Raw genomic sequence first — 284,308 nt, 5'->3', positions numbered from 1 at the left:
TATTATCATGCAAAATTTCTACTAAAAACCTGTGCTCATATGCTTGCAATGAGATATGCAAATATGACTCCTGGAAGCATGCAGCTGATGGAAACACTGCAGTGTGAAAAATTGTATACATCCTACTCCAAGTGCTTTTGTTAATCCTGTGCCTATTCAATTAATTTCTCAACTATCTCAGAGTCTAGTTCTATTAATAGTTCTAACATTTACTAATCATATAAATAAGGATCAAACAAATGGCCAAAGAAAGTAGGATAATCCATTAGTGCACTTCATTTGACCTCAAAATGCCATCCATCAAAAAATTCCTTGTATTTAATTTTCTTAATATCATCACCCACACAGTCTCTAAAATGTACAAGAATTAAAACTAAAATTAGAAAGAAATCACTAAATAGTTCTTCGTAGATGTGTCTAAATTTATCTCTTCAAAGGTATGAACAAGCAGGAAAGATTCGTTTTTAGCAGCTCTTTGAAATCCATGTTCCAGAGACTGGTTTGTGAGTCTGAGAGGATGCCATGTAAATGACCCTTTCTTTGATCCAATCAATTAAGATAGAAAAGACCCTTAAACTGATTCAGCGTTGGCAGTGATTGTCTCTCAAGTACCTGGACTTAATCATCAAGATCTCTCTCACATTCTCTTTTGTTGCACTCTCATTTCATTGTTTATTATTCCTATTACAGAAATTCTGCAATTCCAATAAAATTCAGAACTTAATCTTCTAAATGTCTGTCTTCCATCTCCAGGTCCTTAAAAACATCCAAAGCTCACATTAATCTCAAGACTAGAAAAACTGATTATATCTAAAGGTTGGAGAGAGTATAAAAGAAAAAAAATAGAAGAAAAACATCCTAAGGGAAAACAATCTAAGATTTGCTGCCAAGCAAGTTCAGAATGTTTTCATTTCATCACGCATCTTTTCATTTTTGGTTGTGTCTAACCTTTCATATCTTTGAAAAATAAGAAAAATAGAAACATTATCTAGCAATAGCTGCTTTGAAGAGTAATATATATTTCACACAGACCAGTAATAAATTATATACTTTGTAAAAATGTTATTGTGTATATAGGATTAAGGGTTTCTCACTTGAAAGAATTATCAAAAACTACAAGGAATACTGCATTAAAAATGCTGCCTGAATGCAAGCATATCTAGGCTGCTTTGTATCACTCTTATGGTTAAACTGAGGCCTTATTATCCTACTTACCAAAACACAATCATGAGTTTCTCACCCTCAAAAAAAGAAAGAAGTGATTTTAGCCCTGAGTAAGCTCATGTTATAAGAATAAATATATAAATCAAACAAATTAGAGATTCAGCAAAGAATCTGAAAGTCTCAGATTTGCGAACAACAATAAATTGCTGGTTGAAAAAGCGTTCGTCACATATTTGTACCACAGAAATGTCTTGACTGAACAGACAGTAAATACTTCCCTTTATGTGGGGTTTCCTCCTTTTCTACCTGTTCTTAACTTGGAATTCAGTTTTCCCTACATTCAGTCATGTAGGGATGAAGACTTCCAGAAAATATTAATTTATGCACATTGGAAAAAAAAAAAAAAAAAAAAAAAACAAAACTAACAAAATTTAGCTCTAAAAAAACCCCAAATATTAACCCAGCAACTTCTTATTTGAATATACACTGAGAACAGAAACAGGCATTGATTTTAATGACTGGAATAAACCTTTCAGCTTCTTTTGCTTCTCCTTGGAAATCAGCAGTGAGCAAAGAGTAAGGAATGCCTGGCATTACACCTGCCACAGGGAAGCATTTGCAGGTATAAACTATCACAGACCTGCAGGAACACAGTAATAATCCATTGCTACAGAAAGCAGCAGTTCTTCACTACAGAACAGCTCCAGTCCATTACATATCTGGCCACAAGTTAGTCAGATCACACTTCTCCATAAAGAGATGTTCAGGAGGTTGGAGGGTACCAGTTTGAGTGCTACAACTGGCTAAGGAACAAGTCTGTTTGAAAAAATAAGGAGGCTCCAGCTCTATTGGATCTTGCTTGGATCTGTCTTTGTCACTTCTAAAAGCTACTGCTATGTCACCACAAAATTAAAATCCCACTAAGAAAATCAGAGTTAGGATAAACTACTTCTGAACAAAGGAACAGCAGCAACAACAATCTTTACTGGCAGATGAACTGCAAGGCCTGACTTAAATGTGCATCTTGGGCTGTGGAAGATAATTTGTAAGCCTAGAACACTGGAATTAAATTGTTTCTTTTAAGAGCTGGACACTTCTAGAATAAAAGCTTTCTGAGGATAGCAAGAAGCAATAATCAACAAGCAAAAAAGTGTCTAATACAAGAAATCTGTGTATTAGCAACTAATGATTGAACTACTGAAATAAATGAAAAATAGTATCTGCAATACCATTAATAGCAGAGCTTATCTCTCCTGGAGGCCAGCTTGCTTTCTTTCTCTCATTAAAGCCCCTCAGCATCACTCTGTTGGTGGCTAACTGTTGCTGCAGGAAAAAGGTCAAATGCCTGTGCATACAAGACCCCTCTTTCCCTCACACAGCAACAACAGATCTCTACCTTCAGGAAAAGAAGAAGTTTTCAACTGCTTTGCTTCACTGTGCATCAGCCATCGAGCCCTGGTATAATGGATCTCACAGGGAAAGCAGAGCAGTGACACTGGAGAAGGTGAGAGACACTTCCAACCCACTGAGGGATTCTAGACATAAGTGATAACAGTCATGTAAGTGCAACCACTTTAATTCCTTAATGCCAGAAAACAAAGCATGTGCTTCAATGGCCCACACAGCTACCTAAAGGAGCAAGCTCCTTCCCCTAACTAGTGTCATACTGCTGCTTCCCATGTCTTAGTGCCAGCATTTGTGCAGCTCCATGGTGAGCTTATCAGAAAACTTGTTTGGATAGAACTAAGAAATAAAAAGAAAACCATAAAATCTGGTTCACTTTCAATCAGCACGGCTCCTTGCTCCAGTATAATGTGTGCTCCCTTGGCAACAGCTCCAAGGACAGAGCAAAACGCATGGCAGAGGATGAAAGGGAAGGCAGGATCTCTTTTCAGTAAAAGCCTGGGTTAAAAACACTGAATTGAGAGACATGGTGTAAGTTAAACACTCTGAAGAGAAACTGTAGCCATGGACTATACGCCTTCTATCCTCAATTAAGATGTGCTGTAAAATAGAACACCGTTTCCCTAGTAATTAAAATCAGAAATACTTAGTTCAGTAAAACATCTTCGATTATGGAGGAGTGCTTGTGATCTTCTTTAAGCACATCAGTCTACTGAAGTGAAAAGTAACACTGTTCTTGTCTTTCTAGAGGTGAAACTTGGTATAAATGGTGCACACTTCACAAAACAGAAAGCCTGCTCTGGAGACCAAAATAGAAGCTCTGCAGTCAGTGTTCCAAAACATGAAAGCAGTGGCTGGGTATGCTATTAAATGAATCATAGATGGGGAGTGAATTAATCAGCGTAAAAACCTTGATGCATAAAGTAGAGAAAAAGTAACAATTCAAGCTGCAGATCCTTTCGATTCATTGTGTTTTCAATGTATGTCCATGGTACAGCCAATCTTTCACATCATCTCTCTGAGGCATCGCCATTGCTCAGGGTTCCTCAGGGAAACTAACCACATTTGAACCACATTAGTTTCACATCATTTGGATATATCTGCAACCAAAGCTTTTCAATTTCATTATTGACCAAAGAGCACAATCCAATTTCTTGAATTCAATTTCTTATGTAGTCATATTTTTATGTGTATTCAACACCAACATGATAACTTAGTATGCAGGAGTGGTTATGCAAAACTGAATCTATTTCTACCATAAGAGGGTGCGGATAAGAGAACTTGTGCCGTTCAACAAGAAACTTTAATGAAGAAAAACACAGCTTATGTTAAAATGTCATTCCTATGACATTTTTTGCCTTTTTTGGAGATGCGTGGCTTGTTTAAAAGATACAAGCACTTCGGAGCCCACAGTTCCCCAAGGAAATGGAAATGTGAGTCTGATTCCTTGCAGTTACAGAAAAGCACAAAAACCTCAAACATCAAATCTTAACTTTTTGTTTCATTATTGCTGAATGACAACTTTAGGATCTTTACTCCTTGAACAATTTCTTTTCCTAAACAATTTCCTTTCCTAAAACATCCTATCAACTAGACTTCTCATGAAATAAAACCCATCTTGTTCTACTGAACTTGGACAGCTGCAATGAAGAAGTATTCTCAAATTTTGTAACTGATTTAGACTGCTAAAAAAATCCTTTATAAAATGTCACAAAACCTGTGATTACACCAACTCCATTTGCAGATGCCTGATTGCAACTGAAATGAAATTCAGGAGGTATTCAACTATGCATAAGGATTTAATTAAATCCTTCCAATACTTGACATTACAGGTATTCATAACACTGAATTTTGATCCCAGTTTCTTATATTTAAGCTCTCCATCTCTTGAATGGAATTCAGTTACATATTCAGTATTAGACATGAAAGAAAACAGAAGAATTACTAGTGTGTCTGGCTATAGAACAACCTCCCTTTGAAAAGGATGCAGAAGGCATATACAGACAGTACTGAGCTCTGAGCTCTACAACATTGACTCGAGCAAGACTGCTGCAATGCCCCTACTTGTACAACAAAAGGGAACATCTTCAAGGAAATGCGTGTGTTCAAAAATATTGGATAGCTATATCCCTATTTCCTCCCATTCTCTAACTGGGAATGGCGCTTACTTGGAACTGGAAGTTTCTCTTTTTATAAAGTGACATCTCCAACATGGTAGCATCCACCCAGCACTCAGAGGGCAAAAGAATTAGCAGCTAAAAGCACTAAACCTACATATCCTTTTCACATTATAAAACTATTGGTATTTTGTTCTTCGGTGCAAAAAGGACACGGTCTTCTCCCACCACCCTACACACAGGTTTTTTCCACATCTTTGCTCTACTCATTCTCATTCAAGGGTTAATAACAAAAGTGGCCCTCGTTTCTTCCAGAATTTTAATCTCACCAGCCCAGTACAAAGGTGTTTTGAACTGTAGACAGTTCCCATTTTAAAAAAGGCAGGTTTCTACTAATCTCACCATACAACACACAAGACACAACATTACAGTCACTCAACTCAGACCCCGGGGCAAAAAGGCACACCTAAAAGTGCTTTGCAAAATTTTATAGAACCTGTGTATTAACCAAAAAGGGCAATTTTTGTGACATGGTCTTGTGATACCCATTGCCATTTTCTTTTCTTAGTTACAGAACTACTGGTATACAGAATTGAGCTACTATAAGAAAGTGAAACAGACTGATCCTGTCCTATTAAGAAAGAAATGGTAAAACTTCAATGCCCATAACTCCATGATAGAAATACAGCTGCATTTCACAGGTAAAAAATTCTTTTTAAAATTCTAAAATGATAAAATAGCTTTTATCATTGCAGCGCTTAATTAAAAGAAGCAAATTACACACATGTATTGATTCCTGTCACCTGGAACATTTAATGCAGCACCCCTGTCTCCTAATTTAAGCATTCTTCTTCTATTCTCTGCTGCACCACTCTGTTAACATTAACTTGCCTGTGATTCCTGTATCTACAGAAACACACACTCATGTTACTGTGGTTACTCTTGTTAAACAAACCTGCACACTATCACGTCACAGTTCTGTGCAGGGCATTGCACAGCCTATTATCATCAAGTAATACTTAGGAACAACTATCTATTCAAAATTATATGACAAGGGACACTATAGTTAAAAAATTGGATCTTCTTTGGAAAAAAGTATCAATGATTCCACAAAAAGCAGAGGACACTAAACATGCAGTTGTCTATCATACGTACAGTTATAGATGGGTATATACACATGTGGAGATAGATATGTATATATGTATCACTAATTATTCTTTTTTATATCCAGTTCAGTTCTCTAACATTACACCGATGAATAAAAGGATAAAGATTGCTTGCATTCAGCATTTTTAATAGCTTAATTCTATTTTTAGAATGACAACACAAAGAGATCAAGTCAAGACTAAGTTATCCACAGTTTGAGGCTGAACTTATGTACATCCCATTTATTTATACTTGCAAGACAATGCTGTGGTCTCTAAAGAAAGTACTTTCTCCATTTCTGTATGTGTATTAATCTCATTTGCAACATATTCAAAAGATCAGGCTTTACCACCCATGACTGCATTTTGAAAAGCAGAACAATGATCTGACTAGCAGTTTGCTCATGCTGCAAGTGACACAATCTATCTGTCCTTTCTAAACAAGCACAGAACACATTTAATCAAGTAACCTTAGACCATGCTGTTATAATCAGCACTAGAACATAACTCATCAGTACCCATTTCCAGTTTAATTTGCAAAAATTATTAATTAGCTTATGGAATTACAATTATATAAAGGAGAAACTATGTCATCTGACAAGAAATGCAAGACAGCTCTTAATCCTCTTTGGATATGCAAGATTCTGAAAGCATTTTGAAAAATCAGACTTACATGTAACATGAGCTTTTCTAAAGTGAACAATTAATGTTCAAACTAGGGGAAGAGATCTACTTTTTCTAAGACTTTAAGACAATCTGTCAGAATTGTTGCAGTGCTCCCCAAGTATTTATTAGAAAATAGGTGACTACATAAAATGCTCATGGCTAACAAATATTTGGAAAAAAAATATAAGTTTTGATTGCATAAGTAGCAATAGGATATTTCCTACACGTGACTGGAGAATTCACCTGCCAGCACTGGTATTGGAGACAAGGTGAAGGGTATAAAATATAACACATTATATAATGTTAAGGTTTAGAATATATTGAAAGGTTTTGGTCAAATCCTGTAAATAGGAGACTTGTTTTAGGAGAATCAAGATTCCACATGAGGGAATAAAAATCAACTATCTTTTTGAACCCATTAGTCATACTGGTGTTCCCAGAGATTCAGAATGCTAACAACATTACCTAAGCTTACTGTCATGTTATGCAGTAGAGAGTAGCTCCTGCTTACAGAAAACTGAGATTACCTTTAAATAGAGTTCACTCAAGTATTCCTCACAACATGAGGCATGAAAAATCATTTGAACAATGAAAGCTGTTCATTTAGCAGGAGTGGGCCTTGTTCCTTAAATAGGAACACAAATATTTTAAATAATCAAAACACAATTTAATTTTCAAGACAGCCATAGAAACCTAAGTTGAATATAAGGTAGAAGAGCAGAGAATTCAAAACATAAAACTGCCAGATGACTTTTGGACTGAATAATGTACGTTACACAAAATAGACAAAAAAATTTATCAAAATGTGTTTTAACAATCAAAAAAATTCCTGTCCAGGTTCAAAATAATGAAAGTCTGAAATTGAAGACATGTAGTACTATAAGAACAAAACAACCACTTTGTATTTTCCTATTTTCTGATAAGGTACATCATCTCTTCTTCCACATTAAACCCTCATTGTTTCAGAGAAAGGGGAGAAATACAGAAGCCAATTCCATATACTGTGGTCAAAGAAAGGGGAGAAGAGAAAGCAAACTCTGGTTCATCAAATAATATGGTGCAAACCAACAAGACCAGCAGTGGTCAAGACAAGACTCCTGTCAGTCTCCCTTGCACTCCAATTTTCTTAGTATCACAGAGGACACCTTCCAAAACTTATTCTTGGCAAGTTCCCAACTTCATGTTCACCCCGACTTTATTATCTCTCTCTTTTACAGATTCATCACCCTCTAGCTTAAAGCAGCTTTAGTTTCAATGATGATACTCCTTTTCATTCAGCTTAGACCACAGAATTTTGGTTTTATACAGCAAGAAACAAATTGCTGTCCAGTAAAACATAACTGTCTCCAAAAAGCGTCTGCCTAAAGATAATGAAGGCCACAACTGGTTAAGAAATCTAGAGAAGAGGAAAGCACAGTTACCTTATAAACTTCTTAGGATGGACCAAATGTGTTACTCAGATCTAAATCACAAGTATTTGCTTGCTAATTTCTCACAAGATATGAAACAATTCTCAAATGAACCATATTTCATTGAAATTTACTTTGCATATCTCTCAAGTATAATATTTACTTTTTCGTATATCTTCACAATTATACTGACATCAGTTACAAAACCAATTGAGTCTCACAAAAATATTGCCCCAAAAGGGATAATAAACAATCAGTGTAGATAATTAGTTAAAATAAGTATATTATTATGGAATTAATCTTTTACTATAGACTTACAGTGAAAACATCAAGCTATAGTCACACAGCCTCTGAAATGCAGTCCTGGACATTTTGTTGCAGAAACTTGTGTCACCAACACTTGGATTACACAAAATCCTTCACTAAATCTTGTATCTAGTTTGTGAATCATCCAGAGTAAGACAGAGACTGGACAAAAGCTCATCATCTGTTTATCCAATATCTGAGGTATTCTGGCTAGTACACTGCCCTTCTTTAAACACAGCCCATTCTTGAGAAGTTGTGTTTACTCATAGCAGTATTTAAAAAAAAAAAAACCACACAAAATCCTTCATCAGAGTCCAGCCAAACAAACTCAAGCCCACATAAACTTTCCAATAACTACATGGGGCAGTAAGGGCACAGGTCATCTATTTCCACCAAATATGTTTCTGTAGCAATGCTTAAATACAGATTTCCACTAGTGTATTATTTCTCTTTCCACACCTGCAGGTCAAGACAACTAGTTTTAATAACATAAGGTTCTACCAAGAGATCTCTTATTGCTGCAGCAGCTCCACCCTTTCACATATTTCACATAGCAAAAAGAGAGAATGCAAACAAAATATTCCTCAGAGTAATCACAAATTCAAAAGAAATGCCATAGTGAGTTTTCTTCTTTACATGATAGACTGGAAAGTACATGGAACAAGTAGGCAAATGTTTGGGACTTGACACACAGCACCACCACCCCTTTGTGGCAAACAGAAAAACCCCACCATGGCTTCCTTCTGCAGGTTAGCAATCACCTTAAATACAAAAAGGTAAGAAATTTCTGTTTGAAGGGCACATCAAAATTTTTATCTTAAAATAGAATTGCATACATGACTGGAAGCAGAGTCATCAAATAAATTTTCAGTTGTTTTCTTTTAATCTTGTTATTCATGTAAACAATTACAGAAAGCTCGAAATATTTTCTAAATGCATCACTATGATGCAGGACTAGCATATTCCTGGTTCAGTCTAATGGAAACGTGAATTGCTAGTGATTGAATTGTCAATCAAGTAAATAGCTTTTTTCCTTCAAATCATGCTTTCAGAAGATTTTCACGGCTATTTAACCTCAGTCTCTCACTATTTGTGAGTTGTTAGTTCTGTTAATAGTCCTTTCTCTCACTCCAGAAATCTTTGTCTCCAGATACTGGGAAAGTGCTGAGATTCACATATCTCTATTTTCCCGGACTCTCAGTTTGAATTTCTGAGATTTGGCAAGTACAGCCTTTCACCAACACCTGAACACTATTTAATACATCAATCCCAGCCAGGTAAACTGTTGTCTGAAAAATTCTTAGGACATTGCTTCCACGGCCAGTCCTTCAGTGAGAGACTTTCTCTAATTTGAGCTTGTCGTGCTCCACATCCAACAGAAATAGCTATTTGAACAGTACTACCAGGTGTCTTTTACAGCCAAACTCCCCAAGACAGTGGGGCAAACACACATTGATTTGTTAATGGAAGAGTAGTGGGTAGTCATAAAAGATTTCCTAACATGAGAGTTTGTTAAGATGCAAGTAGCCCACAAATCTGGAAGTATTTTCTCTTCTTGGTGTCACCATGTCAGCTGAAGAGTTTATTGTGTCTCTAGCTGCTTACCATTGTACTTCTGAAATAGGCTGTCACACCTTCCAAATCTGCTGCCTATTTGCTGTATGATAATACACCCTGGCCTGTTTTAATAAGAAAGAAACATTGCATCAGAAGAATTATATTCCTACTGTTTAAACTATCTCAGCTTCTTTTTATTCGAATGGGTAAGAAACTGCCCATGTCACAGACCTTCAGGAAAACAGGAGTGCTGGTAAGACATACATCTAAACTTCAGTTTCAGAAGGCTAGGAGGTTTTTCTTCTTCTTTTCCTTAAAGATGTACATAAAGTTGCCTGTTACTCCAGTATTGATGTGAATATCATGGAATAGAAATATCCTTTTGCTTCAGAGGCGTGTTGTGAAAATCAGCTGGTAGATATTTACAAACCTTTCTGTACATCCATACTAAGCACTACAAAGACCTATAAAATTACCAGTTCTGTGTTCACTCTGTGCTGTGGACAGAGAGCTTTAGAAAAAGCACTGACTACTCTTCAAACCATGAAAACAATATTAATAGTAGCTTTACACTACATGTATACAATCTTTCAATTAATATATTTTGATATATTAAAACACATACACAAAGATCCATAACAGCTGCTAATTTTAAAAAATTGCACAAGCAACTGAGATTTTTAACTATTAGGAGTTCTTTTCTACTAATCTTAGCAAAGCTCTAAAAAACGTTCTTTGTGATCAGGACAAAACCCCAATAGTCTGGGAACACCAGTATGGAGTAAATCGCAAGTGTAGTGCACAGAGACAAATGGTACCTATGCTGAGAAAAGATATTTGGGTTAGTATTTTCTGTTACAGAGCATTCTAAGAGCACAGTTAACAGATGGATGGAGAGAGTGTGTCCTAGTAAATTACATACATCTCTGCTCCTATTTGAATTGTAAATACAATGTTGATACTACCTACCCTGTGAATAAGTTGCAGTACACACAATCATCTGCTAATGTGAAGCGTTGGAAAAAAATGCTTGCTGTTAGCTAGAAGCATGACAAAGGGATCTGAATGCAAGTAAAAAAGCAGTTAATACTGAATACTGTCTTTGTAAACATATTTTGGTGGATTTAGCTCCAGCATTTATAAAACAAGAGACTAAGCAAAGTGCAATTAGGATATTGAATGTCTTCAGTACTGAATCCCGTGTGAAACGCTACAAGAAATATGGAAGCTGCCCCTCAGAATTAATAAATACTGCATTTTAGTATTTTACCAAAAAAACACATTTTTCTCCACTATCCTCTACTAATATAAATTTTGAAAAGATTACATCTTCCAGTTCCTTGAATTGAAGTATTCAGCACAGTGAATATAAGGCTAGGCAGTCAAAATTAAAGACTGTTTTTAATTCTCATCCAGACTTGCACTCTCACTTTAGGTGAGTCCAACTGCATCCAGACAAAGTGAGAATACTTCCCATCTTGTGGATTTGAGTGTGCATTTTGGCTACATAACAGGAGGAGACTGGGTGGGCACTACCACCTGAAAGTATCACCGGCAGGAAGCACAGGCACAGGATGGAAACAACATCATGCAGTGCAGGTGCAGTCTTAGGCAATGTGTCTTGGACAAAAACCTTGCTAAATTCTGAAGCCTCTTTATTTATGAGGGGAAAAAACGCAATCAAAAGGTTAAGGACTGTGGTTAAATAATTACCATAGCCACGACCCCTAGGCTGCTGCAACATTACACAAGGCCCTGTGCCCGATGTCTGACACATATTGCTGGTTATTACTGCAGGAACCATATTTTATGTGCCCACTGACACGTGGCAGGAAGTTATATGCAACATACAGGCATTCACAAACAAAGGTAAAATTTTGTATTCTAGCAGATCTCAAAAATCTCATGTCTCCATGCTGCCTAAACATGTAGAATGCCTCAACATACATGTACTCAAGCCTTTCCTCTGTGTTACTGCACTCAGAGGCTCTTGAGAGTTCTTTAAAAGAGAACTGCCATAAATTGTTTTGTGTTATATAAGCACCAGCACAAAGATTCCTCTATTGTACTCTCCTCATAGTACTCAAAAAATACAGAGAGTGGTAAGGGAGAACTGACTTTATGAATTGAAATATTCCAAAAAATGCTTTCAACTAAGTGTCTTATAGTACTTTGATATTTTATTTTGTATCGCAAAGCCATAAGAAATTCCGCTTTAAATGACTCATTAGTAGAAATAGTTTTACCTTTGTAAAGCCGTTCGTCTCAATGCAGAAAACTGTGATACGGGCTCCCTCTAGTGTCTGATCTCTGACACAAACTTGGAGTTACAAAAGCTTGCAAAGGTCATTTAGATGCACCAACAACCTGTTTAAATTACCTTCAAAAAAAATTCACTGTTCGTCAAAAACAAGAATCACGTTCCCAGTTAAATAGGTTTATCTATTTGTACATAGCAATTAAATTCTTAGCGCAGTGTTTTTGCTGTTCCATATAACTATCACAATATCCAAATATTATGGAATTACACGTGTAACTTTGCTTTACAGTGTAAAGAAAGGAAAATATGACAAAATCCATCTCGAGATATTTCAAAAATCCAAAACTAAGCTTAGAAGCAGAATCCTCTATCTGTATATATATAAAAAAAAAATCTTTAAATAAACACCTTGAGTTTATTTTAAAATATCCCCTTCCCCATGAACCCCTCAAAGTTGTTTCAGTAATTCAAGTAGAACTCACAGCCACCTGGAGTTTGATCTGGCTTGATTCAGGTCAGTGGATGCTTTCCCCACCACTAAAAGCATGAGAACATGCAAGCAGATTATTAAATGCTCCACAGTAACTAGAGCAGGGCATAAAAAGTGTGAGTAGATGGACAACTTTTGCATGAAGAACTTTTAGTGAAAATTGTATTAAAAGCCATAATAATGGAAGACACTTTCTTGTCTTCCATTCAGAAGCCTGAGCAGCCTTCTTTTCCCCACCAAATACACAGAGAAGCTGAGCTGAAGCAGCATGGATAGGGGAGTAGGCTGAACCAGGAAAAAGACTAGCATGGTTTTCCTTCCCTAAGAAAAGGGAGGCCATATGGTGAATCTCAGGATATCGTCCCTGACACAATGCCATGAGCAGCTCCATGCAAATATTTAGTACTTCCTCTTCCACATAATGCAAGCAGCAGTGTTGGCAAGGCATATAAGTATTTTACAATAAACTATTTCATTTAATTTTCTATAAACTGCTAAAACAAAGGAAAAAAAATTGAAAAAAAAAAATCTCCACAACTTTTAAATGCCTAAAATCCCTACACAAATCTAGCATTTTCCCAGCCTTGCGTTTTTATCTTCTTTTGTTTCCCACTCATTGGAAAACACAAGGCTTTGCCCCTCAGAAAAATATATTATAGATATGACAGCCTCTTCTATAGCAAATAAAACATTGCCTATAAACCAGACCATTACATATATGCAGTTAGCAGAGCTGCATATATCTGTTACAAATAATATTGACATGTAGATTAGAATCTGTCATTGACAGAAACACACAAAAAATCACACATGCTTCCCTCACTGACTAATGCTAGAATTCACGTTCCTGTTTTGCTCCACAGGTCTTGATTTAAATCTCATATAATACTTAAAAAAACAAAACAAACCATCTAGCACTTTAGGAGGGCTATTATGTCTTCTTCAGAAGAGTTTTTCCCCCACTAACATTTTTTCCTTGCAATGTCTAGGGGCATTGCCAGGGCTGGTTTCATAGTCATCCTCTGCAAAGTCACAGAATCACACAGAATCCCAGAGTACTCTAAATTGGAAGGGACCCACAAGGATTATTGAGTCCAACTCTTAAGTGAATGGCCCACGAAGGGAAAATGGACTACGAGGAGAGTTTGATGCCTTCACCATCTCACTCTTCCCCAAATTCTTTGGCTGAGTACAGAACACTGTCTGTACAATCTCTCAAACAGTGGCACTGCTTAAAAGAATATGTTGAATGTTGCATCATGCAGTCTCTTGGGCTTTCAGTACAGGTATGCCAGAGTTCAATCAGCTAACAGAACTACAGGCTTAGTGAGCAACTGGATTCTAATAGAGTTTCTCATTTTTTTTAATTACCTTATATTAGTAAAAACCAAGAGAAATATAAATAAATGCATTATGTCATATTTTCCTTTCTTTATTCTTCAGTGCCAAATTATGTGTATAATTATACCACAGATTTTCATTACTAATGCAGTTCGGACTTCCTTTTAGATTTAGCTATTAGTAAAACAAGCTAGCACCCATTATTATGAGTTGGAAAGGGCTGTCAAATATTACATACAACATCTCCTAAATTTTCAAACACAAAAATAATTTACAACCTTCTACAAAGCTCAGTTAGCCTACAATTCATATTAACTTCCTTATATCTTTTACAGGTACTACAGCTCCCTACAAGATGAGGGAAAGATGGCTTTTTGGGGGTTTTTAGCATGCTTAGAAGGTAAGTTTTTGACAAATAATTGAAGGAATGAACCACTATCAATTTAAGTTTGTTCAGGGAGAAGCTCTTTTGGTAGTTGTATATTTTATGTAAAAGGGTTTCAGCCAATGTTCACCCCAAACCTGAAAATACTGCATCCCACAGTACACCATCAGAAAGCACACTAATATTTAGTCTGTGATTAAAATAATTTTATGGAAACATCCTATACAAAATAAGTTCAAACAAATAAAGTAAGTAGCTCATCTAATCTGTGTGTCTGGAGAAGAGCAATGAAGCTGGTGAAAGGTCTGGAGCAGAAGTCTTCTGAAGAGTGACTGAGGGAACTGGAGTTGTTCAGCCTGGCAAAAAGAAGGCTCGGGGGGAACTCACCACTCTACAACTACCTGAAAGAAGGGTGTAGAGAGGTAGGGGTCTGTCTCTTCTCCCAAGTAACAAATGAGAGGTCCAAGGAAATGGCCTCAAGTTGTGCCATGGAAGATTTAGACTGGATATTGGGAAAAATTTGCAGTTGGACTCAATGATCTTGGAGGTTTTTTCCAACTTAAATAGTATTATGATCCTAAACCACTTGTCTATTGAGCTCCTTAGGAAATCAGCAGCCACAGCATCCAACCCGCCACCCTACTTCCAGAAGAGTAACTTTGCAGCTCCAAGCCCTTACTGCAGCTAGTCCAGCAAACTGTTTTGCCTAGGGCTGAGCCAAAGCTAATATTCTTAAACCAAACCAAGGCAGCTCTTCTGGGAGCTCTGATTTGTAAGGTGGATGGCATGGAGTGAAAGCAGAGGGACATGAGCATTGAATTGCTGCATCCTAGCTGAGTTCCATGTTTTCTCCCTTCTTAGGGGAGAACAGTGGGAAAACATCCTTTTCAATTTAGCCTGGTACCTTCTGATGCAGTGCTCTTCAGAACACTACTGGCAGTACCCCACCCTGATGCTGAGGGCAGTGCAATTGCTTGAGCCCAGCCCCTCTGTGCTGCCGTCCAGTTCAGACAAGTGGCCGCACACACACATCCTTGACTTTACCAGCAGCAGCCCCACCTGCAATACAGAAGCAAATCCAGGTGGGACCTGATCCTGTGTGGGATCCAGGTCCCACTGCAAGACCACACACACTGGTACTGCTCTCCTACAACAAACCCGGACCTGCCCACATCGTGGCTCTACCATTGTTCCAGGGCAGGAAAGAGCAGCTTGAGGAAGCCCACATCTGCCATCCCCCAGCACAGTCAGCTTAAACAACAGCACTGTTTGAATGCTGAGAGTAAAATTGTTTACTCTAAAGACAACTACAAAGCCCTTAGTAAATACAGCATTTTTGAACAAATGCCAAGCAGTTTAAAACTGCTTACATATCTACAATAAATATCAAAGACAGTCAGGATTGAAGCATGTTGATTTGTAACATATGAATGATAGTTTACATAACAAAAATTAATCACAGTAACTGGCTTCAACCATATTCTGATAAATTCTTGCATCAAGTCAATACATTATGGCATTTTTGTAGCATTTAAGCCTATGACCCTGATTGCACAGACTTAACTTCTGCCAACATTCACACACACACACACACATCCATTTTTGTGTTTTTTTAAGTATAAGCTCTTCAGTGTAATCATGGTTTGGGTTGTTTTTTTCAAATGCACATGACTGCAAAGTGCTCACAGAACTGAGAGCATGTGTGCTGAACAGTTTCCTCTTACTTTGAATAGTATTTCATTTGTAATAGTCCCACTAATATCCTTTTAATTTGCTTATAAGAAATCACATTTTATTACAACTTTTCACATTAAATCAAGGACAGAGTCAAAAATCAAACAAACTTTTTTTTTTAGATTCAAACACTACTCAGTAAAGAAGTTGAAATAACATGAGATGTCCAGAGCTGTGACAAGGACACTGTGACAGTTCCCAGTGAGTTCAATAGAACTACACCAGTTCATGCTACAAGGAAAGCGGTTTAGGATCCAGCCCAGCAACCAGACTGGGCATTTAAAACAGTGGGGTTTTAAGTTTAGTACATACGGATTTATGCCAAGTGTCTCAAGTGCTGACTAAACTGACAGACATTTTAAAAAGCTACTGTTTATTAGAAATCTTCGCTTTATCACAATTTCAGCACAGAAGTTATAACTATCTGATGATTCAAAGCATAAATTGAGAATCTATTTATGGATCATGAATTTAACAAGAGCACAGGGAACAATTTTAAAGGAATACAGATAAAAATAATGCTATTAACATTAGTTTTAAGTTAATGAGCCAAGTTTAGTTGGCAATCATTCCTCAGGCTCGTTAAAGATATCTGAATGTGAACCACAAGAAATTTAAAATAATCTATTTGGTTTATCCATTGGGAGTTTAAACATTTTCTTTTCATCAGAAGTAATAAATGCAATGTAAATAAAGTAACAATGCAAATAAATCAGTTTGAAATTATTTGTACTGTCTCAAAGGCTTACACTGCAGCACCCTGTACAGTCAGATGTATAAGCAACACATATGACATACCAGTGGAAATGAATGCTTTTCCTCACAATGCCACCTTCAGAACCAAATTAAGCATGATACCTAAGGCAAAACCCCCACTGTATGTTAATACAGCTATGATGTAGATAGAAGAGGTCATGTTAACACAGAACCCCAAGTGTATGCAATTTGGTGTTTCATTTATTCTAGAACATGTCCATAAGAATAAACCTCTACCTGCTCCCAACATGGAAGGGGCAGCATCATCTCCATAGACAACAACAGTCAAACACCTAATTCATTCTTCAATAGTAAAATATTAAATAAACCAAAAGAATGACTTATGTGCCCAAAGGGAGGATGATTTTAATTCTCAGTGACAAGAGAACAGTTGCGTTTATAGTCTGCAAGCAAGCTGCCATAGTGTGTATGAGAATATGTAGAGAGTCACTGAAGATGTATGGTTTCCACCACATGCTGCATGTTATGGTTCAGGCTAGAAGAAATGCAACAGCCATGAGGAAATACTGAAGCACAAAGACAAGCAGAATGCAATTCTGACGGACTTGTACACCAACTAGGGGAGGTACCCTGTGCAAATAATACCACACAGCTTGCTCTGAAGATTCACCCACTTCACAACCATAATGTTCATTATGTCCAAGGCTATTTTTGTGAATAAGCGGTCATCAGTGAGACTAAAAGATCACAGCCTTAGGCATTACTATGGAAAAGTACTAATCTTTAAATAACTAAGCCAGTATAACCAAGCAATCCCTTTCACTGCCTACAACAAGCAATTTGTTATCTCCCAGCCTCAAAATATCCAGCTTTGCCTCCTCCAACCAAATTTGCCTAGTCACTGACTTCTTTCACCTTTTTAACTTTTGCCTCTACTTCCTGTGAACATGCCTTTTCCTAGTCCAGGTAGCTACATTTGAACGAAAGGGTCTACAGGGAATAACTGCACTCCATAAAGAGCACAGCAAGCAGGTGTAAATCCATGAACTGGGAGCAGAAAATCTGGGCTTCAGCCTGGAGCAAGTCATCCAGCCACACCTGCACACACACCACACACACTGGCAGGCCTAACATTAAGGAACAACAAAGCTTGCAGGGAAGGCAGGAAGCAGGAGAAATAGACTTGTCTCATTTTGTCCTAACTCATATCATCAGCTTAAAGTCAGTAATTTGACTTGCTCTTCATGGGCCATAGAACATAGTTTGTGAAGATGGGAAATCTCAGTAGTGCCATAGGAATGCTTTGTTTTTTTTTCCAAACACTGCCAGACAGCTCAGAATTGCTGAAAAGGGACCAGTGCAGCACACAAAGTAGCAGTAAGTCAGCAGAATTAGAGTAGGCTGCTAAAACTCTGAAACCCCCAAAGGGAAGTTTAAATGATAAATGAGAAGCAGCAAGCCCATCTTGTATCATATTGACTAAAGGCTGTGAATATTAAGAACAACTTCCATTTGTTTGCTTTTTTTTGTACATTGACAGATGACTGCCACTCCTCTCCAAAGTGACACATCTATCATAATTTTTCAAAGTTTCTGCTTTGATTTAGACTTTTTGAAGAGCTGCAATCTTGGGGTTTTTTCTGTTTCCTTTTTTAAAACTCCTTCAAGGATACTCAGATAGCTCCACCAGCTGCTACACTGCTGTGGTTTGCATGCCTCACTATGTGAGGTCTCACTGCAGATGTGGAGATTTTTAAGACCCAGTCAAGTTTATGGAGGCTTTGCATACAAATTAGTCACCCCTGTCCTTAAATTATTACTAAATTTGGAAAAACTCTTAAGCCACTACAGAGTAAGGGAAGACAGGGGTTTTGGAATCAAATCTGTCAACAGTTTTACCCTTTTAGCGGACTACAGTGAAGCCATCTCTGAATGTCGCTTCACCTAAGATGTCTGAAAATTCTATAAAATATTGGATCTCACAGCTTATTTGTCCTATTTGGATTTACAAAAGCACAGGTGTTAACACTTGATGTTCTTATAACAATTTCTGTATATATAAAACTGTGCATCAAAACAGTTATAAAGATTTCTGCGAGGCTATTAGGAAACAGTGAGGTGTAAGTCCATGGAACGTACAAGGGAAAAAACACTTTATAACATCGTAGTCAGGAATTCAAAAATCAACAACTAGCAGACCAAGTCAGACAGAAAGTGCATTTTTGTGTTCAAGGTCTGTAAAGAAACCCTTAGACTGTGAAGAATACATTACAGGAAACTTCTGCCCCCACAGCCATACCTCATTTTATCTCCTCATCTTTACAAAACTGGCAGAAACCGCCCTTCTGACAAGCACCTTGCAAAAGCTTTCCAATTGCATCAGAGAATCTCCAAACAAACCTGGAAGTTACAGAAAAATACAGCTCTGCCTGTTCAATTCACCACACTCCATTTACAGATTTTGAAAATCTGCTAAAAAGGATATGGGATTCCTGGTAAGCTCCTTTGAATGTTTCGGTTTTAGCTTGGATTTGTCAGGTGGCTTTCGTTTGTGCAAGGATTCCCCAGGAATTTTGCCACTGGGAATGACTGAAGAGAGATATCCCTCTGCTCACAGCCCTTCTCCTGCCAGGAAGCACGAGTGACGGGATTCTATGAGTTCCTGCCGATTCTTCAGCAGCCTACTAGACAAGTTAGTTTGCAGCACCATGGCCTGAAAGAGCTGTGTCCCATGACACTTTCAGCTACTCAGCATCAATGAAATAGTTTGCAGGAAAAAGCCCAGCTGATGAATGGAATAAAACAAAACCCAGTTCCTCCTAAACTACCCACCATGCATTGTACAGAAAGTGTCAAACTGCAGCAGTCTACTTTAGCTTTTGATCTCCTTTAAACTGCCAGCAAGAACAAAAAACTTAGATGACAAAAATTGATATGTTAAAGTTCAAAATGTGCTAAATGAACAGAATTTCTGTTCGAAGTCCTCTTCATTAACAGTTATTGCATATTTCACTGCAGGAAAAAAAATAAGCAAGTCCTTATGAAAGTTGAATGCTAATTTTAAAGCAATCAAAAATGCATAGATGTTTTAAATTACAAGAAATGGCTCTCTAACATCTTGACTATTTCAACAGAAGCAGATGGTTTATATAGCTTTACTGCTTAATTAAACATTTTATATATTCTGTAAAATGGTATTTGATGGCATTCATTCCAACTGGCTTTCTAAATTTAAATTACAAAGTAATTTTATGCATGTACCATATTAACCAGATAATTAATTAAAATATTCATATCTAATACCAGCTTACTGACCTGGCTTCTATTTTCTAATACATGTGAAAAATCTAATTGTCCACTTCTTTCCTATTTCTTCTTGAGGATAATGTTAACTTTTTCCATAATTCTACTGGTTTCCTTTATTTTAAATTGTCCTAATTTAAAAGCCAATATTTTAGATTTTCCTTTTTTATCCCCTTTACAAAAACAGGAAAAATAAGATGAAAATATTTTATGAAATGAAATATTAAAACCAATGCCAAACAAGATACAGGTTTGGATGCTGCTATAAAAGCTAGACATGACTTCTGATGAGTGTGAGAGGTTTGAGATAATGAAGAAGGTCTAATGAAATCACTTAGACACCACTTCATAAAAGATGAAAACGTACACTGTCCCCAACTTCCCCAGGGGAAAATAAAATTCAGGTACACAGTTCCACAAAGCCACAATCAGATAGTTGGAAGAAAAAAGAGGGATGAAAAGAAAAAACTGAGCATAGAGGGGAAAGGTCTTAAAATTTTTATCAAGTACAAATTTGATGCAGTATTTCCAGCAAAAGGAAGGATTTCGCAATTATTATGTATAGCTCCTAGCACGACTTTCTAAAGCTGATTCAAAACAAACAGTAGAAGGCAGAAATAGACAAAACAACAATATAATCACTGAGCCAGGGGCTTATTTAACTGTGTGACTACCAAAGACAACCTTAGATTGGAATGAACATCAGTCCTTCTCTGGGTTTATAGATCAAATTGGTGAGCAAAGGTAACACTGTGTGCTCAAATGGGACTGCTTAGTTACAATTCAGCAGGGTCCTTATGAAAGCAGGTGACAAATGCCTGTCACAAAGTGAAACGTGAATTAAGTGACTTGTGAGTCCCGTGAAGTCATTAGGGACACGAGTCATTACACCTTTCATGAAAACCAAGGCTCTAGCAATAGGACATGCTACACATTTTAAGCTATAGCAGCTTTTCCTGGTTCTTTCTGACCACTTGTTCAGCACGCTGCAGCTCAGAATTCCACAAAACCTTCATCTCTCCTGCTCCTCTTGACCCAAGCCCACACCACTGAGCAGGGGAGAAAAGCCAAAATATTCATAGATGTTCCTTAATTGATGAAATGCAGCTATGTCACATCACAGTTCTTTACATATGACCAGCACAGTGTACATAGAGAAGCAATCCATCTAGACATGCAGACACACACCTTGATAAAAAACATCAGTTTCCAAAAAAAAACAAACAAAAAAAACCACAACAAAGAATCAACAAAAAACTGAAGCATTTATTAAATCAGAATATCAACTTGGAAAAAGAATTACAGCAATATGATAAAACTAAGATAGTTAACCGTTCAAATGAGCAGAATCCTCAAGACTCTATAAAGGCATTTGCTCACCATCTCTTTTAATGGTCAAATTAGGCATTCAGAGACACTGACAAAAAGAACAGCAGAGTTACTCATGGAACTCACTACCATTAGGAATTCAAGTAAATATTTGAGTGAATATTTTCAGACGTGCACTGCTTGCAAAAATATAACATTAATTTAAATTAAGGTTGTTATCATTAAAGTTTTCATCCCAAGTGAAGATCCAGAAATGCCTATTCTTGTACTCCTCTAGCAGAACAGGAGAGCTTTTACCCATTCCACAATATACAGTTCATTGCTGCATGTGAGTTCTGAGAGAGAAATTATTTTCCTTACCTAGAAACACTTGACAGTTACACAAAACTTACTTCAGACCAACGTATTTCATATATTTTATATTGGTGTATATACTATATACTGTACCCTCTCAATATGCCTGATTTTATGTATCATCACATGCTAAACGAACTTATAACGACTGCAATACATTATCCCCAGCCCCTCTGAAAGACCCCAAGTCACTGAATACACACAAAGAAACAAATGTTGCAACGAAGAGTCAGTGCTTCTGTGCGCAGTCTCATTTAAATTCTGAAAATTGAAATTAGAAGCAAAGGAACCACCCACTAAGCTACTTTGTCACATAACCACTGGGAAGGAAATATAATGTTTCAGCAGATATGTTTTTCACCATTAGTTTGACAACGTTTTGGTTTTTGTAATAACATGCAATAACATGAACATTACAAGCTAACTTCTCAGGTACGTTCTATCGGAGTATATCTTTGTATTTGTTAATTTAATAGGTTTTTTTCCCAAAAATATTTCACAACAGAAATATTTATTCAGGTAGCTGAGACTAAACAACAAGCACAAAAAGAATTCCCTTCCAACAGTGAGCCTTAGGTACTTCTACGTCACTTTGACTTTGTCAGAAGCAGAAGTAGTCAGAACTTATGACTGGTTCCATCTACATAAATGAGATCAAGAGGGTGAACCGAAAGATTTTTTTTGACAAAATTTCAAACAAAGCAAATGTACAGAGAGGCAAACTGTAAGAAATCCTGGGTTATAGGCATTACAACAATCCCGAATTGTCTCTGAAACAGAAGATACTTACAAAGACTTCTTGCAATGTATATGTGTTTGCTAACCTGCTTTACAGGTCCTGCTCATAAAACAATGTATAGTTTTTCTCCACTAACAGTAACAACTGGTTATTAAGAGCTTAATAGTTCTTAACCCGATGGGAACTTTTGAAATAAGTCCTCCACAACCCCAAAACACCCTATCACTGCCCAATCCATTCAGAACCCTCGTCTGGGCTGGGCTCTCAGCCTGACCTCAGAGAGCAGGAGCACCCAGCGCCCCAGATGCTCGGCGTGTCCTCGGCCCTGGCGCCCGGGCCCGGCGGCGAGCGCCGCCCTCACCGGGAAGACTCTGGCGGTGCCCCGGGCCCGCGTGTTTGGGCACATTTCATCAGGGGAGGAAAGGGGCTGCTTGCGGGGACTCCTGAACCTCATCCCCTCCCCACCGCCGGCCGCGGCGGAGGCAGCTGCCCGAGGGGAACGGGCCTTTAGAAATGGGCCCCTTCGCTGGCTTCAGATCCCCAGAAACTCGTGCGGCACCTTCGGGCGGGGCCTGCGCTTAGGGCGCGGACTGGACGAGAGCCTCTGGCGAGCTCTCCGCCTCCTGCTCAACTCTACCACCGGCATCTCTCCATTCGTGACCCCCTCGACCCGCCAGGGCTCCCTAGGGACGCGGTGCCAGCAGCGGGCGGCGGCAGCCGAAGGCGGGCTCGGCAGAGAAAGGGGCGGGCCGGGGGCGGATCCGTGGTGCCCCGGCAGGAAGCGGTCGGGAGGCGCCGAGCCCCCCGCCCGAGGCGGGCGCGGCGGCCACGTCAGCCCCGGAGCGGCCCCGCCCGCCTCCGGCCCAGAGCCGGATCCCGGATCCCGCCGCCCTTCCGCCGGCGCCGGGGGAAAGGCGCTGCCGTCCCAGCCTGCTCCGCGCCCGGCCCGCTCGCACCGCCGGCTCCGCAGCCCCGCCAGCGCCGCTCCCCGGGGCCCGGCCCCGCTCCGCGCTGCGGGGAGGGCAGAGCGCGGCGACCGCCCCGCCCCCGGCGGCTGTGCCTCCCCGCGGCCCCGCGCCCTCCCGCCGCAGCCCGGCCCCCAGCCCTCGGGGCTCCTACCTGCGCCCTCCCGGCGGCAGCGGCTCCCGGCGCGCTGCTCGTCTGCCCGGCTTTGTCTGCGAGGGGCGTCCGCCGCCTCCTTGGCGGGCAGCCCCCGCCCCGGGGAAGCAGCCGGCTCAAAGCCCCCCGGCGCTTTCGGAGGAATGACCCCCTACTGAAGGTAAGTTAGAAGGAGCCCTCCTAAACCCGCCTTTTTTAATGCGATACCGGTGCGGGGCTTTTAGTGTCATTCCGTGAGGCTGTGTATGATTAGTGCAGTCACAATTAAGAGATGGTCTACCACTTGTGTGGTCGTTAGAAAGAAGGTAATTAGCCATCCAGAAACTTAAATGTACACGTGCGGTCCGCACAAGCTGGCGGTGGGGTTTGTTACTAACCTATGTGTATTGAATAAGTAGTATTTAATTGTTTTTTCCTCTGTCATCTTACAGGGTGTCTTTAGCAAGACTCGTGACATGAAGTAGAACAACAGGCATTTTGAAGGGCTCTGTCATAAATACAGCTGTATCTCTGAATGTTGGCGCATTTACTGGAGACTCTTCTCACAGCCTGTTTGCATCAGAACCTGTGAAACTTTCAAAAGCTTCATAATGGAGTTTTTAGCATCCAAAGGAGATTGTATTAGGTATTTCAAAAGGCATTTATTGCTAGTTTTAGTATGTGTAATAGTTCTTGTGTGCACTGATCAGGACTACTATAGTTTACTCGGAGTATCCAAAGAAGCAAGTAGTAGAGAAATACGACAAGCATTCAAAAAGCTGGCATTAAAGTTGCACCCTGATAAAAATCAGGTAAGTTACCTTTTTAACAAGTCAAAGTTGTTGACTTAGTGGATCTTAGTGTTTAAACAAAAAGCAGTTTCAATTTATCACAAATGTTTCTCTGTTATTGTGAAGTAACCACCTGATAATATAGTTCAACTCAGATTTTCTGCAGAGAAAATTTACAAAAAGTGATAAGAGTGATCATACATGGTTGTGTTGAATTTGGGCTGCATTAAATTGCTGCTGTAAAAAGAGTAAAGATTTTTTAAGTCTCACTTATCTTTTTGTAACTAGAGGAAAACTTAGGCGTGTACCATACCGTGTTGATAAGCTGATGAGTTTTCCTCTTTCCATTTAGCGTCCATTTAACTTGCTGTTTCCCTACCATGAAGTCTCCTCTAAACATCAAATAAGAGCAGCCTGTTCTGAGATATCAGTCTCCAAGTATCAAACTTGCCAAGGTATAAGGTGAAGCTTATAAAGAGCTCTGGACTAACTGGAGAGAAAAGATTGGGAATGGCTGTGTCTGTGCTGCCATATTTCTGAAATACAAAAAAATAACTTTTAAACATGATCAATTTTTCCCTGAAATGAATTGAAATAAGCAGAAATTCACAGGAAATAAAAGTGCTTAGATCTTTGTATGTACAACTGCATGGAGTCCCAGAAGACAGCAGTATTCCATATGAGCTCAGGGCCTGCATTCACTGAGTATGTTGGAGCCTCTGACAGCTCAGAGAGAAAGCCAAATGTCAGTAAAGTTAGGAATGCCAACTCGTAGCTACTAAAGGAAAGTTTTGTTTTCCTTGCGTTGATACTTTCAAAACAATGGCAATTTGGCTCGGATTCTGTAGTTTCCAAGCATGCAGATATTTTTCAACAGGTTATTTTCAACCTTAGAGATTTTATATAGAAGATGACCCCATTAGACAAATTTCATAATGGTAATTAATTCCTGTGCATCTAGGTAAAAAAAAAAAATAAAAAATCTTTAAGAAAAAGTGGGTTTTGAATGAAATGTGTAAGCAGAAGTTAAAAGAGCAGGACTGTGTGGCACGTTTTGCACACCACTGTTACACTGCACCAATGCAGATCCCAAACTGGGGTTCAAAATATGTCTGCAGGTTTTTCACCATTCTAATTCCCAAGCTACCTAAAACAAGAATGCTTTTTAAATAAAAGGAAGGGGCATCTGTCTACACTGTAAGACCAGAAGGCATGAATCTGTCTTTATAACAGATTTTGAACTGGTTGAGTAGGGATTCTAGGGTAGTGGAAAAGATTATAGAGGAAATGGTGCGTCTTCATTCTTGAGTATTTTTTATAATTCCACTGAAAAGAGAGAGTTGAAAGAAGAGGGATCACTGGAGAATGTTACAGCCTCCTACCAGTTCACTTTGTATTTCTGTTGGGACTTTAGTGAGGATGAAGAAATAAGAGGGCACATCTGACTTCAGGGAAGGAAAACTTTACTGCAGTTTGTTTTGAGATCAGTGTGCAATGTCTGCTTCCATCACAACTACCATCCATAGCAGGGATATAAAAATATTTCCAAAGATCATTTTCTCAGCATTATATGCACAATATGATTTATTAATTAATTACTAATTATCGTTTTCCTTACATAGAATGATCCAAATGCACATGACAATTTTTTGAAAATAAATAGAGCATACGAAGTACTTAAAGATGAAGATCTCCGGAAGAAGTATGATAAATATGGAGAGAAGGGTCTCGAAGATCAGCAGCAAGGAGGTCGTTATGAAAGCTGGCACTTTTATCGCTATGATTTTGGTAAGTTATGACGTACGTTTGTGATTCGCTTAAAACAGTCACAAGGAAATGCAGTATTCAGATCTGTATCAGAGCTTTTCGCGTGTTTCTGATGTACCCTCTCCAGATTCTGGCTGCTCTGTAGCTGTCACTTTCTCTCTGCTGGCCCAGTGTTTTATTTACCCTGTATGGCTACCCAAAGGTGCAATCTATTTACCTAGCCTTTTGTTCCGGCTGCTTGCTTTTTTATAGGTCATCTAACTTCTTGTTTATTTTTTTTAAAGTGCAAAGCTTTTTTTTCACTTAAATGTCAGTGTTAATATTTCATCAGGATTCTTTTTAACTTATTAATGGAGGAAGACCTTTTTTGTTTTGTATTCTTCAGGGGGATTTTGAGAGGAAATTTTTGCACTGTCAAGCCTATTTGATATGCAGTTATGCAATTAGAGATCAGTAAAGAGGTAGTAGAAACTGAAAAAAGTAACAGAATCATACCTAAAATGATCTTGAGACAAGTTATTTAAGGTTTGTCTCAACAGATCTTAGGTAGTTCTAGGGAAAGGCTGCAATAAATGGTTCTCAGAGCTGGTGTAACAGGAGTAAACTAAAACAGAGAACTGAGAAACGTGGTTTGATTGGGATGAAAGAAAGAGCTGAAAGGAACCTCCACTTTGGCAACAATTTTTTGCTGGTGTTGTTTGATTTAATATGCCCCAATTTCTAAGAAATTCGTGTCTGTGCAGATTGAAATTGTATAAACCAGTGGTGCAACTATCAGGAAAATACAGAAATTGCCCTAAAACTTCTTCAGATAAATTATTTGCCTGAAGCTTCACTGTTTGCTTGAGAAACAGTATCCTTAAATGTCTATTAATCAGTCATTTGGAGAGCATCTATTTTTATGTTTTATGTGTGTGTGTATATAAAAATACAGATTTATATATATTCATATGTATAGGTGAGTGTATGTATTATATTACATGAGATTTAAGTGGATAGTAATATAAAAAGTACCTTGTCACCTGTAGAAATTAATTCCTCTCATTATTTATTTGCATTTAATCCTTGTATACTTCAGGTGCAATGACATCTCACCATGTTAGGTACTGTAAAAGATCTGCAACTGTAGTAGCATAATATAATGCTCTTTAATAGTATTTTTGGTAACTCTCCACTGCCTTTCTTGTGTAGTTGAAGTAGTAAACTGTTTTGTAGTGATATCCTAGGTAGGGCTGGTTAGCTTTGTCTTCCTTACCTTTATTCTGTCTGCTTCATTCCACTACATTCATACATCTGATAGTGCAAAAGTTTGTGGCTGGAAACACCTTTGTGACCTAAATGTTTAGATAACCAGAGGCTGAGAGAAAGTGTGGAAGCTTCTGGACATTACATAAATCTCTCACTGAGAGCTGAGGCTTCTTGAATTTTAATCTGGCAACTGGATGATGTTATTTCTAATGCTCTTGCCATAACAGCCATAGTTCTAATTCTCTGCTCTCTCCTTGGTTGGCTACTAAATAAACAAAAGAACTGTTCAGATAGCAGCTTTTGTAGCATGAGAGTGAACTAGCAAGAGGTTAAACTCAGGTTCCACATTATTAAACAAGGACAGCGTTTTTGTACAACCTCTTTGCCAGCTTAGTATTTCAACTTAAATCTACTGTCTTTCCTTGTGCATAAGATGATAATTTGTTTTTTCGTTTTAAAGATGGAAAAATAAAAAGCAATTGTTGTATCTTTAATAGGTATTTATGACGATGATCCCGAAATTATAACATTGGATAGAGGAGAATTTGGTAAGTTTTTAAAATAAATGACTGACAACATGGCAACCCAAAGTGCAATTTTTACATGCTGAGCTGTGTCTCTGTAGGCTTTTCTTACCCATCTCTACAAACACGTGTTGGAAAATCATCTTCAGATGAGAAAACGACAACAAAACAAAATACCCCTTAATGCTTCGTGTTAAACACTAGTTAGCAAATAAATAAATATCAGTAAACAGTTTACATTAAGTTTAAAAGTTATTTCGTGAAATCTGTAAAAGGAAATTATTTTAATTTAAACTTTTTTTCTCCTAATTTATCACTGCTGTTTCTCTTGTATAAAAACGCACTTGATAGAACATTTCTAATATATTTTTTTCTGTGAAATCCAGTCAATTGTGTGAGGTTCAAAACCAGAAGGTGATACCAGAGACAAAAAACACAGCTAAGGTCTGGAAAGATAAGTTTTAATGACAATATCATCCAGATTTTTTCTTTTAAAATTATAGCTAAGTTGTGTATTCCTAAGAGAGACTAGAGAGAAAAAATACTGGATTTTTTTTATCTGCATTTTGAATTCAATTTCCTGTGTACAAGATTGGACCTACATACTGAATTAATTTTGTAAACTGTTCTAATAGCAGACCCTCACAGCGCTCGCCCTGAGAACACAGTCTTGCTTTGGTTAATCTATTTGCAGGGTCTACATGTTCCTTAGTTGTCTTTTTTGTGAAGAAGTTTTCGTATGGGCAAATATTAGTTACAGAATCCACTATAAGAATTATGTCCAAAAGTGGACAGGCTAAAAGCCAAGCAATTCAAGCTGATAACTGCTCTTCATGTATGTTTTGTTGCTGTTGTTTTCTTTCAAAAGCAAGATTATTTTTTAATGTTTCCCTTGACTTCTCTAGTAATGATATTAACTTGGATTTTTAAATTGTATTAGACATGAATTCTTCATAAAAAGATTGCCCTGTGGCATCCACTAAGTACACAAAGTAATATAAGGAAATGGAAAATTCTAGTGGGTAAAAATCTTTTAGAAATTGTATTTTGTAACCAGACTTACACTATCACACATTTCAGCTAGAATAATCTGCAGACAGTACATTTTTTCTTAATTAATAGAACAGATGCTGAAAGTCAGGGTGCTGATAGCTTCTGAAATATGTTTTTTGTGCACCTGCCTGCAACAGTGAATATGTGCAAGTGAGATACAATCTTTATCTCATCCGCGCTACTGTTACTGTGCCTGACATTAAATACTTAATACAGCTTTTGGGGAATACAATATAGCAAAAATGTACATTCTATAATTACATTGCAGATGTGCATTATTTAATTATAATTTTCTTCTCTCCATCTAGATGCTGCTGTAAACTCAGGAGAACTGTGGTTTGTGAATTTTTATTCTCCTCGATGCTCCCACTGCCATGATTTAGCACCTACGGTACGTACAACAAGTAAATTAACTCTGAAAATTCATTGGTTTTAATAGCATAAAACTTAATGAAGTGGATTTTTACACTGAAGCTGAAATCAAAGACAACAATTCAAAATGCCAGAAATAAAACATGTGCTCATTTTTCATTATATCTTTATAGGAAAATAGCCTCTTTTTTGATATTTTTTTTTTTTAGTGGAGAGAATTTGCTAAGGAGCTGGATGGAGTAATACGCATTGGAGCTGTGAACTGTGGAGATAACAGAATGCTTTGTCGAATTAAAGGGATTAACAGTTACCCCAGTCTGTATGTTTTCAAAACTGGAATGGTGAGTGATAAGACTTCAGGTGTTTTTAGAATGAATTCTGGAGAAGTACTTCTTTAATGCTTGTTCAATCATAGAGATTTATATAAAGATCTTCTGGTTTAGTATGTTACATCCTTTAATAAATATAACTTCTTCTTTACCTTGGTCAAATTAATTTACAAAGTTAACTTAAAAAATAAATATTTCTGGATAGATACAATTAATGTTATATATATACAATTCAAAGTAAATGCTAATATATTTTTACAGTGGTTTTTCTGAATCATTTTTCTGTGCAACATATCACTGCTGATTCAGGAAGATACTGTCAGCAGAGGTGCTGTAGCAAAGCAACTAGTCTCCTTGAACAGTTTCTCTTATAGCGTTGTAATGGACTTTTCAAGTACAAAGCATAGTCTGTGGTTTTGAGTCTAAAGAATATGATCATATGCCTAAAGAAACCTGGAAATTCCTTCTACAAGATTTCCTCCATGCTACCTCCATGATGTACATCACTCTTTATAGCTGCTTGTTAAGTCGTGGTGCTGGGGTGGTGTACAAAGTGCACTTGAATAGATGGGTACATTTTGACAATGATAAGTTTTGAGGGGTTGGATGCTAAATGGAGTGATGTAAGCAATTTTTATTTAAATAGAAAAATACAATCACTGGGAGTTGGTGTTTCTAAGACTAAATTATCCTTGTGTTGCAGTATTTGGAAAGAAATCACATTATGGAATTTAAATTAAGTTTCAAACATTCCAATAGGGGAGGGAGAGAACAGTTAGGGTGGTAGTGGGGGTTGGTCCTGCAGTTATGTAAGCACTGTTAGAAGAACACAGTAGGTTTTGGGATGAGGTTTTTTGCCTTTTTTTTTTCTTAATTTTATAAACTTTATTTGTTGTCTTCTATAGCAACCAGTGAAATATTATGGAGACAGGTCAAAAGAGAGCTTAAAGAACTTTGCCATGCAGTATGTTACAAGCACAGTCACTGAGCTATGGGCAGGTAATGTTCATGTTTTGCCTGGTGGGCTGTTGTTGAAATTGTTTTTACTATATAAAATATGGCAGAAACTATGCATGTGACTGAATCTGTCAACTGTTGCTAAGTCTTCTTTTTGAGAATAAAAATAGTTTATGTAATTTGCTAGTACAAATATAAAACTAGTTTCATGGTCACACTTAACTAGTCACAAACTGATGCAAATTGTTTCACTCTTAGGAAATTTTGTAAATGCTATTGAAACTTCATTTGCTTCTGGTGTTGGTTGGCTGATCACCTTCTGTGCTGAACGTGGGGGTAGGTATATTAAATACTTTCCAAATAAGGTGAGAAAAAAAAGACTTCTGTTGATAGTAGCACAATCCCTTCTGCTACTAAAAAATGTTAAAACATCTTAGGTGACCACAGTATTTGGCCTGTAGGTCATTTAAGCTCTGTGTTAAAGGCAGTTTGACAAAAGGGACATTAATGGAAAAGTTATGTTATTGTGCTTCTGTAATGTCCTGTGAGTCATTAAAGCAGCACTCAAGTGTAACCCATCAGGAGGGGAAGTGGCAGAAAAGGCTTCTACCTTCAGTTTCCAGCTCAGGTGACAGATACTGCTTAGGTACATGCCAGCTTCTCATGATAGCTGAGTAGAAGAAAGGCTGTATCTCCCCCTTAAACCACCAATATTAAAATTTAGCTGAGTAGTTTCTCTTAAGTTAGGTTTGCACACAGTAATTGGGTCTTAACCACTGGTTTCATGTCAGAATAGGTTTTTGTAGCTGTTTGTCCCTGGCTTTCATGGGATCAGTACTGGATACAGTGTATGAGAAAGTTACCTTGGTTAGCTGGTAGAGCTAAGTAAATGCATTACACCTTTAACAAATAAAGATTTCTCAGCCTTATAAAGAGACCTTTGTTCTGAGAACGGAATAATCAGAGCTGCAGTCTTGGATTTATATTTGTAAACAGCTTGATTTCAAGTTGCAGCCCTTTTGTTAATAAGTTTTCAACTTGTTTCAGTTGAAGAGAGGTTGATGCATTTAATTTAAAAAAAAAAATCTGCATCCAAAGGCAACTGTTCAAAGTCTGGATGGATAATTAAAGCATATGATGTATTTATTGTAGTGAATTATTATTTTTATCACAGGAAATGGATATTTCCATTGAAATATCATTCCAAGACTCTATGTAGATACTTGGATTAATTTTTTTAAACATTGATTAACAAATTTTAAAGATCAGTCTTAGTACAGTAAAAATAGTTAAATTTTTAAAATGAGGATTCTGTCTTGATGAAGCAAGAGAATGTTATTTGTGAGGGTTTTTTAACTTAGAGTAGACGGTCATTAAGTGCTGTGACAACTCCAGGTCACTGGAATACTGGATGAACAGCCAGGAAGCATGCCATTAGAAATTGTCACGGTTTTTGGGAGGAAAGGGGCAATTCTAAGCAAGAGTAGATTTAGTCCATTAATAAGGTGAAGTTTTTTGTTTGTAAATAAATAACTTGTGTTTTGCAGATTGCTTGAGTTACCAAACCCGCCTTAAGCTAGCTGGCATGTTGGTAAGCAGCGTTTCACTTTGAAAGCATTACTTGTTATAGTTAAAACAAAATAACAGAAGTGAAAGCATCAAATTGTAACTAAAACTCTCACTGAGTTTAGTAGAACCAGGATTTCACCCATTAACTTTTAGAAGACTTAAATACATTGACTGAGTAGCTTTTGAAATAACATTATTTTTTTTAAAGAATTTTATAAAATAAGAATGAATATAAACTAATAAATTACAGTGTTGTTTCCTTTCATTTTCTAAGTGTTATATATAATTGCCTGTGTTGGGATTTTTAAAAGCATTTCTGAAGCTGAAATTAAAAAATACTTTTCTTTGGATTTGTTTTTTGTTATTTTTTTCCTGATTACAGGAAGGTCTTGTTAATGTGGGCTGGATGGACTGTGGCACCCAGGGTGAGCTTTGTGATAATTTAGATGTCTCATCTAGTACTACTGCATACTTTCCACCTGGAGCCACCATAAATAACAAAGAGAAAGGAGGTGTTTTGGTATGACTTGTTTTTCGTTATCTATTTAGATAAAACAAAGTGATAACCATGCTAAAGGAATGTATAAATCATTCCCAGACTGATGATACACAACTGAAGATGCTTTTTCTTTTTTCTTCTAAGCTTGTATGCTCTGCTGTGAGTTTCTATCCCTCTGTCTGCTCAGGCAGTGATCCTGGAGGTGGTTCCAGTTTGCTGGGAGAGAGAACAGCAGCAGCCTGTAACTCTGCCTGGCCACCTCCCTGGGAGCCTCCCTGAGCAGCTCTGGGAGTCCGGGGCTAGGAAGTGCTCTGTGACTGGCCCAAGAGCTGATTCTAATGCTGCTGCTCAGCTGTCCTGGGCCAGCTTGGGAGTCTCTTCTCCCAGGTAAAAACTGATAAGACAAGAGGAAATGCTGTCAAGCAAGGGAGGTTTAGATTGAATATTAGCAGTTCTTCAGCAAAACAGTTGTGAGGCATTGGAACTGCCCAGGGATGTGGTTGAGTCAGTATCCCATGGGGTATTTAAAAGATGTGTGTAGACGTTGCACTTAGGGACATGGTTTAAAGTAGTGAACTTGGCAGTTGGTTAAGGCTTGGGCTCAATTATCTTAAAGGTCTTTTCCAGCCTAAATGATTCTATGATCTTTGATGTGTCCCTACGTTTTTGTTCCAGAAATAGTATGCCCCAGGTATCACAAGTTTGAGAAATGCTACCCTGACATGTGGGATAAAAGTACTCCTGATGGTGTCTGTCAGTACAAATTTTACTGTTCAATTCTATTCTAATATTGCAACCCACATTTGTATGGTAGTTTTAACTTCCCTAATTGATGGGAGACATTTCAGTTTGAAGCACGACTTGTTCCTTTATTGTCACTACTGTTACCTATATTTTTAAAAGGAGGAAATTAAATTGCAACCTACGTACTTTGAACCTTTTAACTTACCAACTCAGCTGCTGATTCATATTACTTCCAAAATTTTACAAGTTAAGGAAACCTAAATATCTCTACAGTGCCATTAAGGAAGGCTGTAGAACTAGATTGGAAATCTTGTAAATTTGATTGTTGGCTTTGGTCCTTGTCTTGACAAAATAGGATTTCTTGAGTTTAATATTGTAGGCAAGTGAGGTAAAAAACAGTATTCTGAAAGTGATGTGTGTGAAATTACATGTATGAAAAGGTTGATCAAATAAAATATTATTAACTGTATTCTCCATTTGATTGAAGGGAACAGATCAGAATAATTTCCCTGACACTTTCAGTACTAATCAGGTTGATGTTTGTAATTCCTTGTAATAAAGACAGTTAACTTTCCATCCTAGTTTCTTAACTCTTTGGATGCCAGAGAAATATATCAGGAAGTAATGCAGCATCTACCAGACTTTGAAATCATCTCTGCAGCATCATTAGAGGTAATTTTTAAAAAATATCCTAAGATTTTTTCAAATAATAAATTTTTGTTGTTATTTTCTACGTTTTTCAAATCCTGTTGACACAACAGCCTAGTATTTAACTGAATATTACTTCTTTTTATGTGTACCCAAAATTATGTGACATTGTTTGTCTACATTTACTTCTGTAAATGAAGTTGTTTAGTAAAATAACAAAAGTAAGGGGAGGAGATATCATAGGAATATAGAAAGTCACAGAAATTGCCATTGCAACTCACTCTGCAACTGTAGCTTTCTAGTTATTTTTGGAATCAAGTACGTTGTAGAGAATTTTAGTTTAAATGTATTTTGTTCAGTAATGTAAGAAAGAAAAAGAAAATATTTGTTAATCCATGATAAGTTATGTATGAACTGCAATTGAGAGTCTTAAAAGTAACTTATGTCGTGGACGAAAAAAAAGGAAGCCTCTTTCCCCACTTGTAGTTGCATGTAGCAACATAATTTACAACAGGAAATGCACATAGAAACATCAAATATTAGAATGCAGCTTGTAGCCAGCTTGCTCTCTGATTTTTTTCCACTTCCTTGATTATGATGCAGTAAAAGGAAGTTTAGTAGAAGGACTAAATGAAAGAATTTGTTGAATGGAGGTCTCTTGGAGATGAATAACTGGATATTTGCGTTTATAGAACACAAAAGAATTTTACATGTTAGTATAGTTGGGATTAACTTTTTGTGGGTTTGTTGTTTGTTGTTTCTTCCTGTGGTTAAAGGACCGTCTGGCTCACCACCGGTGGCTGCTTTTCTTCCAGTTTGGGGAGGGCGATAAATCAAATGTGCAGGAATTTAAGAAACTGAAGTTTTTACTTAAAGATGAGCATATTCAGGTAAGAGTGCTCACTCATCTTGTGTTTAAATGCCATTTACATTCCAAACAAGTCATGGTTTTCATTGTTATTAGCTGTTACCACCACGTGCCACCTCTGGTACTGAAAGAGATACAGTGTCATATAGTATCTCTCTGAAGTAAAGTTTTTTATTTAAAGCAATCACTTCAGTTTCCTGTACGTTTTGAATTATTTAAAAGTAGAGAGGGATTATCTTTTAAATCTGCTCTCTCATTGGAAATGTTCCTGCAGATCCCATTCAGTTAACAATTACAAGTTAACATTCCAACATCAAACATATATATGTGGAACTATATTTTAATTATTAAAAAAACCCTGTGATCATGTTGAATATTTTCTTATTAAAAAGAAATCTAGTTCAAACTTTGTAGTAAAGGCCTATGGATTCTATTATTCTATAAAGTATTTATTTTTTAAAAATTGTTGCTTTGACTCAAAGAATTTTAAGGTCACATTTATTTTAGGTGATTGATTGATTCCTTCCACATTGATTCCTTGCTTTTATATTTGATGGGGGGCAGAAGAAGAGAGGAAAAGAATTCTTTTTTTATTCCCCATTTTGGCCTTTAAATTAAAAATTAGCAAGCAACCTCATATAGTTGTGCTAGTAGTTTTCTTGAATGTCAGTTTGTCTTAAGATCTCTGTTTTTTATAAAAAAGGCTATTAGTTTTCCATATTTTTACCTTTATTTTCTAATTCTTACTGCCTTTCAAAATATGTCAATTGATATAAATTAGGCTGCTTTAATTAAAATGGCATTGTCTGTTGAATATAGGTTGGGAAGTTCGACTGTCTTTCCTCACCAACCATCTGCAATAAACTATATGTTTATCAGCCTTGTTTAGCAGTCTTCAAAGGCAAAGGAACTGGAGATTACGAGATCCATCATGGTAAGGGAAGCTTTGGCAAGTTTAAATCATGACCTAATCCCTTTGAGATGACAATATCTTTGGCAAACTGCATTTGTTTTCCCAAAGAACAGTTTTGTAGCTTTAATATTTGGTATCTTTCTTCTGGCTGTAATGTAGCCTTGCACAAACCATTTATAATTTCCTTTGGTTTTCTTTTTTCTATTTTTCCTGGGTAAGCAGTCATCAGATACTGAGGGATGTATTTTGTCTTTGCAATCTGTTTCAACATCATTTACATAATTACATACAAATGAAATCTCTGAATCTGATCAGGACAGCTTCTGCTTTGGATAGGATGACCAAAGAATGCTGTAAGACACGCCCTTCAGTGAGGCTTAACATGCTGGTTACACAGTGCAGCCAGTCTGACAAACCTGGATTTGGTTTCATGTATCACTGCTAAAACTAATTCCAAGCTTTGATAACTTCTGTCCAAGAAAAAAAACATATATCGAGACTTTTACCACTTACTTTCATTTCCAATATTGCAGTTTCCTTTCAGGAAAGGCTGGAACTATGTTACTGTTTACTGCTGAAAGGATTCAAAAATGCTGGTTGAAGAAGAAGGGAGCCTGAAGCCAAACTGTAGCTTGCAGGAACAGGTGTAGCTTCATCCAGAATATAGCACAAGGCAGTTATGCAAGATGAAGTTCTCATTTTTCAGCCTCTGAGGTATTAGAAACAGCCTGCTAGGATTAAGTCAGAACCTCCATACTGTAATAAACAGGAAAAGAGAAGTTTTTCACTGTTTAGAAAAGATTAGGCTTATCTAAGGGGTAGAGATGATCCCATACATCTAATGGTTGGTGCCAGGAAAAGCCTTATATACTTTCTGCAATTTATATTGCTGCAGAGAAGGCAAGAAGAGGTCATATCCATACAGCATTTTTATAATGGTGTGGATTACAGTGGAAGAGAAGTACATTGGACTACAGTGCGTACAGGGGTTTTTTCTGAATGGTTGGTTTAGTTTACTATTTAGAAAATAGATGGTATGCAGAACATTTACCAACAGCCATCTCACTCCAGTCTTTATGAGAAAATAATCCTCAAAGAATCAGGCTTTTTTATATGTTATGTTGAAGGGCTTCAGCAGTTTAAGATCTAAGAAGAGTAATAAATCTTGGTAAGTCATTGTGCAGTGACTTCAGATTTGATTAACAGAAGTTCTTATTCTCAGATAAACTCTCGTTCCTGCTGACAAATATGTATACAAAGGGTATGAAGAGACAGGATCTTTGCCCATTGGAGCTGTGTGAGCAGGAATTTCAGTTACACCTAAATAGCTGTCATTTATCAATATGATTTATTTTGCTTGAAGTTTTAACCTTGTCAATCCCTTTGCCAAGTCAGGTGTATCTAGAATTGTACTTCTTAGTTCCAACACAAGTAAGATGGTAAAATGACCAACAATCCTGTCACAAAAAATTCCATCATTTTGTTTGACAAAAATATGTTTTGTCTTGGATAAAGCATTTGTTTGGCTAATATTGGGTAACTGTCCAGTTTAATATTTAGCCACATATCAACTATCAACTACAGTATGTCCTGCCTATGTAGGTTTGGACAGTTTAACATTGTCCTCCTGAGAAAAAGCAAGTCAGTCCCTGCTAAATTTATTTAAGCAGGCTGTGTTTAAAGATTAGACAAGGGATCTGAAAGACTCTTGTTTCTTTCACAGTTTTTTAATGACACCTCTCATAGATAAAAATAAAATTTCCTTTCTACGTTGTTCTTTGAAGGAAAGAAGATCTTATATGACATTGTTGCATTTGCCAAAGAAAGTGTGAACTCCCATGTCATCACACTGGGACCTCAGAATTTTCCTGACAAAGATAAGGAACCATGGCTTGTGGATTTCTTTGCGCCGGTAAATATTTAATATCTACATTTCCCTTCTTCTAAAATCTGTTCTGTAGCTATGTAACAAGGCATATCTTGAAAGGCATCATGAGAGGCTGTTCTAATTCCTTATTCCCTGGCAGCTCTAGTTCCTCGACTGGGTTTTGTATTTAGTGGACTCTGTTGTCAAAGCATCAGATTATTAATGAGATTATTAATTCTCCCGACAGCTACCTGTGGGAAAAGCAATGGCACTTACTTGCATTTTGTTTTCTAGTGGTGTCCTCCTTGTCGAGCTTTGTTACCAGAGCTGAGAAAAGCATCTAAACATCTTTATGGTCAGCTTAAATTTGGAACACTAGACTGTACTGTCCATGAAGGCCTTTGCAACATGGTAAGCTGCAGGAACTAAAAATAAAGAAATACAAATATAATCCTTTCAAATAATATTATTTTCTTTGAGTTGAGGGTAGGAGGATATGGGCAGACAATGCTTGTCCTTCAATGTTACTTTCTTAAAGGGCAGTAAATTGAACAGGCACTTGTATCATAATTTTTTTCAAAGGAGCAAACTGTATAACCACTACAGATAAGGTATTAATGCAAAATCAGGTCAGATTTTATTCTAATTCCATAGTGTTACTGGAAGACTTTAGAAGTTTCTGAATTTAATAATTCTGGGGGGTGGGGTTAATGTCTGAAAATGCATGGAAAATGAGCAAAAAAGGACAAGCTTTTTCCAGTTTTATTTAGATGTGTTTACCCACTGAGGAATTCAAATGACTGAAACGGTCTGTGTTCAGTCGTAAACAATAGTTATTCATACAGTACAAACATTCCATCTGAGGACTGGGAATAGTTTTAAAGCTAAGGCTTAGGAGGCCCATGGATTAATTCCTGTATTTGTAGAGCATGGCAAAAGATGTACTGGCTGGTTTTTAAATTGAGAATACACTATGCCATCTCTGAATACAATTGGCATCTTCTCTGGACTGATTTGTAATGGTGTCAGATTCTCACCTGCATGTAATTCTGAGCACTTGTACTGTACAAACTGAACAGATGAGCAGCTGTGAGCCACCAATACCAATGACAGTTAAGAGGCAAGTCCAAGAGCCTTAATCATTCCGTGCAATTTGTTATTGTCTGTTTTGTCAGCATAACATTCGAGCTTACCCAACAACAGTTGTGTTCAATCAGTCTGATGTTCACGAGTATGAAGGACATCACTCTGCTGAGCAGATCTTGGAGTTTATAGAGGTATGTAAAAGATAATGCTTGTTGCAGTCTTGTTCTATGCAGTTCATACACAAATATGTTCTTTAGTTGGAAGATTCTAAGATTTTTAATTTTTTTTTAATTAGACAAGGAAAATAAAAGGTAAAAAAAACTTGGGCAAGAAATGTGGTCCAGCAACTGTCAGTCAGAGACTTGACAACTAATGGATTAATTTCCCCACTCTCTCATGTAATTACTTTGAGATCATTAACAAATAAAGATCCCTTCCAATCGCAAAATAATAGTAATGATTTCTCTCTTATAGAGAGGATAAAGGAATTAATGTTACATCACTTTCTTCTTTAAAGGTGAAAATGCTTCCCATACACACCTTGATACAGGAGGGGGTTCACATTTTTGTCAATTAGATTGCTGCTGTCCACATTTCTCAGCTGTCCTTGAACTTTCTTCACTCTCAGAACTGCAAACTACTGGTATGGGTCATTGCTGATGCTAGAGTTCTGGCACCCAACATGGCTCCAGCATTCAGGTTCACTGCTATAGCCACAGGCTATTTTTCACTCTCTGAAGAGACTGTTCTCTCCAGGTAGCTCAGAAAAAGCAGCTCCAAGAACACACATGCAGAAACAGGTGGAGATTAGTCTTTTAGTTGACATTCAGAGGCCCATAGAGCACTAATGCGTATTCTTCTGCATTCTACTTCAAATAGCATGGCTGAGTTTCATAATGCCTGTTTCTGCCAGGTAAGATGAATTTCTTGCCTTTTACCTCCTTTTATTGAGAAAAGGCAGAAAACCTCCCTTTTGGAGCCTGGCTGTACTTTTTGGATAGTTTTTCTCAACAAATTAGGCATATGACTTTTGGGTTGAAGGAATGTCTTTTGATGCTTCCCTGCCTTTCAGTGGTGTGGAGTCTTCCCTACCAGAGCAGCAAGCAAATTTCACAGAACATTCTCAGAATTTGGTGGTCTGTTTGTACATGATGGCCTAGATAGGGGATACAATGTGCAATAAGAAGTTGTGTCCATAAGCTGTCTTTATTTAGGATCTTAGGAATCCATCGGTGGTCTCCCTAACACCAGAGACATTTGCTGAATTAGTTCAGAGAAGAAAACAAGAGGAAATCTGGATGGTGGACTTCTATGCTCCATGGTGTGGACCTTGTCAGGCTTTAATGCCAGAATGGAAGAAAATGGCCAGGGTAAATGACATTCAAACACTTTTCTGCTTTTGTTCGTCTTCTGTGAAATTGCTGAGATGGCACAACTGCTTAAGAGAATTGTCAGCTGAGAAAATTTAGAGTCTAATACTGCCAACAAAACAGGCAGTTCTTACCTGACAGTTTGTGTTGTTTCAAATACCAAGCTTTTATTTGACTTTTTAAAATATTCAGTACATTGATACTGTAGTCCAGTTTTTCCTGTTGGTTACAAGTAGGTAAGGTTATCACAGCATTCTCTCATTTGCAAAAGTGATATTACTGACAACCATTCCTGGAGATGTTTCCAGGAATTTGAACCAGAAAATTGTGGGGGGCATAAAATCAGGCTTTGGAAACAAGCCCATGACTTTGAGACACATAGAACTCGACTAGGACGTGTAGCCAGGATTTGCTATTCTGTTGGAATGCCTGTGAAATGTTAGTAGCTCTACAGGACACTTTCAGTGAGCCTCCCTGCCCATGCCTGGGAGTTTGGGCCTTAATACAGTGTTCAGGACAGAGGCCCACTGTGACTGATAGCACATCTGCCCTGCACCAGCATTTGCCATAGTTACTGAGCTGTGATGGAGAACACAGTAACAGGGCATTCCTTATACTAAATAATCCCACTCGTGGGTACCTTTGAGGTAAGGTAGGTGCCTTGTGAGCCATGTGCAGGCAGCTTATACTAAATATGTGCATGATGGGAATGCACCTGGGTGGCTGGCTCTGATACCAGTGATCCACTTACAGGGAAGAGGAAAGCCTCGTGATAATCTTGGTCTGTTTTGTTGAGATTTTTTTCACCCATTTAAGTTATTAAGACTTAAATTCTGAAGTATTACTGAAATGTCATAGTATTGGTTAACATATTTGATGGTAGGTTTTCTTCTTTCTTTTTCAGATGTTAAATGGATTAATCAGTGTAGGCAGTGTGGATTGTCAAAAATATTATTCTTTCTGTCACCAAGAAAGTGTTCGAGGCTATCCTGAAATCAGACTCTTTCCTCAAAAATCAAACACAGCTTACCAATATTAGTAAGTACATTGCTTCAGATGGGAAACATTCCATGATGTGAAACAAGACAAGTACACCTCTTCTGTTGCATAGAAGAGGTTCATCACAGCTATTAAAATAGGCTGTTAGGATATTACTGTACTGGATGCCATTAGCTTTTTTACTTCAAACTAGTGATTTTATTTTGCCATTTCATTTCAGGAAGTTGAACTGACACAGGAATCTTAGTATTTGCTTCTTCTCTTTCTTCTCTTGATCTTCTAGTCCTTAATTCTGTAGGTTTGAATTATATTTACAAAACTTTCATTTATTCAGATTTGAAAGCAGGGTAGAAATACATCCTCAAATGTATGGATTTACATTCTTAATATTTGATTATCACCACGCTTCAGAGTGGATTGTCTATAGAGGTTTTTTTCCAAAATAACTCCAACTACTGCACAACTGCCTTTTTGTTTTCTCTTTAATGTTTTTATAGTAGCTACAATGGATGGCACAGAGATGCCTATTCACTGAGAGGCTGGGCATTGGGGTAAGTTACTGCATTAAACTTTGTTTGTGAGCTGCTTCTGTAGTTGCTTGCTAGGATAAATAAATATTTAAATACTATGTAAATCAAGACCTAGAAACACTTGGGTATATGTATTGCTTAATTTAAGATGTTCAAGTTTCTACATCTTTTAACTTACTGCTTTTAAAATTTGGAGAAATAGTATATTCCTTGCTGTCCACCCAGCTCCTGAAGACCGTATTATTTTGTTTACCACTTTTTTAAAGTTATTGTCCTATAGTACAAAGTGTAAAATAGGGATTTCCAGACTACTTATATTCTTACTTTCAGAACCTTTTCTTAAATGGAATTTGGATATTGTTTAAAGCTTTGAATGTGTTATGACTGTTACTCTTCTTTTACACAGGTATTTACCACAGTTGTCTGTAGACCTCACCCCTCAGAGTTTCACAGAAAAAGTTCTGAATGGGAAAGATCATTGGGTCATTGATTTTTATGCTCCTTGGTGTGGACCTTGCCAAAATTTTGCTCCTGAATTTGAGATCCTTGCAAGGGTATGTTGTTAAGCATATTGGCAGCTTGTTAGACTTGTAGTGGTTAAAATCTTACTCATCAACGCTTCATTTCTTAGCAGTTATCCAAAAACCACAATACTTACATGAGCCTCCTACTCATGGAATGATGCACACTTCTAGGTCCCACTTGACAGTGGGTGTTGTCTCTTCCACTTACAGACACACACACCCACCCTGTTTTGAGACAGATTTCAACTTTTGGTGGAGTGGCCTTTGGCACTGTGGTGTGCTTTTGTGCTTTGCCCTGAATTCAAGTACCAGTGCTCTCTGAACATGTAGAGACACCTGACACAAGGTTGACAGTGTGGGAAGCAAGCAACTACTCTGAGATATTTCAAAGATTTGAGCAACACTTTTTTTATTTTTAGCTGCAGTGCTGGCTTATCCCACTACTTTGCTTCTACTCACCCATGGAAACGTGTAGTTTGTTTCTGATAAACATTTCTTTTCAGGCCGTTAAAGGAAAAGTAAAAGCTGGAAAAGTAGACTGTCAGGCATATGGTCACACCTGTCAGACTGCTGATATCAGAGCCTATCCTACTGTTAAGTTTTACCCCTACCAAGGAACAAAGGTAAAGTGTTACTGGTGAGCAGATACTGTTAGTAAATGTATTTCATTTCACATTAAAACTAAAGAGAATACTTCTGTGACATATTAAAGTGAATTATTTATATATTACTGTATCTCCAAATAATCAGTTTCAGTAATACTTAAAATAGTAGGACAGTGATACAATAATAATAAATTGCAAATTAATAGAACTAAATAGTAAATAAATTTAAATAGAATTCTAATAGTAATTAAAATGTGGGCTTAACCAAAACTAGGGTTTAATTTGCAGGGTCTCAGGTGACAAAATGTTTTTCAACCTTTACCAATTCCATCACTAGCTACCCAAAAGTAGACAGTCTCTCTCTAAATGAAATGTGGACAACTTCATTTTGGCTAACAAGAAATATAACTGTTATATATTGAAAGACCAATTTTGACTTATATAATGTATTTTAAGATAGATAATAAAAAATATATGGTTGTGTTGTCTCATGAACAAACCTTATCAAACCATTTCAATTATCAGTGGGACTCTTTAGATCAACATGTCCTACTCATAGAGTAATAACATAAATTAAAAATGCAAAGAGTATCCAAATAGTTCTAGGAAATTGCCTTTATTCTTGTAACACTATTAAATTTCAGGAATATTATAGTCATCTTTCTAAATGTATTAAGGCTGAAGAGAAAGTATTCAATGATTTCTGATAGTTAAGCCAATTCCCTTACTTTCCTTTTTTTTAACTGAGTTTTTAATGGGAAGTTCTAGAAATCTTTCCTCACACAATCCCACCAAATTCAATGAGACTTTCTGTGATAAAGAGTGAAGGCTTTTTAGGTCTCCACAGGGACGGATTTCACAAACATAAATTACAAAGTGGCAGACTTTTTAATAGCTGTCTAGCTTAAATACCTACCTCAATAAATGTGACCAAATTCTAACTATTTCAGGTTTCTTTAATGATCAGGACAAAATTAGTGTAGTTCTGAAAACTAGCAGCTAAGGTTCTTAGGACAATGCAAATTAGCATTGTTTAAACAGAGACAAAAATGTATTCATGAATCATAAATGAAGCTACCAGGCCCATTGTATTCTGCCCTGCATTCCTCTTGAATTTTGTCTGAAAATTGTGTAATATATTACCCATGCTCTGTTTTTTTTATTTTCTTTTAAGAAAAGTGTTCTTGGGGAATATATAGACAGCAGAGATGCAAAAGGTATTGCTGACCTTTTGAATGAAAAATTAGAAGCAATGGAAAACAAAGGAAAAGGAAAAAAATCTAGGAATAAGGTAAGAACACTTACTGTGGGGCCTTTTGCAAAAGACTTGCTGTAAAGAATAGCTCTTTAAAACAATGTTAGTATTTGTTCTTTATCTGTAGTATTAAATGCAAATTACAGAGGCTCATCAGTGCAAGATCGGGTAAACTTAAGAAGGTATTAACATACAGCTGCTAAATACCCTGAATTCTAGTTAAGAAACATTTGTCCAATTGAAAAATTAGTGCTACAGAAAACTTCAAAATCATGTGAAAAAAATATTTTTGTTTGTACTTTCAGAGAAACTCCATTGTTTATTTTCTTGTCACTAGGATGAACTCTAACTGGTACTGAAGGTAGATACAATTCAAAGTATTCTGAAGCTGTGAAGATAGAAGACACCACAAGGAAAATATAAGGATAGTTACATTGATGACAGGACAAGACACATGAAATCAAGTTTGAGTTCACAGGCATACATGACTGTATGAGTTCTGTTTAACTGTGGGGAGATGAAAACATTTTGGTTTTGGTGGAGGCAGTGTTTCTGCATGTCCCTCTTCTGATATACCAGCTACCGTCTTCCTGGCCAAACACTGGAGTTGACCAGAAATGTGGACACTCATCACTTTTGCCTACCCATTTACTAGTTCCTTATATTTTTTTCTGTCTCTTCTCAAATGCTTTTTGAATGTGGCACTCAGCCTGTGGCTGAATATGCACTCAAACCACTCTGCAATGCAGAACATAATGACGGATTGTCTATTTGAAAGACAAACAGTTGTACCTGATGATTATTCTGCTTTGGGGTTGCATTATTGTCTAGTCAAGGGTCAAGAAATAAAATCAAGAACTGGTAGCAGGATATGTTTTTTGAATTAAATTGCTCTTGCCCTTGAGTGATTACTCTATTGTGGCAGTGGAGGTGCTGCCTGGATGAACAGAACTTTGGAGAGCTGCTTTAGTTGCTTGGTTTGGTTTTGGGATTGTGTTTATTCTTTTTTTTAAGTAAGAAAAAAATAATAAAGTAATTAAAACGTGGTGTTGACTTTCAAAGTTTAAATTATGCAATAGAAGCATCTGGGTAAGTCATTAGATCGTCACTTTTATCATTGTCTTTTTAAATATGAATGTATTCTGTGGACATATTTAACCTCTTTTGGCATTACCACGTTCCCCTTCCCTGCAGACATGTTTTTAGGTATTTTATTTTTTTGTTTTTATATAATCATCAGGCAAGAAGGAGAGCAAGTGCCTTCTTTAATTTAATCATGAACACTGTGCATTGCAATGTCTCCTCATACTTCTTACTAGAGTTGCTACTCTAAAGAGTAATATTTTTCATACCTTCTCCATAGACAAGAAAAATTACAGAAGATGACAACTGTTTCATAATTTCAGTAAAATGCTGCCGAGAACTTGACAGATGGAATTTCCTCCCTGCTCTCTGTGTATTTAGACCTGGCACAACTGGTCAGTGTAGTACAAGTATTACAAATTTGTAAATACATTGTTATTGACAAGTAATTTATTTCAAAGAAGGCAGCAAGAAGTGAAGAGATACTAGTAACTGAGACATTTAACTGTTCTTTCCCCTATTTTCAGGGTTGCCGCTATTCATTTGTCGTTTTTGCAGCATATTATTCTAAGAAGAGACTGTATTGCATCTATTTTTTAATAAAGTAGACCTTCCTACATCCAAATTTATCTTCAATCACAGTCAAAAATTAAAATTTTGCAACAAACTTGGTCAGTTTTTGCATGTCATTGTAACTGCAGATCCCACTTTCTACCCTCTTCTTGGAGAATGAGGTCTAGGAAAAGTTTTGAAACATATTTAGGGTGAGGGGAAGAGGATTTAGTTTAAGTATCAATAATGTTCATTTTGAAGATATAATTCTGTATCAAGATATTATCTTTGCAACCAGATTTTTAAATTTCTAATATGGAGATAAAATGGATGTGTATGGGTGGGGGAAAATAATCTTCCAAACAGAAGGAAAACTAGATGATGGAGGTTTCTAAGACTTTCCAAGTTTTCATGGTTTTTTTGCATGCTACCCTTTCTGAGAGTTTTCAATAAGCAGCCTGGCAGGAAAATGGAGTAGGTAATAAAACCTTGCGTTTATTTGTATAGCTATGAATAAATAAATACAACCTTTTATAAATAGCTCTATCTCCAGCCTTCCCTAAGGACAAATTCACAGTTACATGATCTAATTTTTACTAATGAAGGGTTTAAACTGGTTATTCAAGACCAGTGGAGCAACACTATTCTAGAATAAAAATATCTTGAAATAACCAAGTCCCTCAGTTTTCTCCTGTAGGATCATGGAGGTGTCAGCATTAGAATTCCATATCTACTGCTCCACATACTGTGCAGCATACATGTATTTTCTGTTCTATTATGTGTTGCCCTTTCTTTATGCGTGTGTAGTCACATAAGAAGGAAAAGGTAAAGACCAGCCTCATGCTCTGCTCTTTGTCATTGGAATTCTAAAGGCTTTTAAATTTATCTCTGGCATCCTATCTTGTTTTAATTAAAAGAAGGACTTCTGTGGCTGTTTAGTGTCACTGAACTGAAAAGCTATCATGCCTTATCCTAAAACAACCAATTTCTTAAAAGACATTTTGCTCATTTAGCTTCTACTGCTGCTAAAAAGCATAAAAATAGAATAGAGAGAATATAGCTAAAGTTTCAAGCAAGATCCTGGGTTTATATGGTCTGCAGTCGGAAAAATCATGCTTTGACCAAACCTGGCAAGTTTGATTTTTTGCCAGTCATGGGCATACTTCACATTTAATTAGTTGTGGATGTTCAATGTATTTTTATCAGTTTATAAAAAGACTTAAAATTCTATTATTTAAAGTGTTCAACAGGACAAGAACTTACTCCATTTATGGAAACTTGGCATCTGCAAACAGTGACGTCCCAATCCCAAATACTTTCAACCTTGGTCTTCTCTCAATGCTAGAATTCAATACTAATTTTATATCCACATATATGTAAAGCCACCACAATTTTGACAACAAACAGCTAAAGGTAAATCATCAACATGATATTAAGTACTTATCCCCAACATTGAACAGACCTCCTCGTACTGCCAACTTTCTAGGATCTAGCAGACTTCTCTAGCTGCCAACAGATATTAAATTACAGTTAGTTGAGCATAAAAAGAAGAATGTTTCTCCAATTAATGTATATGACTGCTGTATTCTGCAGACTATTTCTTGACTAAGACCACAAGAGCCATATTGGTTAAAATTTGGTGTGTATTATGCATGAGCCAACACTTCCTGTAAGAAAATGGCTACTTTACTTAAATGACAGAGTTTGAAAAAAGCATCCAAGAGCTAAATGAAGTAGGGGTTGGGTTGTTGTAAAAACATATTAATTCTGGTGAATTCTTACTGTACAACTGAGCTGGCATGGAAAATACAGACTGAAGATGTTCTGCTTTTTAGGGCTTAAGAGACAGAAAGCAGAATATTGTTTTTCCATAAGGCAGCTCAAACTAACATGAAGAACATACAATTTGTGCATGTTATAGGCTGCTATGGAGTCACATAAAGTTACATTATTCATTTTTTTTCTACTGTGCTAACAGACACATGAACAAGAATACACTTCAGTCAGAACTGATTACAGATCAACCACTAGAAATTCATATGGCTGACCTGACCTGTTTCCAGAAAATAGTTTTCTCCCTATAGTATGTATTTTAAATAATATTTATAATCCTATTAGAAAATGAAAACATTTTCTTTCTCTTGTTATGTGCACGTGTACATCAAGCAATCCCAGTTGTGCTGTCCTACATATGTAACTTTTTCACCAGGTAGGTAGTTTAGTTATGATCTCAGCCAGTCCAGTAACAGAAGCCCATACCCAGGATACTTCATTTCTTCATACCCAGGGTGTTTCATGTTTGCAGAAGCTATATTAGAAAAATATCCTATGTAAACAATGGAGAAAAGTTACTATATTCCCATCCTCTCTTCAACTGTAATTCAATGCTCTTTTTGGTAATTATGTTCACTTACTTTATTATCCTACCTTTGGTCACTGGATCATTATTTCTTGAATGACTTTTATTTCAGTTACATGCTACAGTGAATGAACTTTGGTTGCGGTGCACCGTTGCTGTGTTCGGGCTCGAGGCTGGAACAGCTTGCAGGAAGTACCTGTGTACCTGGCCAGCCATAGGGCCAAGAAGAGCCAGTTGATGTTCTGGCAATACCACCTACTGTGCTTTGTTCTTCAGCATGAGCACACTCCCTTGCAGCTGTGGGGTACCCCTGTTCCAGTCACTCCTGTCAGAAAAAGGCTCGTGGGGAATGACAGCTGTAGTAACATAAGGTTTTGTGTTATCCTGTTGCAGAATCATTAGTAGAGCACAGGGATCTAACAAGCTAAAAATAAATAAGCATTGCAATGTACATGTAAGTATTTAACAAAATGCCTTTAAGATTTTAGGCAAGTAAAAGATACAGATTTGATTCTGAAATCAGGAGTCCAAATTTTTTAGGAGAACGCACATATTCAGCTATTATGGGACTTCAGTCCTCCACCTCTCTAGAGGCAGATTCACAGCACATTAGAGACTGAGAAAACAATACAGAACTGTCACTAAGATTGTATTTTCTCTTACAATTTTTATATCCTGTGAGGCAATTTCAGCAGACATATAGCCAGCGCTCGCACCAGATGAGCTGAAGCAGGGGCAGCAGTCCTTTACCAGGTGTTGGCAGTTCCACTTGGGATACAGGAACACTCTTCTGATAACCCTGCATTTGTGCTTTGCAGCTTCATGCCAGAAGCCCCTCAAGTCCCACCACTCATCTTTACACCAGCAGAAGGTAGCACTGCCCCTGAATTGAGTATCCCATCTTTTCCTTGCTCATACCCCCATGAGAGGACAGGTTCTGATGTAGTTTCATACTGCAGCAGATAAAAGAACTCAAACTCATCTGGCAAAAAATGGTGATGGCACATAATACAGGTAAAATCCTCAAGTTTTAGATAGAGTTTTATATTCTAGGAACAAGGAAGTCCCCAGAACTAATCACAAATGATTTTGAGCCTTGGCAAGGAGGTTACTATATACCAATTAATGTGAAATAATCAAGATAAGACATTTATTTTCAGACCTCCTTGGATTTTTTCTTTGTCTAGTCCACTCAAAAGAAGATTATGGAAATACCTGGAATGTGTTCCACCTCTTGGCAGAACTGGGCAAAGGCACACCACCATCTGCTGGACAAAACTGGATCCCTGTCTCACACAGCACTGCGGGTGAAAAGCAGCTGCAGAGAAGACAGAACTGTGTGAAAGGTTATTTGCACATTCTACTGCCACTGCCCTGGGGAGCTGCCCAGAGGTGCTGCTCCATCAGAGGAGACAAGCTGCAAGCTACAGAGACAGGACAGGCAGCTTACCCTGCAAACAAAGCTGGGACTCTCCAGCACAGCAATCGCTGCACTGTGAGCCTTGCCTCTCATCAAGAAAATGGGGTGCTGTGAGAGCTAGCTATTCCACACATGGAACAGACTCAAGTATATTTTAGTCACTTTATTTGTATATATATACATTACATTTTGATATTCCAAGTAGTCAAGGCAGTTATTCTCAAATAGTTTAGTACATCAATTTTATAAAATACAGCTGAACCAAGGTAGAATAGAAATGCATACATTATAGTACATTAAGTGCTTTAAATAATGACTAGTCTGGTCACCAGCTAGTGAGCAATTCATTTGGTTTTGGTCATTCTCACAGAGGAGACTCCACAGGTAACTCCCCTGAGCCCAGCAGAACTCCTCTACCAGCAAGAGTCCTGCATGTGCTTTTTGGGGACAGAATGCGTCCCTGGGCCACTACAAGGCAGTCTGCTGTCCACATTGATGACTCAAAGTCATTGCTTCTGACTTGGACAAGATTTAGACATTTGTCTCAAGGCCTCAGATCAAAACAACAGAAGAGCCAGTGTAACTCTGAAGAAATTCACTCTTCATGTTTGCAGATTTACTTACATATACATATGCTAAACCTGTGTTATAAAGAAAGAAATAAGCTCTGACCAAAGGGTTCATTCTTAGGAATTCTACAGGGACACAGACCTAACACAGCTTCCCAAGTAGCTCTCAAAGATCTGTTCCACATGAAGTACCACTTTCCTTCTGAGAAAATTAAGCTTTGTAGCAATTGAAATGTCAGGACAACTCTTATTCTGAAAAAGGAACATTTGAGGAGACCCATTCAACTGCTGGAATTTGAACTAGAAATGCTTACAGCTTTTTATCACAGGACACCAAAGATGACCCAACTCCAGTTGATACAACAGCTACTGTGATAGTCATGACCAGTAGTTTACTCCAGTCTAGTCAGGACTAGTCTATCAGCCACATCCTGGCCAAGCATTAGCTGTTGATGCCAGCTCCAGATCACTCCTGCAAATCTCTCCAACTGCTCTAACTTCAGCCCAAGAAGGTCACAATTCACATCTCTGACTCTGTGTTCATAGGCTGCTAAACAGTGGAAGGTTCTCTCACTTCTACAGTGCTGAGGGCCTCGTGCTGTCGTTCAGAGGAGTATTAGCAATTGTCAGATGATCAAGCTGCTTTCAGCCATCTGCTCAGGATTCTGGCAGACAAGCAGTACAGAGCAGCCACACATCCCAGGATAAGGGTTACTGGTGACAGACTGGGCTAGCATATCACATTAGCTTAGTTCAGCTGCCATGACACACAAGCCCACACTTGTGCTCCATCCACCAATCCACAATACTGACACAGGTGGAAAACAACATAATTAGCTGCTGTTGGGTCACCTTAGCTGGCCAGGAAAATCAAGTTTTTTCCCTGTAAACTTCAAGAAAGGAAGGAGAACACCATGTGTAAACTTCAGCTGAGACTGCACAGCAGGTTCTTTCACATTGATAAACCAAAACAGTAGGTAGAGGCCACAGAAGTGAGAGTAGCACTGAGCTGATGGACTGGTTGACCTCATTAGGCAAGGCCACCCACAGAGCTAGGCATCTTGGGAGAACATTTCAACAGAAGAGGCAAGATGGATCCCAGAGGTGATCAGCTGTATCTGATGTGCTGTGTTGGTCTGAAGGGATTCTGGGTAGAGGAAGCAAGGATCATCTTTCCACAGCACACATCACTGCAGCCTTCAACACTGCACCCCCAGAAACAATTATTACATTGTACTAAGGAAATGAGTACACTTTCTTTTCTGCTGGTTCAAGTCCAGCATCTTTGCTCATCCTCTAGTACAGTTTTGCAATAGGGTGGAGAAGACTCCTTCCAACACAAATGACCTTCGCCTCCTGGCAGCTCAGACAAGAGCTGCACTGGTTGGTTTTGGAGAAAACAGCTCAATTCTCGCTGCTGGTCTTTTCCTTTCTCAGTGTTGCCCACTGTTGGTCAGTCCTAAAGAGCCACCACCATCTGCTGCAGAAGAAAATACTGAACACAGGAGGAGTGAATAAAATGCACATTTCAATCCATAGTAACAGTGATGAGGGCAGTATCAGGCAACTGGTTAGAATAAGCAAGTGATCACTAAGAGCTACCTGTCCCAGATTCCATGTTCATTTGATGTACTTCCATCAGAGACTGGAAGTCAACGGACAGTATTCTTGCCTTTCAAACTCATTAAAATTCCTCTTATTTACTGGCCTATAATATAATGAAAGTAAAAAGTAAACTCATCACCTACAAAAATGAGTAAAAATTAAAAAAAAAAAATGGAAAGAAGTGCTTATTGTCACAACAAAGAGACTCTCAGATCTCTGCACATCTTATCCATCATACAAGTTATCCGTTAGTTCAGGTTTTCCTTTTTACAGGAAACAACTACATTCATCTCAGTGACAAAAAAGATCATGTTATTAATGCAAGAAAAAACATTCTCCCAGCAAAATTTCACCATGAGGTAAATGCATTGCTTGAAAGTAAAGGGGAACTGAACTGGATTTGAAGCGATCTGCCAGGAATGATGGTTGCATTAAGGAGAAAGTTGTCACTAAAGCAGTATGCTTCACTTTGTCCAGCAACTTACTGCCTTTAATAAGGAAAGGGTTAATCTGCTTCGTAACTATAATTAATCAAGCCTGGTTAAATTAAAGGGTATATTGGTTCCCTGTTTCCAGGAATTTGAGTAACACTCAGATCAAAGTACTGGTTAGGACTAAAGGGATATGTTTTGAGTGTCGCAGTATACTAATGACCGACAACCCATTTTTATGGGATTCAGCTAAAATGATATTACAACAGAAAACCAGAGCTGTACTGCAGTAACATAAAAGATGGAGTCATAGGGCATTATGGATGTGGAGCTGCCTTAAAAAAAAATACAGTTTACAGAACCCAGTAAAAATTAAAACTACAGAGCATAAGCAGGACAAGTTATTAATGGATTGTAAACAGGTCAATTACAGACCACTGCAACAATAGTAGAACTCATGAATTAACTTCATTCTTCTCTCCCCCATCCACACTTGGGGGGTTTATTTCACATTTTCATAAGTATCCACTACAAAAACATGAGCTGCACATATTCAACACCATTTCGGCAGTGCACCACTTCCAGAGATCATGTACTTCTACACCATCAGGACCTGGACAAAATCTCAGTTCAGTACTTACAAGGAGATAGTATCACTTTCCCTACTGATATGAGGGATGTCTCTTATCAGTGCTGTTCAGTGGTACCTTTCAGCTTAGATCCTTACTGAGGCAGGTTTGCTTATTGTCCTCCAAGAGAGGATTAAAGTGCAACAAGCAGATTTCACACTTCACGACATGATGCACACGGTCAGTGTAGATATGGAACTGCAATCTTCTTGCTTGCTGCTGGACAGACCGCTGGAACAGAGTGGCCTATAATGTCATTGTCCTCTTGTGCTTTCCCAATATAGGCTTTAGCTCAGCAATTCAGGCCCAGTCCTGTCCAATGGTCTGGCACCATCAGGAAATACTTGTCCATAGCTTCACAAAACCTGGTCCGGTACAGTTCTGGCGAGACCACGGTGGGCATCTTACCTAATGTGTAAGAGTCAAGAGCAGTCAGAAATGGGCTAAAGATACTGCAGTAGAGACAGATGTCACATGAGATTATACCAGCAGACAACATAGACTTGAAGGCAACAAGATAGAACCTTATGAAGTTCAACAACAAGCATAAGGTTTTACACTTGGGAAAATGTGATACAGGAGCACAATGCAGGCTGGGATCTCCCTGAGGAGCAGCTCTGTGAAAGGGACCTGAGGATCCTGGTGGACAAGCAGCTCAGTGTGAGTGAACAGTGCTGCTGCTGCTGCTGCCACGGCAAAGAAAGCCAGCAGGAAGGACACTGAGCTGCATCAACAAGGGCATCACCAGAAGAGAGAAAGAAGTCATTATCCCACTCAGTATCCCAGCATTATGCTTCTCCTGGAGGTGCTACTTCCTGGTCACACTTGGAATACTGGACTCAGTTTTGGTCCCTGATACACAAAAAAAAATGCAAACAGGCTGAAGAGGGTCCAGAGAAGGGCCACAAAGATGATCCAAGGACTGGGAAGCCTGCCATATGAGGAAATGCTGCAAGACCTGGCTTTGTTCAGGCTTAGGGGAGACCTTATCACTATGTTCCTGTATTTAAAGGATGGGTATAAAGAAGATGGAAATCCCCCTTTTACAAGGACTCACATGGAAAAGACAAGTGGTAATGGTTACAAGTTTATCCTGGAGAGATTCCAGTTGGACACAAGGAAAATTTCTCACAATGAGAACAATCAGCCATTGGAATAGTCTCGCCAGGGAAGTGATGGATTCCCCAACACTGCACAATTTTAAGATTCAGCTGCGCAGGGTGCCCAGCCATCTTGTCTAGACTGTGCTTTTGCCAAGAAAGGTTGGACCAGATGATCCTTGAAGTCCCTTCCAACCTGGAATTCTGTGATTCCTTCCTCTGTTCTGGACAACTTAATTTGTCACAAATTTGAATGGTGGGGAAGCTGTGAGTTTATTAGCAGTGTTACAGAAAGCTTCCTTGTAACAAGGAAACATGATCAAAATTTTTGCTTTCATTCTGGACTTACCTTGTCCTCCCAAGATGCCAGTTGACTTTACCACCATTTCAAGCTTTTTGTCCCAGGTAAAAGTACGAATATAGTCTGTTACAAAAAAAAAAAAAAAATCCACACACAAATACGTTGCATTTGTTTTAATCCAAGTAACACTGTTTTAAAATGTATCTATTTCGCCAAAAACGAGCAGGAAAGCAGAAGGCTTTCAGAGTCAGAGCTTCAGTGTTTTCCCTACCACTTGCCTCACTTTCTGTAGTATTGATTATGTTTGAGTAGGGTGAATACAGTACCTCAAAAGCCCAGCAAGATCACAATCAATTCTTCCTGTCTCTGCAAGAACAGGCTGCCCAAGCATGTCTGTCTTTATCCATGTTAGAGTGTCAAGGGCTCATTTACAAAGGTCACTTCGCTCACCCTTATCCCAGAAGCCCCACTACACGCACTGAGGCTTGGACACCTCTCCAGTATTTCTCATCATTGCAGCCACCTGCAGGTTTGATAACAGAAAGCAAGTGACTTCCTCTTCATGATAGGGAGGACTGGAAACATCACCAGTGACCTGTATTGGAAGAGGGGGGCAGCAAGAAGACAACTTCTGAATTGTTTCCAAGCCCCTTCCAGAGAAAGCATGCTCAGTCAAAACAAGCACATGAACACTTTGGTCTGCAAAGCTAAAGCTGCAGTAAGATCAGTTTTTCATTACTGGATGTCATTATCTCCTAACACTTGACTACAAACGTAACTATACAATTTTGAATTTACTGTTTCTAAATTTACAAAAGGCCACCATAAATATTCACATTTCATCTCACCTGTGCCTGACAATCTTAAGACTTATCCATTTATCTGAATACTCTTTGAAAATATTCCTTAGAGTGTTTTGGGACAGATATCAGTGAACAGTTTGTTCACTAACAACTTCATGCCCCAAGGCCCAGAGTCCCACACAACAGAGCCTATGAATAAAGTTTCCAAAGCTTTTCACAGACCTAACTTACTTGTTTCCTCTACCACATAAGGACCTAAAATAGGTAGAGATGGTGACCTCCGATTCAAACAATCCAAACTAAGAGTTTTTAGTTCCAGTCTGACAAAAATTTAGCTTGACTACTTTGTAAGTTCTCAGGGTATCATCTAGAGAACATTCTGATAGCCTGATACAGCAGGCATGTTCTCTCTTAAAGATATTTGTGTTCACCAAGTTCCTTCAGATATTTGTGTTAAACACTGAAGGAACTGGTAGCTTTAAATATCATATAAAATATACTCTTCAATCAGGTAAGACTTGACATAGGACAACAAAAAGCCACACACACAAGAGAAGCACATGGTCAGTGTAGACCCATCCTGTTTACTCCAATATTCAAGAGTCTACAAATCTAGAAAGTAATAAAAACTTGCAACAAACAACAGCTTTCTTTGTAGCTGGGACTTTAATTCTCAACTAGAAATGTTATTGAAATGGCTTGCAAGCTTTATCACAGTAAGAGTAATCCAGACCTCCTGTCCTGAGATCTCATCTGGAAGCATTTCTCAGCTGAGTTTCAAGACCGTTTCCATGAGTCAATTCCACATCCTGCAATATTGCCTCATCTCTAAGTTTTCTATACTACAGAAGTTTGCCTGTCTAAAGATGAGGCTCTACTTACCAGTCACAAGTCAGAGGATGCAGCAAGGTAATTACTGCATTGCCACCCATATTACCCAGGTCAGACTACATGATCATGAGAGATCCCATGATGTTTAACTTCTCTCTTCCAATACTACCACTACTGTTTCTCCTTAGACCTCCTCCACACAAGATTTAAAAGACTATGTAAACATGACTAAACTAAAGTTTACAGATTAAACACATAAAAGCATACAAATAACCTTTCCTGCTTCAACTGCAGTCAAAGTGTAGGTTAAACTACCTGTGAGGCCTCCTACATATACTCATAGCAATACAAATACTAATCTAAGCCTATACAAGACCTGGAGAGATGACTTCCTGCCTCCACTTTGAATACTTGTAAGAGGTGAGGGTGGTATTCCACCAGGGAGAAGATAAGATTTCCTGACACACATCTCTCTGGTGGTGGCACAGTTCTAAGAGAACGATGAACACCGAAACCAGAAGAAAACTGTTTCATCATCTGAGAGCAAGAAAATACAAAAGACAACCTACCAATGATCCCAACAACCAACTCATTGTTGGTATCATCACGACCCACCAGCAGGGAATAGTCGATGATGAGATGGCTGGAGAGGAACTGGGAATCACTGTGTATGGAAGCTTTCAGCACAGCTTTGCAATGGGAACGGATGTACAAGGGATTGTCCCGAACCATCTTCAGAAGGTTTTCATCCAGCAGGACTACATCACAAGTTTCCTTGCCTGTGTCTGTTTTAACATTTCTATTCCGGAGGGAGCCCTTCAGGTCAAACACCTGCAAATGGAGAACAGCACTACTTTGTTGCATTTTTCTGGGTTAAAGACTTCAGTACCTAACATTTGAGAAGGCAGCACAGCAGGGCAACTCTTTCCTTCTCTTTAGAAGGAAGACAGTTAACAATAAGCATTTTGTGGAGAATAGCATGTAAGCCTGGGTGAAAGTTCCGCCACTTCAATTCACAAGTTTTAGGCAAGTTATTTCATTAATATTTCGTATAAATTACAAGAAAAAAAGCTGTCCCTGCTTTTTATATTGTTTAGGTAAACTCAGTTTTCCAGCCAGTTTCTACAGAGTTAATTGCTGACAAAAGCAAAGCCACTGAAGAGGGAGGTGGGTGCTGCATGAAGTACCAGTTAGGCTGGAAACTATCTCTGGAGTTCTCCAGGCCAAAATCCTGCTTCAAGCAGGCCCTGTTGGAGAAGGTTGTTCAACTTCTGTCCAGTCAAGATTTCACTAACTTCTGTGGAATAGAGTCCACAGTCTGTCTGGGTTTCTGTTTTGTAGTGCCTGAGCTCTCCTCATGACTTAAACAACAGACAAACAAAAAGAAAACCCACAACATCCTTTACATCTATCTAGAATTCCCTCCATCCACTTCCTCCCACAAACATTCCCTGTTTGAGGTCTGGCACTGAGAGGTAAGGTGGAAAGAGCTGATACTATCTAGTTTTGTAAGTGATGTTTGTTTGAACTTCCTTTTCAGTTTCAAATCTCTATTTAAAGAGAATTTGCCCCTAGTCATTTTAAGATCTTCATTCTACTACCTCATAAAGATTGCTTTTCCTTGACTAAGAGCAAGACTGAACTCAGAATCTTGTCCCACACCTGAAGTGGTTCCAAGAAAGAACAGTGGGTTGAAAAACTTACAAACTCCCCCCACACTACAGAGTAACTCACCATCTGAGTGAGGCTCTCACTCTAAATAAATTAGTCTGTAATTCCAGTCAGTTCCTCTGAAAGCTTTTTACAAAGATTTTACACTTTCCTTATCAGGTTAGTGATTCTTTCTCTCAGACACCAGAGATACAGGGACAAACAAGACTTCTAAAGACTGAATCCTACGCAACAGCTACCTGAACTAGCCAATACAGGCATCAAGTTCCTGGGGATCCCGAACCAAGGAAAGAGGCCTGAACTGTCAGCTTTGAGGAGCGCTAGTTGCAGACAGCGCACACAAAGTTAAAAGTTACCTAGATGGCCACAAATGACCCTGCTCTTTCTCCCAGTCACAACCGCACTGCAAGGACACAGAACACTTTGTTCTTACCTGAGCCATTTTCCTGCCATAGAAAAGGTTTTCCATGACAAGCAGATCCAGCTTCTTTTCAGTGTTGTTTTGAGAGTTCTTGTAACCAATTCGATATACCCCAAGGATTTTAGCCAGTGCTGTGGGCTTCTAATGAAGACAAGACATGGGTTAAGATCTCTGTGTAGAGACAATCAGCAGTCCCATACTAGAAGCACTACTGCTCTGACTCTGTATTACAGCTTAGAAGCCCAAGCATAATTTCCACTTTACACCTTAAAAACACATTATTAGTGTAACTCATAACCGCCAACATTTTCTTTTATTTAAATGAAAAAGATTAATAGAAACTTCTACTAGTCTGTAAAATACAGAACACTGCCTAAAATAAAAGTCATTTTTTAATACCTTCTGCTGAACTGCATTAGTGATGTAAGTGAAGTAGTGTGGAGCAAAGTCAAGGAATGACTGGACTTCCAGACGAGGCATTTGCTTCAAGATGAATCTATCATCTGTTATAACATCAGACAGATGCAACAGGGTTACATACAATAAGTGATGTACTATTTGAAATTTTTTTAGGACTGTCACATAGCTGAAATGGTTTGAAAAATTAAAGCACTACAATTCTCTTAAATCCTTACCTACAAAACCTCATTTCTAGATTCTTTTTACTTCACATATTTTGAATTTCAGCCTCCCTGGATTTCTATCTTCTAGTAAATCATGGACAAGAGACTGCCTACACTAGATCTACTTCAGCTCTATGGGCTTCCTATACAGACAACAGAAACAGCCTACAGACCACTCTGTTCAATACTTGTTTTATGCAGAAGTCTAGAAACAGCCACAGTTTAAAAAAAAAATTAGATTAACTATAGCACGTGAGTTTGTAAGAAACACTGTGTCTTTAGTAACAAGTTTTCCTTGAATTATACTCAAGTTTTTGTTTTCTGAAGCCTGCCTAAGAGTACAACCCTTCAGTTCAACTGGCCTTCCTAGCTGCTACTGCTGAAAACAGAACTACATTTCGTTCTCCTGCATGTACAAAGAGACAAATAATTTGATATTCAAGACCCCAGAAAAATCCACTTAATTTTCCCTTCTGAGTGGCCACTTCAGCATCAGCAACCCTCCGGACAGAGGTTATCAGGGATTAAACGACATGCTAACCACCGGCATCCACAAGTAATACCCTCTAATCCGAAGGGGGAAGAAGCTGCATTTACCCTCAGTCACATAGAACGCAGCTCCAGATTTGCCACCTCGTGCCTGCCAGGGCATCGAGTGAGAGAGGGATCGGATGAAATCCTCTTCACTGCTCCCCAGGATCACTTCACGCATCTTGTGAAACTCCCCAGCATAATAAATCCGGCAGTAGAACTTGGCATTCGCATCCGAGAACTCTGCAAGAAAGGGTTTTTCTCAACAACAGCATGCAATATGCACCGACTACCCAAGACAACACTGAGATTTTACTGATGTCTAGAGCAGCATTATTGTGCTAAATATCCCACTCATGCTTATTGTAATTCAGAAGTTTCAACCAACAGGATTTAAATGGAAAATTTACAGGAAAGTCAACTTCCTCTAGATTAGCTTCTAGTATATGTCATGGGAAAGTGTTTGGACAAAAGATTGATCAAAGAAAAGCTTATGGAGTATTTTTGCAAAAGAGATTGATTGCAGTAAGTAAAAAGTGCATTGCTTTTTTCTTGATTTGCTTTTCCTTCATGCCAAATACAAAGAAAAAACCATTATTAACTTCAAGATTTCCACTACATGTGCATGAAGAAATGAGTTTGTCAGCTAAGACTAAGTTTTTATTTACAACTACTCACGGAGTTCCACATGGGGATTCACCACCTGTTTCTTCTGTCCATCTCCTCCATCTCCATCATCTGAAGGCATAAAAGGACCATTCTGTCAGGGCTGTTCACTATTATTACTGAGCAAGCCACATTAGGTACTACTTGTAAACTCATGTTACAAGAAAAATATTTTATTTTTTTTTTCCAAGAATACAGAGGGAACTATACACAGGGAATTAGAAATACAGCTATAATTGTATAATATAATACATATGCTACAAGGGCACTGCTGTTTATGGACACAAGTCCAGTCTTTCTCTTCATTCATTTTCCATATGCTGAAACAAAGAGAACTAAACAGCAAGTGAGAAAGAAAAGAGAGACTGGGCTGCTTAACTAGAGTCAACTCAATCCAAAGGCATTCAAGACCAGACTACTCCATGTACCTATAGTTTGGGTTTGAAAGATCCTGTTTCTCTTATCACAAAGAAAAGCAATGTACTTAGGAAAAAACCATATTCGATGTCCAAATGATTCATTTTCAATGCATGCTGAGTAACCTTGGATTGTTGAAAAAGTATGAGCAGGAGTGCATTCGGGGCCTTGCACGTATGAATAAGGTTTGGGAGAAGTACCAATGCAAGAGAGAAGATGGGCTCTGCAGTTTTGTACCTTGAGTCTCTGCTCCTTGGTTTTCTGCTCCCTCTTTGCCCATCTGTCCAACCTGGTAGTAAGCACTGTCAGCACCACGCAAGGTCTCTTTCTTCTGGGAAGACAGGTCTGGGCTCTTCCCTCCCGTGCCACGGAAGAAAGACAAAACACCAGATGGTTTCTTTGCTACAGTGAAAAGGAATACAAAAAGACGGTGTTGGCATTTCCACAATGGATGGTGTCGGCAGTTTAATAAAAGCATGACTCCTATGAACTTTCCCCATTCATTGCTCTAACTGGAGGAATGATGCCATTCAACTCATTTGCAACCAAGGTCCATGCAGGTAGAGAGACGATCTAGTGTTCTGAGTAGCATCCTAGAATGCAGAGACATTTGAAAACACAGACCAAGCCTGAGTGTCTTTAACACAGTACGAACTTCATGCCTCCATTTCAAAATATTTAACTGCATCTCTCTAAAGAAGGCAATGCCAAAAGAAGGCATCATATCCCACTGAACAGGCTAGATTCAAGAACAACCCTAGGTCCACTACATAATAACATTAAATCAGGGGATGACAGTTTGATCTCATGAGAATGAGAGAAAGCCACAGACTTCAAAAAACAAAAAAAACCACACACTCCCATCCTTCTCATGTGTTACATTAAGTCAACACTAAGACTAGTCACAATTTCAACTCAGAATGCTGCTCTTTTCTCCCCACAAGAACTAGAATCCAAGTGGACTCACATCTGAGCTGAGATTAGCATCATGGATATGATTTTGGCAAAATGGTCTTACGTTGTTCTGGCTCTGCACTGCGAAGTGGACACATGTTAGCCTCAGGCAGGCGGACAGGGCTGCTGCTCTTGGGTTTGCTGTCTGACATGCTGAAAGGAGAAAGAACAAAGAAGTCATGAGCCAACACATACTGCCACCCTACTACTACTACCACTATCTACTACCACCCTACCACTACTGCTTTATGCCTGGACATTTCTTTCTCCCCCCTGCCTAAACATTAAGGGAAGAAGACACCATTTAAAATGGTGTGGGACTCTCCAAAGTTGTCCTCCTCCGCCTTCCTAAAAAATACTTCTCAGGGTCCATAGCAATGGTTCCATCCATGACCACAGCAAAGGTAAGCAGGCCCAGTGTTCCTATCATGCACACAATCAAGGGATTAGGTGATGGAGCCAGCGTGGTCCCTAACACGAAACGGAAACCCACATACTGAAGTATGTGTTGGTTACATGGAATGAGTCAGATTCCATCAGAAAGCAGAGATCCTAACAACAGGGGCATATTTTGAAGGCTCTTCCCCATTCTAGTTTTGGCTTATTCACTACCATCACTGTGTCTTCACTCTATGTACTGTAGTTCCTGCATGTAACCTGTTTGATTGTAGTCCTTCTTCAGAACTGTTCTTCAGAGATGCTTTAGACAACTCATCCAGGGCATTTCTGTACTCCTTGCAACTGATAGGGAAAGGAAAATTTTAAAAAAATATTAAAAAAAAAAAAAAGAAGAAGAAAAGAAAAGAAAGAACAGAACCAAAAATAATTAAGTGTTCTCTGGGAAACCGCCATACCAGCCCAAAGATTCAGTTCAGAGACAACCACAGGAAACAAAATACCACTGTAGAAAAACCTCTGCTTTATTTTTTCTTGTAATTAGAACTTAGTTTTCTTAGAACAGAAGCTGCTCTAGACAATACTGCAGGAAAAATACCCCCTTATTTTTTCCCCCTCCCACAATTTAAGAATGCCCTTCTTCAAAAATCTGCTGCCTCATGACATGGAAACCCAAAGGTTTACTGAAGCAGCTGGTGTGGAGAGCTGAGCAGTAGCAAGAGCTGCTATGACCAAAGGTAGGCAAGGGATAGACTACAATATCAATACCAACAGATGTTCCCCAACTCAGTTGCACTTCCTCCAGCTGGAGAGGCTGAGCAAACCTTAGTTGCACTTCTTTCTCTAGTAATATCTCATTAAAAGAAACACCACACAACTAAGTCATTTTTGCATACCAGAGTTCCACTAAAAGTCCAAAATCCAGTTGCATTTTCATATCTCAGCAGAAAAAGGAAAGAACCCCAGCTCTGGCAGAAACTCTAACACAGCTTAATGTAGAAATTCTGTCATGCTTCTTCCCTATCATTAAAATTTAAATATTCCTCAAACACAAAAGCTGCAAAAGTACAAAGTAGTCAGATGAACAGCAAAATCATACCAGTACCTGAGAGCAAAAGCTATGATGGAGCTTGGTTCTTTCTCACAGACTGCAATAGGTACACGTTCATGCTCATACATTAGGTAGTGCTTATCTGGGTCACTAAATGAAAACAACAGACTGTTAGTAGATCATAAAAATTTGTGGAAAGAAAAGAAGTTTTGGTCAAACCCAGACCTCATCACTGCACTCCCAAGCTGCAAGTCTCAGCATAGAACCAAGGCTCACCAGATCAGCTTCTCCCAACAGACACATTCATAACTATGTGGTTAATTCTAAATGGTAGAGTGTTAGGGCAATCAGCATTTCAAGCAAGCTGCTTAGACCAGAAGACCAGCTCCACGTTAGAGTCTATTTCTGTTTAGCATCCACTGTTTCTAATGGCACCAAAACCTGCCTGAGTTTGGTTTGATTGTCCAGCAGCATAGCCTGCAGAGTGAAATTAGGGGACAAACCTGGACTCTTTTCTGAACAAGCACAGAAAATTCCCCAAAGCCTCCTGGATTCCTGTACGATTTTCTTTTACTTATCTGCAGGGTCCAGTCATTTAGCTTTTACCTCATGAGCCCAAGGCCTCTGCTTCTACCCTGGGGGTGGGATTCACAAGTTAAACTCAGGTGCCAAACGTTAGGCGCATGTCAAACAAGAAACACTACACAAAGCACGCAGACCAAGTAGCTGAAAGACTTTCCAGCCTGCTCATCTTCACATGGGAGGGAGACTTGAGGGCACATGCAGTAGCCATTGAACCTGACCTACACCCAGACAATGCCAATTTGAGTCCAACCCTTGGAAGAGGTCTGGAAGCAAAAACAAGATGCAGGCATGTAGCTTTAGTTAAGTCTTTGCTAAGGAAGGGCATTTTCACTCCCTCCCTGCAGCAATGAAGTTAGAAGGCACCTTTCTCCCCTCTTCCCCCACCCCTTCATCTCCCACAAGAGCTCTGAGGAGGCATGCCTGCTAGGAGAAGGAGAAACTGATACTGGATTTACACAAGGGCAGATAATTCATAAGAAAGGTGAGTAAACTACAATCACCTAGAAAGGACACAGAAAACTTCCTACTTTGACAAAGTTCTCTTTTATTCAGAGGCAAACTTAAGTAATGACTTAAATTATACACTGAGCAAAGGAAGCATGCATGGCTCTGCCTGCAATCTTCCAAGGTTGCTAATTTTATTCATTATATATACTATGCAGTACTTACAAAGGAAAGGGAATGGGGTTATAGTTGTTTCCAGGCAAAAAGTTAGCCAAAATAGCTTTCATAGTAGACTTCTCCTTCACTTGGCTGTCTGTAGATCCCAGTGAGTGTCCATCAAACACATCTGGAACAGACACATGTTACATCAGCATCACAATATCAAAGTTCAAGCTGTAAATTCAGAAAGATGACTACAGACCACAGAGTTACCACATTTATCATCTCCTAAATGGATCTTGCACACTTGGCACAGAAAAGCAAGAGAAAGAAAACAAGATCACAACTGAACTATACCTTCTGAGCTGCTTGTTGTGTCCTGTTCGGAGAGTGTGTTGGCACTCATATGCTCTGATGCAACCTCTGGAGAAGTGGGCAGCTGCAGATGGGTCGAGCCTGTGGAGCTCTGACTTGATAAAGTCGTCAGGAAACGATCCTCTGAGAGTACAAGGACAGTTAAGGACAGAAGAAAGCATTTTACGTGGCTGTAAGAAGTCATACTGTTTGCTCCCTGCCCAAGCTAAAACCAGGATCTACTTTCAGGAAGTTTTTACTTAGAAAGCAGGTAATGCCACGCAGATCAAAGGACCAGGCAGGCTTATCAATGTAGCATGTAACCTCCAGAAAATGCATATTCTTATAACTACTACCTTCAGCTCCCACAAACTCTCAGTATGCCTCACAGGTAAGAGGCCTCAGCACCCGTAACCAGATCACAGAAGACGCAAAAAGCATTTCCCAAATTCCATGTAGTTATTCAGTTATTTAGAAAGCCTCTGAAAGTTTTTAAACTCACGTTCAAAGGAAAACCATTGTTGGCCACTTTACTAACCACTAGTAATTCAGCTTCAGATTAGAAGCAGATGGCCAACTTCTATCTTACCATTAGAAAAAACAAATGTGACATTATGGGGATTTGTTGTTTCTGTGATTTATCAAATTTGACAAAAGCTCCCCTGTTACATCAGGAAAAGGGCTACAACACACTTCTATTGGTGGCTTATCAAAAATAAGTAACAGACCTTTCTCTCCATTTTGCAGGGCTGGAGAAGCATTGCGTGGGGAAGCATCCATGCTACTGATCTAGGCAGAATAACAAAACACCAACGTTGATGCCAAGCTCTTTACAGCTCTATTCCCGCCCGTGTGGAATGTTTTCAAAAGCAGATTTACTACAACAGAGCACTCCCACCCACTTCTCAGCCTCTGTGCTGTCACTGAATCTGTTACCACAGGAAAAAGACAAGGCAAGAGCAACCCAAGTTCACAAGATGCTTATGATGGCTGTTATCTCTGCATGCTGCTTCAAACACTACACTCTCCCTCTCAATGAACCTACTTCCTGCAACAACAAGATTAAGTTTCTTTTAGCACCTCACAAATAATTTGTTAAGTGGAAAGGGCACATGTGCATGCAGCAGAGCAATTCCAGGGTCTCTAGGGGTTTTTAGTGCACCTTGCTATAGTAGAACTACTGGGAGTTCCGCCTCTTGGTATGATGCTGATACTGTACTGCCTTGCAGCCCAGCCATATCCTCAGAGTTCCAGCTCCCCAAAGGGTGGAAGTTCAGCATGCTGACATGTGTATCCTTGGACAGAGCTCTTGAGACAGCAGTCCAAAATCATTTATACATCCCTTCAGTCAGTTCCCACAGGATACATCACAAAACAGGGATGATCCTGAAAATCCATTATCAGTCCTTCCCGTGTCATCTGCTCTACCTCTCAACATTATTTGTCTTTTCTTTTTCACAAGGGATGCACCTGATGGGCAACAACCTAGGGTTGAAGGAGATGGCCCGGTTCCTATCTAGGCACACACCTGACAATGACAGCAGCTCTCTGCTGGCAGTGTTCACATCAACACTGCACGGGCATCACAGAAAATCAACTCCATACTTAGTCTTTCTCTCTACATTATGGCTCTTAGTTCACATCTTTTAGGAAAACAAACATATACTAACATGCAATTAAAGCTTTTACAGTTGAAAACTACAAGATGCAGTAAAACCAGTTTACTAATTATTAAAGAGAACTGAAGCCAGTCTTAAGACTATTGTATTGCCCCAGAAAAAAGAAGAAGTTTAAGAGGTTTATAGCCTGTTACCCATACCTTGCTTTCTTCACCTTGCCTCAGCCTCCCAGGGCTGGGTGGTACTGATGGACGTTTTCTCCCTTTCTCTTGTTGGAAGAGATCCTGCAATCTTAAACAAAAAATAAAAATAAACAAACAAAACCAACACACATAAAACCACCACCACCAAAGAAAAATTCATCAAAAGATAGGTTACTGGTCTTATCTCTGAATGACACAAGTTATGAAGCTGCTCCATACCGGAATACAGCCAAGCATGACTTCACGAGTCTTTACTGTAAACTCAGATTGCCGCTAACATGTGCCAAAGATGTATCAAATGGCCAAAGACAGCACATTTTCTTCACCTCTGAGATAATTTCCCCCAAACAACTGGTCCCACGCTTCCCTCTTTCCATGTCTTCTACCTTTAATCAAATGAAAATTTCTCCTGCAGATGCAAGTTGTGCTCTACAACACAATACTTTTATCATATGGTCTCAAATGAGTTTCTGTTCCAACCAATCAGCTGTGTGGTCTTAACCAGTAGAGGGCATTCAGCACAAGCTCTATAGAACAGCTGTACAGTTGAACTTCTTCCCCCCTGGAACCAACACAGTATCAGTGTTGCTCTTGATTCCACCATATGTCCTCTTACCTATTATTCCAGGCTTGTAGCATCTCACAAAGTCCTTGCTTTTTAGCTATCAGAGACTCAAAAACAGATTGCAGCTGTTGAGGTGTGTCCAGTGATGATGAAAGCAGCCTTGCTTGGATTTTCTCAGTCCAGTTTTGAAACTCCCCTTCTTCCATCTGCCAAAAGAAAAGCTGTCAGTGTTCTGTCACCCAAGATAACACAGGATCTGAGTAGCTCCTCCATACACTTAGCCTGTGGTCCACTGATGCAAAAATAGTCTATTACCTCCTTTTGGGCAAAGAGGTCTTCCATCTTCTCTTCCCTTGTTTTGCTGAAAGTATCCGTTTTCAGAGAAGCAAGGCGATCATCCACAGCGAGATAGACTTGTGACACCCTGTCAGTACCGATGCAAAGAGTTAAGCTGTGACTACTTGGAGCTTCTTCAACATTCTTTAATAAAACTCTGAATGTGTTTAAGGCTAGCATTTAAGAGTACAAAAGACAATATATGACAGCCTTCCTGCACAGTGAGCTATCCGACTGTATTTACAGAGAAAGTTGGGAAAACTTCATTTGTAATAGGAGAAAACGAGAAGTTACACACACTGCATTTGTCTCCACAATTTATTCTTAGCAGTGGAAGCTGTCAGAGAGCAATATAAATGTCTCAAACACATTACTAACAAAGGGGAACTGTTGTGTCATCTGTGATTAGGAAGAATCTGGGTCTGCAAGCTACACCTCCACCAGCAGGGCTCAGAAATAATGAGTACCTCTATTTCAGCTCTAAACAAAGCTCCACAGGTTTTGAAGTCAGATAGTCACAGAGACATCAGCCGTACAGGAATGCTGTGACCAGGCAGAACAGCAATCTGGCTGGATTTAAGAGAGTTTTCATCAGGCCTGTCTTCCACCTTTTTGTTCCTACACTTAGAAAGTGTCCAGGTTCATAGTAGTTTACCTTGGACTAGAAGGAGGTACAGTCTGCCTGCTGTCACCATATTCAATAGCTAACAAAGGCAATGACTTTTATATACCAGAGAGTTCTGTTGCCACATGACCAATATAATGACAACAGTTCTGTTCAGACAAGAGACTTGAGCAAGGTCTTGGCAGGTTTTTGGGGCTGAAGACAGAATTGAAACTCAGTCAGATGTTCTATAAAGGAATGTTAGGGTAAGAGTACAAAGTATAACCTGCAATTTTCAGAGTAGGCCTTCTAGGACCGTCTCTTCCATTTCATTTTTAGCATTAGAGGGAGGAATTAAAAATACTTTAAAACTGTGCTTGAGAAGGCATTTCATAAGGTAACATTTCAGACACCTGCTGATGGCCAACCTTTCAGGAGCTTGGCAGCATCATTCTAAAATCACAGAATGCTATAAAAATGCTATATCACTCAGACATCAGTGCAATATTCAGGGACAGAGAAGAAAAGAATCTTGGTTTCTACTGGCTATGTTTAACCTGAATTGCCACCAGACAGAGTTGAGAGATTAGTACAGACAGAGCAGGCAAAGGTAATAAAGATTTCAAGACCACTCTCCCTTGGAAGTATATATGCATATACGTTTTAAACTATCACTTTTCTATCGAATAATGACTATTTAGCCAAATCTCATCATACTAGCAAAAATAGTTATGTGTTCTGCTAGTAAAAGTACAAAATAAAAAACATTAAAAACAAAGCTTACTTTTGTGAGAAATCCTTAAGATCCTGCAAAATAGTAACTTTTAATGGAGCCTGTCGTTTGATGTAGATCTTGGGGAGTGGGACACACACTTCCAGCAGCCGGATTGGAGAGTAGCTGAGAAGGCAATACAACAGCTTGTAACAAGACTCACATCACACAGTACTAGTTCTACACCATACTGAGGTTTGAGGCCCTTATATGAAAAGGGGCACTATCAATATGTCCAGGGCTTAAGTTACTTTTAGCAGCAATAACACACTGTTCATGTATCTCCCAGGCAAGAAGTGAAACCATAAATCATGTTGCAAAACCAAAATTTTGAAAGCTTTTGGAATTAGATAGGGAAAAGCATTTCCCTTCTGTATCATGAATGGGAACCATCCACTCTTAGAACACTGCCCACCACAGCTAGGACAGCAATGCCACCCACAATGGCCTCGGCAAGCCAGCACACAATCCTGCACTTGTGGTTATGGTACTGTTATGCTATCCCACACTGTACTCATAGTGAAGGACAGAACTGATGAATCCTTACAAGAGCCATATGCTTCATATAGTACTAGAGAGAGAAGGAAGGTTTTAGCAGTGGAACTCACCTGAAAGATGCCACCATCTGATTATAGGAAAAATACTGGTGATAGTCATGGTGAATGGAATGCCCACAAGGCTCTGCGTTGGCCCTTCGAGTGTACTGGTACCCATAGAACCTCAGCTCAAGGTATTTTGCAAATGACATAGACCAAGAGTCATTGGAAAGGGGAACAACTGGTGTCACCTGAAAAATTGAAAGGTGTCTCAATTTCATCCTTCAAACAAGATTAAGGACAGGATAATCCACACAGCAATCTAGTATTTCTAGTTTCAGAAGCACCCATGACCCTGAAACACACTAAACAACAAAGATCACATTTATGCAAAGCTAAGGCCAACACATAGTTAAAATAAATCTGATGAACAACAACTGGTAGCTGATGATGACAGGTGCTAAGCTGGGGGAGTCCAAACATACCCTGGATGGAAGCTTATTTCTGGGATGCTATTTCTCTATATGGGGTCAATTTCCAGCAACCCAGCCAGCAGCAGTAGCCATATATACTTTTTTCCTGGTGATTTTTCAGCTACAGATGCATTGGTACTGCTTTGCAGTGCAATTCATCTTCAAAACTGCTTGCAAGCTTAGAGCAGACACTGCTTTACAAACACTAGACAGCCTCAGACACGTAAGTGTTTACATGAGCACACAGAAATGAAAGGTTATAGAGCAGCTGTACACACAGCAGCACAGGGCTTGCTGTCAGCAACTGCGTTAACCTCCAGGTATCTTTAAATCCATCACCCATGTTTAAGGCAGTGTAAGTAGGTGAACTGAGTCAGCCATATGGGTAATTGAGATGTTTTGCATTTCAGGTACTGCATGAATCTTTTTCATTAAGTTTTATTCTTGTCTCTTTGAAGGCTCTTAATGTTTAGCTAGAGATGAATATCCAGCTAGCAATGTTTTCTTAGCTAAATTACAGAACACGTTTCAGATAATACACAATCTTACTACCTAGTGGGCTTTTTAAAGCAATTTAGTGTTTCTCTAATGAAGATGTTACTTTCTAATGACTACTAAAGGAACTCTAGACATCACATTGACGCAATGCAGGCTGTTCAGTCCGCAGCAGATCAAAGAATACCAAATGGCTTTTGCCAGTTACTAACCCAGTAGGTCTTGGTGTCTGCCCTTCCCCATGCATACATTCTTTTGATGCTCGTAATAATTCATTGTAAGCAAGGGACCATACTCTTCACCTCTAAGTGGGCAACTCCATTTTTTTCTGCTTAGATCTATCCTCTCAGAGTCAATTTTGACAGAGTCAATTTTTCTAACAAGACTACCTCACACAAGATTTTTCACCCTCAACAGCCCCAGTGCAACAAGAGGAATTTGTAGGTAACATGAGAACATCTGTATCAGTAACAGGTTTTCTGCCAGTTTAGCCATAGCTCCAGAGATGAGCACTTTCTCAAACATGCTGCCTTTCCATACAAAGCCAGTCACAACAAGAATACTAAATTGGAATAGCAATGATTCTGAAACCCACATCCTTACCTGTTTGCACAGTCTGCACCAGGAGTAAGTAAGGATGGTGTGCTGGTACCCAGGGACAGGGGAGTCCAGCTCCTTTAACACAATCTGCACACAGCCTTGCCCATGAACAAAGCGACGAATGTGGTGCACCATTGGTGTTTCACAGAACATGCTGGGGCATTGGTAGGAAGGCCTTACAGAGAGAAACAGAAACACTTATGAATGATCACATACTTGGCACTGCTGAAGAACTGATTCACCAGACCTAATACGCCTTTTAATATCATGGTACTATTTATCTTCACTGTAAAAAAGTTTTCTAAGCCTGTAGTAAAGGCTGTTTCTGCAGAGTGATTTAGAAGTAGCATATAGCGAAGTTCCATTGCCAGCAATGGCTGTATGGGTCCCAAAAGCACTGACTGGATACTGGTTGCTATCACTTTTTTACAACGAATCACTTTCTACAAACACATTCTGTATAATCCACAAAATAAGGATCAAAGCACCTGTGGAAGTGCTTGGCACCAAATTAGAAGACCACTGTGGCAGCGTACCCAAGCAAATGCTACTGAGGACAAAGATGTGACAAAGAGCCTTCAAAACGGCAATGTTTCAGCTCCTGAAGGAACAGGTAAGGAAAACAGTGCCATAGAACATCTTTGAACAGTAAAACCCATGACCTTTCTTTGGATGGGTTTTTTCAGGTCAGGGAAGAAAAACCAATACCAGAAAAATAAAAGCTGCATTGTTTAGATACCAAAGTCAGATGAGATATTCTTCAAAACCAGAAAGAGCCGGAAAAAGCTCAGATTCTTCTTGCTCATGTGAAAAAATTAAGAATTTTAATTACGGAAACTATGGAGATTGAGAAGCACTCACTTTAGCACACACTACCTAATGAACAGAGAGAAACAAGAATTGAAAAGTTGGCAGCTAAGCTCCTCCTCACTGATCACCAAAAGGAGAAATACTTGTTCCTCCAGAAGGCTGAACAGCAAGAGCATTCTGCTACTGCAAGTGGCCAATGAAGAAAACAGAGTGAGCTTGTCTTTTGAGCAGGTTACCTCTCCAGCTTCACAGCCTGCTGAGACTCTGCATGGGGTTGTGGCAGCAGCAGTTATTACAGAAACATAACAACTTACACCTCTGGGAGATGAAATTAATGACACAGTACTTTGCCAGGGCTTAAAGTGCTCTGGACCATTTACATTGGCCACCTTGCACATATGACAAAGCCTTACTCTGAGACACTAAATGGGTAGTGTTACCCAACACTAGTACGAATGTTCAAAGAGGAACCTCAGAAAACTGTGACCAGTACAGTTGCTTGTCTTGAAAAACAGACAATTGGAATACATGTTCAGACGTTTAACTTGGCCCCAAAGCCCTAACTGCTACAAAAAAGTGAACACATTTGTCTTTAAGAACTTATAAACCTTGTTTCATAATCTGTTTCACTTCCTCATGGAAGAAAGCAGGAAGGACAGGTCCAAAATAGGAAAGCAACGGATGTATTTGCTTGTAACAAGTGAGCATGAATGAATTAGAATAAGTTCCTCCTTACCTGAAACAGTAGCGCTCCAGAAAAATCCCTAGAGTTAGGTCATTTTTCCCATAGAACTCCATGGTCACAATCCTAAAGCAGAGATAGAAAAGCTTTAGAGACTGGATGCCATCACTGTTAGCTGTGCAATGGCCTTTAGGTGCACAGATCTACACCCACTGCTGACTTGTTTACAGCCCTGTAAACCTTCAAAGACTTTTTTTTCCTATTGACTACCCTTCCTAGATCCCTGCTGTCAGGTTTGCTAGTAATCAGTTCAAAGTCCTACTAGAACAACTTTAGACTTGACATCTAAAAGTCCAATACAGTTCAAACGCACGTCTGAAGATCATGATCAAAAATATCTAGGCATGAAGTCTAAGCAGCTTCAAGCACTAATGTTTAAACACCTACAAAAAGGGTATATCCAGAACATTAAAAAAGCCTCAAAAAATCCTTATTCTTCTAGAGTATTTAATAGCAACTTTTGTTTCCTCAGAACCTGAGGTGACCAAGCCATTTAAAATGTGTATCAGTTTAAGTGTCCCTAACATCACTAATTTACATCCTCTCATTGTTGCTGGTTAGTGAGCATACCACCATCTTCTTTGGTTCATTTCTAAGCTTCTACAGGAACTTTAGACCTTTCCCTGTAAGAGGGTCATCACTTTATTTTCACCAAGGCTAATAATTAAAATCACCTAAGATAATGATTAAACACCAACACCTGTCCTGTTTAGTAGAGATAAAAGTGTGTCATAAGTTGCACACAATTAGCAAATTACAGCCCCCTAAGCTGGAAATAAAGCTCTTAATACTAATGACTACAGTATGAGAAAGACAGCAACATATTCCAATGCCACTCTTGGATAATACAATCTACAAGTATTCCAAAATTCTCATGAGGCTCATTTTTGGGCTTGGACATTGTTCTGTGCTCATTTACACAAACTCTTCCCCACAAGATTGCATGCAGTGCTCCCCACACAGAGACATTACTCTGCAGTGACAGACCAACTAAAGCATTTGGTTTCAGGTTGGGCTTTCTCATTCATGCCTTGGGTATTACAGAGGCTGTGCAATACTGCTGTGGATTCACCTGACCACACAACACAGAAGTCTTTCGGCAAAAGTTCCTGTTACAGGATGGGCACAACCTACAATTCTTTAAGGAGTCCTTCAAGAAATACTGCTATGAGGCAGGCACTGATTCTGACTTTGGGAAGGAAAGCATAGCGATTATACAAGCTGTAGAGTAATAGTTTTCATACCAGGGGCTAACACAGGCACTTGGAGCATTGCTGGACTGAGAAGAAGAGCTGCTGAAGAGAACACAGAGCCTCTGATGGTTTACTGGACTCAGGCAATCCACCTAGTAGAGAGAAAACAACTCATTCGCTAGTTACAGACACCTCCATTCACACACAACTTCTGTTGACAAAATTCTATTCTAGTAATTTTATTCAAAGAGAAATCCCTGCTTTCTCCTTTTGTACAGACAAACTTCACATTATCTCCCAGCTTCAGGCAAACTTGTACTATGTATAATTGCTAACTGCCATTTTTAGAACAACATGGCTCATATGCATAACGAAACCAATGAACACACGTGTCTTTCTGTGGAAACGAAGCCAAGAGGAACAGAAAACAACAAAAGCCCCACAACAAACATCCAAAGTCTCTAAACCACTGTATGGTTTAGGACACCTTGGATTCAAAACTCTGCCAGTATCTTATACCTCAGTTACTCATTCAGGCTATAGAAAGATTTCTATCTTTCTGTTCTCTGGGAAGAGAAGTACCATGCCACTGCTGGAATGGAGCTGTTTTCCCTCCCCCACCCTACCAAACTATGATGTTACCAAATACTTTTATTTGATCACTGAATAAATTTAAAACAGCATCAACTGGTCCGATCCAGAGCAAGGGCTACTCTTACAGTTTGCAAGATTATGGCCTGTGAAGCTACGGAGATCTACATTTAAGCACCAATTAAAAAGTTACTTCTGCCTATAAACATAGGGGCTGATTGGCTCAGGGACCAAAATGTTTGGCTATTTCAACAGCTCAGTTCTGCTACTCTTGTTCATAGACTTTTTTCCCTAAACAGCTCACAATTCAAGAAAGCCCCAAGATCCTTTTCCTCAGACACAAGTTAGTTACTTTCATGGCAGTTTACCAGAACTTTAAATATTTTTATTACAAGCACATACTCCCTTGCTTTGAAATTTCAAAGAAGATTCCTTCCCCTCCGTTATGTGATTCCCACTTTTCTTCAGATCACCCAAACTTTTACAATTAATCAAGTACTTAATGTAATTACAGCCTACTGCTGTTTCCATGACATTAAGCCCTCTGAAAATGAAAGTATTACATTTCTACAAATCACCAAATACAAGGAGCAGGAAAGCTCAGTTTAAGAAACTTCTTAAGGTTTGCTCTCTCTTCATGGACTCATTTTCAGAAAACAGTTAGGTTCAGCCCAGTCAAACAGGCAAAACTGATTCTGGGCTGATTTTGTGCATTTCTCAGAGAAATTTTCCAGTCTCTCTTTCTTAATGACGGCAGAGCACTGCAATCTAAAATGCAGTTATGACCCAGTCAAAAAAACAAAACAAAACAAACTTAATCAAACAGAAAGAAACAGACAAAAAGCCACCCCTTCTGGTTTAATATGAGACCCTACACCTTCTGTATACCATGAGAGACTGATGTAACTTGAGTTTTGAGCAGCACAACTCAATCTTACCTTATGAGACCATGATGATTCACTCTGAGCCAGTCCCTTCTCCTCCTCTTCAGTTCTGCTCCCAGTTTTTCCAGTAGGGACACTAGACACATCCTTATTTTGGGCAAAAGGATCTGTGCTCTTCTGTAGTATCCTCCCTCCTCTGGCCCGATAGTCAGCCAGCATTCTGGCTAAGCTCTGGCTGTCACGTAGATGTTCTGCTATTCTAGTATTAACCAGCTCATGAGAAGGCAAGATTTGGATAGCCTTGGCTTGGATACTCCCATTCTTCCCTTGTAGTCCAGAAAGATCCCGCAACAGTTGCCTCTTCCTTCTGCTCTCCAACTCCTTGTATTCCTTATTGAGCAGAGGAGACCAATAAACTTGCTCAGGAAAGTATTCCCGGGCAGGGCATCTCATGCCTTTTTCAGTCAAAAGAAATGGTTCACGGAACATCAGTACTGGAGAAATACAGAGAATGACATCTTTCAACTCCTGCTTAAATGCTGCAGAGTAAGTTTTGAGACGATCCTCAGACGAAGTTACCTCTTCTGTGACATATAAACCAGTATCATCCTGGAGAGGGTCTCTGAAGACTCTCATCTGACTCTTGGATTCCTGTAAATCATCTGCCTGTTGAAGAGGCTCTAGTGCCTGGTTATCCAGAGAAGCCAAGTGCTGGTCCATGCCATGGAGGGGCAGTGGGGATGTTTCAGGTATTGCATGAGGTACAGAGCTGAACACTGCAAATGGTGATTCCCCTTTGTGGTGCTCTTGCTGCTTGGAGGACACCATTTCCACCTGACTGTTCTCTTGGTCACCTCTGTCAAATACACCTCTTGGTTCAGGCAAACTGACCTCATCAGAGGACACTGACTCAGAGATTACGGGCAGTTTTTCAGAGGATAGTTCAATGTCTTTGACTGCTGTGCTGAAGTCCTCACCATTGAAGAGGTTCTGTTGTTCATTTTCATCTCCTGGCTCCTCAATAAGGGAGTGAAAGGAAGCGTTTTTGGTGAGAGTAGGGGGCATGGCAAACTCATCCATAAGAAATGAGATTTCCAGCTGGGAATGATAAGCCACACAGACCATGAAGATCAGGATCTCCTTCACACGAGCCAGCTCGTACTCTGCAGCACCACACAACTTGATAGTGCAACCCAGGTGCTGGGGACACCCTTCAAAGAACATCAGGGGTTTTGTCTGATCTAGAAGAAAAGTAATACATGGGAGTTAGGATGACAACTACAGTTAACCTGCTTTTAGGTATCTCACACACTCAGGAGACTGTAACAGAGCAAGTAACATTGGTAGCTGCAGAAATGCACATTACTGTACTAACTTATTTTTCCAAGAAAAAAAAGCATTGGCTATAAATCTCCTGTTTTGTAAAACAAGCCATCACAAAGTCAAAGTGAAGGCCACACGGAACACCCTGACCTAAACAGCGTATTCTAAGATGACGACAGATTCTGCAGCAGTGAGCAAAAGAATCACTTCCCTCCCAGGCACATTTACTCATCCTTACAAGTCAAAAGCCTATGACATTTTGAGGGCAATTTAAAGGCTGGAAGGGGCAATAAGGAAGTGGAAAGGGAAGTGCTCAAGGACAGATTTGGTGGAACTTGGAGCAACTTGGTCTAGTGGAAGGTCTAGTTCCTGCCTATGGCAGAGAAGTTAGAGCTAAATGATTTTTAAGGTTCCTCTAACCCAAATCTTTCTATGATTCTATGAAGAGAATGCAAAGACTGCATCCCCACAAAGATCTGCATCCACAGCATTTATGTGTGCCAGCACCACTGGTAACCTGTCAAGCAGCATTTCTTCCTTCCTTTGTAAACTCCTACTGCCTAGGGGAGTTACAGAGAAAAAGGAACCTCATTTCTTAAAGGTGCACAAGGACACGAGGAACTGTGCACAAATTGCAACAAGGCAAATTTTGATTGGATTTGTTAAGGTTGGACCAGATAATCTTTTGAAGTCCCTTCCAACACAGGCTGTTCTACGATTCTCTATTTCAATGCAAAATTCTTTACAGTGAGGATGGTGCCCAGACAGGCTATGAAATCTCTGCTCTGCGGTGTTTTCAAGAGTTGGCTGACAAAACCCTAAGAAATCTGATGCTGCATTGAAATTAATCCTTCCTGCTTTGAACAGGAAGTTGGACTAGAGAAACTATAGTATGTGGGAAGAGAAAAAACAGTTTGGAAGAAAGAAATCAGTCTAATTAAAATCTATAGCATGTCTCATATTAGTAAGATCATGCTTTTCTCTACACAGACAGTTCACTGTAGTTCCAAGAACAGAAATAAAATGAGTAGGATGATACATGATCACACAAGGAAACCAACAGTTAAGACCTATATAAAAAGAAGCAAAGCATTTGTCCTTTCGCACACATGAGCTAAGGCACATCAAGCTTTACTCACCATTGGGCAACTGAAAAACTTGCATATAAAATTTATGACATGTCCCCAGTTGTGGTTTGGTCAACAGTTGATCCATTGACATCACTAAGTCCCCCTGGGTCATTCGACTTACCCGGTCTAACACTTGCTGTAAAAATAGAAAGAACAGTAAGAATCTACAAGGCAAAGCAGACACTGGCATCTTTACCTTGCTCTTAACAAATCAAAAAACACCAGTGTGATCTAGGAAACTTCTCACTGAGATGCAAGCTCTCAGTTAAACCCAGTCCCACAAATCCACATCCACAATATACAAGGATCTTAGAAACATGGGTAAATATTTCTGGTGGGATTGTACCCTGCCCAGAACTTCTCACTTGACTAGATCCAGATACCTCCAGGAGGTGCAGGGCAGTCAGCTCTGCCAGGAGCTCAGCCAACTCCCACACCTACTCTCTGTATGGCTGTCTGTATCCTGCCCCACAGGGATGGAGGCTCTCTGGCAATCACTCAGGACTCAGGCATGATTTGCTACAAACGGGTGTCAAATTCAACTAGAACTAAACCAGGGTACAAGGACCCATCAAACAAGGACACAGCACAGTAAGTGTGAAGAGCTGAGGAAAAAGTTACTCTCCAGATTTGCCTGTCTTACCTTCTTGGAAAAGAAGTATGGTTAAAAAAGAGCCCACGTTTCGTTAGAAAATAAGACAACTCTTGGCTTTCTCCAGGGCGCTTGCTACAAGGAGATATTAAGAGATCTACCCACAAGGCAGAGTCTAACTCTGATTAGAAATGCTCACCGGCTTGACATTGATGACCAGAGTGATACCATGCTCTAAGAGCATGTCCTGGGCAATTCTGGACACAGTCTTCTCAACAAGGACCAAATTAGGCTGGACATCAACTATCCGCTGTACATAGTTCTTCAAGAACTCCCTTTCCTGCAGACAGGAACAAAGTATGGCAGTGAACTACTGCAAACCCACCTGGAAAATAAACCCACTTTCATGTTTAACATTACTTTTCACTTTATTTACATACTGTCCTTTCCTATAAAACAGGGCAAACAGCTATCCAGAAAACACCAGCAGTAGTCCACTGTGAACATCTTCCCACCTCCACAGCGCAAGGCTCAGTTTATCAGTACTTTTTTATAAGCATTAATTTCACATGAGAATACAGTCCAATGACAACATGAAGTAATGGACTTGCAGCAGAATCCAAACATACATACAGGAGGGTGCACCTTACACCCGCACACATAGAAAAGCTTTATGTTCAAAAGGTGCTAGAATTAGAGCATCATAAACCAAAGCTGTTTGCAGCATTACATTCTCCACCTTCAGATACATGCTAATGAGTGCTGGCAGTCAGAGACACATTCAGGAAGAGTATGAGAGTGCTCTGTGCCTCTATAAGTCTGTACACACATTGCCAGTCCCTAAATCTGTACTTGAGGACAGTGCTCCCAAAATCCCATCCCAAATGCTATGCATTACAGAACTGCTCTTCTAACCAGGGCCATCTTCATCTCATTACCCCCACACACTTGTATTACCATGCACAGAAAGAGAAATCAGGCTGCAACTCATCAGAACTAAAGGTCTACACTGCTAGAGGGAGGATACGTCTTCTTAAGTCAGATATTCTCAATTGTGTTATTGCAGCTCACATCAGTCAGGTTTTAAAAGTTCTGTGCACTACAAAGGTATCACAAAAATAGTTTGACAGCTCCTCAGAACACAGACACTCGTGTAAGTGTAACAAAGATATAGCTCTTGCTGGAAGCTAACCTTTTCAATCAAACTAGGACTATTGTAGTATTTTCTGTCCCGCAGGATTTTAATGCAGATACACAATTAGTTATGATTATGTTCTGAAGCAGACACAAACAATCACAGAGACCAATATTTACAAAGTACTGCAGATACTTCTACCCCATTCAGAAAAATAGACAGGTCTGAGTTTAAGCATTAACCATTTCACTAGGCAGTAAGTTTTACTGCTGAAGCTTTCATACTTGTAATCCTGTCTGTTAACCACTAAACAGAAGTGGTCTTAAATGAATGCTATGAAAAACAGTCAAATACAGAAACAAACATTGCTGCCCAAGCTCAGTAGGGCACCAAATATCTTTTCTATGGGTATCCTAGCAAACACCTGAAGACTGATTCTCAGACAAGACTGCAGTGTGTTAAAGAAAAGGTCTATGTACTTCAGTTTTCATATTTAAGGCACATTCCTGCTCACAGGGGCAGGGCACCTGTTCCAAAGTGATATTTTCTAGTTCATCACTCCATTGGGCTGGTGGTTGTTCCATTTTTTCAAGCCTGACAAAAAATAACATGGGTGTGACCTAACCCTCACCCACACTAACTTTTCAAACATTTCTTCACACACCTAAACCTTATCTAGCTCTAATACTGTATAAGGAACATACAGTTAAGAAAGTCTCAATAAAAAAAAAATAAAAAAACCCCCAAGTTTTCTAAAAAGCTGCATTGTGAGGATCAAAAGCTCACATAGGTGTTCTCAGGACATGGAACCTGAGGACAAAAATCCTCAGTGCAAGGCTACGAGTCTGTACATACTGCAGATCTCTTAGCTAACTTACTAGAAGAGGAAAGTTCTCTCTTTTCTATGCAATCTCACTCATTCAACTCCACCTTACAGACTGAAAAAAATGCACTGATCATGATGTTGTTAGGGTTATTTTAACCAAGAACAAAAGCATACTCTCACCTGAAGTACTATAGGCTCTATGCAGGTAAACTTTGTTTCTTCTCGATAGAGGTACTCAATTGAGCATTTTAGCAGAAGAATTCTGGGATTTTTTAAGCAAGAGTTCATCTAAGAAAGATACAAAAATAGTTAAAACAAAAATACATACCTGGAGAGGAAGAAGTACGCAAGAGACAGACTTCTCATGATTGGTCCCTGCTGCCCCCACCTCCCTTTACAGTGTGTCTCAGCTATCGTCCCCTGCAGACCCAACTACACATTCTTCTTTCTTCTGAAGTTGTTACATCCAGTTGTTGAAATTTCACAGGTACTGTCCACAAGCAGGCAATGCTAGAGAGGATTTCCAGTCACTGCTAAGAGCCCCAAAGTCTTGATACACTTGATTCATGCAGTTCATGCCTATCCTGCCCTCCTGCCTTAAAGACTCATTTCACTATACTGTTTTAAGTCAGAACCACAAATGCCTTTTTCTGGCTAAAAGTTGGGGTAATGATTAGATGCCTCATGTGGTGGTAGCGGTGGATAGGATGTTTTTCTATACATGCATGAGGAGAGTTTCTCCCCTAAAATCTCTGGGCTAGAAAACAAAACAGCTTGGAAAAGAAATGCTTTGAAAGCTATTCTTGTCTGGGGGATCAAAGCAGAGAAAGCTCACAAACCTCCTAAGTGGAAAGAGAAGCTTCCTGACACAAAAAGCAAGTCAGAGCACCCTTGTTTCCACAGCATGCACTACAGTTAAGATTAATCAAGCTGCATTACCTTCTTGTGTGCAACATTCTTAGTGCAAACAAATCCATTCACCACCATGGAGTCAAATTTCTTTCCACCAGGGATCTAACAAAGCAAAGAACATTTTTAGAACTGTCATACACTCCCACATACTCTAGTGCAGTAAAGCTAATACACAGAATACCTATTGTAGGGGATGTGCAAGCTTCAGCTACATCCTCAATTATCAGATGAAAGATCAGATACAGTCACACTGGACACATAAGGATTTCCCTTTAAAGCCTGACAAACTTAGGACAACATGAAAACAAGTACTGAGCTCTAGGATTTCTATACCCCTCCCAAGAGACGCTTATTTGTTAAACCAGTATACTCCAGAGCACAAGAGAACCTAATTTTGACAGGCCATGAGGAGCATATACCTTTGCACATGCCATTTCTATTAACAACAAGCTAATTGTAAAGAAAGGGAAGAAAAAAAATAAAGAAAGAAAGAAAACCAAAAAACCTTCTAACTACCAACTGAACACATCAAACAGTTGACTGGTGTGCCTGCAGTCACAGGCGATCCCATGAATAATAAACAACATGAAACAGGTTTCTGAGTAACATGTTTCAGAGGATATTTGTATTACCAGCATGTGAAAACAGCAGACAGCTATGAAGAGCTTTCACCTCTCAACAACTGCTCTTTGAACTGGAGTTTCAGGAGAAGCAGGAACAAGTGATGCTGCCTGAAGAGATGCCACAGAACTACCACCAGAATCACAAGGTTCTCATCAAATCTTACAGGGCTTTCAAACAAGAGTACTGCTGAGGTGAATTTGGCCAAAGCAAACTAAGCCCAAATCTTCAGTCCTCAGTCACACTAGCTCCTTGGACGTCATTTTCACATCAGACTCTCAGAAGAAAGTTTGCATGCCAGAACTTCAGACTTACAGTTCAACGATGTCAACACTGGGCCATCTGGCAGAACTGGATACACCATTCCATTACAATTAAGTTTCCCTCTGGAAGAAAGTCATTGTACTTGGCATGGGAGGAGTTGAATCCTCCATAATGGGTGGGTACAGGGCAACAGATTGCTGCACCATGTCCTGCAAGCTACTTATCCAGCATTTGGTACATGTCCAATTCAAGCACAAAACAAGCAGAAACCAAAAAATGAAGCAAGTCATTACAGAGGTGTTACTCTTTGCTACCTTCTGCAGCCTACAGCCTGAAAGAAGACATCAGCCCCAGGGCATTAAAGCACCTTTCAGAGAATGCCAAGTTCCCTCTGTGCAACTTTTTCCTAGAACCCCACCTTACCCAAAGGCCAAGTCAGCCAGCTACACTGCTGAATATGCTGGGGGCAGTGGGCAAGGGACTATTCTCTTCAAACAAGGGGTGCTGCCAAAAGCTACACCCTTTTGTTTCCCTACATCCACTGCTTGAAACTTACTTTTTTGATGTGGACAAACTGGCGGATATCCATGTCATCATCTCTCTTCTTGACATCAGGCCGTACTGTTTGAACGACCTGGCAGACCACGGGTACAATAATATCCCTCCAGGACAGTGACAGGGACTCATTGTATAGAAGCTGCTGAAGCAGTGCCATCATGTGATTGTGATTAGCAGACCTGTAAAGAAGGCAAAATAAATACACCTCTCATTAAAAAAAAAATTATATAGTGCAGTGATTGGCTGAAGTCATTCAGAAGCAAATTTCTTAACATTTACAATACAGAAGTCCTCTGAAGGAACAGCTGCCTAGAATGTTCTGCAGCCAGCTCTGGTCCCATACTCAATACATAAACATCACAAGATAAAAAAAACTAACCAATATATACTGTAAAAATTCTGCATTCTTAATGCAAATGAGTTCCTTGTATTGCCTACTGTAGCTCAAGCCCCACTGAAAGTTGGTGGAATAGAGGGGCTTCAGAAATTGTTACTCAAGATAGACAAATTCCTTTTTCTACATTTCTTACAGCAGCCTTTCCATGGCTTGTTTCTCCCCATTCTCTTCTCTCAGCAGATCCAGATTGCTGTGGTGCCAGCCTAGGGGTGTGAATAAGAGTTCTTTGGACTTCTCCTCCACCCTCCTGTTGAACAATGACTCTGCAAGAAACAAACAAACCTTGCTAATATAAGGTCACATTTGACTGCTTGTGTCTTTCTGAAAGGCTACTTTGAAAAGGAAAGAATTTACTAAGACATGAGCCTAAGCTTCCTGAAATACTGAGTTTAAGGTAGATTCCATGGTTCTCAGTTTGAGGAGGTGTGCCCATATAATTACACTTTCCATCACTATACTGTGTAGTAACTCCTTAGAACTGTTCTCTGTTTTGCAGTACCAAAATTAGAGGTTATTTCAGCACAGTCTTCCATGCTTTGAAAGAGTTACTAGGTTATTTCCTGCACTGTTATTATGATATTATAGAGGCAAGCTATAAACTTCCACATTGACATAATGGGTGACTATATTGTAAGTCATTTATCCTAGTAGTGAATAAGTTTCTATCAAGCAAGTATGTAAGCCTTCAGAGCTGAAGCTTAAAACTTCTTAGTGTTAAGCAAAATCTTTAGACAATAGTAATCCAAGGAGAACTACTGAAAAAAAAAACCAATAGTTAACTTCTTCCAGATGCTCCACACACAAAATTAGCTGTGTAGATGATTAATAGAAGCTACATTGATTTCCCCCTTTCTTCTGCAAAAGCTCAGTTAAAAACTAAACATCAGTTTAACCCAAGACTTGATTTTTCAGGCCATACAGACATTGAGGTTTCCCCCTTACTTCCTCCACTTACAAGCTCGCCAAAATCAACAGCGTTAATTGGGAAGAAAAAAAGCCCACAAGTGCATCTTGCCATGGTATGGAAAGCACGAGGGTTTAAAAACTTGTAAGTGCATGTAATGGCCTTTCATTTCAGAAGTAGTAGTGATGATGGTGGTGATGACAAGAAACCCAGAAAGATTTAAGAGAAGAAGCTTTAAGCTACTCTGTAGAAGCAGTGCAGTTAATTGTATCACATCTTCATTTGCTTGCACAGGAAGTTAAAAATCAGTTACATAATTTGTTGGTGGAGAAACTGTGAACAGACTTGCCACTTACACTTGTTTTTTAAAAAAAGTAAAATCTTTTCTTTGAGCATTTTTGAATGCAGAAATCTGAGAAGTGAAAGAAATTTAAGCTTGAAAGGGCATTCAAAAAAGTCAAAGTATAGTTTATACACCAGTTTTGCCACAAATGATTTCAGATTTACAGTCGAGTAAATTTTTTAAAGTGTCAATGCTCTATTAAAGGAGTATTAAGGAGTTTCCATCATTGTATTAAAAACAGACACAACGGCAGCATTTGAAGTTTTTCCTTACCTTTAATAAAAGCGTCACTTATAGAGTACATCTGCTGCCCTCCGTTTTCAGGATTCAAGTACTCTGAAAGGAAAGAGAAGAGGGATATAGGTGGAGACAAAAAAAAAAAAAAAAGACAGGTTACACTGGTGTACCCATATAATTACAATGTACACGCCCACACCAGAAGAAGCAGCATTACTCATCTAAGTGTTTAGTCACCAATTTAGCAACAGCTTGATGAGTGGTTAAGACAAGAATATTCTCTCATTCTTGCTCTATCAAAAAATTCTACGATGACAAGAAAATACTGCTTATTAATGTGAAGAAACACAACAAAGTAGACATAAGCAAAGACTGAACTAAGATTGTATCTTTCCAATTCACAGAGACCACCCCCTTCTACACCTGAATACAAAGGTGTTAACATGTGATCAGATATCATGGGAATGGCCTCCTCACTCATGTCTAAAAATGCAGCTTCAGAAACCACTTTGGTCTCCCACTCCATTGGACCATCTCAGACTGAGGGAGAGACCAGCCATAAGGTTTATCTTACACAGTGCAAGAAAAACAAGACAGCCTGCCTTTCAAGAGCTGAAAGTCTCAAGTCTGGAACAGTCCAAAGTGTTTTGAGGAATGCTGACAGAGACGGATACCCAGAAATAAAGCAGAGCAAGAGATAGATCACTTTACATGTGGGAAATATAGTTAGAGCCTGGTGCTAATAATGCCAAGGTTGTGGATTCAATCCCTGTATGGGCCATTCACTTAAAGAGTTGGATTTGATGGGTCCCTTCCAACTCAGAGCATTCTGTGATATCTGTGAAACAGAAGGAAGTTCCACCTACTACCCTCATCTAGCTTGCTAGATCTTGATTTTTCATCCTGACTGGGTACAAAAAGCTTGTTTTCTCCAGAAGCCATTAGCTTGTTGTGCCTTTAGTTGGCTCCTTACTTACAGATACATAAGATATATATACAGATAGATATATAAAGGGATTCTACAGTGAGAAGAGCAGCAGCCCAACTACTTATACAGCACAACTACCTGAAGTTCAAAGCCAACCCTTTATCATCTTTCCTGACAATGCTCCAGACTCATCACAAACAGAATGCAAAGCCAGGCTGCTTTCAGACACCAACAGAAAGCAACAGAAAGCTGACAGGACATAAACAATCACAAGACTCTGAACAGCAGCACTCGTGATTTTAAATACCACCATTTTAAATATCTGAGCTTGTTTGCAAATAGATACTCAATAGAGGAGAAGTGTACCAAAGAGAAGTTACAAGCCTCCTTTGTAGATTCCTGGTTATTTGAGATTAATTCCATCTCTTGCTTAGTTTAAGAGTTTAGCATTACAATAAACTACTGCTGGCTCACTCTCAGCATTCATTCACCCACTGACTACGTAGAGAAAGTCATGTCATGCTCTACCTACACAAGAGCATGTATACTGGCACCTCCATCCCTCTCCATCTTGTAACAGCCTCAGGGCAGCACCTCTTACTGTAAACACACTCTAATTAGGTCTGGCACAGCCAAAGCACAAGTTATCCCCACCTGAAACCTAATCTTATGCTCTGGACAAAGACACAGGTAGCACCTGCAAGCCAATTCTAGATTTGTAATGATCTATGTTCTAGATTACTAGATGATCTGTAAGGTCCCTTCCAACCCAAACTACTCTATTATTCTTTTCAATACAACATCAGCTCCCATAACTTCACTTCTGATTGGTTCCCAGGGGAAGTTCCTGACAATCTAAGATACCACACCTCTTCTTAGCCCAGACAGATAACACACTCGTAGGTGTGAGTCTGAGATGGCTTAGAGTGGCTAACATGCACATTTCTTACCTCACGTCATCCCTACATGCATCATGCTCCACAAAACGAGGAAGGGCAATGGGGAAATGTTCCTGTAGCTTATTTTATAACCTGACAAGTCAGGCACCTTCTCAAAAGAAGAACCAAAAGGCTCCTGGCAACAGCACACTAAACCTTGGCAAGCAATACTGAAAAGGAACTGTATATGGTCACTGAAATAATCTTCTCTTTCCCCCTCCTAACTACATGCAGGCATCAAAAACTACCCAAAATACCCGCTACCATGATCAAGGATACCTGGCTAGAAAGACGTTTATAAAATAGAATTTCCCATATTGTTAACTGTATCTCTTTAAAAACAGCAACCAAACCCCATATATAAAATTTGTCATGTAATCTCTTGCCCCAATTTAAATGCAGAAAGCAATCTTACTTTGTTTCCCCTTCTGATACATAGTATGTCTTTAGGCAGATGATACTATAAATGAGTCACTATTCTCAGCTAACTTGGAGTCACCCAAATTTCATGGAAACACACCAGACATTAGTCAGCCTGTAACACCACAAGAAGTTCTGCCATTACACTATACACAAACCATTCTGCTCTAGAACACAGTGGGTGGATACATCACCCACCCTTGCTTCAAAGCAGCTGACCTCTGTTGCTCTGGGAAATTGCATATCCCTTAATCATTCGAGAAACCCACGACCTGCACTTCCAACACTTGATGTTTTCTATCATCAGTCCTCCCCACAATGAAATGACTGGAATTTACACAGTCCTAAGGAAACTGAATTACAAGTTTCAAAAGGAAGGTGGCATTTTCAGTTTCACTTCATTATTTCAAAGAAAGTCAAGTCACTGTTACTGAGTCTAAGGACAAGAGAACTCCAACACAATCAAGCCAAGTAAGTGTGTCCACAACAGTCATAGGGAAGTTACTGACACTGACAGCAGCAAACACCTCATGTCACTGATTAACTACAGAACCCTGTTCTTAAAACAACCACCCATTTTACACAAATGCCTAACTATCCAGTTTTGGCCATCTAATCGTTGTGATACTCCAACATCTTAGACAGCATCTTTTGTTGAATATAGCCAGAAAAACAAAGTGAAAATCTTAATATTAACTTTATATAATAAAGTCTCTGATTATAACATTTCCAGAACAAAGTTTTAGAAGTAACATATTTCACTACCCTAGGCACTGCAGCATTCTCTGTAGTGTTTTTTCCCCTCCTCACTGCCCACAAAGTCTCAGTCTGCCTACATGAAGAAGTGTTTCTTGCTATTCAGGATATTGTCATTCATTTTAACTTGTTGCTCCGTGGTTAGGTCTTTGCTCCAGAGATTCTCATGGCAGGAATTATTAAAAAAAAAAAAAAAAAAAAAAAAAAGGGAAAATAAAAAAAGGTACACTAACTCTTCTGTATTTGCAGATACAAATTTTTCAAAAAACTGCAGGATACCTACCTATCCACGATGTACTTTTATGACACAATTCCACCCTATCCCAGTTCTGGGCCTACTACTGATACCATCCCCTCAAGGGAAATCCATTCTCTTGGAAGAAATTGTTACCAGTTTTCTACTAACAATTACACTCCTACAGAATAACCTGGTTAAGAGGCCACGTATTTCAGGAATATATAACAAACACCAGTAGAGATCCACCAAAGACAGCCAAGTGCTGCCAATACACATAACTCAAAGGCAGAAGTCCTTCTCCTTTCAGTCCCCTCACCACTTGCCTTTTCTGCTGATCTTCTCTGAGCTCTCCATTATTAAAAACTTTCTCACAAGAGCTTTGTCACAAGGAGTCACAAGAGTTCTGGCTCTGAGCAGCTTTGATTTGGTCAACAGTTTCCAAGAGAGAGAGGCTCTCTTACATTTCCCCTTCATGATCTACTGCTCCTTGTATAAAGGAATAAAGACTGAGATACGTCTGAAACCAGGACAAACACTCTGCAAGTCCTTTTAACACTTGCCACAGCCAACCCAACTACTACCTGCTTTACTGCCATCACACACTGATAAAGATAAACCTGCTACAGCTGTAAATTCACAGGATACTGCAGCACACCTGGGCCTGTTTCAAGCTCACTTAATCCAGCACCCTTCCTTCCTAAAAGGAATTCATTGGTCTATCTTCCTCTCCACAGCTTTCCCTCCCTGTAGATGCATTAGCTTTTCATTTGATTAGAGCATCAGCTGGAAACGAAAGGAACCAACAAGGAGCTGGTGTCAGTAGTGCTGACAACCCATTCCTAGTTTTGGATCATCTGACATCAACTCAAACTTTTGAAACTGTTCTGCTTGTCTCTTTGGGGGAAAAAAAGCAGTTAGATTTCCTTCCTTCTAGGCATATTTTTAGCAAATAAAAAAGGTGACTACAGTAGGCATCAATAATCTGTCTCACTCTGTCCGCATGTCTAACACACAAGGAAAGTCAGCTGTGACCCCTTCTTCTACCTCACTGTCTTCAGTGACCATTTCAGTTTCAGAATATGTAATCTGTATGCAAGCTTATGGCTACTGTTCCATTCTGATTCAGAGCAACACGTGAGATCGGCTAGACTTTATAGAAGAATGAATTAATCAGGGGTACAAACTATTTAACACTGGATCATCTTTTACAGTCAGGAACACTCAAAGGGTGGGGTGAAACAATAATTAAGAAACTACTTAGAAGCAGCCAAAGATACAAGTCTACAAAGCTGATGTAACCTTATGTAAGGAAGCAGAGCAAAGACATCAACTGCTACCCAATGCGTAAAGCAACTAAAACATAGTAGACCCAAGCCAGTGGAATCATTTAGAGACTGCAGTTGTCAACATGCAGGCACATTATTTCTTCCATAAGGATGTTGCTTATAGACTCTTTCAATTTAGTACTTCTTTAGGGGACAATCCTTTCAAAAGCAGTCTTCAACACCAAGTATTTGATTTCTTCCTACTTCACTTAGATGGATGATCTCTTTTGAACAAATGATATGCATATGGATGAAGTTAGGCCTTACACAATCTGTATGCAAGCTTATAGTTTATCAGAAAAATTCTTCTGTAAAATGTATGCTTATTAAGGTACAATTTTAAGTCAGCACAGCACTCTTTCAAGTTAATCTTGTTCTTTTGTTCTCTGGGGTTTTATTTCTTACTTGCTTTTTTAAATTCCATCTCAAACTGTAGAGTCACCTATCAAACTGGTTTATGTGTGGATTATTTTTCCACCCCAGTTAGCCAGAACATATATGTGGATCTGCCTATTATGCATGGGCAAGAGACTTTGCTTCAATGGCAAAGAGAAAGTCACAGGGGAAGTTACACACTCTGCAGAGAAGGCATTTCGGCAGGTCTATTGAGCCTCCTCAGAGGTGAGCACATCAAAACTGCAAGCAAGTGCCAGTTAAATATCATATTTTCCCCTCTGAAGGACAGCTACCTAAGTAGTGTCCAAATAGGTCAGTAATATTAGGGCCAGCTCTCCATCATGTGCAACTCCAGCTGGTGACTACCTCATACCTTTTTGGTCGGCAGGGTGAGGGGGCACATGTGGGTACTTGGAGTGCTTCTTGATATGGAAGTTCACGTTGTCCAGCTCCACGTTCAGGCTGATGGAGGCGGCTGAATCACTGTCCATTGTGGACTGGAAGCTGCTGACTGAAGTGCGCTTGCTAGGGCTGGCGGAGTCTTTTAGTGTGGGGTGAGGGTGAAGATACAGGGAGGAGAAGGGTTCAAATGGGTATTATGAGGGTACCAGAGAGGAGAAAAATTGTCTTTAATACATAAAGACCAGTGTGCAATAATACAGGAATACAGTATTTTCATAATTCTAATCTTGTCTTCATGTACGCATGCTGACTTACTGGACATTCTTTAGTGCACTACTATAGGGCCCAAATCAAGCAGAAGTCTGCTTGAGAAACAGAAGGCAGCAATTTACATGCTTTTCCTTCATTAGAAGTATGAAGCTTTACCAGTTCCACTAAATTCAAAATACTGTATCCATTGTGAGAAACTGGAAGACTAGACAGGCTATAGCTTTCTTAGATCCCTACAGCCCCAAGCACGCACACAGAAACGCACAAATAAAGCAAGACACAGTTAAACTACTAAGTCCTGAAAGACCGGAGACAACAGGGAAGAAGGCAGAGTGAGAACAAGACTCAGGTGAAACTTACTAGCTAAGTTGTCTTCCCCTTCATCAGCAATCTGCTCTGTGTCACTGTCATCAAACTTGATGTCTTTGAACCAGGATGGCTCGGAGTGGCCCTCTACAGAGTTCACAGAGTCACTGTCTGGAGACGGGGTTTCTGAGAACTCTGTGCTCTAGAAGACAAGGAAGGGAAAAAAGTTATTAAAATGCAGCTCTGCTGAAATATTAAGCAGCCTACTACAAATGCAGGTCAGGCATTTTAAAAATCAGAGGATACTCTCAGTGCGCTGAGCCAAGTTAGTCACAGAGTCACCCCTTTAGCATGAAGTAGGAACTCTTTGGGACAAGAAACAAATGTTTACAATCCCCAGATGCTTAGTCTTTGTCTACACTCTGCTTCTAAACAAGTTGTGACTAAGTGGTAGTAAAGACAAGTTTATTATACAGCACAATTTTCACATTGTCATCACATCCAATTAAGCAGCTTTGAAAGCTTGCTTTCTCCAGCCAGGGTAGGTGACAGCTGTATCCTTTGCCCAGAAACCAACACACGCAGCTTTTGGTGGAGCCTGTTTCTAAGTTACTGGAGCAATTCTTTGACTGACCAACGTAGGCCCAAGAGTTTCAATCCAAGATGGGCTCTAGCTGGGCCTACTGTGTCAAAGCAAAGACTGGCCAGATTGCCAGTCTTGAGATACCTGGAGAGTATCTAAGTAATTTCTATCAGCCATCCTGATGCCTCCAGGTACCTCAAAATGAAGTTATCATTATCTTGCCTTTGGCTACAGTGAGTGCAGCAAGCAACTGAGTCAACACCACCACTTCTCCTGACTCTTGTCCAGAAGAATGGAGATCAGACAGTGCTTTCAGTTGATTAGAACAAGAATTGGCTTTAAACATATAATAATATAGGCACCTTACAAATAGTTACAAATAGGGATGCATAAGCACTTGCTAGTTAAGGGCAAGCTTTTACCAGGGAACTGAGAGAGCTGACTAGCTGAGGTACCAGATGAACCCCAGAGCAATCTCAATGGAAGCCATATGACTGTGTCCAAGAGCTGAAATGCATGAGGAAGACAAATGCTAATGGCTCTAAGCTTTCTAACTGAAGCCTATGGGACAGCTGAGCCATTCCTCATTCTAAGAAGCTGCAGAACATGAAAGACTCTCAACTGAATGCTTTCAGTTAAGAAAGGCTACAGAGATATGTTGTTCAAGCTAAAAAAACCAATACAACCCCTCAGGCCAGTGACAGCTCTTACCCCTCAGCACATTTGATTCCAGTGAAGTATGGTAGGACAGAATCTCTGGTCACTAGCTCCTGCTTCCCCTCAGGTAACTAGTCCTGTCTGAGAGGTATGACAAAGACCCCATCCCAAACTTGGATCATGTGGCTAAGGTATTACTGCCATCCCTGGAGATCAAAAGAAGGTTACCAATACAATATACCTAAAATATCCATTTAGAATTTTTTTTAAAGGAATCTTGAAACAGAAGATCACCATTGTATCTCCACCACCAGTAAGTGCACACAGGTTCTAAATTCTGCACATGACAACATAGCTGCCACAAGCACAGACTGTGCCATCTTGAGGCCTCTGGTGGAAGATGTCCACCATGAGAGGCCTGGCCTCTGAAGACTCTTTCCTTCACTTCAGGCAGCACCATAGGTAACAACTCATTCTCCACAGAGGACAGCCCAAAGCCTTCTGGGCAAATGAAACTACCTCAGCCTTCAACCCCCTAAGGAAAAAGGCCTGGCCACTCTATTTTCTGTACAGGAGACCTGATTTAGAAAACATACTACAGCTGTTGAGAACAGGATTAGAAAGATTCCAGTCAGCAGTCAAATACAGGAAGAACATCTTTCAGCTTTCCTACTTCTTTTACCTGCAACGGTCTGTAGAGAGCATATTCATCTCTGAAGAGCTGATCATGATGACTGACACATTCCAGCCAACGTCCATCAACCAGCGCCTGTCCTATTGCAATGGCCTGGACCCTGGAAGTATAAGAACAGAGATGGTCTTCTAAGTCTTGTTCTAAACACATATGGTTTATGATACAAGCGTACTACAAAAGAGAAGAGTCATTTGCTATGCACTATTTGACCTGTCAGTATTCCATTCCCATGTTTACACGACACTATTTAAAATACTGCAGTGAGGCAGCACAGTGTACTAGTTCAAGCATGGAGCTAAATAAAGAGACTGCCAGTATTCTGAACTCAGCTGAGGTGTCCAACATATGATTAGGACATATTGTTTGTGCTCCTCCAATATTGTTAACTTATGTATACTGATAATCTCTGAGGGAGGACTGTTGCTCTACACTTAAGAACCGTCTCGGTTTTATCCCATTTTCACATAGTTAAATACACAAGATTGTTTATATTCACCTATACAATTAAGAGTCTGCCATCAAACACTAGCTAGTGTAGCTATCAAACACTATTAGTGATCTCTGATGCCAGAGGCAGACTTGCTCTTTGGAGTACCAGTGAACATTTTTGGACAATCTTTGTAATACTCTCACTGTTCTCCAAGTGAGTAATATTTGTCCCTTAAGCTACCTCCCATACTGGTTTCCAAACCGGACAGTCTCCTGTGCCCTGTTGTTTTGGGCCACGTGGAGTCAAAATGCGACCTGCTCTGGTAGGCAGTAAAGAAGAGATTTGAATTTTCTCTCATCTCTCTGAAAAGAAGCCTCTCTCTGCAGTCCCAGGTACCCTATATCAGCTCAAACTCACAACCTCCTCTCACACAGACAGAGGACACCTGTTGTCCTAAAGCACCAGGATTACCTTGTGGTTATGTGCCCATTTCTCATGAGCCAGTTGACCAGCTCTTTTCCCACAACACAGTTGGGATGCGTCCGCAGCCAGTAGCGATGGTCTTGAAATTCCATGCCACTGTTATGATGGCAGATTTTCTTCCACAGATCTTTCAGCTGGACTGAGTCCTGGACAGGGAGATGTACAAGTTAATTACCAGTCTAATCTTAGCACTGGTTCCAAGGGCATCAACACAGGCCTTCAGATCACCTTCTAGATCAAAATTCCTCCACAAACAAGCACAGAATCTAAGCCATTCTGCACAACCTACGCAAAGGTGCAATCAGAAATAGCAAACATACGAAATCAGCTCCTTATTTCCTTCCATTTATATCCAGTTCAGAACAACAAAAAACCAAAGTGGGTACCCTTATCTCTATAAGGGGGCTCTGATGTGGCAGTATTTTGTACCACCAGCAAGATGCTTATGCCCTCACTACTGCCCTCTTGCACCCTATTCCTAAACTCAGGAGACATGAGCAAACAGAGGACAATGAAAACTCATCCTTGGCAAGAACATTTTTCTGTATTATCTGTGCTCAACCCAGGCATTGTGAAACACACTAGTCCAATATCAAGACCAGATATAAAGCAAGTAGTTAACACAGCAATGCCCAGTGCCAGGATAGCATCTCTTATTGAGGATCTGTTTTCATATTGTCCATTATCAAGGCTTTTTTAGATGCTGGTAGCTTTGGCCACTAAGAAAAAAAATGTGTATTCCTCCTAACTCAATTAACCATTTTTGAATCTGTGATTCTCTTCCCCTCACCACTTGGAACACTTCAGCCTATACCTAGAACTTATTTTGGAGCCTGTTAAACATGTATGCCAACTTTTCTGTAGGCTGTAGTCCACCCAAACTGAGCTGTCTCTCTGCACCTGGCCCTTTCTGCCTTCCCATATGTGCCCTGACTTAGCACAGCACAAGCCATTATTGCAGGTGGAAACTGGGATCTGGGATTATTTTGAGCAAGCAGCACACCACCTCAGGGTATGGAGAAGAGATGCTGCAGCTCCCTCTCTCAAATGCCTCATTTGTTCTATTTCTGTGTAACAGAACTTTAACTAAATTTTAACTGGTTTCAGCTTTCCAGTTAACTGTCAGACTCACATTATTGCACTTTCCAGAGGGTGCCCTGAGGCCCAGAAGTTTTGCTCCACTTTTATCACTGGACTGGCTTTCTACTTTCAGTTCTAGCCGGCCTTTGTACCACCCTAAAACGAACATCAGCAGCTCTCCTTCCATACCAGGTACAGAGTCAAATCGATCAGTAACAGAACATGGTAAGATCACGCAATTTGATGCAACTGGAGTCTCCGCAGTTCAGCTGTCTTGAACTAGTGAATACAGTACACTGAACAAATTGGCAGAACAAAGCAAATCCTTTCAACTCAAGGATTTTGACCTCTAGTTCACTGAAGTATGTGCTTATCCCAGCATATGTACAACCTCCCCTACCTTTATTTCATGAACAAAGTTCATTAGTCTTCTGAATGGACTAGGTTAAGCTTTAAATTAACTTGTGATATAGGGTTAACTCCACACGGTAAGGGCATTAAACGAACAGTGGGAATGCATAGAAAATCCTGCATTAATTGACACTGTCTCCTGCTCTTACATGAACAAAATACTACCAGTCCTCTTCTTCCTCAAGAAAGAAAATGGGCAAAAAATTAAACAATGCGAAGCTGAAATGCACTGGGACTTGAACATATTGCTTCAAGTTGCATTCACAGAGGTTTGAATTTCCTTTTTCCTGCATTAACATACTTGCATGAAGCAGGGTGGTATAAAGACGTGCCTTAAACATGTTTCTCCCTCATGTGGTTATCCATTTACAGAGCAACTTGGAAAGGCATTTTGCAACTAAACAGGATTTAGTGTTTCTACACCCTCAGGCACACTTGTATGCATACTGCTGACAGCAGGCAGAACCTGGTAAAACAGAATGAGCCTGATTTTAACTTGGCAATGGGGTGCAATCTCAAATCTTTTAATGTGTGAAAAACACTGCTTTTCCTTTGCTGCAACTTCTTTGCCTCCTTTGTTGGAAACACTTCCCTTTCCTTCTCTCCAAGAAAAGAAACAGTTTTTTACTGAAATTTGTACAGTAATTGCAGCCTACAACATTGCCCCTGTGGGGAAGGGATAACAGGATTACACAGAACACCATTGCACATTGACTTTTCTTTCAAACAGTATGTCATTACAAATTCTACAAAATCTTTTACTTATTCTGCAAACAAAGGAAGGGGCCAAGTTATGTTTTGGCCCAGTAAGCTGTAACAGCTTTAATTTATTCCTTGTGGTGTAACTATTTCAAAGCAACCATTTAAAGCTCCCAATTATGTGGCCTATGAAAGAGAAAGTCTCAACCTGAAGAAATACAAAAACAGGTCACTGCATTACAGCTGCAACCATGACAGGTTTAACTCACAAAGAGCCATCATACACCAACTCCACACTGCATAACACACCTAGCAAGACTAAAACTGTAAACATTTGTATGCAAACACCCCATGAAACTATGACTTATTTCCAGGGAGATAGTAATGTCCAAAGCAGCATCAATATTCCCCATCTCTGCTCCACCTGGAGGAGAGGTCCAGGTAAGAGTGCTTAGAGAAGAGCCTTAAAAGACAGCAAAATACTCTTGCTGCATGACATAAGGAAGGCAAACTTCACCGTCTTCACAGAGCAAGGCAAAGAGAAGCCTGAAAGGTACCAGAAGGATTTTGCGCTCATCCTCGCTGGTCTCTGCCTTCATATGAGTGCGAGTGGCCTGGGGGCTGACCGACGTCTCGTAGGCAGGCACCATGGGTGACCCCGACCGATCTAGCGACAGGTTAGTGATGCTGGCTGACCTGCAGGGGAACACAGAACAACTGAAGTGTAAGTGTTCATTGCATGGTGCTTGACCAGAGCAGGCATTCATCCTATAACATACTAAAAACCAGCTTAAGCCTGTGCCACTGTTTACTCTTGTCAGTACAGACTGCTTAATGCTTCCTCCCTTTTCAAAGAAGAAGAAAGGCTCCCTTGGAAGCAAGTGTATTGCTTTGGAACTGCCAAGGTAAGCACGAACTTCTGTAAAGCTCTTTGTATGAAGCAGTTGGAACTAAGTTCAGGCACACCAATTCATATACGTCTGTATTTAAATAGACTGGGGAAGAGATGGGATGCTGGGTAATCAGAAGCTCCAGCAGTTTGGAGGCAAAACATACGTCAGCAAGGGTGGCAAACACCCAGATACCTGTAATAGAGCACTGAGATTTCCGCCTCTCCTTGTCCCGTTTAAAATTCCTTGTCCTCAGCTCTCAAATACATGGCTGAAAGCTTGCAGAGTCTGAAGTTTGAGCATTTGTTCCCCAGAGTGGCTAAACCATTTTCTGAAGCTGGAGGTCACGCCAGCCAGCAACCTTCCTTGTACTGCAATATGGAGCATCCCCCTTATCTCAGTCCAGCTGTTAGGAAATCCTGGCTATGCACTCCAGCACAAACACACCATTTTGCAACTATCATTGCGAAGTTACAAATGCAAATACACGTTCCAGATAACTTCTGCTCCATTAATCTACAACTAGACTTGAGACTCCGAATAACCAGAGCGCAACTTCTCATCACACAGCAGCAACATGCACTGAAGTTATCAGTGCTAACAGCACTCTAAGGAGTGAGGATGGAAAACACTTCTGCATATAGCAACAGGAAAACTCAAAATGCCAGTTTTGGACTGACTGAAGAGGCTTGCACCAATGTCATGAGAACAGCTGCCAGCCTCTAGCCTTTGGAATGAAAACACTCATAACTTCAGAGAGCTTGCTAACTGGATAGCAGACATACTACAATGATTCCCAAAAATTCTTAATGGATGATGTGGCTCAGCCCAGGCACAAAAAAGCAATGCCACCCTATTTCAGCTTTTATACTGCAAGGAAGTAGCACTGAAGGTACAACAGTCTCAAAATCACTGCTTTTTTCTCCTCTGTCTCTTGAGGAAGAAATACTGGGTTGATAAAGGGGTTTAGTTAAGTCCTTTCAAGTCATACGCACTGTGTTGGCACTACTTCCATACATCTCTAGGAGTGATAAGCAAAAGCTTTGTGTCGTTGTCAGGCATTCAAAGCAGGCTAAAACTCTACCAGTCTTGTACTGTTCAGATGCTCTCCAAGTTAAAACTGGCAGAGGTATGCAGCTTAACAGAAAGCATCCTAACATACAAGAAGAGGCTGACATGGAAGTCCACAACTAAGCACTCCTCCCAGTTGTTTTACAACAGTTTCTTAAACTATGTCACACACCCGTAAGCAGCAGAGATTTTTTATTTGGGTGTAAGCAAGTTAGAACAGTGAGTTTTCATATCTGTCTTTATCATCAACACTTTTATCTGGGCTTTTATCGTATATATCTTTTTTAAAAACAGAGGGGGAGATTTTGCAATGAAAACATTTATCCTTTAGAAGGACCTGCAACGGAGCAGTTTGAACCCTACTTGCAACATTTAACTGTTCTGCTGGGGTTTTCCCCCCCTCATGAAAAACAAGACTGAGAACAAGTAACATTTCCCACCCACAGGGAAAACAAATAGCAATATGTAAGTTCTGCTACCTGCATCTAAATGCACTCAACCTGTATCTTTTCTGCTTCATCTCATCTAGAAAGAGGAATACACCAGCTTCTCTCAAAGAAATGGCTACAGCTGCTTTGAGAAGATCTAAATGCTAACATCACTTAACCCAAAGCCAACAGCATGTTTTCCAAAGGTTCAGAATTTTTAATAGAGATACATTATACCTTATCATTACATGCATCCAAACAACCAAGTACATTTGGTGAGGCCATGAACAGCAAAAGAGCTAAAATTTAACTTGAATAAGCAATCTGGGCCTGCCAGATCAAGATCAGAACCATCCTACTACTGCATGTTCGAGCAAACAGCAAAAGCCTTTTAAAACAGACATATATTCAAACAGGAGACCATCCTCAAGGTTTCAGACATCTCTTGACGTCACTGCAGTCATTTAGCATTGAACTTTTAATTCTGGACTCCTTGCCATGTTTGCCCAGAATTGATTTTTGGTACTTGTTTATTCACCAGTACTTTACTCCCCCAGGTGAGATCTTTGGGTCTCAGCTGTACAGTCAGTGTGCATCTCCTCCTAACCATCCCCATAACCCCGAAGATAAAGGTTCCAAGCAGTCCACTCTCCAAAAGCCACACCCAGCATCCTTCTCAACTGAATTCCCTAGTCTTCACTGGTCCTGCCAGATCCCTCCAACCTGCTAAACATTCTGCATTCCTGTAACACCAATGCAAAGAAATCTCTGAATGTCCCCTGACTCCAACTTTGAAATCTGGATTATCTTTGCTCTGTTCCTCACACCCCTGCCTCACCTTCATTTCCTTAATTTAACCATAAGGGAAGCATGTACCCAGCACCACAGTAGAAGCACTCTTGAAGTGGGAGCTACTTGTTCTTCCAATACCAGCCTATTTAGCGGGATTAAGCTCAAGTACTCACAAATCACACTAAAGCTCTCATGAACACTTTCAAGTTCATCCCAACACTCTTGCAAAAAGATCTATGGAGGGATTTGAGCCTGAAGAAGCCTGGTAATTTAAACAAGATTATCCTTAATGGAAGAGCAAAGGAAGCAGATGGGAACACACACAAACAAATAAACAAAAACTGTACCTCTGCTTCTACGTGACCTGAGTCTTTTTGTCTCCCATCACCAAATATGTGTTAGTCCCTTTTCTTCAGCTTCCTCAGAACTGTGCTTCCCTTACCACTTCTTTCCCCTCCTGTCCTCTTCACTACCACTTCTGCTTGACCAACTCAGCAGCAAACTACGGGTCCCTCAAAAGTAGCACATTTAACATTAATATGTACACAAATGGTCCCTCCTTACCGCTCCAGATGGGCAGTGAGCTGTCCCATTTTAGACATGAAACAGAACATTCAGTAAAATAAGCCTAGAAACACAGGCTTTACAGTGGAGAGTGTGTTAGGAGTGCATCCAGAACAGAAAATACTCAGAAATTATTTGTTTACCTGTTTCTAGCTGGTGACTTTCCTGCATCCTCCTGGACAGACCCAAGGCGTGCAGACAATGTGGAAGTTGAAGAGTCTGGGTGAATTAAACTGCATGGAAAGGAGCAAGATAGAGATGTCTGATGTATTTGTGACATCCAGTGCATCAGAACAGCTGTAATTAAAGTACGGTTAATTGTCATATTACCTCAGACTCACAGCCGTGATTGTTAAATCAGCGAGGGAATAGGGAGATCTTTCCCCATCTGTAGGCCAATGGCATCTGGAAGACAGTGCTCCTGTCTTCTTCCAAACTCAAGTCTTGAGCAATACAGACTGTTCCTACTTCTTGTATTATCCTGCTTTCCCACCTGCTTCCCCTTCTTACACATCTTTCTTGCTTACAGGCTGCTATGAGATGCTTTGGCAATAGACACATTGCCCCCATCTCCCCAGCATATCATCTTTGCAATCCAAGCAACGCTCTCCATAGCAACTGCTGGACAGCTTTTGGCAAGATAGCCTGAGAACCTTCTGTAATTGTTTAACTCAATCACAATCACCTTTGCCCTCCTTCTGTTTCCACCCCAGGAGGAAGGACAGCAGATGTTCAAACACCATCAAAAGAAATTCCCATTAGAAAACTGTATCAGATGTAAGCCACTACAGGCCAACTGATACAGCACACTGGCAGTGCTCTGGCACAGTAAATGCTCCTAGCATGATAAGTGATCTTCATGAGAAGCAATGCAGCTTTGCCTGAGTAGCTGTATTTATCCAGAGTACACCACTCCTTCACTTTTAAAGGACATGGCTCTTCGAGTTAGTTAAAGCAGGAACTCTGTGTTCCAACTGTTCAAAGAGCAGAGCAACATCTGACAAGTACATGCAGCACCAGTCTCCCTAAATGCTTTTCTTGCTGCTTTGCAGCATCTTATCTCAGATACATTATTTTGGAAAGAGATAACTCCCAAGTTTTCTTCTGAAACAAACTATTTCTCATGCAGATGCCACTATTAGAATAAAACTTCTGCTCCATTATGAAGTTGTGAGTTGACAGTTCCCATTGTGGCACCATTTAAATTCAGTGTCTTGAGTTTAAATCTCTTAAGGTCAGTTAGTAACTTACCAAACACAGTATTTAAGAAAAGCACTGTAACCCACTGCAAAGGGCAACAAGCACTGAAGAAAATGTTAATCTTGCTAAACCACCTAATCCCAAATCTCTCTTCCTCTCACACACAAAAGAAGCCCCCATTTACTCAGTGTCTCCCAAAAACACTAAGTGTTCCATTACAGAGTTATCAGCCTTTCAACAATAGGAATTATTTTTCGAGAGCTACAAGCTGCCCAAAATAAAGATTTAAACACTTTCTTTACATGTTCATGTCTACAAGCTGCTGAATTGTCATTATAAAGATACTAATAACACGTCCAAAGACAAAATTAACAGTACCTTCAGTATTTTGTACATTTGAAGAGAAGATTCTTAGAATACCTACTTATTCCCCAATTCAAAATTTGGTAGTATTTATCCATGCATTGTTACGTAATCACTTTAAATGACCATAACATTAAACCAGAAGTACTTTCCTTTATTTAGGCCTACAGCTGATCATTTACATGTTTCCAGATAGGAGCACCATATTCCAAAAAGCAACATGCAAAGCAAGAGTCAGGGCATTTTCTGAAGACAGAAAATGGTTTGACAGGCTTTTTTATATACTATCAGAAGAGATTTGCTGAGGGGCATATGCCACTAACACTACTGCTCAGATAAACAAAGGTTCTGACTCAAGACCTCCTCAGTAGTTTTGTATCTGCCTGTTCTTCTGTTTTAGGGAAAGGAGCCCAAATGCCACACCGAATTATTTCTTTTTCCCCACAACATTAAATTAAATCAAGGTATTCCAAAAATAACTTGCACAGCACTTGAGAAGTACAGCGTTCTTTTACTCATGGTCCAAAAATAAGGATCTCCTCATTTGAGAGCAACAGGCATAAATATACTTTGAAAGGAGGTTAGAGAACCTTTATAGCTGTCCTTTCAATCCCAATTCTTCTGAAACAGGCAGTTAGTTCCATCACTTCTCTTTTACCTACACAGAGAGTATTTCTTACGTTCTCTTGCCCAATTCAAAACCTGACAGGTGAAGCACTAATGTTACATTGACTTGCCTCTCAATACATTGGGGGTTACAAGGTGTGATTTTGGTTGTCTTTTTAAACCGTAAAGACAACAGCCTGCTCTGTCACTGATACAGAATCACTAATTCAGTAGGTTAAAGGAAGAACTGCAAATAATTTAAAACTCCACTAGAAATGTTTCCACATTTCAACCTGAAGAGAAGAATATTACATGCAAGCACAGGATTAGATTCTTTTTACAGCAGCTGGAATCTAAGCTTCCTAGGTGGAAACCACCAGCCTTTTTCTAGCTGTCAGCCTGAAAACAGTTGAGATTCTGGAGCTCAGCATGAAGCCATTGACTTTACCTTTGCCAGGTTAGATCCTCCTCCAGGAAGATGTTGCGGCTGGCTTTGCGGCTCCCAACTGGTGTACGCGGCTCGCCAGGATCCAGCACAGACACAGAACACGCAGAATCTGACAGGGCATTTAAGTCTTCTCCAATGGAGTTACTGTCCGTGGAGTGTGCGTAGCTTAAGGCTATTTTACGGCAGTAAGTGCAGGCTCGGAGATCCCCTATGGAAAAGGGAACCAGAGAGTGTAAGTGAACAGGAACAAACAGTACTCTGTTCCTAAAGGATCAGAGGTGTATAGTGGTGGAAACAAAAGTATTTTCTGTTTCAAAACCTCTTTGCAAGTCTAATTCTCATACCCTCTTAAAGGGCAAAACCCTGGGTAATTACACACTCAGGGAATTTTTCCAAGGCAGATGATGCATAACACAAGATCAGTGAAAGAGGAGAGAGAAGAGAGAAAAGGAGAGGAAAAGGGAGGGAGGGAGAGCGGGAGGGAGAACACATATGCCCACTGAAATGATGGCAGAACAATAGCCAGTCAAATATGATACACCAGCTGATGTCTAGAATTTGGGAATCGGTATTTGAAAGACTTTCCCCTCACCCTCAATTAAAACATGCAGCTCATCTTTTAAAACTACTGTTACTAAGAGCACTTTTTCCTTGAGCACACTTTCTGTAGTGCACACCCTTGTTAAATAGTGGCCGTGTTTGTTTTGTAGTGTGGTAAAAATTAGCAGGCATGGCATAATCCCCCATTGTTGCTAAAGAAACTGGTAGAAGTAGGTCCTGTGATTCTTTTTCCTTATTTTTAAGCCCACTACAAACCTGTACAGCATTTTCTAGCAGATGCCAGGATCTCAGATGCAAATCTGAGCACACAGAGACTGTTCTGTTTCTCAGTAAATAAACCCTACCTGTGTAGCCCATGAATTTTCCAGGGATTTCTTGATTGCAGCATCGACTACAGAAGATCTGCCCACAAAGTCGACAGTGGTGCCTCCTCCGGAAGGTGGTGAACTTCTCGCTACAGTCATAACATTCCTTGCACTGGCTGTCAGGCATCCAGTACTGCTTCAAGTCACTGTCCTACGAGAGAAGACAGCAGATAAAAGCTTTTTCTTTTGTAAATAAGAAAGCATGTTTAGTTTCACAACTCTATGTAGACTGTGCTCATGGAAAGGAAAATTTCATATACTCACATATCTGTGCACACATATACATACTCTTGCACAAAAGCCCACAAAGGATTTTTCATGTGGTTTTACAGGGAATCAGAAGGCTAAGAGCTCTGAACTAAGAGAATAAATCCAGTAGGACTTTGCCTCCTGGATCCAAGATGGAAGCAAAGCAGAATAAAACTATCATACGATGTAGACAAAAGTCAAAAAGAAACAATTACATGAAGTAGTAATTGGTCTCCCCTCTCATTTGCCCACAGCACATGAGAGGTCCTCAACTAGCACATTTTAAAAATGAAAAGAAAAAAATCCCACCACATATTAGTTGAAGCTGTTATCTAGGAGTAAATCAAGTTATGACAAATTATTAATGCAGGAAGATAATTTCAACAGCTAATATTGAGATACGTTTTGAAAGGATTATAGATGCATGTAAAAAGTTTTATTACATAATCGAATTCTTCAATACTTCAGTAAATAGTTGTAAAAGCCTGTCCCAGACTGATCTTGTTTCAAAACTCCAGGTTAACTGCTATGTGAAGAAAACTGAAATTCACATTCAGCAGGCAACAATGTATATTAATTTACAGCACTGGTATAGCCACAAGAAAAACATCATCTTAAAAACAGAGAGCTAAAACTTCCATTTGGTGTTGAAGCTATAGAGCAAGACAAACTCTCAATTGTGATTCTGAGCACACCAGCTGCAACTTCCATGGATGGAGACAACAGCTAATGGTCACATGACAGCCCTGGCTGTGAAACGCTCTTTGCTAGAGTTCAGTTCTGGCAATAAGCCTTTTCAGAGGGACTGAATGCTCCAGGTTTTTCTTAGGAAGAGAAACTGCTGCAAGTATTTTCTCAAAACAATCGCTAAAGAAAGGCGATCCATGCTCTCATTTTCACATAATCAAAAAAACCCATTGGGTTTTATCTTACATTGTGATTTATTTGTGGATATTCACAAAGTAAAGTTTGACACAGCTACTAGACCAATTTTGAGACCAAAGCAGTTATGATCAACAACACAACGCTTTCATGCTGTCCTCACCCAAGAAAACCCACACAGAAAGAAGCTGAAGACTGCTCAAGACAATCTAGTTTTAGAGAATCTAGAAATTTTTAAAATTAACACTAAGCTTCAAGCAGGGAAAGCCCTGGTCATATTCATTCATGAAAGGCTTCTGCTTCACTCTCAAAAATCTTGCCCTTTCTATCAAAGCAAGATTGTTCTTACAAGCAGAATAGCACTGGAAGCTAAGTAAGTTCACTGAAAGTCTACCTATAAAAGCTATCAAGCCAAAAGCCTTTTCCTTCCTCTACAAGTTTAATTAAATGTACTTTTGCCTGTTCATGTCTTGCTCACAGACACAGCTATTTATACCCTCACTTATAAATAGTTGTGGATTCTTTTCTCAACTAGATCCTCTTCTTAAAGGTATGGTCCAACTCAGCAGATGGAGGTGAAACCAGCAATTCAGTAGCAACCACCAGACCTTTGTCTATCTAAATCAAAACTGATTAACAGGGCAAGCCTTTCAAGTAAATATTGCTGACTAATCAATACCACAGTAAGTAGCAGATTTAAGCCATTCTGGGAATTCTCATTACTATTTGTGATATCTCATTACTATTTGTGACTATTCTCATTACTATTTGTGTTAATGTGTTTCACCTGCCCATGGTCAGCCTTCTAGGGAGAAAACTATCAGGGTTTTTTTTTTCACTAGATTGGGTAACAGAGAAGTGGGAAGGAGTCTAAAAAGAGAGCATCTGGTCCCAGCACAAGAAGCCAAGTAAATGCAATGATTCACTCTCACAATATGACAGATGTTTGGCAACTCAAAGGTCAGCATCAAATGAAATTGTTTTCCCTGCATCCACACAACGCTTTTTGAGTTTATTCACTCATCTTTCAAATATACGGAAAAAAAATTCCCATGGTGTATCTAAAAACAAAGCTCAGAGAAGCCCAGTAAAGAGTTCATTTTCTAGATGGTTTGGCCTACAAATCCTTCAAAAGAAGTACCTGGCTCTTCCCCTCCATTATTTCCTTGAGGCGTTTTAAAACAGTGCTGAGGCTTCTTAACTGAACTGCAGTTCGAGGATCATGACCTCCAAGAGGTGGTTCTACTTTCCTTCGATTGTCTGGAAGGGAAGGGAGAGCAATATTCATTTCTTCCATGATACATCAGCATTCACACCACAACACAAAGCCCCATTAGAGGGAAGAACATTCACATACATATACATTTTACAAAGTTACAATGTGTATCACTTCTTGCCCTTGCATTCTTTTCCCCCCAGTGGACCTTCTGATGCCAGATAGCTTGCTTTGACTGACATTTTAAATACCACCCTCTGTGTTTACAAGAAGCCATTAAAGTTCTCTGAGAATGAAAACATCTTTTAAAGAAGTGATTTTCAACCTACTGTATGAAGCTTGTAGTAGTCTTTTACAAAGCCCTGAAGTCTCATTTTTAAAATGCCCTCTAGGATACTAATACTTACTAAATAATTGCTACAATATACACATTCATTCTAGAACTAGTACAAGTCAATGCTTTAACCTGAACTTATTTATAAATGACTACAGCAAACATCAGGGCACCATTGCTCAGTTTCTATTAAAAACAGTAACTCAAAATAAAATACATTCAGAAGTTCACATTTTTGAGGGGTTTGGGTTTGCTTTTTTTTGTTGTTGGTTTGGTTTTTTTCTAAGAAAAACATCAGGTTGTTGAGAACTTGTACAGTCATTCTTGATTAACTATAGCAAAGAGACTCCTGAATAAAAATGTAATGCAGCCAATTTCTTTCCTATAAAATGCTTCATTACTTTGGAGCATTGCTGAACAAGTTACAAATAGGCTCCTTCTCTCCAGAAAGATTTGAAAACACAGTTCTCTATTTACCTAAACATTTAAACATTTCCAGAATCTCTTTCCTAGATCAACAACTTTCTGAATAGTTTAAAGTTTCTTACCATCCTCGTTGCTCTCCATCTGACTAGTGTTTTATTTAGCTTGCCCCTAGTACAGGAAGAACTGACATGGCTGCTTTCTGTTTACTGCCTGAGCTATCCCTGATGTCAGCAGGAATAAAGCTGACAGCTCTGCCTGAAGCCTGTTAACCGTTGCTGTGCAGTAACAGCTATGCTACTGCTTCGCGTGCAGCAGACCAAAAACCCTCCCTGTAATGTGACTAAAACCGTGGGTTCCGTGCCTCCTCTTCAGCTTCCTAGTATGTATTTTTAGTCAATCAGCCCACACATAGCTGCTGTGTACAACAAAGAATGCACAACATTTTCCTTGTCAAGAAAAGAAACCCATTTCTGTAACTAGCCACTTGGAATTGATTTCTTTTTAAAAATCAAACAGACTTTTCAGCAGTACAAAGTTGAATATGATTAAAGGGACTTTCATATTTCAAGAAGACATTGATAATACCAGAGAAACCTCTGGCTCCTCCTTACTTCTATCACAAGATCTATGCTGCGTTTACTTCCTGGTACTCCCTCTGAATTCAAGAGTATCTCCTTCCCAGGAATGCTGCTTCCAATTCAAAGAATTACCAGATAATTCCAACAAATCTTGTCAGGCAAGCGATTCCCAAAATACAAACATACACAGCATTAAAGAAACGCCACACGTAACTCCACACTGGTTCTTGTTAGTTAAATGCCCTTTTCTCTGTTACATAAAACAATGTCAGAAGGATGTCATCTACGTAAGAAAAAACATGCCACCAGCAGTAGCAGCACATGGCCAACCTGTTTATACCAGAGAAGCTGACTGATACTCAGATTAAAATTCAGTTAGTTCTTTCCCTTCTCAATCATGAGATTTCTCCCTTTCAGAGGAAAAACACACTGTACAGCAAGAACGTAAGAAGTTATCATTCCTGCAGTAAAGAAAACACTGTCTAAAATGCCATCCTTCAAAAAGAATTCCCATGTATCAATCTTAGGTTAACTCTTACCCCTGGTCCAAACTGCATTATTGCAAGTACCACAGCCATTTTGTCAGCTAATGCACACGTGATTTATAGATATATACATTCCCAGTGTTGCAACTGTATTTTCTCACTTCACCAATAAATCTACAAAACTCATGTTCTGTTCCACAAACACAGAAACCCTCAGAGTGTTGTTCTTGCTTTGCCCAGGTAATCATGCCAGCTGCCATCAGTAGTACTTCTGAAGAGTTTTCATATCTCCTTTTGATTTGATCTCAAGAGGGTTGACCACACTTACACATCAAAGTAGTGGTAAGCCTTTTTGGCGCTTCTGAAGCGGCAAACTCAGTATATCACCAAATCATAGAACATTAAGGGGTTGGAAAGACCTTAAAAATCATCTAGTCCCAACCCCCACTGCCATGGGAGGGACACAGAATGCTCCAGCCTTGTCCAGCCTGGTTTTGAACAGTGCCAGGGCTGGGCCATCAACAAACTCCCAGGGCAACCTGTTCCAGTGCCTCACAGCTAAGAATTTCTTCTGCCTGTCTAGCCTAAACTTCCCCTCTTTCAATTTGTATCGATGACTCCTTGTCCTGTCACTACAGTTCCTGACAGAGTTCCTCTCTGGCTTTTCTTTAGGCCCCCTTCAGATACTGGAAGATTCCTATGAGGTCTCCAGGCAACCTTCTCTTCCCTAGGCTGAACAGCCCCAAATTTCTTATGCTATTACATATATGCTTTCATATATATATATATATATATACATATATATATATATATATATACACACATATATATATATATACACACATATATATATATATATGTGCTACTGAAAGAAATTTTTGCTTGTCATTGCTACATCTCAGCCTTAAAGATAACCACACAAAAATTAGTGTGGAACACATCTTTTCAGCAATACCAGTTTATGCAGCAATTGTGGTTTTTTCTATCCATTCCCTTCCCATCTCCATGTTCCCTTAACAAAACCTCAAGAAAATGCCAAAGAGATTCCATACAGACTTCAAAATTCGTTTATTTCTAACTTATTTATTGTTCTTAAGTTAAAAATTAACTCCTACAGCTAAAAAAAAAGTTAACTTACTTCATCAGTAAACCTCATCCTTCCTCTATGTATTTATGGTTGCTGACCCTTGGTAAAACCTAGGGAAAAAACCTCTGAATTATAGAAATATGTTTTTACAGAGTTTCTTCCATGACTATATAGTATTTTGGCATTCATTTTACAGTGAAAGACAAGGTAAAAAACACCACAAAAACTACTTTGGTGCAATCTAGAGTTTCAGAACTGACCATATACTAATGCAAGAGGTAGATATTCACACAGTTTCAACAACAAAAAAGTACCCCTGCCAGAGATGCCACAGTTTTGCTAATACAAAACAATACAAATTGCTTTCTAATTACTCACTGCCACAGCATAAAATTTCATATTCAAGTTCATTACCACAGTTCAAACATCATGTCTTCCCCAAGTCACTGCTATAAAAAGTATTACCACAAAAAGTAGGAAAAATGTCCTTTGTTTCATTTTACAACATGCATTTTCATGCTCCAAAATCTTTTTGATTAGGAAAGATGCTCTGGTAATAACTCATGCTCCACAATGACTTCCAGTAGCTCCCACATGTTTTCCTCAGGCCTTCTTCCCCCTATACAATCATTGGCCATTCCTTTCTCCTGCTAAGCTCCTTTGCCACTCCCTATTACTGCCAGTCTGTTAAAATTGTCTAGCATTAACAGCATTATCCTGTTGGACAGGGTAACAAGCTGGAAGTGTTTTTACTACCTATGCTCCCTCTGCAGCAGCTCAGCATTTCCAGTTCTCCCCAACAGGATTTGCAAGCTGTGACATTATCTCAGTGACAACAGTCTCATAATGGGACTATTTTGGTTCAATCCAGCACCTTGAAAGCCCTCATCTGACAGCACAGACACACACGGTCCAATACAACCAGCTGGGCCCACAGTCACTTGGCAGTGACACCAGCTCCACACAACAACGGAACAGACTACGCAAGAGCGAGGCCACACGACCCTCAGATTGCAGAGTCTCAGCACTGGTTCTTGAGCCACACAAACCCCAGAGCATCTCTGACAAAAGCCAGGCATCCAACAGCTCCTCCTATTTTCACAAAAGCCAGTAAGGAGCTATTATGTTTTGTGTAAGCAGTCCTGAAGGGAAGCACACAACTGAAACCCTACATGTCTCATGCCAGACAGTGTCCTACAAGAGTCACCATTGCTCCACATTGTTCTGCACTTGCAGCTGTCAGCCAGCACAGTCCCTGAGCAATGAAAAGATCTGCTGCACAGACACTACAAGCTAATGGACGGATGAAGGGTGAGGGTCAGCATCTTCAGGAACAATTTCATTTCATCACTATTTAGAGGCACCGGCAGCAGCCTTTTATTTATTTATTCCTTTCAGTTTGCTTAACTTGACACATTATTTAAGATCAAGTAGGCTAGAGAGACCTTTGTGAAGGCCTTATATATATTTTTCTGCCTACACTCGCCCACATTATTAAGTATCTAAGTAATGGCAAAGCCTAGAGAGACATTTACAGGTCTGCGGATACAGGGCTACAAGAAAACTCAACTCGATTAGACACCTCGCTGTTACTGAAGTCAGTGGGTGACCCAACCTACCAATCTAGATGTTTATGTAAATCCCATCATTTATTTTCCCACTTTTCATTATTTAGACATTATAATAATTTCTAAGATTATTTGTGCAGCCCAGCATCAGCTGCAATAGCAGAAGTAAAATTCTCTGCTACTCAGTGTTCAGAAATCCTCAAAGACCTGATTATTCAGCACCTTTTAAGGTAAAAAAAGGAAAGAAAAATAATTTTCTGAAGTTTGCTTCAAAAAAACCCAATGCCTGATTTTTAGAGAAGGACAATGCAAGTATTTTTCCCCCTCTTCAAATAAAGAGAGATGGCCTAAAAAACTCCCCCAAAACCTTCTCACCAATCCAGTACACTTCTACATGCGTTACACAGAGCTCATGTTTGTTACAGCACCAAGGTTATTTGGGGGAAAATACTCAGCAGCAAGTCAGGCCACTCACCACACACTATCACAGAAACCTCTTCCAAAAGTGACCAGCAATTCCTGTTTGGTCTAACTTTACTTCTTTACAGGCTGATTCATCATCACTTTTTTCTAAGCATACTTGCATCCAAACCCAGAGATATGAATGGAGGTCCTGAAAAGAAATTCCTATATGGAATAATACAGCAGCAGTTCCTCACACACACGTTAAACTAAGTCTTATTCCCTGGTTGATTAATCCCAGTGGAAATCAAACAGCAAGATTATTTCTGCCTTCTGAACATCGAACAACATACCTCACCGGAAGGTTTCTAACATCTAATCCCCAGGCAATTTCCAAGTGATTTATAAGAGGTACCAAGAAAAAGTAGATGGGCTTATCAGCCAAGAGCACATAGCCATTCTTGGAACATTTGAGAAAGTTCTTTAAAAAGAGCCCAAGCAAACAAATCAAAACAAAAACCCCAAACCTTAACTGGTTTGTTGGAAGAAGTACAACTAAATAGATTAAACAGTACTAGAGGGCAAGGAGGAAGATGATGAACATGTTTAATTAAACATGCAAATGACTTAGATAAAAATGCTAGTTATCTGTACTAGACTTTTGCCTGGCTACCAAAACTACACCTCTTTCTAAAAATCCTATACACATGAACAATATTTAGGATCTGATTGTTTGCACTAGGTACCACACTCTTGGAAATACTGTCTTTCACAAGACTTACCCAGTTTAGCAGTTTCCTCAAGGCTATCACTAACAGACAACAGTAACCAGACATCTCAAGAGGGAACCCTGCAATCTACTTCCTAGCTCTTCCAGATCTTCATAGCCATTACACAGTTGCACCTTAGAAATCACAATCAATTCACATTCCAGCTAAAAGATTCAGTACAGCATCTAGCAATAGCTTCAAGGTTAGACAGGACTAAATTTAAAAAAAAAAAAAATCTTAAGCACAACTTCCTATTCAATTCTCGTCAAAACAACTACAACCAAAACCTTCATTTACAACTCCCTCGACGACACAAACATCAAATTCATCCAGACTAAGCACTAGAGTTAGCATGTAGATGTTAAGAAACTGTAGTATCTCAAGATAAAGCAGAAATATTCAGGATCAAAGTTCAAGTGACTTTAAAACGTTTGGATGTGTTTTAGCAGCCTCTTCAGTTCCAGATTGTTTTCCAATTGAACGAGCAGAGCCCCAACAAGAAGTTGTCTTGCTGGAACACCAAGAAGGGTGGAGGAATATGTTTATGAGGTTAAAGTGCAACCTCACTAACAGAAGCAGTGTAGCCTGACACTAAATTCTGCTATGAATCTAGACACTCAATGAACCTTTGGTCACATCCTTCCATCTCACCCTGAAGTATCCTGGCTAGTACAACATTGCCTTATAGAACAAAGAGCTGAAATTACCCAGAGTTGCAGAGGATCTTCTTTGAAGCTCACCAGTCAGTTGTTTTTTGTAAGGAATTGGTGATCTCAGAGACTGAGCCCTTGTGGGATGCTGAGGACTGGACCAGCCACCACTCAAAGCTTGTGGAACACTCTGTCCTGCCTCTGCTTTCTCTGCCGGGGATGAAAGCCTGCCATCATCTGGAGGTGACAAAGAGTGAGAAACCAACTGTTCAGACATGATAAAGAAATCCAGCAGTGCATGCAAAGCTAAGGGGAAAAAATCTCTCACAAACAGCTGTTTTGGATAATGATTAAACAAAACAAATTAATTTTTAGTTTTAAAAGTACATACACATCATGGAAACAGGACAGTAGGCTGTCTTCAAGGCTCAGACTATTTCAGAAATTCCCTACTGTGAAAAGTGTCAAAAAAAAAAACCCTGGCAAATTATTCTTGAATATGAACATGAATTATTCTTGCTAAATAGAATAGCTGTACTTGACTATCAGCTTCCACCTTGAAAAGAGTTTTTCAGTTATTTTACAAGCCAGTACTGAGGTCGCATTAAAGTTACCACAGCCTTTAATTTCCATCAGCAGATCAAGTATAGACAGGTTCTCATTGATTCCAGTAAGATGCACATTTCATGTGTTATTTCAAGGTTGTTTTCCCATTCACTCAACATAAGACTTTGCTGACTCCAGCTACATTTGTCAGAAACAAACAAGTGAAGCCAATATTGATCACATTTTATGCTACTTTCAATAAATTAGCAATGACAGGTGCTCCTCTACTATGCAAACTAATACAAGCCATACCAAGTAATTAATTTTTCATTTTTCATAAGAAGAGTCTGAACAGATCCATTTGCTTAAGCAAAAAGCTGTCTTGGCCCTTTTCCCCCAGCCCAAACATTGCTGAAGTATGCTTAGCAGAGCTGGATAATGAACAGACTAAACAAAAGCAGCTGACCAGCGTGCCATCTCCAGTGAAAGGATACACAGATTTTGCACAAAACCCAGGTGCTTTCGTTCACCACTCTCTGCAGGATATTTCTTTGAAACAAAAAGGAACTCACACAGTTCTTTTAGAGTTTGCCTACTGAGAACATATTTCAAGACACAGGCCAAAATCAAGCAATATTTTTTAATAGACAAAACTTTCACAACACTTCAGAGTTCTTGATGCAAAGCCATGCAAATTAAGTGTGCCCTTCCTGCTTTATTGCAGCTCAGCTGTCACCCGGCTGCAGGTACAAGAGGCACAGGAAGGTGAGGGATGGATGAAGTCTGAAGTAAGAACTTGCACTGGAAGGACAAGCACACATTTTGCTCATAGAGGTTGGCAGAGGATTACTCCTACTTTCAGCCAAAAAAATTCATACAGACAAAGGAAATTCTGATGTCAAGCTAAGAATCTATACAATATTATCTGCTAACTGGCTTGTCTTTGACTTTCATGCGCAGCCACAGATTTCCAGCTGTAAGAAGCTGGCTATCTTCTCTCATAATAAAGCTCTACTCTGTCACCCAAAACGAAGATGCAACATCTCTCACAAAAGAACTAACCTCAGCCCTTTGACACTATGCTCTTATGTTCAGAGGTGTTTTTACAAGCAGCAAAAGGCATGCACAACCAATGCACACAGTTCCCCCCAGCACTTACCTTTGCTGAAACGGAAGAGATTTACAAAAGAACTGTAAGCTGATTTAAAAGGAGGCTCATCCTGGTCAGGAGTCAGGGGTTTGAAGTGAGTGAGATGAGACGGACTGCTGGGAGAACGAGGTAGATCACTGGTAGAGTCCAATGTGGGAGACCGTTTGTCATCTGCAGCCATTTCACGTGCTCTGGAAAGAGGTCAGCAACACACATTACACATGGGGTGCTGAAACAGAACCTCTTCAGTCTTCTGAACAGGAGGTGTCTCGTTAGATCTGAGAGGAGAGACATTCACCCAACTGACCATAGGCATCTGCTACTAGCACAGATCAAGAGTGCCAGAGGAGCCCATGCCCCTGCCTAGCCACTGACAAGAGAGTGGCATCCCTGCAGAGGACAATTCACAGTGCCTAATTAAACATCCAGAGCAACAAAGTAAACAACCACTACACTGATGACACACTCCAGTTGAGGTTTATGGGAACTTGAAGTTTTCAAATGGAGACTCTGCGTGCATATCACGAAGAAGTTAGACAGCTTTTCTCCTAATGTTGTGACTTCTGCAGCCCTTGTAACAAAACTGAAAACAGGCATGCCTGAGCAAGCACAAAGCAGACTTGTTGTTTGGGCAGGTTAACTTCAGAATGAGAAGTAAAATGAACTACAAACAAAAGCAGGACTGAAAGATTAAGTTCGGTGGGAAACTATTTCCCTCCCCTCTGCATTACAATACAGACCCTTGTGCAAGTTACCAGGGAAGCAACCCAAACTGCGATTTACTTGTTGTCAAATCTAACACCTCCAAACTTCCTTGTTTTCAACAGCAGCTACATTAAGGAAAAACAAACAAAAACCCCAAACCACTTTCTGTATTAGGAGAAGCCATACTTGTAAACCCTATTTTCTGTGTACCAAAGCTTCCATAGAGCCAAGAGTCATACTTTTCCCCAGCCCATGCTTTTTAAGCTGAACAGACACCCAATTTCTTTCACAACACCTCACTCAGCCTGCACTTCTAGCCTGCTAGGCTAAGGTGCTTACCACCTTTGTCTAAGCAAGACTTAGTGAAATGTTTGACAGTACAGGAACCCAGGGAGCTGATGGAACCTATGAGTGATGGATGATTTTTACCTGTGCTAAGGATCAAAACCCCGTGTGAGCCTACTTCCTGCTTAGCAGCTGATACACACTTCTCCATGAAATAACAATTTCCAGTCCCAAAAACTGTTCCCTAGAACTTACAGGCATATATTGCTGACTAGAATATTTTCTTCCAAGTTCTAAAAAGCCACACCAAAAGAAATCTGTGCAGTCCAGAGAAAATCAACGTGATCAGCAAGTGACACTGAAAGTGCTAACAAGCTGCATGCAGCTCATGTGGCAAGCTTTGACTACTCCTACAAAGAATGCTGAAGAGATGATATCTGCAAGTCATTCACATGACTTCTCAGTGGACTTCTGCTTGTTGCTCTGTATAGTAAGCACCTTCAGCTCAGAGCTTCTTTTGCTATTCACATATCCTCAGGAAAGAAAGCAGAGAGGCATCATTTACTAAGTTTCAGGAGAAACTTTGGTCAGGTTCTTTATGTAAGTCTGAGTCTTAGTCTTCCACATCCCTCTCCACTGGAAGTCAGGTATGTTTTGTGGTTGTTCATTTCAGCAGTATTATTCAAACAGGTGATTTAAACATACTTAAACACCAGAGTTCATGGAAGGCTTTCCTTGAAAAACACATCTTCAGGTAAATTTGGAAGTGTTTCTTCAATCTTAAGGCAACCAATAGTTTACTTTTTAAATGTTGAACATACAAGAACGGTATACCTTCACACATGCTACCACATTAAAAATGCCTCTTTGAAGTCAACCAGTTTTATAGGAAACTACGTTCATTATTCAGCAACTGACTATAGCCTGGCAAGAGAAGACCTACAAGCAAGTCTCTGAACTTGCATTAAATAGATATATGTGATCATAGAAAAATAAAAACTTTAGTTTCAAGGGGGAAAAAAACCCATAATAATTAGTTCTGTCACAGCAGTACTGGCCTAACTAAAACGATTGAAAAGAATAGCATTATACCTGGCATTAGCTCCAAAAATACCTGGATTTTCTGTGCTGTACAATACAGTAGCAGTGGAGTCTATCAGCCTTTCTACGCTTTAGTTGACCCCTATAGGGAAAATAATCCCCTCCACCCCACCGTAAGAAACCAAGAAATAGTCACTTATTTGTGTAATATGGGAAATGAGAAAGCAAGGTACACATATCGGTCAACAACCAGAAAACCAGAGTACATTCCTCTCAGGATCCTCCCCAACAGTCACGGGGAATGCATCTGAACCCACCTGAAGCTGCAGCTTCAGCAATCACCAACTCATCACCGATCAAATACGGAGTACGAGGGTGGCTGTGAGCCTCCTCACACGTACTGCTGTTGCATCCAGAGCGTCCCACAAAACTGACCACAACTGCTCAGTGCCAGAAGGATACGACCACTCCTTCTTACATAGACGCTACTCCCGGGCACCTGGATAACACACCCCGGGTGCAAAAACACCCGCAATTTAAACACAACTGCGTGACACACACGCTTCACTTCCAACCTCCGCGCAGGAGCCAGCTGCTTTGCCCTCCCCTCTGTGAAGGGAACACCGCTGCCTTCCCCTGCCTGGGATGGCAGACCCGGAGATCACCTGCGACGGGACGAGAAGGAAGCGGGGGAAAGCGACCCCCGGAGAGCCGCCGCCAGCCGCTACCAGGGGCGGGCCCGGGCAGCCCGGAGAAGGCTCGCGCAGCAAGGGGGCCACAGAGCGGTCCCGGCAGTGCGGCACGGCGCGGCCCCGGGGGCTGTGCTCACCTGCTGCCCTGTCCTCGGCGGCGGTGCCGGTGCTGGGGCGACACCGCCGCTCTTCCTTCACCGCCCGGCCCGGCAACGCCGCCAGCCCCGACCAACCGCCCGCCGACCGCGCCGTTCCCCGCCCAGGCATCGCCAATCGAAGCTCCTCGCACTCCACCCGCCGGCAGCGCCCGGCCCCGCCCCGCGGCCCTTCTCGGCTGCTCCGCCCGTGCGCGGCACACCCTGGCTGCTGCTTCGGGGGTCGTTGGGTGTGCGGAGAGCCGGTGTGTCCCCGGGGAAGTCATAGTACACTATATTTCATTAATATTCCCTTCTCTTCTATTCCCGCCCCGAGGTTCCGCGCCGGTCACGCTCCCCGCCTCGCCCCGGCCCCAGAGAGGTGCCCGCTCCTGCCCCTCAGGGCGGACAGTGCGGCTGCTCCGGGGCCGTGGTGTCGACACCGCCGCCTCAGCGCCAGCAGACGAGCCCTTGCGCGCTGTGGGTACCGCATCCCTGGGCTGGGCTGCGGAGCTCTCCCTGGGGCACGCCCGGCCCCCCTCGCGCCAGCGGGTTCCCTGTGCCGGCGGACACTCACTGCGCGGGGGTGCCACAGCGCGGAACGGGCCCGCCCCGGAACGGCGGCGGCGCGGTCCGAGCTGCCGCGGGCCCCTCGCACGGGGACACCGGCGCGCGAGACCCGGGCGGGCCCGGTTGCTGGCCCCGCGCCAGCCTCGCGCCCCCTGGCGGCCTCGCGCCGCCGCCGGGGGGAGGGGCCGGGCGCGGCCAGCGGGGGGCGCGGCCAGCAGGGGGCGCCGCGGCGGCGGGGCCGGGCGGGGCGGGGGCGCGGCCACATAAAGGACCCCGCGCGCGGCCCGGCCCCGCATCGAGCCCGCAGCGCTGCACGGAACGGAACGGAACGGGACCGGGGCCGCCGCCGCCGCAGGTAAAGGGGATCGGCACCGCCCCTGCGCGCCGCGGGTTCGACGGCCGCACAGCACCCTTTGTCCTTCCTCCCTCGGGCGCGGTGCCCCCGACCCGCAGCGGGGCCCCCAGGGGCGGGATTGTGTTGAAGGGCTCTTCTCCGTCAGTGCGGGCGGGACCCCGCGGCCGCCTCCCGCCCGCCGCTAGTGTCGGTGAGGCGCCTCGGGAGCTGAGGGTGCTGCACCCCGGGATCGCCCTCCCTGTCCTGGGCTGGGCTGTCTCCTCACGCAGTCCTGGGGTCTCCCGGTATTCGGTGGTGTCCCCAGCGCGGGCCGGGCTCGGGGCCCCCGCGTGTCCCCACCCGCGAGGGGAAGCGGCCCCAGTCACGGCCGTGGCAGTGCCGGGATTTCAGCCTCGGCCGTGGCGGCGGCTGCTGCCCGCGGCCCGGTGGGCGAATCCCCCCTGTGCCACGAGATCGCCTTGTCAGGGGAGAGAACGGCCGAAAAACAAGTGCGGGCGAGAGCTCCGTTAGTGCCAGGGACCCGCTCCGCGCCCCCTGCGAGCTGTCTCCTCCAGGGAGATCTGCTGTACGCCGGAGTTACGGACTTGTTGCAATAGTTAATTATTGCCTGTAGGCCCCGAGCCCTTCCTCGGGACCAAGGGGTGTTTGGAAATACACAGTTTCTTCTAAGTTGCCTTGGCTGTGTGCCTGGGTTAAGTGTATTTAATGAAGAGCTGCCGTAGGAGAAAGACCTTGCTGGATTTTGGCAGTTCAGTATAAAATCAGAGTGGCAGAGTTGAACTCTGGGGAATGTGTGCTCTCTAGAGGAGCCTCTTGGCATGTTGACTGGTGTGCAGAAGAGCGATGCTACTGCAGTACTGCCCCAGATCATAGAGAAACTGGGGACAGTGCTGCCTGAGGAGGAGAAAAGTACCGGGGCCATGATCAGATAAACATGTTGGATGCCATCAGAGTCGTTGAAGAAGCTGCTGTTTCCAACCAGTGGAGATGAATCCCAGTGGAGGTGTGTCTCACCTACCTCTGTGTCCTCTGCATGACAGCAGCATCGATTAGTTCTGAAGCCAAACCTATTGCCATGGCTGACATAGTTTGATTTGTCTTAGTTAAGTAGAACCAAACCACAAAACAAGCAGTGTTTTGTGGGTTTGTGCATATCTACATTTTTACTTAAATGAATCAGACTGTAGTTCTGTGTCTAGGCCATGGGCTGTGATACAGACTTTTTTATTTAGATAGTCACAATTGAAAATTGGGTTCAAAGTACTTGTATAAATTAACTGAGTTCAGATAGAGTGTGGTCATGTGAAGTTCAAGTTCTCCATGAGGATTAGAGAGGCCCACTTTAAGCCAAAGTACTATCTGTGTTAGGAATAGAAGTGCCTGAAGTAGTTATCTTTTAAACTGAGTACCAGTAGCACAATCTTATTTTATTTTTTAAATTTTAATTCTTTGGGGGAGAAGGTTGTGTTGTTTTTTGGGTGGGTTTTGTTTTGGGGTGGTCTTGTTTTGGGCGTTTTTTGGTTGTTGGGGTTTTTTTGTTTGTTTCCTTTTTTTGTTTGTTTTTTTTGGTTGGTTGGTTTTTTTTTTTTTAGCTTTTGCTCTTTAAAAGGTTTGCAAAAGCTTGATCCCATGAACATAGCTTAGAAAGTTTATTCTTTTCCCAGACTAAAATTGTTTAATAGATTGGATTTTGGAAATACGGCACAAGGTACTTTATAAAAAAAAAAAAAGAAAATTGGAACCCTGGGACAGTCTCCCAACATGCTTGTAATGTGAGGCCCTTGCTTTGCAAGCCTTGTACCTCTGAAGGACTTGGTCTAGATGAACAGATTGTGTGTGTACAGTAGAACCCTTCAATCTGGATCAAGTCATTCATGACCCTTGGTCTCTGTGCGACTGCAGCCTCGGGTACAAGGTTGCTATCTCACTGTAGTATCCCAGCAGCTGAACACAAGAACAAGACTGTCTGGGAGGAGGAACTTGCCAAGTCATAGCTCTTGCATAATTGGAGCCAAGACCCGAGAAGCTGTGGCTGTTGGAAAGCAGGGCACTGTTAGAGCAGTTCAGTGGCTTGTGAAGTTTTCTTGACAAAAAAACTAAGTGCAAATAGAAGGGCAGAGTTCAAGTTTATTTTTTGGAGGCTTTGTTCACAAATATCTTGGGAAACTTCTGTTCCCTACAGCAAACAAATTTGTCCAGTATTTATTTTACTGTGGAAATAAAGCTTTCCACGAGAAAATACTCTTGATGTGTAGCCCTTGGATTTTCCTACCTGTTTCCTTCCTTCCTGGGGGACAAAGCTAATAAAGAAGCTGGCAATATATTAATCTTAATGGTTTCAGCAGTATGAGCGGTCATTGTAATCATGTCCATTAACCCCTGATTTTCAGGAAAAGGTGGAGAAACAGGCAACTGGACTAGAACTCATGACATCTAAAAGTAAACAGTGCTCATCTATTTCTGTGGAATTTGGGGGAAGAATTTGGTTGTGTTTTCAAATTCTTTCATACAACCATAATTAAAGCCCATGCCCTTAATTCTCAGATATTAAGCTTTCTTTTTATCCTCACATACATCTCCCTAGGAGCTGGAGCTTTAAGGAAAATACCATTTAACATGAAACTAAGGGTAAACTGGGGTTATTTTCAAGACTTTTTGGAGACATCCTGTGTACTATATTAGTGCCTTACCTAGTTATGTTGTAAAAATCAGGATACATGTATTGGTAGCTTTTAACTTAGGTTGGGGTTTTTTTATGTCTATTGCAGTTCAAGATGTCTAAAAAAATCCATGGAGGCTCCGTTGTGGAGATGCAAGGAGATGAAATGACACGGGTCATCTGGGAGCTGATTAAAGAAAAGCTGATTTTTCCTTACGTAGATCTGGATTTACACAGGTAATGGCTCTTTGACAGTCAGCTACTTTATACTGCAATTTGCTTGTGTCATTAGGCATTGATGGAGTTTCACTTAGCGCCGGAAGCATCCCCTCCAGGATTCCTCACAGCAGTGAGCAGTGAATGCTGAATTGAGAGTTAGCTTTTTTCCTGTACTGTGCTTTTAAGAAAGTCTCTCAGAGACACAGCCTGTATTTTGATCTCCTGTGTCTTGGGTTTCCAGCACCTGGGCAGTCTGCGTGACTCCCTGCAGCCTAAACAATTAGAAACATGGGGTGTTTCAGCCACTCCCTGACTTGAAGCCTAGCATCTGTGAACCCCTGAGTAGGCTTATGGCTTCTTGCCATGCCTGTTTGAACATCTGCCCAGAGGACAAAAGGGTGGTTGTAGGGCACGGACTCTGCCCTGATGGCTGTAAGCCTGAGCTCTGTTGCTGATGATGTGAGCTAACTGTTGCAATTACTCCCTGAACCTAGGCTGGGCTCCTATACTCCCTTCTGGAAAAAAAAAAACCAAATACTAGCAGCTGGGTACAGCAAAAGGGACATGCTGTCTACAGCATCTGGCCAAGCAGAACAAATAATCTCTTCCCTTTCTGGCCACCGAGCTACAACTGTTAGAGAAGCATCCAGCTACATTGCTCCTAGCCATGTGGACAGAGGCCTTCAGTGGTATCTGCCACAGTTAAACCCACAAGTCTGACCTCTTCCCCTGCTGCTGGAGACATTTGTATGCCACCTACATCAGGCTTTCTGCTTGCTGGTGTTGGGAACCAAGCAGACAGGAACTCAGCAGCATAATACATGCACACAGTCTGGAGAGCATCCCTTTTCAAAGAGGGGTGGGAGGAGGGCAAGCAAACCCCTGGCTGAGCCAGCACAATGGCTAGATTCATGTACAGCTGGCTGTGCTTCAGGGCTGTTCCATGCTGGGCACCCATTGTTCTCCAAAAGCTATTAAAACAGTGAGTATGGAAATGACCTTCCTCTGATGTTTGAAGGGAATATTGGCAGTTTTGCTGCCAGAGCGGGATTGTGGGTCCATTGTCAAAGTGGTTTTTAAGCCTAATGTAGCTTCATGTGCTCAGTACATGAAGGAAGCCAGAACCCTCAGCACAAGAGGTTTGAAATAAAGGCTCATATTCATCTGGGTATTTTGCTGCTCCATACAATTTGAATCCTCAACTGAAAGCTGCCATTGCAGGAAGCTCAAAAGGCAAGGCAGAGGAGATACTGTCCCATGCTGGCAGAAAACCTGAAGCATAAACTGAAGCTCTCCTTTCTCCAATCTCCTACCAACCTCCCCTAACAGGAGAAGTGTCACTGTAAGTCTGTTTTCTTCCAGCATTTGCTCTGGAAGAGGGATAACTTCAGTTGTGGCAGAATGCTGCAGCTACACTCTCAAGCACATATGGGGTCTTGTTTCTTTCCTTTTGAACACAAAGAAATGTGCTGGGCAGTCCTGACCGTGTCTGTGGGTTTGTTACAGCTATGACTTGGGCATTGAGCATCGTGATGCTACAAATGATAAAGTAACCGTGGAAGCTGCTGAAGCCATAAAGAAATACAATGTGGGCATAAAGTGTGCAACCATCACTCCTGATGAGAAGAGAGTGGAGGAGTTCAAGTTGAAGCAGATGTGGAAGTCTCCTAATGGCACAATTAGAAACATCCTAGGTGGCACTGTCTTCAGAGAGGCTATTATCTGCAAGAACATTCCCCGGCTGGTGTCTGGATGGGTGAAACCCATTGTCATCGGCCGTCACGCTTATGGGGATCAAGTGAGTCATTTCAGTGTTTACACCTCTTTTTGTCTCAACAGGCTTATTCCTGACTGGTACAGAGCTCCAAAGACATAGACATCTCTGTGCTTCTGCTCTGTCCCTTGCATTCCACCTGGGAGCACATACTTGCTAGCACTTTGTTTGTACTGCAACTGGCAAGTGTGGGAGAGCCTGGTTCATGCCTCTCTTCCTTGAACAGTGTCACTGTATAAACAGCATTCAGAGGCCTGTGCTTGGATTAGATAGGCCTGTACTTAGGCACTTAACTCTGCTAAGATATTGTGCATCACCTCTCCTAGAACCCTCTTCCCTACATAAGAACATTTTTAGAAAATATCCTTTACACAGCCCACCTTCTTACTTTGTAGGACTTTCTGGTGTAAAATGTTGCTCACAGCAAAAGTGGATACAAGTGAGTGATTTCTAGAAGTGGGCAAAATTGCCTTCTGTCGCTGTTGTCCCCAGGGATGGTGAAAATCATGACACGAATTCAGGTCCAGGATGAATGGGATTATTTAATTAATTATCACCTCGTTTATATAACTTGGTTCGCAGTAGCGAAATTACGTTATTGGGTGCTTGACCCTACACCTCCCAGAGTGATTGGCTGAATGCTACAATGCCTATTTCAAAATATTTTCTTCAGTGAACCAAAACAAGACCTTGCAGGTACAAGATAGAGAGTTAGTTTGCAGAAGTCTTTCACTGTTTCTCAGCTAAAGCATGAGAAAGGAAAAACTTCACAAATGCTTCAGCAGCTGGAAAATTCCTCTGCTCCTGCTTTTTAGCATCCACAGCCTTCTGTATGGGGGTGTGGTTTTGTTCTATTTTTTTTAATTTTTTTTTTTTTTTTACTGTGGTCTGCTGCTTAAACTTGCACAGCATACCTGCAGATTTGGTATCTGAACTGGGCACATCAGGCTGTGGTACAGAAGTAGGGAAACATCATTTATCAGAGCTCTCCTGACAGTGGTAGTACAGGGCTCTCGAGAACCCTGGAATGGTTCTCAGTGTTGTGCCCTTTGGGTAGCCTGGAAGACAAGAATCAGTCATACTGTTCTCCGTGGGCAATCATATGCTGTAAAGCAACCAAACATGGCAAAAGAAAAGTCTTCTAGAAAAGCCAAGTGCTTAAATAGATGGGTAAACCTGCAAACTGAGAGCAAGTCATTAGATTACCTGGGATAGGAAGGTAAAATAATAAATTTTCAAGAGGAAAATAATTGCAGAACCCTGACACTAGAAAAGAATGAGATTCAACATCCTTAAAGGTTGTGAATAATTAAGAAGGTCAAAATAATAATAGAAAACAATGGATTAAAGGGGAAGGATTGAAACCCTGCCAAAGTATGAGATTAAAGTGAAAGGAACAATATAAGAACATACAAAGGACATAGGAGCGAGACACTTCAGAACAGCTCAGGGAACAGATTCTCTTGGTAGGAGGAAAACTACATGAAAAATAATAACAAATTTCAAGGAAATGTGACTTCATACAATACTGTTCAGAGCAACTGGGAAGATGAAACATCATTTAAATACTTGAAGTTTTTAATTTCAAAGACTCATTCTACAGGTTGGCCTTTCAAATGTCATCTTGTATGATGTGTGATTCCCTGTTACTTAAGAGATCAGCAGTTGTAATGAGTGGCTTTTTTGAGGCAGAGAGGGGAGCCTTTCTACCCAGCAACCACACAACGGTCTAAATAATCTGCACTTTAAAACTTTAGTGTATCTGCAAAAGTACATACTCTGCCAGTTGATGGGGCCCAAGGATCTGTGAGTTTTTTCCCCTAAAGGGAAGGATGGCTTCTGAAACAGGCAGACTCTTGACTACTTAAGAACACAGTTTAGTGGTGCACTTGGCAGTGCTGGCTGGGTTAACTGTTGGACTTGATGATCTTAGGAGTCTTTTCCAACCTGAGTGATTCTGTGACTCCTGTCTTTCTAATCTCTAGTAAAATAATCCAATGACCATCTGGCTGAATAAAAAGTCTACTTAATGGGGTTTTTAGTACGACTGCTTTTCTGTACCCTGCCCTCCCAAATGAGGGCTGTCTTTTATGGTTCTCTCTTCCTGATAGATAAAATCATCGTGGCAATTTTTTTTTTTTTTTAACAGTACAGAGCAACTGATTTTGTGATACCTGGGCCTGGAAAAGTGGAGATGACCTACACTCCCACAGATGGAGGCAAACCAGTCACATATCTGGTCCATAACTTTGAAAGTAGGTATTTCTCTAAGTAGTGATTAAAACTACTATTTTGGATTTAATTCAACCTTGAATTATCAGTCAGATCTATTTGATGGTAAAATATGGTTTTGAGGTAGAGTGGGGGAGAAAGCTTGGGTTTTCTTCATTTATTTGTCAAGTGCTGAAAGCTCCTTGAAACCCTCTGGGATCAAAGAGGCAGATCAAGAATACAATCATATTAGACTGGCCACCTGTCATGCTCTTTATATCATGACTCTGGTAGCAGCATGTATGTTTTTCTCTCTAATCAGAGGCAAACTTGCTATGTAAAATGAGGCCTGACCTAAGGGGAGCTACGTTTGAGAACAATTCATGTGTAATTTTTTTCTGGGTTTAGTTTGTCTTACTGATCTCTGTATACCTTTGCAGTTTTTGCCCTTCTTTATGAAGCAGTCTTTTTATTTGCTCAGTAGAAATGAGAATTAACACTTACTCTTGTAAGGTGGAAAGAAGATTTTACAAGGATGCCCCTGACTGCGTAGGCTGTAACTTTTAACAGATGCAGTCCCAGAGGTTTTGGTGTCCCTCCTATCCCTATTGCTGGTGCTGGTTGCAGACATTGCTAGGCTCAGGAGGACTTTGTTGCATGGAAGCAGTTACACATATGTTGCCAGCACTCAGGCTCTTTTCTCTAGGGGGAGGATTCAGGAAAACATAATATAGGTTATCTCTCTTGTCTATCATTGCTCAAAGGGTTCAGGATTTTAAGTCTTATGGTGATCTATTTGTGAGTGTGCAGTGTTTTAGTTTTAGCTACCAAAAAAAATGAAGTCCATGTAAACCACAGCATCCTTGTTTGTGTGCAGTTAGTTTGGCAAACAGATACCAGGATTGACGTATGACCCTCATTTGTAATACTTGATTTCTCTGGCATTCTTGCTCGTAAGAGCCTATATCTCTACCATCTCTTCTGGCATATCCTTTCATCTGGAGTTCACCTGCTTCACTGCCAGTCCTAATCTGTTTTCATTTGATAGGTGGCTGGTGAGCCTGTGTTGAAGATGGGCGGCCATCCAGCTGCCAGTCTGATTTGCTGCTCTGCGTTGCATCAGCGAGCAGAAAGCAAGGAAGTGCAAAGATGACAGATTACTGCTGTTGCTCTGGGGAACTGTCCTCCCCATGGGTAACTGTTGTGCCCAGCATGTCTCCCAAATGATTAAGGGAAGGTTGTCTTTTTGCTGTACTAATATGTTCAACCTTGACACTGAATCAAGAGATTTTTAGTAGGCAGTAGAATTGTATGATTGCAATAAAGATTTTTTTTTTTTACATGTATGAAAATAGCTCTTTGAATAAAACTTAGAGCTGTCATCCAGCAACCATGAAATCATGGCTCCTGAGGGGACAGTCTCTGTAGCTGATCACACCCTGTACTGTCCTTGACTCCATAGGGAAGGTACAGGGACAACATGTATTTTCACTGGTAACAACAGGAATTTCATTCTCTGTCAGTATCAACTTTAAATTACATTGCTATCTTGGCAAGCAGATAAACCTCCTCTGGCTTCCCCTGTTCATTCTGCATGTATGTCCATGTAGTAACAACCACCAGGAGGTAAGGACAAATGGATATTAGGAAAGGTATTTTTAAAAAGTCTGGGTTGTTTCCAGAGCAAAGATCCCTGATAGAGTATTGTACAAAAACTAGATAGATGGTGGTAGTGAGGTGCTTAAAATTAAGTACTTGGTATCTGCTTTTCACTAGAAACACAGAGCTGTGCTCTGAAAATGACAAAGCTTTCTCATGAAGCTCTAGACCCTGCTTTCACCCACAATCATCCTCTTCCATGATCTGAGTGCTTCTTGCAGCTGGGCTGCAAGTTCAGCACGCTTCCATTTGTGCTTCTAACACATCTGCCTAACACAGTCTAAGTCGTGTGAATGTTTTTAGTTCCTCAGAGCCTTCTCAGGACTTGCCTGAGCACCCACACAACTGGCACGTTTTTCCCACAACTTGCTAGACGTGAGCCTGAGTGGGTGGATCAAAGCTGCAGGGTAGGCCCCACATGTGCTGAAAAAAATGCAGGAATTCATGCAGAGTCTTGTTTACCTGAGCTAGGCAAAGTAGTCTTTGACTGCTGGAGTTAGTTCTGAAGGTGCAAAGCATTTAAGGTGTGAGCACATCCATTTCTGGCTTTGACTGAGACCTCCTGCTCCAAACTGCTACCTTCTGCTTTGATAGAAGAAGACTGTATTACTTAAATGGCTAGTAGGAGTTCAAGCACACTCGCTTCTGTCACAGTTTTGCTGCTTAGGCTGGATTAGAACAAAACTTCTTAGAGGGATTAGATCACATTATTAAGATGTACTTACTGTAAAACAAAACCACCTTCCTATCCATGTGTCACAGAACTGCTGGAGCTTTGAGCTGATAGTGCAAAGCAAATCTTCTCCTGAAAGAACCAGCCTTAAATTGAGAACTAGATTAAAACACATGGGGAGAGCACCAGCCTACCTGCCAGCCAAAGTCTGCTACGGGGAGAATAAAATTCTTAACTAAAACTAAATCTAGTTGATTCCTATCTGTTCTTCCTCCACTAACAGGCTGTGGTGGCGTAGCCATGGGAATGTACAATCTTGACCAGTCTATAAAGGATTTTGCCCACAGTTCCTTCCAAATGGCACTGTCTAAAGGCTGGCCCCTCTACATGAGCACCAAGAACACCATTCTGAAGAGATATGATGGCCGCTTCAAAGACATCTTCCAAGAGATCTATGACAGGTAATTAGTTGTGTACTTCCTACTGCAATGCATAAGTCTGCAGCAGGAACATCCCCTCCAGCCTTGTGAGTTGCTTTTTCAGACCTTCAGCAACACTTTGAGGGCACCAGGGATGCCGTCTCTATCACAGTGTCCCTTGTCCTGCAAGGCATAGTACTCAATGTTGAAAGCTCTGCTAAATGTGGCTGTGGTGTCCATCTCTTCTAATAGAGTTACAGATTCTCTGTGGGTGCCTCTGTGACTCTGAAGCAGCCATGCTGTAGCCTAGCAAAGCAGACAAGGGAAAAAAGAGTAAAGAGAATGTGATTTTTTTGTTGGTTTTGGTCTTATCTCTTTGCACCTCTGTATGCACAAACTCTGCAATCCCTGTTTATATGACAAAGGTGTTTTGTTTTTTGTTTCCCAGAGAATACAAGTCCCAGTTTGAAGCCAAAAAGATTTGGTATGAGCACAGGCTCATTGATGACATGGTTGCTCAGGCTCTGAAGTCTGAAGGAGGCTTTGTCTGGGCCTGCAAGAACTATGATGGGGATGTACAGTCTGACTCTGTTGCACAAGGTATGAGGTGCTTCCTGTGCCACACTGAAGTAGGCTTAGTGGTAGTCTCTTGTGTCCTTCTGTCACATCTTATGGAATGGCCCAGGAGGTGGTGTTGGGTGTCAGAATTTGTATTTCAAATCTGTGGCCAGTGATGGAGGTATCAGGCACTCAAAAAAATTCTGATTTTGCTTTTACAAGAAAATCTATTGAATGTAGACTCTGTAGTTGTATTTATTTGCAGGAGTGAAGTTCCTACCAGCATGATAGCTGGTAGGCTTTCTATTCTAATGGACAGTATCTATACAGCTGGTTCTGTCTCACTGACGGCTTGAGTTAAGCTGACTGCTGATGAGTGTGAGGGAAGGTGCTCTATAGATCAGTAAGAAAACCTTCAGGACCTAAAGCTACCTGTCAGGTGTAAAGAGAGAGATTGATATGTTTAACTTTACATTTTTGTAGTGCTTGATCAAAATCCCATATAACCAAGGTGCCTGTTGCCAAAACAAATACAGATACAGAATTCCACAGGATGAGATGTGTGGCTTTATGTAATATGCTCTTTCTGAAGTAATGCCACTAAACTGCCTCCCACAGAACAAGGATGTGTGTTGGACTACTAAACAAAGCAGCTTTCAAAGATGCAGGTCTCTGAAACCTATAGGGTTAGAAGTGGTGTGAATGTCCAATATCAGAAGCTGCTGGTTCCTCTCACAAGAGCAGATGCTCTTGATAATAAGTTGGTTTGTTATCACCCTGTGTGGAAGACAAGCAACACTTACTGTTCTCTTACTGTACATTTTCAGTAGAAATCTGTCCAGCAAATTAGGTGACAGTACTAATTCTCTTTAAATGGTGCAGAATGTCTGTGTATGTATATCTCATGGTTCAGTAGCACTTCTTGTTCAGATGAACTGTTATTTCAGTCTGTAGGGACTTGCCAGTTGGTTGCAGAAGCACTACTGCAACTGTGCTGTTCAGGGACTTTCACGTCAGTGGGAGGATGTAGGGGGACTGTAGGATGGGGAGATTAAGGGGAATTTGACGGAGCTGTCCAAAGGAGACACTGAACTTTTGAAACTTGTATTCTGTAGGCTATGGCTCTCTGGGGATGATGACCAGCGTGCTGATCTGCCCTGATGGCAAGACTGTTGAAGCAGAAGCTGCTCATGGGACAGTTACTCGTCACTACCGCATGCACCAGAAAGGCCAAGAAACCTCCACTAACCCCATTGGTGAGCTGCTTTTCACTGCCCTTCATCATCTCTACACATGAAAGAACAAGTTTAGAGTAAGAACATCTGCACCCTTTCTGCAGACAGTTGCACCAATGAGTGGTGAAACTTGCAGTTCATAATGCATTTTTCTTCTCGAGACTGTGACAACCCTTAAGGGGAAGGAAGCACCTAAGGTTCTTAAATGCTCATTGGTCAAAAGAAACTACAAAAGTCAGAGGGTCTGCAAACAATCAGAAAGTAAATTAGTAAGCTACACACTTGCATGGAAATTGCTGTGTTAGTCCCTGATCTACAATATAAGCACACTGCAGTGGGTTTTGGATAAAGGGGCAGGGTGAAAGGGAAGAGAGGAATTAAAGAGGGAAAGATGAATTAAAGTAAGAAAGGAAAAGAGAAAAAGAGAAAAAAAGAGAGAATTAAAGAAAAAGAGGATAAATGAGAGAGAAAAAGAGATCACCAATCCTGGTTACAGCATTGATCTATCTGAGGGGATGCCAGTCCTGTTTTCAGTGCTGATAAGTGGCGATCCAGCTGCATTGGTCTGGCTGATGAGATGTCCAGGGCCCTGGGGGCACCACCTGGGCTTGGGGTGGGGGGAGGGTACCTTTTTATGGACAGGTTTCTTGCTTTCTGTGTAGATTAGTCATCAAGTGCAGTCCATTCTTTCAGGCCTGTCTGGAAATGGGTCAGAGGGCTTTTGGGGTCTTTGGTCTCAATCCCCCCCTATACGCCATGCCCACTTCCTGCCACTCATTCTTGTGCTTGCACTGTACTGTGTTGTGGTTCTTCCTCACAGAAAAATGCTCTCCTGTCTCCACCTGGCCCCCCTTCTCCAGTCAAATCTTGTTCTTTCTCATGGCATGTCAGTACCAACAATCTGTGCTTGGCTCCACAGCCATCCATTTATCAGTGTTTGAGGCACACACATTAGTCCCTTCTCTTGAGATGAGTTCAGTTGGTCAGAGCATGGTGCTAATGACACCAAGGTTGTGGGTTCAATCCCTATGTGGACCATTCACCTAAGAGTTAGACTCGATGATCCTTCTGTGTCCCTTGCAACTCGGACTATTCTGTGATTCCATGTGGATCTTCTGGAAATGAAGAGCTCCAAAAGATCTCACTGTGGGCTGCTGTTTAAAGGGTTGTTAGAGAGTAGGGTGTAGTATGCATTAGCTCCTTACAGTCAAGAGCTCAAGGGGTCTCACTTTGAATCACTGTTTATGGGGTTGCAAGAGAGTGGGCTTTAGTCATAGTAGTTTTCCATCCTGGCAGCAACTCAAGTCAACGACTTTCTTTGAAAGTTCAGTAACAAAAATATTATTCAACTTGGGTTGTTTTTCAAGCAAGAAAAATACATTTCAAAGGCTGTTCATTAAAAAAATGTGCTCACTAGACACCGCTAGTTCTTGGGTTTCTGACAAGCTTGAGAAGGGCATAGTCCAGGGGTGGTTTGTCAAGGCCAAGGCCTAACGAGTATTTCTCAGATAACAGTGTGGCCTGAGGGAGGCAAGGGAATACACCCCCACAGTCCCTCCTGTGACTTAAGCCAGCTTCTCTGGGCCTCTACAGACACAGCCTAAAGCAAAAAACAGGCTGGAATGGAGTGGGTGCAAGGGATAAGCTAGACCTAACCTAGCTTTGAGGTATGCACTCACTCTTCAGGAAACAATTGGCTTATTGGTTTATTGGTGTATTGATTTATACAAGGCCTTAAGGTTTAGGTTGGTTGTTTTTTATTTTACTCCTCTTTCTGATGGCTCAGAAGACCCAACCACACCCCAAGCCATGTACACACTCAAAGTGTAAGTGCACTTGGAATGGGACATGAGGGAAGGAATCCTCTAAATTTGCATAGAGACCAGAGCATAATGTAGTATAAGGAAATGGACTGCACCCTTCTATTCCAATGTTCTGTGTAACTACAGAGTCCTACCATGTGTCATTCCTTCTGACTTGGGCAGGAGGAAAATACAATGATGTGCATAGATTACTGGAGGCGGTGAGTAGTTTCTGAGGTCTGCTTTTTTTTTAGAGTTGGATGAAAGGCAGAGGATACCTAGAAGAAGATAAGTGTTCTCTTTCCCATACTAGATTTTCTATCTTTTTTTTTTCCATCTGCTTTCAGTTTTATTGATATTAAAAAATCCAATTATTGTTCCACATGATGATTTAGAGCAACTTTCAGGAAGTTCTAGAAGGATAGAATAACCTAGTGTTCTCTCTCAGCCTCCATCTTTGCATGGACAAGAGGCCTCGCTCACCGAGCTAAGTTAGACAACAACACTAGCCTCAGGAACTTTGCAGTTGCCCTGGAAGAAGTCTGCATTGAGACCATTGAATCTGGCTTCATGACAAAGGACCTTGCTGCCTGCATCAAAGGCCTGCCTAAGTAAGTGTATGAAGTAACCAGCTACGCTTAGAGGAGGCTGTTTTACTTGGTGGTTCTGAAGAGCATCTGCTGGAACATTATTTTAATATGGTAAAGAACAGGAGTCTGTCTCACAGAGCTTACCTGTTCCCAGTGCTGTACAAACAGAACATGAGACACTTCCTGACCCAAGCAGCTTAGTCCAGATTGCTCTCTCTCTGCTATTGTACTGAATGAATGGGGAAAAAAGTAAAGTAGGAACTGCAAAGATTCTTTTTTTATGACAATCTAGCTATGTTGGCCAGATCCTAATAAATGAAGAAGACCTACATAAAGGAAAAATATCACCTGGCTACCTCTTCCCTGGAGCCTTTTGGCAAATAAACCCCAGCCTGATGAGTAGGAGAGAACTATTTTGGTTTTAGAGGGAAGACATAAAGTTCTTTGAACAGTCTTCCCCTGCTTTGATTATTTGAGAGTCTGTACAACTAATGTCTATCTTGTTTTGTTTCCCCTGCCAGTGTCACACGCTCTGATTACCTGAACACCTTTGAGTTCATGGACAAGCTTGCTGAAAACTTGAAGCGGAAGCTGGCCTCTCTGCCCAAGGCTTAAGGCATGGGTCCTACTCAAGCTCCTCTAGCAAAGTGTCTCCCACTTACACCAGGGTATAAGTGGCACTGTATCGTACTTTGTTGTGCTTCTTTTAGGCTGTTCTTCAGCTTTGACCCTCCGATATTATCACACTGGTAGATACTTCCTATCAGAATCATCTCTTTGCCCAATTACTCATTTTTCTCTTGATTTTCTGTCTGATGCTCTTTCTGCTCACACTTGAGTCATCTTGCAAATCACAGGCACTTGAAGTCTCTTTCTTCAAGAAAAGTGAATTTTGTAGACTGGAATCACCTGAGGGACCTTCATGACTTGAGAAGGTATGAGCTGGGGGTTTGAGCAAGCTCTCCATACTTTGCATCTCAAAGATAGGTCCCTTCTTAACCTGTTGCATTAAGTCAACACTTTCAAGACTCTGCAGCTGTGCTGGATTCACCACATATGTACTTCCAAAGTTTTGGACTCCATCAGGACAGTGGGAATGGTGCTCCACACTACAGTCTCTATTCTTCCTGCCAAAAGTCCCCACACACGCCTTCTGCCCCATCTCACAGACTTCAGTCTCACTTGCAACTTTTGGTTGAAGAAGCTTTGCATTTTGAGCACATTCTTCACCTTGAGATCTATCAGGACTACTTTCTGCATTGTTTTTAATTGCAGTTGTTTTCTTTTTTCCTGTTCTTGGTTTTTTTAGCAGTTGTTTTCTCATCAGTTTTAGTTTAATAGGCTCCCTCCAGGGTACAAACATTCACCCATGATTGCTCAATCTTGCTGAATTTTTAGTCAGTCTCACTCCCCCCAGATGTGAAACTGTACCAATATATAGATGATACTCTAATTGAAGGAGGTTCCCATGAAAAGGTGGGAGAAGCAGCAGCAATATGGGAAGCATTACATTAAGAAGAAATTGAAATTTTGCCTGAAAAATGTCAAGGATGAAGTAAAGAAACAAAATTTTTCAGTACTTGGTAGATGCAGGCAGTGGCAGTAATTCCTCCAGACACTTTAAAGGAATTAGAAGAAATACAAGTGCCCCCATCAAAGAATGAATTAGGAGCATTAATGGGAACTGTAGGATATCGGAGACAACACGTACCTGGATTTTCTATCATTGCTCGTATAAGTGGCTCTGTATCATGCTTTGTTGTGTAACATTTCAAACACTAGATAAAAATAAACATAGACACTTTTTCAATTTTTAGAAAATTATGTTTTCTGAAACCCTTTGAGCTGCTGGGCTAAGCCCTACTTTTGCTAAGCAGATGAATTTTATAAAAGCTTGGCATGGGGCTGGATTCCTAATTTTGTTCACAGCAGACCTGAGGTTTCTGTCCATGACTTTGATGTTTATCTCTTCCTCAGTCTAAAAGCCAGTTTGTGTCACAACTCTGGTCAAACCAGTGGTGACCTACTGCCCAACAGACCTTAGAAATGAGAACCGTCCTCCTCTCTCCAGTACTTCCCAGTGAGTGTGAGCTGAGGGCTATGCCAGCTCTACTGCAGCCCTCCTGAATTTATCTTAGTGCCAACCAGAGCACAGTATCCTGATACCAAGGGATTTAGTTCCATTGCTACAGTCAGGACTGTAGCATTTGAGTAGCACTTAGTAAATGCTGGAAACAAGCCTCATAGGCTAAGAGCCTACCAAAGCCATGCTGCAGTGTCTAAATGCCGGCCGTGCATTTAGTTATGCTCCTTCTGACTGGATGTGAAGCATAGGAACTGTTAACCTCTTCCCTCACCCCACACTTCATAAAGGTGCAAACTTTTCTCCAGTTGTTTGGGCTATTACTTACCCTTGTTGTCTTACAGCAAGTCAGATCATGACTGTGAAAACTTATTCCATCCATGGTTGTGTGTTGGGTTTTTTTTTTAAGGAATATTTTTAATTCAGACTAAAATAAAAGCCAATTAACATTCTTTGTGTCATTCCTTTGTGTGATTAGCAGGTATGGGGAAATCCTGCCTCAGAGAGAGATGCCAGTAGCTTTCAGCACGGTCCAGTACACACTGGGACAAACTGCTGGAATGTGATATAAACACAAAATATGTCCCTTCTTAAGAGTTTTAATTTGTTCTGGCCCAGGGAAAGCTGTGATGTGTAGTGTCATGGTAAGAATCAGGTAATGTACAAAAATTCAAAGATACCACTTGTATTGAAGTTTTATTTGAGGAGTAATATAAACTGATACATCATCGCTCAGCAAAACAAACTGGTTACACATGAACAAACTCTCCCCCTCCAACTGACTACTATACAGGTGGTGATTAGGATAGAGGTACCAATGTTAGACTAGGGCAGCTAGTATTAACATGTGTTTGAAGCACAGCTCTGTAACTGCTAGCAGCTGTCTCTGTACCTTCAATATGAACAACTACAGTCTATTATTCTGTTATTAGCACAAGCACATAAGTGCAGCTGGAAAAAGTCCCATTTCTGACCCACAGAGGCAATCAAAACAATTACTGGGAACAGTTGGAGATCTGTGTTCCTGCCTGGCTTCTGTCATCAGTGGGTCAACACAAGCAGGTTCTAATACAACAGCACCTTTAACAAATTCCCGGTTATTTACTAGCTCCTACCTGGCTTCCAGAGTTACAGAGTACCAGAGAAAGCATGGTAACTTCCAGAAAACTGAACAAATAAATAAGAGGGCATTTTTAAATCTTGGGCTTTTTGTTTCCTAGTTTTAATAACCTAACAGTACAGCTTAAATGTAAGCTAGGTAGTAGCATTTACCTGACTGCAGATGACACTATTTTCCCTCTACTACTGAAGTTTCCATCTTCTGGAGTGCTCTGAGTACAGCAAGTACAGCAAGACTCAGCCTATCCTCATGAACTGCTGGATGTTGTTGAAGTGCTGAGGAGAAGCAGTAAGTATGGTCAGAAGAAAAGAGCAGCCCTCTCCCTGCTCCACCACAAAGAGGAAACACTTTTCCTGCTTCCAAAGGGGCACATTTCCTTCCCTTTTACTACCAGTCTGATTTCTTCTTTTCCCCACTATTCTCTCAAACATTTAGAATCAATAACCTTCAAAGTTACACCAGTAGACCCTAAAAAAAGCAAGTGCTGGAAGCCAGTGGATGCTCAGTCTGCAATGGAAGAGTACAGGATTTCCTGAAACACAACTGACCCCATCTGGAGTACTGTGTCCAGCTCTGTGATTCCCAGCTTAAGAGGGACATGGACCTGTTGGAGCAAAGCCAGAGGAGGGACACAATGCTGTTCAGAGGGCTGAAGTACCTCTCTCCTATGAAGACAGGCTGAGAGAGTTGGGGTTGTTCAGCCTTGAAAACAGAAGGTGCCAAGGAGACCTTATCACATCTTCCACTACCTCAAGGGGCTACAAGAAGGCTGAAGGGGCAAGAAGTGATAGGAAAAGGGGGAGATGTTTTTAAACAGCTCTGTCCCACGGGACCCTCTCCTCCAATCACCTTTCCTGTAGCAATACTCAGAACGTTTGAGACAAAACATGCTTAGGTCTGGTCCTAAGCTCCCTGTGTTTCAAATATTCCTTAATGTTGGTTGGTATAGGGCTCGTCTTCTGCTGCAGAGAGCTTTACTCCTCCCTGGCAGACAGGGGGAGAGAACAGGAAGGAAACAGAAGATAGCAAGTGGCTAATCATACAGCACATAAGGGCCATGTTCATCATTAAAACACACATCCATCAGTTTGTGTCAACCACTTTCCCCACCCCATGAGTCCCAAAGATTTCAAAACAGAAGAAATCCACGTTACAAGGCTAAATTTGTTGAATTGGTCCTTGGGTTGCCTTAATTGGAATAGTTCAACTGCCTGGTCAGTCACCTCCATCTTTGCTCGGGCCTCTGCATTCAAAGTTGTAGCCTTGTGGCTAAACACACAAGCTTCTAGGACCTTGGGAGCTGCCTTTCAACCACTATTCTAATCCTGATTCATTTCTGTTGACTGCGTTGGCAGTGGGATATCCTTCAGGAAGCTGTTCTTTGTCCTCTTTCATCTTCTTGGCCATTCCCTTGGCTTTGACAGGCTTCTTTTTTCTTTTGTAGAGAGGAGAGTGGAGGAACTCCGTGTCTGTAAATGGGTCACCCTGCCTCAGTTTCCTGCAGAACCAAAAGGATTACACTGAAACAACAAGTGTGCCTTGAATACATGTATTTTAGTCCCTAAAGTTTCTGATTTTACTGTAATGCTTCCTCATAAGATGATTAAGTAGTACAGTTTGTTTCTTGTCCAGTACAGAGTACCTTCTGACACAATATAACCAGCTATTCACAGAAAGTTCAAACTGACACTTTTCAGGGAAAAACACACCCAGTAACATAACAACAAAGTCGTCATTTTAGGAGCACGTGGTTCTGTGCAATAGCCATTGGATGTGCTGAATCTACAGTTTCTTAAGGAAAAGATGCAGCTATTTGTTTAGGTACCATATCTGCTAGTGAACTTAGATACAGCCTGCTCTCAGGAGGAAAGTATTACTCAGGTGTGTAAAATTTTAGTCGTCACAGAATGTAAATGAAATCAGGGCTTTTGCTGAGCTGTCTTTATTTAGCCTGTATTTTATCCTTGTGCTACTGCCTCATTAGCACTGGAGTACCACAGATGCAGTCTGCCAAGAGGTGGGCTCATTTCAACAAGTAAAATAACATCTTTGGTAGCTTGTTACCAGAAGCCTAAACATCTGTGCATGCTGATGCAGAATTCTGGAATAACACAGTGTTAGAAGAGGAGGGTCACAGAACACAAAGGGTAAGAAGAACTTTAAACAAAGCAACAGAGGGTCCAGCCCTGGAGAGTGAGTATATGAGAGCAGAGCAGGGGTTGCAGCATGGGAACAGACTTTGGAAGGAATCATTTAAAGCCCAACCTATTGATTGGTGGCTCTTTGTAGCAGGTTGGCTTCCGTTTCCGCCTGGATGAGCACCCTGATGCTTCCTCCGAGCTGGAGTAAGACACAACCCTGGCACTGTTCAAGTCCCGTAGTGGCCTGATATCTGCAAAGGGAGACATTCACATGGTTTGATCAAAGTGATTCCAAATAATTTCCAGATATCCTAAGAAGTAACAGCTGTCAAATAGAAAGGTTTCTCTGAATGTGCACAGTCCAGAATCCAATCATATTCCCACTAAACTCAGGAGACCATTTTAATCCAAAAATACCAGACGTGGTCCTCAGAAGTCAGCTCATAAATCAAATTAGGTCCCTCAGTGAAAAAATACAGATCACTAATATTGATAGTATCATGGTCCCTGGTGTAGTAGAAAAATGATATAAAAACTCTATTTGATAGCTGTAATGCCCAGGAGCTTACAGCCTGGACGAGACAGCAAGCTTATGGCACACAACCAACCTACCAGCAACCTACCAACTTCCAGCAAGACCCAGGATCATGCCAGTGGTCACTGCACCTTTCCAAGTAGAGTCAGCCAAAAGGAGAAGGGCAGGAGAACCCTCCCTCACTACAAAGTACAGCCCACTCCAGTTTGTCAACAGCTACAGAAAGAAAAACCTCACAAAACTACTCTCTTTACAGAGCATCCATTAACAGCAAACTCTTACCAGCCCAGGGATACACCCTCCAAATCCTTTTTAAAAACAAACAAAAAAAAAAAAAAAACCACAACCAAAATAACTTAGGTTGGCTCCTGGTTCATTTCCAGTGAAGATATCACCTAGAGGTATGAAGTCTGACACCTTGCAGCATTCTAGACCAAAAATTTGTCATCGTCTCGATATTTTGTGTCCCAATAATACTGACTGACTCTAGTAGGCAGGGTCAGCATCAAATGAGACTTTTCAACTGCTTGAGTACTTAATTTTCTAAATTAATAGGTATGCCCTGTAGATAACAAGAGTGCTAAAACAAGATGCAGCACATGCTGCTAGTCTTGTGCCAATATCTACACATGGACAAGTGGACAGAAATTCTCATAGGAATGCTGATAAACTAGAAGCAAATGCAGCTACAGAAATGACTGGCCAGCACAAGTAGAAGAATAAATGGTGTACTGGAGACTGATCTTTAACTCTGAAAAAAGAGAGGAGAGGAAGGAAAATGTAAGTGCTTGCTCCATGGATTTTTTGCCCTCCTCTCGAAACACAAGTACTTTCCCCAGCTTACCACCTACCAGGTTCCTGTGAAGGTGACCTCCAAGAACTTGACTGGACTTGGTTCCTTTCCCCGGGTGTTTTCTCTGCAGTCTTTTCTTCAAATATCAGGGAGTTTTTTGACCAAACAGGGGATTTTGCTGGCATTCTGTTGCCCTCAGTACTTAAGCTCTTGGAAACTGGTACTTCTGTAAGTCTGGAGCTGACAGGCAGAACTGCAGAACTGGTCACATAGGAGGATTCAAGACTGTGTGAAAGGTCAGTAAGACTATCTGCAAGTGATGTCTCAGGTAGCTGCTCCTCCAGGAAAGCATCTGGCTCAGACAGCAGATGTGTAATGCAGGAAAACTTCCCCAGCAGGACTGTTTGCTTGGATGCAAGTTCTGTGGAACTTCCAATGAGAACCTTGGCACCATGACTTTTTCTGGCCAGGGAATCGATCTCTGGTGGTGGAGAGTTACTCCTCTTCCTCGGAGACTTGGGTTTGCAAGAGGCTTCTTTTTTCAAAGCATTCATGTTGTTGTCAACTTCACCTTGCCCTTTTTCTTTAAGGCCGCCTGTCTGTTTTTTATTGCTCTTTTGATTGCTCTTAGCAGCTCTGGGGATTTTGCTGCCTTTGCTCCCAGGAACAGACCTGGGAGGCACATTTTCATCCCCTTCAAATTCTGTCTGGAAACAACCCAAGTTTCCTGCGAGATCCAAAGGATGGACAATATAAGTTTTCCTGCGTGGTTTAAGATTACCTGGCAAATCCTTTGTGCTCTCATTAGCTACTCCTTGAACATCTATACAGGGACTAAAAATATCAACTTCATTTCTCTGATCACAATTGCTTTCCCTGACAGTCTTCCTGCTTGTTTGGCTTCTTTTAGGCCGTTCTTCAACTTTGGCCTCTGGTATTATCACACAGTTTGGCAGATACTCCTCATCAGAATCATCTCTTTGCCCAATTACCCTAGTTTTTCTGTTGGCTTTCTGTCTGATGCTCTTTCTGCTCACACTTGAGAATTGTGTAGAATTTTGTAGACTGGAATCACCTGAGGGACCTTCATGACTTGAGAAGGTATGAGCTGGGGGTTTGAGCAAGCTCTCCATACTTTGCATCTCAAAGATAGGTCCCTTCTTAACCTGTTGCATTAAGTCAACACTTTCAAGACTCTGCAGCTGTGCTGGATTCACCACATATGTACTTCCAAAGTTTTGGACTCCATCAGGACAGTGGGAATGGTGCTCCACACTACAGTCTCTATTCTTCCTGCCAAAAGTCCCCACACACGCCTTCTGCCCCATCTCACAGACTTCAGTCTCACTTGCAACTTTTGGTTGAAGAAGCTTTGCATTTTGAGCACATTCTTCACCTTGAGATCTATCAGGACTACTTTCTGCATTGTTTTTAATTGCAGTTGTTTTCTTTTTTCCTGTTCTTGCTTTTTTAACAGTCTTTCTCTCTCCAGTTTTACAACTACCTTTGCTTTTAACCTTTACAGGAACAAACTCAGGGACTTGGCTATAGCTGGGGTCTGTTTCAACACCACACCCCATTTCTTTTGTCTGTAGCTGCTCACAGAAAGTCTCTTTACCCACAGAGTTTCTATGAGAAATAACAGCAGTTTGAGTAGGTGAAGCCGGGGGACTGGGAGATCTCAGCTGCTGCTGTGTGTTGTTCTTGCTGGAGCTGCTGTTGTCCTGTGCAGTACTACCCCCTGCTGCCTGAGTGGAACTGCCATGTGGGAAGATATCCAGACCAGAAGATGGAGTGCTTGTAGCAAACAGGGTGGAACGCTTTCTCCTCTGAGTAACATGCCCTTTTGACAGATGATCAAACAAATCTTTTGCCATCTCATCAGCCTCATATGAAAGAGTATGACCTTCCCAGGCAAGTGCTGGCAAATTGTCGAGATTTTGTTCAGTAGTGCACAAGACCTCTGTTGGAAAGAAAAATTTCTTTTCTAAGGCTGAGAAATGAAGCAGGTAAACGCCATCTTTCCCCATACCACTAAAAGCCTTGTTCCATACACTGTCACAAATCCAGAGCATAGAAAAAGCATGATTTTGTCTCTACAGGGACTCCCCAAACTTACTGTGTACCAGAGTTGTTCAGCTGGCTTCCCTCTGAACAAAAGGGCAGCTCAAAGCAAGATCCCTTAACCAGCTGTAATACTTAGGAACACTCATGATCTGTATAAGAGTTACAATTTATATGGCAAATCCACAAGAAACAGTTGTGCACCTAGTCAGATTCTGCAACTTTGCACATCTCTGAAAATCTTATGTAAGCTCAGTACCTATTACTCAAGAAGCCTGATTTACAAGCTTGAAGTACTGCAAATGTGCCACATATCCCTCTGAAGACACTGATTCTGGAGTATACATAACTCCAGCAATAACAGCCCCAGTGGAGCATGTAGTTCCTACCAGTCATTGGGAGCTGCTGGAGTTGTGGTTGAGAGCTAACTAGAGCCATGGCACTCATGCATTTCTGAGTACAGACAAAAAGTCCTACCAGAAGAACAGCAAAAGATGCAAATTTACCTCCAAAGATGCAAGAGTCAGGAAAAGCCTCCTCTGTTGCCATTGCTTCAGTCACCTTCTTGTCATTCTCTTCCTGATGGAACTGAGGCTTCTCGTTGTGCTGCAGTGGCAAAGTATCTTTGGAGGCACTGGGTACAATTTTCAGGGGCTCATTAGAAGCAGATCTCTGAAGTTCTCCTGCATTAGAAGCAGGTCTCTGAAATTGTCCTGAGGATGTGAGTACTGCTGTGGAGCTGCCACCTTGCTGTTCTGCATCACGTAGCTTGGAAATGGGCACTCTCATCGGTATCTGTGTAACCCTGGTGAGAAGGAATAATAGCAATGGATTATGTTTCACAGGCCCCAGAATCCAGCAGACTAACTACAGGCCATGTGTGGGCAGCTCCAAGGACTGGCCTGTCTTCAAAGGGGAGACTGGACAAAGGAGAAACAGGACTTCAAATATACTTTAAGAGATGCTGCTCTGACCATCTTTCCAGAATGCAAGCTTACATCATACAAGCAAGTGACTACTAAGCATTTTTATGTCACAAACATCAAAGTAGCCAGCTATGGCACTCACTCACTCAAGCAAATCTTGCCGTGCTCCCCAGCTACAAAGAGAAAATTGCCTAAAAGTAACACAGTCTCAAAGAAAGGAAGTTAAAAAGACCACTTTTTGCACAGATTCAGCATTAGGACAAGGAGTGGCAATAAGAAGGCAGAATAAAGGAAAGGATCACGCAGTGGTGGTTCAGAGTAGAGAGCTCATGTAAAACTGGCAGCTGGGCACACACATAAAACACAAGAAGTTTAGCATATAGAAATTCAGGACAAGCTTGGTGGTATCATTTTAAAGCCCACCTCAGAAGCTGACCATCTGCAATATCATCGGCCCAGCTATCTTCAGTCATGCTGCTCTTCTGGCCACTGGACATGGATGCAGGATTTGTATGGAACTGGAAAGAAGAGAAATAGAGGAATGATTTAAAGTTCTTGAAATCCCTCATGCAGCCTCCTGCACAGAAACAGCAGAAGCTCAGTTTCTCTGGAAAGTATGTAAAGTACTGCCAGCAACCCTCTCACATTAAGGAATAAATTATGGAATAAATTGCAGCAGAATTAGATTGTGTCTCCACGGCCTAAGAATGAAGTTAAACTAGTTCAGATAATCTGAGACTAGGAAGCAGGAATATTTTCCCATCCACCCACAAGACAAGACACAGGGAAAGTGTCCTGTTCCCTATCCCAAGTTGCCATGGCAATACTTTAAAAAACAAATTGAAAAGAAGTCACAACCTGTCAGAACAGAAGAGCCTACTGGAAAATATAGCCAATAATCCAGAGGAAAACAGTTTAAAACTGTAGCTCTTCCTACAGAAAAAGTTACCCTGGAAATCCTTAACACCAAACTAAAAATAAGGACATAGCCAGCACAACTCAAGCAACCAAAGAATAACAGGTGAAGCGTTCAACACTGAAGTGAGCAGGCAACACAAAGCAAAAGACACAGAAAAACACAGCCCCCTTCCCAGAACAGTGTGCTCCTTTTTCCCATGGTTTACCTCAAGCAGCTCAGCCGTCTTAACTGCAGCCATAAGATTGTCCATTTTTTTCAACATATTATTCTGTATTGAGGTAATAAAGAGAGAGAAGCCATAAAGACATTCAATCAAAACATCTATTCCAACAAGGATACTAGTAGCCAGAGCAAGGCTTGTTCTGGGGAGAACACAGCTTGGAAACAAAAATAAGCAAATGAATGGTGACCTTTTCTATATGTCAAGAATTCAGACATTCAACAACAGCTCAATCCTCCCACAGTTGAGATGCTAGTGCTGCACACCTTGCCTAGCACCCCTCCCCATGCCAGCCACACTGTTAGTGCCATACCAGGAAGGAAAGCCTGTGCCGCAGCACAGCGTTCTGGAAGTGGCACTGCTTCACCTCCTTCTGTAAGATGATCTTCTCCTGGGTGAGCCGCTGTGCGTTGGCTTTCTCCGCATTGAGGGCCAGAGCCAATGCTTTATTGTTCTGCTTTAGGGAGACTTTCATAGTGGAGGAGTTGTCTGTGAGAGACAGAGCAGTATCACACACCATCAGCATCCAAGGTCTCATCCATACTTCTCCCCTCGTCATAATTCTTTCTCTTCCCAGACCAGCCTTCCTCAGATTCAGTTCTCCAACTCAAAAGCCCTCTCACAAAATCAGCAGTATTCTTCCTTCCAGCAATAGAAGTCTCCAGAGAAAACTGCAGGAAAAAATTTTCCGTAATAACATGCAACACTTCAGACACCCTCTCCACTCTCAGTGGGTCATGCTTGGGCACCAAGCTTCAATTCCTAATGAATGATGGCATGGTTCAAGTGCTGAGTTTAAAAAGAAATGATTCTTGCTTTGAACAAGTTACCTACAGGTAAGTCCTCATCACCATCCAAAAAATCGGAGAAAAACCTATTTTCCTCTACCCTGTTTCCTAATTTCAAAACAATTAAATAAAAGTAATGGAAATATCTGTGCTTTTCAAGGTAGTACAAATTATCTCCTGTTCTATCTTTGCATTATTTCCCCCATTAAAACAAGTCAGTTGGGCCAGCTTCTGCACAGGATTGCATATACTCTAAAATTCTTCAGACACCTTTGGGCACCTTGAGTGGCACTTGGCACTCATCTGCAGGGCACTGAATGCACTAGGAACTCCCGCGCAGAGAAGCGGCTGAGAAGCAGCACATGAGCTCTGGTAAGGGACTGCTGCCCACTCCTGATGCCACGGCCAAAGGCCCAGTTATAAGCTGACATGGCAGCCAGCCCCTGTACACACCGCAACGCAAAATACACTCACTGATGATTTTCGTTTTGATTTTTGATGCAAGCGAGGCATTCAACTTCGCAGTCCTCAAGGCACCCTTTTTCTTCTCCCGCATCCGCTCTCTCACGCCGCTCAGACTGAAGAAGGACATTTCGGCGGCCTCCCGCGCTGCCATCGCTGAAGAGAGCGACACCGAGCAGGGTCAGTCCCCGTATTTCCCTTCCGCAAGCCCTTACCGGCCAAGGCTTGCACTTGCCCCGAGAAGCGGCGCCGCGGCCCGGCACAGCCCCGCGCGGACCCCCGCAGCGGCGGAGGAGGCCGAGGAGGAGGAGGAAGACGAAGAAAAGGAAGAAGAAGAAGAAGAGGAAGCGGAAGCCGTGCCAGCAAAGCGACTTTCGAATGCCGCGGCTCGGCAGACGGCCCGCCCCTCGCTCCGCCCCGCGGGACGGCGGCGGGGAGCGGCCACTTCTGTACGCCGGCGCCGGGGTTGGGGAGGACGGGTCAGCTCCCCCGCCTCGCGGGGAACGCGGCCCCGAAAAGCGCCTTCACGGCCGCCGCGGCCCCGAAAAGCGCCTTCACGGCCGCCGCGGCCCCGAAAAGCGCCTTCACGGCCGCCGCGGCCCCGAAAAGCGCCTTCACGGCCGCCGCGGCCCCGAAAAGCGCCTTCACGGCCGCCGCGGCCCCGCTGCCCTTCTGGCTGGTAGAGCCCAACTTGGAGGCGCTGCTGCCGCCACCTGCCCCGGCCGCACAGAGCTAAACCGCTCCTGGAATGCCCCAGAGAAGGCCGAGGGTTCTTCTGAAGGACGTATCTCACCCAAAAATTAGGGTTTGCCGTTTTCACCCGTGAGAAAGAAAGTTAAATGTGACCATTCCAATGAATTACTTTTCTTCTTATGTACTTTACACTTCAGTCCAAGTTAATGCATTGTTTTCCAGATATCCTTGAATTTGCCCTCAAGAAGCTGACATTATGTGTGCTGGTATGGTGATGTTAAATATTTTAAGGAAACGACACATACAGGAGAAGCAGCCAAATATTTTGAAAATCAATTTACAGTGGAGGTCCCAAGGCTGCCAAAGCTGCTGAAAACATGTCTGTTGTCCGAAAATGGGTTCTTTTACCTGCTGTGCAAGAGTCCGATCCCCACAGAGAGGTGAGGTATTTGATTTTTGTATAGCTCTGCATAGAAAGGAGTGCTGAGTGTCAAATCCACTAAGCCAGCACAATGACTATCAAAAACGATTGCTATTCATACAGTTTAGTAAACAAAGGCATTAATATTCATTGGCTACAAGTTACATAGTTCTCTGATTAATTAGTATTCTATCTACTGTTACAGTCTATGTGTTTAGTCTCTCTTCTTTTGAGTTGGTGAGTTTCATAAGTTGCGGGTCACAATCTCTCCTTGCCAGAATTACCTTCTAGCTACTTGGGACTGACTTAGCACAGTTGCCGAGTTGGCTTTGTTAGTTTCTCCCTTATCTTAGGAGTTCTGCCAAATGTCCTTGTGGCTTGTAAATTCTGCATTCTTTGCTTCCATTATCACTAGTACAGGCTTCTCCCCAAACTTCATTAACGTCTCTTTGGAGCTGAGATTATTGAAACATCTCAAGCTTTAAACTTCAGCAAGGCAATTCTACTGACAAGTAATTTATCTTTCTAACACCTGAACATCATACCTGCTGCCATAGGCAAAGGTAGTCCTTTGCAGGAGTCCTAAATCATACTCCTATTTTATGAGGTATTTGTTAATACATTAGCTGATGAGCATTAAATAATGGCAATTATTAAATATATTTATTCATTCCAACCTAATTAAATAGCAGATTGAAAAAACACCCTCCATACCTGCCCTGAAAATCAGACTTGCAGTAGGTAACAATTCTGCAGGCACACAGACCTGCCTGTTGCTTTAGTTCTTGCTCTAGGGAAACAGACTGTCATTAAATGTGCTATGGGTGGGGGAAAAAGATGTAAGTATCCTCTAAGACATATTCTATGTTCCATGTGTGACAAATTCCACACTTTGGGGGCCTAAATTTTCTCTACTAAGTTTATTGAGCATACTGGTCAGCAAATTAAATTTAAAAATTGGCTTCTTAGAACCAGAGACCCTTTTCCACACAGCTCTATTTAAACAGTGGAAATCTTTGCCAGGAGATATTGGAGATGTCATTACTCAAAATTTCAACATCACTTATTCAGAAAGTGATTGAACAAATTTGTAGAAGTTAAAAACAAGCAAGAGCTATTAACTGCCAAGGCAACTCTTTTTACTCAAGAAGGTCCTGAATTGGAGAACTGAGAAATACACTAAGAAAGTTTGATGGTTGCTGGCACAGTTCTCCCATCTCTTCCCCAGGCATCCACTAGTGAATGTTATTTATCTCTACCAGGGAAGAGCACAAACACAGCGGCCTCCCCTGCCTTGTAGTGATACAGAAGCATTTCTTGCTTTGGGGAAAATGGCAGGGGTCAGCTCACCCAAGGACTAGGGACCAGACTGATTTCAGTAAAGTCCCTTTCTTCATCAGGGTATCATTTTTTCCACACAACAGGAGAGGGGTTGGCAGGACTTTGGGTCAGTCCTGGCATGGCTATGTTCACTTTGTGAAGGTCACTTTTCCCTCTTGCCTGGCCATATCAACAGATAAGCCCTGGGTGGGTGTAACTGGTGGAGTTCCACCTGGCAGGCAGTAGATCTGTGTTTCTCAGAGCAAACAAGCAGCAGCTCTACTGCAGACATGTTTGCCATGATGCCTGCAAGGAGGATGCTTTCAGAAATCAAATCCAACTTGATCAGAAGCTCCTCAGCTGGATTGAAAGGTGGGGAAGTACTAAGTTTGGTGCTCCTTTTGCCATAAAATAAATGAGAAAGGCAAATGAAATAAGGAAGAGAAAGCACAGCACAAATTCTGTAAATGCCTAGTAGATTTCTTCCTGCAGAACATCTATGTCTCATGATAATACATTTCCTTTTACGTTTTCTTAGGCCATCACAAAGAGAGGCAACATTATGATCATGTCTCATAAACCGATTCCTGTTTCACTAGGAAATCATTTAATAACAGAAGTACATTTCTAAGGAGGGGGATGGCTCATTCATTCAGAAATACAGCCTGCAAACCTTCCTAATCTACAAAATCCCATAGCCTCTCACTGACTTGCTAGCCATCATGATAGATTGGCAACCATCTGCAATCCCATGAAAGATGTGCCCTGCATCCCTTGAAAAGACAACAGTGGGGTTTAGAACAGCATGTTGGGATTTCTTGACTGTTAGAATTTCTCCCAATACTGTAAGCAAAAACATAACACTGAAGAAAGAACAAGTAGCCGGGATCCTTGCTATATGCCACAAACACTGCAAGTGGAACCCTAGATGGGCTCTTGGGAGGTATCAGGTCTAGTTTTTCATTGTTCCATTTGGTAGAATGCTGAAACAGTAGTAGAAGTTGGTAGCTTCATTTACAAGTAATTAGATCCATCAGAAAACCCAGTGAATAGTCTCTGCCTCCCTTGTTAGCAAGTCTGCTATGTTTCCAACCAGCCACTCAGCAGTGAAACTCAATGCCTAGGAGTGTATTAGGATCATCCAACTTGAAACTGATAACACAAGCTGAAAGTTTAACCTCTTCTCTGTGGTGGTTTTGATTTGCTTTTTTTTCTTTTAATTTCTCTCACCAGCATTGTTTCTAAGCAACATGAGAAAGCAGCTGTCCTGCATGAAGCCAAAGCCTAATTTCCCTGGCACACAAACTGAGAGGCAGAGGCAAGAAAGGAACAGCAACATCAAGAGGGAATTCCTCTTCAGAAATACCTGAAGTCAGAGAGGCTCCAAACCCAGATCCTGGAGCATATGGCAAGAGTTCACACAGGTAGAGCATGATTTCTTCTGTACATTTATGAGAGAGAGAAAAGGGGACAATATTCATTAACAGCTGTATGTATCGTGGAGCAGAGCATGCACTTTGATGTTACAATAAGTTGGTGGACCAAGTGCTGGCTTCTCTCTTTGCTGTAACTCCATCTCTTACATCCTGTCTTCTTCCCAGTCCATCCCCTCTTTCTACCCCATAGATCTGATTAATAGACACAGAGTAGGGAGAGGAAGCCATTGCTAAGAAACTTGGAAGTGGCAGCAGGTCAAAAGATGGCATTATATGAGAGAATATACATCACTGATGGGGAAGCAAGCGAGCTGCAAGCTGATGCTCAAGGCTGATGCTCATCTTAAATGGGCTCATTCTGTCCATTTCCCACTACCAAACTCCTTACCCTCACTTTCATTACTGTGCATGTTGTCTTATTTCTTGATTAAATTTTTCTCAGTTCCTATTTTAATCCTACGTTGGGTTTTGGTTATATTTTTGTAGGTGGTCTCCAAGTGTCCCACTCTCTTTACTTGTGATTAAGAGAATCACTGACAGAGATACTTTGTAGGATGCACTTTTCTCTCTCCTAGATCCATTGAGTTTATGTTACAATGAAAAATAGAATATGGAAAAAAAACTCCTGAAGAAAGAGATTGAAAAACTCCTGTAAGTAGTAGCTGCCCACAATTGCTTTCACTGCACTTGAGATTGCACTTGTTTTCATTGCAAAGGGTTGTAAAATGTAAGTGGATGACAACTCTCAAACCTTAGTTTTCTCTTGCTGGAAAGCATGAACAAACTTCATTTGACATGCTCTTCATTTTGTTACATTCAGGCTGCAGTGGGAGACCTGACTGCACAGGGGACAGTAGAGATGTGACAGCCCAGAGCTTGCTCAGTGAGAGCAACCAGTGTAGTGCAGAGTTCATCCCTTGCAATGCATCCAGGGCAGCTGCTGTCTGTAAGAGGTCTCCTAGCTCATGCAGCAGCATCTCATGCTCTTCAGTGCAGGATTGCCCAGCAGACAACTCCTAGGGGATGTAAGCAGTATTCCCTCTATTCCACACAAGTCCTGTGTCCATCTGCCCTAGGAATGCTTGCATGGATCAGTAGTACTTCGTCTGAGGAAAGGTTACAGAATCAGGCCTCCCCTGAATGAGAAGGACAAGCACCAGTGAAGGATCTCTTTCATTCTCTGGACTGTACAGTGAAATTCTTCTGTTCAGACTTAAAGTCTATCCCCAGACTTTAAGTAATTGTTTCATATTTGCACTTCTTCCCCTATTTTGAAGCCTTTGGAGAAGATAGCAGTGGGGTTTGAGAGAAGGTAAGATTAGCAGAGATGCAAACAACTAACAATTTTCCTACTTGGGAACTGTTTGTGAGAGATCCTGCAGCAGATTCCTAGCCCTGAATCGTAGTAAATTTAGCCTCAGTCTTGCACTGGCTTTAGAGTCATCTATTACATTTCCTATGCACTGGTTTGCTTAGAAACAGATGTAATTCAGAGTTGTTTCCTTGCTTTAAGGAGAGATTATGTTGGCATCAGACTACGAGAAAACAGATTTGATCCAAGAGGACAAAGGCACTCCACCTTTCTAGATGACATGGTAATCACCAGACTTCTAATTCCTATCCTCTTTAACTGCAGGGCTACTGCTAACTCTGAAAGGTGGCTGCTTGGTACAGCTAAATAACCTGTCCCTAAAGTGGTCAATAAAAGGCCATTATGGAAAAGAATACCTAAAGAAATTGGCTGTGAATAGCATCCTGGTGTAGTGTATCCAAGATAATTAAAGATTTTGTTTATTTTTTAGCAAGGAAAAGCTCATTTGCAGAAAGCATTTGATACAGTTAAGTCAACTAACCAGAGGTTATTCTTCACAGACCAAAGCTGTTTGTGCATAAGAAAAGAGTTGTTCTGTGTGTGTTTAAAATACCTCAGACCTCCTCGAGTATCTTACAACATATGAGGTACCCAGTGTAGTTACAGCTCATGTTTCCCTACATTACTGTAGTCTCTCTGTCTTCAGTCAAGCAATTACAGTCGATCAAACCACATAAGGTTCTTCTGTCTTTCTAGGTCCATTACAACTTAGCCCTCAGTGTTGCTTTGATGTGGTTAAGTGACTCCGATGCTCAGACTCCACTGACAAGAGAGAAATTGTGAGTATTGCAAAGCCAAGATCTTGCTGTTGCAGTGGGTTACACCAGTGTGAAGATGGAGTAAAAGCAGCAGTGAATTGAGCTCAGGACTACTTTTTGTATTTATAATACCAGGCTAACAATCTTCTTGTTCAAAACACCATACAGGAATTTTGCAGCTCGCAACCAATACACATATCCCAATCGAATTGAGAGAGAAGCTATGATATTATCTTCATATGCTGGAATACTAATGGTAAGAGGACAAGAAAGATGGCAGTATCTTTTATCCTATGGCAGATAGAATAGAAACACTCCTCATACCTAGAATGTTTTTGTTCATTGAAAGGACAGTATACAGACAGTGCAAATATTACAAATTCATCTCATTTTTATTAAGCAGCCATGAAGTTTTGCTCAGCCTTAGAAAACAAAACACGCAGTTTCAGTAGGTGGTCCTGTGCACGTGTACACGTTACTTAACTTGTCTCTGCCAAGCGCAAAATGGCAAGCAAGTTTCAGGACCAGATCAATGGATCTGTACTAGCAATATGAAACAGTACCAGGAGCTCATGTGAGAGCTGTTTTAGAGAAGGGGATATGAGCTTGATTTCATTCATTCACTTGAAAGAATACTACTTCTGAGAGCTGAACCTCTCTTCTAACCTGTCTTCACAGAACAACATTTCTGTAGAAGAGATCTTTGAGATTTACAGAATGAAGCCCTCAGCAACACACTGGCAGAGCTCTGCAAAAGTGAGCAACTAGTTTTTTCTGCACATCTGTAAAAATGAAGTTATCCTGTAATATCTGTGCCTTTAAAACATATGTTACATTTTAAACTGAAGTAATTAGCTTTTTACCCCATTAGTAATAGCAAATGAGTTCCAACATTCTCTTAGAGCAAAAAGCCAAACTATTTACCACCTCCTCCTCTGCCTTTGTACACAGTGTACCAGGGAGAGGCAAGAAGAGGGCAGTCCAATTACTGACATCCACACTGAGATGTAACCTAGCTCCTGAACCTTTGCCACAATGGTTTACAGAGATGCATTCCCACCACTATGTTCTAATTACCACTAGTGTGGAGTGGGGAAAAAGGCTGTGCAGGGCTGGGGAGATACTGCCTGCTTCACAAGGGCCTTGCCTCTGTTCAAAGCAAGTTTCTCTAGCAGTATCACTTTAGTCATCTAATTGCCCTTTAAAAAGTAGGAGAGGTATTAGAATCTTTAATTCATGACTCAAGGCACAAGAAAGTGTTCTGTATGACCCAGCTCCATAATGAAAAAGCATCTGGAATATATAGATTGTTTTTTCAGTAACATATAATTTATTGACATTTCCTAAGCAACTATTAAAAGTTGATGTGAAATTGTAGTCAGACTGTAACAGATGATTCACATGTAATTCACAGTGTTTCTGGTGCACTTTATTTTACTTTTTTTCCTAATCTCAGACATGCTTAGCTGTAATATTAATGACAGACTGACACCCAGTGTCCAGAAAGTGCTAGAGCTCATTCCAGCTCACAGTTACATGCACCAGAATAGCCTTGGCTGTAACCTCTCTTAGTTGAATTCTTCCACGTCAAGAACTAGAAATGTCACTAGTCGTGATGTAGGGGCAATTCACAATATGTTATTTAGAAGGAGGGATCTTCCTCTTTGCTCCTGGGATAAGTGGGTGAATCAACTGTCCCTCCTTTTGCTGTGAATGTTACACTGTATATTCTTACAGTCTTGCTTCTTATGGACAGGAATACTTTTCTGGATGAATTTCCAACCCAGGATGTTTTTAGAAATCTCTGTTTTGAGTGCTCACCATACACTGCAGAGGAGCAATGTTTTCTTGAAAGGTTTCCAGCTAGCTACTCATGCTGTTGCCCGTGGTGGAGTGTTTGAGTTTGCATTTGGGTTTTGGTGGGTTTATTCCTTTGGGAGGAGGAGAGGTGGGGTTTTTTAAGCTTTGATTTATATTCTGGTGTTACACAAGCAGAGACAAAGAAAGAACACAAACAGTATTTCTGCTCAGCTCATGTTACTGTCCACTTGCTAGATCTTGCCCCTTGTGGACTCAGAGATATTTCCTTAATGTTCACAAGGTAGCAAAGTTACAAAATTTTCTGAAGAAGGAGATAAGCCATTGTTATCAGGCTCTTCAGTTTCTGTTTCAGCCATCAACACTGCTTCATTTTAATCATGGGCTAAAGATCATTTCCACTCTATGAGAAAGGAATGGAAATGCTTTGATGAGCTGGGAAACTAAGGATACTTTATTTTGCAAAGTCCTAATTCATTTAAGAGGTTACATCTACGTTTTAAATTGACAATAACTCTTGGAACTCAGCTTATGCTTCCTTAAGAGTCCTAGACTCAAAGAGCTAGAATCCAGCCCATCTGAAAATTCAATCTCTGTGGGGTTTTTTTCCCACTGAAGTAAACTGATGGAGATGCCTGTTACCCCTTTTCAGTTTTGAAGCCTTGGCTTAAATCTCCTTGAAAATCACGTGCTAGCTTTATCAAGATGTATAGATACTTAGGGAGCCCAGGTCACACCCTCATGGCAGTTCAGATGGGCATTATAAATGGTGCTCATTTATCCACCAGGACTGCTGAAGCAGTTGTCTGTGGATGCTAAAAAGCAGGAACAGAGGAATTTTCCAGCTGCTGAACCATTTGTGAAGTTTTTCTTTCCCATGTTTTAGCTGAGAAACAGTGAAAGACTTCTGCAAACTAACTCTCTATCTTGCACCTGCAAGGTCTTGTTTTGGTTCACTGAAGAAAATATTTTGAAATGGGTGGTTATACCGCTCAGCCACTCACTTTTGTTGGTGGCTAGCCAATGGGCCAGACATGTAATTTTTCTTTTGTGATCCATGCTATAAAAAGATGGGTTTTGGCATTAAAAGGGTGGGCTTCGACCATCTTCTCTGACCTGAATTTATGTCGTTTTTTGCCGTCCCTGTGCGCAACAGCAACAGTTATCTTAGCTTCTGCTGACCAGAAGAGTGTGCCCATTGTCTTAGCACGTAGTTTCTGCAGGTATATGAGTCTATGAATTGTTGTCCTTTCAGGACCACTGGATTCAACCTTTCAAGATTTCCCTGCATCCATTTGCCATGCTGACTGCCCCTGAAGCTGCAGAGCATGCCCGGAAGCAAAGTAAGCACATTTCACCCCAACTCCTACAAGGCCGGGGCAAGGGAACACCAGGCAGCAGGACCTGGCTCAGCAGAGCCACCAAGTTGCAGCCTGCTGAGCACCAACAGCTGCACATGGAAAGGATGATGTAAACCTTGGCCTATTCTCTTGGGAGGGGATAGGGAGGGATGTAGAGGTGTTTAGTCATTGTAGCCTAAAAATGGCGTCTAGCTCAGGCTACTGAAATTCATGACAAAAGGTGCATTTTCCTCAAGTAGAGGAAAGATTACATGTTTCCAATAGAATCAGCCTTTATGTCTGTCAATCATTTGCTTGCTTTTAAGCTTGGACTAATACTAGAAGTTTTGCAAAGGTCAGTTTTGCTACTGGCCAGTGAGAGCCACCTACAGCTTGCCTGTTTCTTTTCCAAGTGCAGCAATAATGAGAGTAAGTTCAGGAGCATTAAAGAATTTGAAGCCAGAACCTCTTACCTGCAACCATGTGTTGCAAGTGAGCCCATGCAGTAGGTCTGTAAACCAGCCTGGTGGCACTCAGTAAGCCCAAGATGATACGAGGCTCTCTCTCCCCCCCAAAGGCGTCAAGTACCAGACACCAAAAGCACATCTAAAGCAAGGCCCTCGTTCAGCAAGGAGAGCTAAAAAGGACCACAAGCAACTGGACACACTGACCAGAAGAAAGCAACAGGGTGACGAAGTAGGTCTGGAGAATTCACACAGGCCAGTAAAAGAGTTTTTGCAACACTATCACGGAATGTCCATCTTGTCTACCCTTCTCAGCTCTCTTTAGCACGAGATGTTTCATAGTAACACTGAAGTGTCAATTCTAAATTGGATGGCACGACATTGGCAGGAGGTGTCACTGGTGAGCTGGAAAGTCGACTCCAGTAATATACACATGGAAAGCATTCTTCTGGCTAATATTCTTGAAAAAAAAACCCAAAGCATTTACTACCATCACTTTTAGGTTTAAAAAAAAAAAAAAAAAAAAAGGCAAGCCTATTTTAAAGAAATTAGCAAAAAACCTGACTCCATAAAGAGCCTAGTAATGTCAGATTAGCCTAACATGTTCATGAAATAGGTTCTGCCTTTCTATTTGTCCATTATTCACTAAAGCCTTTTGTTTACCACTGCTCCACTAAGCAACAGAGCTAAGACAACATTCCAGCAGCAGGGCTGGATTTGCGGATCTAGAGTAAGGGGGCTCCCCCACAGCCCTGAGTTCAGCGTGCCTCACATGTGACACAGCAGGAGGCAAGCTGATCTGTCGTGCACTCCCCATCCCTCCTGATGGATTCAGCCCTGCCTGCTGTGCTTGCGCTTATTAACATTTGCATCCTGCAGGGAGCTACAGAAGCAAAACAAGGAATCTCTCCAAGGAAGCCTGGAACAAACTCAAAAGTGAGGAAAGCAAATGAAGCAAAGACATAGCAAAGATCTAAGACTTCATGTACCTCACTTAGTTGTAGGTGAGCTAACTGATGTCTTCTACATTAGCTTTGGTAATACATTTGCAACTTGTGTTTTGGTTGAGGTTTTGTTTGTTTGTTTTTAAATCTTCACAGCCATTCCTTCCTTTCCACCTTCATATGTTGCATCTAAGACATCCATTCCTCTTCCCTTAGCCACTTCTCTCCTGCTTCCTCCCCCTGCCAGTATGTCGAGAGCTTACATTTTCCCAGTGTATCCCTACCGCTCCTCAATGCACCATGCCCATTTTACAGAGACAATGAGTGGATGCAGCACTTCAGAGGCAGGGAATACACACTTTCCCTTTTCCACAGTGTTTTGCAACTCCCATACATGATCCAGCATTGGGCAGCATGATGCGGGCTGTGTCTCTCAGCTCTCCCCTTTAACCATCCTGGTTTCTTATTTTGGTAAAGGGCTCAGCTAAAGAAAGAGCATCTCCCTGCAGTGCCAACATAGCACTGAAGTCTATCTTCCTATCCCCATTTGTAGGTCTCTAATGGTTTACCTCTTTTATGTCCATGCTGTGCTGCCTAACAGCGCTCCCCATTCCCTAGATGGGCTGTCACTAATCACAGCTCAATACATTCACAAATTACAAATTAACTGGTGAGTCTTTGATTCTTGCAAACAAATTCAGTAGAAACATAGGCAGCAGCCAGTGACAGGACCTGAGCAAATTTTATCCCAACTCAAACAGCATCAATCTGACCCCTTAAAAGCCAAACCAGAGAGAAATTGTATTTTGAAATGAGGTCATTACAAGAGGGGAGGAGGGGATATTGCTGCTGAACCCTTGAGAGAACAATGGTGAGGGGGTGGTTAAGATTAAACAGCTACAGAGATTAACATCTCATGACTGTTTTTTGTTCACTGACCTGTAATAAAATAAACAGTAAGACTAACAAATAGGTGGTTAGCCTTGTTATTCCAGTGCTGTCTTTGCTGTTAAAGTACTGCCATGGTCTTCACTTTTCTTTGGCTGGCTTTATAGATAAAACTGGTGGAGTTAAGAGGAGTAAGCAACAGAAATCTTACTATAGTATGTTATACTTACTATATTATTACTTACTTATTATGCTAATAAGCTTAAACCCAGTGTTTTCTTCTCAGAGTGCAAGTACCTGCCCTTTTGCTACTCCCTCCCCTGTTGGCTGGCTGGCATCTGATTGTCTGCACACAAAAATCAAGCCCAGCAGCTCAGATGGTTTGCTGCTCACATGTTCAGACAACCAGAATTAAGAGACCTGAAAGGTGCTTGTGTGTGCACCACAGGATTGGTGAATCATAGCCTTCCTGCTACCTTGATTGGAAATTACTTCTTTCCTGAGCTATATTGTCTCCCAAATGAAAAAAAAAGCTCTTTCAGTAACCAGATCAATTAGTCAGAACAACTTCAAACTCTTTCTTCAGCTATGCAGAAAGCAATGGACAGAGTTCAGAGCTCAGATGTGATGCAGAGTCATGAATTTGTTCTACAGGACCCAGAAGAGACTTCTGATCATATGTGCACCATATGCATACATTTGGTGCCTACCATTGCACTGCAATACTACCCATAGTGGGAAAGGTAAGAGGCCATTCTGGCTCTGTTCTTCCTAGATATCTGGCATCATGGTAAAGGGGCAAGTGGGGAACTGAACAGGGCATTATCTACTTTTCCTTTGGTAATTTAAGAGGAAAATTGTACCCCAGAGGCTCAGTCCAGCAGCAGAACTTGCTGCTGCAATTCATAACCCAGTTTATGACAGTGAAATCAGATGGTTTCAGCTGACGCTCTTGACTGGACAACACAGCAGCTGAGGCACAGACATACTGTCTGCTGGACAGAGATTCTAACTTCTTAGATTGCTCTACACAAGTTTGTGAGTCAGTCTTTACACCACAGCCAGAGTTACTAGAGCACTGCCCATGCAAGCAAGCATAAATTTTCCCCTAATTTCTGCTATAGTACTATTGACTTAAGACATGCCACTACTGATTCTCTAACTAGTCCTGAGAATTCTCACTCATTATGGTAAAGAGCTTTTTCCTAGACAAATGTCATGTGGAAACATTTAGCATCCATCACAGAATGGCAAAATATCTTTTCTCCCACAGGTTTATCTGTTGGACAAAGATATAACCAATCTGTTCTGAAAAGCACCAATTTTGTCAGGTTGGAATGAATGTAAGTCCACAGGACTATATATCTTTGAGAGGCAGCTGGCAGCAACAGCAATTACCAAAGCCATGAGAAAATCCATTTTACTCCATCTCTCTAAAACACTGTTAAAGGTGCTGGCTTCACAAGGGCAGTCATGGTTGGAAGAGCACTCAGAGGTCCTCAAAACAGAAACTAGCCCACACAGGCTGTTATGGAGGTAATCTGCCAGGTACTTCCACACAGGTATTTCCACTGCCAATGCTAACACATCATCCATTTAAGTGAAGCAAGTGTGTGCTGTGGTTGCCAAAGGCATCCAGGGCTAGCCTTCATGGGGACTTGCCAGCAGACAAATATCAAGCCCTGAGCAGTGCATTTGCAGTAACAGCAGCAATACATCAAGTCAAATACAACAGGCAAGCAAACATCATGACAAACCCAACAGGATGAAGGCGGGTGGTCTGAGGTAACACAGTCTGGGAGAAAAGGGCTGAATATACTAAAGAGGACAGAAGGGTGTCTAACCTGCTTGGAAATGGTGAGTGCACATTGGCACCTGTCATTTAATATGGATACAGTTAAAAATAACATCAGTGAAGTGGTTTGTGTTAGAAGCCTGTGAAGGGAGAGGTTTCATATTCCCCCCATCCATTTCCCCAGAAGACACTCTTGTCTCTTTCCTTTCTTGCACCAGCACTGAAAGCCCTTTTCTTTGGCCTGAAACCTTGTAAGCAAAGCTGTGCTCCACTAAGTCTCCCAAACTTTGCCCTGCCCTCCCTGCTTACAGCCACAAACACTTCTTTGTTCCACTGGAGGTGGAGACTATGTAGTTGAAAATAGAGCTCTTTTAAGTAAATTAGATCTACGAAGGTGTTCATCTGTGTGCCAAGTTACTAATGGATCATGTTGACAAGGTCTTCACATGCTTGAATGAGTCCCTCCAAATACATGATTAAAAATGTAGTTTTGAAGTGCAGTAGTTTGTTTTGATCTGAAGCCTCACCTACTAGTGATATACGTAATTTTTATAACGAGCTTTGCATATTCCATGAAGCAGTTTTTAAAAGTCTAAGATTTAGGTGCAAGAAAATGATAATCAGAACAGAACAAGTCAAGGTTTGTTACACGCCTGCACCAAATGGGAAAAAAACAGAGGAAAAGTTCCAAAATGGAGGAATACAGTTTTCTCTAGCCTACTCTCTGTGCTTTAGTGTTAAAGCACTCTGCTTTAGCATTACACAACAATCCTTCTGGGTTCCAGATAGAGAGCAACTTGAGTTTAATGGCATATGCTCCCTTTGAATTTTTAAAACAAGACTTTCAAAGGGAAAAAACTGAACCAAGTGACCCAAACTGATTAACGGTGTTAGTCAGTAATTCAGATACACTGATAAATATCTAGTAAGAACCACTTGATTTCAATCTGTATAGTCTTCCGGGATGCAGCAATTAATCACACACCAGGAAGAGACTGAGACTTTTAATCACTACTTCCTCTTTACACATCTGTGTTAAAAACTGTACACAATAGAAAGGATTAGTAGGCAAAGGCTAACAACACCACGTGAGATGGAGTCTTTTCCTGTCTCCAGGATAAAGCTTGTGACAAAGTATTGAAATTGAAGCAAAGTTCATCTGCTGTCACAGAAGGAAAGTTTGCCATAGGACAAACTTGGGCAAGAGGTAATCAATACAGGATGTGGAAGGAGAGGAACAGACCTATACCACAAGCTGCTCAGGTCTGCTGAGTTTGAGAGCTTTCAGGCAAAGGAGGTTCTGTAAAGAACCATTGTTATATACTCATACACATGCTTGTACCTATCTCACATTGGCTCAGATGGACCACATGAAACAGTTAACAGCAGCTCAAAGTGTATTCTACCCCACAGTTACACGATAACTCGCACACAGCATCAAAAAATGCAACACAAAACACAGAAAAAATGAGTCCCCCATGGTAAATACAATTAACATCATAACTACAATAAAGACAAAACATGTTAAATCCCCACAGCTTAGAATGGTCTCTTTTGTGTTAGTTTTTGCAGATGGGCCATTAGGACTATGGTATATAAAAGCAAACACAATGTCTGCTCACAGCTCTCAACTTTCATCCCAGCAAATTTTCAGAAATGGGAAAGAGAAGTGGAAACCCCACTGTGCCAGTCCCCTGCTCTGACACAGACACCAGGGTGGACTATGACTCTTTGCAAATATGTATTTTGCAGATCATTTTTTAATGAAGGCAAGAGCTTCTGGGCCACTGCTGTGAATATAGCAGTGACCACCTCGACCTGCAGCCCTCTGTGAAACAATGCAACTCCTTTAAGGCAAAAAAAGGCTGCTAGATTATTTATGAGAGCCCAGTTACTCAGAACATCATTACCTTTTAAAAAAGAAGAATGATCCTGACTTCCAGAACTGGTTCTGTCTCTTCAATTCCATCAGGTCTTGCCACGTAATACTACAAGGGAGTTCTGCTTAGCAGCACATCACAGTTTAAGAAAGTGCATATAGTTTATCCTTTAAGAATATAGTTACACAGTCTCTCCAAGCGACTTGAGAGACAGGCAAAGTTCAGTAAGGCGATGCAAAGTTTCATTGAAAATGAAGGGAATAATCTGTTTCATATCAAAGCTATTTCCAGGGCCTTTTCATAACTTGAAGATACTAAAAGAAAGTGGAGTGACTGTTCCTAGGTAAAGAATATGTTTACATCACCCAGGGAAGGGCTGGCAGGGCTAGCTGATATAAACGTCTGCTGTGGGCTGATGTACACAACTTGCTTATGACCATACTGTGTTATGATACAGTGATACTTGAACATGTTAAATCAGATTTGCAATGGGTACGGTTTTCCTAACATAAAAGCTGTGTTGGTTAAAATCAGGCAAAGGATTAATGCTTGCCAAGGTACTTCTCTTGTTATTCAGATATACTTTACAGTATAAGCCAAAGCAGCAGGAACACTCCACATCCCCACACTCAAAAAGCTCAGCAGTTTCCCACATGGCAATTGCCTGCACACCAGTGTATAATGGGAGCATATGGAGTAACATGGTAAATGTCTTTTAATAGCATAATTCTGAAATTCATTATTCAGGCCTGGACATAAGTGCCACACATCATCCCCAAATCGCACAAATACATTTGCTCCTATTGTCTTAATACAGAGTCCTTATAAATCCCATTTCTTCAAGTCATAAAGCATCTTCCATTTATTTGCTATCACATACGTGATCATACCCATTTGTTGGCACACCTGAGCTCTTCCCTATGGGTAAGAATTAAACCTTTTCTGTTAGTTTCAAAAGAGTGAATCTTTTTGCAATCCCATCTCCAAAATAGAACACAATTTCTCAGAAATACACATAGAAGCTGGCAATACTCCTTTTCCTGTGTGTCTGTCTTGTTTAGTAACGTCAGAACCAGTTAAACTTCTGTCTTTTTTTCATTTTTGCTATTTGCTACTGCAGAATTCTGTTTCCCCTAACATTCAGCTGTATAAAAAAGAAAAGCCCCAAGGTCAAATGTTGGCTCTTGCTGATATTTGTCCCAGACTATGTCCATCTCCCTGAGATCTGCTCCCTCAATGCCTTAGGTGGCTCTTGTATCTTGTATGAAATACCTAAGTTCAGGGCAGACAGTATTTATTGAAACTTAGGGAATAGAGAAGAATTCTTGACTGTGGTGCAGTAAATGCCAAAAATTGTCTCTTTGCAGAGGCTGGCTGACTCACACTGAATTACTGCTCTCATACAAAATAAACAGTGAATGCATTCCAAAACCCTGGTTCAAACAAATCTTTCTTCAGTACTACTAACAGATTAAAGTTGTGCAGTCCTGAGGGAAATCTGATTTATTTCACATTTTCAGGGGAGAGGAGGAATAGTTTTAAAATATATTCACCGTTATCCAGTGATTCATGATAAGTTTGAACATGGCAAGTTAAGTAAGTGTTTAAGGTCCAACTGCATGTTGCTGGTAAGTATACACTAACCATACCCTGGTAAGTGAAGGGAAAGATCTGATTCTTTCATCTCAGTTCTCTATTTTTACAAGTTTTCAATCTAGGAATAGATTCCAGCCCTATACTTACCAGGGATACTACTTTTTTTCAGCAAAGTTCTGGAGACTTTTGGAAAGAGAAAGCAGTAGAGAGAGCACAGAACTACTAGGACACTCTGCAACCTTATCTAGTATATATTTAATTTTAAATCCCTTCATCTTGGCTTGAAATGGTAGGCTTTGATTTTATTTTGCCTAGCTAACATTCTGATAATGGAGTCCTTGAATAAAACCAAGCAACTTTTACAGCAGTGAGGTGGACTGCTTAAAACTCACATCTCTCCTTGCTAACGTCCGAGACTTCATTTAGCCATTATTTCACACTCACATGACCCCTCAATAACAGCCTGTTAGTGATCCTCACCAGCCTTTCCCTGACAACACTGGAGAGGAAAATAGAACTATTCTTTGCCCTTCTTGTCCTCTCTTTTGTACATGGGACACTATCTCTGCTCTCCTGCCTGTCCTTTACTGCATGTAGGCTGTACAGCTACTACAAATGTTTGGTGTACATAAGAACACCATGCTTCAGCCAGAGAGAAATGGAGCATGAACAACTTGGCTCTCAGGGCAGAGGTGTGAAAAAGCGTGTTTCCTCTTGTTCACAAACACCTAATATCATGCATTTATGGGAACTGCACTGTGTAAGGAATATGTGTGTTAGCATGCTTAGCTAACTCAGATTTGCAAAATAACACAGCAATTCAGGTACAGTATCTGCTTGTCTGCTTAGAACAGGAAATCAAAGTATTTCATTTGTCTTCAGCAGGAATAAATAAAGAAAGAACAGACCAGTTCCCCAGACAGCAATTAACACGTGCCCACTTACTGCAACAATGTACCTGGTTCAATTTGTGCAATTGAGAACCTTGGCTCTGTAGTGATGTGTAGATTATATGCTGGCATTCCTCTGGTAAAAGGCAAGAACGAACAGAAATAACTATTCAGAGATCAGGGTGATAGGTAGGGTGTCTGGATTCTAGATTCCATTGCATCCTAGAGCTTAGGGGTAGTTAAACTTCTCCAAAGGTTTCCACCTGAGTCAGGGATGGTGGCAGTTCCTAGTTTTTAAGAACCACTGAGAGGCTGCACTTGCTTTTGTTTGCAAATGTTCAGGGAATATCAAGCAGACATTAAGAAATGGTGCTAAAGTAGAGGGACACTGGAAAGCCACAGAGCATCCAAGTTTTCACCAACAAGTCTTCTAGGCTCCTGCAGCTTGCTTTATGGTTGGTAGCAGGCACTAGAGCTGCTGGCATGCAGGCTATATTTCTCTACAAAAACACTGCTATTTTCAGATTACTCCTATGCTCAAATTTTTCTGAGGTGCAAAAGCAGTCAATCTCCATGTAAAAGCAGCTGTCATAACAGCGTACTGGCTGAGGGCAGCTGCAACAGATGGAAATAACCACACTCCTCAGACCATGGATACCATTTGTATAACAAGATATCCTGGCTCCAGAGTTTCAGATCAACCCACAGCCCTTCGTGCAGTGCCGTGTTCATCTGTGGCATAGGGTCCTAGGAGCAGGATCCAAGAAGTTGGATGAGTACTGGGAAGACAAATCCACTGAGAGTTTTTATAAAAAGAGACAAAACCTCCTGCTCAGAAAACCTCTTGAGCAAAAAAAAGCTTGAGGTCCTGAAGTTTGAATGAGATATTATGTATATTTGCTTCATATCTACCCTTCCCTCAGTGCCTACTCATGGAAGTTGCTTGACAGATGGCCCATCTGACCTGTGATGGCTGCTCTACTTTTGTTACAATAAGGACTTTACATGTACCTGCCCTACTCAAGTTCAAGGTCTCTCAAGTTCCAAACTTCATTACCAAGTCCAGTGCCCAAAATATTGATCTGTGAAGGACCATGTGGGATCCAAAACACAAACCTGCTCCCCATGGCAAGCATGATCACAGAGAGAACAAAAAAAAGTGTAAGAGTTCTGAGCCTGACAAAGATCTTTGAGAAATGCAAGCACAGGCCTGCACATTGGAGTTGTTCTGTAAGTGAATTCAATTTGCTTAGCATTAATCATCAGAAAGAAGTTATTTTTGATACAAAGAAAGCATACAGGTGTTCAGAAACAAGACTCAAATCACACTCTTCCCTCAGTCTGCTTTCAGTGTTAAAGGGTGCAATTTCCTGGCTGAGGAAGCACCTCCAAGAGAGAGGCTGACAATAGTGATACCATTTACAACACCCATTAGAAGCACAACTAGAGCTGTGTAAAAACAGAATAGCTAAATATTTGTCCCTGAAGTTTTGCAGTTTCATGAAATCACCATACAAGACTCATAGTGAAAGACATATGCAAGAGAGCCCAAAACAAGTAGCATTTTGGCTGAACAAGAAGCCAGTAAGACAAAATGACCCAAAATTCCTTCACACAGTATGAGCAAGAAACATGAAAATGCACTGCACATGAATGTATTTTGTGAAGGTTAGTTCAAAGGTGGATGTGGAAGGTGAGAAAAGGAAGGCAAGCAGGAGAGAAAAGATGTCACAGTTACACCCTAGCAAAAATAGCAAAGATGAGAACAGCTGAGTGAATGGCACAAACAGCCTAACATGGATATCCAGCTTCTTGTAGGCAAGTACATTTATACACATCTTTAGATGGTCTACCAACAAATTAGCAGAGGGGGAACCTCAAGTGGTTGTTTTATTATCTCGCTGATAAATTTACCAAAGAAAGCCTATTGTGTACTTGAAAGATTTCAAATACTAAAACAGTTACACATAAAAAATATTTTGGTTGTGTTTTCTGTCCGGCTAATTTCCCTTTTAGCTTTTCAACTGCTGAGAGAGACCTTAAGTTCGTATCATCTTAGACTTTTAAGATGTCAGGAAAATAAGTTTGAAATAACCTATTTCAAAAAAATCTAAGAAATATCACCAAACAATACCACTGAATTTAAGTATTTCTAACTGGATTTTACTGCTGCTAAGATATAGCAGCCCAGCAGACCTAAATTGCTCAGTGGGCTAACTTGGGTTGGACAGAGAAGTCTTGTTTTGTTACAGTATCTTTAAGACATGTGAAAGCTCCAGCACAATTCAGATGTACGGGGATTATCCCTTTCTTTGTTCTACATTACAGAAGATTTATAGGAACCCAGGACTGGGTGCAGGAGATGGGCACAAAGTTGAATGAATGTGTGATAAAAAGAAGTCATCCACAGAGCTATCAAAGAGCAAATGGGGTTTTTCACTTTCTCCAAATGCTCCCAAAACTTGTCAAAAGGCTGCTAACAGGATACTTTCAGCATGAAATAATGATAAAAGTTGCTTCCCACTTCCAGAGTCCCAAAGGGACATCCACCATTCTCTAATACTAGAGAAAGGAAGACAGCAGTAATGGTCTGCACATCCTGTAGAAAATGGATATGAGCTAGTCTTAGGGCTCAGTAGAAGAGTCCCTATAGACCCTTGCAGTCTTTGGATTGCTTTGTACAACCCAGGCAAAACCAAGTCAGCTTTCAAATACTTTCCAGTGTGATTGGGACTGGAATAAAACTTTTGTTTTATTGCAGATGTCTTTCTTTGAGGGCTGCTCCTGTGACACCACCACAGACCCGTCAGACCTGCATGCCCACCTCAACTGCTGACAAGGTGGAAACCAGCTGCTGGATGATCTATGAATGTCCCAACTACACAGGCCATCAATACTTCCTGAAGGGGGAGTCTCTTCTGACTTCCAGCATTGGGTGGGCTTCAATGACTCCACTAGGTGTTGTTTCATCACAGCAGTTAAGTTTTCCATATTGTCTCCATGTATGTTACTGCTCTCATTAGAATCAGAGCACCACATCCCATTTTGACAGCTCTGGCCTAAGGAACTTCTCCAGGGACCTCTGCAGAGGAGAGGAGTAGTTTTACTACTCACCAAGTTCACCTAATGAGGTTTGGTCTCTCAAAGAGGTAGGTAAGTAAATTTGGATTCTCACCCAAATAAATGGTTGATTAGTACTCAAGTGTGGGAGGGGAGGAGTTAATGGTATCAATTCTTAGTTTAATAACATGTCTATTATTTTATATATATAAAAGCACTTCACCAGTCTTCTAAAACCACTCAGGCTCTACATGCTGTACTAAACATCACAAGGACATTCAGTACAGAGCTGAAAACCACATCTCCCATGCCCTAGTCAATGCTCTTATGTCATGACAGGCTTAAAGTTGATGACTACACTACTGCAGAGGCAACCTGACACATCCCATTGTAGAGACACCACCATGTGTTTGAGCCAAACATTAAGGCATATTTGCTTCATGATAGGTTATTTCTGAGTACTTCAGGCCAGAATAGATCTGTGTTTTTTCTTTCTAGACTCATTCCCTGGAAGGGTTTTACTCAGAGGGGAGAAGTTGCCAAGATGTGAAATATCTCAATACTCACACGTAAGACTAAGGAGTTGAAAATTGGCCCAGGAGTAGGCTCAATGCTGGAATATGTCCCTCCAATATTCATAAAAAAATTAGTTCATGCATGTTATAAGCCTTATGCACAATTCACAGTTTCCCTGTCCAGTAGAAGCTACATAGATCACCACACAAGTTTCCAGATACATTCCATCTGCATAGGATAATGCAGCTATTTTTTCCACTGATATCCAATTCTGGGCTTCACTTAGCTAAGACAAATTCTGGGGCCAGTTGCTAAAAGCAGTGCACTCTTGTGTCCTTACAAGTGGTAGAGGGAAAGAAGTCACAGGTAAGGAATCTGGGAACAAGATGGACTGAAAGAAAGTTGACTTGGGAGACCAATGAGAAGTATTAAGAAGGAGGAAAGAAACTGAGAATTAGTATGGGGGTAGGAAAAAAAAAGCTAAAATTAGGAAGGATACTAAAGTGTTGTTTGGTTTGTTGTGGGTTAGTGTTTCTGGTTTTTTTTTAATTAACCTGTTGGACATTGCACAGTAGCAGCAATACTCTAGTGTCTATACAACTGCACTCAAGCACCTGCAAAAACTGTATTGCACATTGATGCAAAGCAGCAAGTATTTTTCTATAGCAAATCTTTCTGTGCTAGATACAAGAGTCAGAGACAGCATTGAAACAGTTTATCATCTTAGTAAATAAAAAGCAAAAAAAACCCACCTGCCCGCTCAAGGCTGTACAAGAAAAATCCAGTTATGATGTCAACATCTGAGAAGATTGAGGACATATGACTGCTGTAGCAATCCAGGTATATCACTGAGTTTATTTTTTTACCTGCATGCAGAGTTGCTAGTTGTCCTAGCAAGTGCAGTTCTGCTCTCTCTGGAACAGAAAGGAGCACTGCTCACAGCACTGGTGCTATAAATTAAGACCCAGTCGCATTTATTCCTGCTAAACTGACCTTTCTGCACATACTAGTGGCTATTCACTGTCATGTTGCTAGCATCAGTAGCATCTAGCAAGATGTAGTCACCTAGAACTGCCACTTGACATCTTGTTTATCCATGTTTGGATTTGCCTTTGCACTCCCAGGAGCACAGCAGCTTCAGCAGTCTGAGGAATGACTTGAGAAGCAGGATGTTGAAGTTCATGGATAACTGCCCATCTCTCCAAGAGGGCTTTCACTACACAGACATCCAGACTTGTAACATATACAGGTGATTCACCAAATGGGATGCCATGAGTGCCAAAGCTGGATCCTTCCAACAATAGGGGATATTTTCTAACCAGCACTTTCCTACCTGTATGTTTGAAAATAGCATCTTTGGAAAAAAAATATTTCAGATCTTAGAGAAAAAAATTCTTCATTTATGATTATGGAAATCCCAAACGTCACCTGTATTGAGTTCATGGATTAACTCCATGCTTGCATTGATTATAGGATGTACCTTTCATCTTGAGTTTCTCCACAACAGCAATGGCTTTCACAGAAGTATTTCTTCTGTGAGTACACTGGCAAGTTGACAGCAAACAGTATCACCATGGAAATACTGCATACCAAGCCTCCAGCTGTGAGACTAGATGACTTAAGACAGAGCAAGGCATTTACAGTTTTTATCAAGTTTATCAATAAAAATAATATCTAGCAATGACTATTTGAAATGCTACAGATACCAAAATAAATCTTTCAGTTAGTTATTCACTTCAAGATTAAGAAAAACCCAACAAACAGTCTTGGTGGCCAATAGTTCCTGCTACCATTTGGCATTAAATCCAGATTTCTGCACAGGATTGAATTGCTGCTATTTCCATCTTAAGGCCTACACTATGCCCTTTTGTTTAGCCAGGACCTCACACCATTTGGAGGCATGAACTCATGTTGACCCTCCACAGCACAGAAGTAGCAGCCTTCCCTAGGGTCTGGGGCTAGGAACCAAAAGAGAGACACATTATGTTAAAGATTATACAACCAGTTCAGTGTGCAAGTGGGCCCCCACAAGTCTTTCACATACTCTAACAGCACACTGTTTACACTACACTGTAGAATCTTTAAAACTCCATTTCAAGTTTTACAACAGTAGCAATCATTCAGGCCTCTATACCCTTTCTGTGCTCAGGAGTTAGGCTAGCCAAGTCCCTGGGATATTCACACGGGCACACCTTTGGTTTCACATTCCACTCAGAAGCAGGCAGTGTGTTTTCAGCCAATGTCTAACTCCTGGGAGGCTGTGGTACTAATATTTTGCAATAACCCCACCTCTAGTCAAAGTTAGAGCTTTCCTAAGCCCATTTTCCCTTAGTTGCTTCCATTCATTTGCCTTCTTCCCCAAATCAAGAGAAGTTAGGCTCCAAGTTGCTATAGCAGGCATCCCTGAGAAAACCTTACCCTGTTCAGCTAAGAGGGAATCAAATTCAAACACATCAACAGAGACTACTAACCCCTACATATCCTTCAGTCTTGGTTACTGCTATGTTGTTTTTTTCCTGACATACTGATTGCTTTCAGGAATCAAGCTGCAGATACATACTGTTGAGCACTGCAACATAATGAAATAATTCATTAAATACCCTCATAACTAAAGCAGAATGATTTGAAGTGCAAGTATGGTAACTTCACTGATCCCTGGCACTAAGATTGTACAGTAAAGGATGGCTTACTTTGAGTGAGAAATCAGTCTGGTGAAGGAAGGAGAACACTTTTATGATGCAATTTTGTGCAGTAAGAACTGGTGCCTTCAAGCATCTGCAAGAGAAAGACAGCTGTAGCACAAATCTACATGTTAGCTCTTGCATAGCTAATCTAAATGACAGCAGAGGAGAGGGGCAGTTCTAAGACTCAACTCTCATCCATGAATTTTCGCTGTTTGTTTAAGAACCTTGGCAGATCAAAGTACATAAACACATACTATCTATTTAGTCTGAAAGGGTCTTTAAGAGGAACCCTACACAAGAACATTCCTAGCACAGCTGCAAACTTAAGGCTTGTGATAAGGGAGCCCATACTACAAAAAAGGAAGCAGAAGAGATCAAGTCACTGTCTGGGCCTTTTACAACGGTGGAGTCATTATACTGAAGGCCCCCCGTGGAAACAAGCCGAAAGGACAGGCAAGGACAAAAACACTCACCAGGATCCCAGGCTGCCCTGGGGTAAATTCCTTTCTGAATTTAAGTCTGGTGAATGGCTTAATCCTGCATATCTGAAAGCAGGGCGGGCAGGGGGACTTAATGCTATTAGCCAGGCCATCACCTCCCAGTTTTAGCTGTGGCCGGTCTCCAACACTTTGGAAGAAAGTAACTAAAATCCCTAGATACCAGCTTATATATCAAGAGGCAAACAAAATCCTTCCCATTTTCAAATTTTACAAACAACTAACAAGCTCTGAATACCTCGGGTACAAAGTGAATATAGTAACAGAAGGAAAATTAAACACTAAGTTTGCTGAGTTACATAACAGAATAATTGTACACTCATCTGGCAATCATAGCCAGAAAAATTCACCCTCCACAAAACATCATCACAGAGGCCTAGACATCTTAGAAGGACCAGCTTGCCTCTTTCCGATAGCCACACAAATCCAATCTCAAGTTATTTTGGCTTGAATATATAGAAACTAGCATCCAAAAAGTCTTATTTCTTTACATCCAGCAAAAGGTATTTTGATAGTGGAAGTTTTACACACAGCCACAAGGCCATTTGTTTACTTACACTGTCAAGATTACTCCTTGCTTCTGTGCAAGAGCCTCTTTGTAAAAAAAAAGGTGGAAAATTTGAGGGGCAGGTTCATTTTGAAGTTGATGTCTACATCCATTTCTATTTCAGGTCTTTATTGTTGGTAAAAAAAGCATTAGCTTTAAGACATCAAGAAAAAGCTCAGCTAAAAGACTCAGCATGATTTCTGTTGGTCTGGGACTTGGTCTCAGTAGAAGCCTTAGGGCCAAACAACAGGGCTGAGAATATCTAAAAGTCAGATTTTTGCCTGTTTCATTTGCTTCCACAGAAAAGAAGCATAATTTAGCAAAAGCAGTACTATAAGGTGTGTGGCTTTTCCTGCCACTTCAGAGGTTCCTGGACTCAAAGTTGCAATCCAGTGTCGTCCATTTCTTTGTTAAATCTTTCCTTAACCCAAAATTAATGCCTTCTCCTTATCCACATCCTTCTTTCTACCCATTCTGTTACCTGGACTTGCTGACAAACAAGTTCACTCCATAGTAAAATGACTGAGTTACTTATATACAGCTCCTGATGAGAGACATTAAAACCCACAAGTAATAAACAAAGTATGAGGAATAACCACTGTTGTAGACAGTTACCACAAGACAGCAGCTGAGGGACAATGAAATACTCATGAACACTGCCTACCTGACTGTTTAAGGTCCATGAAATGATACATAATTATGGAAGAGCAAGCAATGAAAAGTCTAACAATTAGCCTTCACAGCTGAAACAATCCATAAACGCTCACATTTTAAAGTACCCATACATAGCTGGCAAGGCTTCTTTCTACACTTTCCTCAATTCTTTGATTTCCATATCCTTTGCTGAGTCTTCATGTACACTGAAATATAAATTCACTTAGCATTATACTACACCTGCAGAGACAAACCTGTAACCCACTTTTTTCCACTGACCTCTTTCATTATTGCTCATGTATCTATGTAAGAAAAAACTCATAACAAATAATGTCTGTGTGAACAGGGAGAGAGTAAACTTGACATACACCCAGTGATGCAGACACCTAAAAGCCACCTCAACAACCTTACAGGGAGCTTAGGAAAACCTCTAGAAGGTCAGACCAGGAGACCACTCACCCTGAATGACAAAGGAACAGACTGTTCTGTTGCAAACCACAGACGCTTTACTTTCCATCTAGAGCACCTATATAAGGCAAGAACTGCCTACACAAGCAGCACTGATTGCCTAGGCCCACTAAAATAACTACATTGCTACAACTCCAGCAGAGTGGAAAATGGCTGCTTTATAGTCTGGGAACATCCTAATTACGGGGGTGGCAGCACTTAACCAGGGAAGAGTCTCCCATTTCTATCAGAGGATGGTTTTTTATTGCTTCATTGAAGCCTGCTGCAGGACTGGTGTGTGTAGGAGCAGCTGCTCTTACAGGAGTCAGTAATGCAAAAAAGCAGAGCAATATCTGAAGGGAGGATTGGGATTTTTACATGGCTTTGCTAGGGCCTGACTTCTTTGAAAGGAGCAAGTTGTAAGAGAAGTTTGAAATAAGCTGTTGTCTAGTCTAGGAAAGGCAGCAAAAAATGTGGTAAGAGCTTGTAACTCAAAAGACCTGCTATAAGGAGCTTCCTTTTATCAAATTACTGTGGAAGGGCCAAATAATAGTGGTTTGCATTTCCTAGAAAGGTGATGCAGGTTGGCTGTTAGGGAGAAGCTCCTAGCAGTAACTCAAGCCCTGAGGTAAGTCTCTCAGGGAGGAGGCAGGCTCTTTTTTCCTAGACACACTTCACCGAAGGGGGCCCAGGGTGATTTAAGCACAGCAGATCCTGCCCTGGGGACAGAGCTAGACTCTAAGCTCTTATTTTTTTCTTGATGGAAAAAATTATGTTACATCCTCAAGGCAGCAGAATATTGCGGCTAGCATCAAGTACCAGAGCACATGTATCACACAAGTAAAAATAATTTTACAGTCTCATTTTTGTCAATGTCCCTTCATCCGTGCTAGATACTATGTTTAGATATTGCAGTAAAAGATACTTCTACCACTCCCACAGCAGCGATCCACATGAAACAACATTGAGCACAGATTAGCTCTTAAATTTCTCCAGGGAAACTTCACTGATCTTCTAAAACAAGACAAATATGCAAAGGCTTGTTGCAGGAACATATCTCAATCTGTCTTTGGGCTCTTGGTGATACTTACCCATCCCTAGAAAAACCTTATGTAGCAGACACTACAATGATATTGCACAGTCACTTCCTTTGCAAAGGATTCCCAAACCTTGTGTTAAATCGTTGCAAAGGTGTGAAAACCCCCTGAAAGTAATCAACTGTGTAATGAATGGCAATGCTTCATTGCATGAAGCTGTATGAATCCAAGTGAGGAGATGACCCAGTGGCAGAAGGACCGGGGCTGTGGCCAAAATTTGCAGGACTGTGATTCTCCCAGCAAACTAGAGAGATGGCCCATGTCTCCTTAAACCTCCTCCTCCCTGCTTTGGAGTCTGACACAACAGTAATTTCCAGCCTCACTTTCCAAGGGAGCAGGTGGACACGGAGGGAAGCCCATTTCCCGGGGAGTGCCCTTCGAGTCATGCAAAGAAGATCCTGTTATTGAAGGAGCAGGAGGAAAGTCCTTCACTGGAGTGTGGTGCCTTGGCTGCATCAGCACGGGCTGGTGTGCTCGGGCACGGCCACCTGCAAGCTGAGGGAAATCTAACTTTTCTGAGGAAATCTAACTTTGGTTCCTTAGTCCTGTGCAAGCTCTGCATACAAGGTAGGGGGCTGCTTTATGGGGGCAGCAGGTTGGATGTGTGGATATATCCACGCTCCGCAGGTCGTGCAGGCAGCCTCTCTAGAGCATATGTAAAACACGTGTATGTGCTTGGTAACCTTTATTACTTGTGAAGCAAAGCAGTGCGGAGGTTTCCTGGGTGCCCAGGGTGTGGGTGCTGCTTCTTTGCGGGCACGCTCCTGGTGCGGCCTGGCAGGGACGGCCGGCTCTGGGGCTGGGGGGCCGCAGGCTGCACTGCCCTGCCCGCAGCCAAGATGGCGCCCGCGGCTTCCCCGCCCCTCGGCGGCGGCCCGGGGCGTGTGCGGGAGCGCGGGCGGGGCGGGCGATGTGGCGAGGCCCGGCCCCTCGTGCCCGGCCGTCACTCGCCGCGGCCCGGGTAGGCTGCGGGAGAGGCCGCGGTAGCGCGGCGGGAGCTGGGGGAGGCCGGGGCGCGGTAGGTGGCGGCGCGGGGCGGCCGGTCCCGGCCCGGAGCGGGCGGCGGTGCAGCGCGGGGCTCCTCCCGCGCCCTGCGGCTCTGCCCGGCAGCCGCTGGCCTGCGGGCCCCGCCGGGGTCCGGGGCAGAAGGGCGGTGACAGCGGCTGTCACTGCCGGGCCGGGACCGGGAGCGGCGGTACCCGCCGCCTTCCGGGGCTCCAGCGGCCCCGCTCGGCAGCCCTGCGGCTTCCCCCCCCCTGCAAAAGCGAGGAAGCGCCACGGACATTAATCGGCAGACCTCTCCGTCACAGGAGAATAGTGTCAGAGAGCAAAGCGGTGCGACCTGCCGCCGCCCTATTCCCCAGGTTGTCTGTGGGCTTTAAGTGCGGATTTGTTTTTTCCTCCCACCACCAAAGGCCTGAAGGGTATGTTTTCACTTTCAGAGATTAAAACCGAAGCGGCGCTGACGAAGAACGGACATGCTTGACACTTGTCTGCAGTTGCTTGTGTTGCACTTCGTTGTTTACTGGAAAAGGAGAGACTGAGACCCCGTTACTTGACTTCTTCTTGGGTTATGATATAACTAATAATAAAGCAAAACTGTGGAAAGAGCACCTGGGAACTGAGCATGGTAGGATCTTGAAGAGAAAAGTAGCTGGGATCGACGGGAAGAGGAAGGGGAGGAATGGCATCCCGAGAGAGGCTGTATGAGCTTTGGATGCTTTACTGCAGTAAGGTAAATATTTGTGTTTGTTTGCTTTTATCCTCTTTTATTTGCTAGTCAGGTATTTAAAAGGTATGTGTAATATATTTTTTCTTGGAAATTGCATAGACGTGGTTAGCTTCTGTAAGGATGTAATTGCACTTCTTAGACTATTTACTGACTTATCCCATGGTTTGCTGTTCATCGTTTGTTTTTTTTATGTTTGAGATGAGAATTGCCGTGTTCGTGGCTCAGTTTAAGCAGTTATTGTAGCTATATATTTTAACTATGTGATTGCATACGTTTACATAATTCTTCGTTTTGTAGCACATTAAGCTGTATTGTACTGTACTGTATTGATTTAATTCAGTGCTATCTAGTATTTAGCTTTGTACTTTCTGATTTCTGAACAGCTTCAGCTTTATTTAAACTTCATTAGCAAAAGCCTCCCCAAAGAGCAGGTTTATTAAGTTACTCCAGAGTTTGCCGTTGCTGGCTATTGCCATAACATCTGCACACTCCATTAGTAATGAATTTCCTTCAGCTGGCAGAAATAATGCAAAAATGCCATCCTGTCTCCATTTGCATTTTATAGTGTAAAGCAATTAATGTGTTTAAAGCACACCCAAATTGCTGCCGGGTGTGCTGAGTATGTACACAAATTGGATTGCAGATTATCTGAATAGGTAGGTGTAAAATAAGGAGCATACAAAAAATGGCTGTAAAGGTGGAGGAAAGGACCGATCTACTATGATACAGGAGCTCAGTAGCAAGGGTAGCTTTTGATGGCCTTCTCTGGTTTTGTTTTGCCTTTTTGCAGTCTCATGCTTCGTTTGTGTTTCAGTTTAAGTTTCCAGTCCAGTAGAACATTAAGGGTAGAACAATCCTTCCCTTGTTCTTCCCACCTCATTTCTAGAGAATTCCCATCTCAAGAGCATAGAATGTGAGATGTTAAGTACAGACCATTTAACACAATTGCACTAAGTACTTGTCTTAATGGTCTCTTTTCCTAATTTTTGTTCAACCTTAATCCTCCACATGTAGGTAAAACTAGTGCAAACATAACAGCCTGGTATCAGTTCTTACTGCTCCCCGTTCGGGTGAACTGCTGGGTTGAACCTTTGCCTTTTAAGCCAGTGTAGTGATGATAATGGCAGTAGGAAGTGGAGTAGCACTGTAGAAGATGGATGTTTTGCCAGTGAGTTCATCGATGTGAGAGGAACAAAGACACTTGGAATACACTCAAAGAATCCAGACTTTACTCTGCTTTGGGAGACACTAGGGCCGCAGAGATTGAGCCAAGTTCTGAATTTCTTTGCTCCGCTGTTCTTCGGCTCTTTCCTCCCTTGTTCTTTAAAATATTCTTTTGTCCGTTTTGGATTTACTCCCCCTTTGCTGGAACCTTTTGTTCAGATTGTATGCCATCCATCTCTGTGTTGTTCACATAGCAGGAAGGTTGCATGAAGGAGTGTTAGTCAAAATGTGTGGTGTAGATCACTTAGGGGATGTTTGGTTTCTTTATGGAAATGATGTGCCCGCAGTCTACACAGATATCAGGTGGTAGAGGATGGGCTGTTTAAAAAACCTCATATTTTCATATATTCAGTCTCCTCATTAGCTATCAGTGATGGTTTTGGCCTTTTTTTCTTTCAGACCCATATATTAAGGGCACTATTAAATGAATTTGTTTGTTCCTAAGTAGCAAAACATATATTTTAAAGATAAAATAGCGTGTCTTTAAAATAGGAGGGCAACTGGAGTGATTCAGAAAAAGAGAGTCTTCACTTTTTCAAGAAGTCTTAGGCATTAAACTTTTTTTTCTTCTCTCTCAACTGGTTCAGGTTCAAATGATATCTTATTCTGCTTGAGGCAGGCATCCAGCCTTAGAGTCTTGGATTAAGCTTGGTGAAGTTGAGAGCAGATGAAGAAGAGACATAGGTCTTGGGATGTAAAATGTGGGAAGTCTTAATGTAAATTAGTTTGTTCAGTCCACTTGGAAGCATCTGTATATTGTGCTTTGTTCTTCTCAGAGCATCTAGCAGAACGGGAAGGTGTAGCAACATTTACCAGTGACAGGATATAGTGGTTTAGAGAAAAGTCTCTTTATACCTGGGACTGCCCAGTGAAGTGTAGTATGTTGCACTGTTGTGACTTTGTCCCAGAATGACATCCTGGGAAAGAAAGCTGGGCAATTTCTTCAAACTAGAAAACCTGCGGGAGAGTTACAGTTGAGTAAAGAAGGAATTTATTGTGCCACAAATCCCAAATATGTGGGTTTAGCTTTTGCAGCCTTGTTAGCTAAAGAAACAGTGAAATCCAAGCTACTCCTTTGTGATGCTTCAGATTGTTGCTTATAGTCTTGTCTTTCGATAATTGGGTCCTTCATGATAGTCTTTTAAATACAGCACCCTATGCTAAAGGAGCAAGGCTTTTCACAACTTTCAAGCGCTACACAATGCTGTGTTACCATCTTACCATCTATCCTGGGTCATGACTCCTGTTCTTTGTAAATAATTTGATGTCTCTGGCAGCATGAGGTGTCAGTTGCAACACTTAGTTTTGTGCAAAGTTACATTAGGAAGGTATTTCTCTGTTTTCATTGCCTCTTGTGCAGTTGAGGAATTGGAGATTTGGGCAGACGGGAACATTAATCAGGGGCTCTGCAGGAGCAGTCTTTGGAGGACACCATGTATGAGGTGGTTTAATGTTTCTGGTTGTTGTGGTTTGGGGTTTTTTTGTTTTTTTTTAAATTTTTTTAATGATAATGTTTGAGTGTCTGCAAGAGTTTGGTTTTAGTTGGTATTCAATTGTTTTGCATCTGGCAGTTTCTAGTCTAAGGCTACAATTTGGCTTTAGATTTTTTTTTTCTGTTTCCCTAAAAGCTACAGATTACAGTCAACTGTTAAAGATGAAAGTAGTAGCCATACTTGATTTATAATGCATCTGACATTGCATGGAAGCAGTTTAAAACTTAATTAAATCTAGTAGAATTTAGATATGAGTTGCTGGAGTTGTTACCACCATGTTATATTGTTCACCGTCTTGAGTCTGTTCTTGTCTCGAGTCTCTGGTTGGTTTTGATTTTTTTTCTTTTTTTTTTTCCAAACTGTTGATGTTAAACTTTCTGCAAGTTGTTAAGGATGTTAAGATGTTAAGGATGTTAAGATGCTGTTTCATCCAAGTTGTTAAGGATGTAACTTCTTGATGATTTTCAGTTTTAAATGGTTTTAGTGGTTGGGGGATTTTTTTTTCTGTTCAGTGAACTGTTAATGTACAATGCCTTTACTCAAATATTGATATGGATGTAAACTGCTGTCTTCTCATCCAAATGTTGTAATGTGAGCATTTTAAGATAATTGAATAGCACAGGTCATTCTGTAGAAGTCGCCAAGAAAAATTTTTTCCAGTTGATTGTCAGTTCAAAGCCTTCAGTAACCTACAGAGGAGAATGGAACACTTCTTATATAAGTGCAGATAGAGCACATAGCTGAAAATGCTTTACTAATGAAAGTGTACAGCAGGAGAAGAGTTACATTAGGTAGGAGAAAAAAAGTACCTGCTTTCATGTGTGTCTGTGACTTCTTTGTGTTTATGTGACTGAGGTAATCTACCAGTTTTGTCTTGTAACATTAGACTGTCGTGGCTGTAATATTACTATGGTAATATTGCTATTGTAATGTTGGTTGAATAACCTTTTATTACATATTGATTGTATATCAGTGTAGAAAACTTATTTCTGTTTCATAATCCTCTGAATTAACTTTTACTGCAGATTCAAATGAAGAGATTCAACCTCTGTCTTATCTGTAAGATTGTAATTATATGTAGTTCATCTCCAGTTGTTCTGGTGGGTATTCCAGACTCTTAGACATAAAGCATGTCAGGATGTCAGGATTTCTGATATTTTTGATTTTATTCAGAAAGTGTTCAGATACCCTTTTATATGGAGAGTTTTCTAGTCTATGAAAAAAAGGGATCCTAGTTGCCTTCAAAAGACATTTCGAAGGAATTAATGCAAGCAATTCTACCATATGCACATCAGAAAATCTTCAGTTTTCTTGGTACTGAAATGGTTCTGAGCTTTTTCTTACACTCTTGTCTTATAGCCCTGATTTCATTTAAACACTGCCTTTGCCTGTAAAATGACACAATGATTTGAAGGGAAGCCTGTGAATGTTCTTTGCCCAGTTTGGAGCCCGTGCTTCACATTTAAAAGAGGGAACATTCAACCTTAGTGTCACTGATACAGTCGGGACTCTGTGTGTTAGCTGATCATAATGATCTGGTCATTACTAATACAGGGAGCTGAGACAGTCACATCCCTTGCTGTGTTAAGAGCAGCAGACTTGTGCATAAGCTGTTATCTCAAATGTGCTTTCTTACCTTGTGCTGTACTTCTCTTCTGTTTTTACTAAATCTGATTGTATTGAGATTAAAATGTTGTAGTTTTCTCTCCGGCACAGTAAGGGATATCTCTATATTATAAATATCTTCTAATTTAATATTGCAACACTGTTTCTCAAAGAAATGTGGGTTTAGCCAAATTATGCTTAGTTGTGGTGAGAAGCATGTAATTCAATGGGAATATAATAATCTTTGACATAGAATTGTAAGCCCCATGTGAAACACTGACCTTTGCATCCCAGATGTGATCTCATCCTGACTTGGCTTGCACTTGTCTTCCTTCTTGTGCAACTGCTGACTTGTCAGTGATGCAGATCACAGTGCTATATATTGCCTTTGTTATATTTGATAAAGAAGTATTCAGCTTACAGTTAGATGAATGTTTGAGCAAACCAAATGGTCACTAAAAGTAGTTTTTCGTAATTCACTGTCATGTAAATTTATGCCTCTGCTGAAACCAGTGAGTGAAGTCTTAAAAAACAAGCTATATAAGATAGCTTTTCTGTAGGTTGTTTTAAGTAAATCTCCACATTCCTAGTGAGTGTAACTTGTAGATCCTGTCACAAGCCACTTGTGGCCATGTGATGGTAAAAATATCTTTGTTCTGTCTCTATTCAAGAGGCTGAACTAAGAATAGATATAGATAAACAACAACAGTTGGTCTTCAATTCTGAATTAACTGCTATTTAAAGAGATGTCTCCTAGTCCAAGAACTAACATAATTCTGATATTTACAAATGTAGAACTTTTCATCTAAATAACTGACATGAGTATATGAGACATCAGTCTCTTGAGTGGTTGTTTCCTACCTTAATTATGGGCCAGGGTGACCTTGTGCTGGTAGTTGTTCAGACACAGAACAGAGACTGACACAGAGAATGCAGTCTTCGGGTTGCAGTGAGGCAGTAGATAAATCTAAACAAAGATGTAAGAAAACCGTAACATTTTACGAGCTATGAAGAAGTTATTGTTGCTTATTCTGTAATATATTTGGCAGTCCATACATGTAGCTGCTACTTCTAGATAAAGTCAAGTCTGAGGTTTGTCCATGTTTTTGGTATAAGATTCAGGGCTTTAGTGGTGTCCAACATGAGGTTAGAATTCCCACATGTCTACAGGTTTGTGGATCAGTGCTTTACAGAATCAGTAAGAAACCTCCAGTTCTGAACATGCCAACGAAGACAATTCTGATTCAGCTTTTACTGACATGAAAGAATTAAGTGTCTCTTAAATGGAGTGATTTACCATAAAGCTACAAACACAGGCTTCTGGTTCTATGTGTTGATTCTCTAATATAGAGTGAATTTAACAAACTCTGGATTGTTGTGCGTATCTGAGTTATGGAGCTTTTAACTTGGTCAGCTGGGCAGATCTGGGGAGAATGTGTGTCCTGATAAAAGAATATTGCTGAATCAACTCAAATGTATGGTATGTTTGTGCTGATTACAGAAATAGAAGAGAGGCTTGCTAGCTGCCTATTGAACAGCATTGGAGCTTAAGGCCTGAATCCAAATGTTGTCAATAGATACTGTTAAAATATTTACAGACTTCAGAAAGGTTAAACAACGGCTGTAGAAGAGAGAAGAGCTTCTCTAATTACTGAGCTTTTCTTGCTGAAAGAATTATATGTGAGTAGGGGAAAAAGCATCGAAACATGCACACCTCAACAGTACAGATAAGCACCTTTTTTCTTTAAAAAAAAATCCAATTTGCTCAAGTCTAACTTTTCCAATTTATCTTCTACTTCATGGGAGGCTGCAGTGGAGCATGATAGGAGATACAACAAGAAACACCAAGAAATTAAAACTGTATTTGATTATTCTCCTCACAAACACTGTCTTAAGTTTGATGTCTCAGTTAGGCTTCTCCAAGTATCTGCAAATCTAAACATGAGCTGTGAGTTTTCTGTGGCGGTAAGATGTTTGTGCATTCTCTGATACTTAAAGCAGTTTTGATAATCTAATTTATGATTGAGGATTACATTTGCCTTTAGTACACAATGGGAATAAGTGATATTAAATATATAGTGGGTGGGTACAGCTCTTGGGAGTAAAGCAGGATACAGAAAACAAGTGTGTTATTTACAGAAATCTGGCTCTAGTTGATTGTGCTGATCAGTTAAAAACTGAACCAGCAGAAGTGCAATGGATGCCAAACAGCACTTGGACAAGTAACCCATATTCTGCTATGCCATAGTTTTTGAGGGTATTTTTTTAAGTGTGCTTTTGAAAAGTGGATTTGAGGTTTTTAAGTGATACACCTTCAGTGTATATATGAATTATACCTTCAGTGTATAGTTCAGCTCCAGTACATTAATGTAAGGCCAGGTGAAACTGAGGGGACAAAACCGAATAGTTAAATCCATAGCTAAAGATACAAAAATTGGTTTTAGTTAAATTTGGTGTAATCATATGCCACTTTGAAACAAATACATTTATTTATTAAGCTGTACACAAGTTCTCAGCCTTTATCTGCTGAAACACATGGCAATGTTCAGCTGTTGATACAGTGAAATAGTAGGCTGATGTTTTATTGTTGTAGCACCATCCTGCTTCCTTTCTGTCTGTGATAAACTTGTATTGTTTCTTGCACTGCACTGAAAGTTAGAAACTCAATGGGGCAAAAGCTGACTTTGTGTGTGTTGGTGCTAAATTTCAGCCTTTTTCTCATGTAAAACAATGGCAAAATTTGGAGTTTTAAAGCAATTAAGAGAGTCTAAAGCTTTTCTGAGATATATTTTGAATTTTCATTAAATTTAGGCTGATCTTGACACTGTAGACTTTTGACATCATGTTATTTTAGTTGCCTTTGAATTATTTCCCATGCTTCTTGTTCCCTTAGGCTTAAAATACAGCTTCCAGTTGGTTCACTATGCCAACTTTGATGGGAAAAGTAAATGTTAATAGATGTAATTTGTTGCAGTATGGTAAATTCCTGATAAGTGCCCTGTGCAGTGGACTCCAGAAGGCTGAAATAGGGTATAACCATGTGTACATGGGGCTTGCCTAGTAGTGGTGCTTCCAGTCAAATGTGAAGACATTAAAATCTGAGTTCACATTAATTAGATTCATCCCATGGATGGTATCAGTCACGTGCCAGTTCCAAGCTACAAGGCTGTAATTGTATCATTATTCAAAAACAACTGCAACAATAAAAAAAGCAAGAGAAAGAAAAGTAGAGGCTTTACTTCCATTTCAGTAAGAAAATTCTTTCATTTTGTTTTTCCAGTTTTGCTGGAGATCTGAAGTAGAGAGGAAAATGAATAAAAGTGCTTGGATTGCCTTTAACTTAAGGCAGTACTAGAAGATTAATAATATTTTTTGTTTTGAAAAGAGAAAAAAAATATTAAACTTGACTTTAAAGTTTGTGAGCTAAATTTTATCATGATTGGCAGCTATAGGCTTAATTTGGTATAAATCCCTATGCTAAAGAGAATCTTTAACTTGTCCCAAAATAGTTGTTTCTATCATGATTCACTGCAACTTCCATTTATAAAACAAAGCATCACCACTCCATCCCTCTTTTCTTTTAATTCTGGAAATGGAACAGAATGCTTGTGTGGATGTTGTAAAAGGAGATTTATAGTTATTTGCCAGGAGCTTTTCTTCTTTTGGATCCTCTGATTCAAAAATCAGTATTTTGATTAAATTGGAAAGTTGTGCCCAAAGGTGATTCCCTTGATAATTAGAATTGATTGATTGAATTTATCAAGGCAGTTTAGCTGGTTTAGAATGCTTTGTAATGAAGTCTTTTACTAATTCTAACTGCAGTGTTGCTGCTATAACAAAGCTTTTCACATTTTATTTTGGCATTTTACATGAAAGGTTCACAAAAAGCATGAGCACTGTGTCATATTTCAGAGTAAAGGCTGCTAGGAGTTCTCATGCTGGAAATGTAGCCTTTTATGTCTGAAAACATGAAGAGGAAAGAGTTCCCTTAAAGCAGATCTTCTAATTCCCAAATGAATAGTTTATTTCAAACAGTGTTGAGAAACGTTCTGCAATTCTGCCTTATGCAGACTACTTCAATTAATTTGAAGAGGAGTAAACTCACCAGTAATCTAAAGGCAATGTTTCATGTTTGGTTTCTACATGTTACATTTTGTAGGTCTAATTCAGCCTTGACAACAAAGGGTTGTTCTTATTTTAAATAAAATGCTTGGAGATGGGGGATTAGTTATGATAATACCACTGCCAGTGACATTTTATGGTTGTGCTTCTAAGCTGAAATCCACTTTGAGGGTTGACTGAGTGCTAGCGCAGGAGTCCGACCCGGCTGGCTGTTTGATGGCTGCATGTTAAATTTAACGGCTTCAAACAACTGTCTTGTCGAACAAGTCGGGCTTGTCTGATAGTTGGACTCTGAACTGCCCTGCAGGGAATTTTTGTCTTTAGAGCATGGAATGTGACACTGCAAATAGCCTCGGGTGGATCCAGCTTTTGTTTTTAGCAACTAATGCTTCCTGAACGTATCTGTAAAATTCTACTGAGCTTTGCCCTTCTAGTTCCTTGCCTGAAGCCTTAGTAGAAATGGAAGTAACTACTAAATCTAGAAGCAACCCTTTATATAAATACATAAATAGCGTGGTTTGAAACCTTGGGTAAATGTGCCCATATTCCCCAGGCACAAGGCTGAAGACTTTCAGTGGGAGGACTTCAGTGCCAGTTTTGTGTACAATGTTTCCATTTAACTGAGAGCTGGCTGTGAGACTACCTGACTTCTTAAAGGATCTAAAAAATGTTATGCTGGTTCAAACATTTCTTGTGACCTTCTTGCACAGGCAGACTGAAAAATAAGACTGTATTAGAACATTTTTGTCATTCATTTAATCAGTTTTCATAGAGACTAGAAAAGGCTATTGTAACTTCCGGGCAATTCAGTTTATCAAAGACAGGAGCCTGTCCCAAGCTAGTGTAGATTTTGGCTATAGTTTCTTTTCACTTCATTGCCTCAGGGAATGTCCCGTCTGTCAGAAGAGCGTCAGAGTAGATCCCCTCTCTGCTATCGGCTTTGCTTCAGCGTGGTTAAATGCTGAAGGTGGTGCACTGAGAGCTTGTTCCCCAGTTCCACCAAGACCTTGCTAGAGTTTATACATCTGTATTACAAGTGTTAAACACTCCAGGGGAATCTTGATAATTGTTTGGCAGTGTTTAGTCACAGTATTGCAGTGCATACTGGGGACCAGTACGATGGGTTTATTTAGCAAACGTTTTTTTTTCTTTCTAGCATCGTACTATGTTTGAAAAGAAAAAACCCAACAAACTAATCCTCCTCTGGCTGTTTCATGGGAGTCAGGCTTAGTGTGTTACGGTTTTGACTGTTTTTTGAGGTTATTTTCAGTACCTGTTAGAAACACTCCACTGCTCAGGCCTGGCAGTCTTTTTTTTTTTAAACTGTAAAGAGCTGTAGCAACTCTTACTGTGCTGAGAAGATCTTAGGGAAATGGCAGCCTGAAGGGTGGTGTGTAATTTTGCCGGGTTGGGCTTTTTGTTTTTTTTTTTTTTTTTTTAATGAAAACCAGAGATGTTTAAGGAAAGGAAGGAACAAGGAAGTATTTTCACTTTCAGGTGCTCTGAGCTACATTTGTTTTAATAGGCATAAAGGACTTCTTCTTCATTAGTGCAGGTGAGTGACTGCTATAGCAGTTGCTGTAGCAATTTCACAGGCCTTCATTACAATGTGCTGAGCTCAGAAGCTGAAGCTTAACCTCTGCAAACTTGTGGCTATCAACTAAAGAACTTTTATACTCTTGGGCTCTTTTTTTTTGTTTTTCAGGGTTTTTCGTAGATTTTCACTTGTCTTACAATGACACCTTTAAGATAGCCCTGTTAAAGCTCTGCTTGTTTCCGTTTATCACTATGAAGAGAAATGGCTGACTTAAGCTGGATTTTACCTTCTTGGATTTCAAGCCATGGGGAAATTATCTTCCAGAATTTTTAAGGCGTGCAGTTTCTATATATGAATTATTATTCAAGTAACTTACATCAATTTGTCCCACACAAAAGCTAGGCAAGTTTCAGGTAAATAAATTAAAAGCTTAGGCTTGTAACTTAGAAGGCTTCAAGGTTTCAGAAAACAACATTTCTTATCTTGTAGCAGTTGGAAAGCTGTAACTGGTGAAAGGCATCTTATTACCACATACAAGCTTCTTCCTGCTTTTACTGCTGCTGTACAAATCAAAAATTTCCTTCTTAATTTCTTGCTGATCTCATAGGACATGTCTGCAGTGTGTGTGTGGTGGGGCTGGAAAAGAATACCAATCTTAAACTGGTTTATTACAGTTTAGCCTTGTGGTGTATTATCAAAGCATACATTGCTTTGTAAACTGTGCTTTGAAAGTACATCTTCAACCAGCACCACAGAAAACAATTTGGAGCTGTTTTTTGAGATATAGCCTCCAGCTGCCTGTCTGCAGAATGGTAACAAAAGGGTAGTTTTGAAAGACATAAATTCCATAGTTTTTGCTGCTTCTACTGGTAGCAAGGCTTCTGAGTATTTATGATGCTTTATTCTGGTGTTCTACTGCTTCCTTGGGAGGAGTACAGATACTACGTAGTAGCTCACAATTTATAGTGGGTGGGGTAGAGCTGAGGTTGCAGTTCAGTGGTTTGTTGCTCTCAGTAGCAGCACAAGTTTCAAAGTTTGAAAGCTGTTTGTTTGTAACTTTTGTTTCTAACATTTTTGAAATAACTTACATATCTTAATTGTAGCCCAGCTGCTAAATATTGGGTCACTTTTTCCTGGAATGAACTCCTGCTTCATAAGTCTTCATTTTAGTTTGTTTCTGGAAAGGAGGCATGCTTCTGTTAGCTGGTATATAATGGAGATTTATTTCTTGGTGTTTCTCATGTTGCTAAGTGATCTTGTTTACTTCTTTGCCTTCATGATTTTTAAAATATTTTTGTCCAAGTGGTTTTGAGTTAGTGCTGCTGCTTGGATGGAAGTCTCTCGATTTGACTGTGAGTCAACTGTTGCATAAACTTTTCTACTGGCACATACCAGTAGTGCTACCTGGTATTTTGATATCAAATCTGATTATTTTAATAATGTGGAATATTACATTATTAATTGACTGGCAGGGAATTGAAATAGAAGGGAGTTGGGTTGAATAGTGTGCTGCAAAGAATTATCAAACAGTTACTCCAGTTCTTGGTTTTTACCATGACTGGGAGGAGTTCTAGTGGCAAAGCAAATTGAGTAGTATGTGCTCTACAGGTAGGCAAAAACTTTTGGCTGTTTTATAACATGTGGCTTGCTTTTGTCATCTGTATAAGTGCTATTTCTTGCATATTTTGTCTGCCAGTGTTCTCTTTTTCCCAGTCTGTACTGATAGCTTTGCAAAGGCATTGTAGTTCAAAGATAAAGAAGCTTGAAACTGATTTAGGCTATGTCATTAAGAAGGAGCAAGCAGGCATTTAATCTAATTTTGTCTTTTGCTGTACACTTCCCCTTTTCTCATCCTTAACTTTTTGTTAAAGCAATTTTAAGTCAGATAAAGATGTTATTTGCACAACTTCTGTCATGGTGACCAAGAAAAACAGTTTTTTTACAGAAGTTTACTGTTAACAATTATTAATGAGCCTGAGCTGTGTCAACAAACAATTTTAATTTGGGAATATGAATAGAATCAATCTAATATTTCTTGTTGGATTTTGAGGAGAAGTTTCTCACACCAACGAAGAAGCAGTTTGTTCAACAGGGAAGAAGTCACATAAGTTCAGTTTTTGCACATGTATATGGGCATTATCATCAGAGGCATGGACACGTGGATATAGCAACATTTCTGTTCGTTACTTCCCTGTGGTTGCTTTGCCCTTTGTAGCCTGAGCTGTATTGTAATTACTAAAATGATATCCTGGTTTTCTTTGTCTTCATAATTCTGTGAAATAGCTTGCTTGCAGCTAAAATAACTTACTGTGAAGTACAAGAAAGTTAAAGCTTTTAAATATGTGACATTTTTGAAAATCTGTGGTGTCTGAAGACAGCATCTTATACTACTTCTAAATCATTCTTTTAGGCAAGTCTTACTCTTATCTAACTTTTGGTTTGATTTTCAATATGTTTGATGTCTGAACCTGAGAAATGTATATTCTCTACTCACCTGTTTGGGATAATCTGACAATCTCTGTAGCTTAAACTAGTAGTTTGGAAAGCTTGAAGTTATTCTTTATCTCAACAACTTCCTTCATTCTGTGTTTTGCAATTTCATGTTGAGGACAATTGGTAGGTGTGTTTAAGATAAGTTAACCCTTTGGTAGTTCAGTGCATATTAAACATGAGAACAAGACTACACTGCACTTCCAGAACATAGTGCTGTTTTGACAAATTTTTAACAGAAAAAGAGAGGGAGTGATTACTTAAATAATTGAAAAGTGAATAAAAGCAGAGATGAGGAGAAGAAAGATTGTGAAGGAGGGAGAGATTAAGAATTAAGCAGAAGAAGAGAAAATAAGACAATTAGGAAAAGTGAACAAGAAAATGCAGTAAAGTCAGTGGAAGCAAATAATCAGATATGTATCTAGCTGAGGGTTTTATTTGGCACCTGTTGTCACAGTACCTGAACACATTTTATATATAATTAATAGGGATAGTGAAGTAAATTGTGTCTGGATGTTTGTGACACTTCCTGCTTGAGGTGAGGGTGGTTTTTGGGGACATGGAGATGGGTAAACTCTAGAATGAGAAGGGGGTTCCCATGCTTCATAACTCCTTGCTGTGGAAAGATGCTCTGAGAAGAGCTTTGCACCACTTGAGATTCTGGATTTGGATGTTTATTTTATTCTGAGGTTGTTTGTTTTGTTTTGAGTGGGTTTTTTTAACTTTGTTTTGGTTTTTTCTCACTGGAGGGCTCTTTTGTAGGTAGCTATTTTGCACTGACAGGACTCTGTCAATCTTTTTTGGTGACTCTTTGACACTGACATTGCTGCAGAAGAGTGTGTGTGTTAGAGATATTCACTATTTGCTCTTCGATCTTAACTGCAGAGAAATGTTATTTGGGAACATTTGTGGTAATATAAAGGCAACAAGCAAAAGGGGGGATATACAGAAGAGGGAAAAGGATGAAGAAAAGTGTTTTCAGCTTCTGCAAAAGGTTATAAATTATGGAGTAGATTCAGAAAACATTTGTAATCCCAAATACTTTAGGCAAAAAATTTAAAGCTATTTTGAAAATTATTTGTAGCGTAGAATGTGGGACTATATGCGTGTGTCTTAGTGGACAGGACTGCACAGTCCTGGCAGAGGAATATGTTAGCTATGGGCTGGCAACTTGTTCTTGAAAATTAAGCAGCTTGACTTCTAAAGAAAGACTACCTCAAATGCATATTTTGACAGAATTGCCCTGTGTGGTATAATATCTGTCCTAGTTCCTGGGACAGTATTCAGCCCCGAGGGACTGCTGGTTGCAAACACAGTCTTTGTGCTCTGCTAGGAACAACTAGAAAGCTTAAATTTCTATCTGTTTTGTAGCTATCTAGTATGCAAGTCACAGTTTCTGCATTGTCTTTCTGAACACTGTCTCTAATCTGCTGCTAGCCGCCACATTGACCTGTGAGTGAAGCAAAAAGAAAATTATTTTGTGATTAGGATTGCTCTTAGAGTTCTTAATTTTATGAGCCATAAGGAGTGTTGTGTACTAGTATCTATGGTATCAAGACTAGAACACACTCTAGGAAGTTTGTAAAGCTGGTATGGATGAGTCTGGAGAGTAAGTTAAGATTGTTGGTAAGGGGAGAAGCTAAAATGCTGTGGTTGACACTGGTGCCAAGAAGAGGAGACACATAAAGTAATGAATAGAGCAAAAATGTCCCATCAGTACAATGTGGTGGAAAATTTCAAAGGACACAGGTGGTTGTTTTTTCTTTTAGTTCTAAAAAATGTGTATTCCTTCCTTTCTCCCAGTTAAAATGCATTAAATGCTTTTTATTTGAGGCAGTACTACAGAGCTGTTGATAAATGACCTTGAGTGCAATATTGCCTAATGTTCTCATCTTTTTTTGCAGAAAGATCCAGATTACCTGAAGCTCTGGTTGGATAGTTTTGTATCTAGCTATGAACAGTTTCTGGATGTAGACTTTGAGAAGCTGCCAACGAGGTATGTAGAATTACAGACCTGTTCATCTTTCCCTGATATCTGAAACAGACCTGGCTGAGAGCCCTGTCTTGTTCAATGGCAGTGCTGCCTTTAAACAAAAGGAAGTTTTTTAGTTGTTGAGTGGCACTCCCATTCATTTGAAGGTCAAGTTGGGTTGCCAATGATGAAAATAGGCAAATACTGGTATTTGCATTATATTAGGAAACTGGCATGAGTATTGTTTGTTCTTGCTCACAGAAACATAGTTGTTATTCCTTGTGCTCATCATAATTTTTTTGAATAAGTATTCATTAAATGTTGCATATGAAATAGTATTAGTGTTTGCTGTTTGCATCAGCAGTGACTGAAGAGAAGCAAGATGTAGGTAAAGAGTTTTATAATTTTATTTCAGGGGTTGCTTTAAGATTAAGGATGAATGAAATGCTTAATGAAAGATTTGGGTATCTGAGCTGAAAACATTTAAAAATTAAAATATGCACCAATTATAGACTTGAGAGTGATTTCCTTGCATCCATGAAGACTTCAGGGTAAGAATATTGCTGACTTCCCTCATGTTGCTGACCAAAAGTTCCCACTTACAATCATGAGGGTCTATTGAAACCCAGTTTCAGAGTTTCATATTTAGTATTTTCAACTTCTGGGCTGTGTTATCATGATTATGTTTTCATGTCTAACTTTGAGAATGAGGAGTAAAAACTTAGGCATTGGATGTTTTCTCTTGCTTTTGAGGTGCTTGGGTGAACTAGGGGTTTTAAGAAAAATCAAATGTTATAGGATTCAGAATTTATGAGAACTGTTGTTAGTATTATAGCTGAGACTACTAATGGTGTTTGAAAGCAAAGAACGGTACATGATGGCTGCACTCCAAGCCCTGTTGAAATCAATGGAAATTCTTTAATGGGCTTTGGATCACATCCTGTTTGAAGTGCAAGTGATAGCCTCAACTGTTACAAGGAAATGAAGAGTGCTGCAACTGGACCTCAGCAGACAAAACCTGGACTTCCTAGCTCTTTGTATTAAAATTTTCCTCATAAGGCCTCTATGAATGTAAAATATGTAGTGCAATTACCAGCAAGCAAGACCTTCAAGTTAATTCTGTGCTCTTTTTGAAAATTTATTTCTTTGTAGTGTCAAAAATGCATCTTACTATGTTTAGTTTAGGAAAGTTTTGTCCTTTGACACAGGTTATCTTTAACATAGTATTTAGTATTGAAATACGAATGCTGGAAGAGAAGAATGTCTTGGTACTTTGAGTGTTTTTTAGTTAGTTTGTACTCTGAGTTCAAGTGGTTTTTAGTGTATGTGTTCATGGTTTTCACGTTGGATTTTTTTTCAGCAACATAAAGCTTAGTTATGCAGAACAGTAGCAGCATATTCATTGTGATAAATGGTGACTTTAGTGAGTGTAAAAATAATGTGTTTTTCTGAGGTTAATGACAGGATTAGTGATGTAGATTGGAAGCATGGAACCATGTGGATTTAAATTGTTTGCGTAACAGATGTAAAGAAAAAGCATCAAAACAACATAGGGATGAAGGCAGATCATTCCTGTGCTTTTATGTCTGCCTTAAAAATACCACTGCCATCAGATATTAGAATTAACAAAGAATTGCAGTTTCTGCCCATACTTGGATTTGTGATATAATCAGGCATGTGAAAAGTGGCATCTTTCTGGTGTTTGTCAATTTGTATTGCAGTCATTTACATTGTGAAAACAGTAATACTGGGCCCATGGAAAAGAAATATAGGTCAGTGTGGAACCACCAAATGCTGATTTCCAGTGACTCCAGGGGCCAGAGGACCCTGTGGACTCACTTTTTTTTTTTTTTTTTTTTTTAACTGGTTTCCTTAATAGACAGCTAATTCTGTCTTTGGTCTTAAAAAAAAAAAAAAAAAAGGTGGTGCTAGCTAAAATGAGAAACTGACTGCACCAATATTTTTTCTCTTTTTTTTTTTCTTTCTATAAATCTTGGTGTGTTTTACAGCTATATGGATGAAAGACATTGTGTACTGAAGGGCTAATGCCAGGAAATAATGAGAAACTATTTAGGGAGAAGAAGGCTTTTACAGATTGCTGGACACAACTAACCTTTTGGAAGACAGGCATGAAATTTTGTGTCAGTCTAAAACATATGTGGGGTTTTTTAACATCCAAGAAAATACCACTTAAGAAATGTAAAGGTTCTATTACAGGTTTGGTTTTGGTTTTTTTTCCTGTCTGAAACAAAGACTCTTAATTGGCACTGTCACTTGCTGATTTAACTCATAAGAGTGTTTTTTCTATAAATTAGAATATGTAATTTCCTGAAGTCTACTTTGGAAATGTGAAAGATGCTAAGCAATACAGAATTAGGAAACCTCTAAATATAGTGTATGAGTATATCCAGTGTTATGATTTGACTGTATAAGTAGAGCTTATACAGCTATGCAGTTTATAGGCTTATACAGCTTCAGTTCTACTCCTATCTTTGTGCATCTACTCTGTATGAAATGGCTCATTGATGACATTATTAATGATTTTGCTGAAAAGGCAGATATAGCTCTGCTGATGGATTTGAGCATTGAGCACAAAAGACCAGCACACCTCTCTGCTCTTTCCCTCAAAACATGTATCCATGTCAGATGTATTTACCATAGAAAGGATAAAACCTTTACCAGCTAGTGTGAGGATTTCTTTGCCTCATTGGAGAGGAATTGTCATTTGATTCAATACTTTAAAAAATAACAAAGGCCTCCAGAGTGTTGTCGTACTTTTTTTCTGCTTTTGTTTTGCATTATCTTGAGCAAAGGAGCTTAAAGGAAGCTCATGCAAAGTACCATAGAAACCATATTTTATTAACTTGCTGACTTCAAATCCACATAAAAATGGTGCAGAAATCATGATAGGAATGCTGATTACATGGTTGGTGTGATTACATGGTGATTGTTGAAAAGTAAAGCCTGGTTTGCTACAGCAGTTTGTTCCCAAGGCCTTACTGCCGGAGAAGAGTTCCCAATGTGTGTGAGTTTGAGCTGTAATAGGTGCATACAATGTGGAGGTGATTCAGTTCCCTTTCAGACACCTGACATTGCAGTCTATATGGCTGCATAACCACATTAATGTAATGAAGGAAATTATAAATAAAAAGAACCCAAGTGTGTCAAGTTCTTTCTCATATTTTTGAGGTAGGATACCAGCAGTCAAATTAGAATGTCAAATAAGGTATGATTTTTTATATTAATTTTTTTTCATTCCTTTTAGTTTAAACAGTGAGTCTTGTTGGAAAAAATTGGCACTACATGTTGACAAATGTAAGTCTTAGGTTTCTTTGGTGGTATAGTAGTAATTCGCTCTGGGGTAAAAAAAGCTTGATTATTTATAAATATTTGTATTTATTTATATACTCTATAGTGTATTCATTTTGAGTAATCCCAATTAGGATTTCTCATGCTGGTCTCACATGAGGCATGGGTTCTCATGGGTTGTGCAATAGCACAGACGGGCAGCTACTGCAAAGAAAACATTCTTTGGGATGTGAGGCATGAAGGGTATGCTGTTTGCTCTCTTGTAAAGCATTTCATGATCTTACTGAAAAAGACTTGTTGGCCATTTTAGGGAATTAACTTCTGGAGATATGATTTCAGCTGTCAAAAATTATGGTTTTCCTAATACTGAGAGGGAATTACCAGAATCTGAAATACAGAATCTGAATTTTCAGATTATGAGGATCCACACTTGTAGTTCCAGAGATTATGGATCTGATGGCATCTTCAGGGGTGAAGTTGCTATCACAGAAATCAAAATTCCTTTCTTGGCATTTGTATTTGAAAAAAAACAGTTGCTCTCAGTTTTGTGGTTAGTGTTGCTATCAGTTTAGAGCCGAGGCTATAAAATTTGTGTTACAACTTTCTGAATCCCTTGAGATTTTGAATTCCACGATCTGAAAAGCAAATTGCACAACTCTGTGAAGAGGCAAGGGAAGGAACAGTAGGTGATCATCTGTATAAATATAGGTAACATTTGTTTTCTAGGATGTGGAAGCTTTCTGTCACTTATACCCATCTAGATGTTTTACCAAATGGAGTCTCTGATTTTCCCTCCTGTAAAGACTTTCCTTTTCAACATTAGAAGCTAAACAATGGATTGTTCCCATTTTCCTCAAATAATATCTATCATGTTGTGTAGGGTTAGTCATTGCATTTCTACATGCTTTTTTTGTGCTTTTTTCTTGCACAGATGTATGTATGCAATGGTCACATTAATGAGGTTTTGAGCTAGCTGAATTTTTTTGTTGTGACTTTCCTGTGGGTTTGTTCGTATTGAAGGCTTTTGTAAGCTGTGAGGCTCTTGCTTGTGTCTTCCTTTTTCTGCACAGAGTTCATAGAGGATGTGTCAGGGTAAATAGCTACTGGCAAAGGCAAACTCTTTTTAGCATGTGCAACAGTGGATAAACAGTCTTCATCCCAAAAGATGTTCTAACAGACCTGTAGATTTCTATACTGTTACTGAAATGGGTTTCCTTTTGGTTGTTCCTGGATCATTTTCTTATTTGGTTTTGGATCACTGGAAAAAAAAAAACGAAACACAACTAAACCCGTTCTTTTCCTCATGTCTTGGTTCTCACTGGGATGTTTCTAAAAATGTTTTAGTTTTCAGAAAACAGTAGGCAAGATAATTTTGTATGGCTTTTTGAAATTTATGTAAGGACGACATGAGGTTCAATGTGGATGAATACCAACTGAGTTTCAATCACTGTGTAATAATTGGCATCTCATTTATTTGGACACTTTTAATCTTCGGTAGAAAGTTGAAAACGTTCTTGCAAATATGTTTTGTTCTCATGTTTCGTTCCACTGTGGCTGTCCTTAGGGATTTCCCAGGCCACCTGTTTACCTGATGAAGATCATGCAATTTGTTTGTGGCAATTAAGGTAGCTCATTGCATGGAGGAGGATTTAGGAATCTGCTTAATGAATTTTTTAACACTTTTCTTTTTAAATGTAGTTCATTGCTGGGGAAAAGGAAGCTCAGGTTGGTGTATTGCCAACAGATGCTTCCTTGTGGTTCATTAGGAAGTGTTTGTGATCTGTCAGTTGAGTGACCTTTCCCACAGAACTTTAGTGGAACACTACATGAGTTCATGGAAATCGATTGGCAGCTTGTCTTTTGTATGATTAACAATTTTGTGTCTGGATCTTTTCATTAGGGTGGATGACGTTCCTCCAGGAATATCACTGCTTCCTGATAACATTCTTCAGGTCGTCAGGCTCCAGTTGCTACAGTGTGTCCAGAAAATGTCAGATGGCCTGGAAGAGCAGCAGCAGACTCTGTCACTTTTACTTGTGAAATTCTTTATCATCCTTTGCAGGTATTTGTTCTAATTGTTACCTCAGCAAGACTATTGTTTTGTTTAAGAAATCTTGATGCAGCCTATAAATATAGATTTCAATGACATGTACAATGTGATTTGACACTTTCCCAGTAGAAACAGAAAAATTACACTTCTCACAATCTTCAAAATAGAGGCAGAGGGAATAAAAGAGAGAGAGGAGAGCAGTGCAATCATCTTAGCAATAATGTTTGTGATAGGAATAGAAGGGGATTAAATGCTAAATTCCTTGTAGTTATAGAAGATAAATCTCTGGGAATTCAAGATATGATGTTCCTGGTATAAGAAATACTTTTAAAAGAAAAGGTGCACTCTAACAAGCATTAGCTATGAAATAACTTGAGAGAATTGTACAGGAAGAACTGTTTCACATTCTTAACATGGTTATAATTCCATAAACAGCTTGTGAAACTTACTACACTACTCATGCAGCTGATTTCCTTCTGAAGCTTATGCCTGATAGTGTAATTCTGTTGACACAAATGAATAAACTGATTTTGGGGATCTATTCCTCACTTTTTCTTCAGTTTTCTGTTGCAAAGTGCATTTAGAGAGAGGAAGGGAATAAAATATAATAGAGAATCTCCTTTACTGAGGAGAGTTTGAAGCAGCATTTTTTAATACTTTGGCTCTTCTTACCTCTGAAACAGAGAGCTGAATGGCAGTGTGTAAGTATCCTGGAATACTGAATATAAGGTGAATAGATGGTGGTAATGTGTTTCTAAATTAAAAACTGTTGTCACCTTTACTTCCTGAGAAGTTCTGCTACGTCATCACTTTGGTGTCTGATCTTTGTGACTTCAAAATTGAGAAATTCTTTGTTGTTGTTGGGATTTTTTCTTAAAATAATTTATTAGGTGTTTTCCTCCAGAGAATTTAAAGTGAATCAATGTTTCTAGGTAATATGTTTACTAAAGTTCTAGAAAGTGTATGAACTAGTAAAGTGGAAGTTATTCTTTGTTATCAGATGCCATTTCTGAGCTTTCTATTTAGGGTGTCCTGGGAATCTGCTTAACCTCTGAAACCCCAAATTCCAGATGGAATTGGCCTGCAGCAGAGTGACTCGAACCTTTCTTCCTGTTAGACGAAAACTTGTGAGCTCTGTAACTGACAGAAATAAACATTTAAGTATGTGCAGTCTTTTGGAGAGTATTTTTGAAATGCTGGTATACTTTTGTATGAATATAGCCAGAATGCTAAAACAAACATTGTTTGAACTAGCTTCAGATGAACTGTGTACAATGCTGTGGTTTTTATGTCGTCTTCACAGGAATTTGGCTAATGTGGAAGAGATTGGGATGTGTTCATACATTAACCATGTTATCACCATGACTACGTTATACATTCAACAGGTACGTGGTTAACAATTCTTATCTGTTTTTCTGCCATCTGATACTTCCTGCTCCTCGTTATGTGGTCTGCTCTTTCAGTAATAGTGTTATATGGAGAACAATTCATAGGCTCGGACCTGTTCTGGAGGAGATTAAGATTAATTTTCAACTTCTGGAAATTTTCTGATCATAGCTTTCTTTTTCTCCTCAGTTAAAAAGCAAAACAAAAGAAAAAGAAGTGGAAGATCAGACCCCAATAGAAGAATTTGTGAGACATGCATTGGCTTTCTGTGAAAGTCTCTATGATCCATATCGAAACTGGAGGCAGCGAATTGCAGGGTATGTGTGGACTAGGACAGGATTGTAAATACTGTGGTTTATGAGAGCTATAACCATGAATCAGTAGAATCACACCTCAGAAACATGTTATGCTTTCTCAAACTGGATATGATTTAAATAAATTTCAAAAATTATAATACATTTACTGTTAGTATAAAAGTTAAAATTAAATCTGAGGATATACTAAGGGGCAATTGGTTGTAACTGACCACCACAAAGGTGCTTACATTGCTCTCTCCGTCTGAAAACTGGCCATTTTTCTAAACTGGCGGAACAAAGAAGCCAAAAGGAATGTGGTGGGCAGACTTGCTCAAACTAGGGCAAAAGAAGTTATTGAAGTCTACAGTGTAGATAAGTTTCATCTTTGAAAATAAGTTTGTAAATATATCAGTAGAATTGCATCCCTTTCATTTGATGGTGCGTTCCCTCCAGCCTGATGAACCCATAATAATGTTTTGTGCCCATTTAAAATTGCTTGGTCGAGAAATTTGGCAGTCTAGCTGGTGGCTTAGTTATAATATGCATGGACTAAATAAGAGATTGCTGGCTTTTTCATTTTATTTTTTTAACTAAACCATTTTGTAAAATTTAAAGTATTTCTGGGTGCAGACTGAATATGGGATTAGCTGTGATTCATGTTTTCAGGATGAAATACTGCTTCACTATTCTTTTTCCTCCTGTAGGCAAAAGATAACTCCTGATTTTTGGCAGTGTTTTCTATTACGTCATATTATAGTTTCATATTATAAGTCATAAATTAATAAATAAGTCATAAAGGTATCATATCTAATTTCTTTGGCATATGTTTTTTAATGTAATTGCAGACGTTTGATTAGTACAGTTGAAAGGAGCAGACAGAAGTATAAACCAGCTTCCCTCACTGTTGAGTTTGTCCCTTTCTTTTACCGTAAGTATTACTGGCAGCCTATTAATAAATAGTCTTCTTTAGAGGAGTGAACTTAATAAGTCCAAGTAACTTTCTCCTAAGCGTGCCTGATAATGTAAAAGTCCCTTACTTGCTTTCTGAGGCTGAATGAAGTGGGTTGCTTTGGTTGCTTGTTGTTTGTACTTGTTTTTTGCTCTGAGCACCACTATTTTTCCATTTCTGCTCATCTTTGAAAGCCTTTTTCTTTATTTCTAGACTTTATTTTGGTGCCTAACATGGTTTAATAGGGTTGGTTCTGTGAATTGCCAACTTTTCCATTTATTATGGTGCATAGTGATTGCACATGAGATCCCTCTAGTAACTGTGCTGATAACTCTCATGGAAGAATAATCTTAGGAGAGTGTTCATGCACTTCTGTCTCTTTAATATGATTTAACAGCTAGAAAAGATGAAACTCTGTGCCATTCAACTAGTGAATGCTCCTTGGCCTTGAGTTTGGAAAACACTTTTCTCTCTGGTTAAGTCATTAAATATCATGATGGCTACTTTGGAATTCATGTGTTCTTACCATTACAGACTGTTTGTGTGGAAAAGAAGGATTTACATGTCCATATTCTGTACTTAAATCTCAGGAATGTGGGATGCCCAGGTAGTTTGTCAGTTTAACATACCAAAATGCTAGTCCTACAGAATTGAAGCAGCAGGAATAAGCGGGAGGGATGGGGAGTGGAGTGAAATCAGCCCTTTTTGCAACTATCCATTAACTTGGTTGTAACTGAAAATTTAAAGAAAAGGTTCTATTCCTGGAGTGGTAGCATTTATGAATTTGATTCTTCTAGGTTTGAGTCACAGCTCCTGTTCCTTGAGACTCCATTGCTGTGTACAAAAAAATAGGATAGTTGCCAAAAAGACCGAATTGTCAATGTCAGTAAAATGCCCTTATCTTCGTGCCAGAGCCCTGGAAACCCACTCTAAAGGCTGCTACTGACAAATGTCATCTCTAGGTTCTCTCCTCTCCATTCAGTGCCTTGCACTGTGGTTTCTCCTAAGTCTCTTAAATATCATATAATGTGACTGAGCTAAAAGTGTGCTAATTAGCAGGCGGTTGCTCATCTGCTTGTTGGCCAACTCGTAGAAAGGACAGAGTTAGAATTTGCTGAGCATGTGCCTTAAGCGTTCTGCCATGCCAGGACTAATTTGAGGGAGGGTGGTTTCAGTCTACCACCCCTAACAATTTATTCATGGTCTGCTAGGTACTGCTTTTTTCAATTTGCCTGAGGCTCTATAAAGATCCAGAGGCTATAAGTCAAGGAGTGGTGGTACCAGCTCACTAAGTGTGATCATATAAGCTTGGTTCTGTTTGGAGAACTGATTTAAAAAACAGCTCTGCAATCTTCATTTAAAACAGGCTTAGACATTTAGTATATAGTCAGAAATCTTACTTGCCAATAATTGGTATTTCCAAAAATAATCCTTTCTAGTTTCTTGCAGCTGCATTAGGTCTAGTGTTATTGCTATAACAACAATATCCAGGTTGTATCTATTGCTAAGAAGAGTTCTTGAGGCTGTTTAGGACTAATTTCTATCAGATATGACAAGAGGAGAGATGCAGGGTAGTTGTTGTTAAAGAGATTACTGCTAGAAAGGTTACAGATCTGCACAGGATTCTCTGGCACTCTGCCTTAAAGTCAGCAAACTCAGGGACTGGTTTTTTTTGAGCTACCTGCACTGCATATGGCATCAGACTTTCCATGCCAAAATTTCTCTGGACTTTGTCATGCTTGATAACTGGTTGTGTGTTAGTACGTCCTTCTATTTCTCATTAGTATGGACAAAATGGGCTCCTTTTTACATTATGAATCAAGATCAAAAGTTGTATGTCTATAGTTCTGAAAGCTGGCATGGAAAGTTTTATGTGAGCTGAAGGTGTGGCCCTGTGAATTCCTGATAGATGTGGTCATGTTGTGTTACTTTGATAATGCTGGAGTTGGTATGTTTGTGTCTGAGTTATGTAAAAGAAAGTGGAGATGATACAGTTGAAATTTTTTTAAATTTGTATGACGACAGGGAATATAGGAGGGGTTTTTTGTTATTTGTTGGTGGGGTTGTTTTGAGGAAAATCTCCTTTTTATTTAATCAGAGTGCTTTCAAGAAAGTGAACATCTCAAGGAAAGCCTAAAATGTTGCCTGCTACACCTCTTTGGAGCTATTGTGGCTGGTGGTCAGGTAAGGATACTCTAAACTTTTCAGTTGCTGAAACCTCCAAATGCTTGTTTCTTGTTTAAGGCTTTTAAATACTCCATAACTTGTAAATGAGAAGAATTTATTATAGATGGTTAATTCTTTTTGTCTTATGAACTTTGGGATCGTTCTGTGCAATATTACCTAAACGCTAAAAGCTGGGTCCTGATTTCAAGTAACAGTAGAAGTTTGCTGTTAAGAACAGCTACATGTTCATATGAACTTACTGTAATATTTAAAAGAAGAAATGTGGGTAACTTGATTAGGGATTTCTACCTGCAGAGATGAAAGTTTTGTGTTCATGAGCATGAAATTGATCTAGCTTACTTCCCAGTGCTGACAGTAAGCTGTTTTCAGTAGGAGGCATGGGGTCTTTACAGCTTGGAAGCTGTTGAAAGTCTTTGAAAGAGTTTGAGGAAAAGAGGGTATTCAGCAGCAGCAAAGCCAACATCCACTTTCTTGCCTGACTTCTGTAATGTCCTGCTTAGTCTGGTCACAAGCAGCTGCTACATCTGATGATCTTGGAGAGAGTGTTTTTAAAGGTTGCCAGGGAGCTGCAAAGCCAGGCTCTGCTCCATCAGGGCAGTCAAGCTGAGGCTAAGCAGGATGGCCAGAAGAAGTTGACCTGACTGGCAAAAGGTGCTATACCCAGACAGAGTGATGGGAGCAGGTGTGGTGGCAGGAACCAGGATCAACCAGCCCAGCCTACTAGACAAGACTGTAGTGATAAAGCCTAAAGTCAAGCCAGGAAGTCTGGTCAGCACATCAGAGCACGGGTTAGCTTTACCAGTGGTAACTGGAGTCAGTCAAGAGGCCCGTGGTTGCCAGCCCCATCCATAGCCATGAAGCAGGGCTAAGGTCCAGCTGGGCAGTCAGGTCAGTGGGTCAGGTTCAAGTCACGACATGGCCAGGCATGGCCATGGCTGCAGTGTAGATCAGACAGGTAAAAGGTTGAGAGCCAAAGCTGGAATGCAGCTCTCTACAGAGGGCAGGGAGTTCCTGACAGAGCTTCTCAAAGCTCACCACAAGCCTGGCTTCCTATCCCTGAGCCTATGCAGTCAGGCCCCCAGGAAAAAAGGTGAGGAAATGCACTCGGGGCCCAGACAAACATTTGCTAATTACTATGTTCTTATCACATGTTCTAAAGTATCATCAATCTCATAATCTAAAATGAAAACTCAGGTGAAGGTTTGCCTCAAATTAGCAGTTTATCAAGGCTGCCTTGCAAGAATTTGATAACACATATTTAAATTGTATTTCCTTTTCTACATAAGCATTCCCTTCGGAAAAGAGAGTCTATTTAAGTGAATGAGATGGGATGCATTTCATCTGTAGCCATCAACATAATCCAAATAGAATGTTTCTTATTTAACAACTACATAGCATTAGTATATATAATAATGCGTATTGCATGATTCAGATGTCTCAGGTAGACACAGCTGGTTTGAAGTGGTTTAAATTCTTCTAAATTCATTCATTTTTCTTGATAATTTTTTTGCCGTAATGGGTTTCAGAGGAATGCTCTTCAAGCAGTATCTCCTGCCACCATGGAAGTCTTGATGCGTGTTTTAGCAGACTGTGACAACTGGGATGACAGAAACCCTGAGGAAGTGAGCAGGAAGGCAGAGCTGACTCTGAAGTGCCTGACAGAAGTTGTCCATATCCTCCTAACCAGCAGTTCTGACCAGCGCCAAGTTGAGACAAGTACAATATTGGAGAACTATTTCAAGTTGCTTAATTCAGACCATTCAGCCTTACCTAATCCAAGGCGATGCAGGCAGTGGGAGAGCAGATTCATAGCACTACAGATCCAAATGCTGAGTGAGTACCCAGTTCCTTTCAATATTTCTTGACAATAACTCTGAAGCAAAAATGTTGACTTGGCTAAGCAATTGAAAAATTTCTAACATTTCTTCTTAGATATTTCTTGTTTAATCACTTACTAAAAAAAAACTGAAGAAACCATATCAGACTGCTACCATTTAACTAGAGTGTCAAGGTTGATAGACTGAAAGTCTCCATTAAAAGAGAAAAACTTTGCTAGGCAACAAGTGACACTTATCAGAACCTTAGTAATTGCAGAATAAGACTGTTCTGTAATAAAACAGCCATGTGGTGCTGTTTTGTGATAGTTTGATTTTCAAATGGCATTGTTGTAAACATTGGCCAGAAGTAATAGTCTGAAAGAGCTGTGTATAAGTCTTTGAGTATGAATGCAGGGGTTTGAGTTTTTTCCATTTTGATGTTCAGCACAGGAAATAAAGGTGTTTCTTTTCCCATACTTCCAAGAAAACTGAGGAACAGTACTGCAGCCACAGAGAGTGCTTACAGTATAAGGCTGTTGTAGAACGCAGAGTAATTGCTTGGTGAGGAAACAAGTGTTTATGTGCTTTAAAAAAAAGGTAGTACTGCTTATGTACTCACAATTGGCAATGACTTGAAACAGAGCCCAAAACAATCAAAGATACTCATTAGCTGAATTTTTCTCCATATATAGTAGGCTATATGGTAATTTTTACAGCGTCAAAATGTTTAGCTTTTAGGCCCAGTGATTTAAGATGTTCTTAAAATGCATATCATTCTTGATCAAAATTGCAGAGCATATAATTTGTCTAATTTTTCCCTGACGTATATTATGGAACGTGCAGGAAAAAATGTTTGATGGATTTGGGAAGTGTTTTGTCTTTGATGCCAGTTCTGTTTTAATTTTATAGATACCATCACAGCCATGTTAGACTGCACAGATAGGCCTGTTCTGCAGGCAATTTTCCTTAACAGTAACTGCTTTGAGCATCTCATTCGACTGTTGCAGAACTGCAAGGTAAGTTTCCCCTTATCAGCATATTTTGAACAAAACCTGCCTTGTATTATCATTAATGAAGTAGAGGTGTCTCGTGTCTGTCTTGTGGTTAAAGCAATTGATACTTAACTTTGAGTCCTGAGCAAAATACCTTTACAGACCCCGCTCAGTCTCCATAATCTGTTATGATGCTGTATCTTTGAATCAGTGCTGAATCTTTTCTTGCCTATTAAAAACTCTCAGATGTCAGACTTTGAGCAAAGCACAGTGACCTCTAACAGTATGTCTGATTGAAAAAAATCAATCCCCCAGCCTTTTTATTTGGGTTTTTGTTGTGGGGTTTGTGGCTTTTTTTTTTTGGTTTGTTTTATTTCTTTTATATTCTATCACTGGATTGCTAGGAAGTCACTTAACAACTGCTGCCAGAGGTCTGCATTCTAATTTCAGAGGAATGTTTTTCCATTTAAAAAAATCTTGCTGGTGTGCCATTGTAACTGTTTCAAAATATTTGAGTCCTGTGTGTAGCTGATGTAAAATATGAGCTCAAGCTGTTAAAAATGTTCTTCAATTTTTCCTTTTCTAGATAGGATTTAGGGTTTTCATCTCAACCGCAAATGGTTGAAATTTGCAAACTTCCACTGATTGCACTGATTTCATTTTTCCTTGTGTAAAAGAACATGGATATGATGTAACACTCTCCACTATTTTGTTTCTCTTTTTCTGATATGTTAGTGACACGGCTGTTTTGAGCTCTTCTGATGCTGGGTAATTTAATGCCAGCTACAATGTGCAATTTGTTTCTAATCCATTTAGAATTTTGGATTAAAATGCATTTCAGTGCAATGATGTATTAAAAATAAATGTGTTTGGCTTATGTCTTAATTTTAATTATAATCAGTGGCAGAATGCCAGCTGACTTGAAGTGTTTTGAATAGTTTGTAGTTTTATTATCTCCTTCTGAAAAGACATTATTTGACCTTTCTATTCTCCTCCTGTGTTTGGGAATCTCTGCCTATTTTTGTACTAACCTTGTGCTCTATAAGAAACTCCTTTTTTGGTTTCTTCTAAAATCATCAACAATGTGATGTTTACCTCTTCATGGAGACTCTTAGCTGTGCTCCTGCTCTCATAAACAAGTGGTGGAATTTAAGAAGGCAGGAACAGCTGCTCTATTTTTTATTGCAGCTTGCTGTTTTTATTTTTATTCTTCCTGTCTGTATGTTATAAGATATGTTCTTTTAAGGTTTTTTCCTGGGATACAGTCTCACATATCACTGTGTTGTTTAGAGATCAGTGCTGCCAGTTTGGTACACAATGTGCTTTTTTAGCCTCTCACAGGCAAAATACCCCCAAGGGTGAGAAGTGGGAGAGAAAGAAGCAGGACAGGTGTTGCAGTATATTTGTACTTCCAAATATACTGTCTCTCTATTCTTTTTCAAAGCCAAATAGCAAAGACTGATTTACCTGTAGAATTAGGATTTCTCCTTATTAGCTGGGGGTGGAGACCCTATTTCTAGATTTTTTTCCATCATTTGTGAAAATTGCTACTGGGTTCCTAAGCAAGCTGTGTGTGAAAAGCATGTTCTGCATCTTGTCAGAGAGCATGAGAGTCCATACACATCTCTGAAACTCAGGAATGTATTGGATCTTCTGCAAACTTGAAACGCAAGTAATTTCTATGGAAAGGAGGGGTAAAGAAAATACATACTACTATTTCTGCTATAGATATCCCCAAGAACTTGGGGTGTTCAAGGCTACATTTCTAGTCATACTTCCTAGTCATTTGCAGTATAAAGATCTTGTAAAAGGTAAATCCTTTTTTTTCATATTTGCTGGTTTTAAGGCTCATGGGCAAACTGTCTTTCCTTAACTATGCTTTAGGGTTAGAGATCTGCTCAAAAGCTTTTCAAAACTTCTTGGTTAAGTTTTGATGATCTGAATGTTGCTTTTTGCCAGTGATATCCAAAAAGAGGGACTGTAATTTAGAGGTATCAGGAGGTGCTTATTCAGTACTGAGAGTCATTTAACAAACTGTTTTGTCAGTGTTGGATCTTTTCTCATCTATTTAGCTCTCTCAGAGGTCAGACTTTGAGCAAGCACAATGACCTCTAACAGTATGTCTGCTTAAAAGAAAAAAATGGGGTTTCTTAACAGCTTTTAAATGGAAGAATTAAAACCATGTAGACATTGTAGAAAAAAAAAATCAATTTTTTGTTTTCACATGCCTTATGAGAAATGAAGTAACTCATACAAAAAGTTTTATGGGCTCTTTATTTTTGCATTGTCTGCATTTGCTTTTGTGTAATGTACATATTCTTGTTAATGTTACAGTCCTCTGAGGCATGTTACAGTTATTTTGCATTAAGTGCTCTTGGCTGTGATGTATCTTTCAAAGTGTTTCTAATTATGTGCTTTCACACCTATGTAAATCAAAGTAATATCTTAAATGTTGTCCTTTGTTTTGCCCTAATTTATGGAAGTCTATTTCTCAGGTTGTTCCTCTTCAGAGAGACTAACCTGGCAGATAATGGAACAAAACGTGTGTATGTGTGGGAAAAGACAAATGCGTAGGTTTTACCCACTAAGGGAAAGTATTTCCTTTTTCTTAAAGGAACCTCTAAAACGTTTTAGTCAGGGTTTTTTTTAATACCTCAATAGAATCTTAAAACAGAAGGAGGTAAATCTTAGTTCTGACTAGGTTACAGCTAAATTTGGCACGCAAATTGACTGCAATTGATTATGAATTTGGGTGAGTTTGAAAGTTTCAAATTCAGGAACTGACAAGGAATCTAGCTACTGAACATAGAGCAGTTCCTTAGCTGAAGATGCAGTATAAGTGTATGTTTGATTTGAAGTTGTTTACCACCTGTCTGATTCTTAGGATGATGGCAGAGATATTTTGCCCTTCTTCCTGTCCTAAAGACTGTGTGCCCCAGAAATTCTGCTACTGTGCTGTTTGAAGATGAAAATATTCTGTCTAGGTATCTTCAGCTTTCACCTAGGGTGAAACATAAGTGGAAAATGGTGAAGCATCTGTATCCATTTCCTTGTTAATGCCCCACTCTCGTCTTTATTTCTTACAAATAAATTTCTTAGAACTCTCTGTCATGTTGCATATTGTAAATGAAATCACAGGTGCTGAGCCAGAGACGAGTATAAATTCCAGATAAATCTTTCTCTTTGTCTCAGTGATTACATATTTTCATGTATTTTTGGGGGGAAAAAAGTAATTACTCTTTAGCAAAAATACAGTTTAATTTTCAGTATATTAAGAATTAACAGAAGACTAATACTAATGGACAATTGTGTCTCATCAGTGTATGAAAGCTGTTTTTTTTCCTCCCCTATTTTTGTATGTGAAATGCAAATCCAAGGCAGCCTCCACAGATTTGGCTGCAGGTAACTGTTTAATGCAATTATTTCCATTATTCTTGTCTCTAACAGCTGTTTTTAAATGTTAACAATAAAGTGGCAGACAAGAGTGAGAAAGACCTTACCAACAAATTACTGACAGAAATGAATGAGGACCAGGTACCTACCTAAACTGTATTTTGCTTCAGTTGAAGTCAAGACACAATCACAGGAAAATTGATTCCTGTGCTTCACCTAAACCATCCTCCTTAAGCCTTCTGCAGCAAGATGAACTTAGGATGCTGCACAAATTAGCATTTCCTGGCTCTGGAAAACTATTTTCCTGAATAACAGATTGAATTCAGCCTTTGTTTTATTCATTTCCTTCAAACTGCAGATATTGGTAATAGAATGAGCATCACTTACGCTTATTTTAAGGAAAAGGTGAAGTACATGAATGGGATCCAAATAAATTCTCTCGACCTGGTGGTGATTCTTTTTCCCCTCCTTTTCCTCTTTTTTGCTCTTTGTCTCAGCACTGTGGTGTTTTGGATTCTGGGGCCTTGTTTGTGAATCGCAATGGTTGTGTTTGGTGTCCTGATTCTTTGCTTGTCATCAAGAACAAATGTTCACAAAACAATGGACAGGCTGAATCAGGGAGGTAGGAATAGCCTGTTGCTTCACTTTTCACAAGTACTGTGGAAAGTTTAAAAAAATGCAAATTTTTGTATTAATTTTATAGTAGAATTATTTATTCTGATTAAAAATGTAAAAAAATGCTAAATACAAGGGATGGTAATTTACAAATTGTAATTTTTAACTAATAGCTCTGGCTTTTTTGGACACAGCACAACACTCTAACCGCATGTAAATGTTTCTTCACATCTAATAGAGTCTTCTGAGTCTTGACATTTCACTTTCATAATATGTCTGAGGTGCATATCATGTTTCAGAGATGATGAAACAGTATGTTTGTTTGCACAGTGTTGCTGATTAGGTTTACTGATGGATGCAAAAGAGTTCTCCAACATTTTTGTTCTTAAAACCACCATAGAAATATCAATATAAACAAGAATTATAGAAAAAAAACCTCAAAAGATTACTTAAATTGGAGAGAGAGGTGTTGAATCAATGCAATGAGGCTATGGGTGAGGCAGCCACCTAACTGTGCTGGTGTGACTTATCTCTTACACTTCAGGGGTGTGTGTATGTGCTGCACTGGTGTGCAGGGCCTTGGATGGAAAACAAGTCATTTTATATGAACTGCGGGTGCTGATTTTGCAGCAGTGCGCGCGCACACACACACACACACTCCAAGAGATTTCCTAATTGTTTTCCTCCCTCCCTCCCTCTTGAGGTTGTCCATTAGACGCATGAGGAAAACTTGTTTGTCCATCAGAATATTTGAGGTGCAGTTTGTGTTGCGAATGCTTCTCTCCTCTTGAAGTCGGTGGTTAGTTGTCTATTGTGATGTAATTCCTTGTAGGCTGTGGGGTTTGAAATTTTGACTGGTGGGGAGATGATTTTTGAAGCATGTTACCAAACTCTTGGTTTCCCTCGTGGCAGGAGGGCACAGCACAGATTTTGGAGCTGAACTGTCTTTGCGTGTTTGTATATGACTTCTGTACCTGCTACTTTCAGATGTTTCAGGGACACCTGGACTCCTTGGCAGTATCAACCATTCAAGCCCTCACAGCAGTAATGCACAAGTCTCCAGCTGCAAAGGTAACCGTGTCTATGCAGAGGGCTGTTTGCAGCTTCTTGATCTTGTTTCCAGTTAGTGCTTTTATCACAATATCTTGATGGATCTTGCTAATGGAGATGAGCAGATTGTGGTCACACATTCATGCCAGATAGGAGTAGTTGATTAGCATTCCTTATCCCTTTGTGTGTCTAATGGCTGGACACTGAGTCACCTTTCTACCAAAACTGGAAGATCTAAGTATAATGGTAGTTGGAACCTTTGTAAAGGAGGTACAGTTGTTACTTTTCTCATGAATATATGGGATAGACTTAGTGGGTATTTAGAGGAATTTTCAGGCAACAGTTTGTGTTGTAGTTTTTTATGGCTTTAAACAAAGTCAGGACAGTATTGCTGTCCAGATGGTGGTCATGCCACTGCCCTGTGCCCTTCCTTGGTAGTTATTCTGGTGATTTGGTAAATGGATATGTTGTGGTTAGTTTGTGATTCTGACTGGAAGCTAAGCCCTTGGACAAACTGTATTTATTCCTGGGTTGCAGAGTTCATTAAATTAACCCTTGGCTGAATGATTCCCTGGTCTTGGTACAGGCAAAGGGACGTGACTGTACAGTGGAGGGTAAAGGAAGAGTGGCAATCATCTGATTTTGTTGCTACTTTCAGTACAGCTTGAGGGAGAGACAACAGGATCAGTTATGCTCCTCCAGAGCATTACTGAAAGTGCTTATTTTGCCACAGACTCTGGAAAGCCTGGGAAGAGTTGTATGTTGGAGGTGGGGACTAGCTGGGATTCACACAGAGTCAGTAGTTTTCAGTTGAACTTCTACTGCAACGTGTATTTTTTCTTTTCATGTTTACCTAAGTAATCACCTCACTTCTGTTGAAAGATTTATTCTTTAAAAAAAAAAAATAATTTCAACACAGAGTATAGCCAGGAGAAGAGTATTCATTCCGTATGATGTGTTGGCTGTTTATTAATTAAACTATAAATGGATACTACCATTTGAACTTTGCTGATTGATTTAATTTTTTTTTTCTTCTTGTAAAATCAATTTGTTTTCAGGAAAGCTTCCTTGAAACACTTCTCTAATTTTTTTAAAGTGTTTAGGATGGGTGGTTTATAATCTGGTCTAGAAAAATCTTTTACTGAAAGGTTAATAGTTGAATGCTTCTAATTTTCAATGGAAACATTTCATGCTATAGCTTGCACTAAAAAGATGAAAAACGAAGCTATTTGTTCTTTGTGATAGTATTAACATTTGGATTATACCAAAGTAATTGTGTTATTTTATAGGTAATTAATAAAATACAACTTTGAACTTTTATTTATCTGTATGCTGCAGTGAAATGCTTCTCATCTGCAGCATTCTAGAGACAGTAGAATGAGCAAGTTATCAAAAACAAATTTCTAACCTCTAATTACTATATTCTAATTATTATGTGTCTAATACTGTGTTGAATTAGAACCTGCTGCACTAGACAAGCAATTTTTATCCATATTATTTGTTAGTGAGACTGGAATTTTTATCCTCAGGAGGTCTTCAAGGAGAGGATTGGCTATGCACACATATATGAGGTACTAAAATCACTGGGTCAACCCTCACGGGAATTGCTGGAAGAACTCATGAATATGGTGAGCTGTGCCTGCTTTGAATGCAGAAATGCTGACATCTTTCAACAGTACTTCTAGCCCTATCTTACTGCATTTCATGTCTGTTTTTCAGGCTGTTGAAGGTGACCACATGGCTGTTGGGATACTAGGCATTAGTAATGTCCAGCCCTTATTGCTCCTCATCCAGTGGCTTCCAGAACTAGAATCACATGAGCTGCAGATTTTCATCTCAAATTGGTTGAGGCGAATCTGCTGCATTGACAGGCAGAGTCGTGCCACGTGTGTCAATGCAAATATGGTCATCCGTATCATCGAGACCCTCAATTCTCACTCGGCGCTCCACTGTACGTGTGCAGAGAACCTGATTGCCCTGCTGGGCTCCTTGGGGAGCCAGTCCATGGGCTCGGAAGAGCTGCTCCAGCTTGTGCGGCTGCTGAGGCCGGAGGAGCCCCGGGTGGCTCACCCGTACGCGGTGCCGGTGATGCGCGCCCTGCTGGCCATGGCTCGGAAGCAGGGCATGGCCAGCGCCCTGCAGTACTTCAACCTGCACCACAGCATGGCCGGCATCGCCGTGCCCGCCATCCACAGGTGGCCGGGCTCGGCATTCTCCTTCAACGCCTGGCTCTGCCTTGACCAGGACCGGGTGGACCCTGGCACGACGGGCAAAAGCGGCAAGAGGAAGCAGCTCTATAGGTACAGTTACTGTAACTGCTACAGCCTACAGGTCAGATGTGGGCCATCTGTGCCCTGTGACATGTGGTACTTCTGCTTATCTTCATTGAAGGCAATACATAATGCTTAGTCTGGGAAAGGAGAGCTTTCTTCTGTCACCAGAGCCAGGTTCTGTTACAGAAATAACCGTGTAGTTTCTCTGTTATGATGTCTTGTCATCTACAGTTTAAACATCCATAACTCCAAATTGTGTTAAGGTTCATTGCTTAAACAAAACAACATTAAAAACCAAAAATCAATCCATCCAATCCCCCACCCAAAACCAGAACAGCCTTCACACAGTGTTTTGTAAAGGTAATGAACTCTTGATTTGTATAAGAGCACAGTGAGCAGACACCTTCATGCGCTTAAACAGTGAATATTGACATGAGTGGTTCTTGATATAATTTAACTTTTTGGGTGCTAACAATCAGAAGCAAACAAAATGTCTCTTTGGTCTTTTCTTTTTTAATATACGAGTAACAGTCACATTATAAATATTGGACCACCATCAAACAACTTGAGTGGATTTTCTCCTTAATGAATGTATTGTTAGGTGGTAGTTTTTATGAAGCAAGTGCTTGATTATGTGTCTTTGTCTTTTTGCCTTTCTGTAGCTTTTTTACTGGAAGTGGTATGGGGTTTGAAGCCTTTATTACATGCTCAGGGGTATTGGTGGTTGCAGTGTGCACGAAGAGGGAGTATGCAACAGTGATGCTGCCTGACCATTGCTTTTTTGACTCTCTCTGGGTAAGATTTGATACTGACAAACACTTTGTTTAGGATTGTATTGTTAGCTCAGAAGTCAAAATTCTATTTTTTTGATTGTGTTATGAATAGTCTATTTTATAATATTTCAATAATTCATTGCCTAAGAGCAGATTTAATCTCAAATAATGCAAGCAATTTTCACATAGATTAGTTGTTGATTGGGCTAATTTATGCATGTGTTATTAGGCATTTTTTATTAAGCTTGTTACAGCATTAGAGGTTTTTTATATTACATTAACACAAGCATAAGTGGCTGTGGTGCTATGTGAATAAATTAGCTGTGGTGCTGTTTCTGCCTTACCCTTTTATATTCCCATACTTGAAAACTGATGTGCATTATTATGGAGGAGCTGTATCTTTCTCTTCAGAAACATGTTTACATGTAAACATTACGTTTAGTACTTTAAAATGGAAGCAGCAGGTGGTTTTATATTCTTGTTGATGCTTTGGATATATTTTCTTAAGTGCTTTCTTTACCAGCTTAGTAGAGATGAAGTTAAATAATTTCATATAATAATTTCACTGCTCTTAATAATGACTTAATTATTTTTTATTGCATAACCAGCACAACATAACTATTGTTCATGTGCCTGGAAAGAGGCCCCTTGGTCAGAGCCTGGTGTATATCTACGTCAATGGACAGCAGAAGGTCTCTGCCCCGCTTCGATTCCCTGCTATGAATGAAGTAAGTGCCCTTCTGAGCCATGCCCCTGGTAGGATGAGCTCTCAGATAGCAATGAGAGTTCAGCCAATTGCTAATAATGTTCAGCTTTGAATATTGTCCAGAATATCATTTTGGAGTGTAACTAACCATTAAGTAATGCTTGTTTAGTTATCTCAGTTTAAAAACAAAAAACTCTACCAGATGACATTGATTAAATCACGGGGTTTTCCTCAAAATAATTGCCTGAGCATATTGACATAATTTATGATGGCATCATAATAAGTGGCAGCTCTGCCAGGAGGATTGGTGTAACAGTACTCAGTGAGGTATATTCCCTGTTATTTTCAGTGTTTTCATATGTTTTTACTTCCATTTTTTAATGTTTCCTTAATATGCTATTCCTTATTTCTTTGGTAACTGGATAAGCATTTTACATGCAGTTAATCTAACCATTTTGGTTGTGTACACATTTAGCCGAAAAAAATACACTAGCCATCAAAATGAGTGTATGTTATGTTTGGTTCCCTTTGTAAGCATTGTTCCTTCTTTTGTGGAGCAAAATTATATTAAACTGGGCTACAACACCCGACATTCTTCCATCTTTTCTAAGTTCTAATTTGATATTTGTTAAGTATGTTGAGAAAACAGTTAAGTTGGATGCTGTAATGGTAAAATCAGTATAAAACTTAAAAATGAGAGTAAGTGTATTTTTCATTTCAAGATAAAACTGTGGATTTTGGCCCATCTGTAAAATAAGCACTATAAATCTCAAGGTAACTAGAAATAGGGCAAGTAAGCTTACCATGAGGGCGTCTATTTGAGTGGACTAACTGATGTGAAAAATGTACAGTAGTAGATGTGCTGGGCTAGTATTTTGGAATATAATCCAGAAGAGTATTTATGGAGGAGTATCTGGAGCACTGTCCTTCCTGGCTGTGCTCCTGCCAGAGGTCTTGCAGCAGTTGAGGTAACCAAATTGCTCTTAGTTGGAGAAAGGGTGTTCTCTCTGATTATGAGAAGTATATGCTTGTTTTTTTGGCCTATTGTGATGGATTGCTTGTTTTTCAGGGCATGACAAAACTTGTTGCTCTTGGTTTCATTTATTTAGTTCAGATTTGCTAGGTGCAGCCTTCAGATTTAAAGCTTAAATTTACAGTATGTGTTTTATTTTCTGTCTTCCATGTGTGACTCTCCAGTCTTTTGCTTCTTGCTGCATTGGTTCAGCTGGTCAAAGAACAACAACTCCTCCTCCATCTCAGATACCAGATCCACCTTTTTCCTCCCCAGTTATGCCCCATCGGACATCCCTTGGGGGCATTCTTGCTACAGGAAGCTGGGGTGGGGTGCTTGGAAAACCAGAGTTCATCACCAAGATGATCTCAGCAGGGACTCAGGACAGTGAATGGGGGTGTCCAACATCTTTGGAGGGCCAACTTGGATCAGTTATTATCTTCCATGAAGCACTGCAGCCTTCTCAGGTGAAAGCATTATATTTAGCAGGTAAGTGGTGGCTGTACTGGTTTTAGCGAAGTAAAAGGAAGGAGTTACAAAGAAGACCCCACTAAGCTTTGCTCTACACAGACACATAAAGAAGAACTTACAATCCAGAAGAACTGTAGAGCTGACCTAAGTGAGAGGGCTTTAAAGCAAATAAGCTTAACATTTAATAAATGTTACAAAGTTTGATTTAAAAATATTATGTTTGCATGAACTCATCTGTTTATCATATGTACAGACCTGCCAAAATTAAAATGTTAGGTAATAATTTCCCTTGTAAGTTCTGAATTTTTGCTGCTGTTTGCTTACATGTGTTTGTAGTTGAGACTCTTCAAGTATTGCCTTTATTTTGATAGGCCACTTAAAGGTGATTTATGCTTGAGGATTTTTCCATAAAGATCAATAATTAAGTGATCATTTTAAAGAAAATACTCTGAAAGCTATGTTGTACAGTTCAGAGTGTTAAAGGTATTAAGTTCCGTAATGACTTGAGGTTGTTACAGATTAGCATTAAAACACTTGCATTATTTAAAGGATATATTTTGTAGTGCTGAACAAAACTATCTTGAAGGTTACTTATTTTCTGGGCATTTAGGCTTGATGAAGAGATGAGTGACAAATATGAGACAGGTATTTGTAAAGACAAACATTAGAGCTGTTTGAATGTATAACACCTCTTTGTGTAGTTTAGCTTTTCCTGTAGAATATGTTCCTTTTTAAGCAGACCCTCTGAAATGAATGATTGAAGTCACAGGGACTCTTCTTCAAAACATGTCTCAAATAGATATGGTTCAGACTGTCTTGTTTGTTCTTCCTACAAGTTTGGTGGTATAAAATTTGTAAATGGCAACATTAATATCCAGTGGACTCTTAAATATATACTATATAATTTTATATACCTTTTTTTTTTAGGTCCAAACTGTTTAACTCCATGGAAGTCTCAAGAAGCTGAAGTAGCAGACCTCCCCAGTAAGGTGCTCCTTCATTATACACCAAAGGTATGAAACAGGACATCATTTCTGTTCAACTACACAGTGTGTATTTTCAGTGTTTGCACTGTGGTTTTCATGGGAAGATAAGGAGCAGTGAGAGCTTTCTTAAACTGGAGTCTTGTGCGGAGACAGTAGGTTTTGTTCATGTTAGGCAAAAGCATGGCATTATCTTGTACAATAGAGAATGTCAAATCTAAAATAACATATATTCTAGGGGTTTCACGCTGTTTAAATACTTTAATATCAACACACTGGCACAAAATCTTGTGTTCAAGCATCTGTAAGTTGTTTCATAAATGATATCATGGCTTCTTCATTTGTTTAACAGGCCTGCAGAAACCCAATTTGTCTTGACCTGTCTGCAAATCTTTTACATGGAAGACTAACTGGAAACAAAGTAGTGAACTGGGACATCAAGGTAAAAGTGTTCTAAAGAGGCAGAACCTGATGTAAAAATGGCAGGGGTTGTGTGCTTTCACTTAACTTTTGGAATGATGGAAGTTATTGTCATAATGCAAATTATATTTAGCAGGTACAGCATGTTTTTGTACTGAGAATTAATGGGCTAATGCTGTACCTGGAGCAATGTTGCATTTACATTACATTTATTGAGGACTTACGAGGGCCACTGCTCTTACTGTCACAGTACATGAAGATACTTTGTGGTAGCTAACTGTTCTTCATAATAATGTTGAATGCACGTTGTGTATTGAGAGCATTTTGTCATCTCTAGGGAATTCTATCATGGTTTTCTTGCAGTCATAAACTCCAAGTTAGGTTAAGATTAGTAGGGTTATGTTAACACTTGTGAGTAGTCAGTAGAATACCACATTTTTTTATCTTGGGGTAAATGTATGAACAGATAAAAAAGACCTGCTTTTTTTTCAAGAACAGTGAACAATTGATTGTACTGGCAAACTAATTAATAAGGAAATGTTGTTGGAGCTACACTGTACATATCCACCATGCATATCTCTACAATCACTTGCAGAGACTAATGTTAAGAAAATTCAGACACTTAATGGTTAATTTTGCTGTGATATGAATAGTTTTAAAATACTTCAATTTGTCCTCTTTGCCCAGTAATGGGTATTTGTACTCCACAATGATCATTGTTGGATGAAGCTGGGGAAATGAGTAGGTGTCTCTGAGTAGCTTGCTAGGATCTTGATTTTGAATTGATTTGAAGTGGTTGTGAATCACTTCTAGAAATCTTGTGATTTGAATATATTATCCCTTACCACAAGAAGCATTGTTTGAATAACAGAATCCAGAATCAAGTAAATAGGAAAAGTCCTCTGAGGTCGTCAAGTCCAACCTGGTCTGAACACCATCTTGTCAACTAGACTGTGGCACTAAGTGCTACATCCAGTCAGTCCTTAAACACCTCCAGGGACTGTCTTGTGCTATCTCTGCTTGTGAGGAGGAGGGGGAAAAAGGGAACTTTGGAGACTTGAATTTTAAGGAGAGGCTTAGAATTGATGTATGTGTAGAGTTATTTTAAAAACCAAAATAAAATTGTATTATTTTTTAACTGCCTGAAGTTGAAATCTTGCAGGAAGATTGTTAAAGCAGAGGTGTGTATAATCTTACAGTCTTCTCTTACTGCTTGCTGCAAGTAACTTAAAAATCAGAAAAATGTTTTTCCTGTTTTTCAAATATATTTAGCAGAAGATTCTTTCTAAGTTTTTGTATCCTTCAGTTTCCAGTGTTTATATGGGGGGAGGAGGAAGGAAATGTAAAAAATGTACTTTCAAAACAAGAGCTGACAGGATGGCCCATGTGTAATTGTCATGGCCAGAACTTGAGCAATCCTGGTGTTAAACAGTGTTTTAAGCTAGTTTCGAAGTGGTCTTTGAGACATTCTCATTGGTTTGTGAGTACTCCTGAATGTGGAGTAAATCTTTGTTATTGTTGAGGTGATTTTACTTCTGGTGATGTTTATCCTGCCTTTTCTCTTGATTCAGGATATGATCAACTGCATTGGTGGAATAAATGTGCTGTTTCCATTGCTGGAGCAGATCAGCTTTCTTGGTGGACAGATGCATGAGAAGTCTGAAGGGGGAACTCTGCCTCCAGAAAGAGTAACTCCTGTAGAGGGTGACTGGGTGGTGTTTCCATCCACAAAGGCATCAGGTAGGAAAGTGCAGCTGAAGTGAACTAATTTTTAAGCTTGATTTTAAAAGTCTTTTTGTGAATGACAGAGAGCTGCTTATTATGTGCTGGATTTTCCAGAGTACCTATGTAAAGCTGAAAGGCTTTTTCTGTCCCTAGATACCTGACATGGATACTGAATACCAAGAGTTCAGCACTATATAAAAATAATATAATGTATTTCAAATATAGCTATATTTAGTAGCATTATTTTTCTTTTCATGATTTACTGTTACAGGTGCCAAGGTATGACATTGTTTTAATTTCTGTTCCGATTATTTTGAGAAATTATATTTGATGTAAAACATCCTAATATCAATAGGAGAAGCTTTCCTACAGCTGGAGTTCTGGGTCACACAGCCACATGGAGACAGCCACCTCAGAACTGTACTATTTATTTAGCCTTTAGCCAAACTTTTATTTTCTTTAAAAAATCTTCAGGCTCCTATCTCTTCCATACATAGTCACATTTTGGATTAAAAAGAAAAGAAACTGAAAGGATGCTTTAAGAATAGATTCTTTTAAAAGCTGTGCTAATATTGAGAATTAACTTTGACCTTAACAAAAACCACTGAGAAATCAGACCTTGTAGGGGAAAACACAACTTGTTTTGTTCGTTTCAAAGATGAAATGGTAGACTGAAGTAAGAAAATAGATCTTTTTCTCTCTGTCTGTAGTTTTTTTACATACCATGGCTAGAAAGTGTCAGTTTGAAACAGAGGGACAATAACTGCAGCATATGCAAAAGATTGTAAAAGAAGTTTGTAACCTGCAGCCATGGATGAAGCAACTGAAGTCAGGACTGGGATCACTTTGTTCTGGAGAGGCATGGAATGGCTATGATTCCGCACAGGAAAAAAATCTAAAGACGGTCTACAGCTAAGGAACAGGAGTTGAGAAGTTCAGGAAATAGGAATATAAACACCTGATTTTACTCTTTCCCCTCTTTTTATGCAGTGATCCAATGTTGAACCATAAGACTTTTGCTACTGTTGTTCTGTTTTGCAGAAGCACGTCTGGAGAAGAACATAATTGCAACTTTCATCTTGATGATAAAACACTTTATTCAGGGACATCAGGTTAATCAGGAAAATCTCATTCACTCCCATGGAGTTGCCACCCTAGGAGCCTTGTTACAGAAGGTGAGAAAACTTGAGAAACATCCTTTAGTAATGGATTTTGTGGATGAGGTTCTGATTATTTAGAAGCGTAGTGAGGATGCCAGGGTCTTTAAAGGCCTCCTTAGGTAAGTACTTTTCTTTCTTGTGTTTCTGAAAGCAAAAAGGTGTGAGCAGTTGGCCATTATCTGCAAAGTGAAATAAGTTTCTTTTTTTTCCATGTTCTGCTTTTTTTATACAGATTCTGAATTGTATTCTAGACTACTTTTGTGTTTCTTGTATTGCTTTAATGGAGCAGACATTGCTGTAAAAGATAAAAGAAACTTCCATTTTTAAAAATAAAATTTTATTAGGACATGCAGTATTTTGAGTGCTAACGCCTGTTGTCATTTTGCAAGGTGCCAAGAGTCTTAATGGATGTGAATGTACTGATGGCTGTACAGTTGTTGATAGAGCAAGTCTCAGTAGAAAAGAACACACAGCTTTTGCAACAGATGTACCAACACTTACTTTTTGACTTCAGTATCTGGAACAGTGGTGACTTTCCCTTCAGAATTGGTGAGCTCTTGGACTTGGGCAACTGTGTGAAGACATAAGATTCTTCACTTGACACAAATCTTTATCTTGGTTCTAAAAGAAAACTTTATATTGCAGGACATATACAGTATCTTTCTACAATCATCAAAGACAGTAGAAGACTCTTCAGAAAGAAGTATGGTGTGCAGTTTCTTCTAGACACACTCAGGATTTATTACGGGTATGAGTTTTACTACTTCGAGCTCTTCACTTATTGTATGTGGCTCTTGGAGTGTTTTGCCATCATTCTAGTGAGAAAATTATTAAATAAAACTGCAGGTTGGATTTTGGTGGTTGATTTAATTCACAAAATGGCATTAATTTTTTTTCCCATTTGACTTACCACTTTTCTTTGCCTTGAATTTTTATCCTAAGATTATGTAAAGTTTGTCAGTGTCACTAGGAGTGCTTGTAAACAAAATTGTAGGACTTGTGTTCAACAACGCAAGTTAAGTCATAGATCATTACCATTACAAAAACTTGAGCATTTTAAGTTCTTTTAAATACTTGTAGAATTTGAAGTAGGACTTCTTTAAAAATTTAAAATGTTACCCTTTCGGTGCTGATGATTTATATCTGCTTAGGAATATAGTTATGTGCTTGAGGAAGATTGGCTAGTGACTTTGCTCTTTCCTGTGGGAGGTGAGAACTTGCAATCCTGACCAAATCCAGATCAGTACAAGTCTACATTTCAGGGCTTTTATAGACTTGCTAAGTGTGATTTGCTTATTCCTATGCAGTTGCTTGAGTTCAGTAAAATTGAAAACTTGTGCATGATAGATGAAAAATTACTAAACTGGCACCATCAAATTGCTGTTTATGAGCCATGAAGAACTTCCTTAGGTTGCCTTTCTGGTCTATTGGCATATAGGACTGGTTGTAAAGACAGTGATTTGGCTCCTGATGACCTGAGAACAATACGGACATCCCTGTATGGACTGATCAAGTATTTCCTGAGCAAAGGTGGAACACATGAAGAAATTCAGAGCATTGTAGGATACATAGCTGCCACCAGTGATGAGGAGCAGGTATTCAACATGGCATAAATTAATAGTTTAAGCTGTGCATGTTTTGGTTTTGCCTCTTGGCATTTAGAAATCTTGCCTCATGTACTTAAAAAGAAGCATGAACAAAGAAGAAAATGACCACAAGCAAAATGTTAATTGATGTGTGGTTCTGTTTCGATGTAGCTGAGATAACTTTTCTAATGGCACATCCTATCTTAGTTTACAAAACCAAATGAATTGAACTTCAACTGATCAGGAGTTGTAGTTTCTATTTTGTAGACATCAGCAGCACTTGAAGTTGCTTTGTGTCTCTGCTTAGTTTGATAAGGTGTTCTATAAAGAGAAAAAAGTATTAAAAATTGTTTAAATGCAGTAATAATGAGCAACAGAATGTCTATTAACCAGAAAAGGTAAAACTTAAAAACAAGAAAATTTTCCTAAAACAAAGCATGAAATCTGAATAAACTGTGGATTAATTTAGTTGTCTTAATTTTGTAGCTCTGTGGAATTTTGGACGTTCTCTTCAGCCTACTTCATTCCAGTCCAACCCCAGACCAGCTTTTTTTATTGCTCTTTGAACCAGGGAATGCTGATATTCTTTATGCTCTGTTATTGCATCAAAGATACTCTGACAAGCTTAGAGAACTTGTGTTCAAGGTAATGAATTGAGTGATGTGTTCCTAGATTAATCAGTCGAACATGAATTTGTGGTTTGCATTGGTCTGGCTGCGGAAGTGTATGTAATTACAAAGATACTAATCATCCAAATATGCTTCTTTCTTATCTCTTCTGCTATGTTAGCTAGATGGCATTGTCACAAAGGAATTGGCCTTCTCTTGAAATAAAGTTTTTGGATCTTTAAAAAAAAGTCCATGTTGTTTGAGTTAGCTTACCAAATAAACTTTAAAAACTGTGGACCAGCATGTTATGTCATACACAAGCTTAAGAGATCTGGATGCTTTTTTGTGTTCAATTTGTTTGTGTCTGCTTTTTCTTACAGATTGTGGAAGAGATGTTGAAATGTACCAAAGTTTATGAACGTAGCAAGCACCGTATGAGACTCAGAGAAGTGGGGTACTCTGGGCTGGGGCTCCTTCTGAATGAATCACCAGTTACTGTCTCTCTTATTAAAAACCTTCTTAACCAAGTTCTGTATGCAGGTAATTGGCAAGTTCTGTGTCTAACATCAGTACACTCCTGCTGCTCAGAGGCAAACATACCTGGTTTTTGTTGAGGAAAGCCAGAGGTGTTACTTGTAGAGCTCTTCTATTCAAAGTTCCCATTGGTCTCAGCTAACATTTTCTTAGTTCCCTGAAGTTTGTTCCTTTTGCTATCCCTGGATGCAGTCATAACTTCCAAGGCAATTTTTAAATATTTATCTGTTACATTCTCTTGTGTGGTATCGTTTATGGTGGCTTTTCTCTTTCTTCCCTACAGATCCTGCTGTGAATTATAAGGATCTCCTAGCTGTAGTGTATCTGGCTCATAGGTCAGATATAAACATGAGAGTGATTATCTGTAGAAAGGTTAGTTGTCTTCTTTAGAACTGGAATACTGTCCTTCAAGCCTATAAACTATACAGTGTGATAGCTGAATTATTTCTTTAAAACACAGTGGCAGTATTTGTTGTTACTGTTTTTTTAGCAATGATTTATTTTAAAAAGCAAACCCATCCGTCACTTACGGTTGCATTTTGTGTATTCAAGTACTTTTAAAAGCCAGAACAAAAAGGGAAGCCTCTATCATGATTCTCAAATAGCCTGTATTTTCTACAGGTTTGAGATAGTAGGCTCCCTGAATTACTGAGTTTTCTCGAAGCTAATATCACTGGAATTAGTACTGAATGTAGCTGTGAGACACCATATAGTCTATTAAGGTTTCCCAAAATGAAGAAGTGAAACTATAATGTACACTATCAGTAAGCAATTAATACTGCAATTTTATTAATTTTATCTATTTCATAGCTCCTAATCAAGCATATTTTCTATTCAATAATTTTTTTTTAAACTATGCCTGAATGGGATTATTTATTGAGATAACTGACTTTTGAAGGAATGGTTGCAGAAGAGTTACTGAAATATGGCAACTTACCAATATGCTTTGATAGCTTCTTTTCTCCCCTACTCCTGAGAATTTTTTACTTTTTTTTTCTTTTTTCTCAAATATATATTTTTAGTGAGGAAAAATGATTTTTTTGCTTGTTTGCTTATTATTAGCCAATTGTGGCTCTTTATATAAGGTTGTAAGAAAAGTAAAGAAGCTGTAAGATTGTAAAATGTTTAATTGAAAAGCCAGATGGATGCAGTTACAAGATAAAATTAATGTGTAGGTATGGGATATCTTCTATCCTTAGATTTTGCACCTTTTGCATTCCCAATTGGATGCAGCACAACAGATTTCCCAGCAGCTGGGCTGGCAGGACACTTTGGTTAGACTATTCCTGAAAGAAAACTCAGAGGTCCGGATTGGCTTTAAGGAGAACAGGACTGATTCCTCCAGGGAAGAGGAAAAAAAGCCTCCTACTGAAGAGCTTCAGAAACATCAACCTGATAAAACAGAGGGAGACAAAGCTGGCAACTTTGCATCAGTTAATGGTCTGTTTGATCAGTGGAGTTTAGAAGACAACAAATCCTTGGATGTCCCTGCCCATTTCTCTGTTATGCCGCGGGAAGATGCATCCACAGCAGAGATGTCTTTCAGTTCGGAGGACCGAGAAGAATTGTGGCAGAGTAATCCTTCACATTTGAGTTTAGATCTGTCCAGTGTTGACTCTTATGAACTGGCTGATGTTGGGAATCAGATGACAGACAGCCAGCCCAGCACTCCCTCACCCACAGAGAGCACAAAGCCCTTCTCTGGGCAGCCTGACAAAGAGCTGGGTGTTACAAATGATGTGGGCTTCGCTGCTGAGCTTTCTCTATTAGAAAACCAAGGAGTAAGTAACTCACTCCATATGTGACTGATTTCTCCAACTGCTGGCAATTTCTTTTTGTTCTTTCAGTCTCCTTAATGAATGTTTTGGGGTTTTTTGTCCCTTCTATCATCCAACAGAAAAGTGAACAATATAGCTCTTTTATAGTGAGTAGGGGTACTTCCTTTTGTAATGGGCCTTCTTTTTTTGATTGTCCAGTTGGGATAGCTTTGGTGTTTAAAAAAAAATAGAACAAACAAACAAAAAAATAAAACCAACCTCCCCTCCCAACCACAAGAAACCACAAACGAAAAACTGCAAAATCTCCCCCCTTCTGTATTTAAACATCCTTTATCATCCAGAGGAGGTGTACAGCAGACTTGCTATGAAAAAATCAAGGGTGGCTAAAGGCAGCTTGTTGTACAACATACAAGCAAGCTACAGTCTCTTATATTTGTGTTTTCATGAGCTTTTCAATTGAACTTTAGACTGCAGAGCTTCAAACGTTGAAACATGAAAGCATAGGGGCTGTGATGAATAAGCAATGTTTTGAAGGTTTTCTACACTCGAAGGGCTTTAAATATTTCACTTCTTTTGTAGGGGAGTGATAATGAACTCATACGGTTACTTACAGACATCCTACTGTGTATAATGTGGAAAGGTATTGAAAAGTCTGATGATGATGCTTGGATTGAGAGAGGACAGGTGTTCTCTGCTCTCACCAAACTGGGGATGTCTAACGAGTTGTTGCGGCCTTCTGATGAAATAAAACTCAAGTGAGTGTACAGTTCATCCCTTTTGAGGATAAACAGAAAATTGAGGGATATGAGTGAAGCTGGGAAGGGTGGGTATTTCCCAACAAGATGTACTTTTCTTTGCTGTCTCTTCACATACTGTCAGAAATATATTCCAGCACCTATTTAAGAGTGTCTTGTGGTCAGAAGGTTTTAAAACTATCGCTGTTTTCATGAGTCTCTCAATCGCTTTTATCTCTCTGGCTTATCAAGAAGATGGCAGTTATGTAACTGCAGACTAAGAGATCCAATTAAATACTTAATTGGATTTTTTAAAAGCCACTTACACTTAGAACATGTAATACTTACTTTGGGATTTTGTTTTCCATGCAGCTTGCTGGAGAAGATGTTAGAATGGTCAGTCACTGATAACAGAGATTCAAAAGCTCTCCCTACACATGCTGAAAATGCCTTCAAGCTCTTGCTAATTGTACAAGGTTTCCTGCAGGCAGAAGGACTAATTAATTCAAATTTATGGACAGAAAAGGTACAGTAACTGCATAATGGAAGTACTGTATGTGGGCTGAAATGGTAACAAGAAAGTTGTTAGTTTGGACGCTGTCACGCTTCTAGTCATATGTTTTTAAACTGCAGATATTACAGAGTAAGGATTTATGGTGGAGTGGATTAGTGCCCCTTCATGAATAAAATGTGAATATTTACCACAGGGAATATAGTTAGTTTTGCAAATTAAATAGGCACGTAAGTGGTACTCTTTACTGAGAATCCAGGTCTCTTCAGACTGGAGAAATACTTAAAAAATGTAAAAGCTAATGAAACAGCATCAGTTGTAGCCTAAGCAGGTTTTGCACTGTTTATCAGCATTTGTGACTCTCCGAGCGTCCTGAATGAAAGACCAGCCAAAACTCTGCGCTCAGTTGCAAGTTGGGAAATGTCACTTCTGGATTTTGACCCATCTTGGAGTTCCAACACATAATTTATCTCAGCATTTAGTAATTTCTGGCACTGGTATTGCTTCCTCTAGTCTGAGTTGTCATTGCTTTTCAATTTTTCTAAGCAAAAGGGGAGAGAGATTATATGAAAACCATCCCTATTTCACTAGAAATCTTCCAATATTTTTAAGGCTACTTTCTTTGGGAAAAAAAGTATAATGTCAAGAATCATTAACACAATAATTCCTATGCTGTTCTCCAAAATGCCTGTTTATAAATAAACATAGCTTAAAGTTTTAAATTGCTTGTTTTAAAAAAATTTCTTCTTGTTAAAAGCTTTACCTTCTGTTGGGAAACCAAATTAGAAATGAGAGCTGAACTTTGGAGCAATGAGAGTTGTGCTTCTTGTCAACTCTGAATTGAAAATAACAGTACTTTCATAAATTATCTTCCACTGTGCCCAGGGAGAACTTAACGCACTGTAATATCCTAAACGGGATATTTCAGTCAGAATGATTTTACATTCAAGTAATTTGTTAGAGAACATATCATGGTGTACTAGTTTTAAACAAACATATCTGGGTAGTGAAATGTGCCATTTGCCTTGGGAGACCCACCTTTCACAAGGCTTGTATCATTTCTGCCATCTAAATACTGACAGAAAGAAGTCCCTCCTAGAGTGAAGTCTTTTTAAATTTTCTAAGGAAATGGCATTTACTGGAGTTAATTTATAGGAAAAACAATAAGCATATATACTATATATATGGCTTTATTCAGGAGAGATACTTGACTTAACATACTGGGCTAGGTATATTTTTGTTGTCAGGAATTTCTTCAAATTGCTGGTTTAACTTCTGTGTTCCGGGATGATTTTCTGTGTTTGGTTAAGTTAGAAGTATGAACACAGCTTCTTCCTCAGCTCTTTGAAATTATTGTGTCTCCAGCTAGAGTAGTTATTGTTACTTTTATTTCAATTTATTTTATTTATTTTAATTTTATGCAAATTTTCTGTTTCTGTAATAGCTCTTGGAAGAACTAGTGACTCTCATGGATAGCCTGTCAGTCTGGTACTCTGCTGGCCTAGAAGCAATTAGGCTTTCACAGGTGCAAGTCCAGCTGCTTCTTGGATTCATTGCACAAGACAACTTACAGGTTTGTTGCAAATTCCTGCAAGTGGTAGTGAGTTTTAAGGGCACAGTTGATGTAACTGTTGTGGTTTATGGGAGAGCTGCTCATACCAGTGAGCAGACCTGTGGCAGTCCCCCATCCTTCTATAGGGAAGATATTTTATTGATTCTTATGTTTGCAGGTTTACTCTACTCTCTCTGTCAGTGTGCACTTCCAGAGCACAAGGAAGAGGTAGAGGGCCTCTGTTTGAGGATGGGACTATGCAGGCACAAGCGGCAGGAAAAAGATGGGTGCTCAAGGAGGATCACATTCATTTTTTGCTGTTTGTTTCTGTAGGTCTGTGCTATGGCAGCAGCCAAACTAAACACCCTCCTTCAGACCAAAATAATTGAGAGCCAGCCTGAAGCATGCTACCTCCTGGGGAGGTTGGAAGGCATTTTGAGTAGGTCAATTGAAGAAAAGACAGAAACTTACTCATTTTTGATTCCCCTTGTTCGGACATTGGTATCCAAGATTTATGAACTTCTCTTTATGAACCTGCACCTTCCTTCATTGCCTCCTACCAATGGCAGCCCATCTTTCTTCGAGGACTTTCAAGAATACTGCAGATCTGATGAGTGGCAAGTTTATATTGACAAATACGTAAGTAGTAAATTCTTTTTGTATCATTTCCCCCCTCCTTCAGCAATGAAAGCAGAGGAACCCATTCAGAAATCGTGTGGTACTTTTTATTTTGCTTTGGTGGAACCAGATTATTCCAAATATGAAGCAGTATGAAGAGAGTTCATTCAGACATGATAATGAGCAGATGGCACTTTATTGGAAAGATTGTTATGAAGCATTTATGGTGAACATGCACAAGCGAGACCGGGAAAGAGGAGAAAGTAAGCTTAAATTTCAGGTAAGGTTTTCAATGAGTGCAAGGTTCTCTTAAAACAACTCTCTCAAGAGTTGCTTTCTAAAAGACGGAGAAAGTGAATTCCGGGATGATCCAGTTCAAGTGGCTGTAAACAGGTTAATTGTCTTAAGATTTTATGGGCAGTGGGACTATATGCACTTCTAGGATATGCTTTCTAATTCTGCTCTGTCTGTTAAGAGTCTTATGTGTAATCAGAGTTATTTCAGTACAGTAGGCCTTCCTTTTCGTACAGCAATGTAGAAATATGCTCAGCCATAAGATGCGTCGTCTTTTACTCTGATTTGTGTTTTGAATTATTAAAACCTGTTTTCCATTATGAGCTGTTTGTTTGGGTTTTTTCTTTAACCCTATTTCAATACAATTAAAACATTTAAAACAGTGAACAGTTCTTATCTAATGTGTGGAAAAATTGCTTCTAAACTGACCTTTCTGTACAAGGTACAGATTGAGTTTCAGCATTAGAGCTAACTGGTAATTACAGGAAATATCATAGTGAAGTTACAGTTCTCTTTGCTTTCTTGATAACAAAACTCGAAGGTCTATTTTATTCAAGTAGCTAAAGGAAAAATACAATGAGAGTCACATTCTAGAATACCAGAATGAAAGAAAAATCCTTCCTATTATAGTAGGATTTCTAATAATGACTACTTTTCTGACAATGAAAAATTGCTTTAAAGTGGATTCAGCATTGATAATGGTTTCTTCACATCTTTAAATCGAAGTCTGTCACTATTTCTTCTAGTTCTAGGTATTACCTTAAAATTTCAGAATGTTTTATTGCTAAACCTTTTCCATTTCTTCTTGTTTTATGAGAATTCTTAGAAACTGCAAAACTGTTTTCCACGCTCAGAGTTAATTCAGTGCTAGATTTATTTGCAATGGTCTTTCAGGAGCACTTCGTGGAACCATTCAGCAGAAAGGCTCGGCAGGAAAATCTGCGGTACAACAGTATGCTAAAGCAGCTTAGTAGTCAACACACAGCCACTCTGAGACAGTGGAGAGCAGCCCAGCTTTACCTGTTCTCTGAGCGTGGGCCTTGGGCTGAAAGGTGAGACTGCAGGTCCTAAATGGTATATGATGCTTAAAAGGAATTTGCTCACATGACTGTTTCATGTGGTTATGATGCCTTAGGTTTTAGCTTTTATATTTTTCAGATCCTCTTGCTTAGTATGTAACTCTGAAACTTCATGCAGTCTGTTTAGTTACTGTTCCCTCATTCTGGTTAGACATAACAAACCATTTCTAGGTTTGCACTTCAAGGACACCTTGTTGTCCCAGGCCCCAAAATATGTAAACTAAAGCCTTTGAATGGGAGGCAAACTTGGGGTAATTACATCATTGCCTGAGACTGTAATTGGAGAATTAACCCTGATATGCAAATGGACCAAACTTAGAAAAGTGTGAAAAACCTGTGATCCATCGTCCATCTTGGGTGGAGCCCCTTGGAGGCTTTTGACTGCCCAGGGTGTACCTTTGAAGGCTCTTCAAATAAATACCTACTTTTATTGTCTTATTCTTGTCTAGCCTCTGTTTTCAGGTAGCCACTTCCACGCATCAGTTAAAACCAGGTCAAATTGACTGCAATAACCATGCTTGAGATGTACAGTATCAAGTGACAGGGCAAGAGAAAATGGCCTCAGGTTGTGTCAGGGAAGGTTTTTATTAGATATTAGAAAGTAATTTTGGAGTGATTCCGGTGGTTGTAGGTTGTCAGTTGGACTTGATGATCTTGAACATCTCTTCCAACCTTGATGATTCTGTGAAAATAAATACTGTTTACAAAATAAAGAGTGATGATTAGAGCTGCAAAGAAACAAAAGCAATAAACTGCATTTTAATATTTTATTTTTTTACAATGTACAAGTGGATGACCAGTATTTTTCTAAATATGCACTCTTTTGTAATCACTTCATTTCTGTAGGTCTTTATTCAGATTGTTTTTGTAATATTTTTGTTTTCCTAGGAAACAGCGTCCTATTCACTGGAAACTTTCAAATGTGGAAAATTTTTCACGTATGAGACTAAAACTGGTACAGAATTACAACTTCAACTCTCATCAGGATGCTAGCGACCTGAGAGATAATTTAGGTAAAGTTGTATTTGCTATTTCACTTGGAGTTCTTACCAAAGAAAGATACCCACCCTCCTCTTTGTCTTTAGTAAGCAGTACATGCTAGATACTGAAATCTTGATTTTTCTTTATTTCATCTATAGTAAAATCTACAATATTAGAATGGTTCTTTGACCTGAAACAGCATCTTCCTACTGAGTAGAATTCTTTTGTCCTGGTTTATTGAAATGTGGGGTTTTGTTGCACAATAAATAAAAGTTAACTCCTTTGTTTTGAAATAAGCACTCACACAACTTTCTTTTGTGAGATTATTTCTTCAAGAAAGAAGCAATAAGATCAGAGTAACCAGGATTTGTTTGAAGCCTTTTAGAGTTTGTGATTAAAATGTGTAGATATGAAGTGCTTTGTTTCTGAAGTGTGCTGAACAGCTGAGGTAGGGGTGTAACTGTTCAGTGTATTGGATATCAAGGCTCAAGCAAAAAGAAAAACCCAAAACACTCTTGTAAACCCACATAACCAAAAAGCAAATGCAGTGCATTTCTATTAAATCTGCATGTCCACATCAGAATTCAAGTTAATTTTTTCTTAAGTGTTGTGTCCCCTTTCTACTGTCAAAATTTTCAGTGTAGCTCAAGGACTTCTTTTAGTGTTCTACCTAACCACAAAAATATTTAAGAAGTATGGTTGCTTCTTCCTTGGCTAAAACCAACATTCAGCTGTAGAAGATATGCTTAGTAGGTTAGATTTCCAAAAGTATTGTAGCAAAAAAAGTTCTGAACTGTTATGTCTATTTATGATAGGTGTGCACCAGACACAGCCCTCTAGTGAGTCTCTGCTTCTGGAGGTGGTGAAGCAGGTGAAAGTGAGTGACTTGGAAGATGATGTTCTGGAACTACCAGAAGAAGACACAGCAGCCAGTTCCAGTTTGTAAGTAGACCAGGATAGAAAAATTGTCGTTTGTTTCTGTGCTAGGGATAAGGAGCGAGAAACAACTTTGGAATGGAATAGCATACAAAGCTTCCCTCTTGCTTTATCTGGCTTTAACAATTCAATCCAGGGCAGTTTTGATCAGCAAAGTCCCTGCTGGATTTATCATTGTCACCACTGGGACAAGAAAAGCCCCAGGGAAAAGAAGGCAGAGTAGATGTTTGTGAGAATGCATTAGTGATTCACTGCTCACAGTTGGTGTGAAGCTACAGAACTGCTGAGGCTTTTCTACCATGTACATTGGCTATAATTCTCAAGAGGCAATCTGCCCTGTAAGGACATGGACCAGCCTGGAACTGCTTCGTGTCCATAGTTGCCATGGCCATTCACTCTGCTGTCAACTGCATAGCATGAAAACTTGTGGGGTTGGCATTAATGTGCTGGAGAATGCCTTGTGTTTAAGAGCATTCCAGAGAGAAGGCCTGCTGTGCTTCCTTCCTGTCACTTGTGCAACTGCAACCAAAAAAAGAGGGCAGGAGAGAGAAAGCTGAGAAAGGGGAATTGAGGGAGGATAGCAAATACTTCGCTTCAGTAATTGGACATGTCATGTTGTGCATGCATCTGTGTGTCTGTGTTGTTGAAATCCAGTAGAGAGTTGGCACTCTGAGTGATACTGATAGATCTTGTGCTTTAAGGGTTATTGAATGCTTGCTAAAGACTACAGCAAAATAACCCTGAAGATAACTTTAGTCACATGAACTGGAACTCAGCTCTGCTCTGGGCCAGAGAATTTAAGCACCTAACAATTAAGCAAGAAAGGGAAATGCAGCCTGATGTTTTCATGCTTCAGGGGAAGTCAAGTCTGTTGTGCCTGGGACCAAAATATAAAGACTGAAGAGCAATGCTATGAAATGATGTTTGTGGTCTAGTCTGAAACACCCAAGACTGCTGATGAAAGTAGCTTTATATAACTGTTTATGTTGTAGTTTTAGTGCCATTCAAATTTGATCCTTTTCTGAACTGTACTCTTACCAAGGACCTAAGCAACAGTATAATCTACCCAACCCTGTAACACTTAATGGTGTTCTTGCAGGGATGAGAAGGATGAGGAAAGTCAGAAAGAAAAGCTAATATTGTCTGAAGACTGTGAGCTCATTACCGTGATTGACGTGATACCAGGCAGGCTGGAGGTCACTACCCAGCACATTTATTTCTTTGATGGTAGCATTGAAAAAGAGGAAGGTAAGCATGATCAATGTCTCTTTGTTTTCAGTGTTCAGCATTCTGCTTTTAGTAGGCTGAGTTTATGTTTCGAAAGCAAGTGTCAAAATAATTGTAAAGAGACAAGTTGTTGTTCTGTATTTAAAATTAATATTGCACTTGATGGTTAGTGACTGACTGATCCCTTCAGAGTTAAGAATCTGGAACTGTACTTTCTGAGCTGATAAATTGATTCACTGTTCTTAGTATTTCTTAAAAATAACTTACTTAAAAACCTGCTGACTAAAAAAAAGTTTCTTTGTAAATTGCATCTCTCTGTTCTCCCTGACAAATAATGTTTTACTCGTGCATTCATTAAAAAGTAGTAGTATGTAAGCATTAACCATCTGTATTAATTTAGGAAACTTTAATAGAACATACACAGCTGGCAATAAAAACACTGAAGTGAAATGTTGGACAAATAGTAGTAACATTTTCCAAATCAGTATACCAAGATGTTCAGCCTTTGGGAAATCTAAACATAAAGGTTGGTTTGCACCTGTTTAAGAAAGGAAAGGGGGTTAGTTTGCTTCATACCTTTTGTCAACAGAATACATTTATAATGTGTCTTTAACAGGAAAGCAAAAGCAAATTCTACATGCCATCAGCCGTTTCTTACTTTGTTTCTTTCAGCACAATAATATCTGAAGTTAATATTTTCCTAGCAAAATGGTTAATCAAGTCAGATATAAGATTTTCCTTTTCTAGGAATAACTCTGAGGTGATTAGAACTGGCACTGCACTGTGTCTAAATGAAAAAGGTGGGTTTTTTTAATATATGTTGCAAGTCAATAAACAAAGTGCTCTTCCTAGGGGTAGGTTTTGATTTCAAATGGCACCTATCTCAAATTCGAGAGATCCATTTGCGTCGGTACAACCTGAGGAGGTCAGCTTTGGAGATCTTCCTTACAGATCAAACCAACTATTTCCTCAACTTCAATAAGGAGGTATGGGTTTCCTAAATTTCATGGATTTATGTAATTAGCACAAGGTTAAGTTTAAAATCAGTTTGAGTCTGGTGTCTTTCATAATACTGTAACACTAATAGCAAAAGGTTTGCTTTACATAGTCATTATGGAAAACTAGACTGCAGTCTCTGAAAACCTCAGTCTGGCATCTAGAATCTGATTAATCGTGAAAAGATAGATATCACAAGATTCTCCTTTTTCCTCTCTCTCTCTCTCTGTGTTATACAGAATGATTATTTAACTAAAACTACATCAGTAGTAATCTAAATGTTTTAAAGCCTGTACATCTTTTAAAAGATTGAGCAAATTAATGACAAATCAAAGGGGACTTTCTTTTTTACAACATTGGAAATCATTGATATTCCATGGTTAAGGATTAGTGAACTTTCTTCCCCTCTGGTTAATATCAGTGATCCTTTTTATGAGGGACTAAGATGAATTTCAGAACTTAGGGTGAGTTACTTACTAGCAGGTCAGTTTATGAACAGCTCTTAGAAAATGTTGTGTGGTTTGGTTTTGATGTGAAGGATGTCATATCCAGCCATGTCCAAATGTTTTAAACAGCAAGAGATTGAAGTACTTGGAAGTGTAACTGCATCCCATTTATTTCACATTTTAATTAGCAGATGAGTTGCTTAATTGTCAGCTTCAGTCTCCAGAATATTGTTTTATCAGTGCTGTTTTCTAACAGGTACGAAACAAAGTGTATAGTCGGATATTGTCACTGCGTTCTCCAAACATTTCTGGGACCAGATCTCCACAGGAACTTTTCAAAGCGTCAGGTTTGATGCAGGTATGAGACCTCAGCTAAATGGTATAAAGCATTCCTCTGCTTTTTGAAGGAGTCCCCCAGTGTTTAGATGGCAACTGTCAACTTCTGTATCCTCAGCCTGGCCCCTGAACTTTCACATGCGTATTTTTGGAATGGTTTGGTTTGTGTCTACAGTCAGGTAGATGGGTATAGCCAGCCTCTGTTGATGTGATTGACAGGCATTTTAATGTGAATATAAAACATGTGACGTGTTTGCTTCTGGTTTTAGTCTATGATCATGAGTGCGCATTTTGAAACTTCTTTCACTGGATGTGCAAATAATTTTTGGAGCTTTCAACAAAATGCACATGAACATTAAGCGGGGATTAGTAATATTGGTAAAAAAGGAAAACATCAAAATGTCCATATTACCATAAATACAGATAAATTTTTAAATGTAGTAAATATATTTTTATCTTCCATCTCTTTATGCCAAAATTGTTTTCTCTGAGGGAGGAAGCTTTACAAATAACATTAAGATATTGGAAATCCTTTGATTGTTCTTTGTTTCATAACAATAAAAAACTATCAAGCTGTATATTCACACAGAGAAAATATCATCTGTCGTGACACTTCTCCATCACTCTACAGACAAATATTGAGCCCTTCTGAACACAGCTATGTCTTTGGTTTAGAATACAATAATGGAGCAAACAAAGGTGCACAGACAATTTAGTTTACAAATTGTTTACTTGTACTGTTAACCAATGGGAGAATAATTTATAAATAAATTTTGATCTTAGCACTGTAATGGAGTTCAAAGTTCTGTTCTCCTTTTTATCAGTACCTGTTTACTTGCCTTCTTTTTCTTTCTCTTATTTCTATTTTTCTTTTCCTTTTTACCAAGAGTGCTGGTTGTCTGCTGCTCTGTATTTGAAACAGTACTGTAACCAATCAGGACCTGATTTCAATGAAACGTAGATAGTACAATCACTGAATCAAAGGGAAAATAAACTTTATTATGAGAAATTGGATCTGGATTTGCATACAGTTTTTGTGGTCTTGTGCTTTTCACTTGCCAATGCTATCCTCTGGCAGATAGATAGAGACAAGATGTGTAATTTGCAATAATTATATCTTTGATATAGTCTATTCCTTTTTATGTTTCTTTGTCTTTCAGAAATGGGTGAATAGAGAAATATCCAACTTTGACTACCTTATTCAGCTGAACACCATGGCAGGACGAACTTACAATGACCTTGCTCAATATCCTGTGGTAATTTAAAAAGTTAATTTTTAAATTTTTGCCAAAGTTTTTTCTCTTTTGAAATATGTATTTTTAATCTCTATTTGATGTTTGACTTTTTTTTTTTTCAGTTTCCCTGGATTTTACGAGATTACACCTCAGAAGAACTGGACCTGAATAATCCTGCAGTATTTAGGGACCTGTCCAAACCCATAGGTGTGGTAAATGAGAAGAACGCCAAGACTGTGAAAGAGAAGTATGTATTTGAACACTTGATTATATTTCTCTGTCTTTTCTGAGCCTCCAGGCTAGTAACACATTTAAAAAACAAAGTTGTGGCAGTGAGGTTTTTAAAGCTGGTTTTATAACAGATGCATTTGCAAAGGTTGTTGATCTGTTGTTCCTGCTGCATTCAGACTATATTATATGGCATTGAAAGGACAAAGCTAACTGTTGTAAATTTTCAGTTGTTTCTCAGCTGTGGAGATGAAAAACTGAAAGGCTGCATAAACAATTTTATGGCCCAGCAGCTTGAAAAGATGTAATGTGTCCCATGTCTGCTTCAGGATAAGGAATGTGAAATCATACTGATGAATTGAGCTGCCTGTGCTGAGAGGTAGCATTGATCCTAAATCTGTGCTTCCTCTGTTTTTCAAGCATAGATTATTATCTTCAAAATAAAATACATCTCAGTGACTTTTGGCAAGTCCTCTGTAGGTACAAATGACAGGTACTCAGACCCACACAGCAGTGTAGTGATCTTTCCTTTTTTGCTGTAGTGAGTGTGCTATCATACCAGACTGCAGTCAGGTATCTTCCAAAATCTTGTGAAAACTTGGAACATGGAGAATTTTCTTTGAATGATTAGGCTCTATCCTGGCTGTAATGAAATGGGTTCTCTAGAATTATGTTTAAGGAGAATTTCTCTTACTATCTTAGTGAGGCTGAGGAATGTATCAGCCAGATGGTGGCATGGTAGAGTGAGTTTGCCAGTAGAAAAGGAAATGGGCATGTCTACATCCTGACAGTCACACACATTTCTTAAATCTTGCAGGAAGCCATCACAAGTCTCTTCAATAGTAAATATTCAGTTTAGTGATGTGGGGTGTGTTGGTCTGTTGTATAAAGTCATCAGTCCTGTCTGCCCTTTGTCTGGTTTCTGACAGCTGATAGCAAATACCTAGGGAAGAGTGTAACAGGCTGCAAAGGGTTCATCTGGTGTACATTTCTATCTTTCAGCAGTCTTTTTCTTAGGGACTTTCTAAGTAAGATTTGGAATCTTCGTGTTTGATAGAACTCAATTTTTTTTTCTCTTATAGAATGTTGTGGTCATTTATTTTGAATCTTTGCCTGGTATAAGCATAATCCACATGTAAGTCAACTATAATGCTCGGTTTTATTTATAAAGATTTCTTTTTTCAGATACGAGAATTTTGAGGATCCTCTTGGGATGATTGACAAATTTCACTATGGGACACATTACTCAAATGCTGCTGGTGTCATGCATTACCTCATTCGGGTAGAGCCTTTCACAACACTTCATATCCAGCTTCAGAGTGGCAGGTATGCTGAGCAAATAAGCAGCCCCTTCCTGTTTCTTCCTTGTCGTTTTACTGAGGGAATCATCAAAGTCTAACCTGAGTTTTCTGATCCACAGATTTGACTGTGCTGACAGACAGTTCCACTCTATTCCTGCTGCCTGGCAGGCACTCATGGACAACCCCAATGATGTCAAGGAACTTATCCCAGAGTTCTTCTACTTTCCAGAATTCCTGGAGAATCAAAATGGTAAAGTGACTGCTAAGAATATTCTCACAGAAAACTGTGTCTGTATTCTTCAGAAAAGACTTGTTACAACCATTTGTGAATGCTGAGGAACACTTACTGTTTGAACTTTATGGTGTGATTGTAGACATTAATCATCATGCTGGCTTTAAACTGTTCAGTGAAGATACCAGTTGTGTTAAGCAGCAGCCTAAACATTATGTTTAAAATTCAGGCTATGGGCTTTAGGATGGGTAAAAATAGTGTTGTTTACCCAATGGAAAGTATCAGAGATGCTTTCCATATAATAAGTAATAGTTAACACTGATTAAATACTTAGCAAAAGTTAAAAGAGATTAATTATTATAATGCTGATTGGAAACACAGCATCCTGCATTCTGACATGAGACTGCTAGACATTTTTTAATTCACATTTATTTTTTAGTGATTTGTTTCTCTATTTTTGCACAATTTGAAAATGGACTTGTATGTTTGGGCTGCTACAATGTACTAGAGTTCTAAATTAGTAAAATTTGGAACACCCAAGTTCCACTTTCAAGTCATTTAAATATTTAGAGTTGTTTCAATGATAGCTGGTAAATTTAAAACTTCATAAAAGCAACATAAAATGTTGATTTTACAACCATTTAAACCTCTAAGTAGCTTCCTTCTTATGAATAACCTTATTGAAGTGTTTGGACTCTTAATCCTGGTAAAGCAAATGCAGATTTGTTTACAGATGGATGTGTAAAAGATTAATACTACTTTTATGGTTGGGACTTCAGCTTCAAAATCATTTAGATGTTTTGGATAATTGTTATCCTTTATCATTTAAAATTTTAAAGATGCAGAACAGAACTTAGCCTCCTATGTCAGTGGTAGGGTTATTGGAGATTTACATTAAGAATTTTTCAATATCCTTCTCTTGCATTGAGAAAAGAATGATTTTTAATCTTTATTGAGAAATCAAGGTACTTGAAATATTTTGTAGCAACTCTTAAACTTTTCTGAATTATTCACCAGGTTTTAACTTAGGCCAGCTTCAAATGTCAAAAGAGGTGGTAAATGATGTTGTTCTGCCTAAATGGGCCCACTCCTCAGAAGACTTTATCTATAAACACAGGAAGGCTCTGGTAAGATGTCATTTGTACATGTGACATAATTGTGAAGAAAGTGCACCTGCACATTGTTACCGTGGCTTAAATGTAAAACAAGTGGGATGACATTCAAACTGGAGTTGTGGTTGCATTTGATGTTACAAGTACCATTAGAACTTCCAGTTAAAAGCTCTGTGCATGTTGATAAAGTGCTGAGAAGAGCATTTAATCTCTTGGGCATTTGCTGTCCTCAGAGACAAAATGCAGAGCCAGGTGAATAGGCTTCCCTTGCTATTTAAAGATGATTCTCTATGGTGTTAGGGAGCTGGCAGGTTACCTTCCCCTGCACAGGTGCATTTCAATAGTGCAGATCTCTTGCATCCCTGTATTGATTTTCTCTCTTACATGGCAGTTACTGCCCATAACACAGGAGGATATTCTTATGCCTCTATCCTTTCTTATGCTTCTGCCCTATACGCTGATAAATACCTAATTTCTGGGTACTCTTAATGTAGGTATTGAACCTTTTCCACAGAAAATAGTAAAAACTTCAAGATGGGAGCAGTATTTCTCTTATTCTTACAAGAGCATTTTTTCCTTCTAGGAATCTGAGTATGTTTCTGCTCATCTTCATGAATGGATAGATTTGATTTTTGGCTACAAGCAGAGGGGACCAGCTGCAGTGGAGGCGCTTAATGTGTTCTATTATTGTACTTACGAAGGTACAAAGCAGTATGTTCTCTTGTCATTGTCATCAGACTTGTGAGTCTTCATTATTAGACAGAAGACACTTGATTTGTGAGCATACCATTCAGTAGCATATGGTAAGGCAGCAGATTTATAGATGAAACATGACAGCAAACCTTGTAATGCATTGTAAAAAGAAGTATAGTTTTTCTTAAAGGAGGGCTGTTACAGTTTCTTGTCTTTTTTTTCTAAAAGTTACTGGCATTTCTTGTCACTTTCTCATTTGCTTGCTTAAAAGCATTTGTGGGAAGAGGTTTCTTGTGGTTTAGAGTTCAGGCACATTGCTTAAAAACAAATAATGTTAGAGACGAATATTAATCAGTTAGTTTCAAAGCTAAATTTTGGATGGCTTTTGTGTGCTACTTTTGGCTCGCATGAAGTATGTTAAATTCACTTGATAGGACAAAGGCCTGCAATTCTTGCCCTAATAGATACACTTAAAATTCCACTTGCAAAGTGGAGTTTTCAGACAGTATTTTAAATGGAGGCATTATTTGGGGGCTTTTCTGGGGTAAAGGGTCATAATGCTGCTAGTAAATTAAGTTTTGCAATGTTAGGTGACCATATTGGTTCTTAATAAGTTGTTTGGATTGTGTTCTCTTCCCCCCCCCCCCCCCCCCCCCCCCCCCTTCATTGTTCTGGTTGTGATCCAGGGGCCGTGGATTTGGATGCTTTAACAGATGAGAAAGAAAGGAAAGCTTTAGAAGGGATGATAAACAATTTTGGGCAAACTCCCTGCCAGCTGTTAAAGGTAATGCTTTTTTGCTCCCTCTCAACCAGACCTTTGTGGTTAAATACAGCTGAGTTACAAGGACTTCTGAAAAAACGGTGGTTTGTAAGGTAATGGTTCATAATTTTAGCGACATTAAATCTTTGCCACATTACCAAAATCCATTTTCAAAACAAATTAATTTACTTCAAGAAGGGAAATTAGGTATGTAAGACTGTTTTCCCATTAAGATTCTGAGTATCTCGTGTATTGAACAAATTGATAAACTAGTCTAATTTGTTACTCCTTCAAATATTGCCTCCTAGGAGCCCCATCCACAAAGGCTGTCAGCAGAAGAGGTAGTGCAAAGACTAACTAAAAGTGATACCTCTACTCTGAATCTCTTCCAACACCTCACTGAACTGAAGTCATTCTTCATAGAGGTAGATGTGTTACTTGAAATTGTTTAAAGTCTAATCTGAAACTTCTGATGTACTTGAAACAAAAGGTCACAACCTAAATGAAAATAAACTTGCTTCCTATTTAAAGAAAATATTTTACAATGCAATGTATATTAAATGAGCTCTGTCTTTTTAGTTGGCTTCATAGAGGTTGAATCCCGTAATCTGCTGGCTGCTTGTGTGGGTGTTGTTTGGGTATTAAATCAGTCACTGCACCAAGAAAGCCGAAAAGCTCCCTGGTAGTGTCTGAAGACTCACTGAACTTGGTAGTTAAACTCCCTGACTGGGGGCCAGGGTTTAATTTCCAGTGTTTGTGATGAAGCTTACCTGCACGGGTGTGTACCAGTGCCTTAGGGTGCTCTACAGGTCTGACACTGATTCCAGAGGCTTTGGATCTTACTCTTTACAAGTTCTAGATTTGTGCTTTAGCTTTTGGATATAATCAGATCAAAACCATGTCCTTTCTCTTAGGGAATTAGTGATGGTGTGCCCATTGTCAAAGCCGTTGTTCCCAGGAATCAGTCACGTTCCTTTATTTCTCAGGGAAGCCCAGAGATCTTGGTGAGTTGCATGTGTCAATACTGTTCTTAAACTGCAAGCAGTCAAATGGGTGTATTTTTTTATACAGCTTGTAGAGAAACATTTCTTAACTGTTCCTCTTCAAATATGTTCCTTTAACCTATAATGAATGTCAGTTATAAGTTAAATATTTATCTTCCAAGGAGAAGCCAGGCTGATTTGTTGAATGGCATTTAAGAGCTGATGAGACATGACTGTAAGTTATAGTGAGGCATATTGTAAATTGCCACTTGATCGACTTCCCTGTAGCAACCAATTTGCTAATGCAATGCAGTCCAGATTTAAAATTACAGGATTGAGCTATTAATGGTGTCATTGTTTATCTTTGCTGCCCAACCCATATATTAAACTATACCATATGTGGTGCATGCACACTCCAAAGGCCTGCACTGTTCCTAAAACTAACTTTTGCACTAACGTACATTCTTGTACTATAGCAGATACCAAGTAATGAAAGGAGAACAGTGTTTTTGTATTTACGTCTGTATATATATGGCCTAGACACTGGCTCCAGTGCAATAATATCTCTGCTTTGCAGGAAAGAATATTCCAATATTCCTGTTTTGCATGTCAAAATTATTGTCTTGGCTTAATGTGGTACATTCATAGGTTATTTGGGCACATCTAAAATTCTCCTTGTGTTTTTCATAAATACCTGATGAAAATAACCTTGAATATTTAGATTCCTTTGTTACTTCCTCAGAAATGCAATTGTAGTACAATGTTTTTTAAACTTCCTGTGTTAATATGTTCACTATTAACAATAAGTATTCAGAGAAGAGAAGAAGCAGCAGCTTAAACTAAATGACTGACTTGTAATTAAATGTTTGAGAGGGGTTGGTTGACTGGGATTTTTAGTTTTTTCTCCTCCCATCCTTCCTACCCCAACTTCTCTGACCTATGTAGAACACAGACTATTCTAATATGGTTCTATGTACCACATGTGGATTAACTCATCTGAGAGGGATTTTTTTATTGATTTGTTTGTTCGGGGAGAGGTGCATGTGCTTTTTCCTTTGTGGCAAACTTTCAAGAAGCCTCTGCTGGATTTTGTGCAAGCTCCATTAGCATCAAGGCAAGCAGAAAAGAAACCTCTGGGTTTCGTCAACTTTTTCATCAAACTTTTTTAGGTAACAGCAAGTCTGAACTGCGTTATTGGAACTCACGGTTGGCTGCCTTATGACAAAAATATTTCCAACTATTTTACATTCATCAAAGATACAACAGTGACAAATCCCAAGTAAGCACATTTTGAGGAGGGGTAGATGAATGCATCTAAAATAATGAAATACAGTAATTAGTATTTCAAAATCAGTGGGTCGTGCTGTATTTGTTGTCTGAGTTTTCACCTAAGAATGCATCTTCTGATGTTCAGTAATATTCCCTCTAGTTTGTAATTGCATTCTTGTAGAGTTATGTAAGTGGCGTTTCAGGCTTCATTCTCAGAGCTACTTCTAATTTTTTTCTAATTACCAATCATAAAAACTCATCTGGGAATCTGAGATAGTCTTCACACTTGTTACGCTATCATAATACATAGGTATATGTGGTGGGTTTGGGTTTTTTGTTTTTAGAATATTCCTTTTTGTCTTTAGTGTTACAGTGCTTAGTAGGGACATGAATTATGTCCAGTTGTGTAAAAGGCTGAAAAGATCTAAGATGAAGTCTTGCTTCCAGTCACTGGTGGCAGTGAGAGTTTTGCCATGGTTATAGCTTCTTCTATAGATGGAATTTGTTACTGATTGTCAAAGACAAAGGAAGTGCAAAATACATGGATTTGAACTAAGGTTACTCTTAACTGCTCATCGTTTGCCTACAGAACACAGCGCAACATGAGTGGTCCTTTTGCCCCAGGGCTGGAGATCACCTCCAAGTTGTTTGTGGTGTCCCATGATGCAAAGCTGCTCTTCAGTGGCGGACACTGGGACAACAGCATCCGAGTGACATCCCTTACCAAAGGCAAACTGATGGGACAGCACATCAGGCACATGGGTCAGTCACCCTGTTGGGAAATGGAAAGGGTTAATGTACATATCTTGTTATTTGGTGTTCTCAGAATATAGCCAGTTCGCTTGGGCACACAAGTGGAGCTGTTGTAAAGGAATGGCAGCACGAGAACAGAAGAATGTTTGAATTGTGATTATACAGAAATATTTGAGCATGGCTTTTCAGTCACTGGAGTGGTGCTTTGATGTAGTTTCAAAATAAGGCTTGCCTGCTATTTTTAGGTAGCAAAGCTGAATGAGTCAGGTGGGTACACTTGGCTGTATGATGATTTCATATGTAATAATGTCATCAGCCGTTATCACAGTGGAGTATTTAATGCTGACTGCCAATCAGGAGACAGTGTTGACAAATTGTATCCACACTGTCGGTCTGTGGGAACTTAGTCTTAATTACCCAGGTGACAATTTTGTTTTTCTCTCTTTATCTAGATATTGTGACCTGCTTGGCAATAGACCACTGTGGAATACATTTAATTTCAGGCTCCAGAGATACAACCTGTATGATATGGCAAATAGTTCAGCAGGTGGGTTATTTAGGCATACTCAGAAGCAGATTCTGAATGCATTTTTGTTTTCTGTTTTGCTATTACGTTTTATTTCCTTTCAGGTTTGCAGTGAAGATAGTGCACTAAAATCAATTAGCTTAGTAATTTTACTCCCGTTGTCTTATCTGAAATACTATACATGTTAGTTACTATATAGCTGAAGTGCATTATTTTAGAGGCTCTCTTTAAGATTTCATAGATTATTTTCAGGGTAGGGAAATGAGGATTTTATGTTTCCAGGCAGTTGTTCATTCCTAGTAGTTGGATTTTAGCACTGCCTTTTCTCTGTGGGGGGTACTGATGACTACAGTAGTGGTTAGCAAAGACAGCACTATTAACTCCATTTGCATTTGAGAATTCTTTAGTATTGGTCTCATGCTTTAATACAGTGAAAGTGGTTGTGTGATCCATGTGTGTACTTACTCTCAGAATGTGAAGCTGTTTCCATCATTATGTATTTAAATGCTGATTTCTGATTGCTGCATTTGAAATATACAAGTAGGATTAATTGCTGGGGGAAGCTGTCATGTTTTGGACAGTAGATTTCATCAAGTCACCTTGCTCTTACCGTGGAACTAAAGTCAGCACGTTAAAGCAGTAGAGTGGTGTGTGCACAGCTGCATGGGCTTTTGTGGAAGCTGTCTTTATGGTGGGAGTATTTATAATTCTGTCAAGAAGCACTTTGTAGTAACTGTGCATGGTCAAAAAAAGTAAAACCCTAGTGCTCGTACGAGTTGTTTTTTGTCTCAAGTGGGGAGATTTTTTTAGTTTGTCTATCTTTTCATTGTGAGTTAAGTCATCCTCTGGAAATGATCTTTGTTTAGAAGTGCTTTTTCCTATGATTTTTAATGTACTTTTTATTAATAGATATATAAATTATATTTTATGCATAGTAAATGTTTCTTGTGGGAGTTTTATCTTGGTCTTGACAAAGTGGCAGCAGTGGACTGCATACTGGTATTTGCATTCTACTTGTCTTCTCTGCACTGATACCTTCTGTATTTTGACACTTGTTCTGTATTCCTGCATGCTTCAGGTTTTCAGGGCCTGGTTGGCAATCAAATTTTTATCACAGAAATGAAAAGAAATAGTTCTCTGTAGAAGTATTTACTGCATCTTCTCTCTAAGCACAGTTCTTCCCTTAGAGCTGGTTTGAGAGTAAGTCTGTATGTGCTGACAGTACGCTCACTGGAACAAAAGCTGTGATACCCTGCAGTTATGTGGGACCATTGCGATTTTTAATGAGCATTATTGCAAGACTTCCTTTGAGTATCATACTACTGGTAGTCACTGAGAAGTACTATTTCCTTCCTTTTCCTTGGAAAATGGAAAGAGTTGCTGTTATTTTAAGTAAAATAGCTTTCAGCTTCTTTAAGGTTGATGGTGAAGATAGTGCTTGATTCCAGGGTAAACTCTAAGAACTGGACAAGCCCAGATACACAGGTGAAAGAACAAGTGTGTGGATGGGGTATGTGAACAACTCCTGTTAGGACTGCTCACTGAGGTCCTTGGACTCCTGGACACCTGCAGGGGTAGGAAGGAGTCAGCTAAGTAACATTGTCTCTCAGACCCACACAGTAACTACATATTTATTAATTCTTGTGATTTCAGTAGTAAGATGCTGACATAAAGGCAATACATTGATATTGGAGTGGTGAGTTATGCCTTTGGCTTTGGCCGCTGTCAAATACACACCTCACACAATTGGTACTAAAGATACCAGCAACCCATTTTTTGTTTGTCCTTCAGCTGTAAGAGAATGTGTCATTGCACTTTCTGTTACTCTCAGGGAGGAGTACCTGTAGGCCTGGCACCTAAGCCATTACAGATCCTCTATGGGCACACTGATGAAGTTTCGAGTGTTGGCATCAGCACCGAACTGGATATGGCAGTGTCAGGATCCAGGGTAAGCACCTTCCTACTTTTCCCTTTTTTGCCTCTTCTCAACCATACTCAAGCAATAGAAGGCATTTGAAGTGGATTAAGAATAATACAAAAAGTCACTATTTCACAATCCTTTTCTTCAGCCTTGCGTATCAAGAAGATATGTGCCATCTTCTTTGCTGCCTGCTTAAATCAAACTGTCAAACTGCTGTGCAGAGCATAGGCCTCACCTACCATGTGGTGTTGCTCTGTACAGATGAGCTTTAATATGTGTGGACTTTCTTGGAGATTTTAAGCTTCTCATAGCAACAGTTTTTTGCCTATTTCTTCCCTGCTCTGTTAACCCTGAAGGTTCTGTGCCACTTGCTCATGATCTGCCTTACTGTACTACACTGGCAGGCTTCTGAACTCTGGCTTTGTACTCCACATAATGCGTACTCATAAATGTGACTTATGAAATGGCTGATTTGCTGCCTATCCTCCCTCTTGCCCTACTTGCATTTGTTTTTTTCATATGCCTATAGTACATGGTCTTGAGGGGAAGGCTTCTTTGTGCAGAGTTCCTAATGCTCAGGAGTCCTTATCTCCCATTAAGGATTTAAGTGCTTTCAAAGTATTCCCTGTATCCTCTGTATGTAAGTACTGAGTGTTGTGATAACTTACCTGCTGAATACCCTGCCCTAAATTTGTTTGCTGCAGGATGGCACTGTTATTGTCCGCACTATTCGGAAAGGTCAGTACGTGAGGACTCTGCGACCACCTTGTGAGAGTTCCCTCCTGCTGACTGTTCCCAATCTGGCTGTGTCCTGGGAAGGCCATATAGTTGTCCACACCAGCGTGGAAGGAAAGACTACTCTCAAGGTGCTTAAGATTGTGGAAAACCTCTGTTTCTGTTACTGAAGATTTTGATCATAAGTGTACCTAACTTTATCTTATTTCCTGAAGTAATGAGGCTTTTTGAGCATGCAGTGTCAGTTTCCATATTTTTTAAATTTTGCTAGCCAATTTGAGTGAAATTTGGTTAAAGGGTAAATAACAGGCATATTGTGGTCCTGTGAGTTTCATGAAAATCTCCAAACACCCACAAGGAAGATGCTCAAGCATACACTAATGAATTTTCCTGGGAGAGCCCCTTTGACTGGAAAACTAGAGGAAACAAGTTCCACTGTGCACAGAAACAGAGGCTTATAAGGAGAGCAGTAAGTTCTGGGTGCAAGATGCTCAGTGTCTACACAGTTTCTTAGTTCGGGATTGGAGGTACAGCTGTAATGTTGTGTCTGTTGAGGAGGTGTGTAGTTGCTTTAATAACAGTAGAGCTGTGTGATTTCTTTAAACATGGGAAATTTCTTGGAAATTTTTTTGATGTAGGCATACTAACTACATTAGAAAGATGGGGAGAGAAGAGATCCAAGGTAATGTCAGGCTGGAAGAACTTAAGATGGTTTTGTTAGTTGTGTCTGGAATCCACAGGAAGTCATTGTCTTGTGCAGAAAATGCATCTGGATCTAGCTCTGTGGAAATATGCTTGTTTCCTTCTGCTTTTGAATTTGGGAGGGGAAGGAAGGGAAGGAGGGTGGTAGCAAGGCTGAAGATGAGTGCAGTCTTGCTTTGTTCTTTCTCAACAAAAGTTCTTATAAAACAGGGACCTATCTATTAAATCCTAATGTTTCCTGGACATTTAGAATTGATTAAATGGAGTAGATAAGATATTACAATGTTACATCAAAAGGTAGCTTCAAAAACTTCCATACAGGACCTTACATCCATACACATTGAGTATAGGCTCACTACTCTTGTATCATTTAACAAGGAAAGTGTTGTCAGCATTATTGTCTGTGTGTTGTTGCCCAGTTAGCACCTGTTAATGAGCTAAAGATACAAGTACTACATTCTTTATCCTATCAGTCCTCTGTGACACATTTATTTTTGATCTCTTCAGGATAAGAATGCATTACATCTCTATTCTGTCAATGGGAAATACCTGGGTTCTGAGGTTCTGAAGGAGGAAGTGTCAGATCTGTGTGTAACTGGCGAGTATATTGTGATGGGCAGCTTACAGGGATTTCTTTCCATACGGGATCTCTACAGGTAATGTACCACCACTTTTTTTGAGATACAAATATGGGGGCTTATTGAGAAATGGCTGTGTAATGAACTTTGCTTGGTCCTGTAGGCGATAGCTGTTGCTTTTTCTGTGTTCCCCGCAAAAAAATGTTTTTGGTGAAACTAAGATATGGAGAAAAATAAAATTGAAGGTTGTAACAGATCTCTTTCTTCTCAGACATTTATCCCAAATAAACAGCTAGAACTGACAGGAGGAGCTGTCACTTTGCAAACTGTGCTTATGCCGATTAGTCTCAGAGAGTTCAGCAACTGCAGGATCAAGCCTCATGTAGTTCTGCACTGAGTTTTAAGCTCCACTTACTGCTTAGCTCTGTAGAGCTCCATTGCTCCTCAGAATGGGATCGATGTTTATCACTTAGGCAGCTGTGGGACTGATGTCACTGTTCTTCACTGAAAATGTCTCCGCTTACTGACTTACCTATCCACACCTGTTCTTGTTATTGAAGCTCTATTTTGGGATACAATTAGATTGTTCTGTAGGAGTTTACAATAATTGAAATTGCAGATGATATCTTTGAGAAACTGTGTTTTATAGTGCATCCTGTGGACAGCAATTTCACCTGCATATGATTCTTTGCAGTATGTGCAAGCAAATACGTGATGTACTTTCTCTCTGTGGTTTTTGTTCCTTTCAGCCTGAGTCTGAGCATCTCTCCCTTAGCCATGAGATTGCCAATCCATTGCATTTCTGTCACCAAAGAGTACAGCCACATCCTTGTTGGCTTGGAGGATGGCAAGTTGATTATCGTTGGTGTTGGCAAGCCAGCAGAGGTAAAACCCACCATCAAGAACTTTTTCTACCGAACAGTGGGAAGTTCACTTATTTCTGCTTTCCAGTTGAGCAAGAGGTCTCCTCTATGGCAGGGTAAATTTAAGAGCAAGTTTCAGTTTTCAGTGGGAAACAAATAACTTTTGAGACTGCTCTACTGAAAGTTCTCATTAAGAATCAGAGGTATATAGGGATTGCAGATGGGAAGCTCAGCTGGACTAACTTCCAGACTTTGTCACTCACATCTGAATAAGCAAAGTCCTAACAATAGTGTTGTCAGCCTCTTCTTGATGAAATAATTTTCCAGAAGAAAATTGGAAATGAAAGAGAGCAAGCTACTTTCTTTATTTTTTTTATGGTTTCTATCAGATATCTTTTAATATGCATTGACTGACACTGGGGAAAAAGGTATTAACTTCTTTCTGTTAAGAGTCTCTAATGGCAATGCACAGGGAATCACTTCTGTAGGTTCCCACTGTGCCTGTGCTCCATATGGTGAATATAAATTTGTTGGTCCTGCATATGCAATATCAAATACAGAGCATCCACTTCTCAAATAGTTATGCCCAATTTTTCTTGTGCAAAACATAGTTTTTGCTTTAATTACTTCTTGTCATGACTTTCAAAGTACTTGACTTAACTTAAAACTGCTTATCTTTATAACTCAATCTCTGTTGTGCTGCTATGTATTTATTTGAAAATGTGATTATCACTTTTGCATGATCTTTAGTACATGCCAGAAAAGTGTGTATTAATTTAATTTTATATTTTAAATGTGAAAACAGAGCAACTTTATTTGTCAGTATTTTTACATGGTTTTGCTAGGAGATACATAGTTTAATATTGGAAACAGACTTCACACAATGTTAGTCTGATTTTGCTTGCACTGGATGTGGAGGGGAGGTTTCCACTGACTTTCAGTTTTCTATTGTAGAATTGACAAAGAGCTGATTATTATGTGGTTAAACATATGGTTGTAACAGCAGTTTTAAAGTCACTGTCATTTCTAAGCTTCCTATTCCACAGAAAAGATCTTTTGTAGGCTGAAATTTGTGTGTATCATTAGACTGAAGGCTTTTTGTTTTCTTATTTTCACTTTTTAATCATATCTATTTTTCTAACTATGCAGAAAGTGTTGTTTCAAAGACTGGATTCTTTTTGTGGTTATAGAGGCTTTCCAATGACCTTTTTTCCAGGATTTTCTGTTTATAGTTCAGATGATATGCAAGCTAATATCCGTGTAAATTTTTTTTTTAAACGCAAACATCTAAGGAACAACATTATGTCCCAGATTTTCTAGTTTTCTATAATGACATCAATCAATATATTTGAAAAGTGTGTATGTCGGGTGTTCATTTGTTGAATGACTTATTTTTAGTATGGAAGGAATGTGTTAATTACTAGAACTTTCAGTGGTGATAGTGATTCTTAGGACAGAGGATTGGATCCTTAGCACGGACCTACTTTAATGTGCAAAAAGTGAAACGCTGCTTGGTATTAAGATTGGCCTTTAGTGTTTCTGCATTGACAGTATCTAATATGAAGTATAATAAACGTTTTTGTATTTTTAAAAATTACTTAGCTGGTTTGGATGTTGCAGAAGTGTGGGCAATTATCACTTGTCAGTGTTAATCCTGGTCAGCACTGTGCCTTTTCTAGAACGCTGCTGCTGTGATGATACAGCTCGTAAGCATGTTACATTTGTAGTAGTAACTGCAAGGAACTGCTCTCAAATTTGTTAAGGCATGAATCTTGTTTATTGAACTGCAAGGAATTTCAGAACCTAATCAGCTGCCAGGCTGATCACTACTGGCCAATCATCAACCATGTGCTTAGGTAATTAAGAGTTTCTTACAAATTGTCCGATTGCAGACCTACTAGATGTTGGATTTAATATGGCCTCTGGTTTCTTATTATCTGTCTTATCTTATGGAATACTCAGTATGAATTACTTCTGCTTTAAACATTTCTCTGAACACTTCACCCAGGATCTTTGGAAGACTATAAATTTGACACCAGAGAGAACCTTTCTCTTTTTCCTTCATTCTGCTATCACTGTCCTGCATCTTGGCTATTTTTTTCCCACTTCTAGTAATTTCTGTTTGAAATCTCTAAAATAAAATGTCCTTTCTTCTCATTTGGTTCATTTTTGCTTGATACTCACCTCTTCTTTTCCCTTCCTATCAATATAGCAATCTAAATACTCTTTCTAAGCCATTTGAAGTAGGCTAAGCATATAAGAACACATTAGTGGGTAATATCCCCTTAACTGTTCAAAATTAGAGAAGCTCGTGGTTAGTGTTTTGTGTCTTGTTTTTTGTCAGTCCCAAGAATCATCCCTAAGTGTAATTTTTAGTTTATTTTCAAATAATTTTTGTTGATATAGTTTTGTTTATGCCGTACATTGTAGTGTCTGCATTTCACCAGATTCAGTGTCTGAATTCCTTTTAATTTATCCACCTTATCCCTTCCCCCTCCTTTTGTTTCTCTGAATTACTTTTAAACAGATGCGCTCAGGTCAGCTTTCCCGAAAGCTGTGGGGATCAAGCAAACGGCTCAGCCAGATTTCATCAGGAGAGACTGAATATAACACTCAAGATTCCAAGTGATTGATTGCTGCTTCTACCTTCTCTCATGGATTCCAGAAAAATGTTTAATCTTTTGGTCACTTTAAATGTATAAATATGTAATTAGGGCCTTGATTCTTAAGTCTGTTGACGAAGAACCTATGGTAGAGGTACAGTAATAAGCATATGTACTCATGCAAGTTAGCTTGCTTGCATATTTTTCCTTAACTGTGTTGACATATTCACAGCAAAATCCCTCTCTCAACAGCTGCTAAAACTGTGTTTTGGGAGAGCTAAAAAAACTCCCCAAACAATCCCCCTACAAGTCTCCAAAACCCAAGATTACTAATTGAATTTAAGACAAGTAGCATTTGATTTAAAGCTGAGTAGGGCCAGATGCTCCTTGATAACAACCAAGGCATTTGGCTTTGCTTTGACAGCGCTGTTATTCCCCAGTAAATGGAAATTCTGGTAGTTGCAATGGTTGGATTCAGAATTGGATAGATGATGGTTATGACCTTCTCAATACGTTTTTTAGCGTAATGAGCTTTATTACAATTTGTTCGTGTAAATGGCTATTGCTCTCTTCTTTTGTGTAGCTCCAGTTTTAGGCTGTTCTGCAAGGAACATCTGTGTTGCACTACTTTATCAGAAATTGTTTTAAGTAAAGACATGAATAACTTCAAAGGAGTTGGAGGTGGTGAAGGAGCTGAAGGAGGTAGGAAATACTGCTGCTGAAAATTATTTATATTGTTATGTAGACTAAGACATAGACCAAGAAATCCCACGATATATTTAATATCTTGCAGAAATACAGAGGAAGACTCATTATCTATATTGGTCAAAGATCAGTTTCATTAGTTAGGCAACTCCTGCAAACAAAAGATAAATTTCCACTGCAGAATCATTATGCAACATTGCAGCACAATTTAATTAAAAATAGCACCTGTTTGTTTCTTGGCTTGGTGTTCACCAAACCAGTTGTTAGCCATATTTTTTCATTTCTGTAAAAGTAAGCAGGGAAAAACAGATGATATATCCATTTCAAAATGCATTTAAGACCTGGTAAAAGAAAATATCAGATCCATATGTGTGCTGTAGCCAGTTGCTTACTATGTTTTGGAGAAGCCATTACTGATTTTTTTGTTTTGTTTTTTTAGCAATACATGATCATAGAAGGGTGTGTGTTTTCCTATCAATCTGATATTTTTCTAATGTTAGTGATTGGAATGATAAACCCCATACTGTTAGAAAAGCCTGGTGCTGAGGGAAAAATTCCAATTTCCAGATCAGCGTGTGAAGGGGTGTGTGTGTGTATGTGTATATATGTGTGTGTGTGTATATATGTATATTCATGTATGTATTAAAAGAAGAAAATCCCATGGGGTAAGGGGAGTGCAGATACAAGGCAGATTTAAGTGATTGTTAGCTACTGTGTTCCCTTTTGGGTCCCCCTTTATTCCCTCAACCATCACTTTTCTTGTTATTTTTTATTTATTTATTGAAATGAATGTGTCTTCTATCTCTCATAAATGTTATCAGATATTCCCTGTGGCTGGGGAGTTGTTGAACTACCTGAGGAACATAATGTATGATCTCATTTCATTAACTTTAAGCACAATATTTATTAACTTCATAGAAATAATAATACCTCCTTACCCTGCTAAAGGATAATCTTTACAAGTTATGTTAGTCTCATTCAAACTGATTTCTCCTCCTACTTTCTTTACTGGAAAAAAAAATTCCCTCTTGGTGGTTGATCAGTGTACTTTGTAAAGAAAGCTGTGTTGCTTTTTCTTAACTTTTGTAAATGAAATAATAAATCAGATTAGTGAACAAGTGGGTCTATGCATAGTTGCAATATTCTACCTAATCACTGTGACAGACTGGATTGTCTGGAAAGTTAGGAGAAAATAAGAATTATTTTCCTGAGTCACTTGCCGAGAGAAGATTAAACTTCCAAAAGTAGAATGGTGTGGGTTTTTTCATACTCCATCTATGTAAAAAAAAAAAAAAAAAAAATTAACCCACACCCCATATTTTCAAATAAGCTGTAGAGAAGTGAAAAACACTATTTTTAATCAATTACCTATCCAATAAGAATACTAAGGATACTGTGGAAGTATTAAGTTTGTACATGAGAATGTGAAGTATGTTTGTCCATTATGATTTCATGAAGAAGGAATTTCAGGGGAGCTCTTTGGACAGTAGTTTAGAAGTATTTCAGCTCAGAATGTGAGATTTTTCTGTGTCATGGGAGATTGAAAAAACTCAGTTGGGGCATTGAATTGATGGGTTTTATATGTATGCATAAATGTTGTGTTTAAATGCATATACAAGGCTAAGTGTTTGTTTGGAGGGAAGGGGGCAAGAAATCATGATGTTTTGGGCTATCAGAATCAAGTGGAAAAATAGAGATGGGTCTTTTGTAGTGTTTGGTGGGAGCACAGTTTTGTTCTTGTAACTTGCACAGGGGTTTGCATAAGCATTTGAAAACATTCCATTGCAGTGTATTTATACAACAGTTGAATTGACATTTTTAGTACTTTAATATTAAAAAATAACCGAATACAGTGTGTCAGCTTAAGTAAAATATAATGTTGCAATAATTGATATAGTTTATGACTAAGACTTTTGACATTTGAATACCATAATTTCAGTGCATCACAAGCACTGGGTGATCCTCGCAAGTATCTGGGACAGGTTTAAATGTGGACAGTTCTTGGGCTCTCCAATTCAAGGCTATTTTGTGCTCAGCACAAAGCAGCAGCAGCAGAATGAGGAGGGGACAGGTGAGCTCTGAGCTGGTTTATGCCCCAGGTAGAATGGCAACATCCATGGACTTTGGATCTTCTATCTCATCCTTGGGGATGGGAGGTGTACACTATCACACGCTTGGCATCCTTGCCAGAGGCCTTCTGGAAAGACCTCCATAGCTTTGAAGGTCTGCACTTTGCCTTTATTTACAACCAGCTTTAAATAAAAGATAAGAGTTGTGTGAGCATTAGCTATTATGTTGTTTCTTTTGGGTTTAACTTATATGCATAAAAAGTAGAAAATCATGTTTTAAAAATAGCAAGTAATTTTTCTGATCAGCTGTTTAGGTCAGTTGAATTGTAACCTGTTATGCAGTGCACTGTGAATGGTGAACTGACTTTCATAATTCTTTGATTTCTTCAAGTCAATAAAGCTTATTCCATTTTGTTTTTCAGGTAGCATTGGTGAAATAAGATTCTCCTTTGGTTTTGATCAAAGGTTTGTGTAAGTGTAAAAAGTAAAGTTTTGAGATGAGAGAATTCCAATGAGGAATTTAGTACAAACAAGTCTTAAGTGACATTTGTTTCATAGCACTACATTTGTCAAGATCTTCTTTGTGATATCTTCTTAGGTTTAATTTTTGGAACAACTCAAATAATATTTATCAAACTTTAACATATGCTTACCTTTGAAGATGAGTAAGTAGGAGTGTAAAAATATATATCTAAAAGAAACGGAAAACTGACCTACTTTTCATACCTGTATATAAATGAGATCAAGTAGCAGTATCAACTTTTTCATAGCACAGGTTTGAACTTGCATACCAAAGGATATTTAGAAGACATGTCTCCTTTATTTCAAGTAAAATGTTTGCTAAATTTCTCTTAATCAATTTACTTATAATTCTTGATATTATTTTTAGTTGTCTTTTTACCTATAGTGAAGAATCCCATCTAGTCTTTGCTGGTTCTGTACTATACAAGCATACAGAAAGTGAAATGCTCTTTAAGCTAGCATCTGACTTAGGCAAATTTTTCTCTATCAATATACTTACCTATTACTTGCTCATAGGTTATCTAGAAACCACATTTTCTATCATCCATGTACATTACCAGCACAAAATAATAATCCCAGTCCTAAAGTAACTGCATTTGTCCTTCTGGTTAATACACATTGTGGAAATTAGGGTTTTTTAGGAAGCCCGTTTGATACTAGAGAGAGAAAAAAGGAAAAAACCCCAAACCAACAAAACAATAATACCCCCAACCCCCACAACTTCCCCTCCAAAAAACCCCAAACTCACCCACATCCATATTACAATTGTTTTGCTAATCTGCAACACTGATATAAACAAGCTTTCTTCCCCTCTGGCACATCTTAGATCATGCATATTATCACAAAACAGGTGTATCAGTCTCCACAGGCTTTAAATAGCCAAGTCAACTGGCTATCTTACAAGGATCCTCTTGAAAGCTGTATTTCTTTGTCCTTTTAATGAGTGCAAAGAACTAAGTTTCTGCACTGGAAAAATTCTGTATGGGACTGGTAACATCAGTCTGCTTTAAAATAGTCCTGCAGGAATGATAAATTTATTTTTGTAATGCACAGATTAGGTAGGTCTTTTAACTCCTGCTTTAGTAAATGGGGAGCTGTATACCTCACTTCCCTAAACCATGTCTTCCTCCTCCCTGTTTCCTTTGCAGATCTTTTCTCAATCCTAATTAACAAAATCATTAGAAATGATGAGTAAAGGAACCAAATGCTGCACAAAGCTTTTACTGTGCACATGTATTTAGTTGAAAACGTGTATCTGTATACAGATTATAAGTGGTAGGGAGCTTTAGAGCTAGAAGGGGTGTAGAGATGTCAACCTCCTTGTGCTCCTATACTGAGTCTCTGTAGACACATGCTCTGCATTGTCACCTGGAACACCTGAAACATTCCTGTCTTCCACTGCTAAAGGCACCTTGCTGCCTATGTTAAATGCTGAGCCAAGGTACTGTGAATAACATTCTTTTTTTCCCTTTCAAAGAATCAAAAAAAAAAAAACAACAAAAAACCAAGTGTGCACATATAAATGCATATCCTAATGTGAACCTAATGCCTGATCTGTATTCCACTGTTATGTGAAGGCACTACATAGGGTTATATTTATTTGAATGGAAATTCAAGCATGTGCTTCAGTGCTTTCTAGGTCTTTTTATGCTTTTTGGCTTAAAAGCTACGTTGGTTTTGGCTGTAAACATGACACTTGGTAGCCTCCTTTTGGGGAGAGTAAGTTTCCATGGTATTATATACATGTGGGTTCACTGTATGCCTATGTTAGAGTCAACTGAAGTGTTTGGAAGATGTCTTTCTTTCCATTCCAAGGAGCCAATCTGACAATTACTAAATTGCCCTTGTAAGCACATAATTTTGAAGGAAGCAAGGGTTTCCTAAAAAGCTACTGTGTTTAAAAAATATTTAAAAATTGGTAAAATGCTGTTGTTTCCTTCTTCAATGTTATTGTCATCAGATGCTGGAATGTAAAAATGCCTCTGAGTGGCACCATAGCATGTTCTGCATTTCAGTTGAGTGCCATTCACCTTACAGCAGTCTTGAACACCCCATATGCGAGGAACTGCTTGTAGTGTTTAGTCCAAGGTACCCTTTATTCAGTTTTAAGTCACCTTTTTCCTGTGCATTGTGGAAGAAGACTGGTGTGTCTTTCTTTTAGTTACCATTTACCCAAGTGGCGCAAATAAAATAGGTGTTTCACTTCTTTTCAATAGTTCCTTCAGTGTGTGTTCTTTCTAGTCTTGTTGAGTGCACTTAAGAAATTTGGCAGGTATTTCCAGAGTTTAGGTCCGTGCTTATACTCAGCACAGACACAATTTGATCATACATCATCTGTCCCAGAAGCATGATTGTCAGTATAGATTATGGTTTAAAGCTGCTAAGGTGTTTTGAGATTGGAATATAAAACATCCAGCCATATATATCATAGATCTAACTGAACTTGGAGGCCACTTGTTTACTTAGCTTCCTATCTAGTCAGTATTTTCCTCTCAAGGGAGCCATATTTTTTGCCTTGAAATAGCTTTAAAATAAACTTAAGTCTTGCACCTGGTAATACTACTTTAGTCATACGCAGCTGTGAGCTGTTTCTTAAAGAAAGCCATGAGGGGAAAAAGAATTCAAGAAAAACTTGCAATACATATTCTGATTCTGCAGGAGCAACTTAATACAAGATTATAGAAATGCTGCATGTGAGACTTACCTCCCTTTGGTCAGTGTTTTGATGGAAGCTGTGATGCTACTCAGTTTGCCTGGTGAATTTTTACTGACATTAATCAGGGGGCGGAAGCAAAGGCCTTACAGCAACAGTTAACCATATCTTCTGATAATTCTTACAGATTGTGCAATTACATTATTTCAAATGGATTTTTAAATGCCAAAAAATGCCTTTTTAAAGAGTTAAATGTTAGGTCTGAGGAGTGTTGGAAATAGCTACTTTCAGAAGTGAGCCTTCAGGCACTGTAATGAACTTGCTGTCCATCTTCTGTGCAATATCTTTTTCCCTCTGGGTGCTTTAAGAGTATACTGTATGTCTTACTTTGTTTTGATCAATATGTTTTAAGAGTGTGTATATTGGCTAATGATGGATTTTTTCCTGTACAGCATGGTGGAAGATTTTAAAATTTTGCACTTTTCTAGGATTTGCAAGTTTGTAACCTGAAAATTTTTAACATGCACACTTTTGTACATAATTAGCATTGTATATATTTAACATGAGTCTGAAGCAAATAAAAGTAATTGAATGCATAACTTTTCCCTTTATTAATAGCACAAAAATTAAACTGTGGGAGTACACTGAATGAACGATTCTTTTATTTAGCAGGTAAAAGTAGGCAGCAGGAACAGCTGACTCAGTATCCTGTCTTAATCGTGTTAAGGCAAATTTTTTTTTTGGTGGGGAAGGAATCAAAGTGGATACATGAATGTACAGGCCCTTTCAAGCTTTGCATAGCTATGATTACCAAAGTATTGCAATAAAAAATGTCTTTTTGTGGGAAGGAGATGTCCAACACATGAATTGGGGTGAGGGAAAGAGCCCACTAATGCATATTTATTTATAAAGCTGAAGTTCCCCACTCACCCTGAGACAACAAGCATCTATTTCCTTCTTCCTCATTGTCTTCCCCATATAGTAACTTTTGCTGCAGAATATGGAAGGCTATGGATTCAGGGGATTACTGTCATTCAGGAGGAAACTGAAATCTGTTCCAGGCTCATGTTCAGTTGGTTTCTTACCCCTGCAAGCAAGACAAACCATGCTGTGAGCTTTAATGGGAGGTGGGACTACTCTGCTTCTGTCTGTTACTAGGGATGGAACAAGGCACCCTTATTCTGAACAAGCAGAGTTTTGACTCCCTTCTTTGCCCACATCATGTGACATGCATTTTAGATTTTTCAGTAATGTCCATATGATTATAGATATGGATTCCCTTGTTCTGGAGTTCAATGCATTAGGGCCAAACTGGCATTTCTCTGGCTTTCAGTAAAGGAGCTGATTTACTGGGGCTCTTTCTGTGAAAGGTTACCTAGAATTTGGAAATATAAGCAGTGATGGATGCAATGCCAAAGCACACACTGGGTTGGTCAGACATCCTTTAGAGAGCTGTCATTCTGCCGGCTCCTTTGGAGCATAAACCAATATTTGCATTTTCCCCAAAGAGAAATGGAACCAAGGGATTAAGTAACTTCTGATGTGGGGGACAGGCAGCATGTGCCAGGAGTCTAATAGAAGCCTCTCTTCCTTTCTATCTAAAAAAGGGTATCAATTCAAGTGAAGCATTTACCTCAAAAACAGACGTGCTCCTGTCACTCCTTGCAGCGTGGCTTTATCTCCTTCCACTAACAGCATCGTACCTTCCCGCAAGCCCTGGTGGAGGTGGAAACATTTAACATGATTTTCAAGCTCTGTGAAAGGGTAGAATGCTTGTCACAAGCAGGCCAGTCTTAGTGCAGCTCACCATGACTACAGACTAAACCTCACTTACCTAACGAAGAGGTAAAGACCAAATTAGGTGAGTTATCTTGTTTTTGTTTGTATTGATTTTGTTTATTTCAGCTTTCACTTTTAAAGGAGAAACCATTAAGGAGGAGAGCAAACTGTTTTTTCCCACCATTACTTCCACTACCCCACCATTCTTAGATCCAGTTTGGGCCAAGCAACAGCCAGCTGGGTTTGTTAGAGTACAAACTTTATACTACAAGATCAAACACAGGGACAGGAAACAGAGGTCCCCCTTCCCCAGACAGGCATAATGAAATTACATACATACTACTGAATGTGTAAATTCAGAAACTGTATTAGAGAGATTAAAGAGTATCTGCAAAAAGATTAAGGGGAGGTATTATACCATCTGCATGCACACCACCCCCAACACACAATATATGCCTGGAATCCAGTGACTGGGCATATCAGAGCTGCCTAAAACAGTGTTGAGCAACACTAACAATATGCATTTCATGGGCTGTAACCCATTTTCTGCAATGAGCAATATCCAAGGCTGAAGCTCTTAGCAAGAGTACAATTAGCATTCCATGCCATGGTTCTGTAAGTCTTGACAGGGAGGGAACCCACACGGAGAGCTGCCATGAATGCATTTTAAATGTTTATCATGCTACAGGCAGGAGCTTCCTGACGGAGAACTACTACTCACCAGAACTGGAGGGGTGTTTGGTTCCTCATGATATTGGCGGATTCTTTCCTCTCTTGTCTCCTGCAATAATGAGCATAGATTTAGCTTCCCAGGCCATAAGGTAGGACTTAGAGCTATCCAGGCAGCATGACATCAAGCAATTTTGTAACATTAAACAAAGCAGGCATTTCCCCTCAAGCAGAATGGGATGGCAGGAATGGCTCTTAATAGATACATGTTTTACCCTTCATCACTAGCAGCAATTTACTGCAGGTTGATCAAACAGAGCTCACACAATCCCAACCCTGAAAAACCTTAAAACTTACTTCTACTCAATTCATCCATGTTTGGTTGGTTTTTTTTTTAGTACTATCTCTGTGTGCACTGAGGAAGGTGGTAAAAGCAAATGCCTGAGGTGCCACCTTTGTAAAACAGATAGTGAATCATGGATTTTCAGTGATTAAATATTTGCTTGTGTGTCTTCAAGTAGGTATTACACCAAAGAATTTCCTTCTGTGAACAGCTCTGTCATATTTCCTGAGGTTTTCTGCTTAACTGAGCAACAGTAAAGAAATAGGAATCATAGGAACACAGCAGGGACTTGGTACAGCAGAGCTTCCAGCCTCCTCTGAGAGAAAGAGCAGAAGTTATTTATAGGGAAAAGACTGCCTGCTTATCTAGTGACAAGCTGATTAAATGAATACCTACAACTTCATCTAGATTCTAGAAGCACACCCCTATCCACCATCTCTTCATTGTTCCCTAACCACAGAATTTTGATTACAAGGAGTCAAGTATTTAGGTTGTTAAAAGATGCAGCACACAAATTGTTCCCTGAGGAATTAGTTGACATGCTATTCAAGAAGCAGCTCATCCCCACTGTATGGAAATCCATCTTTGTGCTTAATGGTGGAAGTGTTTTCCTTTCAGCTATACTAGTGCATGTGCTTGCTCTGTACTGGACATTACAGGCTCTGCTCCCTGCAAGAACACCAGTGCCCAGGTATTTTTCTTACACAACAACTGTATGAGTTCAAGAGCTCCCTGTTCTGATCGTTTCTTCAGACCTTCAGATATTTAAGCCACTTAATCTATGTTTAAGTTAGGTCTTCCCAAGCAGCAGGTAAGACAGAACTTTCCAGAACCACAGTGCTTTGCACCTTAACACTTCAGGTTTATCTTTTTTTTAATTCCCCCATTCCATGCCAGGTATCAAGCAACAGTATTTCAGCCACTGCCGAGCTTCTGTTTGTGAAAAATACTGTGTTCAGTAATCCTGTTGCCAACTCCTCTTCCCAAGCAAAGAAAAGTTTTAGGAGGAAGTAAAGTGTTACTGCCTCATTGGCATTTCCAGTTTCTCTAGGGAGCAGCTGTTTGACATTCTGTAGCTTTTTAAGGCCTCAAAAATGCACACTATTTTAATTCTTCTGCACCCTGGTTACTGTGTGTGTTCTGGTGTGCTTTACTTACACCCATGTGAGTTCTTTTAATGTCTGGGTCCAGGTAGTGGGGATTAATATTAAAAGGAACTAATCCTAGAGCCTTCAGGGAAGGTGGATAAACAATTGGCATGTCATTGGTGGTGTTGATGCTGACAGTAGCAACGTTAGTTCCTGCACTGGATCCCATGTAAGGAATCCCATCCTGAAAGACAAAAGCAGTGATCAGTCTGCAGTATGACAAGTAGAAACTGCAATTTATAGCATCTTCTATCAATCTCAGAGACTCACCAGTCAGATCAGAGTTAGTCTTTCTAGCTCATTTTTTTTACAGGTGAAGAGCAGAACAAGAATTCAGGTTCTGAGTAGCTTGTGTGTGTCAGAGAACTAACTGCTGCATGCCTTGTACTCACAACTCTGTGACCCCACAAGAGAGAACTTACCAGGCTCTCAGTGCCTGTTGGACTTTGCTGTTAAGAGGAGAGACTTGCTTTTGTTGCAGTTACAGGAAATATCTGAACTGGCTTTTAACTAACTTCTGAAGAGAGTAGACCATCAGAAGCTAAATGCAGTGTTGTCACAGCATCAGCTTACCAGTACCATGACCATTTTAGCCCTGTTTAGGGATTAGTACTGAATACTATGCTCTACATAGAAGAATGCCACACAAATATGCAAATATACAGGTAATGCTGAACAATTTGTAAAAATAGAGCTATCTTGAGACAACTGGTGGTAATATAACCAAGTAGTTATCCAGACTTAACTGGTATTTGGACGTTTTCTGGCTTTTATTCCCACAACAGACGCTGAATTTCTATATATTAAGATAAGCCTAGCTAACCTTTTATTCTTGGCAGCTGGCCTTACTGTGGCTTGTATAAATCTGCGTAAAGTCATTTGCAATTCCACATTGCTAGGGAACACCTTGCTTCTGTTCTCCTCCAAAGATGGTGTATCTTTGCTGTGCCTTATGGGATTCACCAGCTAGACTGGTGCTGCTGACCAGAAGGGCTCAATGGCACTCACACCTCTCAGTTCCAAGAAGATACAAAAATTACATAATTTTCAACATCAACGGGACACTGTCTAAAAGGTATGTATGGATCCAATTTTATCACCAGTTTATTAGCAGACAACCTGCAACATGAACACATCTTTATCAACAAGATATGAAGTGGGCATCTCAAGCTGAAAAACAGGGTTTCTGGACGTAGATTAAATCCTGCACTGCTCTTTGTTGGTATTTTGAGGGATTTGCTTCTAGGGTTCTATGCAGCATTGTACATCCCAAGGTCTTGCAATCCTGCATTTAGAAAACCACTCTAGGAAGACAGACTGCTGACTTTAAGTAAGTCTTATCAATGACTCAATGACAGCCTTATTTGGCCACAGTTTTCAGTTCACCAGGTTGTCTGAGATGGCTCAATATTTGAAGTATATTAAGAGACAAAAATGCAGAATCAGCTTGGATTTGTTTGAACAAAAGCTCAGGTATGAGATCCTGCCATTCAGAATTGGCCAGAATGTGTAGTTTTACCTCAAGAACTCTCTTCCTGATCTCGTGTATCAGACTGTTGTCATAAAGAGCTTTCAGGAGACGGAATGTGTTCCCACCTCCTGCAGAAAGAAAGTCCAGCTTATTTAACATATTTTCACCATCAGTTTTAATTGAAGCCTTTACAAACTTGGCAGGCTCAATGAGTTCTATGCTCTGTTCAGGGCAGTATCCTGCTTTGAGAAGCTTCAGAAGAATGGTCACTGGGCAGGCCATGGGCTCATGCCCTGAGTCATCCTTGTAAGGCTGGCACTGTCTGACAGTGACCTCTCTTCCAACACCCAGGACCATGATATTAGGACTAGATCTTCTTGGGCTTGATAAAATGATAAATACAGCTGTTATGATCATGTTTTTACACTGAGGTACTGCTCAAAATAATAATTTGAAATTTATTGGAAATTCCATTAATAAATCTACTTCCCAGTGCACCACTAAATTTAGGGTCTTAGGGCTCCCAAGTGCTGTTTTCTGTAGTTTCTAATCACTAGGCCTAACTGCTTAATTGTTGGTTTTCACTGCCACCTCTAAGCAGGACTAATCCAGTGCCATATATAAACCCTCACTGGGGAGTAGGAAGTAAAACTTACCAATAAATATTGCTTCTGATTTCCTTACAGCTTCCACTGGATCACAAGATTCATGAATGCTGTCCAGCCCATAACCTTAAATGAGAAAGTATTTACCTCTGCCACATCAGTCTGGTGGAAGAATGTGGTATGTTCAATCTCTCCCCGCCCACCTCCTCCAACCCTGAGCCAAATGTCTCAACCAGGGAAATTTTAGAGAACTCTACAACATAAAACAGAGTATATGTCCTACATTAGTGCAGGCCTTCAGCATCCACCTGTACAAAAGGAAATGTCTGCTTTGTGGATATATACGCTCAAGTGTCTAGGAGCACAGCATTTCACTCAGCAGGTGCAGGCTGAGGCACAATATCCTGCCTCGCATTACCAGGTAACTAGAAAATAAGGAAAAAGCTGTTAGTCCTCAGCTTGGCTGTGCTGAAGTCTGACAGGATCTGCCATTACTGGTTCTAGCATTGCTTGTGCAAATACCTGATGTGAGTATTGTTTCTGTTAAAATGTCTGACTTTGATAGATTTGCCTTGCTGGAGTTCACTGAGTACAGGGAAGTGTCGAGAGACAGAAGAACATGGGCAGCAACCTTCCTGCAAGTCAAGGAACAAAGTGTGCTGCCCAGGGAAGTGAGTACTGATTATTACTATACTAACAGGTCCAAAGTTACCCTGAACAGTGATAGATACTAGGTGGAGGTCTTGCTGTAGGCTGCTCTGCAAAGATCTTTGCTCCAAGCAAAGTTCAGCTGCTGTCCACCGTGGAACTATCTGGCTGATTGATGTGCTTTAAGTAATGGTCTTCACTTAACACCAGTGGTTGCGTGCCTTGAGCAGAGGTTTAAGATATATGGGAAGAAATGTTCCCTCGTGATTAAGAAGGATAAAAAGATGCCATTTAGTATTTAGGGATAAAATCTTCTTCCCTGGAGTGGGCAGAAGTGTTTACAGCAGGATTTCTTCTGGAGGCCTTTAAAACATCTCCTTCCAGGCAGAAGTCGGAGCCGACTCCTGCTGCTCTCACTGTCCTTGCTGCCCGTACCTCAGCAGCCCAGCCTAGCCCAGCCCAACCCGTGGGCACCGCGGGCTGCAGCGCTGCGTCCGCTCGTGCCCCGCAGCGCAGAGCGGCGGCAGCGCTGCCGTCCCGGGTGCCCCGTGCCCGCACCCCGCTCCCCGTGCCCGGCGCCGGCCCGGCAGCCCCGGGGACAGCCGGCGTGGCCGCAGCAGCCGGGCCGGCCTTACCCAGGCTTTCAAACTTCTCCCTGGCCGTGCGGGCGTAGGCGTCGCGGTCGTGCAGGGCGTAGGGGATGAACAGCACCCGCTTCACTTTCCTGGGAGAAGAGAGGGGAAAGAGCGGTCAGCGCGGCGGAGGCGGGGGCCGGGCGCGCTCCCGCAGCCCTGCGCAGCGCTTACTGCCCGAGGAAGCTCTGGATGTGCTGCTGGCAGTGGCCTAGGTAGCCCCCTCCGTGCAGGGTGGAGTTGGAGATCAGCAGCAGGCGCCGCGGGCCCCCCATGCCGAGCCGAGCCGTACTCCCAGCCCAGCCCGGTCCGCCCCTTCCTGCCCCGCCGGCGGCCCCGGGGTGGGGCCGAGCCGCTCCACCGCCCCGGCCCGGCCATGCTGGACTTCGCCATCTTCGCTGTCACTTTCCTGCTCATCCTCGTGGGCGCCGTGCTCTACCTGTACCCGGTAATGCTGCCGGCGGCGGGGCGGGGGGCGCACGGCCCGGCCCGGCCCCCGGTGCAGGCGGGCGGGGAGCGAGCGGCCGCGGGGCCGCGGCAGCCCCGGGCCCGTCCCACGGCCCCCGGGCTCGGGCGGTGCCCCCGGCCCGGAGCCCCGGGCCCGGGCGGGACGTGGCAGAGGCCCGCAGGAGAAGCTGCCGGGCAGGGCGTTCCCGGGACGGCGCAGCCCCGGCACTCCTCCTGCTCTGCGTGCTCAGGCAGGGAATCCCGCTTTCCAAAGGCGCGATCTGCTCGCCTGGTATTTTTGCAGGCCTCCAGGGCAAATCTGTGTGTAAGATGTTACACTGCAAACCTGACCCTTTAAATTTTTACGCAGACATCTTTCATCTAACCAGATGAATAGTCCTGGTTTAGCCAGTGGCACTAGGCACACACTTGAGGTTTATCGGCTTAGCAGGTTTAAAGCCTGCGGATGTAGCATATCCAACTTCTGTTTAATGTTTGTAAGTAGTGTAGTAGTATTGGTGTGGAAAATTAATCTCTCCTGCTAGAAAGCTGTGGGACTTGTATAAAATCTGAAGTTCATGTAGATTGATGTGTTTCCCTTTACTCTAGGCATCTAGGCAAGCATCAGGTATCCCTGGGCTGGCTCCAACTGATGAGAAGTAAGTGGTTTCTGTCTCTACATTGATCAAGTTCAGCATTGGCAGAGGATGCTGTTCATGACCAGATATCCTCTGTGTTTCTCAGGGATGGCAACCTGCCAGATATCATTGTCAGCAGCAGTTTACATGAGTTTCTTGTGAACCTTCATGAGAAATATGGCCCACTGGTCTCCTTCTGGTTTGGAAGGCGTCTTGTCGTCAGCCTCGGCTCCATTGATCTCCTGAAACAACATGTTAACCCCAACCGGTTGTGTAAGTGTCTTCTACGTTGTCTTTGAGTCCATTTGTTCTGGCCTTGCTGGGCATCAAAGGAAGCTGGGGTTTCATTCTAAGTTGAAAGAAGATGAGACTTTGCAGCTGATGTGGTGGTTCAGGTATGACTTTGGTCCTGCTTACTGGACTTGAGTATCAGTGACCAAGAGTTACTGCTGTCCAGTGGCCATCAAGATATCAGTACTCTTGAGTCTTTTACCATCTCTCTACAGGCAAATGTTCATGGAAAGCATCATGCTCATTAGTCACTTGATAGAGGAAGGTGAACATCCTGTAGCTACTTGGCATACATTTTAAAAGCAGTTTGAAATACAGTTTAAGAGGGGAGACTTTGCTAAATTAAGTCTGAAAACAGCTCTGCTAGTTTGTGATAACTGCCTTGTGTGGTTCAGCATGAAGGTTTTTCAAACTATTATTTGGAACAGTTCTTTAGCTTTCATTTTTCTTTTGGTATGTAGAATTTTGTGCTGAAAACCTTTAATGATCTTCCAGTTTTGGAAGTGGTTGGTGGTGCTGGTAGCTGAGTTGATTATCTTAGTCATGGGAGGGTATTTTAATTTACAGCCTAAGCCTCTTAGGTGGGCATTTTGCTTCCTAAGGTTATCACACTCAATAAGTTAACTCAGTTGATGTTTGGTTTGATCTGTTGCTTTCCCAGTTTTCATTTTACAGGGTTGACTGGGTGCTGGGTGCACACCTCTGACCTGATCCTGCAGGCTGTCTTTAGGCACAGGCAGATATCTTGGCTCACTTTATGCTGGGGTCATGAGGGGTGAGCTTCATGTACGGTTGCCTGACAGAATCAAAAAAAGAAATGGTGACAATCTGGGAAAGGAGTGGGAGTTAACAAGGATCAGCAAGACACAGTGGATAACGATGACACTCCAGAAGGTGGAAAACCACCCTGAAAGATCTGAATGCTCTCAAGTGTGTTTGGGGGAAATTAAGCAGACAGTCACTTTCTCAGAGCTCAGAGAAGTGGTGACAGGCACTTGTGCAGGCAGCTTCTCATAAATGTTCTGAATTTGGGAGGATCTGAGTACTGGAAAAAGGGAAATACAGTGCCTGGACTTAAATGCAGTAAATTAGGTGACCCAGGCAGCTATAGACTAGCCTAGTATCCTGCTATGCCAAAATAAACACTTTTTTAAGTATGGAGGATAAATGGGAAATGCATGTTGTACTTTGATAATTAGCTTTTTAGACAAGGAATCTGACAGAACTGTGTTTATGTCAGGGATTCAGTTCAGAATTTGCTTGGACACTGATAAATGAAGGAGGGAGCAAGGCTGGATTGTCTTGGAAAAGTGAAATGCAGTGTTGGGGAGGTGAAATACTCCATCTTATGTTAGCATCCTGTCCTGATGGCATTATGCTGGAACCGTTTGTCAGCACAGGGCAGCAGAGTGAGATGGGTATCTCTGAAGGCTGGGATAGCAGGAGCAGGAATGAGAGGAGAAAAAGCAGGCTGTGTAAATTGCCTGTGGGATGACATGGCCATGGAAAAAAAAGGACACGTTAAGTCATGGATTTTCTGTAAAGAGAGGACTTTTGCACAAGATGAGCATGAGTCAGACCTGGAGTCCTGTGTGTGGCTCTGACCTCTGTGCTCAGGCATGATTTTGAATAAAGCAAGTGCAAATAAAGGCTGCTCTCAGAGCAGTGGGGAGCCTATTGTGCAGGAGAAGCCAGGGAAGGTGTGTTCAGCCCAGCTGAAGGGGGTCCTTGTAAAGACAACAGGCTTGAGAAGGAGGGTTCTTATGATCTCAGAGCTGGAAAAGCAGCAATATTAGTTGTATCACTGCTTTCCTTTTAGCATTGATGCTTGCCAGAAGTGCTCAAACTTTATTAGACACAAGGAATCTTACGGGTTATATTTCCTGAAGCATTGAGGTATAAACAGTAGTAGCTGAGTAGCTGTAGCAAAGCCCTTCCTGTACCCTTTCTTGGTGAGTGGGAATAGGGGTTCTAGTAGATCTCAGCCACAAAGTGGCTCTGGGCAGCTTGAAGTTTTGTTGGAGATGTGGTCTTGCCCCTATTTCTTCTGTGCACACAGTGCTGTAGGACAGGAGACAGCCCACAGTGAACTGCATTATAGCCAACTCCTGACTCTTCAGCCCCACTTCAAAACCCATACCATGTGACTCTTCCTCAGTGAGCTGGCATGCCTGAGGCCACCATCCATCTTCATGGATACCTGCTAGTGATTTCCAAGGTTGAGATACAGGGTTTGGCTCCAAGTGTCATACAAAGGTTCCTCTCATCTCATGTATCACAGGTATGGCCAAACTTTTTGGAGACAGAGAAGTGCAGATAATGCATTTCTCATCAAAGCCTTGAAGTTGGACTAGTTGTATTCATAGTTATTAACATTTCCAATGCCAGGAGACTCTTTTTCATTAGGCTTCAAGCAGTGTTTGAAATTGGTGTGTTTTCATGGCCTCTTAAAGCTTAGTTGAGATTAATTTGCAAGGAGAATTCAAAGGAAGTAAAGCTTTGCAGCTGATACTGGCGATTCCCCTGAGTGGCTCTGGGGAAGCAGTTCAGGCCTACAAAGGATGTGGATGTGAAGCAGGATTGCCAGGAGCAGTGGGTTCAGAGACCAACTTGGAAAACTTGCCTGAGTCAGTGTTGCTTTTTGTGTTGGGGCAATGAACCTGAAGCACACTGAATGCTGGAAATGGAGCTATGGGTCCTGGCCTGTCTGAGCAGGACTTTATTGCTGTTCTGTGAGCATTTTACTCTGCAGGTTCAGAGGTCCTTTCTATCTCTGATGTTCAGTTCTGCTCGATCTCAGATCTTTTCTCTATATTTACTTGCAAGTGGTGTCCAGGACAGCACTCTGAGGTTCTTGGGATGGGGAGATTTCTATCTAAGTGAAAAGAACAGTCAAAATTTTGGTATGTTTCACTAGGAGGGCTGAAAATGTAAACCTCGAAACCCATGAAAACATGGAGATGTTTTCAAGACAAGGATGAAGGATGAAGTCTGTGCAAGTGCTGGCAGAACAGAGCTCTCTCCAGAGGCAGTTTGTGCCTTGTGGAGTCACTAGCCTCCCACAGCTGTGCAGAAATAGCCCTTTCCCAAATAGCATGAGGCAGAGCCAGCCCTCAGCAAAAGGGCGGCCTGGGCTCTGCAGCCCTGAGCGCACAACAGTGAGTGTGTATCGGTGCTGTGGGGTTGCCAGTTTCGACTAGGGACACTGGGAGAAGAAAACCCAGGGCCCATAGCTAATCCAGCAGTTTTCTTTCATATGCAGCAGGAAAACTTTGCAGTTTCAGCAGGTGTTACTTCTAAGCATCCTCCAGCCTCTGCCTCTCTAGATGCCTCTGCTTGCTGGATTTTCTGTGTGGGCTTTATCACCTGCCATGTGTCTTCCTGGCTACCCAGTATTGTGCCTGGCTGTGCCAGTGCTAGTCAGCAGGGATCTGTGGCATGAATAGCAGCAGCCGCTCCATGACAAAGTACCTTGGAGGAGGAATTGTCAGCAGCAGCTAGAGTCATATAACAGCCCGCGCCACGTGGAGAGCCGCAGGTACCATCTGCTCTGCCAAAAGACACATGCTCATGCTCCTTGTCATTCAAAGTGGGAAAGAGGGTGAGATGCAGAGCTTAAAAACATTGGAAGGGAGGAGATGTGCGAGAAAAACATTTAGGAAAGATTACCATATTCATGCCTCTGGCCTCGTTAGCTGCTTTTATGTCTTTAGGTAGTAAGTCCTCTGCAGGTGGGAATTTTCTCTTCTTGTATGTTTGCCTAGTAGCATAATGAGGCCCCAGTGTCTGTGGGGAGTGCTAGATACATCCACAGCTGGTAAAGTCATATGTGTCTAGCTCAGCCTTGATGTTTTCTGATGCCACAGTGGTTTCACTCTCCATCTGGGAGAAATAACAGACTGTGATAAACAGTGACAATATCCTTCTTGAAAACCCTGATTGCTGCTTCCAAATAGTTCCAAATAGTTCCTTAAACACTCTGCCAGTTCCTAGACAAGACATGCAAAAAGGTTTACAGAAAGGGAAAAACATATGCCATGTTCCAGTGTTGCACTGACACCTAATATCCTTCAGCAAATTTATTAAATAGAGGTCCTTGGTGGTGAAATTCAGAGTTGAAAATCTAACTGAAGGGAGTCATGGATATGGAAGTTACGTGGTTTTGTCTAGTTTGTAGACTGATGCAAGTGTCTGTGTGGAAGGATGGAAGATTGAAAGAAGGTGATTAGCAGTAGAAAGCATTCTGTAGCTTAGTGGGGTACGGTTTTCTGTAGGAGCTTCAGAGCTTCTGTGCTGGAGGCAGCCCTGGCAGACAGATAGGTGCTAGTGTGGGAAGAGCTCGTCAGCAGGGAACTCAGTGCATTTGAGAGAAACCATGCAGGAGCAGTAGGTTTCAAACAAGGTTTCCTGGGTGTGTAATGCAAGGGAAGGAGTGCAGAGAGCAACCTCTGGCTGAGTCTGTCATGTGAGCTGATATGTCCTGAGTACATAGCCACGTTCAGGGCAGGAGGGCACACCAAATGTGAAGGGGAATGTGCTAAAGAGACTGCAGGTCAGGCTGGAGGAGAAGGGGAAGGACCATGCCGCACTCTTGTCACCAAGTTGATGGCACAACCAGCTGGGAACTGGCAAATGGGGAACAAGCTCTGAAGGCATTGTTACTAAAGAGTTACTTGGTAGAGCCAGCAAATAAGCTCTGCAGGGGGAGCTGATCACAGGATGGCAACCAGCCCCAGAAAAAAGACTTTATGAGGTACCAGCCCACACTGAGCAAGAGAAACTTGACACCCCAAAGAGAGTGTTCTAGGGGAAGGAGCCACACCTTGCTCACTGCCCAGAAGTAGCTGTACCCGATTAAAGAGGCTGCTGTTTTCATCAGCCCTGTGTAGTGTGACTTTTGAATGGTATTTGCTCTGTTTGCTTTCAGTGGATCCCTTTGAGACAATGCTGAAATCCCTCTTGAGGTACCAGTCCAGCCTGAATGGGGATACAGGAGAGAGCCACATGAGGAGAAAACTGTATGAGAATGGTGTGACCAAGTCCTTGCAAAGTAACTTTGCTCTCATCCAGAAGGTGTGTATTGGGCTTTGTACAGCAGCGAAGGCCTGTGTGCTCACAGGAGAAGGTTTAGTGAAAATGATCACTAGGATAAAGGACCTGCATGCAAATTAGTGCTAGAGCTGTAAGCATCTGAGATAGCAAACAGCCTCTGCCTCTCATGGTGTGAATATTTGGTTTCTCTTAGCTCCAGTGGATGGGGGGAAGGGCTGAGCTTGCTTACTTTTTATGCCAGGATACCAGATGCAGTTAAAAATACTTGAACACCTGGATTCTAGATATGTTTCCCAGGACAGGAGGATGGAGCAAGGAACCAGATTTTGGGGCCACAAACAGGTGAAGAACTGTTCTGTTGATTTAGTCTAGCAGCCAGAATATGATCTGTTTTCCTATTCTGGAGCTGTTAGTATTTAAGTTTAAGGTTTCTTTTCTGACAGAGGGAACAAGAGAGGATGATAGGGTTGCCTTGTTGGGGGAGAGCCTTGAAAGAAGCAGAAGACTGGAGGCTAAAATGGTACTGTTCAACAATGGAAAGCAACCCTGGAAAGAGTTTAGCTTTATTCCATAGCCATGAAAGTGTGGCCTGCCTCAGGAACTGGGTGGGAATGTATCCAGGGTGTGTTTGGTAAATAGACTGCTGGTATTACTGCTAACTAATGTTTCATTCCCTCTGAAGCTGTCAGAAGAGCTGCTGGCCAAATGGCTGTCTCTCCCCGAGGCACAACATGTGCCACTCTGCCAGCACATGCTGGGCTTTGCCATGAAGTCTGTCACGCAGACAGCTATGGGCAGCAGCTTTGAAGATGACCGGGAAGTCATCCGATTCCGCAGGCACCATGATGCAGTAAGTGTCCCAAAGAGCCAGGAAATCTCCTATTAAATTTTTCCAAACTAAAAACACTGAGCTTGTATCTATGTACAGTTTAGCACAGGCTGCTGCTGAGACTTTAAAGTACGAGCTTGAGGGCTCCGCCTCACTTGTCCCAAGCTGAAACTGTTAGACAGATCCTACTGCTGATCCTGCTGTCATTAGTCTGAGGTGTTTCTAAAGGATCCATGGGGATCAGGAACCCAGACCCAGTGACAGCTGGGAAATCTTTGGTACCTAAGTTAGTTAAACTCTGTTGGGACTGCCAGTGGAACTTCTCCTTTTCAAAGATCTTCTGAAGGCTCTGTGACATTGTGGAGAAAGGAAAATCTGAGGAGATCTCAAACTGTATCCACATGTAGGGATATTAAATATGCTGGTGATAGGGTGGGAAAGAAACAGTTCCATCTCCCATTTAAGATTCCCATAGCTTTTTCCCTAGAGGTGTAATTACAGTTGTTTCATTTCAGCTTAATTCCAGCTATCATAGACATAGTGTCTTAAATGTCCTAAAGAGAAGATCAGTTCCATATTGACAGGAAGTCTTTAATTTTATTTGGTGTTTTCATTTTTCTGAGTCGGGAAGAACAGAATAGTCCCAGCAGTCTCAGCTTATGGTGAGTGATGGTGCTGTTCTCTCTGTCCTTCTTCCAGATCTGGTCAGAGATTGGAAAAGGTTTCTTGGATGGGTCTCTTGACAAAAACATGACTAGGAAGAAGCACTATGAAGATGGTAGGTTTCTCCCAAAATTACAGTTTTCCTCCCACTCTGATTAATACTTAGGAGTCAGCTAGCATGTGAAAGCACGTCATTTGCCCTGTTGTCTTGGCTTTTCTTCAAAGTTGCTCATCATGCCATAAGCTACCACATGTGTCATACTAACTCTCACACTAGATCAGTGTTTTGGAGTTAAGTGGCAAGCTGCCATTATGTGAGAAGTTGTAGGACTAGAACTCTTGTTCCAGGTCTGTCCTGTCTGGAGAGTGATAGAGGGGAAGAATCAGGGTGTGCTTCCTCCCTTCCTGTTCCATTCCCTAGTGTCCACTTTTGACCTCTCTTGGAGGCAAGCAGCTGTGCTGGGTGGAGACAGATGGAGCCCCTTGATTTGGCCTGTATGGGCATTCAAATGATGCACTGCCAGACAGTCACTCACAGGCTGGAAGACACAAGTACAGAGGTGCTGCTTTGTTGGATACACCTTCCATGTGATAGCCTCTGACGTGCTCTTACAAGATAACATGATTTTCAGGTCTGTTACAGCAGTACTTTTGTTTCTCATATATTTTATAGTAAGTTATTTTAATTTTAGGTTATCCTATCTTTTTTGTTGTTAATAATTAAACCATTTCAGTATTGACTGATAAGATGCTAAACAAAAGTAGATTGTATCTGGAACTAAAGATTTGCTTGTAAATCCTCCAAACACCATGTTTCCTTCCTTATACTTCTGGTTCTGTGGGTTTCAGAACTCGAGGACAGCTTCTGACAGGTTCTTCCCATGGTCACTCTGTTCCTGAACTGTAGTATGATGATGCATGAGGACACAATTTCACAAACTCCACATAGTGAGCCTTTGTGTTTGAGTGTTGCTGGCCTTCCTATGCAGATGGGAGGAAGGAAGGTAGTTCTAAGACAAAGGAACTGAACTGGGTCTTGGTAAATGGCGTTTCAGACCCAAATTCCACTCTGTGTTTCTTGGATAGTCCTCAGTAGGTCATTTAAATCAGACAGGCAGTGGCATCTAGGTCCCTAACTCCCCTTGGTTCCCACAGCAGTCACCAGGAGTTAGGCACTCCCATATCTTCAGATGTGTGGACTCTGTGCCAATACCCTCCCCCACTTCCCCCCATTCCTGTCTCGGTCTCTGCAGGCTCTTCAGCACAGAGCCATCCTCTTGCACCGTGCCTGCAGAACCCCTGGCAAAAGGGGCTCCATCGGTGGAGCTGCAGAGGTGCTGTAGTGATTGTAACTCGGCAGGTCATGTAACCAGTGTTATGTGGCTCGTACCTGTTTTCGTGGGAGCTGATGAAATACATTCTCTGATGGTTTGACAGTGTTATTTGACTTACACCTTGGTTATACTTGTAAGGATGGCTTTTTGTAGGCAACCTGTGTTATTTTGTTCCTGCATTTTCTGCTAAATTGGGGATACTGCCTTCCAAATTGACAGTAACATGTAACAGAGGCTGCTTCTGTAAGTGAGCCCAGCAGGGACAGCTGGTCTGAAAATCTGCTCGGGGAGATGGATTTGCTTCTCTGCAGCACCAGGATGACCAGGTTTTAAAATAAACATTTCTTTTTTTTCTTGCAAAGCTCTGATGGAGATGGAATCCATCTTGAGGAAGGTTACAAAGGAGCGCCGAGGCAGATCATTCAACAGGCATGTCTTTATAGACACCTTGCTGCAGGGGAGCCTGAGTGACCAGCAGGTCTGTGCAGCTGTTGCCTCTTTACACAGTACAGGAGTTTTGTCAGATGGGCAATTCATTACATTGTAGCCTTTGATTAATGTAAATTCTGGCATCTTAGCTTAGATTCTTTACAAAAGCAGGGCTTCTAGTTCTTTTTTTCCACTCAAACACTTTTTTTCCAGTGTTTGATTGCATTAGACTTTGGTGGATTTCCTTGCCACTGTTTCATAGCTATTTTTATAAACCAGAAGTATGCTAATATGAAGCATGTCTCGTGCAATTCCAGTGGAAGTTCTATAGAGAGTTCAGTCCATGTCTTCTAGATGTATTTCCTGCTCTATGCACTAAAGGGATTTAATGTGCTCGAGTGGAGAGTGTGCCACTTCTTCTTTCTCTTTACAGTCTTATGAGCTTCATTCTCTGAAGTAGATTTTCTTTCCTAGATTCTGGAAGATACAATGATTTTCTCCTTGGCAGGATGTGTAATCACTGCTAACTGTAAGTACAGTAACTGTAGGTAACTTCCCATCCTTACACTCAGCTGCCAAAAACTGTGTGTGATGACTTGAGACTTACTGTAGGCTCATAAAATATTGTATTCATCATTCTCTTTCTCCTGAACTACATACATACAGAAGAAGCTAATTTTTGCATCAGACTGTTGACACAGCCTCACAGTTAGTGAGCTGAACCTAAGATGTGTTCGACAACCTTTCCAGTCTTTTGGTGAACCTTAGAATTTCTCCCCATTGCTTTTTGCTTGCATTCTTAACCCCAGACAACTGATGATAAATTTGATGAAAAAACACCAAAATATATAAGCCACAAAAATCATGTTATAAAATAGGGTCTGGCACACAGGAAAAAAATTAGAGTGCTAGAATCTGTCTGGGTGCTTTGAATTTCTGGAGGATAGGCATGTTCTATGTATGGAGAACTTTCAAAGAAGCTACTCTGGGATTTGTGCAAAAATTATGAAAAAAACCCCAAACAAATAAAAATACAACCTGAAGCTGTGTAAAATACATTATGATAAAGGGATGATTATCTTGCCCTGTGTCTCAGCCAGTGGGACTGGGACTCCAAAGAAAACCTCCAAGATGCATCTAGGTGTTAAAGAGTGTGGGAAGTAAATCAGACAACTATGGTAATACTCTCTGCAGAGAATATCCTCTCCAAGTACTCCAGAAAGACTGTCATTTGAAGGGGCTTGAATCCACATGGATTCATGGGATCACAAAACCACAGAATATTCTGAGTTGGAAGGGACCCACAAGGATCATCAAGTCCAAGATTCCACATAGTTCTCATGAATAGACATTTTTGAGAGCTAGAAACGTTTCCTTGTAGCTTTAGGGAAACTGCATCCTACACGCTTATTTCTTATGCAAGGTTTTTTCCTCACCCTGCTATTGAAGATATCTCAAGTACCTCAAAAAACGGATGTAGGGGGACAAGTGCTGGCCAGCCTCTGCAGAGAGCTCCCTTCAGGAGCCCCGGGCACTGGCTGTCTGGAGCACTTGCCTGAGATGTGCTAGGGAAGCCCCCCAAATAAGGGAATTTTCTAAAGCTTTGAACAAACCAGCCTTTCATTTGCATGGTTGGTGTAATAACCCTCATTCCCCAGGGTTTGTTGGGCTATGTGGTCCCTGCCCCAGAGCTGTGAGGCTGAATGCCTTAGTGTCCTGCACAGCTCCCTAAGCTACTCATAGCATCAGAAAGAGAATTTTAGCTTGCAAGGCCTCTTGTTACACAGGAGTTCAGCCTCTGTTCCTGCCACTGAATACAGAATCAGCACAGCCTGCTGTGAACAGAGATCACCTCTTTTTTTAGGTCAAAAAGTAATGTTGAAAATACTGGAAGTAAGAAAAGTGAATGCCATTTGTAAAAGATTTAATTTTCTGGGTTCAGTGTTGTATTGATTCCTTCCCCAGTGTGTACCTGGGCAGTCTATTTCCTGACAACATCAGAAGATATTCAGCAGAATCTCTACAAGGAGATGGACCGTGTTCTGGGAAAGGGACCAATTACACATGAGAAAATTGAGCAGCTCAGGTGGGTCCTATAGAAGGAATGCAGAGGAAGGCTGTGTCATGTGGTGGGGACAGGCATTTCCCATGGAGTTTGATGCCTAGCCTACACCAGGCCAGGAAGAGGCATCCAGGAGCTACATAGTCCCTTTTTTCTTTCTGGAAGTGATCAAACCACAAGATGACTTGCAACACAGGGAGAGTCTGCTGGCACTCCAGACAAAGGGACCAAGGTGCTCACTTCAGGGTGTTTGTGGGAAACCCTTTAGGTTCATCAGCAGAGGAAGAACACAGAATCAGTGCCCTGGCTGCCAGGCTTTTTTTTGCTTTTTTGCTTACTGTCTTGCTTGGTTTCTGCCCTAGTTTTCCAGAAGTAGAAGTAATCAGTCATTTTCGTGGTTAGATACAGACAGAGAGAAAGCATGGACAAGTCTTCTTTTCAAAGTGCCACTAGTGATGATGAATGGTCAACAGTATGCCTTTATGTTTTGTGCATATGTTTGTTATGTTGGTGCAACTGGGTGCACTTTGTATTTGGACTAGTGTTAGGGTTTCAGTAAGGGAATACTGAGTGTGTGGTTTTCTTGCTGCTGCTTGTATGGGTGAGTGGTACAGGGAAGGGCTGGCGTGTTTATGCATTTTAGCAGATTTAGTTTGGTTTAAAATCTGAAAGAGGAGGGATTCCAATAACCTTCTCTAAAAGCTGTTAATGAGATTTAATGCTTCATGCAAAGATGTTGGGACTCTTTGCCAGAAAAAAAAAAGAAGTGCTTCTAAATACAGTTGACTCAGCTCTGCTTGCTGCCACATGGATGTGGACAAGCTTGTCTCTGAGAGTTAAACTAACCAAGAGTTACTGGTTGCAGGTACTGTCGGCAAGTCCTGTGTGAGACAGTGCGGACAGCAAAGCTCACGCCCATTGCTGCACAGCTGCAGGAGCTGGAGGGCAGAGTCGACCAACATACTATCCCCAAAGAGGTAGGGCAGTGCTGGGAGCACTAGGCCACTCTCCTTTCCTGTAGGGGAATTTGCTGTTTCCTCTTCTTCCAGACAAGGGGTGAGGCAGGAAGACCATTTCTTCTGACACTGAACCTGAGCAGGTGCACTGTCATCTGAAAGTACAGTTAAGCTCAAAGTTTGCCTGCAGTTCCTCTGCAGGAGAGGCTCTGCAAATTCACGTTCTCTTGCTGAGCAGATTTGCTTCTGCTTCTGGGTCCACCAGGGATGAGTAAGCTTTTGAAGCAGCCCATGGGCTCAGTTATGCATGAAAGAGCATTGTTTCAGACCTCATCATATCACTCATCGTATCACTTTCCATTCCAGAGAATAAAGTAGTCCATACAATCATCCCAGCCAGCATAGAGAAATGGGGTCACACCCTCTGTAACCACCAACAATTGCAGCATGATTCTTAGAAGTTAAAATCCTAACATCTGGGCATGGATTATGAACATTTGTAGATGAATACATCATAATTGACTTTTAAATCCACCTAAATATGAGTAGTCTACAGAATAATCATCATCCAGCAGAGCTGTTGAGAGGTGTCTTTAATTGTGCATTTCCTCCTGCATTGACTTGGTGTAATTCTCTTTGCAGACACTTGTGCTCTATGCCCTTGGTGTGATGCTGCAGGATAGTTCATCTTGGCCATCGCCATACAAGTATGTAGCATCGACTTTTATTGCAACTAATTCCTTTGCTTTCTTAAATTAGATCTTACAGCACAGCCTTTTGTGCTGCAGGGCCTGCCTTAAGCAGATTCTGGAGATGAAAGAGAATCTGTAAGAAAATCTGTTTATGAAGGTCTGACTTTATTTGTCTCCATGGGCATGGTTTTGGGGCAGTTAAAGTCAGGCTCCTCCCATGCTCCAGTCTGTGTGTGTGCATGTATGTATTAGGGTTTAGTAAAAACTTTTTTGTGCACATACACAGAGCTTCCCTGGCTAATGCTGGGAACTTCTGTTGAAGGTTTTCTGTGAAACAGTGACATAAATGGCTTTGGAATCACTGCTTGTCATCATGAAACAATGATGCAAGGGAGGAAATGTCAGTCTGAAGTTTTGGGTTTTTAGGATGAAGGGAAAGGCTACCTCAATATTTTTGTCTGTCTGTGAAAAGAGAAGTGGATCTAGGCCAGTGTTTTGGAGGTTAAAGAAAAAATTGCTGTAGCTTCCTGTGGCCTCCAGGTGGCAAATATTAACCTGTATCTGATTTACTTCACTTGGGCTGACAAAAAATGTGGGTCAGTTATTCTAGACAGAGAGAACAGACAGCTGAGATTTAGGAGAAATGATAGAGCCTTTATCACAGCACTTGTCCTCTCCTGCAATTTCGAAAGGGGTCAGGCATTGATGCACCAGTCTGTGAGCACCTTGGCAGGGATTGCCTCTCAAGATAGGTCATGACTGTGTTTAGGTTTGCTGAGGCCTCATGGGAGCAACAGGGAGGACTGCTGTGAACACTGTGTGTTTGTTTCAGGAAGGCTGGGGTCGAGGTTTAGCTTGAGGTACATGAATATTTCCATGACAGAGATAGGAGACCAGCTCTGTGTGATCCTTTCACCCACCTACTATATAAAACCACTGTGCATGGTTGTTTGCCCTCCCTACTTTTTTGCTAGGCAGCTGCATTTTCTCTCCTATTACAAAATCTGTAATTTGCACTTCCACTCAGGGGAAATGTAAGTTTGATGCTGCTTTTCCTAAGGATCAGCACCCACATGCCCTTTCACCTTGTTAGAAGCAGAGCTTGGATGTTTAAGCAGGGAAACAAAGGCTTGAAGTATTTAGCAGAAAGATTTGAAAGAACTGTTTTCTGTCCATGAAATTTTCTGTTTGGGGCCAGGGTATTTTTAATATTTAAATTGAATGATATTTTATTCATTTCCCTTGTTTTAACTCATGCCAGCCCGGGATAATAGTTTTCTCACAGCCTCTACCATCCTAAAGCTGGAAACCACTTTTCTCACTTGAATGAGTCACTGGCTTCCACCCCCCTCAGCACATACACATACACACACCAGCTGCTTGAAGAGAAGGGTGAGGGGCAAGGAGAAAAGGGAAGTATTTCTGGAAGTGAAAAAGGAAGGGACTCAGAGGGGGAGAGAGAGAAAGAAGAGACAAATGAGATTGCATGTGCTCTGGAGAGGAATAGAGGGCAGGTAACAGCATCAGCTCAGCTGTGTACTTCATATTAGTTCCAGCCCTGTGTCACACTACCTCAGTTTGTCAGCATTTTGACCAAGATGGGACACAGCTGACCAGCTGGGAACATGGATGGAATGGATGCACAATTGCCTTCGTACATTTCTGTGGAATGACCCAGAGAGAACAAATTAGTGAGATTCTGTATTTTCATTTCCAGTTTTTCACTTTGTGTGTGTGTGTGTGTGTGCATGTTTCTGGGGAAAGGATGCTGTGCCTGATCAGAAAGCCTTAATGTGTTTTGCCTCTTATAGGTTTGACCCAGAGAGATTCAATGAGGAATCAGCCATGAAAAACCTCTCCTTGTTGGGTTTCTCAGGAAGCCAGGAGTGCCCAGAGTTGAGGTGAGCATGGGGAAGGAGGTCTTAGTGAGTGTCTGTGGCAGACAGGAGAGAAGGTGCTTGCAGCATCTTGGTGTGACTGCTGGGACAACCTGTCCAAGCTGGCTGTTGTCCTTTGGGAAATTTACAGCATAGCAAGGTTCTTCTTTTTTTCTCCTGATTCTTCCCTCAGGTTTGCCTATATGGTGGCCACAGTTCTGCTGAGTGTCCTGGTAAGGAAACTGTATCTCCACCCCGTGAAAGGACAAGTCATGGAGACAAAATATGAGCTGGTAACCTCACCAAAAGAGGAAGCCTGGATAACGGTGTCTAAGAGAAGCTAAGAGCAAGCAAAACAAAGGGTTGAAAGTGCCAGCAGTGAAGTTCTGAGCGAGGGTCTTAACGAGAATCATACTGGCACCATGTTTACTTAGCCAAGGAATTTTATATCCAGATTTTTTTACCTTCCACATTCTTAACCTCATGCCTACCTTGGGTACTTTTTCTAATTCAACCATAGTCATATTAAAGTAGATTGAATATGTATGTCTTTTTTATATTTGCTTTTGGATCTTTGGCCAAACCTTTGCAAAGGAAGCAACAAAACCTTGCAGTGGTGTATGTATGAGCTACTGGGTGTCAGCTAGTCAAAGACCAGAGCTCTGGTTAATCCAGCCTCTTTCCAATAGCAGCCAGAGCTGGGTAGGAGTGCCCCTCTTATCCAGTGGAATGCTTCTTCCTGGATCCTAGCTAAATAAGACCTTGGAAACAGAAGGACAAAGCCTTTCTCTCTATATAGGTATTTTTATTCAAAGTGTCTTTCCTTCCCTTGAGCTATATCTGTCAAGAAGAGCAGATATATCCTGTGAGAAGTATGTGTGAGTGTGAGAGAGAAATAAAGTGGGGTGGGAATTGCACCACCAGTTCTCTTGCTGTGTAATCTTGCCATGCTGTGGGGTTACAAGAAAAAGGATGACTGAGAAATGCTAGTAAACCAAGAGGAATAAAACTGGTTTGGCCCCTGAGAAAACAGAAGCATCAGTAATAATATAATGAAATGAAATAAAACCACAGAACAAAGCCCCAAGAAAGAGAGTCTCTATCCTGACAATTCTGAGGGCAGTGTCTAATCTAATCAACAACAGAGATTGACAGATGCTTGCAATTTATTCAGCACTGGGTCAGCATGAGACTGGTCATGCAAATACTGGAAAGGGAGAGTGCTGATTTTATAGGGCTCTAGATTAATGTTGTACTTAATAACTTAAAAGCCTTTCAAAGAATCCTTTTCCTCTTCCAAAATGTGTGCCAGCCAAAGAAGCATCGAATACTGCATATTCACATGCTTTTTCCTGCTTCTTCCTTTCTTTTTTGCCAATCACAGGACAGCTCTATTCAGAGCCCCACGGAGGTTTGCAAGGCAGGAACCTCCTACCCCATCATGCCACTGGAGTAATTGCCATCTGACTTACTGTTCACGTTATGTTTCTCCCTTCTTTCTCTTACACAGGATCACCCTTTATCTGATCTTTATAAGCCTTTCCTCCATACCCCTGACTTCTTTGTTAGCTCTCCTAGCCCCCTTCCCACCCAGCAGCTGTGTGGTGGTAGGTGAGGGGTTTCTCAGCCTGCACCTGTGTCTGCTTAAGCTGCACACAGCTCCCAGTGCACCACAGAGCAGGCCAGGAGTGTGTGCCTCCCATTTTTTTTACTGCTTGTGCAGAGAGAGTACACGTAACTGGTAACTGCAGTTCTCATTTCTGCAGACACTGGTATTTTCTCTGGTACCTTCCAGGTCAGGAAATCTGCTGTTCTTTTAAAAATGTTTTTGCTCTTGTCTGAGGTGTGCCAGCCTGAATGCAAACCTGTCAGCTCTTACGGGGTTAACAGCTGATGCCAGCCTCTATGGGCACCAGACAAAGGAAAAGTCTGCTTTTGGGTTTAACGTGTCAGCTCTGCTTTTGGTGGAACTGTAGAGATTCAGATGCCCCCCAGTGTAGCTTCTGTTGGGGTAGAGTGATACAGAGATGTTGGGCAGAAAAAGGAGGGTTGTGCAGTTCAGCTTCCTGACTCTCTTGCATTGATTTTTATAATGAACTGCAAGAAAGCTCTTGCTAGTCTGACCTCCACTTAACTAAAGGTTGGTCATGTCCCCAGATGGCAATTCATGTTAGGCTTTGCTTCACTGCTTATGCAAAGAGGCCTATTTTTCTTGAAGGTTGCAGATGTTTCCTAAACTTTCTGGAGAAACCAGCGTGGTAAAGAATTTTATTTTAAAGCATCCCTGGTGTGCAGAGGAGACAAAACAAAGGCTAAGTTATTGCCTTCTTGGGAAAATATGGTAGGATAGCATTGTCCCTGCTAGGAACTGAACAAGGAATATAATTGAGTGATGAAGATCTACTTTCTTGTAGCTGTGTCATAGGAGTGAAGCTTTCAAACACTAGAAAAGCTTCCCAAGAGAATTGTCCAGATTTGTGTTACTTGCTGGGGCTGATCAAGCCAACTGCCTTGCAACAGCCCCTTCCCCAGTTACAGGAATCAAAAATGGGAGTGATTCCATGTAATTTGTTAGGAATTTTCCACTAGCCTGCACCTGTAGGCTGTACTCAGTCCAGGCCAGTGATCAAGCACACTACAGGAGTCCATGACTGATACAGGAGAAGAATGTGGCCCAGTGTGCTGGAGAAAGCCAATGATTAGTTCGTGTTTGCTCAAAACTGCTGTCAAAAAAACACCCTGACTCATCAGTTAAGGAAATGTGTTGAGCATGGAGGGAAAGGAGGGGGGTAAGGCACTCTCAGGCATTCCTAATGCACTGCTGGGAGTGACACTGAGGTCACATTGTTTGCTGAAGTCTGTAGGTTTCCATTCCTTGCTCTATGTGTGTCAGTCACTTCAGATAGCCCAACTATGGTGATGTAGTGCAACACTCATCAGCCCGGCTGTGGATCCTTGTGCAGCAAACTCTTTTTTTTGTATGGGAATGTTCATGGAATGGAGCTTTCTTAGGAAGTTTTAATCTATTTTGTTTTGAAGATTGCAATATCAGTTTTCTCCCATTTCTGCCTTCCCCCCCTTGTCTGGCATGCACTGTTGCTGGTTCTTGTTTGGCCTGGTTTCCTAAGGAAGACTTGTATTCATAGGGTGTGCACCCTTCCCATTCTTTTTTGGCCATTCTCCCTTTTCTCACAAGAACTAGCTTCTGAGCCCTTGGGTCAAATCAGCTGCATTTGACAGGGATTTGAATTCTCTACACTGTTGCATTCCTGCAAATTTTGTGAGGAAAAAAGAAGATGACTGGGATAGGGAGTGTACGCTAGCCATGTCACAAGATTGCAGTCAAAGCCACAGCGCTGTTGATGCCAGCCCGGGCAAAAGCCTGAGTCAGCGCCTGCACTGATGCAGATAAGCCATCTCAGGAGTCCAGTCAACAGAGGACAGGGGGTTGTCAGTGCTGCTCAGACCCACACACTAAGGACACATCTAAAGTCCAGAGATGCCTTCTGCCTGTAATGTGGGGATATGGGCAACCTGTGGAAAAAAAGTCTTAGTCTAGGAAGAAAGCCAAGAGGGGGAGGTTGCTTCTATAATATAGGGAACTGTTGCTTTTTATGCTTCATATTCCTGTTCTACACCAGCAAGCTGCTTCACAAATTTGACAGGATGGTTTTGAAAAGCACACAGAAAAGCTGTCATTTCATTCCTTAGGCTCTTACTGTAGGACAAGTTCCTACAGAGAGCTGCAAACTCACGAAAGGTGAGAGGCCAAGTGTGTGATCTGTGTGCCTGTGCAACCTGTTGCCCTCCGAAACAGGCAGGCAGCACAGGTGGTGGGAGCAGCCAGGCCATTGCTAATGCAGTGTCATGACTCATTATGGCTGGCAAAGCCTTTTACTTTGCCCCTTGTCCTGGTGGCAACTGGTGAGGCAGTTGTTAACAACTCTGAGCAGAGCAGTTTACTGATGTAGCTTCCCATTACCTCCAAAATATCTATGAATGCTGTTATCTCTACATTTTAATTACCACGGGCTACATATAGAAGCGCCATTGCAAATTAGTAATATCCTTCTGTTTCCAGCAGTTTAAGGACTTGCTGGTAGTGGCTGTGGCATGCACCACAGAGTTTAGGGCTGCATCTTTTATTTTCCATTGTTACATGGAAAGGATGGTCTTGGCAATTTCTGTCCTACTTGCTGCAAAAGGAAGCATTGGTTATCGGGCAGGGTGGATGTTTGCTGATCTAAAGTCCCTTGGGCAGCTGTTGGGCCAGCTCCCCCACTAGCTGTGCAGTTACATGAACCTGGGGCTGCTGGCAATACAACTTGGGAAAACACTCTCTCCTGCATAGTTTGCTCATGAACATTTGGTACTGCTTAACTCACAGGTCAGCATGTTGCCTTCTGTCTGTGACATGTTCCCCACCGACAGCAGGAGATGTCTGTACAGCCTCGCCCCTCAGGGGGGCCAGGTATCACCTGCCCAAGGGGTCTCTTCATGCTACTGAAGGGGCTCCCTGACACTGACCTCTGGATATAGATACATCCTGATCCGCACAGGGAAGCCTGTAGCTCACTGACTTCCTTTTTGTGCTCAGATCCTCTTGTGGCTTTGGGGCAAAAGAAATGGGGTAGAGCAGTACCTTCAGGAAAGCATAAAGGAAAATATCTATCACTTGTGGGTTATGGTACCAGGAAGTGAAACTTTTTTAATGACCATGGCAGCTCTTGTTGCTTCTTTCCACTTGTCCAAAGCAAGAACTGCTAGAAAATACTCCAGACATCGTTCTCTGGAGCCTGAGAGTATGAACCCATCTTGGCACCTCTTTGTAGTTCAGCTCAGGAGTGGTTTATAGCAGTGACTTTTCAACTAAACAAAAGGCCTGTTTGGCATCTCTTAGAATTCAATGCCAGGGTTTTGGTGGTAGCAGACGGAGAAGAGGAACTACCACATACAGGAAAAAAAAAGATGAAGAAAATGTTCTTCACATATGGAGGGTGGGGAAGGAGACACGGTAAAGGTTTCCATGGCAACATTCCTTGAAGATAAGTATTTTTAAATCTGTGAATTTTAGCATCAAAAACACAGTTGTGTTTCCCACAAAAAGATTTGGGGGAGGGCTGGAGTGGAAAGAATTTATCCCCCTACTTTTCAGGTCATTCCAGTTTCTTTTACAGAGGATCCTGCTCTCAAGATAAATGAAGTATGTGCAATTTCTATGATCTTAATGCTCCTGTAAAGAAAGCCTTGCTTCCAGGAGGAAGGAAGCATCAGTCATAGTTCTATATCTGCTCCAACATCTTTGGTGCAAGCACTTGATCATCTCTTTAATGGGAAAAGTAGTTCAAATAAATCAGTGCTAGACCAGTTAAAAGTCACAAGGACAAATCTTGCAGGATTTTACATTAAAACTAGTGTAACTTGGCACGAAATCTTAATTTTAATTGATGTACAGTTAAGTGATAGTAGTAGTGATGAGGTTGCTGAGGCCTTTTGCCTTGGCCAAAGAGGAGAGGATGCAGAACTGAAAGGGCAGAGAAACCAGCTAAAAGATGTCCCTGGTGAGTGTCTTGGTTACTTCGATGACAGTGAAACATCCCCGTATGTGGACAAGTGATGCTCCAGTGACACTATTATGCAGGAAATATTTGCTCTCGATACGGGGTATCAGTGCTGGGGCCACCTCTGAAGGTCTCGGAAGTTTCTCTGCTCCAGTCTCTGCAGTGCAGAGCAACTCACGGGCACTGGCACGCTCTGCTCCCACCTCCCTGCTGGCATCCAGGCAGGTCAGCTCTGTCACGAGCCTGGCACATCCAATGCTATGCCTGCTTGGCTGCCAACTTTGAAGTCTCACCAAAAAAAGGCTTTTTTTTCTTTTTTTTAACAGTTGCTTCCAATTCAGTGGTGACTCAGACACTGCAGCAAGGATAAAGTGATCATCTTCCCCTTCAGAGCTTTACAGCAGAAGGCCCTGGGTATCCTCTCTAAAAGAGAGCTTGGTGAGCCCAGCCATCAACTGGATTCAGTTCTTTAACTGATGGAACAAGATACTCCAGCAGTGCTGTGTACCTGCTAGCTCAGGGCTTGTGTTTCAGCAATAGACCAAATGATTCCTTCAAGGACTTTGTGCTCAGAAACCCTGGGGAGGGGAGACTGGGAGGGAATGAATAGTCGTAAAGAAAACAGAAGGTACAATTCACCCATTAAGGCTCTTTTCCTGACCAAACTTCCCTAGGCCATGAATTCAGGAAAGGAACAAAAATCTATTGGAATAATAAGGGGGAAAAAGTAAGTCATATTTGGCCATTTATCTTTTGGTGGGAGGGAGAGGATGCAAATAAGGGTGTCTAAAAAAGCAAAATTCATACTGGCAAGACTGTGGAAATTGGCACTGGGCAGCACTGTTTCACATTGGCCAAGACCTGATACAAAATAAGCAAGGCTCAGATCTAGCTAAGATGACTTGTCAACTTCCCTACATCTTCATTGATAAAACCTACCAGCAGCATGGAAAAAAGCTGCACTTATGCCACTGTTGGATGCTCTATCAGATTCACTGTGGTCAGATATATTGTTCCTAATTCTGTAAATAATGCAATGCCCTGATGTCAGCACTAACATGAAAACGCATACTCTGGCTTTTATAGTTTCTTGGACTGAAAAGCAACTGCCATACTCATGTAGGGCTTGTTAGGTGTGAGTTACTGATGACAGGTATCACGTTTATTCCGTCTCTTCCTTTAAGGCCACTGTGGTATTTTGTGCCACACTCCGATGCTTCGCTCCGTGAACGTGCCTTGCAGCTGAGCTTCTGGAGAGGCAGGAGCTCTGCCATCCCTACATCACACGAATGCAGCAGCGTCAGTCCCTGCTCCGCAGCCGTCAGTGCCGGTGTGCCGGGAGCTGCCTCCTGCCGGGTTCCTGGTGGGTGTCAGCCAGCCGGGGGCCGGCGGGGCTCGGGGGCAGCTGGGGCCGGGTCACTGCTGCGCAGGGAGTGACAGACGCTGCCCTGTGGCACCATGGACGGGTGCTCTTACATGGCTCTCAGCTTCCACAAATGCCGTTTCCAGGCCCAGTGGCCTTGCCTGCTGGCAGTTCGGCTATCCCCTGCAACAGTCCTGCTTGGGGATAAGGGTGCGGCAGATTCGTTTCTGAACGTGCCCTGGCTTTGTGAGGTGACTGTCCTGCTTTTGCAAGCTCTTCCAGCAGTCTGAATGGGGAGAAAGGTGCCTTGGGAGGAGAGGACTGAGCCAATGTGAGTCAACAGGGGCCGGCAGGGATGCCTGCAAGAATACACTGTCACATATCACGGGAAACTAGTGGTTGCAGCTGCCCCACATTCATTGGTAAGCAAGATATTTGGGAGCAGAGAGAGCACTTAGTTCTGCTGTTGCAGAACTCATACTAAATTTGACAAACCCTGCACCTGGATTTGATGGTAGTGATCTAAAAGGAAGGAGCAGATTGACTGCCTGTTAACAGAATGCTCTAAATTAACCTCAGCCATGGGCCTGGTTCTGCAAACCTTTGCGTGACTGTTATTTATGCTGTACAATTGCATGGAATACCATTGACTATCCAATATATTGGCGTAGCACAGCTGCACTGAAATTCTAGTTGTGGCTTTCGGTTGTTGGAACCCAAATTTTTGGATCTGTTAGGTATTTGGATTTTGAATACTCCCAAAGAGTCAAGCACCTACTTGACTATTTAAACGCTTAGATGTCTTTGTAAGTCTAGTATTGCCATAATGCAAAGAAAAAGGAAATTACGTAGAAATTGCCTGGCCTCTGGTTTCATATCCCAGGAGTGATAACTAGGTAGAGCCTGTTGCTGTATATACACCATAGTTCACAGCAAATGTTTTTTTTACTTGAGGAAGCTTGATGGTGATTTTTACATAATAAAGATGAAAATACTGCAAACATACATCATGCATTAGCCTTTATATATTTTATAGCTGTACTGTTCCAGTGTGGCAAACAGAGCCGAGCAATCACATTTTCTCAATTACCTTCAAGAACTGGAAATCCTTATCACCTCTGTGTTTCTTTCTCCCACTACTGCTGCACTGGTCTTGAAATTGTCACCACAGCTAAAAATCCTCATTCTGTAAATTAAACTGTGATTTCAAAAAATTTTACAGTACAGCCTCCTCATAAAACTCCACAAGTCTTTTGCTGATGTGACTCACTCAATTACTCATGTGGGCAGACGTTCAGATAATAAAAGTGGTTAATGGAAAGCTGTGAGAAATACAGCTGGTTCTTGAGGAGGCAGCCAGGGGGGAATGTACTGTGGGTATTTTATCCTAAGAGCTGCTGAATTCACTGAGCTCACAGCCATTTTTTTAAGATAAGGATTTCTCCATTCTGCTTTTTCCTTTGTATAAAAACAGCTTGAAATATCAGATTGGCAACAGGGAAGCAAAAGCACACCAGCTGTGTGTGCTCTTCTGCTCCTCTTCCTACATATTAGAGATGATAGCCAGTCTGTGCCCTGAAATAATCCCTTTATCCTAGTGATGTATGTACCTAAACAGCACTCAGTAGTCTAATGAGCTCTGGATTTCTGAATCAAGGAGTGCAACAAGTGGCTAAATAACTTCTTTGGCTGGAAGTGTCACATATACTGACAAGGATCAGATTTTTCTGGAATAAATAAAATTAAGAGATTTGGCCTTGAGATTAGGTGTGCAATAGGTCAGGAAATACACCTAAGAAACAGGTTTCAATGACATTTCAGTGAGTGCACATTAGAGGAATATGGCACCTTTTGAAGTTGGTGAGGCAGAAAGGTGCGGAAAAGTAGTAAGGTATCACTTGGATGTGAGAACTCTGCTATCTAGTGTAGTGATACATGTGTGATGGCTTCAAAGAGACTTAGAATTAAGCCAAAACTGGAACTAGTGTAAGTGGATGAACTGATTAGAGCTAAGGGCTAGCTGGCATTTGCAGAAGTTAACTCTTGGTTGTGTGGCTCTGTGGCTGCTAGATTTTTGGAGGTTGTGCTACTGCAGTTGCTGTGTGAGCCCATTCCAACAACAGTGCTGGATATGGAAAGAGCGAGGATGTGAAGATTTGCTCATTTTTCATACAAGATGAGCTGGGAGGGAGACTATGGTTTGACTTGTAAAACAGAGCTTCTGGCACAGAGGAGCAGTGCATGGATGTTGAGGCTCTGGACCAGAGAAAGTAAGCTGTCAGATTATATTTAGCGACTACATGCTGCAGGAAAGCGCAGAGAGGGAAGGAGGGGAATGATTGCATAGCTGGGCCCCATGGGTAGTGAGCACACAGAGCATGGAATGAGGCTGTTAAGAGAGGATGAATTGCCTTGGTGTTCCTGATTCAAATAAATCTCTATGTGAGGTCAGGTATCTGCACAGACTTGTATGATTACTTTGATCACCAGAGTTCAGTTTTATTTATCCATCAGTAATAGCCCATACTCCCATTAGGTGAAGAGTGACCAACCTGTGGCCTTCCAGCCATTCCCCTCTACCCTCACCCTGGGGATGTCTCCTGCAGCAGTCCCATTCCCAGCTGGGGAAGCCATAGTCTGATAGGGGCTCCTGAAACCAATGTCCTAAGCTGCTGTACAGCCCAGTTGCACACCCAGCTCGGTCCTAACCCACTAGAAGCCTGATAGCTAAGGCTGGTTAGCTAAGGTTGGGTTACCCTCCTCCATTTAAACAGGGGTGTGAATCCTCCATTGTGTTTTCCGGAAAGCCCAATCCTAAACAGATGAAGACGGGGAAAAAAAATCCTTATACCTGTACAAGACAGATCAAACCTTGCATGCTGACACATGGCAGTCAGTCATTTGGGTCCTGTCATATACTCCAGGGTGCAGAGATTGTGACTTTGACTAGTTTACAGCAGGATGGGTACAGCTTAGGCTCTTAACTCTTTCCTGCTAAAAGGTCACTTGTATAATTCAGAGATGCCTTTCCCTTTGAAATAAGTAAGGCCTTTAAGCTCCCTCTCAGAGGAGACGTGTGGGGAGGCCTGGCTGCCTTCTGTGCATAAATATTTGTCAAACTGGATTCAGACTCAGGTGGGTGAAACGACTGCGTCCATGGGGAGCCATCAGCCTCCACCTCCTGTTAGGCAGTACTGCATCATTGAGATTTGTGTTGTTCTCATACTGTCAAAATTAGCTGTGGGTGACAGAAAGGGCTGAAATGCTCCTGTATGTTTGCCAAGCAGGAGGGCAGAGCAGTTGGGGGAAGGAGGGAGATGCAGAATGTAGTAGTGATGAGAAGCTGTGCAAGGAGAAGCTGCCTTCACAGCCTTGAGAAAGGGGATTACTTGTCCAGATGTGTGATAGAAGGAGGTAAGATGACTTCAGAGATGTGATTAATTATACTTCCTATGCAAGAGAGTTATGCTAATTACAGAAAGAACACACATTGGGTTTAGTGGCTCCTAAGAATATGCAAGGTCATAAAATATTTTTAAAGTGGTTTATGTGGTAAAAGTAGGATTACAAACAGAACAGGATTAGAAAAGCTCCAGGGAACGAGTTCGTGGAGCTATGTGAATACCTAAAAATCTGAACTTTAATTTCAGGAAGAAACAAAGACCTCAGAGAATGCTTCTGAGTGTTGCAGCTGCTGCAGATCAAACTTGAAAATGTGAAAAAAGCATCAGTAGGTCAGTAATACGTACTCCAGTCCATAGTGAGCCAGAATCAATAGTTCAGAGAGGATGAATGTTTGTATGTGCTGGACTGGAGCATTAACTCCTCTATCTACCCTTCAGTGGCTCAGTGGCCATATCAGACCTTACCTGGGGGATGCCACAGGGTCAGGACAGGGTGGGAAAGGACTGGCAGTTGGTCTAGGTTAGCATCTTAGAGAAGGAATACCAGCAGGAAAAACAAATTAGAGCTGTTCTTTCCTCCCCTGTTCCCTGAATGCTTGTCGTTTGAACGCTCGGAAGGAAACTGATGAGCAACTGTGCTTTGTGCTGGCCTCTCTTTGAGACCATTTGTTGCCTGTTTTCTTTTAAAGTCTGAAATGTTAGAAAGAGATAATTATTTTTCCTATTTAGCTTGACCTCTTCCTCCCCTTGTAATGTCTCTGTCCTCACTCAGTGCTCTGTTGAAAGAAAGTTCAGTGGGAAACTAGAAAAAAGCTTGGGATTTGGAATGAGACGTGCCCTCAAACAGACAGTCTGAATCTCTGCAACATCCTGTTGCTCTCTGGAGGTGCTGTGAGGTATCAGACGTCAATCATGCACTAGGTGGTTCTGAAATAACAATGTTAGAGCAAACACTTCCCATGAGATGGAAGCTACTCCATCAGTCACCTCTCCTACGTTTGTGCAGCAAGCCTTTTACCCAGCTGCAGTTTCTCATAAGCAGAGAGGTTATCTGTGGTTATAATCTTGATTGCCCAGCAAATTGCTGAATGCCTGAGGAAGCAGGAGAAGAATGTGCAGCTTCAGGGTGTGTGGGCTTTTCAGTCTGATTTACAGCGAGCACTGGAGGTTGAGTGTTTAAGATGCCTCGGGATCCTGACACCATTTGTTGCAGCATTAGACAGCTGTATTCTATGCTGGGAGGCCACCCCACCATTCTGGAATAGCCATGGGATTTAAGTAAACTGCTGTTTGCTTCAGAAACTTTGGATTATGAGACTGGCAAAGAGTGGCCATCCAGGCAGAGGCAGACCCAGACACTATGTGAAGCAAGTGTGAAGACTATGTCTCAGGTGGAGAAGTGAAGGTACATACTTCAATTACAGACTATTTTCTTCAATTGCCCAATTTTCCTTCCCTCCCTCACCCCAAATGCTACCTTCCAGCTAAAGGGCATGGGCCTGTATATTATCGTCAGTATCCATGACCAAAACTTCGGTGCCAGAGTCCTTTGTCCTCTATCCAGCTGCAAATCTGCTCAGTTCCATGTGATGCAGCAGCACAGGGATTTTCAGCTTTTGTTTCTACTGTTTACGAAGAGTGGAAAAGAAAAAAGGAAAAATGCTTATAAAACTAGAGCACAGTTATATCAAGAAGTGAACTGAAAACCTGCAGCAAGATCTGTCTGAGATCTGACCTGGTCATCTGTTTAAAGAGGATGTTTACTTGCACCCCTTATGTGGTGGCTGTGCTGTTCAGTTCTCCATAAAGCAAAGAAAAGGGAAGAGACTTCGATTGTGATTTCTTGCTGTGTGCAAGACAGGCGGCCTTTGAGCTACCCCATTTTTACTTTTCTCTAATAAAGAACTGATGATTCAAACTGTACGTGTGGGACACCCATGCAGAGTGCCCAGTTGAAAGATT

General features: G+C 40.4%; 10 protein-coding genes across 24 annotated transcripts; 7 read left to right on the top strand and 3 right to left on the bottom strand.

Moving 5' to 3' along the window:
• The first annotated feature begins 23,489 nt into the window (after positions 1-23,489).
• Positions 23,490-46,211, top strand: DNAJC10 (DnaJ heat shock protein family (Hsp40) member C10). Of its 3 annotated transcripts, XR_004241261.1 has the most exons (24): positions 23,491-23,699; positions 23,971-24,330; positions 25,932-26,097; positions 27,822-27,872; positions 29,210-29,292; positions 29,483-29,614; positions 30,508-30,601; positions 30,818-30,895; positions 32,107-32,150; positions 32,511-32,648; positions 33,954-34,043; positions 34,796-34,909; positions 35,707-35,821; positions 37,585-37,712; positions 37,962-38,078; positions 38,843-38,944; positions 39,968-40,123; positions 41,028-41,161; positions 41,620-41,673; positions 42,059-42,206; positions 42,680-42,799; positions 43,956-44,072; positions 44,374-45,514; positions 45,647-46,211. XR_004241261.1 is itself a non-coding variant. In XM_032114567.1 (23 exons), the coding sequence occupies exons 2-23, from the start codon at positions 24,130-24,132 to the stop codon at positions 44,383-44,385; spliced, it is 2,394 nt and encodes a 797-aa protein (XP_031970458.1). In that variant the 5' UTR covers positions 23,491-23,699; positions 23,971-24,129; the 3' UTR covers positions 44,386-46,211. The 3 variants fall into 3 exon arrangements, 2 of the variants coding, with proteins under 2 accessions (XP_031970457.1, XP_031970458.1); XM_032114567.1 differs by having other exon boundaries at positions 44,374-46,211; XM_032114566.1 differs by lacking the exons at positions 44,374-45,514; positions 45,647-46,211 and having other exon boundaries at positions 23,490-23,699; positions 43,956-44,359.
• Positions 46,212-49,598: 3,387 nt separating this feature from the next.
• On the bottom strand, positions 49,599-115,757 carry PIKFYVE (phosphoinositide kinase, FYVE-type zinc finger containing). Of its 7 annotated transcripts, XM_032114135.1 has the most exons (43): positions 115,164-115,219; positions 114,652-114,833; positions 112,313-112,494; positions 110,665-110,844; positions 104,233-104,351; positions 101,940-102,111; positions 101,035-101,242; positions 98,561-98,650; positions 95,230-95,368; positions 92,471-92,628; positions 91,558-91,669; positions 89,690-89,837; positions 89,031-89,198; positions 83,693-83,755; positions 82,306-82,435; positions 81,774-81,954; positions 80,360-80,434; positions 79,601-79,708; positions 77,659-77,799; positions 76,877-77,003; positions 74,469-75,655; positions 72,991-73,091; positions 71,741-71,812; positions 70,198-70,369; positions 68,699-68,877; positions 68,103-68,216; positions 66,694-66,802; positions 66,430-66,584; positions 65,811-65,901; positions 64,720-64,780; positions 63,995-64,135; positions 63,704-63,824; positions 62,504-62,599; positions 61,660-61,743; positions 61,067-61,155; positions 60,286-60,450; positions 59,644-59,703; positions 59,032-59,208; positions 58,211-58,314; positions 57,824-57,952; positions 56,289-56,550; positions 54,134-54,208; positions 49,599-53,092 (listed from the first exon to the last, which is right to left on the bottom strand). In XM_032114135.1, exons 3-43 carry the CDS (start codon positions 112,482-112,484, stop codon positions 52,977-52,979), a joined length of 6,351 nt encoding a protein of 2,116 aa, XP_031970026.1. In that variant the 5' UTR covers positions 112,485-112,494; positions 114,652-114,833; positions 115,164-115,219; the 3' UTR covers positions 49,599-52,976. The 7 variants fall into 7 exon arrangements, with proteins under 7 accessions (XP_031970026.1, XP_031970029.1, XP_031970024.1 ...); XM_032114138.1 differs by lacking the exons at positions 114,652-114,833; positions 115,164-115,219 and adding an exon at positions 115,738-115,757; XM_032114133.1 differs by lacking the exon at positions 114,652-114,833 and having other exon boundaries at positions 115,164-115,706.
• A 219-nt stretch (positions 115,758-115,976) lies between these two features.
• Positions 115,977-132,419, top strand: IDH1 (isocitrate dehydrogenase (NADP(+)) 1). 2 transcript variants are annotated; one of them, XM_032114167.1, is made up of 9 exons: positions 115,977-116,085; positions 118,854-118,981; positions 120,470-120,761; positions 122,887-122,992; positions 125,564-125,741; positions 126,148-126,299; positions 127,373-127,513; positions 129,743-129,905; positions 130,406-132,419. In XM_032114167.1, the coding sequence occupies exons 2-9, from the start codon at positions 118,860-118,862 to the stop codon at positions 130,497-130,499; spliced, it is 1,248 nt and encodes a 415-aa protein (XP_031970058.1). In that variant the 5' UTR covers positions 115,977-116,085; positions 118,854-118,859; the 3' UTR covers positions 130,500-132,419. The 2 variants fall into 2 exon arrangements, with proteins under 2 accessions (XP_031970058.1, XP_031970059.1); XM_032114168.1 differs by having other exon boundaries at positions 115,992-116,083; positions 118,849-118,981.
• Positions 132,420-132,644: 225 nt separating this feature from the next.
• LOC116446403 lies at positions 132,645-142,109 on the bottom strand. Its single transcript, XM_032114170.1, has 8 exons — positions 141,948-142,109; positions 140,999-141,174; positions 140,671-140,733; positions 139,970-140,064; positions 139,127-139,425; positions 136,615-138,519; positions 135,353-135,479; positions 132,645-134,585 (listed from the first exon to the last, which is right to left on the bottom strand). The coding sequence occupies exons 1-8, from the start codon at positions 142,087-142,089 to the stop codon at positions 134,402-134,404; spliced, it is 2,991 nt and encodes a 996-aa protein (XP_031970061.1). The 5' UTR covers positions 142,090-142,109; the 3' UTR covers positions 132,645-134,401.
• Positions 142,103-154,103, top strand: C7H2orf80 (chromosome 7 C2orf80 homolog). Its single transcript, XM_032114169.1, has 11 exons — positions 142,103-143,068; positions 145,603-145,793; positions 146,292-146,456; positions 147,319-147,400; positions 147,874-147,956; positions 148,104-148,191; positions 148,614-148,691; positions 151,009-151,096; positions 151,671-151,789; positions 152,437-152,561; positions 153,976-154,103. The coding sequence occupies exons 3-10, from the start codon at positions 146,416-146,418 to the stop codon at positions 152,521-152,523; spliced, it is 666 nt and encodes a 221-aa protein (XP_031970060.1). The 5' UTR covers positions 142,103-143,068; positions 145,603-145,793; positions 146,292-146,415; the 3' UTR covers positions 152,524-152,561; positions 153,976-154,103.
• LOC116446581 (gamma-crystallin B-like) lies at positions 154,044-164,379 on the top strand. The gene is given in 4 exon segments (XM_032114665.1): positions 154,044-154,132; positions 162,312-162,454; positions 162,457-162,593; positions 164,251-164,379. Coding segments are annotated over 3 exon segments (354 nt in total). The 5' UTR covers positions 154,044-154,132; positions 162,312-162,366.
• LOC116446582 (gamma-crystallin D-like) lies at positions 155,155-158,379 on the top strand. Its single transcript, XM_032114666.1, is given in 5 exon segments — positions 155,155-155,174; positions 156,954-157,066; positions 157,069-157,156; positions 158,185-158,342; positions 158,345-158,379. Coding segments are annotated over 5 exon segments (414 nt in total).
• Positions 164,380-169,937: 5,558 nt separating the features above from the next.
• NBEAL1 (neurobeachin like 1) lies at positions 169,938-245,510 on the top strand. Of its 6 annotated transcripts, none has more exons than XM_032114798.1 (56): positions 169,938-170,013; positions 170,495-170,787; positions 185,160-185,251; positions 190,437-190,598; positions 191,890-191,971; positions 192,162-192,289; positions 193,114-193,196; positions 195,316-195,401; positions 196,931-197,237; positions 198,131-198,237; positions 201,661-201,747; positions 203,209-203,292; positions 204,801-204,899; positions 204,991-205,571; positions 206,207-206,339; positions 206,926-207,045; positions 208,221-208,524; positions 209,434-209,519; positions 209,842-209,931; positions 211,481-211,649; positions 212,676-212,809; positions 213,184-213,343; positions 213,440-213,542; positions 214,233-214,389; positions 214,867-215,025; positions 215,369-215,528; positions 215,806-215,894; positions 216,722-217,303; positions 217,880-218,055; positions 218,407-218,560; positions 219,990-220,118; positions 220,431-220,736; positions 220,846-220,995; positions 221,904-222,061; positions 222,977-223,101; positions 223,885-224,011; positions 225,105-225,253; positions 226,085-226,218; positions 226,931-227,032; positions 228,171-228,266; positions 228,368-228,492; positions 229,659-229,799; positions 229,894-230,024; positions 231,024-231,133; positions 231,702-231,819; positions 232,498-232,595; positions 232,880-232,996; positions 233,486-233,575; positions 234,724-234,833; positions 235,413-235,585; positions 236,029-236,123; positions 237,934-238,050; positions 238,728-238,889; positions 239,968-240,116; positions 240,788-241,017; positions 243,429-245,510. In XM_032114798.1, exons 2-56 carry the CDS (start codon positions 170,737-170,739, stop codon positions 243,503-243,505), a joined length of 8,244 nt encoding a protein of 2,747 aa, XP_031970689.1. In that variant the 5' UTR covers positions 169,938-170,013; positions 170,495-170,736; the 3' UTR covers positions 243,506-245,510. The 6 variants fall into 6 exon arrangements, with proteins under 6 accessions (XP_031970689.1, XP_031970688.1, XP_031970692.1 ...); XM_032114797.1 differs by having other exon boundaries at positions 169,986-170,070; XM_032114799.1 differs by lacking the exon at positions 169,938-170,013 and having other exon boundaries at positions 170,157-170,787; positions 240,788-240,923.
• A 4,530-nt stretch (positions 245,511-250,040) lies between these two features.
• On the bottom strand, positions 250,041-257,064 carry LOC116446642 (alpha-aspartyl dipeptidase-like). The gene is made up of 8 exons (XM_032114805.1): positions 256,923-257,064; positions 256,752-256,840; positions 255,520-255,594; positions 254,912-254,991; positions 253,403-253,576; positions 251,954-252,013; positions 251,087-251,169; positions 250,041-250,540 (listed from the first exon to the last, which is right to left on the bottom strand). The coding sequence occupies exons 1-8, from the start codon at positions 257,021-257,023 to the stop codon at positions 250,462-250,464; spliced, it is 741 nt and encodes a 246-aa protein (XP_031970696.1). The 5' UTR covers positions 257,024-257,064; the 3' UTR covers positions 250,041-250,461.
• A 2-nt stretch (positions 257,065-257,066) lies between these two features.
• On the top strand, positions 257,067-272,953 carry LOC116446641 (cytochrome P450 20A1). The gene is made up of 13 exons (XM_032114804.1): positions 257,067-257,196; positions 257,805-257,854; positions 257,940-258,106; positions 263,052-263,197; positions 263,859-264,026; positions 264,705-264,783; positions 266,365-266,480; positions 266,906-266,960; positions 268,397-268,517; positions 269,359-269,470; positions 270,092-270,156; positions 271,953-272,042; positions 272,212-272,953. Exons 1-13 carry the CDS (start codon positions 257,125-257,127, stop codon positions 272,360-272,362), a joined length of 1,392 nt encoding a protein of 463 aa, XP_031970695.1. The 5' UTR covers positions 257,067-257,124; the 3' UTR covers positions 272,363-272,953.
• The last annotated feature ends 11,355 nt before the right edge of the window (positions 272,954-284,308 follow it).

Source organism: Corvus moneduloides, chromosome 7 (genome assembly GCF_009650955.1).
Source record: "Corvus moneduloides isolate bCorMon1 chromosome 7, bCorMon1.pri, whole genome shotgun sequence".
Taxonomy (NCBI): domain Eukaryota; kingdom Metazoa; phylum Chordata; class Aves; order Passeriformes; family Corvidae; genus Corvus; species Corvus moneduloides.
Note: the sequence above shows the minus strand (reverse complement) of the source record. Positions and strands in the feature narration are given on the sequence as shown.

Bases quoted from the DNA above. Each gene is read 5' to 3' on its own strand.
- DNAJC10 (XM_032114566.1), top strand. From the start codon at position 24,130: ATGGAGTTTTTAGCATCCAAAGGAGATTGTATTAGGTATTTCAAAAGG. The intron at 37,713-37,961 runs GTAAATATTTAA...TTTGTTTTCTAG, and splicing joins TTGTGGATTTCTTTGCGCCG to TGGTGTCCTCCTTGTCGAGC. The intron at 41,674-42,058 runs GTAAGTTACTGC...TCTTTTACACAG, and splicing joins CTGAGAGGCTGGGCATTGGG to GTATTTACCACAGTTGTCTG.
- PIKFYVE (XM_032114133.1), bottom strand. From the start codon at position 115,447: ATGACTTCCCCGGGGACACACCGGCTCTCCGCACACCCAACGACCCCC. The intron at 75,656-76,876 runs GTGAGTAAAGCT...CTTTTCTTCTAG, and splicing joins AGTTTTTCAGTTGCCCAATG to ATCAGACAAAACCCCTGATG. The intron at 73,092-74,468 runs GTAAGATTGAGT...TCTCTCTACTAG, and splicing joins AATCATCATGGTCTCATAAG to GTGGATTGCCTGAGTCCAGT.
- IDH1 (XM_032114167.1), top strand. From the start codon at position 118,860: ATGTCTAAAAAAATCCATGGAGGCTCCGTTGTGGAGATGCAAGGAGAT. The intron at 122,993-125,563 runs GTAGGTATTTCT...CTCCACTAACAG, and splicing joins TCTGGTCCATAACTTTGAAA to GCTGTGGTGGCGTAGCCATG. The intron at 129,906-130,405 runs GTAAGTGTATGA...TTCCCCTGCCAG, and splicing joins TGCATCAAAGGCCTGCCTAA to TGTCACACGCTCTGATTACC.
- LOC116446403 (XM_032114170.1), bottom strand. From the start codon at position 142,089: ATGGCAGCGCGGGAGGCCGCCGAAATGTCCTTCTTCAGTCTGAGCGGC. The intron at 138,520-139,126 runs GTAAATTTGCAT...TCTTTCCAACAG, and splicing joins TGACTCTTGCATCTTTGGAG to AGGTCTTGTGCACTACTGAA. The intron at 134,586-135,352 runs GTTGGGCTTTAA...TTGGTTCTGCAG, and splicing joins AAAGAGCCACCAATCAATAG to GAAACTGAGGCAGGGTGACC.
- C7H2orf80 (XM_032114169.1), top strand. From the start codon at position 146,416: ATGGAAAAAAAACTCCTGAAGAAAGAGATTGAAAAACTCCT. The intron at 147,401-147,873 runs GTAATCACCAGA...CTGTCTTTCTAG, and splicing joins CCACCTTTCTAGATGACATG to GTCCATTACAACTTAGCCCT. The intron at 151,790-152,436 runs GTAGGTCTGGAG...TGCATCCTGCAG, and splicing joins GAAAGCAACAGGGTGACGAA to GGAGCTACAGAAGCAAAACA.
- NBEAL1 (XM_032114798.1), top strand. From the start codon at position 170,737: ATGGCATCCCGAGAGAGGCTGTATGAGCTTTGGATGCTTTACTGCAGT. The intron at 191,972-192,161 runs GTACGTGGTTAA...TTTTCTCCTCAG, and splicing joins CTACGTTATACATTCAACAG to TTAAAAAGCAAAACAAAAGA. The intron at 215,895-216,721 runs GTTAGTTGTCTT...TTCTATCCTTAG, and splicing joins GAGTGATTATCTGTAGAAAG to ATTTTGCACCTTTTGCATTC.
- LOC116446642 (XM_032114805.1), bottom strand. From the start codon at position 257,023: ATGGGGGGCCCGCGGCGCCTGCTGCTGATCTCCAACTCCACCCTGCAC. The intron at 255,595-256,751 runs GTAAGGCCGGCC...TTCTCATTTAAG, and splicing joins GGAGAAGTTTGAAAGCCTGG to GTTATGGGCTGGACAGCATT. The intron at 253,577-254,911 runs GTAAAACTACAC...TTTGTCTTTCAG, and splicing joins TCAGGAAGAGAGTTCTTGAG to GATGGGATTCCTTACATGGG.
- LOC116446641 (XM_032114804.1), top strand. From the start codon at position 257,125: ATGCTGGACTTCGCCATCTTCGCTGTCACTTTCCTGCTCATCCTCGTG. The intron at 257,197-257,804 runs GTAATGCTGCCG...CCTTTACTCTAG, and splicing joins CCGTGCTCTACCTGTACCCG to GCATCTAGGCAAGCATCAGG. The intron at 257,855-257,939 runs GTAAGTGGTTTC...TGTGTTTCTCAG, and splicing joins CTGGCTCCAACTGATGAGAA to GGATGGCAACCTGCCAGATA.